This window comes from Oncorhynchus masou, chromosome 5 (assembly GCF_036934945.1).
Source record: "Oncorhynchus masou masou isolate Uvic2021 chromosome 5, UVic_Omas_1.1, whole genome shotgun sequence".
NCBI lineage: Eukaryota > Metazoa > Chordata > Actinopteri > Salmoniformes > Salmonidae > Oncorhynchus > Oncorhynchus masou.
This window is the reverse complement of record NC_088216.1, coordinates 60,777,883-61,044,424: the sequence shown is the minus strand read 5'-3', so window position 1 is coordinate 61,044,424 and position 266,542 is coordinate 60,777,883. Positions and strand designations below refer to the sequence as shown.

The 266,542-nt window shown below is 44.4% G+C and overlaps 16 protein-coding genes and 1 pseudogene across 22 annotated transcripts in view; 6 read left to right on the top strand and 11 right to left on the bottom strand.

Moving 5' to 3' along the window:
* The window catches only part of cldn19 (claudin 19), a 16,004-nt gene extending 11,212 nt beyond the window's left edge, over positions 1-4,792 (bottom strand). For both annotated transcript variants that reach the window (XM_064966348.1, XM_064966347.1), the window contains exon 1: positions 3,823-4,792. In XM_064966348.1, the coding sequence (XP_064822420.1) occupies positions 3,823-4,045 (223 nt within the window). In that variant the 5' untranslated portion in view covers positions 4,046-4,792. The remainder of the gene's footprint in view (positions 1-3,822) is intronic.
* Positions 4,793-35,179: 30,387 nt separating this feature from the next.
* p3h1 (prolyl 3-hydroxylase 1) lies at positions 35,180-43,660 on the bottom strand. The gene is made up of 15 exons (XM_064966346.1): positions 43,077-43,660; positions 40,887-41,039; positions 40,371-40,560; positions 40,143-40,274; positions 39,853-39,992; positions 39,600-39,689; positions 39,417-39,469; positions 38,750-38,871; positions 38,489-38,616; positions 38,251-38,346; positions 37,855-38,005; positions 37,588-37,705; positions 37,275-37,350; positions 37,017-37,157; positions 35,180-36,803 (listed from the first exon to the last, which is right to left on the bottom strand). Exons 1-15 carry the CDS (start codon positions 43,539-43,541, stop codon positions 35,826-35,828), a joined length of 3,033 nt encoding a protein of 1,010 aa, XP_064822418.1. The 5' UTR covers positions 43,542-43,660; the 3' UTR covers positions 35,180-35,825.
* Positions 43,661-61,205: 17,545 nt separating this feature from the next.
* On the top strand, positions 61,206-65,554 carry c5h1orf50 (chromosome 5 C1orf50 homolog). Of its 2 annotated transcripts, XM_064966345.1 has the most exons (5): positions 61,206-61,385; positions 61,970-62,085; positions 63,898-63,984; positions 64,102-64,233; positions 64,878-65,554. In XM_064966345.1, the coding sequence occupies exons 1-5, from the start codon at positions 61,337-61,339 to the stop codon at positions 65,061-65,063; spliced, it is 570 nt and encodes a 189-aa protein (XP_064822417.1). In that variant the 5' UTR covers positions 61,206-61,336; the 3' UTR covers positions 65,064-65,554. The 2 variants fall into 2 exon arrangements, with proteins under 2 accessions (XP_064822417.1, XP_064822416.1); XM_064966344.1 differs by lacking the exons at positions 61,206-61,385; positions 61,970-62,085 and adding an exon at positions 62,388-63,433.
* A 39-nt stretch (positions 65,555-65,593) lies between these two features.
* On the bottom strand, positions 65,594-69,375 carry ap5b1 (adaptor related protein complex 5 subunit beta 1). Its single transcript, XM_064966343.1, has 3 exons — positions 68,909-69,375; positions 67,930-68,733; positions 65,594-67,776 (listed from the first exon to the last, which is right to left on the bottom strand). The coding sequence occupies exons 1-3, from the start codon at positions 69,044-69,046 to the stop codon at positions 65,824-65,826; spliced, it is 2,895 nt and encodes a 964-aa protein (XP_064822415.1). The 5' UTR covers positions 69,047-69,375; the 3' UTR covers positions 65,594-65,823.
* Positions 69,376-71,321: 1,946 nt separating this feature from the next.
* necap2 (NECAP endocytosis associated 2) lies at positions 71,322-81,694 on the top strand. The gene is made up of 8 exons (XM_064966341.1): positions 71,322-71,489; positions 76,839-76,939; positions 78,702-78,806; positions 78,977-79,058; positions 79,176-79,284; positions 79,381-79,522; positions 79,637-79,721; positions 80,630-81,694. Exons 1-8 carry the CDS (start codon positions 71,389-71,391, stop codon positions 80,667-80,669), a joined length of 765 nt encoding a protein of 254 aa, XP_064822413.1. The 5' UTR covers positions 71,322-71,388; the 3' UTR covers positions 80,670-81,694.
* A 578-nt stretch (positions 81,695-82,272) lies between these two features.
* Positions 82,273-128,111, top strand: LOC135540032 (rootletin-like). 3 transcript variants are annotated; one of them, XM_064966337.1, is made up of 38 exons: positions 82,273-82,428; positions 89,096-89,222; positions 90,820-90,965; positions 92,165-92,356; positions 94,227-94,310; positions 94,435-94,535; positions 94,631-94,796; positions 94,903-95,009; positions 95,113-95,340; positions 98,020-98,110; positions 98,207-98,293; positions 98,419-98,631; positions 98,826-99,025; positions 99,223-99,405; positions 99,598-99,742; positions 99,909-100,055; positions 100,275-100,505; positions 100,695-100,888; positions 100,979-101,106; positions 102,415-102,584; positions 102,826-103,005; positions 107,325-107,459; positions 107,552-107,695; positions 107,783-108,021; positions 108,162-108,321; positions 108,510-108,677; positions 108,830-109,271; positions 109,367-109,533; positions 109,766-109,886; positions 110,074-110,237; positions 111,181-111,396; positions 111,550-111,774; positions 111,932-112,081; positions 112,308-112,508; positions 115,372-115,503; positions 124,034-124,072; positions 126,644-126,817; positions 126,905-128,111. In XM_064966337.1, the coding sequence occupies exons 3-38, from the start codon at positions 90,831-90,833 to the stop codon at positions 126,989-126,991; spliced, it is 5,946 nt and encodes a 1,981-aa protein (XP_064822409.1). In that variant the 5' UTR covers positions 82,273-82,428; positions 89,096-89,222; positions 90,820-90,830; the 3' UTR covers positions 126,992-128,111. The 3 variants fall into 3 exon arrangements, with proteins under 3 accessions (XP_064822409.1, XP_064822407.1, XP_064822408.1); XM_064966335.1 differs by lacking the exon at positions 82,273-82,428 and adding an exon at positions 88,139-88,492; XM_064966336.1 differs by lacking the exons at positions 82,273-82,428; positions 124,034-124,072 and adding an exon at positions 88,139-88,492.
* A 66-nt stretch (positions 128,112-128,177) lies between these two features.
* On the bottom strand, positions 128,178-134,465 carry mfap2 (microfibril associated protein 2). Its single transcript, XM_064966340.1, is given in 10 exon segments — positions 128,178-129,077; positions 129,200-129,273; positions 129,373-129,460; positions 129,578-129,613; positions 129,750-129,833; positions 130,030-130,050; positions 130,544-130,570; positions 130,573-130,593; positions 130,744-130,804; positions 134,345-134,465. Coding segments are annotated over 9 exon segments (486 nt in total). The 5' UTR covers positions 130,775-130,804; positions 134,345-134,465; the 3' UTR covers positions 128,178-128,973.
* Positions 134,466-135,202: 737 nt separating this feature from the next.
* LOC135540033 (succinate dehydrogenase [ubiquinone] iron-sulfur subunit, mitochondrial) lies at positions 135,203-142,360 on the bottom strand. Its single transcript, XM_064966339.1, has 8 exons — positions 142,237-142,360; positions 139,515-139,648; positions 137,322-137,407; positions 136,554-136,690; positions 136,314-136,430; positions 136,081-136,182; positions 135,819-135,941; positions 135,203-135,694 (listed from the first exon to the last, which is right to left on the bottom strand). Exons 1-8 carry the CDS (start codon positions 142,339-142,341, stop codon positions 135,614-135,616), a joined length of 885 nt encoding a protein of 294 aa, XP_064822411.1. The 5' UTR covers positions 142,342-142,360; the 3' UTR covers positions 135,203-135,613.
* Positions 142,361-165,691: 23,331 nt separating this feature from the next.
* On the top strand, positions 165,692-167,969 carry mrpl20 (mitochondrial ribosomal protein L20). The gene is made up of 4 exons (XM_064966334.1): positions 165,692-165,927; positions 166,635-166,745; positions 166,931-167,008; positions 167,439-167,969. Exons 1-4 carry the CDS (start codon positions 165,841-165,843, stop codon positions 167,610-167,612), a joined length of 450 nt encoding a protein of 149 aa, XP_064822406.1. The 5' UTR covers positions 165,692-165,840; the 3' UTR covers positions 167,613-167,969.
* A 572-nt stretch (positions 167,970-168,541) lies between these two features.
* atad3 (ATPase family AAA domain containing 3) lies at positions 168,542-181,285 on the top strand. Its single transcript, XM_064966330.1, has 16 exons — positions 168,542-168,852; positions 170,163-170,239; positions 170,357-170,458; positions 170,801-170,860; positions 170,978-171,047; positions 171,177-171,342; positions 172,060-172,129; positions 173,499-173,654; positions 174,502-174,558; positions 176,605-176,730; positions 176,823-176,947; positions 177,172-177,223; positions 177,327-177,397; positions 177,521-177,688; positions 179,810-179,918; positions 180,441-181,285. The coding sequence occupies exons 1-16, from the start codon at positions 168,663-168,665 to the stop codon at positions 180,945-180,947; spliced, it is 2,106 nt and encodes a 701-aa protein (XP_064822402.1). The 5' UTR covers positions 168,542-168,662; the 3' UTR covers positions 180,948-181,285.
* A 159-nt stretch (positions 181,286-181,444) lies between these two features.
* Positions 181,445-188,977, bottom strand: LOC135540030 (transmembrane protein 240-like). 2 transcript variants are annotated; one of them, XM_064966331.1, is made up of 4 exons: positions 188,303-188,976; positions 187,929-188,035; positions 186,201-186,409; positions 181,445-184,847 (listed from the first exon to the last, which is right to left on the bottom strand). In XM_064966331.1, exons 1-4 carry the CDS (start codon positions 188,357-188,359, stop codon positions 184,693-184,695), a joined length of 528 nt encoding a protein of 175 aa, XP_064822403.1. In that variant the 5' UTR covers positions 188,360-188,976; the 3' UTR covers positions 181,445-184,692. The 2 variants fall into 2 exon arrangements, with proteins under 2 accessions (XP_064822403.1, XP_064822404.1); XM_064966332.1 differs by lacking the exon at positions 181,445-184,847 and adding an exon at positions 185,032-185,171 and having other exon boundaries at positions 188,303-188,977.
* Positions 188,978-192,068: 3,091 nt separating this feature from the next.
* Positions 192,069-196,582, bottom strand: ssu72 (SSU72 homolog, RNA polymerase II CTD phosphatase). Its single transcript, XM_064966329.1, has 5 exons — positions 196,282-196,582; positions 195,318-195,461; positions 193,643-193,782; positions 193,327-193,445; positions 192,069-192,945 (listed from the first exon to the last, which is right to left on the bottom strand). The coding sequence occupies exons 1-5, from the start codon at positions 196,359-196,361 to the stop codon at positions 192,844-192,846; spliced, it is 585 nt and encodes a 194-aa protein (XP_064822401.1). The 5' UTR covers positions 196,362-196,582; the 3' UTR covers positions 192,069-192,843.
* Positions 196,583-196,792: 210 nt separating this feature from the next.
* Positions 196,793-199,517, bottom strand: fndc10 (fibronectin type III domain containing 10). The gene is made up of 2 exons (XM_064956112.1): positions 199,326-199,517; positions 196,793-199,074 (listed from the first exon to the last, which is right to left on the bottom strand). Exon 2 carries the CDS (start codon positions 198,892-198,894, stop codon positions 197,746-197,748), a length of 1,149 nt encoding a protein of 382 aa, XP_064812184.1. The 5' UTR covers positions 198,895-199,074; positions 199,326-199,517; the 3' UTR covers positions 196,793-197,745.
* A 1,679-nt stretch (positions 199,518-201,196) lies between these two features.
* On the top strand, positions 201,197-202,446 carry LOC135529558 (olfactory receptor class A-like protein 4). Its single transcript, XM_064958234.1, has 2 exons — positions 201,197-201,283; positions 201,421-202,446. The coding sequence occupies exons 1-2, from the start codon at positions 201,197-201,199 to the stop codon at positions 202,444-202,446; spliced, it is 1,113 nt and encodes a 370-aa protein (XP_064814306.1).
* Positions 202,447-203,178: 732 nt separating this feature from the next.
* LOC135529543 (olfactory receptor class A-like protein 4) lies at positions 203,179-204,784 on the bottom strand (annotated as a pseudogene).
* A 647-nt stretch (positions 204,785-205,431) lies between these two features.
* On the bottom strand, positions 205,432-208,625 carry LOC135540027 (cyclin-L1-like). The gene is made up of 10 exons (XM_064966328.1): positions 208,255-208,625; positions 207,972-208,046; positions 207,670-207,779; positions 207,467-207,587; positions 207,159-207,223; positions 206,932-207,031; positions 206,426-206,684; positions 206,084-206,174; positions 205,889-205,954; positions 205,432-205,799 (listed from the first exon to the last, which is right to left on the bottom strand). The coding sequence occupies exons 1-10, from the start codon at positions 208,498-208,500 to the stop codon at positions 205,637-205,639; spliced, it is 1,296 nt and encodes a 431-aa protein (XP_064822400.1). The 5' UTR covers positions 208,501-208,625; the 3' UTR covers positions 205,432-205,636.
* Positions 208,626-209,036: 411 nt separating this feature from the next.
* LOC135540026 (von Willebrand factor A domain-containing protein 1-like) lies at positions 209,037-219,164 on the bottom strand. 2 transcript variants are annotated; one of them, XM_064966327.1, is made up of 6 exons: positions 218,857-219,164; positions 215,642-216,193; positions 215,015-215,332; positions 214,555-214,830; positions 214,063-214,176; positions 209,037-212,110 (listed from the first exon to the last, which is right to left on the bottom strand). In XM_064966327.1, the coding sequence occupies exons 1-6, from the start codon at positions 218,939-218,941 to the stop codon at positions 212,106-212,108; spliced, it is 1,350 nt and encodes a 449-aa protein (XP_064822399.1). In that variant the 5' UTR covers positions 218,942-219,164; the 3' UTR covers positions 209,037-212,105. The 2 variants fall into 2 exon arrangements, with proteins under 2 accessions (XP_064822399.1, XP_064822398.1); XM_064966326.1 differs by having other exon boundaries at positions 209,037-214,176.
* Positions 219,165-266,542: the final 47,378 nt, after the last annotated feature.

Below are 266,542 nucleotides of genomic sequence, written 5' to 3'. Positions count from 1 at the left end.
TCAGACCAGAGGACATTTTTCCAAAAAGTACAATCTTTGTCTCCATGTGCAGTTGCAAACCATAGTCTGGCTTTTTAATGGCGGTTTTGGAGCAGTGGCTTCTTCCTTGCTGAGCGACCTTTCAGGTTATGTCGATATAGGACTCATTTTATTGTGGATATCGATACTTTTGTACCTGTTTCCTCCAGCACCTTCACAATGTCCTTTACTGTTGTTCTGGGATTGATTTGCACTTTTCGCACCAAAGTACGTTCATCTCTAGGAGACAGAACGCGTCTCCTTCATGAGCGGTATGACGGCTGCATGGTCCCATGCTTCTACAGATGAACGTGGTACCTTCAGGCGTTTGGAAATTGCTCCCAAGGATGAACCAGACTTGTGGAGTTCTTTTCTGAGGTCTTGGCTGATTTCTTCTGATTTTCCCATGATGTCAAGCAAAGAGGCACTGAGTTTGAAGGTAGGCCTTGAAATACATCCATAGGTACACCTCCAATTGACTCTTATTATGTCATTTAGCCTATCAAAAGCTTCTAAAGCCGTGACGGAATTTTCTGGAATTTTCCAAGCTGTTTAAAGTCAACTTAGTGTTTGTAAACTCCTGACCCACTGGAATTGTGATACAGTGAATTATAAGTGAAATAATCTGTCTGTAAACAATTGTTGGGGAAAAGACTTGTGTTGTGCACAAAGTAGATGTCCTAACCGACTTGCCAGAACTATAGTTTGTTGACAAGAAATTTGTGGAGTGATTGAAAAACAAGTTTTAATGACTCCAACCTAAGTGTATGTAAACTTCCGACTTCAACTGTATATTGTTTAATGACCCTGTTGTGTCTTGTATAGCACCAGTGCTTGTGTGGTATTGTACACTGCCTAGTGCAGTACAGAGGTTTCATTCACTGCAGAGCCCAGAGAACTGAGAGCTTCGATGGTTTGTGACCAATACCAGGCAGTATCTGCCTCTGAGACTCTGAGACAGCAACAAGTAGAAGAACTGTTCATTCAGCACCACTGTTCAGACTATAGTGAAACAAAGCAAGATAAAACCTCAAGATACCTCCGGAATTGTTCTATCTGTACAACGAGTAGTATCCTGATTTATATCCTTCTAGTGTGCAGATCTTGACATAAGTCTCTCCGAACAGTTTCTCACCGCTTCGATATGTTTACATTGTCACAGGTTTTGAAAATGAATTGCCTTTTTAAGGGCAATTAATCAGAATGTGAAAAAAGTCAATCAGTTTCCACTGCAGTGCTTTGGTACACTCCACCACTGCAACAACACAGTCTGGTGAACAATTAGTCCTCATCACATGTTCCTCATGCTGTGTATTGAAGGAGAAGGGTTCATTTAGCACAATATGAAAAGCACCTGCAGGAACTGCCTAACCCACACACACACACACACACACACACACACACACACACACACACACTCACTCACACACACACACCAGTACACATGCTTGGATGCACACTTTGCATCCAAGACCGGTACTGAGTCTGAAATACCATAACAGGAAGAGATGTTGGTAAGACCATGAGTTCACTCAACAGTGGAAAAGAGTGCGTACGTGCCAAATGGTTCAGTTCAGTGATTTAATCTCTTAGCTCGGCACAGCCAGAAGAGGACTGGCCACCCCTCATAGCCTGGTTCCTCTCTTCCCAGCACAGCCAGAAGAGGACTGGCCACCCCTCATAGCCTGGTTCCTCTCTACCCGGCACAGCCAGAAGAGGACTGGCCACCCCTCATAGCCTGGTTCCTCTCTTCCCAGCACAGCCAGAAGAGGACTGGCCACCCCTCATAGCCTGGTTCCTCTCTACCCGGCACAGCCAGAAGAGGACTGGTCCACCCTCATAGCCTGGTTCCTCTCTATAGCCTGGTTCCTCCCTCTACCTGGTTCGGGCACAGCCAGAAGAGGACTGGCCACCCCTCATAGCCTGGTTCCTCTCTACCCGGCACAGCCAGAAGAGGACTGGTCACCCCTCATAGCCTGGTTCCTCTCTACCCGGCACAGCCAGAAGAGAGGACTGGCCTGGTTCACCCGGCACAGCCAGAAGAGGACTGGCCACCCCTCATAGCCTGGTTCCTCTCTACAGCCAGAAGAGGACTGGCCACCCCTCATAGCCTGGTTCCTCTCTTCCCAGCACAGCCAGAAGAGGACTGGCCACCCCTCATAGCCTGGTTCCTCTCTAGGCACAGCCAGAAGAGGACTGGCCACCCCTCATAGCCTGGTTCCTCTCTACCCGGCACAGCCAGAAGAGGACTGGCCACCCCTCATAGCCTGGTTCCTCCTCACAGCCAGAAGAGGACTGGCCACCCCTCATAGCCTGGTTCCTCTCTAGGTTTCTTCCTAGGTTCTGGCCTTTCTAGAGAGTTTTTCCTAGCCACAGTGCTTTTACACCTGCATTGCTTGCTGTTTTGGGTTTTATGCTGGGTTTCTGTACAGCACTTTGTGACATCAGCTGATGTATGAAGGGCTTAAAAATGAATTTGATTGATTGAAATTTGATTGGTTACCTGATCTACACTCAACAACATGCCTTGCTTGACTAGACAGCAACAAGTAGCAGAAGCCATGCTGGTATTACACGGGGTAAACTTTTCAAAAGTTGGTACCAAAGTGTGTTATGCTGTTTGCTCTCACTCGCTCGTTTTCCACTCACACAAACACACACACAGGGTGTGTTCGGGCCGGACAGGAACAATGCGTGTGTGTGGGGAAGACAGAGCACATTCTGAGAATATCTCTGATGTTTGGCTCAACACTGGGCTTTTCTTCTCCAAACAACCACTATTCATCACAGGGACAATACTCTGTTTTTATTACTCCGATGAGCAAAGGAGACCAAGCTCGAGCTCACCCCTCGCAGAAAATGTTTTGATATAATGAATTGCACAGCGGCCAAATGTTAGCCTGATTTGTTGTTTTGGGGGGGTGTGGGTCACAGGGAGTAACATGCGTATCCGTGTCTCTTAATAAAACTAAAACAAAAACAGAAAACTCCAAAGGGTGTCGACCATTCTGAATTACAGACAAATTATTTGACCAAATCCTCCCCCTGTAGCTTTTCATTACCCTAATGGGGTAATCAGTGGAGAGAATAGACGGGTGAATTTATGTCATCTGCCTGCCTTTAATTATGAGTCAGTAGGTCTATGCTAAACAGATTGGAGATGCCAGGAACCTCATATTCAGGGCTAATTTATGCCTGAACCCCACATTCCTCTCTCCCTCTCTTCTCCCACTCTTTCTTTCTCTCCCTCTACCTCTTTCTCTCTTTCTCACCCCTCCCTCCCGCCCTCCCTACCTCCCTCCCTCCCTCTCCTAATTAAACATGCCAACAGCAGCACTTTTTATCTAATAGATTTATGCCTGACTTTAATGTGTTCCAGACAGTTGGATTAGTTAGATTGTTTTATGAATTGTTTATGCATTCAGTTGCTGAATCATACAAATAGGCAAATTGATAATTTGATCATGATGTTTATTCAAACACTTCCCTCTATAAATCAACCCAGTTAATTGCCCGTGTTGGGAATCGGGTAAACAGATCTGTTATGAGTGAATAAGGCATCTCATAATGACCAACTCCAGATACACAACTGTCCATAAACTGTCCATAAACAGGATCTCTCTCTCTCTCTCTATATATATATATAGAGAGAGAGAGAGAGAGAGAGAGAGAGGGAGAGGGAGAGAGAGAGAGCGGATTTGTTCAAGATGCAATGCTGGGGCAGGGAAAGAGAGAGAGAAATATAGAAAGACAGAAAATGACAGGTCACAAGTGTAGGAGTGATCGTTATGATGTCCTACTCACCGTCCAGTGACAGCATGGAGTCAAACACCTTGCACTGCACCTGTCCTGTACTCTGGGAGGCACAGCTCATCCACAGGCCCTCATAGAGCCCCACCGCCGTGATGATGGCGTCGCCCGCGTACGAAGACTGCTTCCACTGGGGCAGAGCCGTGGTGGAGATGATGCCTATCCAACCACCCAATGCCAGGAAGTAACCCAGTAACTGGAATCCTGAGTTTGCCATCCTGTCTTTATGTCTATCTGTTATCGACTGTCTCTAGCTTTGTTTTTCTCTCTTACTCTCTGGTTCCTTCTTGTTCTTTCTTTCTAAATGTATAGCTTTCTTTCCTTTTTATTTATCTGTCCTCTTTCTGTCCTCCTTTTCTTTGGCTAATATTTTGTCCTCTTCAGAACACCTGAAGCAGTCTCGCTTCCACACACAGGTAATACTGTTGGCAGAGTGAAACACAGAACTCCCCCAAACTGTTTCTCAGAGCTCCTGTTGTCTCTCAGAGCCACAGAACCAAAAGTCAAACACCCCTTTACAGACAGTCCAGATTTCAGCACTACCCCAGGCACTCGCTCAGTGGTCTCTCGTTTCTCTTTCTTCCTCTGGTCTCCTTTCTGGTCACTGTCCGCTCTCTCTGAGCATCTCCTTCTCTCTGCTCTCTCTCACACATCTGGTGTTCTCCTCTCTCTCTCTTTCGTGCTCTCTATCTCTGTCTCGCTCTCTCTCTCTCACTCTCTCTCTCTGTTTATTTCTCTTTCTCCTGTTGGAAGTGTGTATGTCCGGGTCTTGAGGTTGACCAGACTGCTCTTTCCTGGTTGTCTGGGGTGATCAGGTCGTCAGGCTCGGTCACTATGCTCACTAGGCTTCCTCAGATACGGCATGGTTTCACTCTGACTCTCTATCTCACTTTCTTTCATCAACACTCTTTCCATCTGCTCCGCACTTCGAGGGTTGAACAAGGGTTTAGAGAAAAAAAATAGAAAAAGTTTATGTACACAAAAATCCCCTAACAGGCTGGGCACAGAGGGGTCAAGAGCTGAGCTCTGATTGGCCCTTCAGTGTTCTAGGAACGCCCATTGGGAAGGGGAGAGGAGAGGGGGCAGGATGGGGATAAGGGGGGTCTAGGGAAAGCGAGCGAGCACGAGAAGAGAGAGAGAGAGAGAGAGAGAGAGAGAGCGAGAGAGAGAGATTATACTGAGTGGAGTTCAGAGGTAAAGCAAAACCACACAACACAAAACTCTCTTTCCAAGCAAGAAGACCTCCCATAGCAGTCAAACCCAAAGCATCACAACTTTTACCAATGCCTGTAGACTTTCTATGTTCTCAACTTCCATTACACAAAATCATTTATATTAAGAAAAGTCTATAATGATATATTTATTTTTACATTTTTTTACCTTTATTTAACTAGGCATGTTAGTTAAGAACAAATTCTTATTTTCAATGACGGCCTAGGAACAGTGGGTTAACTGCCTTGTTCAGGGGCAGAACGACAGATTTTTATCTTGTCAGCTCAGGGATTCAATCTTGCAACCTTTCGGTTACTAGTCCAACGCTCTAACTGCCACTCCTATGACTCGGAGCAATTGAATGTACACATTTCTGAAAGTTGTCTTTGCATTCTGTAGTGTGTTGTTTCGTCTGTTGTTAGTTGTTGTCTGGTCTACCAGATGTTAGATGTTGTCTGGTTTACCAGATATTAGATGTTGTCTGGTCTACCAGATGTTAGAAGTTGTCTGGTTTACCAGATATTAGATGTTGTCTGGTCCACCAGATATTAGATGATGTTTTGTCTGGTCTACCAGATATTAGATGTTGTCTGGTCTACCAGATGTTAGATGATGTGTTGTCTGGTCTACCAGATATTAGATGTTGTCTGGTCTACCAGATGTTAGATGTTGTCTGGTTTACCAGATATTAGTTGTTGTCTGGTCTACCAGATGTTAGATGTTGTCTAGTCTACCAGATGTTAGAAGTTGTCTGGTTTACCAGATATTAGATGTTGTCTGGTCTACCAGATGTTAGTTGTTGTCTAGTCTACCAGATGTTAGAAGTTGTCTGGTTTACCAGATATTAGATGTTGTCTGGTCTACCAGATATTAGATGATGTTTTGTCTGGTCTACCAGATATTAGATGTTGTCTGGTCTACCAGATGTTAGATGATGTGTTGTCTGGTCTACCAGATATTAGATGTTGTCTGGTCTACCAAATGTTAGATGTTGTCTGGTCTACCAGATATTAGATGTTGTCTGGTCTACCAGATGTTAGTTGTTGTCTAGTCTACCAGATGTTAGAAGTTGTCTGGTTTACCAGATATTAGATGTTGTCTGGTCCACCAGATATTAGATGATGTTTTGTCTGGTCTACCAGATATTAGATGTTGTCTGGTCTACCAGATGTTAGATGATGTGTTGTCTGGTCTACCAGATATTAGATGTTGTCTGGTCTACCAGATGTTAGATGTTGTCTGGTTTACCAGATATTAGATGTTGTCTGGTCTACCAGATATTAGTTGTTGTCTGGTCTACCAGATGTTAGATGTTGTCTAGTCTACCAGATGTTAGAAGTTGTCTGGTTTACCAGATATTAGATGTTGTCTGGTCTACCAGATGTTAGTTGTTGTCTAGTCTACCAGATGTTAGAAGTTGTCTGGTTTACCAGATATTAGATGTTGTCTGGTCTACCAGATATTAGATGATGTTTTGTCTGGTCTACCAGATATTAGATGTTGTCTGGTCTACCAGATGTTAGATGATGTGTTGTCTGGTCTACCAGATATTAGATGTTGTCTGGTCTACCAGATGTTAGATGTTGTCTGGTCTACCAGATGTTAGATGATGTGTTGTCTGGTCTACCAGATATTAGATGTTGTCTGGTCTACCAGATGTTAGATGTTGTCTGGTTTACCAGATATTAGTTGTTGTCTGGTCTACCAGATGTTAGATGTTGTCTAGTCTACCAGATGTTAGAAGTTGTCTGGTTTACCAGATATTAGATGTTGTCTGGTCTACCAGATGTTAGTTGTTGTCTAGTCTACCAGATGTTAGAAGTTGTCTGGTTTACCAGATATTAGATGTTGTCTGGTCTACCAGATATTAGATGATGTTTTGTCTGGTCTACCAGATATTAGATGTTGTCTGGTCTACCAGATGTTAGATGATGTGTTGTCTGGTCTACCAGATATTAGATGTTGTCTGGTCTACTGTTAGATGTTGTCTGGTCTACCAGATATTAGATGTTGTCTGGTCTACCAGATGTTAGTTGTTGTCTAGTCTACCAGATGTTAGAAGTTGTCTGGTTTACCAGATATTAGATGTTGTCTGGTCCACCAGATATTAGATGATGTTTTGTCTGGTCTACCAGATATTAGATGTTGTCTGGTCTACCAGATGTTAGATGATGTGTTGTCTGGTCTACCAGATATTAGATGTTGTCTGGTCTACCAGATGTTAGATGTTGTCTGGTTTACCAGATATTAGATGTTGTCTGGTCTACCAGATATTAGTTGTTGTCTGGTCTACCAGATGTTAGATGTTGTCTAGTCTACCAGATGTTAGAAGTTGTCTGGTTTACCAGATATTAGATGTTGTCTGGTCTACCAGATGTTAGTTGTTGTCTAGTCTACCAGATGTTAGAAGTTGTCTGGTTTACCAGATATTAGATGTTGTCTGGTCTACCAGATATTAGATGATGTTTTGTCTGGTCTACCAGATATTAGATGTTGTCTGGTCTACCAGATGTTAGATGATGTGTTGTCTGGTCTACCAGATATTAGATGTTGTCTGGTCTACCAGATGTTAGATGTTGTCTGGTCTACCAGATGTTAGATGATGTGTTGTCTGGTCTACCAGATATTAGATGTTGTCTGGTCTACCAGATGTTAGATGTTGTCTGGTTTACCAGATATTAGTTGTTGTCTGGTCTACCAGATGTTAGATGTTGTCTAGTCTACCAGATGTTAGAAGTTGTCTGGTTTACCAGATATTAGATGTTGTCTGGTCTACCAGATGTTAGTTGTTGTCTAGTCTACCAGATGTTAGAAGTTGTCTGGTTTACCAGATATTAGATGTTGTCTGGTCTACCAGATATTAGATGATGTTTTGTCTGGTCTACCAGATATTAGATGTTGTCTGGTCTACCAGATGTTAGATGATGTGTTGTCTGGTCTACCAGATATTAGATGTTGTCTGGTCTACCAAATGTTAGATGTTGTCTGGTCTACCAGATATTAGATGTTGTCTGGTCTACCAGATGTTAGTTGTTGTCTAGTCTACCAGATGTTAGAAGTTGTCTGGTTTACCAGATATTAGATGTTGTCTGGTCCACCAGATATTAGATGATGTTTTGTCTGGTCTACCAGATATTAGATGTTGTCTGGTCTACCAGATGTTAGATGATGTGTTGTCTGGTCTACCAGATATTAGATGTTGTCTGGTCTACCAGATGTTAGATGTTGTCTGGTTTACCAGATATTAGATGTTGTCTGGTCTACCAGATATTAGTTGTTGTCTGGTCTACCAGATGTTAGATGTTGTCTAGTCTACCAGATGTTAGAAGTTGTCTGGTTTACCAGATATTAGATGTTGTCTGGTCTACCAGATGTTAGTTGTTGTCTAGTCTACCAGATGTTAGAAGTTGTCTGGTTTACCAGATATTAGATGTTGTCTGGTCTACCAGATATTAGATGATGTTTTGTCTGGTCTACCAGATATTAGATGTTGTCTGGTCTACCAGATGTTAGATGATGTGTTGTCTGGTCTACCAGATATTAGATGTTGTCTGGTCTACCAGATGTTAGATGTTGTCTGGTCTACCAGATATTAGTTGTTGTCTGGTCTACCAGATGTTAGATGTTGTCTAGTCTACCAGATGTTAGATGTTGTCTGGTCTACCAGGTGTTAGATGTTGTCTGGTCTACCAGATGTTAGATGTTGTCTGGTCTACCAGATATTAGTTGTTGTCTGGTCTACCAGATGTTAGATGTTGTCTAGTCTACCAGATGTTAGATGTTGTCTGGTCTACCAGATGTTAGATGTTGTCTGGTCTACCAGATGTTAGATGTTGTCTAGTCTACCAGATGTTAGATGATGTCTGTGTCAAACCCTGTAAATGGTTGAACCCTGTCTGAGCATCGGCACCATAAGCTGACAAATACACATAAAAGTCAGCATTAAACCGACAAGAGTGTGAAAAGGACATGTCACACCCAGACAACCACTTTGGAAATTATGGTCTGGCCCAGAAAAGGTCTTCCCATCCCCATGGAAACCTGTACAATTGAGTCTCTGGAGTGAGAGAGGGTGGGGCAGATGGGGGGGGGGGGCAGAAGAGTGCTACAAGCATTTCGCAAACACGCAATAACATCTGCTAAATGTGTATGCAACCAATAAAATGTGACTTGATTTGTGTGGGAGAGTGGGTCTTATACTATAAGAGACTGAAACAGTAAGAGAGATTAGATAGATAGATAGATAGATAGATAGATAGATAGATAGATAGATAGATAGATAGATAGATAGATAGATAGATAGATAGATAGATAGATAGATAGATAGATAGATAGATAGATAGATAGATAGATAGATAGATAGATAGATTTAAACATGCCGGGGTCTTGACACAGGCTGGGGCCATGGGGATTGGTTGGTCTCACAGTGGGGAGGAGTTAATCACCCAGATATTCATGATCTTGATCACAAGACCAGCTGCACCCCAAACACACACTGACACTTCCCTCCTTGCTCTACTTACCCCATGTTTACGTTTGAGTTCAGTCCACTGTAGTGTGCAGCTTTGGATGGACACACCCCCTCTCCCCACTCTCTCTTTCCTTCCTTTTCCTTGGCCCCCTGATCATCCCTCTCTTCTACCTCTCCTCTCTCTCTTCTCCCTTCTTTTTTCCTGGTCATTCCTTTCTCCAGACTCATTTACCCTCTCTCATTTTCTCTCTGTCTTTCATCTCTCTTGACCCTCTACCTCTCTCCCTCTCCCCTCTCCCTTACCCTATTACCTTATGACCACATAACACAGAACCTGAACATGTGAACAAACACCTGACCTCACTGATTCAATGACACACCATGTCTATTTCATGTTGGTTCAACGTAATTTGATTGAAATGACTTGGAAACAACGTTGATTCAACCAGTGTGTGGCCAGTGGGACATGTCTTCACACTTGTCTTTTGAACCCACTTTATGAGTGATGCAGCTGTGTTGGGTACTTTGCAGGAGGCTGACTTTTTATAACCCAAAAGAAATGAGTAGTGTTTTTCTTTGAAGAACAAAAGGGGATCATTCATTTTACAATACGTTTCACTGTATTCTCGTCACCTCCTTCACCTGGGAGCCGATTTAGAATTAAGAAATGTACGCCTTTCCTACACGTGCTTTTCCTAAACACTTCTCAGTAGTTGGTATTCAGACTCATCTTGGAGGTGAGTACCGAGGTTTGTGGGTGTGGCTCCCTTGCACGCACGGAATACGTTTAATTAAACCCCAGAAAACACACCCATTGGGTTAAATTAGTTTGTTTTCTGTTCATTTATCTAAAGCGATCCTTTAAGCAATGTGTAAGCCTACCTGAATTTTAGCGGCACAAGACTTGAATGTAGACGTGGAGATTGTGTTCAGAATATGGAAAGATGGCCATGAAAACATATGCATGTTTGCCTCAGTTTCAGAACCCATGGGTAGATTTAAAAACACTTGTTTTACACATTATGTACACTAACATTATGTACACACCTTTCAAAAGTTTGGGGTCACTTAGAAATGTCCTTGTTTTTGAAAGAAAAGCACATTCTTTTTGTCCATTAAAATAACATCAAATTGATCAGAAATACAGTGTAGACATAGTAACGTTGTAAGTGACTATTGTAGCTGGAAACGGCTGATTTTTAATGGAATATTTACATAGGCGTACAGAGGCCCATTACCAGCAACCCTCACTCCTGTGTTCCAATGGCACGTTGTGTTAGCTAATCTAAGTTTATCCTTTTAAAATGCTAATTGATCATTAGAAAACCCTTTTGCAATTATGTTAGCTTAGCTGAAAACTGATGTTCTGATTAAAGAAGCAATAAAACTGGCCTTCTATCTGGAGCATCAGCATTTGTGGGTTCGATTACAGGCTCAAAATGGACAGAAACAAAGAACTTTCTTCAGAAATTCATCAGCCTGTTCTTGTTCTGAGAAATGAAGGCTATTCCATGCGAGAAATTGCCAAGAAACTGAAGATCTTGTACAACGCTGGGAACTACTCCCTTCATAGAACAGCACAAACTGGCCCTAACCAGAATATAAAGAGGAGTAGGAGGCCCCGGTGCACAACAGAGGACAAGTACATTAGTTTGAGAAACAGTTTGAGAAACAGACACATCACAAGTCTTCAACTGGCAGCTTCATTAAATAGTACCCGCAAAACACCAGTCTCAAATTCAACAGTGAAGAGGCGACTCCTGAAAGTATCTCATCCGAGTGAACGAAACAGTGCCCCCTCTGTCTCAGTATGTGTAGCCCATCTATCTGATTCTGTCTGGTCAAAAAGAGTATGACACTGTTGTCACCCGCAGCATAGAATGTAAAAGGGAAGCCAGTGAGCGTGGTCTCCATTGATTAAAAAAATATAACATAATAGCCAATCAGCATTGAGCTAAACTGAGTGAGCTCAGCTGTGAATGGTCCTGGCGAATCAAAAAAAAAGTGCCAAGGGAAGCCTGTTTGGATTTGGCTTCACACCAACCACATCACAGCAGAAGCCAAACGTCATGGACAGAAAAAAACGTTAGTGATGCATCTCATTGTGTTGTTGGCCTCCGGTGGCTAGCTCGCTAGCTAAAATCACAACTTTCATAAATTCACCATGGAAGGAGATAGGGATTTTTAACCTTTTATTTAACTAGGCAAGTCAATTAAGAACAAATTCTTATTTACAATGATGGCCTACCCCGGCAAACCTGGACAAATTTTGCACCACCCTATAGGACTCACAATTATGGCCGGTTGTAGTAATTCAGCCTGGAATTGAACCAGGGTCTGTATTGACACCTCTAGTGCTGAGATGCAGTGCCTTAGACCACTGCACCACTCAGAATCCCAAAATTTGGACTTGAGGTTTTACTGAGCTGTCCGTACTGGCCAAGGATTATAACAGCAATTCTGATCCAACCATAAATTCATACATGGTGCCCCTTGCCTGAGAGGACGGAAGTTCAACATCACAAGTCCTCAACTGGCAGCTTCATTAAATAGTACCTGCAAAACACCAGTCTCAACGTCAACAGTGAAGAGGTGACTCCAGGATGCTGGCCTTCTAGGCAGAGTTCCTCTGTCCAGTGTCTGTGTTCTTTGGCCCATCTTAATATTTTATTTTTATTGGCCAGTCTGAGATATGGCATTTTCTTTGCAACTCAGCATTCTGGAGTCGCCTCTTCATTAATTAACAAATTAATTAATTAACAAATGTATGTGGCTTATATACTGAACAAAAATATAAACGCAACATGTAAAGAGTTGGTTCCATGTTTCATGAGCTGAAATAAAATGTCTCAGACATTTTCCATGCGCACAAAATCTTATTTCTCTCACATTTTGTACACAAATTTGTTTACATCCCTGTTAGCGAGCATTTCTCCTTTGCCAAGATAATCCATCCACCTGACAGGTGTGGCATATCAACAAGCTGATTAAACAGTATGATCATTACAGAGGTGCACCTTGTGCTGGGGGACAATAAAAGGCCACTCTAAAATGTGCAGTTTTGTCACACAACACAATGCTACGGATGGCTCAAGTTATGAAGGTGCATGCAATTGGAATGCTGCCTGAAGGAATGTCCATCAGAGTTGTTGCCAGAGAATGTTATGTTAATTTCTCTACCATAAGCCGCCTCTAACGTCGCTTTAGAGAATTTGGCAGTACGTCCAACCGGCATTACAACCGCAGAGGTTTGCTGATGTCCACGTTGTGAACAGAGTGCCCCATGCTGGCGGTGGGGATATGGTATGGGCAGGCATAAGCTATGGACAACGAACACCATTGCATTTTATCTATTACAATTTGAATGCACAGAGATAACGTGACAAGATCCTGAGGCACATTGTCATGCCATTCATCCGCCTCCATCACCTCATGATTCAGCATGATAATGCACGGCCCCATGTCTCAAGGATCGGTACACAATTCCTGGAAGCTTAATATGTCCCAGTTCTTTCATAACCTGCATACTCAACAGACATGTCATCCTTTGAGCATGTTTGGGATACTCTGGATCGACATGTAAGACAGCGTGTTCCAGTTCCCGCCAATATCCAGCAACTTTGCGCAGGCATTGAAGAGGAGTGGGACAACATTCCACAGCCTGATCAACTCTTTCTGAAGGAGATATGTAGTGCTGCATGAGGCTGCACACCAGATACTGTCCGGTTTTCTGATCCATGCCCCTACCTTTAATTTAAGGTATTTTTCACCATTATTTAACCAGGTTGGCTAGTTGAGAACAAGTTCTCATTTACAACTGCGATCTGGCCAAGATAAAGCAAAGCAGTGCGACACAAACAACACCACAGAGTTACACATGGAATAAACAAACATACAGTCAATAACACAATAGAAAAAGTCTATATACAGTGTGTGCAAAGGAGGTAAGATAAGGGAGGTAAGGCAATAAGTAGGCCATAGGGTGAAGTAATTACAATTTAGCAATTAAACACTGGAGTGATAGATGTGCAGAAGATGAATGTGCAAGTAGAGATACTGGGGTGCAAAGGAGCAAAAAAATAAAATAAGAGTCTAGAAGGAGAGTTAACAGTCTAACCGGACACCTAGGTATTTGTAGTTGTCCACATATTCTAAGTCAGAACCGTCCAGAGTAGTGATGCTGGACGGGCGGGCAGGTGCGGGCAGCAATCGGTTGAAGAGCATGCATTTAGTTTTACTTGCATTTAAGAGCAGTTGGAGGCCACGGAAGGAGAGATGTATGGCATTGAAGCTCGTCTGGAGTTTTTTTTTTGTTTTTACCTTTATTTTACTAGGCAAGTCAGTTAAGAACAAATTCTTATTTTCAATGACGGCCTAGGAACAGTGGGTTAACTGCCTGTTCAGGGGCAGAACGACAGATTTTGTACCTTGTCAGCTCGGGGATTTGAACTTACAACCTTTCGGTTACTAGTCCAATGCTCTAACCACTAGGCTACAGTGTCCAAATAAGGGCCAGAAGTATACCGAATGGTGTTGTCTGCGTAGAGGTGGATCAGAGAATCAACAGCAGCAAGAACAACATAATTATTCAGAGAAAATAGTCAGCCGGAGAATTGAACCCTGTGGCACCCCCATAGAGACTGCCAGAGGTCCGGACAACAGGCCCTCCGATTTGACACACTGAACTCTGTCTGAGAAGTAGTTGGTGATCCAGGTGATGCAGTCATTTGGGAAACCAAGGCTATTGAATCTGCCGATAAGAATATGGTGATTGACAGAGTCGAAAGCGTTGGCCAGGTCGATGAATGCAGCTGCACAGTGTTGTCTCCTATCGATGGCAGTTATGATATCGTTTAGGACCTTGAGCATGGCTGAGGTGCACCTATGATCAGCTTGGAAACCAGATTTTATAGCGGAGAAGGTCCAGTGGAATTCGAAATGGTCTGTGATCTGTTTGTTAACTTGGCTTTCGAAGACATTAGAAAGGCAGGGTAGGATAGATATAGGTCTTTAGCAGTTTGGGTCTAGAGTGTCTCCCCTTTGAAGAGGGGGATGACCGCGGCAGCTTTCCAATCTTTGGGGATCTCAGACAATGCGAAAGAGAGGTTGAACAGGCTAGTAATAGGGGTTGCAACAATTTTGGCGGATAATTTTAAAAAGAGAGGGTCCAGATTGTCTATCCCGGCTGATTTTTAAAGGGTCCAGATTTTGCAGCTCTTTCAGAACATCAGCTATTTGGATTTGGGTGAAGCAGAAATGGGGGAGGCTTGGGCGAGTTGCTGTGGGGTGTGCAGGGCTGATGACCAGGGTAGGGGTAGCCAGGTGGAAAGCATGGCCAGCTGTAGAAAAATGCTTATTGAAATTCTCAATTATAGTGGATTTATCAGTGGTGACAGTGTTTCCTAGCCTCAGTGAAGTGGGCAGCTGGAAGGAGGTGCTCTTATTCTCCATAGACTTTACAGTGTCCCAGAACTTTTGGGAGTTTGTGCTACAGGATGCAAACTTCTGCTTGAAAAGCTAGCCTTTGCTTTCTGTGTATATTGGTTCCTAACTTCCCTGAAAAGTTGCATATCACGGGGGTTATTCGATGCCTTGCAGAACTCCACAGGATGTTTTTGTGCTGGTCAATGGCATGGAGGCTTGGAGTGAGCCAAGGGCTATATCTGTTCCTGGTCCTACATTTTATTTTTATTTTTTTCTCCCCAATTTCATGGTATCCAATTGTTTTTAGTAGCTACTATCTTGTCTCATCGCTACAACTCCCGTACGGGCTCGGGAGAGACGAAGGTTGAAAGTCATGCGTCCTCCAATGCACAACCCAACCAAGCCGCACTGCTTCTTAACACAGCGCGCATCCACACCAATGTGCCGGAGGAAACACCGTGCACCTGGCAACCTTGGTTAGCGCGCACGGCGCCCGGCCCGCCACACATCCCTACCGGCCAATCCCTCCCTAACCCGGACGATGCTAGGCCAATTGTGCGTCGCCCCACGGACCTCCCGGTCGCGGCCTGTTACGACAGAGCCTGGGCGTGAACCCAGAGTCTCTGACGGCACAGCTGGCACTGCAGTACAGCGCCCTTAACCACTCCACCACCCGGGGCTGGTCCTACATTGCTTGAATGGGGCATGCTTATTTAAGATGGTGAGGAAAGCACTTTTAAAGAATAACCAGGCATCCTCTACTGACGGAATGAGGTCAACATCCTTCCAGGATACCAGGATGGCCGGGGTGTTAGGCATGTCCCAGTTTAGGTCACCTATCAGCACGAGCTCTGAAGATAGATGGAGGGCAATCAATTCACATATAGTTTCTAGGGCATAGCTGGTGGCAGAAGGTGGTCTATAGCAAGCTGCAACGGTGAGAGACTTGTTTCTGGAAAGGTGGATTTTTAAAAGTAGAAGCTCAAATTGTTTGGGCACAGACCTGGATAGTAAGACAGAACTCTGCAGGCTATTTCTGCAGTAGATTGCAACTCCGCCCCCTTTGGCAGTTCCATCTTGTCGAAGAATGTTATAGTTAGGGATGGAAATTTCAGGATTTTTGGTGGCCTTCCTAAGCCAGGATTCAGACATGGCTAGGACATCCGGGTTGGCAGAGTGTGCTGAAGAAAGCATTGAATAAAACAAACTTAGGGTTACAGAAGTCAACAAATGAGAGCGCCTGGGGAATGGGAGTGGAATTCGGCACTGCAGGGCCTGGATTAACCTTTACATCATCAGAGGAACAGAGGAGGAGTAGGATAAGGGTACGGCTAAAGGCTACAAGAACTTGTCATCTAGTACATTCAGAACAGAGAGTGAAAGGAGCAGATTTCTGGGCGATGTATAGTAGATTCAACGCATAATATACAGACAGTGGATGTGGTAGGATGTGAATACAGTGGAGGTAAACGGTATCTGTGACCAACCGATGCATATCTGTATTACCAGTCATGTGAAATCCATAAATTTGGGCCTAATGAATGTATTTCAATTGATTGATTTCCTTATATGAACTGTAACTCTGTAAAATCTTTGAAATTGTTGCATGTTGCATTTATATATTTGTGCAGTATAATTAGGCAGCCCTCTCCATTATTCTTTAGGAAATTGTGCGATCTCTAAAAATATTGGGATAGCACTTTGCTCTTAAGCAAAAATATTGGGATCTTAAACTTGCAGTCTTGTTGGCTCGTTAGAGGTGGCTGTCTTACGGTCTAATTAGCCCCTACCCCCTTGACCATTTTCACTCCCTCAGCTTTGGGACACTTGTGCAAATGGCGAAGGCACGCATGAACGCGCAAATGTAGAGGCAAGGGGAAGGGGGTCATTTGGGAGTCATCCAGGCTGTTTTCCCAGGCTTCCTTCCTGCAGGTTATTCTCCTAAACAGGAAACCAGCTAATGAGACAGACAAGGTTAGAGATTTACAGCCCTATCAAATTAGCCCGTGCTATGGTTGTCAGGGTTACCGCGAGGTGTGTGTGTGTACATGTAAACCTTATTGGGGTGGGATTGCGTAACATCAGTGACCGGGCCATTCTCATTGGCTGTTGAGCTGCTTTGGTTTTGGATTAGCTGAACTCAAAGGACACACTTTTCACACCACTTCGATAAGAAGTGATTTTCATAGCAGGTTAGGAGAGCATTTTTTTGCTAACTCTAACCCAGGTAGCCTATTGGTTAGAGTGTTGGGCCAGTAACCAAAAGGTTGCTAGATCAACTCTCTGAGCTGACAAGGTAAAAATCTGTTGTTCTGCCCCTGAGCAAAGTAGTTATCTCACTGTTCCCTGGGTGCCGAAGACATGGATGTTGATTGTGGCAGCACTCCACACCTCTCTGATTCAGAGGGGCTGGGTTAAATGCGGAAGACACATTTCAGTTGAATGCATTCAGTTGTGCAACTGACTAGACATCCCCTTGTCCTAACATTAACCTCAGTGTCCTAACAAGCTATGTTAATTCTCATAACCTGCTGTGTCAGTTCTCCTAACCTGTTACGAAAAGTCACTCCGGTATCGAAGTGATGTGGAAAGAGTGTTTCCCCTGAACTCACAGTCAGAGCTCAGAGATGGTAGAAAAACAGAGGTGTCTTTACAAGTTGACTTTAAGTTTTGTTCTAGTAATTGAACCATTGCCTGTACTGATGTTGGCCCATAACTCTGAAGTTCTAGTAGGTATCAGCATTCATCCAGTTAATTAATGCTGTTTACATTTTGTTTTCTACAAGCAAGATGTAACATGTATTATTCACTTTGTGAAATTCTTATAACAAGGACAATGGCCATGTGGTCAGCTGGGAAATCTGGCCCTACTAAGGGATGAAACTTGTAGAATTTAACATTATGTTCAGAACACAGAATCTACAGTACTGCGCAGTAGAATTGAATGTATTACATCCAGAACACACAACCTACAAAGGAGGAGCAGCCATTTGAATGAACAGTTTCCTAATTGAGGCCAGTGATGAATAATGTATGATTGTGTCCCGAGGAGGACTCCTCTCCTCTGCTAGCTGAGGAGCATAAGGGTCAAGGGCAATTCCATGGTAACAGAGTGATGATAAGACTAAGATTTTTTAAACAGACATTTTTACAAAAACACATTTACTTGAAGAACATTGCAGATGCAATGTTACCAAACTTTGTCTAAGTGGCTATTACAAACTTCAGAAGCCTCTTAAAACTTCAAATTCACTACAAGTTTGAAATGTCCTGCATTGTAGGAAAGTTCTCCTGCAACAGGGTGATCAAATTAAGATCCTACATCTGTAAAGGGAAAGATCTGAGTCTCAGCGTCACTCTGTTACTGTGGAATTGCCCTCAAGTAGCTCTGAAGAGACTGTTGTTTGCTCTGTTCATTCACCAGGTCAACATTGTTTCCCTCCACTAATGTGAAGAGCAGCAACAAGAGCAGTGAGATGACACTACAGTGAAGGACTAGGGCTTAGTTTGGACCTCTCACTTAACTAATCATCAACAATGTGAGGCTTCCCAATGGGCACAGACATCAGTTCAACGTCTAGTTTTGATTTACATTTGGTTGAGTTGTCAACTAACATGAATTCAGTGTGAAATCAACAACAACATTTCACCATGTCATTGGATTTAAGTTAAAAATGTATGAAAGAAATACCAAATCCCTTTTGTTGATGAATTTTTGCACTCCAATTAGTTTTCCACATTGATTAAAGGTCATTACATAGATATTCTGAGTTGAAATGAAGTGGAAACAATGTTGATTAAACCAGTTTTTGCCCAGTGGGTTGAATGGTTTTTGGAGGTTCTGTTGTTAATTAATGGCGTGATTGTCTTGATAATGTTGTCGTTCTGCCCTGTCTGAGATGTCTGACTGGGTGCGCTTTCGGTCATAACTGTACAGTCAGTTTTCTAAACTGCTATTGCTATATGCTTGAAAGGACTATGTTATTGGAGCTTTCTGACTACAGCTGCAAATACTATGTCTACTCGAACCCACACCTTACCCTTACTCTTATTTATAATTTATTTACCCTTACTCTTACTTCTTAGAGTAATTCTCTCATCCTAATGTTCACCAAACTTTCTGTAGCTGACCTTCCATATCCCTTTACCACTGGCTAGTGGGGTGGGGGGGGGGGGGCATGTGAGTGCACTATACACCAGTGGTGGAAAAAGTACTAAATAGTCATAATTGAGTAAAAGTAAAGATACCTTAATAGAAAATGACACATGTAAAAGTGAAAGTCACTCACTAATATATTACTTGAGTAAAAGTCTAAAAGTATTTGGTTTTAAATATACTTAAGTATCGAAAGTAAATGGAAATGCTCAAATGTACTTAGGTATCTGTCACGTTCTGACCTTAGTTCTTTTGTTATGTCTTTGTTTTAGTATGGTCAGAGCGTGAGTTGGGTGGGTTGTCTATGTTAGTTTCTCTATGATTTGCTATTTCTGTGTTTGGCCTGGTGTGGTCCTCAATCAGAGGCAGCTGTCAATCGTTGTCCCTGATTGAGAACCATATTTAGGTTGCCTGTTTTCTATTGTGTTTCATGGGTGATTGTTTTCTGTTGTGTGTCTGCACCAGCCAGAACTGTTTTCGGGTGTTTCTCTTTGTTATTTTGTTATTTCCGTGTTAATTTAATAAATATGGACACAGACCACGCTGCACCTTGGTCCTCACCTTCTTCCACCGACGACGACCGTTACAGTATCAAAAGAAAAAGTATAAACCATTTCAAATTCCTTATATTAAGCAAACCACACTGAACATTTTTTTTTGACGGATAGCCAATACATACAGACATAAGTTACAAACTAAGCATTTGTGTTTAGTGAGTCCGCCAGATCAGAGATAGTAGGGATGACCAGTGATGTTCTCTTGGTGTGTGAGAATTGGACCATTTTCCTGTCAAAATGTACTTTTGTGTTTCAGGGAATATGTATGGAATAAAAAGTACATTATTTTCTTTAGGAATGTAGTGAAGTAAGAGTTCGCAAATATAGTAAAGTATAGATAAGTAGTATTTTTACTTCAGTACTTTACACCACTACTATACACAATTTGGAGGCATGGGTAAATGAGTTCCTTGCTTTATCCACCCCTCTCTTCTCCCTCTACCTTACCCCTTTACCCCTCACCATTCCCACTATAACTCACCCCTCACCTTTCTCCATCTCCCTTAACATCCGCCACTGGTGTTGAACGCTGAGCTGTAGTCAGTTGACCTGTTTAAAGGTCTTACTGCGGAGATCGTGATCACACAGTCTTCCGGAACAGCTGGTGCTCTCATGCATGTTGCAGTGTTATTTGCCTCGAAGCGAGCATAGAAGTAGTTTAGCTTGTCTGGTAGGTTTGTGTCACTGTGCTTCCCTTTGTCGTCTGTAATGGTTTGCAAGCCCTGCCACATCCGACGAGCCTCAGAGCCAGTGTAGTACGATTCAATCTTAGTCCTGTATTGATGCTTTGCCTGTTTGATGGTTCGTCGGAGGACATAGCGGGGTTTCTTATAAGCTTCCGCTCCTTGAAAGCGGCAGCTCTAGCCTTTAGCTCAGTGCGGATGTTGCCTATAATCCAAAAGTAATATAAAAATAAAAAAATCTGAGGTTTGGACGATTCACGAAATATATCTCGATTTTTCAGTTTTTACTCTAAACAAATGAAAAAAGCCCAAGACATAGTCCTTAATTTAATTTTCTTTATTAAAAAATATATATATATAAGGCCTATTGTGCAAAACAAATTAACAACAATGCTTGACAGGCTGTCATAATTTTATGCAAATCAAATAAAGAATTGTGAATGAAAAAATGTATCCCTAAGACGAATTTCCACAATAATAAAGCAAATTATAAAATTCTGTTAAACAAAATATATTCCTTTACTTTGTTCTTCACAAGTTTCTGGTGAGGAACACAAGCCTATCTACTGACTCTGGCTTGAGGCATGCCCTGTGACATGTCACAATGTTCCCACCTGTGCTAAAGACCCTATCCGAAGGAGCACTTGTAGCAGGAATGCACAAGTACTTTTTAGCAAGCTTACTCAGTCTTGGGAAGTTGGCCTCATGGAGCCTCCACCACTCAAGTGGGTCTTTGTCTGAATCTGTGTCAGGGGACATCATCAAGTAACTTGACAACTCAGTTTTGATGTTGTCCTCCTCTGACTGTGGGCCTGACAACTCTGTCTTCTTGAAGAAGCTTGAAAGTGTTTTCTTGCCCTTCTTAGACACAGGTTCGCTTTCTTCTTCTTGGCGAACAGTTGTGCCAGGGTGACGTGTGCTTTCTTCAGCTAGCAGAGACTTCAGCTCGAAAACAGCTCTTTTTTGAATGCTCTAAATCTTGTCATCTGCTATATATGTTGTCCTGAACTGGGGATCCACCAGCAAGGCCATATCAAGGAGTTCACCTGTGGCAGGATCTTTGTACATGTCGTTGAGATACTGTAGTGTGGCACTTTTGATATTCTTTGTGAGCGTGCCCTCACCTTCCTCTGGCTGCAGGAGGCTGCAGTTGAACAGGTTTAGCACAGGCTTGAGGTAGGAGACGCTAACATAGTTCTCCCCTGACAGCACGTCAGTGAATTCCTGTTGTGGGCCTATGGCTTTGTTCATTGACTCCAACACATCAAAAACCTGATAGTTGGGCACCAGGTGCCTGCTTTTCTTCTCTGAGTCCAGGACCCGGGCTATGGCATTTTCTTGTTCCAGGATTTGTTCTGTCTTGACAACTACCTGGTTGTGAACTCTGTGATGAGCTGGTGAGGGGGTAGACTGAGCTCAGCCTGTGCTACAGACAAGCTCTCCTCTTCTACCAGCTGAAGGAAAAGGTGCTGACCACCTTCTTGCACAACCCAATGGAACAGTCAACTCGGGAGTCTTTCACACCATGTGACAAGTACAGCATGCAGCTTGGCAGCTGATATTTGTGGTCAACTGTACCTAGCAGCTTTTAAAAGCCTAGCTTTTCTATTCTAAAGATTGGGACCATATCTTTCGCTATGTAATAGGTCACTGCATCCGTTATCTCCTTCCACCTCAAACTTTTCTTTTCATAAGGGTGCAGCTATGATAGTTTGTCTTTCAGCAGACGTTTTGGGAATCGGGCGACTGGAATCGGCATTGCGTAGTCTCACGCATTCCTCCCATTCCACAGCTTGTTTCAGTTGCAGGTGATGGAAGAGGTTTGTTGTGCTGCTGCTTTTCGTAGCAATCGTCTTTTGACACATTTTGCACAGGACATTCGTTTGCTGAACATCAGACCTCTTCAACACAAACCACTTCCATATTACTGAAAAAACATTGCTGCCCTTTTTGGGGATGATTTCATCCTCACGAGAGGCTGAGCTTCCTCATTTTATGTTTTGGTGGAAGTTATACCACCGCTACACTTCTCCAGCTTGGTTACAATTTGTGAAAGGCTGTCTAGGGTTGTGATTGGTGGATAACCTCTGCACGTGTTGTCACGCAATTGGGATATGATTCGACATTGGGCTGACAGAGAAGAGACAGTGAGATGCTGCATTTGTAAAACATACAACATTATAACAGAACCTCGATTCTTGCGATATAGGCATTTTCCATATTGCTCTAAAAAACTTAATATATCGCCCAGCCCTAGTCCGCCGCCTCTTGTCTTACCAGACGCCGCTGTTCTATCCTGCCGGTACAGTGTATAACCAGCCAGCTGTATGTTGATAGTGTGGTCGTTCAGCCACGACTCCATGAGGCATAAGATATTACTGTTTTGAATGTCCCATTGTTAGTTTAATCTTCCGCGTAGGTCATCTATTTTATTCTCCAAAGATTGCACCTTTGCTAGCAGAATGGAAGGAAGTGGAGGTTTATCTGGTCGCCTACGAATTCTCAGAAGGCAGCCCGCCCTCTGGCCCCTTTTTCTCTGCCTTCTCTTCACGCAAATCACAGGGATCTGGGCCTGTTCCCGTGAAAGCACTATATCATTTGCGTCGGGCTCGTCGGACTCGTTAAAGGAAAAAAAGGATTCTGCCAATCTGTGGTGAGTAATCGCAGTCCTGACGTCTAGAAGTTATTTTTAGTCATAAGAGACGATAGTGGCAACATTATGGGGGGGTTCAGTTATTAATCAACTAATAATCAACTAACAAAATTACTTGAATTCCATTTAGTTTTTTAATTTTGTGAGCTCTAGGGAGAAATCAAATCATTCATGAGAAAAATCAACTCTAGAACTATATGGGACGCTGTGCTGAAGGGAGTCGTAGTTTTCATTGAACAAATATTCAACCTAGTTCATCACGTAAACATTATTTTTAGCTATAATGACCATAATCGATTGCACATTTTTTTTTACGGCTAGGGCAGAGATGGATCAGAGAGGAAGAGGCGAAGTGAGAGGTTTCACTCTTGCCAAAAATTTGTCCAAAATAATAGCAATGCATTTCTATTGGTTTATTTTGGAAATAAACTTTTACCTGCCTTCCTGCCTTTGGGACAACAACTTCTATTGTTATGGCGGAGACATGAGCATCTCGTCATTATGTACAGATCTCTGGACAGAAACACTTTTATGCCTGCTACATTAGGTTAGATAGACACAGACCGCATAGACCGTATGAGAGAGGAATGTACACAACACAATGATGAGGGCAGAGACTTTGAAGAACTAGTAAAATTATTTTGTCAGACAGCTCTGCACTGCAGCATATTTAGGCGGGCTAACTAAATAGGATGATTAAAGACAGTACAGTACAGGGAGCACATAGATAACTGTCTGGCTGACTGCTACTACCTGAACAGAGATGAGATGATGACTTTAAGGAATTAAAAATAATAAAGTCATCAAATATAAACTAAGTAATATACACTATCTGAAATATTTTATTATTTCATATGTTTCTATTGATGTCTACCTAATGTGGGCCAGACAGAGAATGGAAAATGTGTTTTGACAATTGAATATTCACTATTCGTGGCTTTGGAATTTATTTTAAAAAGCTCTAAAATCATTAAAACATCATTATTTCATAATGCATTTAATGTTTAAAGAATAACCAAAACTGTGATTCTTTTTAAAGAATTGAACCAAAACTGAACAAACATCAAAAAGCACTAATCGCGCAGCACTGCAGGCTATGTATTGTATGTCACTGAGGTATGTAATGTAAACCAGACAAAGATATCAATTTCAAATGGTCAACAAAACTTTTAATCTTGACCTTGAGCAGAAAGGGACTAAGGTCCAGGTGGACTAATTCAATCTCAATGTCCACCAATAGTGGCATTACAGTAGAACTTGCCTTTATTGCAGGCGCAGAATGCTAAGACAAAATGCTGATGTCTGAGAGATGAAGGGTACTCTGACTGGTCCAGCAGGTCCACCCACCATGGAACAATGCTTTCAAAGGGAACGTTAGTTCTACTAACTGTAGTACTAAGGTCTGAGTCGCACCTCACTGCCTCGCTGGCTCCTTTACGTGGGAAAGAGCACAAAAATCTCTTTCCTCTCCTACCCTTTCCCTCTCGTCTTCCTCTTCCTCTCCACATCCCCATCTCCTCCTTCTCTTCCCTCTCCTACTCTTCTCATCACCATGCCTGTTTTCACCACCCCTTCCTCTCCTCCTCTTCTCTCTCTCCTCCCCATCTCCAGACCAGGGGAATTTCTCTGCTCTCTCCATCATGTGCAGGCTGAGTGTCTTAAAAGGGGATATCTGGAACCTAAAATGGTTCTTCGGCTGTCCCCTTTTAAGATAACTCTTTGAAGAAACCGTTTTGGTTCCAGGTAGAACCCATTCCACAGAGGGTTCTACAGGGAACCCAAAAGGGTTCTACTACAGGGAGTGTACACTCCATCTGTTTCCCAGTGACTCTGAGAGCCCTCGGCAGTGGGGACCTCTCAAAGGGACCTGGAGGAGAATCAAATAAAAATAAAATAAAATGTACAGGTGTAGACTAACAGTGATATGCTTAAGGGTCCTTTTCCAACAATGCAGAGTTAAAGATAAGATTTTTTTAAATACAATAAAAAATATAATTAGTGACACAAGGAATAAATACACAGTGAATAACAAACAAAAATAACATGGCTATGTACAGGTGTCACGCCCTGACCTGAGTATTCTTTGTTTTCTTTATTGTTCTGGTTTGGTCAGGGTGTGACATGGGTGATGTATGTGTTTTTGTACTGTCTAGAGGTTTTGTAGGTTTATGGGGTTGTTTATCATCTAGGTGTTTATATATGTCTATGGTTGCCTAGATTGGTTCTCAATTCGAGGCAGGTGTTTATCGTTGTCTCTGATTGGGAACCATATTTACGCAGCCATCTGCTTTGGGTATTTCGTGGGTTATTGTCTATGTTTAGTTGCCTGTGTCTGCACATTTGTAGTATAGTGTCATGTTAATTTTGTATAGTTTGTTTAGTGTCCATCTTTATTAAAAGTCATATGTATTCATATCATGCTGCGCCTTGGTCTCCTCAATACGACGAACATGACAACACGGAGTACCAGTACTGAGTTGGTGTGCAGGGTTTCAAGGTAATTGAGGTAGCTACAGTATGTACTGTACATATAGGCAAGGGTAAAGTGACTTGGCAACAGGATAGATAATAGACAGTAGCAGCAGCGTATGTGGTGCGTGTGAAAGTGTGTGAGGGGGAAGGAGAGAAGGGTCAATAGAGGAGGAGAGGAAAGGGGGGAGAATAAGAGGGGTAGAAAGAGGGTAAGAGGGGCCCTTTCATAGGGGGCTGAGGTACATTTGTTTGGGGCCGGATGGAGCCATTGTAGCCAACAGTTCATCCGAGGCCCCTGGGTCCCACACTTACCCTACTCCCCGGAAAAGCCTATTTTAGTCTGGAGGATGCCTCTTCAGACATCCCCTCTGCCCCCTTCAGCCCCTCTCTGCCCCTTCCACCACTTCTCTGCCCCCCTCCAAACCTCTCTGCCCCCTCCACCCCTTCTGCCCCTCTCCAACCCTCTCTGCCCTCCCACCTCCACTTTCTGGCCCACCTCTCTGCTCTCCTCCACCCACTCTGCCCCTCTCCAACCTGTCTCTACCACCCTTCACCTCTGGAAGCCCTCTCTCTAGTGGGTCCACCTGGCTCTGGCTCTCCGGCTGCTAAGGGAGAGCGTCAGAGAGGGGGTTAGCTAGTCCCAACATCAACACGCAGGTCTTGGTGGTATAGTGGCATGGGCCTGGGGGTGAACAGCTGAGGCTGAGAATAGGGAGATTAGGGGGGAATGTGGATGCTAATCCAGTATTATAGAGCAGCCCTCAAACTCTCCACTCAGCCAAAGACCAAAGAAAAGACAGGCATTCCTCTCTCTGCCCTCGGAGCAGAGTACACAGACTAGGGGCTACAGACACCATTCTCCAGCCATCTGGCCTTAACCAAATACTGGAAGAATACCCTCATCCTTATCCTACAGCCTACCCTTCTCTCTCATCCTCACATACCTCCTTAAACTTCACGTTTAAAGAGAGAGGAAATGAGGAGGAAAACAATATATGGAGACCAGGAAGGGGGAGATCTGTGTCGTCTGCCTTATCTCCATCCACCTAACAAAGATCCACAAATCCCTGAAAAGGGTTTTATTTGTTATGTTGGATGTAAACAGAATAACGGATGGTCACGTCCCTAGATTGATTGATTGATTGATTGATTGATTGATTGATTGTGTTGTGTGTGTGTGTGTGTGTGTGTGTGTGTGTGTGTGTGTGTGTGTGTGTGTGTGTGTGTGTGTGTGTGTGTGTGTGTGTGTGTGTGTGTGTGTGTGTGTGTGTGTGTGTGTGTACGTGACGACCCATGGCAGTCTGCATGAACTTTCTCACACTCCACACTACGTTATTCATTGCCATCCCAAATATGTGTAATGTAGCTGATGTCAGAAAGAGAGTGAATAGAGTTGCGGTTGATGGAATGAGTAGCAATTGCTTGGTAAAATGCATCTACAGCGCCTTCAGAAAATATTCATACCCCTTGACTTATTCAGAATTGTCTTGTGTTACAGCTTGAATTCAAAATGGATTAAATAATGACAATACCCCATAATGACAGTGAAAACATGTTTTTGGAAATGTTTGCACATTTATTGAAAATAAAATACAGAAATATCCCATTTGCATAAGTAGTCTTACCCCTGAGTCAGTACTATGTAGAAGCACCTTTGACAGCGATTACAGCTGTGACTCTTTCTGGGAAGTCTCTAAGAGCTTTCCACATCTGGATTGTGCAACATTTGCCCATTATTCTTGTCAAATCGGTTGTTGATCATTGCTAGACAACTATTTCCAGGTCTTGCCATAGATTTTCAAGTAGATTTAAGTCAAAATTGTAACTCGGCCACTCAGGAACATTCACTGTCTTCTTGGTAAGAAACTCCAGTGTAGATTTGTCCTTATGTTTTCGGTTATTGTCCTGCTGAAAGGTGAATTCATCTCCCAGTGTCTGGTGGAAAGCAGGCTGAACCAGGTTTTCCTCTAGGATTTTGCCTGTGCTTAGCTCCATTTGTTTCTTTTTTATCCTGAAAACTCCCCAGTCCTTGACGATTACAAGCATACCCACAACATGATGCAGCCACCACTATGCTTAAAAATATGGAGAGTGGTACTCAGTAATGTGTTGTATTGGATTTGCCGCAAACATAACACTTCGTATTCAGGACATTATTTCACACATTATTTGCAGTATTACTTTAGTGCCTTGTTGCAAACAGGATGCATATTTTGGAATATTTGTATTCTGTACAGGCTTCCTTATTTTCACTCTGTCAATTAGGTTAGTATTGTGGAGTAACTACAATGTTGTTGAGCCATCATCAGTTTTCTCCAATCACAGCCATTAAACTTATGTCAAACACAATATTGCAATATTGCCATTAAACTCATGTCAAACACAATATTGCACACAGTGAGTCCATGCAACTTATAATGTGACTTGTTAAGCAATTTGTTTCTACTGATCTTATTTAGGCTTGTCACAACAAAGGGGTTAAATACTTATTGACTCAAGATTTTCCAGCTTTTAATTTTTTATTAATTTAATTTACTAATTTAATATTTTCAAAAAACATAATTCCACTTTGACATTATTGGGTATTGAGTGTAGACCAGTGACACAAAAAGTCAAGGGGTGTGAATACTTTCTGAAGGCACTGTATGAATATTTCCAGAGTATACGTTTAGAGGCAGTAACCCTTTCTATACTTAACATGTTCTCTTCTATCCCTCACACGTTCCTCTCTCCCAACCCCCTCTCCCTCTCTCTCCTCTGCCATTTTCCTGCCATCTGTCTCTTTAGCTTTTTGACGGAGGGCCAGGCATCGTTATGCTGTTGTCATAACAACCAGTGGTGACATCTTCTGTTAAACAAAGAAGCTCCCAGAATCCCAGTTGCTCTCCAGGGGCCTGTGTATATTTTCCCCTGTTCTACACTGTTCTACACCATACCATGGGCTTGGTGATGGAGGGTGACACCAGGAAATACGAGTAGTATATCACAAAGACCTTCAAAAACTATGCAGCCCTGTTTCTCAAGTGCACTAGACACTGTCTCAGAGTACACAGAGTACCCACACAGGGAACCAATATTTTCCAAAAATTGTTTACAGACAGATTATTTCACTTATAATACACTGTATCACAATTCCAGTGGGTCAGAAGTTTACATACACTGTGCCTTCGAACAGCTTGGAAAATTCCAGAAAATGATGTCATGGCTTTAGAAGCTTCTGGTAGGCTAATTGACATAATTTGAGTCAATTGGAGGTGTACCTGTGGATGTATTTCAAGGCCTACCTTCAAACTCAGTGCCTCTTTGCTTGACATCATGGGAAAATCAAAAGAAATCAGCCAAGACCTCAGAAAAAAATGGTAGACCTCCACAAGTCTGGTTCATCCTTGGGAGCAATTTCCAAATGCTTGAAGGCACCACGTTCATCTGTACAAACAATAGTACACAAGAATAAACACCATGGGACCACGCAGCCATCATACTGCTCAGGAAGGAGACGCGTTCTGTCTCCTAGAGATGAACGTACTTTGGTGCGAAAAATGAAAATCAATCCCAGAACAACAGCAAAGGGCCTTGTGAAGATGCTGGAAGTATCTATAGCCACAGTAAAACGAGTCCTATATCGACATAACCTGAAAGGTCGCTCAGCAAAGAAGAAGACACTACTCTAACACCGCCATAAAAAAAGCCAGACTACGGTTTGCAACTGCACATGGGGATAAAGATTGTACTTTTTAGAGAAATGTCCTCTGGTCTGATGAAACAAAAATAGAACTGTTTGGCCATAATGACCATCGTTATGTTTGGAGGAAAAAGGGGAGCCTTGTAAGCCGAAGAACACCATCCCAGCCGTGAAGCACGGGGGTGGTAGCATCATGTTGTGTGGGTGCTTTGCTGCAGGAGGGACTGGTGCACTTCACAAAATAGATGGCATCATGAGGTAGGAAAATTGTGTGGCTATATTGAAGCAACATCTCAAGACATCAGTCAGGAAGTTAAAGCTTGGTCGCAAATGGGTCTTCCAAATTAACAATGACCCCAAGCATAATTTCAAAGTTGTAGCAAAATGGCTTAAGGACAACAAAGTCAAGGTATTGGAGTGGCCATCACAAAGCCCTGACCTCAATCCTATAGAAAATGTGTGGGCAGAACTGTAAAAGTTTGTGTGAGCAAGGAGGCCTACAAACCTGACTCAGTTACACCAGCTCTGTCAGAAGGGATGTGCCAAAATTCACCCAACGTATTGTGGGAAGCTTGTGGAAGGCTACCCAAAAGTTTTACCCAGTTTAAACAATTTAAAGGCAATGCTACCAAATACTAATTGAGTGTATGTAAACTTCTGACCCACTGGGAATGGGATGAAAGAAATAAAAGCTGAAATAAATAATTCCCTCTACTATTATTCTGACATTTGACATTCTTAAAATAAAGTGCTGATGCTAACTGATCTAAGACAGGGAATTTTTACTTGGATTAAATGTCAGGACTTGTGAAAAACTGAGTTCAAATGTATTTGGCTAAGGTGTATGTAAACTTCCGACTTCAACTGTATGTCCTCAACCCCTTTGAACCTCCATGGACCTCTATAAGCCAGGCCCCAACCATACCAGTGTGATCACAGCCCAAGCCCGTTATGACCCAGTTTCTCCATCCCCAGGCCCACTCCTGGACCCTTCTATCCCAGCTCCATAGAGCTGTCAGACAGCCCCAGGCAGCCAGGCCTATACCACTGGTCCCATCCCGAAGCCTGTTATGACCCAGCTCCATAGAGCTGTAAGACAGCCCCAGGCAGCCAGGCCTATACCACTGGTCCCATCCCGAAGCCCGTTATGACCCAGGTCCTCCATCCCCAGGCCCACTCCTGGACCCTTCTATCCCAGCTCCATAGAGCTGTAAGACAGCCCCAGGCCTATACCACTGGTCCCATCCCGAAGCCCGTTATGACCCAGGTCCTCCATCCCCAGGGCCACTCCTGGACCCTTCTAACCCAGCTCCATAGAGCTGTAAGATAGCCCCAGGCAGCCAGGCCTATACCACTGGTCCCATCCTGAAGCCCGTTATGACCCAGCTCCATAGAGCTGTAAGACAGCCCCAGGCAGCCAGGCCTATACCACTGGTCCCATCCCGAAGCCGGCACGGCCGTGATTCCAGTCTTAGGGGGAATAAGGAGACAGTTCATGGCAAAGCCTGAAGTCATCGAGCTGGCATCCGTCCGAATAAACAGCCAACAATAAGCTCCTCTGTCCCACTAACAGAAGGTTGGTTTTAGATATGAGACCAGGCAGCTAGGCAGCTTTAGTGATGAATTACAGCAGATCTGGACTGACCGGGATGTCCTTAACCATACTGCAACTGCTCATGTCTGAGTGTGAATAGTCCTCAAAATGCTGTCTGAAGCATAAGGGAGTGTACCTGTTCTGGATTGGGGTGGTGTGTAGAGGGGCAGTGTTCTGGATTGGGGTGGTGTGTAGAGGGGCAGTGTTCTGGATTGGGGTGGTGTATAGAGGGGCAGTGTTCTGGATAGGGGTGGTGTGTAGAGGGGCAGTGTTCTGGATTGGTGTGGTCTGTAGAAGGGCAGTGCTTCTCTCTTGGTGGACTGGTGGATATGGGCAGAAATTTGTGCCACACAGCTAGAGGAGACACAGGAAACCGCTCAGTGAAACAGAATACAGATAAAATAGAGCTCAGTACTGCACTTTAAACACTTATACCCTGGGGCAATGTAGTGACTGCAATGCTTCTTCAATACAAACCAAGAACCAGTACTAGTCCACCCAGCCACCCTTATCAACAACAGAAAGTCTTCTTTCGGTCCTCTTGTCTTCCCCAAAAGGAGGTGTCATGGGAGGCCATGTCACTCCACTTTAGCCTGCTACTTTAGCCTCCAATTTAGCCTGCTGCTTTAGCCTCCACTTTAGCCTGTTACTTTAGCCTGCTGCTTTAGCCTCCACTTTAGCCTGCTGCTTTAGACTCCACTTCAGCCTCCACCTTAGCCTCCACTTTAGTCTCCACCTTAGCCTCCACTTTAGCCTACTGCTTTAGCCTCCACTTTAGCCTGTTACTTTAGCCTCCACTTTAGCCTGCTACTTTAGACTCCACTTTAGCCTCCACTTTAGCCTACTGCTTTAGCCTCCACTTTAGCCTGTTACTTTAGCCTCCACTTTAGCCTCCACTTTAGACTCCACTTTAGCCACCACTTTAGCCTCCACTCCAGCCTACTGCTTTAGTCTCCACTTTAGCCTGTTACTTTAGCCTCCACTTTAGCCTGTTACTTTACCCTGTTACTTTAGCCTCCACTTTAGCCTCCACTTTAGTCTACTGCTTTAGCCTTCGCTTTAGCCTACTGCTATAGCCCCACTTTAGCCTTCTACTTTAGCCTTCACTTTCACCCACTGCTTTAGTCTCCACTTTAGCCTCCACTTTAGCCTTCTACTTTAGCCTTCACTTTAGCCTACTGCTTTAGCCTCCACTTTAGCCTGTTACTTTTGCCTCCACTTTAGCCTCCACTTTAGCCTTCTACTTTAGCCTTGTACTTTAGCCTCCACTTTAGCCTGTTACTTTAGCCTCCACTTTAGCCTCCACTTTAGCCTTCTACTTTAGCCTTCACTTTAGCCTACTGCTTTAGCCTCCACTTTAGCCTTCTACTTTAGCCTTCACTTTATCCTCCACTTTAGCCTACTGCTTTAGCCTCCACTTTAGCCTCCACTTTAGCCTTCTACTTTAGCCTTCACTTTGGTCTCCACTTTAGCCTACTGCTTTAGCCTCCACTTTAGCCTCCACTTTAGCCTTCTACTTTAGCCTTCACTTTAGCCTCCACTTTAGCCTCCACTTTAGCCTTCTACTTTAGTCTTCACTTTAGCCTCCACTTTAGCCTGTTACTTTAGCCTCCACTTTAGTCTCCACTTTAGCCTTCTACTTTAGCCTTCACTTTAGCCTACTGCTTTAGCCTCCACTTTAGCCTCCACTTTAGCCTTCTACTTTAGCCTTCACTTTAGCTTACTGCTTTAGCCTCCACTTTAGCATGTTACTTTAGCCTCCACTTTAGTCTCCACTTTTCACACTCACAGAGTAGGAGAGTGGGAGTTAATCTCAGCGCCTCTTCCTGCTGTGTCCAGCTCAATTTGAACACTGTTACAGTATGTCTCGGAGTTGGGTCTCGTTCTCACACACACAAAAAGTCGTAGTTAATCTCAGCACTACATCCCGCTGTTTGCGGCCCAATCCTGCCACTGCGGTCTCCATGCCCACTCTATCGCCATGGAAACCAGAAAGGGGAATTTTCTACTTTTTTGTCTTTCATATGTGGCCTTGTCCTAGAGCAACGGGAATTCACTTCACAACACACACACATCCAGATACACCACAATCCACACTCACACAAAAACACATGTAAAAGTAATGTATGCGCAACAACACAAAGTTTGATATCCACAGTTGCGGATACAGTCACACACAGATACACACACATGGAGACACTTGAGAAAGCTGGCTCCAACATCGACCTGCACTCTGCAAGATTTGTACTAATCTCAGATTTTCCTTCTATGTCTACTGTACTCTTGTTTCTCGCTTTCTCTCACACTCCTCTCTCTCTGCAGGTCTTTGGAACAATGGTCAAACCCATACACCACAAACACACAGAGAGACAAAGTGGCCTGTGTCTCTTTCTGGATCAGAACCCAGAACACAGAGAAACACAAAGAAAGCACAGAGAGAGATACAGAGACAAAGACACACACATTCAAACTCTCTCTCTCACTCTGTCACTCACTCTGTCACTCACTCTGTCACTCACTCACTCACTCACTCACTCACAGGAGGCCACCACCCAGGCAGTAGGGGAAGAGGGCCAGTTCATACCCAGCACAGCTGCTTGAAGACCTTCATTGAAGCCACCTAAATCACCCTCAACCACCCCAAGGCTTTCCTTTAGGGAGATGATGAAGATTTCAAAATAACTAGCCACAAGTCTACATGCATACACACACACACACATGCACACACACGCATACACATAGACATTAACACACACATACACATAGAAATTAACACACACATACACACACACACACTAATCTCCACATGGGCAATAGGTCTGACAAATGCCTCCTTTTCTGCGCTGCTGAATAACTGGGATGTTTGACCTGTTACAGTACATGTGTGTTCGTGAGTGCGTCCATGTGTGTGTAGATAGCTGCTCTACTCTTTGCAGGCATGACTTCATCCACATGCTAAACCCACACAGACGCTCCGGCACAGGACCCAGCATTATTACTGTTCCACCCCCAGGCTCAGGGCTGAGGAAACCATAGAAACACAATGCCCAGAATGGACAAACTCAAATCTATATGATCTTTCTAGACACAACCAATATGGCCAACAGACAAGTATGTCAACATTACTTGCTGATTGTCTTGACAAGGAACCCTGGATATGGTTGTGCTGCTGTTATGTCCACGGAACATCCATGACTGTTCTGGTATCTCCATTAATTCTATGAAGATAACCATTAATTGATCAATTTCAAACTGTTCACAACCAGTATAGCTTCCAGACTGCCAACACCATGGAAATTTGCTTTGAATTGGAATGTTCATTCTGTTCATTCTAATTCTGTAGGGAAACTCAGCAGCTCATCTCACTTCCCCAAAGACCTTATCATGACCTGATACAGCTCAAATATTTAAAACTAAGAAAGTGGTCGTAGGGTGGAGCAGCATTTTGATATAAACAGGATCCTAAGAGAGGAGATACTGTAGCTAACTAACCAGAGATCAACAACAGACATGTTGGCCAGGGGCCATCTCAATAGTCTGAACAGGCTTTCATACAACTTATGTTGGTCTCCTGGGAGTTCAAAATACCTACACAAAGCCATAACAAAATCATAGCTATGTTTTAAGGAGTTACCGGACCCTAAGGATGAAGTTAAACCCTGAGGGTCCATACATACAACATATTCAGTAGAAAGGAAAATGTGTGTTGTCTGATGTACATGAGATGGCATGGTAGTTCCTCTCTGCCACCTAGTGTTCTCTTAAGTTATTACATGAAAACGCAACACCAATGTATACTGGACAAAAATATAAACGCAACATGCAACAATTTCAAGTTCATAGAAGGAAATCAGTCAATGTAAACAAATTCATTAAGCGCTAATCTATGGATTTCACGACTGGGCAGGGGTATAGCCATGGGCACCCATTTGGGAGCAAGATCCACTCACCGGGAAGCCAGACCCAGCCAATCAGAATGAGTTTTTCGGCACAAAAGGACTTTATTACAGACAGAAGTACTCCTCCGCACCCCTCCTCAGACGATCCCGCAGGTGAAGAAGCAGGATGTGGAGTTCCTGGGCTGGCGTGGTTACACGTGGTCTGCAGTTGTGAGGCCAGTTGGATGTACTGCCAAATTCTCTAAAATTACGTTGGAGGTGGCTTATAGTAGAACAATGAACAAATAGACATTCCTTCAGTCAGCATGCCAATCGCATGCTCCCTCAAAACTGTGGCATTGTTGTGTTGTGTGACAAAACTGCACATTTTAGAGTGGCCTTTTATTTCCCCCAGCACAAGTTGCACCTGTGTAATTAATGATCATGCTGTTTCATCAGCTTCTTGATATGCCACTCCTGTTATCTTGGCAAAGTAAAAATCTCACTAACAGGGATGTAAAAAAAAATTGTGCACAAAATTTGAGCGAAATAAGCTTTTTGTGCATACGGAACATTTCTGGGATATTTTATTTCAGCTCATGAAACATGGGACCAACACTTTACATGTAGCGTTCATATTTTTGTTCAGTATGAAAACATGACTTTTTTAATGTATCCACATGAATCCAAGTTTCAGTCTTTCCTGGGGGTTTTTTATCTCTTTTTGTTGGGAGATTATATCTTTCCATTCCTGAGGCAAAGAACAGTTTATTTAAAATCAGTACAAAATAGCACAGAGAATTCCAAATCATACACAAAAGTAACACTATAAAAACAACACAGTATGTTCACATGAGTCTGGGATATGAATTTAAAGGTGGTTACTATTTAGCACTTTGTGACAAATGCATTTGTGAAATGCACTATACAAATCCAATTTGATTGGTTGATTCATTGATTTGATTGATTGGTTAGTTGATATCAGCCATCAGAGTGAGTTTGCAGTCCCTTGGTATTATGGTATGGCTTACATTACAACACCTTATCCTGGTTCATTTTTCACCGCCACTGGGCAGACAAACAACATCCAAAACAATATCCATCAACAGCTACATATCTTTATCCAGCACACCCACAGAGAAAACCTTAGCAAATATATTCAAACAGTAGAAAAATAGAGACACCACAGAGTAAGAGTCACAGGTGCTGTTGGTCTCATAGCTCAACCTTGTCTGTCTGTGTGTCCGAGGCTGATTTGGGGTCAGTTTTAGAGTCCTTGGAAACCTTTTTGACAGGGGCTTTCTCTGCATTCTTTGTAGCTGGCTTCTGCTCTTTTTTGTCTGTCGCTTTAGGTTTCATTTTGCTTGCTGCATGTTTGACGTTTGTTTTTGCTGCTGGTTTAGCCTTGGCTTTGTCCCCTGCTTTAGCCGCTGTTTTAGCCTTGGCTTTGTCCCCTGCTTTAGCCACTGGTTTAGCCTTGGCTTTGTCCCCTGCTTTAGCCGCTGGTTTAGCCTCTTTCAACATAGGTTTTTCACCCTCTTTAGCAATTTGTTTTTCTGCCCGATTCTCTGTCGGCTTCTCATCCTTTTTATCTTCTGGGTTATCAGCTGGGTTTTCAATGACTGTTTCTGCTGGTTCCTCAGGCTTCTTCTCTGCTGGTTCCTCAGGCTTCTTCTCTGCTGGTTCCTCAGGCTTCTTCTCTGCTGGTTCCACAGGCTTCTTCTCTGCTGGTTCCTCAGGCTTCTTCTCTGCTGATTCCTCAGGCTTCCTCTCTGCTGGTTCCTCAGGCTTCTTCTCTGCTGGTTCCTCAGGCTTCTTCTCTGCTGGTTCCTCAGGCTTCTTCTCTGCTGGTTCCTCAGGCTTCTTCTCTGCTGGTTCCTCAGGCTTCTTCTCTGCTGGTTCCTCAGGCTTCTTCTCTGCTGGTTCCTCAGGCTTCTTCTCTGCTGGTTCCTCAGGCTTCTTCTCTGCTGGTTCCTCAGGCTTCTTCTCTGCTGGTTCCTCAGGCTTCTTCTCTGCTGGTTTGTCATCTGGTTTGTCTTCCTGCACCTGTACTGGGGGTGCAGCTTGACCAAGAAGCACAGCCTGGTCAGGAAGTGTGAGCTGTGGCTCTGAGCTCTCTCTCTTTGTCTCTGTGAACTCTGCGTCCGTAGGAGTGGAGAACATCTTCAGCATCTCTTGAGCTTGGATCCGCTCCTGGAGACACACACACACACACACACACACACACACACACACACACACAAACAAATTAGCTAAGACTGAAGCAAGAGAAACTGATGAAATGTAGATGAATCAATAAGTGGAAAGCATTGCTCTCTCCCTCTCTCAGATTACAAAACAATATATAGCATGGTAGAAACAAAGACTATACTTAACTCCAGATGGATTGACTAATAAATATGTTACCTTCTCCTCGTGTTTGGGGTCAAGGGTGAACCACAGGGCCACAGCACACCTCTGTCCCTTAGTGACCGCTCTCACGCCGTGAGGATTCTCCTCCCCAGCCCCAAAACCAACCACACGACCACACTGAGGACGCACCTCCGCCTGGGCAACACAGGGCAGTGACATCAGTCATCATACGGTCAATTAACTTACACCTGAGAGTAAATCAACTGTTTTTACTCTGCATCCCTCAATCCTTCATCATTGATTGAAACTTACTGTGACAGTTTTGGCATCCAGTTCAGTGAAAATGAAATCTCCTCCTTCAAAGTCATCATTTAGATAGAGGATGGCGCTAAAACACAACCGGAACAAGAGAAGGGTCTTAAAGACAGTGGTGCATGATGAGACTTGCTGCTGATACCTATGTTATAAGCATATGCCGTGTGTGTGTGTGTGTGTGTGTGGGTGTGTGTGTGTGTGTGTGTGTGTGTGTGTGTGTGTGTGTGTGTGTGTGTGTGTGTGTGTGTGTGTGTGTGTGTGTGTGTGTGTGTGTGTGTGTGTGTGTGTGTGCGTGTGCGTGTGCGTGTACCTGTAGTCTCTGTGTGTGTATGCGGGTGGTTCTTTGATACACTTGTTGAGCTCAGAGACCAGAAGGCAGTTGTCTGCATGAACCGGGTGACTCAGGTCGTCACGGTCATCCTGCTTCTCTGTACAGACAGAGGAATGGAAACATATCTTACTGTATGTCTATATACTCATACAGACAGGTGGTTAATGTGGGGTTAAATGCCCCATCTTGGCTTCTATATACACAACAATACTGTCCTCTGAGGGCCATCGTAGTGGAGGTTCTCACCGTCGATGGCGGAGCGGCAGACCAGGTGGGAGTAGGAGAAGTAGAGAGGAGAGTCCAGACGGAAGTACGACTCGAGGACCCTACGTACCTTCTCACTCATGTCGAAAAACAGACGGGCACTCTTCAGGGGCACAGTTCCCTCCTGTCCAAACTGTAGAACAGGACAATATCATCAGAAATAGGTGCTTTCTTATAGACAACTCACTGGTAACTGTACATGGATGCCATGAGGCTTTAGAAAGGTTGGAGATAAAGCTGAGGCTAAGAGATGAAACTAGTTGGGTTTGGGTGAAGTTGACCATGCTGGTTTAGAGTCAGTGTTGGCAGTGCTGGGCTGGTGGTGTTTTGGTTATGGTTGGGCTATCAGGGCTTTAGTGTGTAGGGTCAGTGATGTACCTTAATAGCCTTGAGGACTGTGATTCCTTGGAAGCTCTCGCTGGGGGAGTGTGGGGAGGGAAGGCCTCGGTACCCATCACCTTTCAGCGCAGCCGCCTGACAGACAAACACACACACAGCATCAGCACACACAATGACAGAAGCATGCACACAGTTTTAACACACAGACCATCAGAAGCTCACGCTCCAACACACAATAACACACAGACAGATAGTCCTGACCCGGGCTCCCACTCACATTAGAGAGGCGGGTGAGCTCTCTGCACTCGCCCTCTGAGATAAATCCATCCAGTAGAACCCTCTGAGACCCATTCAGCTGCTTAGACGACATGGTAATCTTGATGTCATCAAACAACAGAGGACCACCTGGAAGGGAGACAGGGGGAATGAATATAGAGTGTACAGTCAGAGTGTGCTAGACAGTCCACTGACATTCCCAAACGTCATGCTGTGACACTCCAAAACACTATGGACAAAGAATGCTATCAGGAAATCTTACCTTCTCGTACGATCTTGGCAATATCAGTCGACTCCTTATTCTTCTCCTCCACCATAGTTTCAATCTCCTTCATCAGATTCCCAATCTCCTCAGTGATCCTTGCTGCAGTCTCCCTGTCTGCCCTGCAGAGAGCACCAAAGAAGAGGTTACCAGATAAATAAATATATTTATTTTTTTAACATTTAACACTAGGCAAGTCAGTTAAGAACAAATTCTTATTTTACAATGATGTCCTAACCCGGCCAAACCCGGACGATGCTGGGTCAGTTGTGCGCCGCCCTATGGGATTCCCGATCACATCCGGTTGTGATACTGCAGGGTAGCCTAGTGGTTAGAGCGTTGGACTAGTAATCAGAAGGTTGCAAGGTCAAATCCCTGAGCTGACAAGGTACAAATCTGTCGTTCTGCCCCTGAACAGGCAGTTAACCCTTCTTCTTAACTGACTTGCCTAGTTAAATAAAGATAAAAATAAATACAGCCCGGGATCAAACCAGGGTCTGTAGTGACGCCTCCAGCACTGAGATGCAGTGCCTTAGACTGCTGCGCCACTCGGGAGCCCAAACATAATGGGGAGCAGATCCTAGTCTGATATTGAGAGCATGCATGTACTAGTGGAGGCTGGTGCACAGGATAATTGTAATGACTTGAATGTGTGTGTTTCTCTTACTTCTGCTTCTCTCTCAGTTTGAGGGGCATAATGTCTGCAGGGGTCCAGGAATCCTGCAAAGGAAGGGGAAGGATGTGAGATCACACATGCTAAAACCCACCTGACAGCAGTCCCCTATCAGAGTGATGTCTTGCTGGTAGAAACAGTGAGACACAAGAGAAGATAAGAGATATGGTAACCTACTGGATCAACAAAGGTGATTCCAAACACTTCAAACGCAAAGTAAAGCAGCTCCTTCTCCAACAGGGACTGCTGAATGTGCTGTTTTACCACCTGGGAGGGAGAAGAGAGGGAGAAAAGTGGGTTTGAGACATGAGGGATAGGTAGGAAGGTGCAGGTTTTGTTTGTTTGTTTGTTTGTTTGTTTGTTTGTTTGTTTGTTTGTTTGTTTGTGTTTGTGTGTGTGTGTGTGTGTGTGTGTGTGTGTGTGTGTGTACCTGTCTAGCAGGTATGGCTGCAGCCTTGTCCTCTCCCAGCACAGCGGAGTAGTAGGCCAGGTTCTGATTCATTACCTCCTCTTCTGGGTGGAACAGCAGGTAGGTCTTAGTACACTCTATGGCCTGCTCATACTTTTCACCTGATGGGGAGGGGGGGGTTGAGAGAAAGAGAGACATCAAACAGACAGATGAGCAGACAGCCATTCAGAGGACACATTGATTTGTGAAAGCAAATCATCCTGATTCTAAAAAGGCATGTAGGTGCAGAGTGAATAGGGTCTGAGACTCACTGTTGTAGTAGGAGAACTGTAGGTAGTTGAAGTGGGAAGGGAGGAAATCCTCAAATGGCTTGTCCTTTCCTGCGGTGGAGGCTAGCTCCACAGAACAGCTCTGCTTACAGTTCAGAATCTGCATGTAGTGGTCTGACAGTGAAATGGGCAGACACAAGAGTACAAGGTTGAAGCTTTTATCCAACATGTTACCATGGGGTTCTTTTGGGATTTAGTCTGTCTTAACACCTGTCATGGACTGGAAGAGGTCAGCACTGTACTCCATGTAGTTGTATCCGTCGTAGTCGTAAGCTCCTTCGCAGAGCGCCCGGCACTCCTGATCTGCGCTGAAGTACTCTTCCACCGCTGCCTCAAAGTGGTCGATGGCCAGACCGAACGAGTCTGAGCTGTAGTACCGCTTCCCTGCAAGGAACTCTGCCTGGGAGATAGAGTAAAGAGCAAAGCAGGGAGTCAGCAGCCCAGCCACATTCTAATTCAACCCGTTGACCCTACCCAACCTGGTGCCAATAAGGTCCCTTGCCCCTGTCCCATATGCTTGGCAGTTCCAAGTAGGCAAATTGTTAAGTGGTTACAGTCTGACTATGTGCAGTTCCAAATGTTGTAAATGGTATATAGCTGGTCCATTGTTCCTGGGATAACTGATACATTGTCACCAGAATAACTGGTGCATAGTTACCGTTATAACAGGTGCATTGTCACTGGGATAATGGGTGCATTACTGGGGATTAGTGGTGTCAGTCTCACCATGTGAGGCCAGGCCTCCAGGTCTTTAAAGTCTTCCTCCTGTACTCCAGACATCATCCTGTAGTAGTCCAGGTTCTGCCTCATCTCCATGTGGTCTGGGTTGGCCAGGAAAAATGTGTTGGCCGCTGCCACAGCCTTATCCAGCTTATTGATCTACATCGGGAGAGATATTTAGTGAACAAATCATTAATACAGCATACTGTATCTGTCGAATAAACCTTATACACATTGTGACTCCAAAGGCTTCCCTAAATGCTCCACGTCTCAGAAGTATTTTACAAGACCCCCTGGAATGGTGTAAGAAATTTGTGAGCTGCAATCACCAACATGCTGTTTTCGGAAACTAGTCAATCTCCTATTTAATATAGTAAGTAGTCTTCAATCAGGGGCCATATGTCTCTTTTATAGTTGTTGGTTTAACTTAAAGGCCCAGTTCAGTCAAACAATTATAATAATTCTGGGAGTTTCCATAGAATGCCAGCAAAAAAGCCTCCATTTACATGTTGCTTATGAGTGCATTTCACACTACTTTTGGATTATAATTGTAATTTAAGGCTTGTATGAATGTCCTGCTTAACATAATGTTTGTGTCATCATCACAAATCAACTGCATTATACATAAAAACATAATCAACTTTGTCTTCAAACAGTAAAATGGCTCTTCGATTGCTTTTGCTACAGCCAATGACGTTAGCAGTCTAGCTAACAATTGCTGCGTCCAAAATAGGTAATCTTAGCGACTGCAATAATAGCAACATGTAAGCGTATAAGAACGCAAAACGTCTTTTTGTTTAGAAGTAATAATTATGTTAACGTACGCTATATTAAATGGGGGCAGATGGGATGGCAGTCTTTCTGCATCCTTGATTTGCACACACCCATACCTGACAAAGTCAGTAAGTGGTGTACAGAAACAAACTACTATAACAGCGAGACCCCACTCAGAACACTCACAGTCATAATTATTCCTTGAGAAATTGCTCTTTGCTAAGAAGCTATTTTTTTTATTTTTTACCATTTTAATGGATAACATTCACAGTAAGGTATTTAATTGTTATCCAGAAAATATTTAATATGGAGTTAAACACGACTGCATTGGAGCCAATATGTAAGCCATAAGGCCTACATATTTTTTTCCCATATCTATTGAAATTCGTGAACAGGCTATGAATATGACCTTTGACATTCAGGAACATCTTATAGGCTACATGTATTTAATTAATTTATAGGGCCAACTACTCTTATTACAACGTAATAACAATTTTATAAACAGACAACACAAATAAATATATACATGTGTCACGTTCGTCATAATGATCGGACCAAGGCGCAGCGTGGTATGCCTACATTCTTCTTTATTATAAGAACGAACAAAATAACAAAACGAACTGTGAAGCTAATATGAGTAGTGCAGACAGGCAACTAAACATAGAACAAGAACCCACAAACACAAAAGGGGAAATGGCCACCTAAATATAATCCCCAATCAGAGACAACGATTAACAGCTGCCTCTGATTGGGAACCATATCAGGCCACCATAGACATAAATATCTAGACCTACAAAACCTCTAGACATACAAAACCCCTAGACAATTCCAAAACTAGCATACCCACCCTCGTCACACCCTGACCTAACCAAAATATAAAGAAAACAGAGATATTAAAAGGTCAGCGAGTGACAACATGACTATTCTGTCAAAAGTTGAATAAATTCTTGAATGGCACAGTAGCATGCATGAGATCTACGGCGCATGTTGATGACAAGCCCCAAAATTGAGAAGAATCCAGTGTAGGACGTAAATTGTCTACACAGCTAGACTCCACCTAGAGACGTGGCACGGCCGGCTTGGCTTGGGGGGTTGGGGAAAACAGAGCACTTATAGTGAACGACTTGCTTCTTAGTGTTAGTTTAAATGAAATTGGACAAAATAAAAAGTGGCATTGCTCTTATATTGACATGCAAGTGTGGTTGATAAATGTGCATGGTAGACCACTTCAAAAAGTGCAATAAGATGACGCAGGCGAATCTTATCCACAACATTGAATAGGCTACTACTGGCTGTATTTGTTTCAAGCCTATGCAATGTCTGAACATTTATTATGCAAAAAAACTATATTGTCGACTCTTTTCACGATGAAAGATATGAACATTTATTATGCATAGGACCCATTTGATCGACAATTATTACCTTGAAGTATGCGACTTGCAGATAATTGTAAGGGGTTCTCTTCTTAAACTCGAGGTCCACATCTTCAGTGATTTTATGGATAGTTGGTGGTCCAATTTTATCACTTTCACAGGTATTTACACAATCAGCCCTTTTCATAATTTTTTGAAAAAAACCTAGATCTTCCACAGAGCCAGCGCCTGGTATTGTCACAACTATGCTGGATAAAGGCTCTCCGAAAGCGCTCTGGTTTGCACATATTATCCGGCAATGCGCCTTCACCCTGCGTATCGCAGCCTTGTTCCGAAGCGCCCGCTCCATGTTCAGGATGACCGTCATCCAGTCACCCTTGTAGTATGCTTCTACCGCTGTGTCGAACAGCAGATCATACGGCTCGAGAATAACATTACTACTGAGCTGCACATCCGAAAGGCCATAAGAGATGAGGCAAACGACTAAAATCGCTAAACCCAACCGGCACTCCATTCTGGAAAATGGGGCCTCTACGTGGGATGGTAAGCTGGAAAAGAGCACTCGTCGGTAGAGAGGGGAACTGGAAGTTTATCCGGGGCTGCAAACTTCTGTCGGGGGTGGAGTTAACGCAGAGCCGCTGAGCTGAACAGCCCAGTGTCCATTCTGCCGCAGCAGCTGCAGGGCAACATCCAGGTCCAGTAGAAAAATAATAAATTGCTCATATCCAATTGCTTAACTTCACTATTACAGTGTGATAACATCACAGAAGAAAAATAGGCACAAAGTCTCACAATAATTTTGGTGTAGGTCACGGTTTCCCAAATGGAGGCCAATTATTATATCTATTTTTTATTTAACCTTTATTTAACTAGGCAAGCCAGTTAAGAACACATTCTTATTTACATTGACGGCCCACACCGGCCAAACCTGGACGACGCTGGGCCAATTGTGCGCCGCCCTGTGGGACTCCCAATCACTGCCGTGATACACTGCCGTGATTGTGATACAGCCTGTATTTGGCCCAAAACATTTTCATTGTTGGATATACAAGACTGTAAAAACACCAGGAATTCAGCTCCAAGTGATTTTAATTTTGGAAATCTGTTCCCACACATAGTTATAATAGAGAGACATGTGATCATATACAAATGTAAGCAGGGTTTGAAATTATTATGTTTTATTCAAATATTATATCTGTTGGCTTTAAATGGCAGAATATCTAATGTCAAAATGAATATTCTGCCATGGCTGAATTCCTGTAATTCAATGCTTCCCATGTCTCCCCCTTCTGGCATTTGGGATAAAATTCATAGTGCAGTTACAAAATTCATAGTGCAGTTACAAAATTCATAGTGCAGTTACAAAATTCATATGGCAAGGTAAGCAATCCCTGATAAAATGAACAAAAAGGTAGGAAAGGGGAAGATAAAGAAGCTGAGGAATTTCTTCACCCTACTCTGCTGATGATAAGTTTTCTCTGCTCATACAAGAGTAATACAGGCCTCGTACATAGTGGTGGAAAAAGTACCCAATTGTCATACTTGAGTAAAAGTAAAAATATATATATATATATACTTGTATATACTTTAATAGAAAATGACTCAAGAAAAGGTGAAAGTTGCCTGGTAAAACACTACTTGAGTAAAAGTCTAAAAGTACTTGGTTTTAAATATACTTAAGTATCAAAAGAAAATGTAAAACATTTTTTAACTGGGCATGTCAGTTAAGAACCAATTCTAATTTTCAATGACAGCCTAGGAACAGTGGGTTAACTGCCTGTTCAGGGGCAGTACGACAGATTTGTACCTTGTCAGCTCAGGAATTTGAACTTGCAACCATCCGGGTGCTAGTCCACCGCTCTAACCACTAGGCTACCCTGCTGCCCCAAATTAAAAATATACTTAAGTATCAAAAGTAAAAGTATACATAATTTCAAAGTGCTTATATTTAGCAAACCAAATGGCACAATTGTATTTGATTTTTTTAGTACACTAATTTGGAGAGAAAAAAATATTTCAATTCTGATTTATCAGGGGCGCAGCAGCACCCTCAGCACCCCTACTCCCCACAGCTATTACTATCCGTCCCAAACCTTAAATACGTAGTATTTCAAGGCACTAGCATTTCACCTCATTCTACACGATTCTTCCGCCCCCTGGTTGAGTAAAGAGATAAATATGGTGTCTCCTATTGCCATGGATGAGGTTGTCTTAACGGATATATTTTAGAAAAGGCTGTAACGTAACAAAATGTGGAAAAAGTCAAGGCGTCTGAATACTTTCCGAATGCACTGTACGCATGTATAAGCCATATACCCACTTTTTGTCATTGGGCATTGCATATACTCACTTCTTAATCCCTATTGATGCATATCAAAGTAGTGTAGTGTCGGTATAAGACTTATCAATTCTGTAGTACAATAGAGAAATCATACACAAAGTAGCCTACACAATCGAAAAGCACATGAAATATATTGTGTTGTTATCTACCCTTACCAACTGGGGCGGCCCATCAGGAAGTCCAGGATCCAGTTGCAGAGAGAGGTGTTTAGTCCCAGGTTCCTTAGCTTATTGATGAGCTTTGAGGGCACTATGGTGTTGAATGTTGAGCTGTAGTCAGTGAATAGCATTCTCACATAGGTGTTCCTTTTGTCCAGGTGGGAAGGGCAGTGTGGAGTGCATCATCTGTGGATCTGCTGGGGTGGTATGCAAATTGGAGTGGGTCTAGGGTTTCTGGGATAATGATGTTGATGTGAGCCATTACCAGCCGTTCAAAGCACTTCATGGCTACAGACGTGACTGCTACGGGTCGATAGTCATTTAGGCAGGTTACCTTAGTGTTCTTGGGCACAGGCACTATTGTGGTCTGCTTAAAACATGTTGGTATTACAGACTTGGACAGGAAGAGGTTGAAAATGTCAGTGAAGACACTTGCCAGTTTGTCAGCTCATGCTCGTAGTACACATCCTGGTGATCCGTCTTGCCCTGCGGCCTTGTGAATGTTGACCTGTTTAACTTCTTATGGCTGGGGGGCAGTATTGAGTAGCTTGGATGAATAAGGTGCCCAGACTAAACTGCCTGCTACTCAGGCCCAGATATGCATGTTATTAGTAGATTTGGATAAAACACACTCTGAAGTTTCTAAAACTGTTTGAATTATGTCTGCTAGTATAACAGAACTCATATGGTAGGCAAAAACCTGAGACAAAATCCAACCAGGAAGTGGGAAATCTGAGGTTTGTAGGATTTCAAGTCTTTGCCTATCCAAGATACAGTGTAAATTTGGTCCGATTGCACTTCCTAAGGCTTCCACTAGATGTCAACAGTCTTTAGAACCTTGTTTCGGGCTTCTACTGTGAAGGGGAAGCGAATAAGAGTTGTTTGACAAAGGGATCTGGCAGAATGCCATGAGATAAATCACGCGCGCGGCCGTGAGAGCGAGCTGCGTTCCCTTTCATTACTAAAGACAAAGGAATTGTCCAATTGGAACATTATTGAAGATTTATGATAAAAACATTCTAAAGATTGATTCTATACATCGTTTGACATGTTTCTACAACCTGTAATAGAACTTTTTTGACTTTTTGTCTGGACCTAGTGCTCGCACCTTGTGAATTTGGATTTGTGAACTAAACACGTAAACAAAAAGGAGATATTTGGACATAAATGATGGACTTTATCGAACAAAATAAACATTTATTTTGGAACTGGGATTCCTGGGATTGCATTCCGATGAAGATCATCAAAGGTAAGTGAATATTTATAATGCTATTTCTGACTTCTGTTGACTCCACAACATGGTGGGTATCTGTATAGCTTGTTTTGAGCTTGTTTTGTTTTGTCTCTGAGCACTGTACTCAGATTATTCCATGGTGTGCTTTCGCTCTAAAGCTTTTTTGAAATCTGACACATCAGTTGCATTAAGGAGAAGTATATCTTTAATTTCATGTATAACACTTGTATTTTCATGAACATTTATGATGAGAATTTCTGTAAATTGATGTGACTCTCTGCAAAATCACCGGATGTTTTGGAAGTGAAACATTACTGAACATAACGCGCCAATGTAAACTGAGATTTTTGGATATAAATATGAACTTTATCGAACAAAACATACATGTATTGTGTAACATGAAGTCCTATGAGTGCCATCTGATGAAGATCATCAAAGGTTAGTGATTCATTTTGTCTCTATTTCTGCTTTTGGTGACTCCTCTCTTTGGCTGGAAAAATGGCTGTGTTTTTATGTGACAAGGCACTGACCTAACATATTCGCATGGTATGCTTTCGTCGTAAATCCTTTTTGAATTCGAACACTGTGGTGGGATTAACAACAGGTTTATCTTTAAAATGGTGTATAATACTTGTATGTTTGAGGAATTAAAATTCTGTTGTTTGAATTTGGCGCCCTGCACGTTCACTGGCTGTTGTCAAATCTATCCCATTAACAGGATTTCAGCTGTAAGAAGTTTTAAAGGACTTACTCACATCGACTGCGGAGAGTGTGATCACACAGTCTTCCGGGAACAGCTGGTGCTCTCATGCATGTTTCAGTGTTATTTGTCTCGAAGTGAGCATAGAAGTAGTTTAGCTCGTCTGGTAGGCTTGTGCCACTGGGCAGCTCTCAGCTGTGCTTCCCTTTGTAGTCTAATGGTTTGCAAGCTGTGCGTCAGAGCCGGTGTTGTACGATTCGATCCTGTATTGATGCTTTGCCTGTTTCATGGTTCGTTGGAGGGCATAGCGGGATTTCTTATAAGCTTCTTGGTTAGAGTCCTGCTTCTTGAAACTGGCAACTCTAGCCTTTAGCTTAGTGCGGATGTTGCCTGTAATCCATGGATTCTGGTTGAGCTACGGTCACTGTGGGGACAACGTCATCGATGCACTTATTGATGAAGCCAAGGATTGATGTGATGTACTCCTCAAAGCCATCGGAGGAATCCCGGAAGATATTCCAGTCTGTGCTAGCAAAACAGTCCTGTAGCTTAGCATCTGCTTCATCTGACCACTTTTTTATGGATCTAGTCACTGGTGCTTCCTGCTTTAATTTTTGCTTTAATCAGGAATCAGGAGGATAGAATTATAGTCAGATTTGCCAAATGGAGGGCGAGGGAGAGCTTTGTATGAGTCTCTTTTTGCCTCTGGTTGCACATTTAACATGCTAATAGCTCACAGTAGAATGACATCGGTAGAACTATTACTTCCCATTGCAAAAAACATTTCACGTTTAGCACACAAAGTAACCCGTCCAGTTCAAAGTGAATGATGGCAGGCCCGTGTGGTAAATTGCTTGTTTGTTTAAAGAACTGCTGTTGCTCTGATTGGCTATAGCACATCGGTCTGTGTAGACTCCAGTCTTGAACAAGACAGAGGTTTTTATTTGGTTTTATTTACTGCAGTGTCTATTAAATTATCCAAATGGACGGCCGCTTTCCCATTCTATAATGCTATAGAATTTTCACAAATGGCTTAGTATACGTAATTCCCTAACGTTCTAAGAATTTCTGAAAAAGTTCAATTGGCCATATCTAAGTGGTCGCTTGTCAAATCTTTTTTCTTTTTCCTAAGTGTCCTCCATTAAGGGCCCAACCATTAAGTCAAAATGTGATTGGTTGATTCCATTGTCACTCCAAAATGTTTGCCCTAATAAAGTTGAATGGCAGATGCCTTTATCTAGCTTTTGATGGTTGACTTAGTTAGATAGACCAGGAAAGATAAATCCTAATTGGAACTTTTTTTCTCTTCCATGTTAACCCATTCCTTTCCAACTAAAACTGAATAGATTAAATCGGATCATCTTGGGGGAAAAAATGTCTTTTCGGAATGTCTAAAGAATCCATATGTTGTTCTGAAATATGAACACAGATATACTGGACATTTTGAACATTATTTTGGTGGTGATTTGACAAAATGACAATCATGGTCTTGAAATGGACTTGCATTTTTCTGGTCTTGGTCTTGACTCAGTCTCAGACCCCTTGTCCGCCTCCCGGTCTCGGTCTGTGCTCGGTCTCATCCATCCCTCCGGTCTTGGTCTTGACTCAGACTCAGACCCCTTGTCCGCCTCCCGGTCTCGGTCTGTGCTCGGTCTCATCCATCCCTCCGGTCTTGGTCTTGACTCAGACTCAGACCCCTTGTCCGCCTCCCGGTCTCGGTCTGTGCTCGGTCTCACCCATCCCTCCGGTCTTGGTCTTGACTCAGACTCAGACCCCTTGTCCGCCTCCCGGTCTCGGTCTGTGCTCGGTCTCATCCATCCCTCCGGTCTTGGTCTTGACTCAGACTCAGACCCCTTGTCCGCCTCCCGGTCTCGGTCTGTGCTCGGTCTCACCCATCCCTCCGGTCTTGGTCTTGACTCAGACTCAATTTGCTCCGGTCTTGGATCGGCCTCGTTTTAGGTGGTCTCGAACACAACACTGCCTTAAACAATGTAAACTACTCTTCGGTCCTATTATTGCTCGCACCATTTTTTATTTGGTGAAAAATTGAAATACATTGTAACAGGGAATCAAAATGGCATGCCCATTCTCCATTATTCACAGTAATGACTTGTGTTCTGGAGGAAGGCCTTTTGAATCTCACCAATGGTCCAAACGTGGAATCCATACATTTGCCGATATCATGGACAGTAATGTATTGAATACATTCCAAGATCTGAAAGCCAAACACATATTACCAGGGAAATTCTTTTTTTCTATATTTACAATTTATGTCAGCTATGCTGGCCTGTTGTTTCCCTTGGGAAATCCAACTACAGAACCATCCAATGATGGGATTTATAAATAAATGATCTTGGCTCTTGGCTCTATAATATATAAACACATTTTGAAAAGCCCATTTTGAGCTAGCCATTAAGAAAATATGGTCCACAGATGTAAGTGAATCTGAATAACCCTTTAACTGCAACAGAATATGGAAAAAGATTACCTTGGTAATCCAAACCATTAACTTTTAAATGTGTTCACAGACTGTATATAAAACCCAACAATAGTTTTACAATGTAATTTGCCCCAACTCCTAGCTGTTTACTGTGTCCCCTAAATCTTTCATATGATGTAGGAGTGCCCCACAATTAAATGTATCTGGAACAGAGTTGTTGTTTTTTTATTCTAAGTGCATAAATGTAAATATTCAATGTGTTACATATTCTATGTCATGATGACCTCTCCTTGAATCTCTCAATCAATCAGAGATGATTACTGCTGGCAGACAGCACTGCCACAAAAAATGATGTTGGCTCTTAGGTGGCATACATCCCACTCTCTCCCACCAGTGGACATAGCCGCAGGAAGAAAGGGTGCTGAGGGTGCTGCAGCACCCCCTGATAATTCCAAAAATATAATAATTAAAATATATATACAGTGGGGTAAAAAAGTATTTAGTCAGCCACCAATTGTGCAACTTCTCCCACTTAAAAAGATGAGAGAGGCCTGTAATTTTCATCATCGGTACACTTTAACTATGACAGACAAAATTAGAAAAACAAATCCAGAAAATCACATTGTATGATATTTAATGAATTTATTTGCAAATTATGGTGGAAAATAAGTATTTGGTCACCTACAAACAAACAAGATTTCTGGCTCTCACAGACCTGTAACTCCTCTGTCCTCCACTTGTTACCTGTATTAATGGCACCTGTTTGAACTTGTTATCAGTATAAAAGACACCTGTCCACAACCTCAAACAGTCACACTCCAAACTCCACTATGGCCAAGACCAAAGAGCTATCAAAGGACACCAGAAGCAAAATTGTAGACCTGCACAAGGCTGGGAAGACTGAATCTGCAATAGGTAAGCAGCTTGGTTTGAAGAAATCAACTGTGGGAGCAATTATTAGGAAATGGAAGACATACAAGACCACTGATAATCTCCCTCGATCTGGGGCTCCACGCAAGATCTCACCCCGTGGGGTCAAAATGATCACAAGAACGGTGAGCAAAAATCCCAGAACCACACGGGTGGACCTAGTGAATGACCTGCAGAGAGCTGGGACCAAAGTAACAAAGCATACCATCTGTAACACACTACGCCGCCAGGGACTCAAATCCTGCAGTGCCAGACGTGTCCCCCTGCTTAAGCCAGTACATGTCCAGGCCCGTCTGAAGTTTGCTTGAGAGCATTTGGACGATCCAGAAGAAGATTGGGAGAATGTCATATGGTCAGATGAAACCAAAATATAACTTTTTGGTAAAAACTCAACTCGTCGTGTTTGGAGGACAAAGAATGCTGAGTTGCATCCAAAGAACACCATACCTACTGTGAAGCATGGGGGTGGAAACGTCATGCTTTGGGGCTGTTTTTCTGTAAAGGGACCAATACGACTGATCCGTGTAAAGGAAAGAATGAATGGGGCCATGTATCGTGAGATTTTGAGTGAAAACCTCCTTCCATCAGCAAGGGCATTGAAGATGAAACGTGGCTGGGTCTTTCAGCATGACAATGATCCCAAACACACCGCCTGGGCAACAAAGGAGTTGCTTCGTAAGAAGCATTTCAAGATCCTGGAGTGGCCTAGCCAGTCTCCAGATCTCAACCCCATAGAAAATCTTTGGAGGGAGTTGAAAGTCGGTGTGAAAACCTTGTGAAGACTTACAGAAAATGTTTGATCTCTGTCATTGCCAACAAAGGGTATATAACAAAGTATTGAGATAAACTTTTGTTATTGACCAAATGCTTATTTTCTACCGTAATTTGCAAATAAATTCATACAAAATCCTCCAATGTGATTTTCTGGATTTTTTTTCTCATTTTGTCTGTCATAGTTGAAGTGTACCTATGATGAAAATTACAGGCCTTTCTCATCTTTTTAAGTGGGAGAACATGCACAATTGCTGGCTGACTAAATACTTTTTTGCCCCACTGTATATACACAAACAGTTTTCAGTTGAAGTCGGAGGTTTACATACACCTTAGCCCCCCTGCGCCTGTCTGGACCAGGAGTTTTTTCTAGAAGTCGGAGGTGACAAGTACCAGGTGCGAACATGGTGCATCTTTCAGGGCCTGGAACGCCACCTCTGTGTCCTTCGTCCATCGCACCATCTGGGGTAGTTGTGCCTTCGTTAAGTCTGTGAGGGGAGAAGTTATTGTGGCAAAGTTAGGTACAAATCGACTATAGTAGCCTGCTAACCCCAGGAATGACTTCACCTGCTTCTTGGTTCGAGGGACCAGCCATTCCCTAAGGGCAGCGATTTTTTTTCTTGGGGCTTCACATCACCCATCCCTATCTGATAGCCCAGGTACTCCACCTCGGCGTAGCCCAGCTTGCACTTGTGGGTCAGACCTGGGTCAGACGGTCAGACCTGCATCCCTTAGCGCATCCATCACTGCCTGTAACCTACAAAGATGGGACTCCCAACTGTCACTGTGCACAATATTTTCATCCAAATAATCAGCTGTGTAAGACGCGGTCCATGAGTCGCTGAAAGGTCACCGGTGCCCCGTGGAGCCAGAAAGGAAGAACCCGGTTGCGGTATAGCCCCACCCTCGGGGTGGAAAAGTCCGTCTTCTCCCGAGAGGCTGCTGCCAACGGCACCTGCCAGTACCCCTTCGTCAGGTCCAACGTGCTGACGTATCTTGCCCTACCCAAGCGGTCGATCAGTTCGTCCACCCGGGATATGGGATAGGCGTCGAACTTAATGACCTCGTTCAGGCCCCGGAAGTCATTGCAGAAGCGGACGGTTCCGTCTGGTTTCGGACCAGCACTATAGGGCTAGACCACTCACTGTGGGATTCCTCCAGTATCCCCATCTCTAGCATTGTCGTCATTTCCCGCTGGACCGCCACCCTCTGGGCTTCTGGTATCCGGTATGACCATTTACGCACTTTTTCTCCCGGACGTGTGTGGATAGGATGTTCCACAAGATCCGTGCACCTCGACACCTCTGAGAACACGGCCGTATTCTGCTGGACCAACTCTCTGAGCTCTTGACGTTGGGTCGGGCTGAGGTCTTCCCCCATTGCAACTTCAACCGAGGGCAGGCTCTGCTGTCATCCTCTCCCTCATCTCCTCCACATGTTCTACAACACTGCGAAAGGGGGGGGGGGGGGAGTTGGCTGCTCTTCCCAGACCTCTTTGGCTAGGTCCAGCAGTCTGCGTGGCCGACGGCCATACAGGAGCTCAAAGGGGGAGAACCTAGTGGAGGCTTGGGGTACCTCGTGCACTGAGAACATCAGGTGGGGCAGCAGCTGGTCCCAGTTCCTCCCGTCTCTCTCGATGACCTTCTTCAGCATCTGCTTTAGGTTCTTATTGAAGCGTTCAACTAGTCCGTCCGTTTGTGGATGGTACACATTTGTCCTCACCTGTTTTATTCGTAATAGATTGCAGACATCTTTTGTCATACGAGACATGAATGTGGTGCCCTTGTCCGTCAGAATTTCCCGTGGAATACACATCCAGCTAAATAAATGGAAGAGCTCCCGTGCGATACCTTTTGCTGCCGCCATGCATAACGGGATTACCTTAGGATACCGGGTGGCATAATCCACGATTACCAGGATGTATTCACCAATGGACCCACCAGATCCATTGCCACCCGCTCAAATGGCACTCCTATAATGGGCAAGGGAACCAAAGGGTTTCTATAATGTACCCTCAGAGCTTTGATCTGGCACTCCGGGCAACTACAGCAGTAGTCCTCCACTGCGCTCTTGACTCTGGGCCAGTGGAACCGGTTCCCGATCCGCTCCCTGGTTTTCTCCATCCCCAGGTGTGCCCCAAGCAGGTGGGTGTGGGCAAGCTGCAACATAGTCCTAACATACTGGCTGGGTATGAGTAGCAAGTCTTTTGTCTCCCCATTGTGCTTTACTACCTGATAAAATAAATTATGTTTGATGGTGAAGTGGGGTAGCGCCACTCACTTACCCCAGGTAACAGCATGCCATCCACCACAATCACCTGGCTCCTAGCGTTCTGGAGATTGGGGTCTTCTAACTGGGCCATCCCAAACTGACCCGTGAGGATTACCGTGTCGGGAGGTCTGTCAGGGTCCTCCACCTCCATAAAAAGGGGAGCCTGAGGTCTTCCTCGCACAGTGGCTCGTTTGCCGGAGCGGGGTCGTCTCCCTCCTCCAGGTCAAACTCGGGCCCAGTGGACACCTCTCGAGGTGGGGTGTGGGTTGCACAGGCCACCATCCCTTTTCCTTTTCTTCCTAGCTCACGTGCGTACCTCCCCAGGTCCCTCCTCCACAGTGCCTGGAAGAGAGGGCAATCTCGACCGAGGAGAATGGACACGTGCAGGTTAGGAACAGCCACCACGTGCATCTGGCACTCCCCATTGGGGTGGTTATCCTCACCGGCACAGTTGGGTACCTCTTCGTGTCCACATGTACACAGGACACTCACCTACTCGTCCCTCGGTTCATCCTTCCCCTCGTGTGAGCCACTGCAGGTGGGCCAGGGTCACCATATTGCCGGAGTCGAGCAGAGCGCTGGTGTCAATGCCATTGATTCGTACAGGAACCATCGGAGGGGCTGTCTCGGTGTGCGCCCAACAGGAGGTGACAACTTACCATCCGGGGTACCCCAGAGCTGGGGGATGCGGAGGGCATGACCCCCTTCCAGCCGGGACAATTCCGTGCAAGGTGTCCCGGCTCACTGCACTCATAGCAGCGTCTCTGATATAGGGCCAGCAGCGGTCAACATAGTCAGTTTGGGTCTCCCTCCTGCTTCACGGCCTCAGCTGGCTCCGTCCGGGCCCCCTTCAGCCACTCGCCTCTCTTTTTGTTGTTCGTTCCCCTCGCCCCATCCCCTCTCTCCACCCGGGCCCCTCTCAGCAGGTCCAGGGTGTTCTGGTGAGTTTCCACAGCAGTCAGCCATTCCTCAGGGCTCTGGGGGTTCTGCATGCTCAACATCTTCTTCATCTCGTATGGCAGGGCCCGAAGGTATCGATCCAGGACGAGCTTGTCGATCATCGGGAGGGACGGTACTTCCGTCAGTAGCCAGCCCTTGGTCAGGCGCACCAGGTCGCTCATCTGAGCACGGGGGAAAAGGGTGGGGTTAATGGCCCCGTCGTGGACCAGTTGTGCACGGCATGCGAGGCTGAATCCATAACGGCTCAGGATCTCACATTTGAGTCCTTCATAATTCATGACCTGGTCAGCATTTAAGTCAAAGTAGGCCTTCTGGGACTTCCCGGAGAGGTAGGGTGCCAACAGGCTGGCCCACTTGGGCTTGGGCCATCCTTCCCTCTGAGCCGTCCTCTCGAAGGTGCACAAATACGTCTCCACGTCATCTTCCTCCCTTAGCCAGGAACTGATTCGGGTCAGACTCCTGAGCCATTCCAACCTTCAACTGGGCAATCTCTGCTACCAGTCTGGTTTTGTTGGTGCTGCTCCTCCAGTGCTTGCTCCTGGAGAGCCTGTTGCTTCTGCTGGCTGAGGATAAACTGAGCCACCAGCTCCTCCTTGGTAATGTCCGTATTCTCAACCCCATGGCACCCAAAGCTGCTGAGTTGCCAGCATTCTCCACCATATGTGGTAAACCGTGGGATGTTGGGTTGAGCGTGCAGAGATTAACACAGAGACAGGGAGGTTTTAGTCCGCAAACACAACTTTAGTAGGCCATGAAATAGACATAACAAAGAAAATCAAGTAGGTTTGGCTCGGTCATTCTTCTCAGCTTTGGTTCTGTGTCAGTCTCTCCCGGGTTCTCTCTCACTGTGTGCCACAGTGCTCCTTTTATATGGCCTCCCCGGCTGGTTGGCACTTTCCCCTAATTACCTCCACTCGGAGCTATCCGTGTCAGGGTGCCCAGCTCGTGTACTCCCAGCAGAGGGAGCCAACGTCGCATTACATACCTCCCCTCTATTACCACCCCCTGGGCTAGACCTCCTGGGATACCACAATATATATATATATAGATATATATTTGCCTAATTTTGTGAACTAGGCCTTTATTATACTAGTCTAAGTAAATTTACTTTAAACTGCTACTTAAGTAGTTTTTTGGGTGTATCTGTTCTTTACTATTTTTCTAATTTTACTCCACTACATTCCTAAAGAAAATATGTACTTTTTACTCCCATACATTTTCATTGACACCAAAAAGTACATGTTATATTTCATGCTCAAGCAGGACAGAATTATTGTCCAATTCATGCACCTATCAATATAACGCATTGTCATTCCTACTGCCTATGATCTGGCGGATTCACTAAACACAAATACTACATTTCTAAATTATTTTGGAGTGTTGGAGTGTGCCCCAGTCTGTCCGTGAAAAAATAATGAACATTGTGCCGTCTGGTTTTGCTTAATATAAGGAATTTGATGTAAAGCATTTACTTTTACTCAAGTATGGTAGTTGAATACTTTTTTGTTTTAAAAAAATGTTTGTTTTATACTTAAGTACATTTAAAACAAAATACTTTTAGACTTTTACTCAAGTAAGTATTTTACTGGGGGATTTTTACCTTTACTTGAGTCATTTTCTATTAATTTAAAAGTACAGTATACTTACTTTTACTCAAGTATAGAAATTGAGTACTTTTCACACCACTGCTCCAGTCGTTGTGTTTTTTTCCAACAGTATTAGTGAACTAGGCCTTTATTACTCCAGAAGACAGCACAGTCTGAGCGAAGAACCTTTCCTCAGAAGTTCCTTGAGTTTTCAAAAAGGCACTTGAAAGACATAAGGCTAAGTATTCTGTGGTCTGATGAGACAAAAATGGAACTCTTTGGCCTGAATGCAAAGCGCTATGTCTGGAGAAACCAGGCACAGCTCATCACCGGTCTACCACCATCCCTACCATGAAGCATGATGGTGGCATCATCATGCTATGTGGATACAGCCAAAGCAACACTGGAATGGCTTGGGAACAAGAATGTGAAAGTCCTTGAGTGGCCCAGCCAAAGTCCAGTCTTGAACCCCATTGAAAATCTGTGGAAAGATTTCACTGCCACTCCCCATCTAATTTAACAAAGCTTGAGAAAATCTGCAGGGAAGAATGGGAGAAAATCCCCAAATCAGTGCAAAGCTGATAGATATACCCAAGACGACTCATAGCTGTAATAGCTGCGGCCAAAGGTGTTTCTAAATAGTATTGACTCAGGGTGTGAAAATTAATTTGCAAACATTTCTAAAAACAAGTTTTTCACTTTATCATTATGGGTAATGTATGTATATTTTTTAATTCAGGCAGTAACACAAAATGTGGAATAAGTCAAGGGGTATGAATGTTTTCTGAAGTCACAAGAGAGGAGGTAGGCCCACCTCTTTTTGTTTCACTTTTCTTGACATAACAATTGTATTATTACAAAGTCCTGTGTGATCAATATGATAAATTCTCTGGATTTTTATATTTTTTATTTGTGTCAGTCTACAGATACATGTGGTATAAACTGTAAATTGACATGAATATTGTACCTGTAACCCTCCCTGTGAGGTTGACCATGCAGTTAGGTTGGAACAGTGAGGAGGCATTAGAAGATGTCTTTTTTTCTTGACAAAGTTGGGCTTCTTATTTGCAGGTGAATAATTAATTTAGCCGGTGACTGTACAGTCCTTTACATAAACAAACAAACAAACACGACTGTCACAAACGTCATCAGGGAAATGACCGGACCAAGTTGCAGCGCGGTGAGCGTACATTTCTCTTTATTTTAAATGTTGCCAACAAAACTAGAAACACTAAAAACGACCGTGAAGCTTACTAGGGCTACAGGCCACTAACAAAGACAACTACCCACAACTAAGGTGGAAAAACAGGCTGCCTAAGTATGATTCCCAATCGGAGACAACGACAGCTGCCTCTGATTGGGAACCACACTCGCCCAAACACACAGGAATACAAAACATAGAATGCCCACCCCACATAACACCCTGACCTAACCAAATAGAGAAATAAAACGGCTCTCTTAGGTCAGGGCGTGACAGTACCCCCCCCCGGACTCCCGGCCGCAAACTTGAACCGATAGGGGAGGGGCCGGGTGGGCATCTACTTCGGTGGCGGCTCCGGTGCGGGACGCAGACCCTGCTCCACCCCGGCCTCCCCCACTTTGGTGGCACCTCTGGTGCGGGGACCCTCGTCGCCGACCCCGGACTGGGGACCCTCACTGGAAGCTTCATGCCATCGCCGGAGGCCCCGGACTGGAGACCCTCGCCGCAGGCCCCGGACTGGGGACCGTCGCCGCAGGCCCCGGACTGGGGACCGTCGCCGCAGGCCCCGGACTGGGGACCGTCGCCGCAGGCCCCGGACTGGGGACCGTCGCCGCAGGCTCCGGACCGCAAATCAATACTGGAGGCTTCGTGACATGGATCCTCACTGCAGGCTCCGGGCCATGGATCATCACTGGAGGCTTCGTGCCATGGATCATCACTGGAGGCTTCGTGCCATGGATCATCACTGGAGGCTTCGTGCCATGGATCATCACTGGAGGCTTCGTGCCATGGATCATCACTGGAGGCTTCGTGCCATGGATCATCACTGGTGTGAGGAAACGTATAGGCAGCCTGGTGCGTGGAGCTGCTACAGGGCTTACCAGGCTGGGGAGGCATACAGGAGGCCTGTTTCTGGGAGCAGGCACAGGACTCACCAGGCTGGGGAGACATACTGGAGGCTTGCTTCTTGGAGCAGGCACCGGATACACTGGGCCGTAGAGGCGCACTGGAGGTCTTGAGCGTAGAGCCTGCACAACCCGTCCTGGCTGGATGGTTACCTTCGCCCGGCAAATGCGGGGCGCTGGCACAGGACGCACTGGGCTGTGCAGACGCACCGGAGACATAGTGCGCAGAGCCGGCGCAGGATATCCTGGGCCGAAGAGACGCACTGGAGGCCAGGCGCGCTGAGCCGGTACCATCCGTCCTGGCTGGATGCCCACTCTAGCCCATCCAATGCGGCGAGCTGGAATGTAGCGCACCAGGCTGTGAACGTGCACTGGAGACACCGTGCGCTCCACCGCATAACACGGAGCCTGACCAGTACCGCGCTCCCTACGGTAAGCACGAGGAGTTGGCTCAGGTCTCCAACCTGACTCAGCCAATCTCCTCATGCCTGCTCCGCTGTGACAACTCCTCGTATTGTTGCCGCTCTGCTTTCGCCGCCGCAATACTCTCCAGCCTTTTCCCAGTGTCCCTTGCCTTCCAAGATCTCCTCCCATGTCCATTCCTCCAGAAAATGCTGCTCCTCCCGGCCACGCCGCTTGGTCCGTTTGTGGTGGGTAGTTCTGTCACTAACGTCGTCAGGGAAATGACCGGACCAAGTTGCAGCGCGGTGAGCGTACATTTCTCTTTATTTTAAATGTTGCCAACAAAACTAGAAACACTAAAAACGACCGTGAAGCTTACTAGGGCTACAGGCCACTAACAAAGACAACTACCCACAACTAAGGTGGAAAAACAGGCTGCCTAAGTATGATTCCCAATCAGAGACAATGATAGACAGCTGCCTCTGATTGGGAACAACACTCAGCCAAACACACAGAAATACAAAACATAGAATGCCCACCCCACATCACACCCTGACCTAACCAAATAGAGAAATAAAACGGCTCTCTAAGGTCAGGGCGTGACAACGACAATTAACAAAAGTAGGCCTAATAAACTCAAATCAAAACCCAGACTCAATAATTGCCTGTTCATCTGTCTCATCTCGTCTAACAAACAAAGCAATGACAAGATTATTGTAGCAATACCCATAATGCATCACAAACCATACCAATTACCAAATTGACAATACAACCTCAATAAAGGTATGAAAAGGTATACAAACACATTGAGGTAATATATTCCACATGATAAATATCCCACATTATCACAATAAATAAATGTGATACTCAACCTGTAAATCATGTCTGGACATTTATAATTGCAAGTCCTTACAACAAGTGTTGGAGAACATAAGGTCAATCCTCAACCCCCCCAAAAAAAATATATATATTTATAATTATGTTCCGGCCAGACCATCCGCTTAAGAAAAAGTCGTCCCACAGCTGGATCTAGTTGATGATCCCTGGTGTAGGTCATCAAGGGCTTTGTGGTTGAGAGGGGACATTTGCAGTCAGCTCAATGTTGTTAACAAAGATTCTGGAGGTCGGAGTCAGTTACATATGATGTAGAGGGGCTTCCTCCTGGCTAGGAGATAGCTTAGTGGTTAAAGCATCGTAAAGGTTGGTGGATCGAATCCCTGAGCTGACAAGGTATAAAGCTGTCATTCTGCCCCTGTAAATAAGAATTTGTTCTTAACTGACTTGCCTAGTTAAATAAAATATTGTCTTTTCACAAAGCTGAAGCAACCAGAGGACCATATACAAATGTGAATGTGTATATGGCAGGCCCCTCATATAATTATGTTCCGGCTAGACCATCTGCTCAAGAAAAAGTCGTCCCACAGTTGGTTCGACAACAGCTCCCTTCTATTTTTGTGCAGTGTGACTGACCTCACCTAGACTTTTGACACTTGTTATTACCCACAACCGAAATAAATGTTGGTGTCCATGACCTGGACCCGAATCTGTCACAATACACCTATGGGTTTAAATGTGTTTAAATCATTTGGAATGTTTTGAATTTGTTGATAAGGTGACACCCATATTTTGCCATACTCGTCTGTATAGCCATATAAAACTTTTTTTGAAGGAAAAATAACAAAAACTAGCACAACCTCATCAAGAGGCTGAGAAATTAGGCCTGTCAGAATGTACCATCCCTAATATTTGACATTTCCATTGAAAAGTAGATTTCTACTCCATGTGCATTGAAACCTAGGAGAGAAGAGCATGCACTCTGCAGTGATAAACAGCAAATATTTTTTTCCTGTCTGGGAACAGTCCACGTTCCCCAAACCAGTCTCACTAATGTCAGGTCCTCATTCTGTGTTTTTATTGGTTGTTTAATTTGCAGGATTTCGGTCTCACACATTATATATTTCACTGCAATTGAATTGCATAAGATCTTTCTCCACGTTCCTTCCAAAATAGCGTATGTATGTAACAATTTTGTTACACAAGTTACACCTTCCCCTGTGTTCTAAGCCCTACAATAAAAGTCTCCTTTTCACTCAATAATGACAATAAACATCCGCCAGCATGGCAATTAATTATATCTAGCGTTTAATGTGATATTTAAATTATTGTTAATATTATAATTGTTCAACAATTATACTGAAATAACGTTTTGCAATCATTTTCAGACTGGCAACTAAATGGCCTACTATTATAGGTTGGTGGAGACGCAAGACCTTAAAACAACCCCCTGCTGGCCAGTCAAACTTTCACACAGCACAGCGGTTACAAAACCTATTACTGAGCTCCAGTTGCAACTGGTTATTTCTGAGAGCATTTTGCTATATTGTACACCAAATTAGCTACAGTAAAGAAAATGGACAGGACAGTTAGCCTCCCGAATCAACCAGACAAAACAACCACAGGTAAGACTTCCTGCTATTTAGCGTTGATAGCTGTTTTTAATTGTTCTCAATCAATGTCCTGTATAGGGTGTGAATGGAATGTTAACATAAGTATAATTTGATTCGTTGTAGTTTAGAACTCTTGTAGGCTTTTAGCTCGACTATTCGTTCTAACGTTACTCTTGCTGGTCACATTCAAAGGGAATTTTTATTTAACACTAACTTTTTTTACATTACAGTTTCACATTTTACAATAGGATATTCCACCGTCATACACCTCATTCGGTGTCAGCAATTTTGCCTACGTTTTAGCAGCTGACCTTTGCTAAACGTGAACAGAAAGTGTTTTCTTGCAGGTCAGGAAGCAAGGCACAAGTCACTCAACTCATGAGATGTGGAGCCGGTTCTGTATTATAGTCAGTCTGGCTGAGATGATTTGGGGAGGGGAGGCCAGACATTTAAGACTACAGGCCTACGTAAATGGGTGTTGCAATCAGTAAACCCATGTAGTCTAGACTAGCAGAAAGCTTCACAAAAATGTCTAGCTTTGTCACCTTTCCTCAGTTTGAGTTATGCAAGTTTCAAGTCTCCCTGTGTGTTTGCAGTGCAGTTGGTGGAGAGCAGCAGCAACCCCAATGGGCTGGAACTAGTCAGCTCCTACCAGACCAACAGGGTGGGAGACCCCATGGACCTGGTTGCTCTGGCAACACAAGTACAGAGGGTAATTAAATTAATGGCATTGCAATGATACTAATGGAATAATAAGGATGATCATAGTAAGCAGACTCATGGACAGTAGCTTGCGACGGTATTCACCCCCCTTGGCATTTTTCCTATTTTGTTGCCTTAAAATATTTTTTTTTGGGGGGGGGTTATATCATTTGATTTACACAACACGTCTACCACTTTGAAGACGCAAAATATTTTTTGTGAAACAATAAATAAGACCAACAGAACTTGAGCGTGCATACACCCCCCCCCAAAAAAAGTCAATACTTTGTAGAGACAACTTTTGCAGTATTTACAGCTGCAAGTCTCTTGGGGTATGTCTCTAAGCTTGGCACAGCTAGCCACTGGGATTTTTGCCCATTCTTCGAGGCAAAACCGCTCCAACTCCAAGTTGGATGGGTTCCACTGGTGTACAGAAATCTTTAAGTCATACCACAGATTCTCAATTGTATTGAGTTCTGGGCTTTGACTAGGCCATTCCAAAATATTTAAATGTTTCCCCTTAAACCACTCAAGTGATGCTTTAGCAGTATGCTTAGGGTCATTGTCCTGCTGGAAGGTGAACCGCCGTCCCAGTCTCAAATCTTTGGAAGACTGAAACAGGTGTTCCTCAAGAATTTCTCTGTATTTAGCACCATCCATCATTCCTTCAATTCTGACCAGTTTCCCAGTCTGTGCTGATGGAAAAACATCCCCATAGCATGATGCTGCCACCACCATGCTTCACTGTTGGTATGATCTTCTCGTGTGATGAGGTGTTGGGTTTGCGCCAGACTGAGTTTTCCTTGATGGCCAAAAAGCTCAAATGTAGTCTCATCTGACCAGAGTACCTTCTTCCATATGTTTGGGGAGTCTCCCACATGCCCTTTGGCGAACACCAAACGTTTTGCTTATTGGGCTCCATATGTTTGCTTTATTTCTTTCTTTAAGCAATGGCTTTTTTTCTGACCACTTAAGTAAAGCCCAGCTCTGTGGAGTGTACGACTTAGTGGTCCTATGGAGAGATAGTCAAATCTCTGAGGTGGAGCTTTGCAGCTCCTTCAGGGTTGTCTTTGGTCTCTTTGTTTCATCTGATTAATGCCCTCCTTGCCTGGGCTGTGAGTTTTGGTGGACGGCCCCAATCTTGGCAGGTTTGTTGTGGTGCCATGTTCTTTCCCTTTTTTAATAATGGATTTAAAGGTGCTCTGTGGTATGTTCGAAGTTTTAGATACATTTTTTTAGAACCCATCCCTGATCTGTACTTCTCCACAACTTTGTTCCTGACCTGTTTGGAGAGCTCCTTGGTCTTCGTGGTACTGCTTGCTTGGTGGTGTTGTAGGCTCTGGGGCCTTTCAGAACAGGTGTGTATGTGTATATATAGATCACTGAGATCATGTGACAGATCATATGACACTTAGATTGCACACAGGTGGACTTTATTTAACTAATTATGTGACTTCTGAAGGTAATTGGTGGCACCAGATCTTATTTAGGGGCTTCATAGCAAAGGGGGTGAATACCTATGACTTTAAAAAAAACAAGTTCATTTTTTCACATCACCAATTTGGACTATTTTGTGTGTCCATTACATGAAATCCACATAAAAATATATTTAAATTAAAGGTTGTAATGCAACAAAATAGGAAAAACGCCAAGGTGGATGAATACTTTTGCAAGGCGCTGTACAAACCCCTGGTGTTGCCAGTACCATTCCCCTGCCAACTGAGCTATTCTGAACTTTAACTTTGGTTTGACGTGGCCCCATAAAGAATGTATCATAATGATGAAGACATTCTGTTTGAGATTAACCTTGTTTGGTTCCTAGGGAGATGACTTTGTCAGAGCGAACGCCTGCAACAGACTGACAGTCATTGCTGATCAAATTAGATACCTGCAGGAACAAGCCAGAAAGGTGATGGCTTATATTTGACTTTATGTAACCAATCTATGTAATTCATATAGGGAAAGAATTAAGTAGCATTAGTGATGCCAGTTGGTTTGATCTGAATGTTTTTGTTCTCTGGTGTAGGTTTTAGAGGATGCCAAGAAGGACGCTGAGCTGCACCACGCTGCATGTAATGTAGTCAAGAAGCCAGGGAACATGTATTACCTGTACGAGCGGCCCTCCGGACAGAAATACTTCTCTATCCTCTCGCCTCAGGTAAGTACATCACACCTATGCGGCTTTCAGCAGGGCACAATACTTTGGAGCGTTCAGATATTACTCTACTCCTAAAGATCACGTCACATTTCCATCTGCAACACTTCTAAAATGTCCATCACCCAGGAAAGCCCCCAGCACATACAGCAGCTGAAAGATTGAGTAACTGTTACAGAACGTCTACCACCATGTGGTGCATAATGATATGAGTTGGGACATTTAGATGCTCAGTCTGCATGTGACCCTGAAGGGAGTTGATATTGTTCTCTTTAGCCGGTTAGAGGTGGTGCTGACTGACCACTTGGGTCTTTGTGTGCACACGCATTGGCCACAGCATGGCTGTGTAAGCACAGTAGCACACACAGAACATTTACATAGTCCCACTTTAATTTGAATATAGGAACGAAATGGCCCATTGGGTGTCTGCCAAACCCATAACCCTTTTAGCAAAAGATGGTGCTAATATTTACTCTACTGGTTACTCAATAACTGGTGTAGGTCCACTATAATTTCTACGATCTCTTCAGAAAAGCCTAGTGGAGCAAGGCTGGAAGTACTTTTTTTATGCTGACCCACCACTATACTTCATTTTGGCTTCTTTTATGAAATTGCGTAATGGCCTCTCACCCATCTCTCATTTGAAGGACTGGGGTGCCGGCTGCCCTCACAAGCCTTGTGGTGCGTTCAAGCTTCAATACGACATGTCCTGGACCCCTCTAGATGACGTGGCGAAGAAGGACGCTGAAATCGCCATCATGGACAAAATCCTGAGCCAGCAGACAGCCCTGCCTCCTTGCTTAGAGCCCAACTTTGAGAACATCTCAAAGTAGAGCTGCAACCTGGAACAGGACCATCTTAAAGGGGCCACATTGAGTGGCATTAAATGGTCTTAATGGACATACAGGGACAGATTTAATAGCTTGAGAAACATAAGCTAACTTGGGGGAGGCATGTGTATTGTAAAACACAATTCATTTAGTTCTTATTCATCTGGCACAAACCTTTAGGCAAGCTCAGTAAATCTGGTCCCATTAGGGTTTTAATGTGTCAGACAGTTGAGTATGGTTTTCAAAAGGTCTTTCAAGGAATGCATTTGATTTACTTCCTTAAATTAAAGCATATTCCTTTTCACACAATGGAAAATTCTTGTTCTGCTATATCACTCAAATGACCATCTCTAATAATAGATTTGTGTCCATGTCTTAATTCTATTTTCATGGGGGAACAGGTAACCTGTCCTGTAATTGGGAGAGAATGCATCTTCTGTTTTTGGGACCTGCAAAATGATTGTACAGCTGTAATAAAATATTTAAGTATGGAATGTTTCTGTGTTAATTAAGCATGAGGTTAACAAGCAGAAGTCAGTCACACATTGACTTTATTTACAAGTTAAATTAAAATGTTTTCAAAAATCCATGATTCAAATTATCAGTTTACTGAGTGCAGCTTCAAAACATATTGTCATAAGTAAATGTATCACGCAACATTTCAAAAGCAGAGACAAAAGGAAGCACTGAAATCAGACAAGTGTTAAAAGGGCATTATTTCATAAAAACAAGCCATCTCTTATGGAGCCCACCACTTTCAGAATCAGACATCACCATTGACTTGCTGTGTGCTGTGAATCTCTTTGGTAATGTCCTCTAGATAAGAGTTAATATAAGGCAGAAGCTTCCAGTTGTCTGTAGCAATATGAACCTGGACGGCATCCTCCTCTGTGATAACCTTCAGCAGCACGTGAGACTGGGGTGGGAGGAAGAAGAGCACTTTACACCTGCCTTTATCCAAGTCTGAGACCAGATATCTCTGAAAGTACTTCTCCACCAGCTCACCCACAGCCGAATCCTCCAACTGATCACAGAACAGGCTAGTTGCAGTGTTGGTCAAATCCCCCTCAGACTGCCCTGAGCATATTTCACCCCAGATCCCCTCAAACACCCTCTGCTTCCTTTCCCTGGCCCACCCTAGGGGTGTGAGGAGGGGCAGAAACACCTCAGGGAAGGCCACATATAGGTCTGCCAGCGGGGAGTGCCAGGAGAGGCCGTCCTCCGTGGTGAAGATGGCGCTAGCTCTCAGGGTGGTGTGGTACGGCTGCTTGGGCTTCAGCCTCAGCCTCACTGTAGGGGGCTTCCTGGTCCTGAACAGGCAAGGCACGCTGATGTCACTCACTTCCTCATAGTGGCCGTCTGTGAGATCAAAGTGCAAGCGGATGCTGAAGAGCTTGTCAAAATGGGGATCGTGAACTCCAGTGTGTGTGAGGTGGTATTGGAGGGTGATTTCAGAGGCGAAGCTGGAACTCTGGAACTGGGCTCTGTAGTCCTCTATCCCACCCTGTCCTGGGGAACTCTCAGTCTCACAGGCTGGTTCACTGTCTGGTTTATGCTCTGGTCTGCATTCATCTGGTTCATGTTTGTCCAGTTTGACCAGCCTCAGCAGCGGTCGCTCAGTCTGGTGCACGGTCAGACCACTGGTCAGTTCCTCGTTCTCGCCCATGATGGCAGACAGCGAGCGCACTTTGGCCTGCCGCCCCCTTTCTGTTCCCCTCTGTGCTAACACCCCAGCCAGCTTCTCCTGGGAAAGAGTGGTGAGGAGGGTGTAGTACAAGCGGGCGTGGTCCTGGATGTCTGTTTCACCATAATGGCAGGTGAGGTGCTGTAGGAGATCAGCCAGCGGTGTGAGAAGGGAGTCTAAGCTGGGGTGCAGGAGCAGGCGTCGACACACCCCCAGCACGCTGTTCCCCAGACGCCAGTCCCCGCTCACACACAGCGCGGATGAAGAGGAAGTGATGACGCACAGCAGAAAGTTGAGAGTGGCCCTCTGGAGGACTTCCCCTTCCTCTGCCACGCGGGCCAGGACCCTGAGGTGCCAGCGGAGGTCTTGCAAGGTGAGCTGGGACAGTGGGGCCTCTGTGATGGTTCTTTGCAGGGCTCTAAGCAGTGCCACAGCCCAGCCTGACTCCTCCAGCCGGTCCTGGGTCCGGTCAGCCAGGTTGATGAGGTGAGGGGCCAGCCGAGTGCGTCTGAGGTACAGGTCACACAGCCTCTGAGACAGGTCCTCAGAGTAGCGCTCCACGTGGCAGAAGTGAAGGAGGAAGAGGAAGGAAGCCCTGAAGAAGGTCACCACCATCTCCCTACTGGCCTGGTTCTCCACGATACGGAGAAGGGAGGTTAGGTGATCGTACAGGTAGGCCAGGCCTCTCCCCCCCTGTCCCTCCCTGTCTTCTTCTCCTTCCTCCAGGTAGACCAGAGAGAGTAGGTTCAGTCTAGCCAGCATGCTGACACTATCATTGAACACAGTGGGCACTAGGGCTGCGGCCAGCCGAGGGGTCAAGAGCACGGGCAGGCTCTCGTCGCCACTGCTGATAGGTCGGTTCTCTGGGAAGTGCAGGATGCAGTCCATGTAGAAGAGCTTCTCAGGTGTGCTCAGTAGGGGGTGTTGGGACAGGCCGACGAGACGCTTTAGAAGGAAGGCTTCATCCTCTGCGCTGAACAGGCTGTCTGTGAAAGCAGCCTTCATCAGCAGAGTGGTATGAAGAAGACACACCTGCAACAACAGAGATTAAACAATGCGGTCACAAATCTTAAGATTTTACAGCTAGGTTTGATAATGTTCTACCACAGCACAAGCATGGTTAGATCTGTGGATAATCTGCTATTTCTTCCATAACTCATCCTAGACAAGTAGACTGCTACTAACCTTGCATGTGCCCAATAGACGCAGCAACTGTGCCCTGAATATCGTTGGGGAGACTGCGGGCACCATGGCAAGCACCTCCACCAGCCGTCGCAGCAGGGCAGCCTGGGATAGGGATGTGAGCAGGTAGGACTCCTCTAAGAGGGAGGAGAGTAGCGATCTCAGCTCTTTACAGTCTAGGCCTGTCTGCAGGGAAGGAACTTTTCCCATGGTGCCCAGAGTGAGGGGCGAGAAGAGGGCCAAGTCTGAGTGTGACTCAGAGTTCAGGTGTGCGGAGTCTGCACCCTCCCCCCACACAAACCCCTCGTTGCTCCCCAGTGCAGCCTTCAGGTCTCCAGCCCCAGCCCCTTTCTGCTGGGTGAGCAGATACACAGCATTCCTCAGTGCCAGGGCATGGAGCCCCGTGTAGGCCTGGTGAAGCCTGGAGTTTTCCTGCTGCCTCAGGCTGCTCAGGAGCTCCAAGCGTTGGGATAGTAGGCCCGGGAGGCAAGCCTCTAGCTCCCTAAGGCAGTCGCAGGCTGTTGTCCTCAATGGGTGTAATGCAGCCCCAGCATGTGCGTCGTTGGTGTCCTGGGCCATCTGTAAGAGAAGGTCCAGGAAGTCTTGGGAGGCGCTGGTGTGTGAACTAACACAGCAGGAGCAGAGGAGCACGGAGGTGAGGGCCAGGAGAAGGTGGCAGCGGAGCGGGAGGGATTTTGGGGAGCACTGGGCAAACACAGACATGAGCTCAAGGGCGGTCTCCTCGCCCACAAAGACAGAGGGGCACAGCAGAGTAGGGTGCTCAAGTAGTGGGGACAACAGCAAGACCTGAGGCAGGATGAACAGAGGACATAATGCAGTTTAATGGTTTAACTTTTAAACACTTTAATAATGAAAGTGCCTTCCTCCATAGCAAATGCTCTGGAACTTTATGTGGATACATACATAGGAAGGGACTCGGGAGGCTTCAATACAATAATTGTGCCCTGAAAACGTAATGTACCTTGATGTGGTCACTGGCCCTGTCATCTCGCAGCTCGTGCAGGACCTCAGCGAGGAAGATGTCCGATGTCGTGTTGCACAAGAACTGGGACGGGCTGCGCAAGAATGCGGAGATCCTCTCGGGCCAGTTCGCTGACATGGTTGAACCGAATATAGCCTACAGGTAAAAAATGACTTACCTTTATTGCACAATGTCTCTGTTTAGTTAAGGTTGGTAGCCTACGACTAGAGGTACGAGTACAACTGTGATTACGGTCTGCGAAATCAGGCAAAGTTTTTCTCGACCTGCAAAACAATGTGTTGTGATGTCTTCAAAGCGATTGTCATCCGTATTTCACAGCATACCTTTTTATGTGCAATCACACCACACCGAAGGCTGTTATTATCACATAGCTAGCTTCTTACGTACTCATCTGCTTATGTTCACCTCACCCGCACTAACGATCATCACACTTTTAGAGATGTTTCACTTCCTTGTCTTAGTAGTCATGTGATCAGATGGCGCTAAGTGTGCTTCAAAATAAAGGTAGCCATTTGCATGGCAGCGGCCCTTGAGCGATGTAATTCGTTTTAGCATGAATATTGAGGGCTTAATTTTAAAGTTAACTGGGTGGGGATTCCTATGGGTTGTGATCGTTCCGCCAATGATAAGAGCATTTTACTGTGATACCTCAGCCACACCTGTTGAGTGTGGCTGGTGGCCCCACTGCCCTGAGAAAAGCCCTTACTACTGGAGATTAGGTTTTCGGGACTGTCATGACAGCTGTCACTCTAAGTTTGTCAGCTTGTCACATGTAACTGCGTGACTGGACCCTCCTCCTGCGTAAACTTCTGCTTTATCCAGAACTCTGAGTCATACCTTGACAGTAAGTTCCCTCTTCTTCATGGAGAACTTCTTGTGATCTGTTCTGCAGAAAAGGCCAGATGGAGTTCATGGCTTTGCAGGCCCAGAACAACCTTGCTCCTCATGTCACCATAGAGGACATGAAGCATTGCCTTACCTCACAGGTGAGAGGAGCCTTCATTGAGAGCTGAGTCTCTATAGCATTTCATAATCCCAATGTAAATTGTGTGAGTATCAGTTATCAGGTGTCGTTTATTGGAAGGTGGAGGCAGTAAGATAGCTGACTCGATGTAGAATCGTGTAGATTTTTAGCATTTCTGCCATCCAGAAAGACACCACGCGACTGGGGTCAAGAACTGTGATTTGCTTTCCTCTCTGGAGCAGGGTGCTGTTGAAAGGAGTGATAACTGGAGAGGCATTAAGTGTTGAGAAGGACCAACTGAAGTTTCCTGGTGTCTGTGACCCCCTGCCATTTGGTGCAACGCAGACCCGGTGAAGAGTGTGGTGAAACAGGTGCTGTGAAACACAGAAAACACTGTGTCTGTACTTCTGAGTTTTGATGCAGTCTTTACCAGATAAAGTAAAGTTAGGATGTGTCAATTATCCCGTGAGAGCTTTTGTTCCGAATCCATGATGGTATTTTAGGTGTCAAGCTTATGCTCATGTGGCAGCAGTGTGTAGGAGGGAGATACATAGATGTGAGAAGTGTGCAGGAGGACATGAGACAAAGGAATGTGTAGTATCGGTGGAAAAAGTTGTGTGTAAACTGTAGAGGTAACCATGGTGCTGGAGATCAGAGGTGGGTGAGATAAAGGCAGGTTGAGGTTGCCAGGACCAGAGTAGAACAGAAGGTGTCATATGCTTAGGCAGTGAAGAGAGTAGTAGAGGAAGATGGGTCCAGGGAGTGGGGTCCTAAGAGGATCCCTGTGAGTAGGCCGAGGCCAATAGAGAGTGATGGGAATAACATCTGCTTCAGTAAGGTTGTTTTTTGGCATTCATGGCCATGGTTGTCAATTGAGCTTCAGGAATGGAACGTAAATCACAGATGATAGATGTGGTGGCAAATGCAGAGAAGCACTTGGGTGTATGAGATTTTGCTGCAGAAGTTACAAGATGTTTTGAAGAAAGTGTCCTGTCCTCCCAGGCTGCTGGCCTGTAGTAGGATCAGATAGGAACAAAGTAGTGGAATAGTGGTGAGGTTAATGGGTGCAGGGTTAGTAGGTAGAGCATTTTTATTTCATACAGTGTAATGACTGCATCCTGCGGAATAGTAGGCTTATATACAGCCAATGCAGTAGGTGGCGGCATGTACCTATACCATTTGTTTGCGGACCGCCATACTACCAAAGAAGATATGCGTGTGTTTTTATATATACATGCAATGACATTTGGAATGTCTATTCTTTTGTAAGTGTAATGTTTACAGTGCATTGTTTTATTGTTTGTCTATTTCACTTGCTTTGGCAATGTAAACATGTGTTTCTCATGCCAATAAATCCCTTAAATTGAATTGAGAAGGTGACTGTAGTAGTCATCCTCTCCAAGAGAGGCGCTCTTGAGCTGTAAACGTTACAGTGCAGTGGGTTCATTTTCCCCCTATAGCAGTTAGAAGTTTGGAAGGTTTTTTACTTGCCAAAATGGCACTGGCAGACGACGGTAGTTACGAGTCAGTGATCTGTGTAAAGCCAGAGGTTCATGTGTACAAGATCCCACCCCGTGCCACTAACCGTGGATATCGGTAAGTTATTTTATGGACCCCACTTTGTTGATGAACTTTCTTCTAACTACTCGTTATTAGCAGCTAGCTTGCTAATGCGTTAGCAAATCAACATGAACAAGTGGAAACTGGATGATCCAGGAAGACAAGGTTGTTCCTAGCTAATGTTAATTTGAAAGTATTCAATTATTGAATGCATAAAATGGAGAGTAGATAAATATTGTTTCAGGGATACAGTTTTGTATTCATTTAGTTTGCTACCTATGCAGCAAGTTAGCTTTCAATATGCTGTGAGGTGGCACCTTTGTTTGGCTAGCTAACTTGCTAGCTTCTAAATAATGCTAGCCAGGTGAGTTAAGTTACCAATTAACTTTAACGAGTTAGTTAGCTATAAACCTGTAACGAGTAGTTAGACTGATATGGTTCGCTCATAGTTAACAAGTTCAAGTAGGCAAGTCTGCTTTATTTTGGAGTGTGTGCAATGCTAAATAAATCGGGACTCCCTAAAACATGCCACTTAGGTACAAGTGACTTTTCGTAACAGGTTAGGAAAGCATTTTCGCTAACCCATACCCTTAATAGAGTACCACAGTATGAGTCATAATACCCATAGCGGTCAAACAGAGAAATGGTTCCAATCGTTTTTCAACCATTAGTTTTTCGCATATGGGGATTTTAGGAACTTAAAATAAGGGCTGTGTTTTGTGTAGGCTTACCCTGGCGTGTAGTTTTGATAACTATGTAAATATCTTTAGCGTAGCACCCCTTATTATCAGCATATTCAACAGTGTTTAAGAAATATTACCTTCTGTCTTATCTTGTGATCAAGCCATCAATGTTTTGTCATTATTGGTGTTGTAGAAATGTTAGCTAACGGGTTAGCAATTTGCATGTTTGACATTTCAGTGGAAATACTGAGCAAAAAAATGACCTCTTGTATTATCAGCATACGGTCCCCAGTTATTGGCCACCTTACTATTTTGCTCAATTACAAATAAATACCCACATAATTTAGTTTAAAAAACACCATCCTCGTATCCAAAGTGTTTACTAGATATTTGACTAGTTGGCTAGCCTTCCAGTAAAAATACTTGCCTGTCAACTTTTCATTGCGTAGCCCGGTGTGCCCTCCTGTAGACTCTTAAATGGTTCTTCACCAACATCTTCAGTGTCGTAACCAAATGTCTAATTTGTTTTACAGATTAATCTTATGTTTTGAGAAGGTAGATAACAGTTTATTACTAACATGAGTGAATCATTTAGGTAAAAAGTTGGATATAAAATGGTGTGGTCTGTCGCGCAGTCACATTTTTCAATATACAGTATGTCCCACAAAATGTGTAATTTTAATTGAGTTTTCAAAAAAGTAACTTAAACTGCAACAAATTGGTGGTTAGCTAGCTAGAAGGGTGTCTTTAGTTGCAAAACATACTGGTATTTTCCAAGCCGTTTTAAATGTTGAGCTACAGGTGATGTAATCCTCCAACTGCTAGTGTGTCTGAAGTTAGGGGGCGTCCAATTTTGGGGGGAAATTAGCTAGGACAATGTGACTAAACAATATATTTGCCTGTATTTACCCCCCAAAAATAAATGATCATTAACTATGAATGCCAAATCAAGGCGAATATAATAATCTCTGGATTAACTATCCAATGTTAGCTAAATGTAGTAATTAATACATTGTTTAAATGTCTTTTGAATGGACAATTCTATGAACTGTCTTGTGCAAGTTTTAAATTGACAATACCTGTTAGCAAAGGTGTCAGGTAGAGATGACGTGTAGAAGCTTGCAGGGATTTGTAGTGTTGCATGATCTACTTTGATGTTAGTTACAAGGATGCCAACTAGTCACCTTTTGATGAAATTTGCCATTTTGAATCCAAAATAGGTGACCTACGTGATTCGTGTAAATCCGATGAGAAGTTTGGGGGGGTCTTTGGATGACTACTGGCTGTATGCGAACGAGTGATGTGCGTTTGGACCAATACTGGCTGTATCCAAGGTTCACACAACAGAATGCAGCACGAGACTGAAGAGAAGAGACAACCAATTTGATAGTTACATCATCAGTGCACGCTCTGGAAAGGAAGTTTGCCAGATATCGTTCAGGGGACGTGCTGCTGTAAGTTAACGAAGAGGTAGGTGGACAGAGGACTCGGTCTATTTTGCTAGCACAGACTGGAATGTGTTCTGGGATTCATCCAATGAAATTGACTATACCACCTCAGTCACTGACTTCATCAATAAGTGCATCGATGACTTTGTCCCCAAAGTGAACGTACGTGCATTTCCCAACCAGAAGCCATGGATTACAGGCAACATCCGCACCAAGCTAAAGGCTAGAGCTGCCGCTTTCAAGGAGCGGGACACTAATCCAGACGCTTATAAGAAATTCCGCTATGTCCTCAGACAAACAGGCAAATCGCCAATACAGGACTAAGCTTGAATCCTACTACACCGGCTCTGATGCTCATCTGATGTGGCAGGGCTTGAAAAATATTCCGGACTACAAATGGAAAGCCAGCCGCGAGCTGCCCAGTGATGCGAGCCTACAGATGGAGGTAAATGCCTTTTTATGCTTGCCTCGAGGCAAGCAACACTGAAGCATGTATGAGATCACCAGCTCTTCTGGGCGACTGTGTGATCACGGTCTCCGTAGCTGATGTGAGCCAGACCTTTAAACAGGTCAACATTCACAAAGCTGCGGGGCCAGATGTATTATTAAGATGTACTCTAAGCATGCTCGGACCAACTGGCAAGTGTCTTCACTGACATTTTCAACCTCTCCCTGACCGAGTCTAATACCTAATTCGCATACCGCCCCAACACATCCACAGATGACGCAGTCTCAATCGCACTCCACGCTGCCCTTTCCCACCTGGACAATAGGAGCACTTATGTGAGAATGCTGTTAATTGACTACAGCTCAGCGTTCAACACCATAGTGCCCACAAAGCTCATTACTAAGCTAAGGACCCAGGGACTTAACACCACCCCCTACAACTGGATCCTGGAGTTACTGACCAGCCACCCCCGGGTGGTAAAGGTAGGCAACAACACAGGAGGTCGGAGACCTGGCAGTGTGGTGCCAGGACATCTCCCTCAATGTGAGCAAGACGAAAAGGAACTGATCATGGACTATAGGAAAAGGAGGGCCGAACAGGCCCCCCATTAACATTGAAAGGGCTGAAGTGGTGCTATCATGGTCCAAACAACAAGACAGTTGTGAAGAGGACACGACAACAGCTTTTCCCCCTCAGGAGACTGAAAAGATTTGGCACTGGTCCCTAGATCCTCAAGTTATACAGCTGCACCATCGAATATCCTAACCGGTTGCGTCGCCGCCTGGTATGGCAACTGCTCGGCTTCCAACCATAAGGCACTACAGAGGGTAGTGTGTACAGCCCAGTACATCCAGTCAACCGTCATACTGTTCTCTCTGCTACCACATGGCAAGCGGTACTGGAGCGCCATGTCTAGGACCAAAAGGCTCCTTAACATCTATGGGATCAGTGTCGTCATCCCCGCGCGGGACGGTTGAGCTAACGTAGGCTAATGTGATTAGCGTGAGGTAACTCAACAAAACATCCCAGGACATAGACATATCTAAATGCTAAGGCAGAAAGTTTAACAATTTAAGCTAGCTGCATTGTTCAATTTACAGTAGCTATTACAGTGAAAGAATACAGTGCAATTGTTTGAGGAGAGTGCATAACTATGAACTTAAATGTATTTAAAAACCAATTAGGCACATTTGGGCAGTCTTGATACATTTTGAACAGATATGCAATGGTTCATTGGATCATTCTAAAACTTTGCACATAGACTGCCGCAATCTAGTGGCCTAAATGTGTATCAATGTAAATAATCCGGGTGGCCATTTGAGTATTTCAGCAGTCTTATGGATTGGGGGTAGAAGCTGTTAAGGGCTTGTAAGTATTTCACAGTGAGGTCTACACCTGTTGTATTCGGCGCATGTGACAGATAAGATTTGAAACATTTTGGGGGTTTACAGTTGGGACAATTAATGGACAGTTGGGTGAAACTCTCAACATTGAAATTAATAAAAGGTGACTGTACTCTAGAGAATATAGATCTAGCTATAATGGTATTACATATCTTACATAAGAACCAAAATTGCTTTTCAAACACTTTCCCACCTTCCTATGTAATGTTGCATGACTGTACCAACAGTAACAACCACTTACCAACCATGACTGACTGTCTGCATGTTTGAGCCTCTGTAGAATGTCCCGTGCTCCCAGCTAACACTAACATTTCTTGTCATATTATTTGAGAGCAGATTTGTTTGAGGTTCATTAAGCATGCCACTTCGATACAGCTACAACCTTTTCATATCAGTTTAGTATACTTAATGTAGCAGGTAAAGTTAATTAGGTTAAGGAGTTGCCCTATTTCCCAGGGCAAATGACCTCAAGTTCAGCCTGCTTTGTGGTTACTCCATTGGGCAGGTGATTTTAGATTTATTTTCTCCTGATAACAACCAATATACAAAGAATTCCAGAAGGTTAGTCATTTTGTCAGTTTTGGAAAAAGTACTGAATTGTCATACTTGAGTAAAAGTAAAGATGCCTTAATAGAAAATGACTCAAGTAAAAGTCACACAGTAAAATACTACTTGAGTAAAGGTCTAAAGGTATTTGGTTGTAAATATACTAAGTATCTAAAAGTACAAGTATAAATCCTTTCAATTTCCTTATGTTAAGCAAACCAGGCGGCCACATTTTAGTTTTGTTATTAATTTACGTATTGCCATGGGCATGATCCAACTCTGACATTCATTTACAAATGCAGCATGCGTTTCGTGAGTACGCCAGATCAGAGGCAGTAGGGATGACTAGGGATGTTGTCTTTGATAAGTGTGTGAATTATACAATTTCTGTCCTGCTAAGCATTCAAAATGTAATGAGTTCCTTTTGGTTGCAGGGATAATGTATGGCGTAAAATGTACATTTTTCTTTGGGAATGTAGTAAGTAAAAGTTGTCAAAAATAGTAAAGTACAGATACCCCCAAAAACTACTTAAGTAGTACTTTACACCACTGCTTTTTGGTTCCTCCCCTGTGTGTAGGTGAAAAGGGTACTTAACATTTTCATCCAAGTGATCATAATCATAGAGAAACCAAAAAAATACTCCTGACTTCACCTTCATGTCAATCCCTGCATACCATGCTCTTTAGAAAGAGCAAGCTACTGATGTTCTTTATGTAGCCGAAAGACTCCCATTCTGTTGCATGGTTTGAGATTGCAATTATTGCATTACACAGTTTGATGGGTTTTAGTAAGCCCAAAAGCTCTGTAGCAAAGCAGTCATGACATGCAGGAAGGGTGCTTCACTTTGTTTTTTCAGAGCTGCTGACTGGAAGCTGGATGAGCCAGCATGGACTGGCAGGATGAAAATTATCTCCATAGGAAAGCTTGCCTATATCAAGCTAGAGGACAAAAACTCAGGTAACAACATCTGTCAGACTATCATGGCTACATCTGTCAATACAGCTGTTGCGCTCATGTCTGTCACCTTGTCTGCTTCATATATGCATGCATACACTTGAAGTCCAAAGTTTACATACACCTTGGCCAAATACATTTAAACTCAGTTTCACAATTTGACATTTATTGCGAGTAAAAATGTGCTGTCTTAGGTCAGTTAGGATCACAACTTCATTTAAAGAATGTGAAATGTCAGAAATTGAGTAATTTATTTCAGCTTTTATTTATTTAATCACATTCCCAGTGGGTCAGAAGTTTACATACTCAATTAGTATTTGGTAGCATTGCCTTTAAATTGTTATACTTGGGGTCAAATGTTTCAGGTAGCCTTCCACAAGCTTCTCACAATAAGTTGGGTGAATTTTGGCTCATTCCTCCTGACAGAGCTGGTGTAACTTAGTCTGGTTTGTTGGCCTCCTTGCTCGCACACGCTTTTTCAGTTCTGCCCACAAATGTTCTATTGGATTGAGGTCAGGGCTTTGTGATGGCCACTCCAATACCTTGATTTTGTTATCCTTAAGCCATTTTGCCACAACTTTGAAAGTATACTGGAGTCATTGTCCATTTGGAAGACCGATTTGCGACCAAGTTTTAACTTCCTGACTGATGTTGCTTCAATATATCCACTTAAGGAAGGAAAATTATGAGCCATCTATTTTGTGAAGTGCACCAGTCCCTCCTGCAGCACAGCACCCCCACAACATAATGTTGCCACCCCCGTGCTTCACGGTTGGAATGGTGTTCTTGGGCTTGCAAGCATCCCCCTTTTTCCTCCAAACATAGCGATGGTCATTAAGGCCAAACAGTTAGATTCCTGTTTCATCTGACCAGAGGACATTTCTCCAAAAAGTACGATATTTGTCCCCATGTGCAGTTGCCAACCATAGTCTGGCTTTTTTAATGGTGGTTTTGGAGCAGTGGTTTCTTCCTTGCTGAGCGTCTAGTCACAGGTTATGTCGTTATAGGATTAATTTTACTGTGGATATAGATACTTTTGTACCTGTGAAGATGCTGGAGGAAACAAGGTCCTTTGCTGCTGTTCTGGAATTGATTTGCACTTTTCGCACCAAAGTACGTTCATCTCTAGGAGACAGAACGCGTCTCCTTCCTGAGCGGTATGACGGCTACGTGGTCCCATGGTGTTTATACTTGCGTACTATTGTTTGTACAGATGAACATGGTACCTTCAGGCATTTGGAAATTGCTCCCAAGGATGAACCAGACTTGTGGAGGTCTAAAAAAATATATAAAAAATAATCTGAGTTCTTTGCTGATTTCTTTTGGTTTTCCCATGATGTCACGCAAAGAGGCACAGAGTTTGAAGGTAGGCATTGAAATGCATCCATAGGTACACCTCCAAATGACTCATTATGTCAATTAGCATAACAGAAGCTTCTAAAGACATTACACAATTTTCTGGAATTTTCCAAGCTGTTTAAAGGCAGTCAATTTAGTGTATATAAGCTTCTGACCCACTGGAATTGTGATACAATGAAATAATCTGTCTATAAACAATTGTTAGCAAAATGACTTGTCATGCACAAAGTAGATGTCCTAACCGACTTGCCAAAACTATAGTTTGTTAACAAGAAGTTTGGAGTGGTTGAAAAACAAGTTTTAATGACTCCAACCTAAGTGTATGTAAACGTCTCACTTCAACTGTATATAGATATGTATCTCATGATTTCCAGCTTTTAGTCTAACTGGATTCTGTATTTCTTAGGAGAGTTGTTTGCCCAAGCCCCAGTGGAGCAGTATCCTGGATGTGTGGTGGAGGCAGTCACAGATTCCAGCAGATACTTTGTGGTTCGGATAGAGGACGGCAATGGTAAGATGCCATCACAATCAGAAAGACACCAGCAGAAATACGTCACCATGCAACCTGATATGCTGAAAATTTGTTTATTTTGGGCAAAAAAATCCATTGTAGTTTGAATGGTTAATTGCAATACAGTATTCTAGCTAGTACATCGGTCTTCTCATGCACTTTTTTTAAAGGACGACATGCATTTATCGGCCTGGGGTTTGCTGATCGTGGGGACTCCTTTGACTTCAATGTAGCTCTTCAAGATCACTTCAAGTGAGTCAACCTCATGTCTATCCTCTCTTTGGTTTTGGCATCAAAATCCATTTTTACATTACATTTTTACATTGGAACATTACGTACAATCTAACAAATCTGCCCCTTTTTCTACAGGTGGGTAAAACAGGAAGGTGAGCTGGCGAAAGAGGAAGCATCTCAGAGCACAGCACCCAAACTGGACCTAGGCTTTAAAGACGGACAGACTATCAAGATCAGCATTGGGGTGAGCATAAATGGTGGAATGAGGAGAAACAAAAATGGGATGAAGAAAAGGTGATACGGACATGCTAAGAAGGGATAGGGATTTTCTTTGTCTTAGAACATAAAGAAGAAGGATCCAGGTGCCAAGTCTAGGCCCATGGGCAGTGGCCTTCTCCTTCCTCCACCAATGGCTAAGGGTGCAGTCCTTGTATCCCCTCCTGGAGGCCAGAAATCACCTCCACCTACGCAGTCTAACACAGGTAACCTCATTAGGCTATAGAGCTCAATGACCCAATGTTCCATTACCACTGCTCAAGCACATGTTAACATGGATAATTCTAAATCTACTTTTGTTTTTATCCCACACCCTCCAGCCTCTCTTTTAGATTTTGGAGGCCCGGTCCCTACCGCCCTGCCCACTGCAGACCTGTGGGGAGACTTCACAGCAGCTGGTGCCAGGTCAGTCTAAGAGCTAATGGTTTAGACCAGAGATGGGCAACTTTGATGGGCGTGGAGGCCACACAAATCAGAACTCATCATGATGGGCCGCAGTTGCTCGCAATTCTGCGTAAACAAACAGCTAATTCCCTGTAATTATACACATTTTGCCATAGGGTGGTGGGAAATGTTTGCAGTTTTTAGTATTATATCTGAGTGAGACTAACAAAATCAATGGGGTTTCCCCCCGATGGTAATTCGACTATGATAACAAGTTTAGATAGCTGGCTGCAAAATTCACTTACCAATCGGACTTTGTTTTTTAGCTGACATGGGCTAATTGACTGACTCTCGTAACAAAAGAAACTGCTGATGCACAACCATATTTTGAAATCGCACTTTGTGTATTCTACTATTCTGTTACCCTTTTTGTATTTATTTAACTAGGCAAGTACGTTAAGAACAAATTCTTATTTACAAATGACAGCCTACCCTGACCTCCCCTAACCCGGATGATGCTGGGCCAATTGGGACTCCCGATCATGGCCGGTTGTAATACAGCCCGGAATCGAACCAGGGTCTACAGTTACGCCTCTAGCACTTAGATGCAGTACCTTAGACCGCTGCGTCACTCGGGAGCCATAAATTACTTGGGAGCCACTTACTGTACTATTGTGTATTCTAACTGGCAACAGTAAGTTAAGACCCCGACTGAGGAAGTTGGCAGGCCTTTTGCATGGTGTTGTGGCAAGGGAAACTGACTAGAGATCACAGGGTTACTAGCTCAAATCCCTGATGAGTTTAACTCTCTCATCCCCTTGGGTGAAGCTTTGAAACAGTTTGATGGGGGGGCCATATATCAACATTGTCATCCATTCATGTTGTTAACCTTCTCACATTCACACATCATCCTCTCCCCCTCACCACAGCTCCAGTCAAGACACTGCTAAAGGATGGGTGCAGTTTTAGCTGTGAGATGGACTACACACACAGGCTCCTAACATTCCCTGGACAGAATGATTGTGAGAAATGAAATGTGGGGAGCTCAGTCAACTGACAGGTTGCTTGGCACAAATGATGCTCTACATTACATACTCATTGTTTGCCTACACAAATGTATAGATTCAAACTATCACAAGTCAGTGATTGACCAGCACGTCCTTTTTAGATACAAAGACAATATTACTATTTTTTAGATACTTTAACTATGCAGTCAGAAGTGACCCTTCATGTTGTTGCTGATCAAGTATGTATTATTTTTCTGTCACTCTGACCACCTGAAAATTATGCATTCCATGTTAATGACACCTTCAGGTGGTCTACTCATCTCTATGTCCCTCCCTCAATTTCTCTCCATTTTACACATCTGGATGTCAACCTTTCTCCTCATAACTGTCATCTGACCCTTCACCTTACACTACTCCTCGCTACAGCCCAGTACCATCATCTCGTTGAGTCATCCAACATGATTAGGTGTAAAGTTTACTATTTGTATGCCTTATTTGTTGTTGAATAGGGTGAATGTTTTGTTTTTATGTCCAAGTATAACTTTTGTCACTCTTGAAGGACAGGTATGTCTGTCATTTCACAAGGTTGGGAGTTGTCTACTTCAATGTTGCTTTCCAACCTCTTTCAAACTTTACTCTTGGCTTAAGAGAACGTATAGTATCTGTTCATATCAGCCAGATCAAACCAATGTCTAGTTTGGAATTTGGTTAATGTGGTGGTAGGTTGGAGAAAGGGAACATTGACAATTCTTTTATTTGTTTACATAGCATATCATGTATCTTTAGCTACCTTTCCTGTTCCTTTTTGTTGAGTGGCCTTTGTCAACCCATACTTTACCCTAATAGTGCCTTTCAGCGATCGGACAGTTGGATGTTTGAGCAAATATTTGTCACAAATTAAAGCCAAAAGTGCCTTTTACGCAAATCGAAATCACCTGTATAAAATGTAAAGCAACACTTTATTGTAAATAAACCATTTGTTGTTCATTTTCTCCTTTTCTGTTTTCATTGTCAGGTTGACTTCCCACTACACAGGTAACGAAAGTGGTAAGCGTGTTTAACAGGTAGTTATTTTGACTTTAGACTAGGTCTGTCTCCTTGGTTTCGTCTCCATGACTGGTGTTTGTTTGGTGAAGTATGACTGACACAAGCCTCGCCGCAAACGTTTTGCTTCAGTGTACAAGAGAAGGAAATACGCCAGTGTATGTCATCTAACACCAGAATTCAGGATTATATTATTTTATTAAGGTGTTAAGACTGCTTGGACTGAAACTGTCACTGGTAACTGGAGAAGGTGCCTGGGTGAGTAGTGGGTATTAAAATATATATATTAGATGTACCATATTCTAAGCTTTTACTTTTAGATAAAGTGGTTAGCCTAATAATGACGGCTACATGTGGCACATACAACTGAGTACTTTTCTACAAAACATTGGGCTATCGCTCTTAATATTTGCTTGGCCCTAGAAGACATTGCTCATGATTTACTGGACTTAACAGAGACTTTCATGCTTATGGTACAGTGCCGATCTCGGGTATCAAGTCCCTCCCCGGAAAGGGTTTGGGGGAGAGCTGGAAGTAAATCGACGTCAGCAGCATATTGCTGCAAGTTGGCTGACTAGTTTAGTAAAACATTTAAAATCTGAAACGGTAGTCCAAGTATCCTGCTCTCGAATACGAATGGAGTTGACAACTATGCACTCAACCCTTATTCATTCTAGGTAAGGTAATGGCACTCGTTTGAATGGGCTGTGATTTTGGAAAGGAAGTGGTGAATGTGATTCGCAGAGTAACGGCTACTCTGTTTATTACGAGAAACGAAAGGAAATACTATTTTCACTGGATGTCCGCGTTTAATTGGGACCATCGTCCATAAATTCAGAGAAGCGTTAAGGCGGCATATGGCCTCCATGAAGACAGGCAGATGCAACCGTATCGGTGATGCGATTTTAATGCACGACATGTTTACGTACCCGTCGTGCACGCAGGATCATCACATTTGTCACTGAAATGGAGTGTTTTGGAAATCCATGTATTCTGCAACAATGTTGCCGGTTAACAAGCAATAGGCGTGTTTTGCGAATGCGATGATTGTAACATCAGTAGGCTGGCGTTACTCTGGGTGACCTAACTTCTCGCTTTGCAACATTGTTTCCAAGTTTTTTTTTAACGTTGACTGGGCGCGTCAGTGGTGGGGCATTGTTGTGGTTGGTCACGGAAGTCTGGGTTTCATCAAATCAAACGTTTATTGGTCGTGTACATAGATTTGCAGGTGCTGCGAAATGCTTGTGTTTTCTAGCTCCAACAGTGCAGTAATATCTACCAATACACACAATCCCATTAAGAAATATTAACGTCATAGTCAACATAGCTACAAGAACTAACGCAAAAATCATGCAATACACTCAGCGTGGCAATTGCACCAGCAGGCCCCAGTGACAATAACTTAAAACCAGAAGTTTACCTTGACTTGGAAGAGTTCCAGTGTTGGATGGCCATAGCCAGCTTGATAACATAGCATCCCTCTGTGACAAAACTGCATATTTTAGTGGCCTTTTATCGTCCCCAGCACAAGGTGCACCTGTTTAATGATCATGCTGTTTAATCAGCTTCTTTGTATGCCACACCCGTCAGGTGGATGGATCATCTTGACAAAATAGAAATTCTCACGAACAGGTATGTAAACAAATTTGTGCACGAAATTTGCTTATAGTGTGCATAGAAAATTTCTCCAATCTGTGACCAACACTTTACATGTTGCTTTTATATTTTTGTTCAGGGATATAATGCTGTGTATAGACAGTATATTAATATATAGGGGTGTACAGCAGTAGTTATAGGATGAGCCATCACTACAATATACATAAAGTGGGTAAAACTTTTTTAAATTGGGGTGGATCACCTTAGTATAGCGGAAAGATTGTTGCTTCCATCAGTAATTGTCTGCATCATTTCCAGTCCCCATATCTTTTTTTGGTAAATATATACGTACAAACATATGCATATGTAAACATTTATACATACATATACATACAGTGCTGAGAACAAGTAGTTGAGACACTGCCGATTTTGCAGGTTTTCCTACTTAAAAAGCATGAGGTCTTTTATCATAGGTACACTTCAACTGTGAGAGACAATCTAAAACAAAAATCCAGAAAAATCACATTCTATGATTTAAGTAATTAATTAGCATTTTATTGCATGACATAAGTATTTGATACATCAGAAAAGCAGAACTTAATATTTGGTACAGAAACCTTTGTTTGCAATTACAGAGATCATACGTTTCCTGTAGTTCTTGACCAGGTTTGCACACACTGCAGCAGGGATTTTGGCCCACTCCTCCATACAGACCTTCTCCAGATCCTTCAGGTTTCGGGGCTGTCGCTGGGCAATACGGACTTTCAGCTCCATTCAAAGATTTTCTTTTGGGTTCAGGTCTGGAGACTGGCTAGGCCACTCCAGGACCTCCTTAGTTGCCCTGGCTGTGTGTTTCGGGTCGTTGTCATGCTGGAAGACCCAGCCATGACCCATCTTCAATGTTCTTACTGAGGGAAGGAGGTTGTTGGCCAATAACTCGCGATACATGGCCCCATCCATCCTCCCTTAAATACGGTGCAGTCGTCCTGTCCCCTTTGCAGAAAAGTTCTTTGAGACTGTGGTCCCAGCTCTCTTCAGGTCATTGACCAGGTCCTGCCGTGTAGTCCTGGGCTGATCCCTCATCTTCCTCATGATCATTGATGCCCCACGAGGTGAGATCTTGCATGTAGCCCCAGACTGAGGGTGATTGACCGTCATCTTGAACTTCTTCCATTTTCTAATAATTGTGCCAACAGTTGTTGCCTTCTCACCAAGCTGCTTGCCTATTGTCCTGTGGCCCATCCCAGCCTTGTGCAGGTCTACAATTTTATCCCTGATGTCCTTACACAGCTCCCTAGTCTTGACCATTGTGGAGAGGTTGGAGTCTGTTTGATTGAGTGTGTGGACAGGTGTCTTTTATACAGGTAACGAGTTCAAACAGGTGCAGTTAATACAGCTAATGAGTTGAGAACAGGAGGGCTTCTTAAAGAAAAACTAACAGGTCTGTGAGAGCCGGAATTCTTACTGGTTGATAGGTGATCAAATACTTATGTCATGCAATAAAATGCTAATTAATTACTTAAAAATCATACAATGTGATTTTCTGGATTTTTGTTTTAGATCCCGTCTCACAGTTGAAGTGTACCTATGATAAAAATGACAGACCTCTACATGCTTTGAAAGTAGGAAAACCTGCAAAATCGGCAGTGTATCAAATACTTGTTTTCCCCACTGTATATACATACCTATATACAGTGGGGGAAAAAAGTATTTAGTCAGCCACCAATTGTGCCACCAATCCACCATCATTTGCAAATACATTCATTAAAAATCCTACAATGTGATTTTCTGGATTTTTTTTTCTTCTCATTTTGTCTGTCATAGTTGAAGTGTACCTATGATGAAAACTACAGGCCTCTCTCATCTTTTTAAGTGGGAGAACTTGCACAATTGGTGGCTGACTAAATACTTTTTTGCCCCACTGTACATACTTTTTTTTAGAATATACCTTTATTATTCCCTGCTAACCCTACTACCCTTCCCCCAATTGGAGTAAACTAATACATATCATGCACATTTTACAGACGCAATCTATTTTTACAATAGTTATTTTGTTTTTAATCCTTCCTCTATTTCTTACGTCCATCCAGTTTGATTTGTATTTGTAACTGTGCTATTTCACAACATTTCTGAACCTATATATAAAACACCATGTTAACATTATTAAAGTGACCAGTGTTGGATGACTAGCGGATACTAAGGTGCAGGGTAGTGACAGTGTCAGGGCAGGGTACTGGGCATGGGTGGTAAGTGATGACTGTTTAGCAGTCTGATGGTCTGTAAATAGAAGCTGTTTAACAGTCTCTCAGTCCCATATTTGATGCACCTGAACTGTCTCCAACTTCTAGATGGTAGTGGGGTAAACAGGCCATGGCTCGGAAGGGGTCAAGCAGAATTTCTTCAGCTTCCTGAGGTTGAAGAGGCGCTATTGCGCCTTGTTCGCCAGTGTGGCGGGACCATAAAGGGGGAAGCTTAGTCAGTTGTACAACTGAATGCCTTCAACTGAAATGTGTCTTCTGCATTTAACCCAATGTCTCGGAATCAGACAGGTGCGGGGGGCTGCCTTAATCGACATCCACGTCTTCAGCGCTAGGGGAACAGTGGGTTAACTGCCTTGCTCGGGCAGAACGACAGATTTTTACCTTGTCATCTTGGGGATTCGATTGGTTACTGGCCCAACGCTCAGTGATGTGAAAGCCAAGTACTTGAAGCTTTTGACAATACACCCTAACTGTAGCCTATAACAATGTAATATTTCCCAAAAGACTATCTTAATTTATATATTCACAATAATAATAGTTAGTATTAGTCGTTTGTAATTCTGCCTGACCACAATTTATTTATCCTTTATAGCAGAACAGCTTACATTTGTAGAATGCAAAGACTACTCTTGCTCGCTCTAGTTTAGATACCACTGTACAGTATTACATAGACATTCCAGGGGTTACAGCAGAGAGTTTGTCGATAACTGACAAATGAATGAATCCTTATAGCCTACGGGTAGCCTATACATGCTTTACCAGAGGACAGAAAACAGACCCACACCCAGATTCATTACCCAGGTTAAACCTGTTTGAGCTATAATAGGCTAGGCCTAGTTTGCTAACTTGCTTATTATTACAGTACTGGTAATTGCATGGTAATAGGATCACTTAGGGCCTGGAGTTTTTACTCTCATGATCTGACCAGGAAGAATTGTGGGGCCTTTGTTGTAGACCTTAAGATATGCTTTATGATTAACCTAAGGTTATGTTTCCAAGTTAACTTATTCACAAAGATTCAAATGCTGATCTTGCATGCTCAAAAAAGTATCTATTACCCTTGCCTCTATACAATGCAGCTCTGCCAGGACACCACAAGAGGGCCCTTAACCCATAACAAACCCTAAAAACTGAATGTTGGGCTGTAATATTTAACATTGTCCGAATATATGGTAGTTATGTGGCAGAATAAAATGTCTCAATATTATATGCACACCTTTCAAAATGACAACATGCTGAAGGTTGTGGATGTGTGGTTAAGGCTGAGCTTTGTGAATAGAGGGGTCTGTTATTGACATTCTGAGTCCCTCTCTTTTGTAGGCATGTCTGTTACCATGGTAATTCAAGCATTGAAGTGGTGTGGCAGGCACAGTGATCAAGCTGGGCCCCCAGATACTGAAAAGGGGAACACATTTGTTCTGCTTTTCCTTCCTTGTTGTTCATGTGTTGTAACATTATAAACACTGAACGACATGTAGTCACCGTCACCAAATATCCCATTTACAGAGGGGTGTAGGGATCATGGATGCCCCTTAACATGGCCGCCCTCATCATTATTTATACTGTGTAGCCTAACAACTCTTCCTTGTCTAATTCTATATGACAGAAGAAAGTACTGCATGTCACTAATAGGCCTGATGAAAGGACACACAGACTTCTTAAAGGTCAAATGCAGCTGTTTTTATCTCAATATCAAATAATTTCTGTTTAACAAGTATGTACCCTACTGTGATTGTGTCTTTTTGACCAATTTAATTTAAAATAAAAATAGCTTATTTAAAAATCCCAGTAAGGTTCTGAGGGGTATTTATGTCTGGGAATAAAGCCCTTTTGTGGGGAAAGACTAATTCTGATTGGCCCAGTGGGGAGCCAGGCCCAGCCAATCAGAATTCGTTTTTTTTTGTGAAGCTATTGTGTCTTTTTGACCATTTTAATTGGCTTCACCCCTGCACAGTCATGTGAAATCCATAGATTAGGGTCTAATGAATTTATTTCAGTTGACTGATTTCCTTATATGAATTGTAACTCAGTAAAATCTTTAATTGTTGCATTTATATTTTTGTACGGTATAGTTATTGGCAGAGAAGTCTCTTTCTTATTGATCTATTAACTAATTCACCCCCTGCTGATGTCACCAGGCAGGCCAGAACTCCATCCCACCAAAACTTCTCAAACAGCTTTTACACCAAGGGCATTATAATCAATTTCACAGTATTATTCCAACCTCATAGTTTTGAAATATATCACGTTTTTGTCTGCACTGGTCCTTGAAATACCCGTACAAAGCACATCCTGCAGGCACTGTGAAATGTGTGCGGCCTACAAATTTCCTCAACATTTTGTTGATAACCACTAACATTTGCAGCAGATTTGTTTTATCCAATAACAATTTATTTAGTTAGCCCTACACTTAACTGCAAAAAAATATCTAATTAAACTGCATGGGTGGCCAGGCAAAGAATGCAAACGGAAGCGTTCCTCGGGAGGGAGGGGGGATTTAAAGTCTGCTAATCCCCCTGTCCTCAATCTTTCGACAGTTCTGGAGAGAAGGACCGAGCAGGGCAGTCACCTGTGGGACGTGTAAGAAATCCTGAGATTACAACAAACTATCACAACGTTCTGGACTGTCTGTACAGCATACATATGCTTTTATTTTTATAGTTGCTAATGTGTCGTTAATTTAGATAAGCATTTACTCGCGTGCATCCGTTAATTGCGATCTACATCGAACGGTTAATCCTATTTGATAACGCTCCCAGCGCACGGGACTGGAGCGACAAACGTTTATTTTTCAGGCCTGAGGATATTGCTATTATTGAGATATTCCTCAATGAGCGACACAGAGAATTCCAACACGGATTCCAAATTGGAATCTGTCATACAGGTGATGTCATGGACAGTGCATGATTGCACTTTGATTTATACTTATTTTTTATGGTGAATTGGTATTCTCCTGTAAATAATTGATTTTCAGAAATATCAATATGCCACCAATATGTTATAATTATGTAGGCTAGTTGTAATTACAATAGACTTCTTCACTGGGGATGCTGATGGTTTAACACTTCGACAGAGATGCCATACATTCTGCTCTATGTTGTGTGCTGAAAATGTGTATGTGCACTCTGCAGAGTGTGAGGTCAGTGTTCTATTCTGAACACAGCTCTGTGGTAGACAGGAGTGACTGCTGAGACACCACCTGTCCTCATGGCACTGTGCACTGCAGGGCCCTGAGCTTTAGTCTGTCTCTGAGGACATGAACTCACAAGTAAGATAAGGATTGCAGAAAGGGTAATCAAATGGAAATTGGAGATTTAATTTGTCAAAAGTGTCCACATTCAACAGGATAATCAAAGTAGCCTCACACAATACTAGTAGGTGGCTGCAACAGCTGTTATCCTATCTTCAATGTACATGCTCTCTCGCTTTCTCTCCCCCTAACTCTCCTTTCTCCAATATAAATGCTTCTGTGTCTGTCTTCTACCAGAGGCTGGAGGAGAGTGTGTTGTCTGAAGAGAAGAGGCTGACAGTCCGAGGCGCCTCCCCTGAAGACCCACCTACGTGTTTACCTGCACGAGTCCGGGAGATCGTTACCAAGAACCTCAACGAGAGCCGTAAGGGGGATAGAGATAAAACTGCTGAACAGTTCATCAAATGTCTACCCTGACTATTTGCATTGACCCCCTTTTTATTTGCACCTACTCTCTTGCACCGGCTCTATGCACACTTACTGTACTCTACCCACACACTCACTGGACTCTACCCACACACTTACTGTACTCTACCCACACACTCACTGGACTCTACCCACACACTCACTGGACTTTACCCACACACTCACTGTACTCTACCCACACACTCACTGGACTCTACCCACACACTCACTGTACTCTACCCACACACTCACTGGACTCTACCCACACACTCACTGTACTCTACCCACACACTCACTGGACTCTACCCACACACTCACTGGACTCTACCCACACACTCACTGGACTCTACCCACACACTTACTGTACTCTACCCACACACTCACTGGACACTACCCACACACTTACTGTACTCTACCCACACACTCACTGGACTCTACCCACACACTTACTGTACTCTACCCACACACTCACTGGACTCTACCCACACACTTACTGTACTCTACCCACACACTCACTGTACTCTACCCACACACTCACTGGACTCTACCCACACACTTACTGTACTCTACCCACACACTCACTGGACTCTACCCACACACTTACTGTACTCTACCCACACACTCACTGGACTCTACCCACACACTTACTGTACTCTACCCACACACTCACTGGACTCTACCTCACACACACTCTACTGGACTCTACCCACACACTCACTGGACTCTACCCACACACTCACTGGACTCTACCCACACACTTACTGTACTCTACCCACACACTTACTGTACTCTACCCACACACTCACTGTACTCTACCCACACACTCACTGGACTCTACCCACACACTTACTGTACTCTACCCACACACTTACTGGACTCTACCCACACACTTACTGTACTCTACCCACACACTCACTGGACTCTACCCACACACTCACTGGACTCTACCCACACACTTACTGGACTCTACCCACACACTCACTGGACTCTACCCACACACTCACTGGACTCTACCCACACACTCACTGGACTCTACCCACACACTCACACATACTATACAGTCACAATTCAACACATACTCTGACACACACAAACCACACTCACATGTAGACACACTTTCACACTCTTCACATATGCTGCTGCTACTCTGTTTATTATCTATACTGATCGCCTAGTCACTTTACCCCTACCTACATGTACATATTACCTCCACTACTTTGTCCCCCTGCACATTGACTCGGTACCGGTGCTCCTTGTATATGGTCTCGTTATTGTTATTTTGTGTTCCTATTTCCAAAACATTTTTTTTACACATTTCTCATCATTTTTAACTCTGCATTGTTGGGAAAGGGCTCGTAAGTCAGCATTTCATGCTAAAGTCTACACTTGATGTATTCGGCGCATGTGACAAATACGATTTGAATTGAGTGTCCAATCACCTGATTATTAAAAAAAATCACAGATGTTTTCAAAGTCCTGAATATTGAATGAAGTGCTGTGCTCTTCATTAACACAAGTGGTTGTCTGCGCCTCTCTCTTTCCCCTCCCCACCCCAGCACCAGGAGCCATGTCCTCCGTGATGTCTGTCCAAGAGGAGAACCGGGTGCTGCAGGTAGAGCTGGGAAGGCTGGAGGATCTGCTGGCCCATAGCAGGGCAGACCGAGATGAGCTGGCTATCAAATACAGCGCCATCAGCGAGAGGGTAAGACACAGAGAAGAGAAGGCAGGAAAAAGAGATTGAGTGGAGAGAGGGAGAGAACAGTAAGTAAAAGATCAAATTAGATTATCCAGGAAAAGATAACAGGATTAGATGTGAAGTACAAAAGTAAATGGAGGTTGAGAGAGGGAGAATGAATGCATTTGTTGTAGTACTACACTAACCTGGTTGCTAGAGAAAAATATGTGGTGGGTTTAAATTCTTGACCCACCAATGTATTCTGAAATCTTTCCCATAGAGGACTAGTCAGAGGAGTTGCCATACACCAAACACTAAAGACAAAGTAGGCCACAGAGGGGAATTCCGTAGGGGCATTTCACAGACACATATAAGGAATACCAATGTACCCCTATCTCAATTCTCCTTTTACTATTTTCTTTGTCTGCTTGGAAGAGTTTTGTCCGTCTCCTTGGTTACGGGACTGGAATGAAGTGAAGTGGCATGTTGCTATGGCATTCGTCACCCCTGGTGATTGTAAACAGAGGCTTCAGAGGGGAGGAGAGGGGGGGATCAGGCCAGAGTGGGGGGGGGGGCTCAGTAGTATGGGGTTAGAATTTAGCCTAACTAAATGTGGTTGTACATTCAAGATTGTCAGCTCTAAAACAAACAGGAAATATCTCCTATGTTACCTTTGATCTTCAGATGTTCTTCAAATGGTGATTCAGATAACCAGCAGTTAAAATGACTCTTCTGACAAATGAAACGGATGTAAATGTAATGCTAAAATCCAACATCCAGGCTACTATAACATGAATCCACGTCAGTGCTTTATGGCTAAATTGTAGAATACAGAGAGGCTTATCTGTATAGACCCAGTTGTTGAGACCTACAGAGGTTCCTATGGAGACAGGTTTGTGTTTACTGCTTAGACTGAACTGTGGTGTTCTCCATGGAGAGGCCCTGAACATTCATTACAGTGCTGTTTACAACTCTCCTCAATCACAGAGCCCTCGGAGAAACCATTTTGGTCAGATACGGGTAGGTAGATGTAACTACCTTGCACCATGCAATAATTCTGAATTTATAACATAGAATTATGTTAAAAACATTTCAGCTTATTTTATTTATTTTCTATAGCATATCTGGCAAACCTGAAGAAAGACAGGGGTTACATATCAGTCTGAGTTCATAAGGCCGCGACTCCCCCTGTGCATCATCCCCCCCATGTGTTCTCATCCACTTAGCTAGAACAGGCTCTCCGCCTGGAGACGGGTGACGGGGAGCGGGATTCACCCGAGTCTCGCAGCCAGGCTCAGCAGAACATGGACCTGCGCCGGCGTCTGGACGAGGAACAGGCAGCCTACAAGCGTAAACTCACAGCCTACCAGGAGGGCCAGCAAAGACAGGCTCAGCTGGTGCAGAAACTGCAGGCCAAGGTATCACACTATGATGCATCTGTTTCCATTCACCTCCCATATATTTGGAGGTTAAAGGGTGTTTTACTAGTTCATTTATAGGCCCGTAATTGCCTGTCAACCCTCTCAGTTGTCAACAGAAGAACACACACATGAACATAAAGCAGGTGATGGCAGTGTTTTCTTTTCGTGGTTGTAATACGGGATGTAAGTTCATGAACCTCATACAGTGGGGCAAAAAAGTATTTAGTCAGCCACCAATTGTGCAAGTTCTCCAACTTAAAAAGATGAGAGAGGCCTGTAATTGTCATCATAGGTACACTTCAACTATGACAGACAGGATGAGAAGAAAAAAATCCAGAAAATCACATTGTAGGATTTTTTATTAATTTATTTGCAAATTATGGTGGAAAATAAGTATTTGGTCACCTACAAACAAGCAAGATTTCTGGCTCTCACAGACCTGTAACTTCTACTTTAAGAGGCTCCTCTGTCCTCCACTCATTACCTGTATTAATGGCACCTGTTTGAACTTGTTATCTGTATAAAAGACACCTGTCCACAAGCTCAAACAGTCACACTCCAAACTCCACTATGGCCAAGACCAAAGAGCTGTCAAAGGACACCAGAAACAAAATTGTAGACCTGCACCAGGCTGGGAAGACTGAATCTGCAATAGGTAAGCAGCTTGGTTTGAAGAAATCAACTGTGGGAGCAATTATTAGGAAATGGAAGACATACAAGACCACTGATAATCTCCCTTGATCTGGGGCTCCACGCAAGATCTCACCACGTGGGGTCAAAATGATCGCAAAAATCCCAGAACCACACGGGGGGACCTAGTGAATGACCTGCAGAGAGCTGGGACCAAAGTAACAAAGCCTACCATCAGTAACACTATGCGGCCAAGGACTCAAATGCTGGAGTGCCAGATGTGTCCCCCTGCTTAAGCCTGTACATGTCCAGGCCTGTCTGAACTTTGCTAGAGAGCATTTGGATGATCCAGAAGAAGATTGGGAGAATGTCATATGGTCAGATGAAACCAAAATATAACTTTTTGGTAAAAACACAACTTGTCGTGTTTGGAGGACAAAGAATGCTGAGTTGCATCCAAAGATCACCATACCTACTGTGAAGCATGGGGGTGGAAACATCATGCTTTGGGGCTGTTTTTCTGCAAAGGGACCAGGACGACTGATCCGTGTAAAGGAAAGAATGAATGGGGCCATGTATTGTGAGATTTTAAGTGAAAACCTCCTTCCATCGGCAAGGGCATTGAAGATGAAACGTGGCTGGGTCTTTCAGCATCACAATGATCCCAAACACACCGCCCGGGCAACAGAGTGGCTTCTTAAGAAGCATTCCAACATCTTTGGAGGGAGTTGAAAGTCTGTGTTGCCCAGCAACAGCCCCAAAACATCACTGCTCTAGAGGAGATCTGCATGGAGGAATGGGCCAAAATACCAGCAACAGTGTGTGAAAACCTTGTGAAGAGTTACAGAAAACGTTTGAAAACGTCATTGCCAACAAAGGGTATATAACAAAGTATTGAGATAAACTTTTGTTATTGACCAAATACTTATTTTCCACCATAATTTGCAAATTAATGAATTAAAAATCCTACAATGTGATTTTCTGGATTTCTTTTCTTCTCATAGTTGAAGTGTACATATGATGAAAATTACAGGCCTCTCTCATCTTTTTAAGTGGGAGAACTTGCACAATTGGTGCTGACTAAATACTTTTTTGCCCCACTGTAGATGTCTTCCTGTATGACATCACTGTCCTACGGACATTTGATGCTGACAAATAGGAACCTGATGCTGATTACCTAGTCTATATTAGGTCACCAGTCAGAGAGCAGATCACCTCACTGTGTCCTCCCCTCCAGGTCCTGCAGTACAAGAAGAGGTGTGGAGATCTAGAGCAGACTCTAGTGGAGAAGTCCTCGGAGCTGGAGCAGCACAGACTGAGTGTTCGTACTGCTCTACACCACTATGGAGACATTCTGAAACAACTAACCATGCCATTTAGTAACAACATTGAGTTAATCTACAATTCACATCTGATGCATAACTGTTATTCTTATTTCCCTTTAGGGTCGTTGTGATATGTCCAGCAACAGCCACCATCGAGACGAGGAGGATCCATGCGGCGACCTGGAAAATGCTCTCATCCGGTTGGAGGAGGAGCAGCAAAGGTTAATGATTGGAAACTGCCTGTGCCAATCAGCAATGAAGCTAATGACGTACAGAATTCAATGCAATTGATGCAATGCCGTGTTATGTTCCACAGGAGCAGCAGTCTGTCTGCAGTGAACGCCATGCTGAGAGAGCAGTTGGAGCAGGCAGGACTGGCCAATGAGGCACTCAGCCAGGACATACGCAGACTCACTGCTGATTGGTCCAAATCCAGGGAGGAGCTGGAGCAGAGGGAGTCTGATTGGAGGAGGGAGGAGGAAGTGTGTATTATAATTTTTGTGGATGGCTGTTTTCAATTTTCATATTAGAAGCACTTCTCTTATTTCTGTCATGTGACATTGACATTTCACAATTTCTCTCATTTAGTCTTTCCACAGTTATTTCAGCAGTGAGCACAGTCGTCTGCTATCCGTGTGGCGACAGGTGGTGGGCTTCCGTAGACAGGTCTGTGAGCTGAAGAGCGCCACAGAGAGGTCCGAACAATTAACTCGCAACACACTGCATAAATGCACTACATTATATAGTTGCATGCCTGTGTCTTTGAATTCTTTCATATTTCCCCTTTTCCCCTGCCAGGGACCTGTCAGACATGCGTAACGAGCTGGCCCGGGCCTCCCACTCTGTCCAGTCATCCTGCTCCGGCCTGTCCTCCACGCTGCGCAGCCGGGAGGGAGGGGCGGCTCTGGCCCTGGAGCGGGAAGTGGCGCTGCGGGGGCAGCTGGAGCTGCAGCTTAGAGAACGGGTGGCTGAAATGATGAGCCTGCAGACCAGGACTGACGCTGAAAGGGCTGAGCTCAACGCCAGGTCAGAGAGAGAGTACTGAACACCAGGTCAGAGAGAGAGAACTGAACGCCAGGTCAGAGAGAGAGAACTGAACGCCAGGTAGAGAGAGAACTGAACGCCAGGTCAGAGAGAGAACTGAACACCAGGTCAGAGAGAGAACTGAACGCCAGGTCAGAGAGAGAACTGAACGCCAGGTCAGAGAGAGAACTGAACACCAGGTCAGAGAGAGAGAACAACACCAGGTCAGAGAGAGAGAACTGAACACCAGGTCAGGGAGAGAGAACTGAACGCCAGGTCAGAGAGAGAGAACTGAACACCAGGTCAGAGAGAGAGAACTGAACACCAGGTCAGAGAGAGAACTGAACACCAGGTCAGAGAGAGAGAACTGAACATCAGGTCAGAGAGAGAGAACTGAACATCAGGTCAGAGAGAGAGAACTGAACACCAGGTCAGAGAGAGAACTGAACACCAGGTCAGAGAGAGAACTGAACACCAGGTCAGAGAGAGAGAACTGAACGCCAGGTCAGAGAGAGAGAACTGAACGCCAGGTCAGAGAGAGAGAACTGGTCAGACTGCCAGGTCAGAGAGAGAGAGGTCAGAGAGAGAGAACTGAACGCCAGGTCAGAGAGAGAGAACTGAACGCCAGGTCAGAGAGAGAGAACTGAACGCCAGGTCAGAGAGAGAGAACTGAACACCAGGTCAGAGAGAGAGAACTGAACACCAGGTCAGAGAGAGAGAACTGAACACCAGGTCAGGGAGAGAACTGAACACCAGGGGCCTCATTTATAAACGTTGCGTAGGCACAAAATAAGTGCTATGCCACTTTCGAAGCAAATTTTGTGATTTATAAAAACAAACTTGACCGGAGAATGTGCGGTCCTCCACGGACACATACCTACCTATGACCCATACGTACGCACATAAACTGGAGGAATTAGAAACTACGACTCTGATGGCAGAAGGATGAAACTCGAGAAAAGCTTTGAAATTGATACCATTGTGTAAAATAAATCAAAATAATACCTCTCACGTATTATATATGAAGAGTTCCCTGGTGTGCACACAAAAAACAGACAAAAACATGATTTAGGATAATAAATACAAACAGAGATATCTGTTTTTGCAAAAGAACCCCTCACATATGTTGTACAGTTTAATCGGGAATCATATTTAATTGGATCTGTAATTATTAAACAATACTTGCATGTTATGAAATGTATTCTCATGAATATTAAGGTGAACAGTTGGACAAATTACATTTAAACTGATGCTGTTTACGATGCCTCAGTTGGGCAGATACCAGTATACAGTTTCATATATTATTATCACATGTTCGTTGCGCAGAACTGTCAGTGTGGTAATGGCCTTGTCATTGTCAGTTACAATCAGGGTAATTACGCAACTGGGTGGCTTTGACAATCAAATGGTTGGATATAAAAAGGCATGCAATTACAACGCGTAATGACGCACAACGGCTGCTTTGGCACTGATGGAAGACTTAGCCGTGCCTGTCCCACTTCAACTCCTTGGCAACCTCGTTAATAGCATCGATGGTGTCTCTTTGCGTTTGCAGGACTGCATCTGTGAGGACACGGCCGCTGGTTGTGACACACAAGGTGCAGTGGAGTCGCCGGGGCTGGGCGCACTCAGCTCCTGCTCAGCTGCAGCACCACTGGCCCGGTAGAACACTCAGCTCCTGCTCAGCTGCAGCACCACTGGCCCGGTAGAACACTCAGCTCCTGCTCAGCTGCAGCACCACTGGCCCGGTAGAATACTCAGCTCCTGCTCAGCTGCAGCACCACTGGCCCGGTAGAACACTCAGCTCCTGCTCAGCTGCAGCACCACTGGCCCGGTAGAACACTCAGCTCCTGCTCAGCTGCAGCACCACTGGCCCGGTAGAACACTCAGCTCCTGCTCAGCTGCAGCACCACTGGCCCGGTAGAACACGCAGTGACTAAAAACAAAGAAAATGTCACAATTGTTTGTGTAAATACATTTTTAAACACAACTTGAATGCATTTGGTCTACTCTTTTCAAAGTAGGGAATACTAATACCTGGATCTTCTGGTGCGTCTGTCCCCCTCCACCTCTGTCACTACTCCACTCAGGAGGGATTCCCCTATAATACCGGCAAGTCGTTCGTTTCCCCCGTCCATGGCACAAACACTTTGTCTGTGTACGGCTGCGTATTTTGGCCTTTCTGATGAAAATTAATTAGGTGCGTGAAAATTAATTAGGGGCGTTTCGCTGACTATTTATAGGCAACTATAGGCGTTAAAAGGGTGGCTCACGTGCGCCCAATTTCGAGTTGATTGTGATTCATAAAAGGAAACCGGCATGGGACATGTGTGCGCACTGTGTTATCAATCAGAATATTTTTGTGCTTAAGAAATTTTTGCGTTTCGTCCGTACGCCACCTTTTGACGTGAATCCTCTGCACAGTTTTAAAAATGAGGCCCCTGGTCAGAGAGAGAACTGAACACTGCTCAGTCACTGTCTGCATCCCAAATGGCACCCTACATAGTACAATAGTTTTGAGCAGAGCCCTATGGGATTCAGACACTGTCGGTCTGTCTGTCTGTGTCTTTGTGTTTAGTAAGTGGCAGCCTGATCTGCCTGGTGGTGGTAGACAAATCAGGAGTGTAACGTGCATCGTAGAGATTCCATGGTATGCTAAGTGATCTGTGTGTTTATGGTCAGGCTGTCAGATGCAGTGCGAGAGGTGGAGAGGCTGAAGAGCCAGAGTGAGGAGAAAGACAGGGACGTGGCCTCACTGACCAAGAGACTGGAGGTGAGGGACTGGCCTGTGTGAACCCAGCAGAGATACTTCCTGTAGCCATTAGCCATCATACCCCTCCCTTCTCACTATGGTTCTATCCTCCTGCAGGAGCAGAGTGGCAACGATGAGACAGACATGCAGGTGATGAGGGCTCATACTGAAACACTACTGGACACACTGAGAGACATTGCCCAGGTACAGCCATCACACACACACACACACACACCACACCACACCACACACACCACACCACACCACACCACAAACAAACAAACAAAGGGAAGCTTTGACCAAAACCCTTTATTGAATCCTCTTCCCAGACTGTCCTATCCGATGGGGACTCGTCATCAGAAGCAGACCAGGAGAACACTGGGGCTCCTCTATTGGCTCTTCTCCATGGCTCCTCCCCTCACCGCTCCTCATCACCATGGGGATCCACCTCTCCCAGGCGTTACTCCTCGTTGGCCACCGTCCCAGAGGCCAGCCTGTCAGCTCTGCGGTCTGCTGTCAACAGCAGACATCTCCAGCTGCAGGTACCCTGTCCCTCTGCTGCAGCTGGACACATTAACACATCTACTACTATCTATATGGGTTCACTATATTTATTCTCTGGGATTGGAAATTGAGGTTGCTTTATTCCAATGTTACATTGTCTAACGTTCCTCTGTATCACTTTCAGTGTTCAGTGTCCCACTCTCTCATCTGCCTCTGTCTCTCTGGTCCACAGGAGGTCCGAGGGCGTCTCTCCTCTGCCCAGTCATCAGTACAATTGCTGCGCAGGCAGCTAGCAGAGGCGGAATCAGCCAAGCGGGAGGCGGAACAGCGCAGTCAGACCCTGCATGGAGAGAGGGATGGAGTTCAGAGAGAGAAGGACACCACACAGAGAGAGAGAGACCGTCTGAAACAAGACAGGGACACACTGGCTAGGTACAACCAGGAGGGCTGAGGCAGACTTCTAACACAACTTGGGTGATGGAAAACCCTTTAGGACCAGGAAGTGTCTGCCCTCAGTGCCCTAGTTAAAGAACACTTACTCTATGTATATTAATGGTTACATTTCAGTCGATATTTCTAATGTATCCATTGTCCTGTTGTGTTCTGTGTCTTGGTCTCTATCCTGTCAGTGAGAAGGTGGCTGTGGAGAAGGCAGCCCAGGCAGCTCTGATCAAGGCCCAGATTCTGCAGATGGACTGTGAGAAGCTGCAGCAGGCCGTGACGTCGGCCCAGAGAGAAAGGGATCACGAGAGAGAGGAGAAGGTGGACGCGCTGCAGGAGAGAGACCGGGCCAAGGCAGAGACCGACAGAGTGTGAGTGAGAATGTGTGAAAATAAAGGTGGAAGGGAGAGAGTGATGGGGGAAAAATAAGTGAATGATGAAATTATGAGAAAGGAGGAGACGAGGGAAGTAAATGATGAGAATTAGAAGGAGGATATTGCAAGTATACTGTATATAACTGTATTCCTATCCTTGTCCTCTGTCCCTGGTACCTGTCCCCACAGTCAGAAGCAGTGGGAGCAGAGTGAGAGCCGGGCGTCTGTCCAGAGAGGGGAGCTGTCTACAGTGAGAGAGAGTCACCACCAGGCAGAGGTGGAGAGGCAGCTGCTGGAAGGAGAGAAGACCCAGCTCACTGAGGCGTTGGCCCGGGTATGACACACACAGATACGGATACGGATGCCACTATAACTATCTGGCTCCTCTTGTGTTTGCTTGTCATATTTTTGGTCCCTTTAACTTCCTCTCTGTTCTATGCTGAAAGGTTACCGATCCTCTGTGTTACATATCCTTGTATGTTTTGTCCCCGGTCCCCCAGGCTGAGAGCAGTAATGCAGAGCTCTCTCTGCTGGTCAACAAGCTTCACTCTGAGGAGGCTGCCCTCCGAGACTCTCTGGCCAAGATGGGCAGCATGAATGAGGGCCTGGCCCAGGACAAGTCTGACCTCAACTCCATCATCAGCCAGGTGGGACCAACACCGTGATCAACATTTGACTGACACGTGGTGGATGTCATATAGAACTGATGCAAGAGTGACCATGTCATCAAATCAAATCAAAGCATTGCCCTTGCTAATATGTTGGGATCATGGTATGCGTATTGCCTATCAGGATTGCTTGTAGTTTTAAATGTAAGCCTTGCACACCCGTCCTGACTCTCATATGTGTCCATGTTTCTCTCTCAGCTTGAAGAGGAGAAGGCCTACCTGCAGGCCCAGAAACATGAAGCGGAGCAGGAGAAGATGACCATCAGAGATGAGCTCGTCCGATTGGAACAGGACAGGCTAGAGTTGGACTCCGCCCGCCTCGCCCTCCACCAGTCCTTGCAGGAGTCTGAGCTGAGCAGGGTGGGGATGGAGGCGGAGCTTCAGAGCCTCAGGGCCGATAGAGTGAAGCTGCAGGACAAAGTCACTCAGGTATATGATGAGTGTCCTCTCCACTCTGAATGGGAATGTGGCAAGAAAGAGCTTCTGTCACTCTGGACTAATCAGTAATTAACAGTGCATGAAAATCACTGGGTTCTGAAACCTCATTGTTCCAGTGAACCTTTGTCTGTAAATGTGTACAGTTTTACTGCATGTACCTGTGTATCTCTCTGCTGACAGCTGTGTGGCGAGGTGAGCTCTCTGGGGGCGGAATTGGGCATGGCCCGCGGTGAGGAACAGAGGCAGGGCGTGGCTCTGGAGGAAGTAGGGCGGGGCCGGGCGGAGCTGGTCAGGGAGAGGGCGGGGCTGGTGGTCCAGCTGACTGCATCGGAGAGAGAGAACGCCACACTAACAGAGGAGTTGGCCGCATTCAGGTGAGAGATGTGTGTCTGACCAACGGTGTGTGTATTTCTGTGTGTGTGTTGACAAAATGGTCCCTAATATTAGTGTCCATGCCCCTGCAGGTCAGAGCGGGAGGCCTTGGAGACCAGCCTGTTTGAGGTGCAGCAGCAGCTGGTTCAGCTAGAGTTTCGCAGAGAGCAGCTAGAAGCAGAGAACCAGAGCCTGCGGCTACTCAGGGAGACCACCACCGGTGAGAGATGGAGAGAGACAGAGAGGAGGATGAGAAATAAATGACCATGTGGAGGGAAATGAAATAAATGGGTGAGAAGAGGAGAATAGGTAGGAGAGAGAGAAAGTCTGTGAGAGTAAGAAAGGAAGAGGGGAGGATGGATATGTTGGAATGGAGGAAAATGATTAAGGAACATTGAGGGAGAGAGCCATAGATCAGGAATTAGAAACCTGTGTTTAACCCCTTACACTCGTGGAAATTGGGCTATATGGATATGGCCAAATTGAAATGGTTCTAACAGAACTATAAAAAGTATAAGCATGACCAGGGTAGCAATTGAAAGAAAAGCCTTTGGAGATTATGGGGAAAGAACACAACAGTTCACCTGACACAAGACTGAATCCAGACATTACACTGTTGATTTTATGTGCATTTTACATTTACTGGACATTTCACAGCATTTGTTAATAACGAAATCTGAAAATACATTCAGTAACATAATAGAAATATGCATTGACATTTTGGAGTAGGTGCAAAATAAGAAAAAACGCAATCCCAAAATGTTCCATTATACTGTAAATCCCAAACTGGGTCAGTTGGGCATGATTTGAAAGCTTATTCTATTGCCAACATGGCTAACTAAGTTATAAAATACAATCTTACAGTTTTAGGCTTTCAGAAGGCACTTCAGACCAACAAATTGTAATTTTGGTGCACATAGAATGGAGTCATGAGTGCTTTCAAGTGCTTGTTCTGTGGCAAATGTTCGACACAATACGACAAACAGGCTTATTCTGTTCAGGACAACCCGGGGATTAGCACATGCCATAGCGATCATAAACGTTGATACTGTAAATGACATGAGTTTTCTAATACGGAAATGTGAAGTAAACGTTTGGACTCACGGCTGTGTGGTTTGCTTGTATGACATCAAAGCGGTATTTATTATAATTCTCAACGTCTCATCTTTCAAAACACATCGACTCCTCTCGATTTACAGCATTTCCCTCGCAAATATGCAAAAGTAGCTGATTATTCGGAGGGATGGGTCTCTTCAAGTCGTGCACGGTGCTCAAGTTTATAAAGGCTGTCAGCCAAAACCATACAGCTCTGTGAAGTGGAGAACCGGGGCTCTGGTGTCATATATAGCATGTTACAATGACAAGATCTACCATTTTCAACCCATATATGAATGGGGCTGTGAGTGGAGAGGGTTACAGCCCTTATTTAAAAACTGTTGCTGCGTTTGATGGTGTATCTGTTGTATGACTGAGTCTGTATGAACACAGGTGTGAAACTGGTCATCATGTCTGATATTGTCCTGTGTAGCGGAGCTGAGGCGTGTGCGCGCGGATGGGGAGAATGTGCTGGCGCAGAGTGAGAGGGAGAGAGAAGCTTTGAGCCAGGCCCTGACTACCACCCAGCAGGAGTCCCAGCAGGCCCTCCACACCGCCATCACTGACCACCAGGAGGAGGCAGAGAGACTGACCGCTGAAAAGGTGAGGAGGGCTCAGGCTGGATTGTGTCTGTCTGTCTAGGCCTGTTTGGAGAAGTGTTTGTGCTAGCAGTAAGGGTACTATTTGGATGGTTTTACTGTAAAGAAATTTGTTCTTGCTTTTTCTTGCTTTGCCCAAGGTGTCTCACTGTAGGTCTTGATTCTACTCAGTTGTTCATGTTCTTTATTTGGGCTGGTTTAACCCATGCAATGAACATGAACAACTGAGTGTGTTTGTTCTCCAGGAGGCCCTGCGTCGCAGTTTGGAGTTTGAACAGGAGGGGGCACTGCGACAGGTCAGACAGGAAGCAGAAGAGCAGCTCCTCAGAGCCGAGAGAGACCGGGAGGACCTGAAAGATGAAGTGAGGAGTCTGCAGCATGACAGAGATCAGAGTCTGCTACAGGCAGAGACAGAGAAACAACAGGTCAGGCACATCTGAAAGTCCATACAAACACAATGCGGGCTCTATTTTCAGCTGGCGCTAAGGTCTGAGGGGCAAGTGTCATCTAAAACCTGTGCACTGGCATTTTACCGCCCTAACGCCAGGTTTGGCAATTAACCTGTCTTAAATCAGCTCGCTTGCACTGAGGTGGGAGGGATGGCAATATATATATTATATTTGAGGTGTGTCCTTAAAAACAAGCGCAGAAGTAACCATTTTATGCAGCGCTAATGGGAAGTTGTAAGACCCACAGCCTGTCCAGCCACGACGCACAGTGCCCATGGAGGAGACGTGCATTTTGTGCCAGTGAATCTTGTATTTATACGGAACAAAAATATTAATGCAACATGTAAGGTGTTGGTCCATGTTTCATGAGCTGAAATAAAAAATCCCAGAAGTGTTCCATACACACACAAAGCATATTTCTCCCAAATGTGGTGGCTAGATTTGTTTACATCCCTGTTAGTGAGCATTTCTCCTTTGCCAAGATAATCCATCCACCTTACAGCTGTGGTATATAAAGAAGTTGATTAAACAGCATGATCATTACACTGGACATACCTTGTGCTGGGAACAACAAATGGCCACTCTAAAATGTGCAGTTTTGTCACACAATGCCACAGATGTCTCAAGTTTTGAGGGAGTGTGCAATTGGCATGCTGAAGGCAGGAATGTCCACCAGAGCTGTTACCAGATAACATCATTTTTATTTTTATACCATAAGCCGCCTCCAACATCTTTTTAAAGAATTTGGCAGTGCGTCCATCCGGACCACAGACCACGTGTAACCACGCCAGCCCAGGACCTCCACATCCAGCTTCTTAACCTGTAGGATCATCTGAGACCAGCCACCTGGAAAGCTGATGAAACTGTTGGTTTGCACAATAATTTCTGCACAAACTGTCAGAAACCATCTCAAAAAGCTCATCTGCGTGCTCGTCATCCTCACCAGGGTCTTGACCCGACTGCAGTTAAGCGTTGTAACCGAGTTCAGTGGGCAAATGTTCACCTTCAATGGCCACTGGCATGCTGGGGAAGTGTGCTCTTCACAGATGAATCCCGGTTTAAACTGTACCGGGCAGATGGCAGACAGCGAGTATGGCATCGTGTGGGTGAGTTGCTGATGTCAACGTTGAGAACAGAGTGTCCCATGCTGGCGATGGAGTTATGGTATCGGCCGGCATAAGCTATGGACAACAAACACAATTGCATTTTATCGATGGAAATTTGAATGCACAGAGATACTGTGAGAAGATCCTGAGGCCCATTGTCGTGCCATTCATCCGCCGCCATCACCTCATGTTTCAGCATGATAATGCACGGCACCATGTCACAAGGATCTGTACACAATTCCTGGAAGCTGAAAATGTCCCAGTTCTTCCAGGGCCTGCATACTCACCAGACATGTCACCCATTGAGCACATTTGGGATGCTCTGGATCGACCTGTACGACAGCGTGTTCCAGTTCCCACCAATATCCAGCACCTTCGCACAGCCATTGAAGAGGGGAGGGACAACATTCCACAGGCCACAATCAACAGCCTGATCAACTGTATGCGAAGGAGAGGTGTCGCGCTGCATGGGGCAAATGGCGATCACACCAGATACTGACTGGTTTTCTGATTCACGTCCCTACCTTTTTTTAAAGGTATCTGTGACCAACCGATGCATAACGTATCTTTAAGTCGTGAAATTCATAGATTAGGGCTTAATGAATTTATTTCAATTGATTGATTGATTTCCTAATATGAACTGTAAAATCTTATAAATTGTTGCATGTTGCGTTTTCAATAGTTTTGTTCAGTGTAGAAACAAAAAAACGATTGGTTTCCATCCCGTTTAAATTGATTAAAAACTAAGCATTGCCTACCTTCCCCTTAATCAAGGCTGGTTTAGAGGCATCACATAGGTATATTGTTGTCCTAGCCATTAACCAAGTATACAAATAAATAAATTAGGTTTTAAATGGTCTACTGAAATGTTCTGAAATATTGTAGTAAAATATGCACATATTTGCAAATCCATTTTTCTGGACACTGGATTACGTGTACCCTAAATATTCTGGTTTTGTTTTGTTAAGACCCTCCAGGACAGGACTGACTCAGAGCAGATTGTGGATACATATTATTTTCTTCATATTTCTAGCTGTAAAATACTAAATCCATGTTTATAAAATGCATTTTTGGCAAATGTATTATCGAGAGATTATTTATTTTTTACAACATACCAACAATTCCCTCTGGGCAAGTCTGGAGAATATGTCTAAGTATTACCACACACAATTTGGGGAAAGCAGATGCAACTGAAGCTGAGGAAATGGAGTTGGCATGTGGGAAGAGTCTGACTTTCAGGAAATGGCAGTTAAAGGCAAGGACACTGAATTTAGACTGCCAAACACCAAACACCTTTTTAGATCCAATCACCATCCCTTTAAACTAAGTTACTCTATATATATATATATATTCCAATTTGTTACATTCTCTATGAAAAGGGCTTTTAACCATTGTGTAATTAAAAATAGTGAGTTTTGAAATTATGGATGTATGACCATTTATAAAGTGGATAGAATTCATGAAACTTTGATGGTAAGATAAATAAAAGAAAATATACCTTTTCATCAAGATTTTGATCGTTTTATGTGTTTAAATACTAATATTAGTGAGCCAAAATACCAACAAATCTTAAAATGTATAGGTATTTGCAAAAAAGTCATTTCAGCCTGTAGTTCCGGCCTTAAATCATCTATTCGTCAGAGTGTCTTGATTTGAAAATATACAGTACTGCACATCCTTAAACATACACACATATGCCTACCTGCATACTTAATTTTGCTTGTTCAAGTATCCATCCCCATCTTCAAAGAGCGCCTCTCATCCGTTTACCAAAGCAGGGAAGGGGTGATGCGTAAAGACATGTAGGCTTGTCTAAGCTCGTTGATGCCAGACATTAAGCAAACACTGAATGGTTTTTTACTGTTGTTATTTGCCTACACGTTACTGTAGCGTATGCTTTTTAATGAACTGTAGTATATCAATACACAATGGACCAGGACGAAAATAATCAGAGCCCCCAGCCTAATTGAAGTTGGGGGCAACGCAAATACCATCAGTAACCTACAGAACTTGAGACAAGCACATCCAGTATTAAACCATGGAATGTGTTGATTAAAACCTCTAAAAGTCTAAGCCGTTGGGCAATGCTAAAATATGTAATTGTTTTAAGATGGTCATACCATGGATAATTTAGCTATTTGATTTGGAATTTTAGGACCCTTTAGGTATCAACAATTATATTTAAAAAAAATAATAATTTAATAAAATATTGAATTTGGCCTTTACTACTATAGCCCATAGAAACACGTTGAATAACACATTCATAAATGTCCCAAAGAGACAGTAAAAACATCATAATGAATAAGGCTTTGACGTGTCTGTCCTGTATCTCGGAGATTTAAGAAAGCTCAGGAATATCTATATTTTCTGGGACACATATTTAACCCCTTATTGTTGTTGGACTACCTCCATACATCCATTCATTTGCATGGGCTACCTTTGTGGGGGTTGTAGAGCAAAACGGAGAACATGAGAGTCTCATTAGTTTGTATGCCAAATCGTTCTGACGCTTTCATGAGAAGACCGATTTTCGGATGGGTCTGACAAACACCGTTGTCAGACATAGGAGGATGTTGTGGATTGAGAAGTAGCCGATGCAAAAAAACAAAATCTCTAGGTTACATCTCTAGATTTTTAAAATGATGTTACTTAGATTGACACACGGCTGCATCAATCAGACTCTTAGGGATTTTAACCAGAGAATGGCCAAACCCTTATTTTATTTGACCGTTATTTAACTAGGCAAGTCAGTTAAGAACAAATTCTTATTTTCAATGATGGCCTAGGAACAGTGGGTTAACTGCCTAGTTCAGAGGCAGAATGATAGATTTTTACCTTGTCAGCTCGGGGATTAGATCTTGCAACCTTTCGGTTACTAGTCCAATGCTCTAACCACTAGTCTACCTGCTGCCAAGCCCTTCTCACACCTACAACTTGTGTATTAATCAAAACCTAGCCATTTCGAGCCACCTGCAGCTATTGCACTCTTAATTCCGTCTGTGAAAATAGCAAAAATATTTCTTACACCCCTGGACCTGTAGCACTACTGCCAGTGCTTAGATTTAACATTGCTTTACATTCGTCTGTAATGAAGTGCAGAGCAAATGTGGATAAGAGATGACTAGTCTCACGAGGTTGTGATCCATATCCCCACTTCTAGAGGCCCTTTCTATTTTCTCTCTCTCTCAGATGTTGTCCCAGAAGGAGGCAGAGAAGGCGGTGCTGTCTGAGAGAGTGTCCATCCTGCAGGCAGAGCTGGGTACTGCAACCCTGGAGCTGGACAGACTGGCCAGAGAGGCAGCACATTACAAAGAACAGGAGAGGGTAATTATAGACCGTTTAAGGACTCTGTTCCCATTCTGTACTACCGTGAACTTTTTTTAAAGACATTAAAGTTTCCCTGACTTTGTCGGCAGGCCACAGTGGGAGCTCTGACCAGTGAGTTACTGGAGCTTCGCTCTCAGCTGGAGGAGGCTGGCAGTGTTCATGAGCGGGAGCTGCACCGGTTGCAGGAGAACAGCTCTGACCTGCAGACACACACTGATGCTGCCCTCAAAGAGGTAAGAGGTGGTTAGAGTCAGGGATGGAGCCGGTGACCATTTCTGGTTCAACATTTCTTCACCACTCTCCCTAACTTCCTCTTCCAGCTGGAGGAGTGCAGAGCTTCTCTCTCAGCCAGTGAGGAGAGCCGAGACCAGGTGAGGCGGGACATGCTGGAGATGGACAGGCGCCTCAACCAAACCCGTGACACCGGGGAAGGGTACAGAAGGGATGGGGTAGAGCTACGGCGCACCCTCACTGATGTCACCAAGGAGAGAGACACTCTCAGCCTATCAAATACCCAGCTGAGGGAGACTCTGAGAAGTGCAGAGACTGAGAGAATCAGGTAGTACTTCGCTGCGTACCTCTGACCCTGATTGTCACCTTTCAAATGTTCATTTACTAGTATCACTCTCTGTTAGGTAGTAAAAAGTAAACACAGAAGGCATCAACTGTATACTAAAGGACGAAATATGTGTGTGTCAGTGTGAAGCGTCAGTGTGAGGAGAAGGAGCAGCGGCTGGCTGTTCTGGAGGAGAGCCTGTCATCTGCACAGAGAGAGGTGATGGAGCTCCGCAGCTGTCTGAGAGAGGTGGAGAGGTCACGGCTGGAGGCCCGGAGAGAGCTGCAGGAGCTACGCAGACAGGTCAGTCATACCCTCACATCTCTGAAACACTTTGTTTATTCTTTTACACTTATTGGTTTACCTTACCTGCTGTAGAGAACTCAAATTTCACCAGGGCATTGAGTTATTGCTATCCACTGGATCTTACCAGGCCTTGGCTTGGCTTAGAAATATTCTAGAAATTGTCCTCCATTTGATCACTGCATCAGGTGAAGGTACTGGATGGAGAGAAGGAACAGAAAGGGAGGGAGGTGGCTGAGTTGCAGACGCGTCTCTCCCTGGAGGAGCAGAGAGAGGAGGAGAGAGGGCGGGAGATCTTCTCTCTCAAACAGAAGCTGGCCGAGGCTGACACAGCCAGGACTTCCATCAAGAAAGAGGTGAGGAGGGAGGGAGGGGAGTGGTTGGAGTAGAGTGAGAGGTTAGATTGTATTTATGCTTGTTTAAACATAAAACTTAATCAACTGCCGTCTACACCTCTCTCTGCTGTACTTCTTTTCCCCTCCTCCTCTTCCCTCCCTCCTCCCTCCAGCTGTCCATCCTCCAGAGGCGTCTGACAGAGTCAGAGTCAGGCTGGCGGGGATGTGAGAGGGAGCTGACGGCCCAGCTTCAGGATGCCCGGGGCTGTGAGAAGAAGCTCCAGGATGAGGCCAGGAACCTGTCCCTGCGGGCCCAGACATCCCAGGACTCCCTCACTCAATCCAGCCTGCAGCTCAGCGAGGCCCAGGGCCGCCTGGCTGCCACCGAGGTAGAGCTGGCCCGGGCCGAGGCCGGACGCAGGGAGCTAGAGTTCCGCCTGGGCAGCTTGCAGTCGGCACTGACCCGTACGCTGGGTATTGGGGCAGGGGGCCGGAGAAGTGCCAGTGGGGGCAGGGGCAGGAGCCCCAGAGGGAGCCCCCCAGCAGCATCCTACAGCAGCATTACACGTCCCCGCAGCCTCTCGCCTCTACGCTGCTCACTTTCACCCCCAAAAGGTGAGGATAAAATGCTCACATATCACAGAACATGTCAGTGTGAAAGTGGGACATAAATTGTGAGGAGTTATACTGTATATAATCTTTTCTTCCAGATTTTGGAGGCTCGACCCCTGACAACACATTGGGCTGCTCAAGGCCTATCTCCCCAGAGCAGGGTGACACCCCCCTCCCCATGCCCCTGCCTGAGCTGGACCCTGAGACACTGCGCTGCGGCCTCAGAGACTTCCTCCAGGAGCTCCGAGAAGCTCAGAGAGACCGGGTACTACAGCCACACTACATGGGCAGAGCAGTACACATATTTAGATTTTATACACATTCTCCAATTCTAACAGATTGAAGTCCCTTTTCACTCTTTACTTTTAGATGAATTATCTCAACATTGTGCTGTAAACATTTCTGCAGCACTGATATGTGACTGTAGGAAATGCTAAAAGTCTGTCAGATTGTCTGAAGGCATGTTGTTGAAATGTGTTCCTGGTGTTGGTTTCCAGGATGAGGCTCGCTGCCAGTTGGGGGCGCTACAGAGAGAGTTGGAGGAGGTGACAGGGGAGAGAGACTCCGCCCAGAACCGCCTCTCTCAGCTACACAACACACTGCAGGAGTGCCAGGAGGGTGAGACACACACTCACGTTGCACGCAAACCATAAGAAGGCCAAGAGAATCATTTACACAGTGAAGTCATTGACAGACATACAAAGACCCTGGGAGAGCACACGTTAGGAACACGTTAGGAACACGTTAGCGTAAAGACCTTGTCTGTGAATGCTCCAGTGTTGTGACTGTCTGTCTTTCCGTCCAGGTAAGCGTGGTGTTGACGGGCGTCTGAGCTCCACCCAGGCCATGCTCCAGCAGCAGGAGGAGACGGCAAGGAGGGGAGAGAGGGAGAGGAGAACCCTCACTGACAGAGTCAAGGAGCTGGAGAGAGCCCTGCAGACTGCCGAGACAGAGAAAAAACACACACAGGTAGACATACACGCACACAAACACATACTTACTGTGCGATATCTTCCCTGACAAGGATTCTAGTGTCTGCTAACACACAGTGCTGACCACTGACCTGCCAACACTGCCATATGTTGACCCTGCAGGAAGCACTAGGTGGAAGCAGAAAACTGTCATAACAACAGATGCCACAGAATACTGAGTCATTAAACAAAACTCCATGTCATATTTCTGGGCAAAGCAACTGTCCATATGTCCAGTCCTCTAAGTCCAACCCTCACACCACCCTAGAAAACACTCCCCATAGCCGACAACAGAGGGAGCATGGGGAAAGTGGGAGAGAGAAAGGGACTGGCTGAGGGAGAAGGAAATAGAGAGATTGAGAGGGTTAGTGGGATAAAGTGCAATGGAAAAGACGAACCAAGGGAAAGGAGGGTAGGTGTTTATGATTATAGAGATTATAGTTAGGAGCCACAGAATCAAATAGTAGATAATTTAATAGACTGTATTTCTGGGAAAAGACTCAAATGATTTATGTTGCTGGAAAGAAAGGGGAGGAAGTTTGGGAGCAAGGGGGGGGGGGGTTCAGCATTATAGGGAGTTGAGAGAAGAAAGAAGGGATGTGGCCATCTGTGGATCAACTGTCTATCTGGCCTGGCCTCTCTGAGAGTGTGTTTGTGGAGTGTCTCTGTTTTCCCCCTGTGTCCAGTTCTATATCTCTCCACAGAGCAGCCATTCTGCTGCCAGACTGGGTCACCATGACATACTGTAACTGTATGGACTGGCTGGCTGGCTTTGACATGTGATCTTGATGTGACTGCCAGTCTGCCAGTTTCATCTCTTTTAGCTCTCTCCTTCTCTTTCAGTCACTCTCTCAATCTCTACCTCTGTCTCCCTTTCTCTCACCTCAACCTCTTCCCTCCCCTCCCCTCCCCCCCTCCCTCCCCCCCCTCCCTCCCTGTAGGACCAGTTGAGTAAGCAGCGTGCGGGCGAGGTGCGTCTGGAGGCTGAGCGGAGGCGTCTGCGGGAGGCCCTGGAGGTTGCCGAGGCCCGGGGGACCAGGGTGGAGCTGGGGAGACGCAGCCTGGAAGGGGAGCTGCAGAGACTCAAACTGAGCCTGGGGGACAGGGAGGCCGAGAACCAGGCCACCCAGGAGCGCCATGATGCACTAGTCAAACAGGTAGCACACTGAATGAAAACTCAATCAATCTACTATAGAGGAACAAGTACACCCCCATTTACGTCATGCTGAGATTTAACCAGATTTAAACGGAAACACACTAAGACACACTGACTTAAACCACTCACACACTCAGTTGTGCATCTGTCCCAGGTGGCGGAGGGGGAGAGCTGTGTGGCGTCGCTCCAGAGAGAGGTGGACAGGCTGAGCCAGGCTTTGTCTAAAGCCCAGGAGGGAGAGGTCTGTCTCAGAGAGAAGAACCAGAGCCTTTCCCAGAGCCTCCAGGAGGCCACCGTTGCCCACAGCGCCACCCAGGGGCGCCTTGTCGCACTGCAGAAGACCCTGGGGCTGGCCGAGCAGGACCGCAGGCATCTACAGGTAGGTGGAGGAGGAATCATTGATAGGACAGTGGGCTGAAATTCAAGTGTTTGTTTTTGTCAAGGTTCATCCCTGTAATTTAAATAGGATTAGAGCAAATTGTAATGAGTAGTCTAGATTGAACCCATGAAAGTGAATGTAGTGTTGCTGTTTTCAGGAGCGAGTGGATGGAGCGCGGGCGTCCCTGACGGATGGGAAGAGAGGCATGACGGCCCTCACTGAGCGCGTCCAGAGCCTACAGACTGAGCTGACTCAGAGTGACCTGAGACGAGGAGAGCTGGAGGCAGAGCTGGCTCACACACAGGAGGTGAGAGGGAGGGAGAGAAAGAACGAGAATGAAAGAGAGAGACTTTTACTCATACATAATCATTTCCTCAACACTAACCTTATACACACACACAGGAGGAGAGTGGTAAGGACATAGCGGGGGCATGTGAAGAATTTACATTAAAAAACATGTAACAAAAAAGAGCGGGAGACATAGGCCTGTATCTCATCTGAATAGCTGTTACCTCACCCTGTCTCTCCTTTAGGCCCTGCGTCAGCGGTCTGCCAGTCTGACAGAAGCCCAGCGCAGTGCCCAGTCTGCCCAGACAGAGAGGGTGTCTGCAGAGGAAAGGCTGCGCGGGCTGCAGAGGGCCGTGGCCGTGCTGGAGACAGAGAAGAAGGATGCAGAGAGACAGGCCGTCCGCCTGGAGAAGGACAAAAACGCACTGAGAAATACACTGGACAAGGTGAGACAGGAGTGAGAGAAATATGAACCACAAACAGAACATTAGGAATATCAATATCAAATCAAATTGTATTAGTCACATGCTCCAAATACAGCAGGTGTAGTAGACCTTACAGTGAAATGCTTACAAGCCCCTAAGATGAATATGATGACTGTCGAAAAAAGTTGGGAGTATTGATTTTCAATCAGTTCATTTCAGGAAGTGAATTTAAATGCAATTCATGAAAGACAAAAATCCTCTGAAAATAATGGCCGGTTTTCAATTAACTTCCTCAATTAATTGGATTAAACATGGAAATCAAATCAAATTTTATTTTTCACAAGCACCGAATACAACAGGTATGGATGAGAACAGGTAGACCTTACCGTGAAATGCTTACTTACAAGGCCGTAACAACAATGCAGTTCAAGAAATATAGTTAAGAAAATATTTACTAGATAAACTAAAGTAAAAAATACAATTTGGGCGACTGGAGTCTTTGACCATTTTTTGGGCCTTCCTCTGACACCGCCTAGTATATAGGGCCTGGATGGCAGGAGGCTTGGCCCAAGTGATGTACTGGGCTATTCACACTACTCTCTGTAACGCCTTACGGTCTGATGCCGAGCAGTTGCCATACCAGGCAGTGATGCAACCGGTCAGGATGCTGAGGGGGAAAAGGTGGTGTTGTGCCCTCTTCACGACTGTCTTGGTGTGTTTGGACCGTGATAGTTTGTTGATGATGTAGACACCAAGGAACTTTAAACTCTTGGCCCGTTCCACTACAGCCCAATTGATGTTGTTGTCCACAATCAGCTCCTTTGCCTTGCTCACATTGAGGGAGAGGTTGTTGTCCTGGCACCACACTGCCAGGTTTCTGACCTCCTCCCTATAGGCTGTTTCATCGTTGATCAACCCTACCACTGTTGTTTTGTCAGCAAACTTAGTGATGATGTTGGAGTCGTGCTTGGCCACGCAGTTGTGGGTGAACAGGGAGTACAGGAGGGGACTAAGCATGCATCCCTTAGGAGGCCCCATTGTTGAGGATCAGCGTAGCAGATGTGATTGTTCCTACCCTGACCACCATCAGGAAGTCCAGGATCCAGTTGCAGATGGAAGTGTTTAGTTCCAGAGTCCTTAGCTCAGTGATGAGCTTTGTGGGCACTATGGTGTTGAACGCTGAGCTGTAGTCAATGAACAGCATTCTCACATAGGTGTTCCTTTTGTCCAGGTGGGAAAGGGCAGTGTGGAGTGCAGTTGAGATTGCATCATCTGTGGATCTGTTTAGGCGGTAGGTGAATTGGTGTGGGTCAAGGGTTTGTTGTTTTTATTTCATTTTTTAAATGTAACCTTTAATTAACTAGGCAAGTCAGTTAAGAACAAATTCTTATTTACAATGACAGCCTAGGAACAGTGGGTTAACTACCTTGTTCAGGGGCAGAATGACAGAATTTTTACCTTGTCAGCTCGGGGATTTGATCTTTCGGTTACTGGCCCAACGCTCTAACCACTAGGCTACCTGCTGTCGTGAGCCATGACCAGCCTTTCAAAGCACTTCATGGCTACCAACTTGAGTGCTACGGGGTGGTAGTCATTTTACCTTCACTTTCTTTGGCACATGGACTATGGTGGTCTGCTTGACACGTAGGTATTACAGACTCGTGCAGGGAGAGGTTGAAAATGTCAGTGAAGACACTTGCCAGTTGGTCCGTGCATGCTCTGAGCACAGCTGGTGCTCTCATGCATGCTTCAGTGTTGCTTGCCTCGAAGCAAGCATAAAAGGAATTTAGCTCGTCTGGTAGACTCACGTCACTGGACAGCTCACTGCTGGGTTTCCCTTTGTAGTCCTTAATTCCATTGGATGAATCCTGGAACATATTCCAGTCTGTGCGAGCAAAACAGTCCTGTAGCATCCACATCATCTCACCACTTCCGTATTGAGCGAGTCACTGGTACTTCCTGCTTTAATTTTTGCTTGTAAGCAGGAATCAGGATAATATAATTATGGACAGATTTGCCAAATGGAGCGCGAGGGAGAGCTTTGTATGCGCCTCTGTGTGTGGCATAAAGCGCCGCATCTGGATGAGAATTTTCTTGTTGAGTGCGGTCCTAGTGCCAGCATCGGTTTGTGATGGTAAATATACCGCTACGAATAATATGGATGAGAACTCTCTCGGTAGTTAGTGTGGTCAACAGTTTATCATGGGGTACTCTACCTCAGGCGAGCAATACCTTGAGACTTCGTGCACCAGCTGTTATTGACAAATAGATACACACCCCCAACCCTTGTCTTACCAGACATATATATGCTCTGTCCTGCCGATGCATGGAAAACCCAGCCAGCTCTATATTATCCGTGTCGTCGTTCAGCCACGACTCGGTGAAACATAAAATATTCGTTTTTAATGTCCGGTTGCGAGGATAGTCTTGAACGTAGGTCATCCAGTTTTTTTCCAGTGATTTTACGTTGGCCAATAGGACGGATGGTAGTGGGTAAACACCCACTCGCCGACGAATTCTCACAAGGCACTACGACCTCTGCCCCCAGTATCTCCGTCTTTGTTTCATGTAAATTACATGGATTTGGGCCTGGTCTCGGGGAAGCAGTATATATTTTGCGTCGGACTGCGTCTAGTTTGAGGTGAGTAATCTCTTCTGATGTCCAGAGGCTATTTTCGTTCATAAGAGATGGTAGCAGCAACATTATGTGCAAAATAAGTTACAAACAATGCGAAAAAACTAACTAAATAGCACAGGTGGTTAGGAGCCCGTAAAACGGCAGCCATCCCCGCCGGCGCCATTGGGGATGGCTGCTGTTTTGACCCCAATATCTACTGTTGAATGATATTGAGGTGATTCTGACTATGTATGACTGTTTCTCCAGGTGGAGCGTCAGAAGCTAAAGACGGAGGAGGGCAGCATGCGTCTGTCTGCAGAGAAAGGCCGTCTGGATCGCTCCCTCACCACCGCAGAGCAGGAACTACAGGACGCACAGAGACAGATAGCACTGTTACAGGTAGGCAGGAGACACAGAGACAGATAGCACTGTTACAGGTAGGCAGGAGGCACAGAGACAGATAGCACTGTTACAGGTAGGCAGGAGACACAGAGACAGATAGCACTGTTACAGGTAGGCAGGAGGCACAGAGACAGATAGCACTGTTACAGGTAGGCAGGAGACACAGAGACAGATAGCACTGTTACAGGTAGGCAGGAGACACAGAGACAGATAGCACTGTTACAGGTAGGCAGGAGGCACAGAGACAGATAGCACTGTTACAGGTAGGCAGGAGACACAGAGACAGATAGCACTGTTACAGGTAGGCAGGAGGCACAGAGACAGATAGCACTGTTACAGGTAGGCAGGAGGCACAGAGACAGATAGCACTGTTACAGGTAGGCAGGAGACACAGAGACAGATAGCACTGTTACAGGTAGGCAGGAGACACAGAGACAGATAGCACTGTTACAGGTAGGCAGGAGGCACAGAGACAGATAGCACTGTTACAGGTAGGCAGGAGACACAGAGACAGATAGCACTGTTACAGGTAGGCAGGAGGCACAGAGACAGATAGCACTGTTACAGGTAGGCAGGAGGCACAGAGACAGATAGCACTGTTACAGGTAGGCAGGAGGCACAGAGACAGATAGCACTGTTACAGGTAGGCATGAGACACAGAGACAGATAGCACTGTTACAGGTAGGCAGGAGACACAGAGACAGATAGCACTGTTACAGGTAGGCAGGAGGCACAGAGACAGATAGCACTGCTACAGGTAGGCAGGAGGCACAGAGACAGATAGCACTGCTACAGGTAGGCAGGAGGCACAGAGACAGATAGCACTGCTACAGGTAGGCAGGAGGCACAGAGACAGATAGCACTGCTACAGGTAGGCAGGAGAAACAGAGACAGATAGCACTGTTACAGGTAGGCAGGAGAAACAGAGACAGATAGCACTGTTACAGGTAGGCAGGAGACACAGAGACAGATAGCACTGTTACAGGTAGGCAGGAGGCACAGAGACAGATAGCACTGCTACAGGTAGGCAGGAGACACAGAGACAGATAGCACTGCTACAGGTAGGCAGGAGACACAGAGACAGATAGCACTGCTACAAGTAGGCAGGAGACACAGAGACAGATAGCACTGTTACAGGTAGGCAGGAGGCACAGAGACAGATAGCACTGCTACAGGTAGGCCCGGAGGCACAGAGACAGATAGCACTGTTACAGGTAGGCAGGAGGCACAGAGACAGATAGCACTGTTACAGGTAGGCAGGAGAAACAGAGACAGATAGCACTGTTACAGGTAGGCAGGAGACACAGAGACAGATAGCACTGTTACAGGTAGGCAGGAGACACAGAGACACATGGCCATGCTACAGGTAGGTAGGAGACAAAGAGACAGATAGCACTGCTACGGGTAGGCAGGAGACACAGAGACAGATAGCACTGCTACGGGTAGGCAGGAGACACAGAGACAGATAGCACTGTTACAGGTAGGAGGCACAGAGACAGATAGCACTGCTACAGGTAGGCAGGAGACACAGAGACAGATAGCACTGCTACAGGTAGGCAGGAGACACAGAGACAATAGCACTGCTACAGGTAGGCAGGAGACACAGAGACAGATAGCACTGCTACAAGTAGGCAGGAGATACAGAGACACATGGCCATGCTACAGGTAGGAGACACAGAGACAGATAGCACTGTTACAAGTAGGCAGGAGGCACAGAGACCGAGCACTGCTACAGGTAGGCAGGAGACACAGAGACGATAGCACTGCAACAGGTAGGCAGGAGGCACAGAGACCGATAGCACTGCTACAGGTAGGCAGATAGCACTGCTACAGGTAGGCAGAAGACACAGAGACACGATAGCACTGCAACAGGTAGGCAGGAGGCACAGAGACAGATAGCACTGCTACAGGTAGGTAGGGGACACAGAGACACATGGCCATGCTACAGGTAGGCAGGAGGCACAGAGACAGATAGCACTGCTACAGGTAGGCAGGAGACACAGAGACGATAGCACTGCTACAGGTAGGCATGAGACACAGAGACGATAGCACTGCTACAGGTAGGTAGGGGACACAGAGACACATGGCCATGCTACAGGTAGGCAGGAGGCACAGAGACAGATAGCACTGCTACAGGTAGGCAGGAGACACAGAGACAGCACTGCTACAGGTAGGCAGGAGACACAGAGACAGATAGCACTGCTACAGGTAGGCAGGAGACAGATAGCACTGTTACAGGTAGGCAGGAAGCACAGAGACAGATAGCACTGCTACAGGTAGGTAGGAGATACAGAGACACATGGCCATGCTACAGGTAGGCAGGAGATACAGAGACAGATAGCACTGCTACAGGTAGGCAGGAGGCACAGAGACAGATAGCACTGCTACAGTTAGGCAGGAGGCACAGAGACAGATAGCACTGCTACAGGTAGGCAGGAGGCACAGAGACAGATAGCACTGCTACAGGTAGGCAGGAGGCACAGAGACAGATAGCACTGCTACAGGTAGGCAGGAGGCACAGAGACAGATAGCACTGCTACAGGTAGGCAGGAGGCACAGAGACAGATAGCACTGCTTCAGGTAGGCAGGAGACACATATCACTGTTACAGGTAGGCAGGAGGCACAGAGACAGATAGCACTGCTACAGGTAGGCAGGAGACACAGAGACAATAGCACTGCTACAGGTAGGCAGGAGACACAGAGACAGATAGCACTGCTACAAGTAGGCAGGAGATACAGAGACACATGGCCATGCTACAGGTAGGAGACACAGAGACAGATAGCACTGTTACAAGTAGGCAGGAGATACAGAGACACATGGCCATGCTACAGGTAGGAGACACAGAGACAGATAGCACTGCTACAGGTAGGCAGGAGGCACAGAGACAGATAGCACTGCTTCAGTTAGGCAGGAGACACATATCACTGTTACAGGTAGGCAGGAGGCACAGAGACAGATAGCACTGCTACAGGTAGGCAGGAGACACAGAGACACATGGCCATGCCTAGCACTGCTACAGGTAGGCAGGAGACACAGAGACACATGGCCATGCCTAGGAACAGTGGGTTAACTGCCAGTTCAGGGGCAGAACGACAGATTTGTACCTTGTCAGCTCAGGGATTCGAACTTGCAACCTTTCGGTTACTAGTCCAACGCTCTAACCACTAGGCTACCCTGACGCCCCAGATAGCGCTGCTACAGGTAGGCAGGAGACACATATCACTGTTACAGTTAGGCAGGAGGCACAGAGACAGATAGCACTGCTACAGGTAGGCAGGAGACACAGAGACACATGGCCATGCTACAGGTAGGTCGGAGACACAGAGACAGATAGCACTGTTACAGGTAGGCAGGAGGCACAGAGAAAGAGCACTGCTACAGGTAGGCAGGAGACACAGAGACGATAGCACTGCTACAGGTAGGTAGGAGACACAGAGGCAGATAGCACTGCTACAGGTAGGCAGGAGACACAGAGACGATAGCACTGCTACAGGTAGGCAGGAGGCACCGAGACAGAGAGCACTGCTACAGGTAGGCAGGAGACACAGAGACGATAGCACTGCTACAGGTAGGCAGGAGACACAGAGACACATGGCCATGCTACAGGTAGGTAGGAGACACAGAGACACATGGCCATGCTACAGGTAGGCAGGAGATACAGAGACAGATAGCACTGCGACAGGTAGGCAGGAGACACAGAGACGATAGCACTGCTACAGGTAGGCAGGAGACACAGAGACACATGGCCATGCTACAGGTAGGTAGGAGACACAGATACAGATAGCACTGCTACAGGTAGGCAGGAGACACAGAGACAGATAGCACTGCTACATGTAGGAGGCACAGAGACAGATAGCACTGCTACAGGTAGGCAGGAGACACAGAGACAGATAGCACTGTTACAGGTAGGCAGGAGGCACAGAGACAGATAGCACTGTTACAGGTAGGCAGGAGGCACAGAGACAGATAGCACTGTTACAGGTAGGCAGGAGAAACAGAGACAGATAGCACTGTTACAGGTAGGCAGGAGACACAGAGACACATGGCCATGCTACAGGTAGGTAGGAGACAAAGAGACAGATAGCACTGCTACGGGTAGGCAGGAGACACAGAGACAGATAGCACTGTTACAGGTAGGAGGCACAGAGACAGATAGCACTGCTACAGGTAGGCAGGAGACACAGAGACAGATAGCACTGCTACAGGTAGGCAGGAGACACAGAGACAATAGCACTGCTACAGGTAGGCAGGAGACACAGAGACAGATAGCACTGCTACAAGTAGGCAGGAGATACAGAGACACATGGCCATGCTACAGGTAGGAGACACAGAGACAGATAGCACTGTTACAAGTAGGCAGGAGGCACAGAGACAGATAGCACTGCTACAGGTAGGTAGGGGACACAGAGACACATGGCCATGCTACAGGTAGGCAGGAGGCACAGAGACAGATAGCACTGCTACAGGTAGGCAGGAGACAAAGAGACGATAGCACTGCTACAGGTAGGTAGGGGACACAGAGACACATGGCCATGCTACAGGTAGGCAGGAGGCACAGAGACAGATAGCACTGCTACAGGTAGGCAGGAGACAGATAGCACTGTGTTACAGGTAGGCAGGAAGCACAGAGACAGATAGCACTGCTACAGGTAGGCAGGAGACACAGAGACAGATAGCACTGCTACAGGTAGGCAGGAGACACAGAGACAGATAGCACTGCTACAGGTAGGCAGGAAGCACAGAGACAGATAGCACTGCTACAGGTAGGCAGGAGACACAGAGACAGATAGCACTGCTACAGGTAGGTAGGAGATACAGAGACAGATAGCACTGCTACAGGAGACACAGAGACAGATAGCACTGTTACAGGTAGGCAGGAGGCACAGAGACAGATAGCACTGCTACAGGTAGGCAGGAGGCACAGAGACAGATAGCACTGTTACAGGTAGGCAGGAGGCACAGAGACAGATAGCACTGCTACAGGTAGGCAGGAGACACACAGAGACAGAACACTGCTACAGGTAGGCAGGAGACACAGAGACACATAGCACTGCTACAGGTAGGCAGGAGACACAGATATCACTGTGTACAGGTAGGCAGGAGACACAGAGACAGATAGCACTGCTACAGGTAGCCACAGCAGGAGACACAGAGACACATGGCCATGCCTAGGAACAGTGGGTTAACACAGACCTTGTCAGCTCACAGCATGCTACAGGTAGGCTAGGAGACACAGAGACAGATAGCACTGTTACAGGTAGGCAGGAGACACAGAGACAGATAGCACTGCTACAGGTAGGCAGGAGACACATGGCCATGACACATGAGCCATGCACTGTTACAGGTAGGCAGGACACAGAGACAGAGCACTGCTACAGGTAGGCAGGAGACAGAGACAGAGACAGATAGCACTGCTACAGGTAGGCAGGAGACACAGAGACGATAGCACTGCTACAGGTAGGCAGGAGACACAGAGACACATGGCCATGCTACAGGTAGGTAGGAGACACAGAGACACATGGCCATGCTACAGGTAGGCAGGAGATACAGAGACAGATAGCACTCACTGCTACAGGTAGGCAGGAGACACAGAGACGATAGCACTGCTACAGGTAGGCAGGAGACACAGAGACACATGGCCATGCTACAGGTAGGTAGGAGACACAGATACAGATAGCACTGCTACAGGTAGGCAGGAGACACAGAGACAGATAGCACTGCTACAGGTAGGCAGGAGATACAGAGACAGATATCACTGTTACAGGTAGGCAGGAGGCACAGAGACAGATAGCACTGCTACAGGTAGGCAGGAGACACAGAGACAGATAGCACTGCTACAGGTAGGCAGGAGACACAGAGACGATAGCACTGCTACAGGTAGGCAGGAGACACAGAGACAGATAGCACTGGTACAGGTAGGCAGGAGATACAGAGAGACATAGCGCTGCTACAGGTAGACAGAGAGACATAGCGCTGCTACAGGTAGACAGAGAGACATAGCGCCAAATGACTTAAATGTAAATGTAATAGCACTGCTACGGGTCGACAGAGAGACATAGCACTGCTCCAGGTAGACAGAGAGACAGATAGCACTGCTACAGGTAGACAGAGAGACATAGCGCTGCTACAGGTAGACAGAGAGACATAGCGCTGCTACAGGTAGACAGAGAGACATAGCACTGCTACAGCTGGACAGAGAGATGCTTAGAGACATAGCACTGATACATGTAGGCAGAGAGATACAGGCATTGGAGAAACACTGAGACTCCCTAACCTACAGGAGGTGGGACAACCCCAACTGTTAAGACTTGGAATCTTTTATGTGATGACCATTGGGTCAGGCAAAGAAAGGCTAACTTTAAGATAACAGTGAGGTGACATTGACCATGTTGAGCACTACCACTGAGTGCGTTTCCTCAGCTGCTGTTGATTTCACGCTTGTCTGAAAGGTGACAGAGAAAATGTGGATTCAGTTTAGAGCTTGGTGGTATATCGTGAATACCGTTATTGATCCACATACCGGTATGGATTCTATAACAATATTTGTATACATTGCTAAATTAAATGACAAGTTGCACTACTCATAAAACATACTTGTAAACTTAGCAAAAAAAGAAACACCCTCTCACTGTCAACTGTGTTTATATTCAGCTAACGTAACATGTGTAAATATTTGTATGAACATAACAAGATTCAACAACTGAGACATAGACTGAACAGGTTCCACAGACATGTGACTAACAGAAATGGAATAATGTGTTCTTGAACAAAGGGGGGTCAAAATCAAATGTAACAGTCCGTATCTAGTGTGGCCACCAGCTGCATTACGTACTGCAGTGCATCTCCTCCTCATGGACTGCACCAGATTTGCCAATTCTCGCTGTGAGATGTTACCCTACTGTTCTACCAATGCACCTGCAAGCCCTCACCCTCCGATCCAACAGGTCCCAGACGTGCTCAATGGGATTGAGAGCCAAGCTCTTTGCTGGCCATGGCAGAACACTGACATTCCTGTCTTTGCGGTAAATCACGCACAGAACAAGCAGTATGGCTGGTGGCATTGTCATGCTGGAGGGCCATGTCAGGATGAGCCTGCAGGAAGGGTACCACATGAGGGAGGAGGATGTCTTCCCTGTAACGCACAGCGTTGAGATTGCCTGCAAAGACAACGAACTGAGTCCGATGATGCTGTGACACACCGCCCCAGACCATGACGGACCCTCCACCTCCAAATCGATCCCGCTCCAGAGTACAGGCCTCGGTGTATCGCTTGTTCCTTTGACGATAAACGTGAATCTGAACATCACCCCTGGTGAGACAAAACCGTGACTCATCAGTGAAGAGCACTTTTTGCCAGTTCTGTCTGGTCCAGTGGGTTTGTGCCCATAGACGACATTGTTGTCGGTGATGTCTGGTGAGGACCTGCCTTACAACAGGCCTACAAGACCTCAGTCCAGCTTCTCTCAGCCTTTTGCGGAAAGTCTGAGCACTGATGGAGTGATTGTGCATTCCTGGTGTAATTCAGGCAGTTGTTGTTGCCATCCTGTACCTGTCCCGCAGGTGTGATGTTCGGAGGTACCGATACTGTGCAGGTGTTGTTACACATAACCTGCCAATGCGAGGATGATCAGCTGTCCGTCCTGTCTCACTGTAGCGCTGTCTTAGGCGTCTCACAGTACGGACCTAGCAATTTATTACCCTGGCCACATCTGCAGTCCTCTTGCCTCCTTGCAGCATGCCTAAGGCACCTTCACGCAAATGAGCAGGAACCCTGGGCATCTTTCTTTTGGTGTTTTTCAGAGTCCGTAGAAATGCCTCTTTAGTGTCCTAAGTTTTCATAACTGTTACCTTAATTGCTGACCGTCTGTAAGCTGTTAGTGTCTTAACAACCGTTCCACAGGTGCATGTTCATTAATTGTTTGTGGTTCATTGAACAAGCATGGGAAACAGTGTTTAAACCCTTTACAATGAAGATCTGTGAAGTTATTTGGATTTTTACGAATTATCTTTGAAAGACAGGGTCCTGAAAAAGGGGCGTTTCTTTTTTTGCTGATTTTATTATTCAGAAACATCAAATACCTCCATACCATCACCCAGCCCTAGTTCAGTTTCAGCATTTGAGTTTGTCATTCTGCTTATTTCCCCTTTGGCAGAATTATCAAAGGAGTCAAGATTTAGTTATTCATTCAGCCTTTAGTTAATTGTGTCAGTCAGTTGGTTTTCTGTGTAGGTCAGTATCACAACAAATTCAGTTTGAGTCCAAAAAGGCCATGAACTGTATCAAGAATATGGTAATGAGATGGGAGATCATTATTTATATGACCATTTTCCCTAGTCACCCGCTAGTCACTTTCTGGGGTCAAACTCATTTGATAATGCCCAGCATTCATCAAAGTAAGGTCCAATAGACTTAACCTCTCCCCCACTTATCTTCTAGTCAAACCACAATAACAAACATCATTTACTGACGTGATTGGCTGATGTTGGAGGTGTTTATTCTTTATTTGGCTGCTTTGTGGAAGGAGGAGTTGGTGGATGTAAGAAAGAAGATCACTTTTTCTATGGTGAGTGTCCATTTCTCAAGTGATTGTTATGCAGTCAGTGCACTCCTCTTTGAGTGATCAAATCCATGCAGAACCATTTTAACACTATAAGCAGTTGATCACCATAAGCAGTTGATCACCATAACCTCTATCACTATAAGCAGTTGATCACCATAACCTCTATCACTATAAGCAGTAGATCACATAACCTCTATCACTATAAGCAGAATGTCCTGTATGAGAAGACGAGGCTAGTGTGTTCTTCTTGGTAGTTTTTACTCTGAAATTCTCAGTTCAGGTGAGGGGTTAGTCAGGCGAGACAGTGCTTTTGTTGCAGATTATTGTACATTCTTTTTCATTAGTTTAACCCTCCCACAATGCCTTTCTGTTGTTCCCTGAGACTCCCTTTAAAGGCAGCCAAATGAAACCTCATGCAGGCCTAAGTGAGTTGGGATCCGTACAAAATGGCTGTAGCCCCGGGCTCTCTGGCTCTGAATGCATCTGCTGCTAGTTAGACCCCTAATGTTGAGCAGAATTGTTTGGCTTGTTTGTTCTTGATCTGGACCCCTATGGTTTCTGTTACGGATTAAGTTAAGAAAGTTTTACGAGAACGTGCACAACTTGTTGAAAATAAATGTAGTATGAAAACGACATGATATAGCCTAGCTAGGAGGGCACTGTTGAATAGTGTTCTGCAGGTTGAATAGTGTTCTGCGGGTTGAATCGTGTTCTGCGGGTTTTCATCTCCTTTTGATTTCATTTTTAAGAGGCTACTATTCATCATACGGTGCCTTTGGAAAGTATTCAGACCCATTGACTTTTTCCACATTTTGGTACGTTACAGCCTTATTCTAAAATGGATTCAATAGTTTTTTCCCTCATCGGTTTACACACAATACCCCATAATGAAAAGCAAAAACAGGATTTGAGAAAGATTTGCTAATTTATTCCAAATAAAAAACTGATACATACATTTACATAAGTATTCAGACCCTTTACTCAGTACTTTGTTGTAGCAGCTTTTGGCAGTGATTAGAGCCTTGAGTCTTCTTGGGTATGATGCTACAAGTTTGGCACACCTTTTATTTGGGGAGTTTCTCCCATTCTTCTCTGCAGATCCTCTCAATGTATGTCAGGTTGGATGGGGAGCGTTGCTGCACAGCTATTATAGGTCTCTCCAGAGATGTTTTATCGGGTTCAAGTCCGGGCTCTGGTTGGGCCACTCAAGGACATTCAGAGACTTGTCCCAAAGCCACTCCTGTGTTGTCAGGGTCGTTGTCCTGTTAGGTGAACCTTCACCCCAGTCTTAGGTCCTGAGTGCTCTGGAGCAGGCTTTATCCGTTTATCCGTACTTTATCCGTTCATCTTTGCCTCGATCCTGACTAGTCTCCCAGTCCCTTCCGCTGAAAAACATCCCCATAGCAGGATGCTGTCACCACCATGCTTCACCGTAGGGATGGTGCCAGGTTTCCTCCAGAAGTGACGCTTGGCATTCAGGCCAAAGAGTTCCATCCTAGTTTCATCAGACCAGAGAATCTTGTTTCTCATAGTCTGAAAGTCTTCAGGTGCCTTTAGGAAACTCCCAGCAGGCTGTCATGTGCCTTTTACTGAGGAGTGGCTTCGTCTGGCCACTCTACCATAAAGGCCTGATTGGTGGACTGCTGCATAGATGGTTGTCCTTCTGGAAGGTCCTCCCATCTCCACAGAAGAACTCTAGAGCTCTGTCAGAGTGACCATCGGGTTCTTGGTCACCTCCCTGACCAAGGCCCTTCTCCCCCGATTGCTCAGTTTGGCTGGGCGGCCAGCTCTAGGAAGAGTCTTGGTGGTTCCAAACATCTTGCATTTAAGAATGATGGAGGCCACTGTGTTCTTGGGGACCTTCAATGCTGTAGACATTTTTTGGTACCCTTCCCCAGATCTGTACCTGGATGATCAATGGAAACAGGATGCACCTGAGCTCAATTTTGATTCTCATAGCAAAGGGTCTGAATACTTGTGTATTTTAGTTATTTATTTTAAAATACTTTTGCAAAAATGTCTAAAAACCTGTTCTTGCTTTGTCATTATGGGGTATTGTGTGTCGATTGCTGTGGATTTTTAAAAATCCATTTTAGAATAAGGCTGTAATGTAACAAAATGTGGAAAAGGTCGAGGGGTTTGAATACTTTCTGAAGGCACCTTATATTACTGATTAGTCCATTTTTAGATTATTTTTCAATCCTTCGTCAACAGATTAATTTATCAAGGTCATGCATGTGAACAATGAGAATAGCTTTTCCTTTCATTGTGTCAGCCAATCAAGAAGCAGATGTGACCAGTGACCACCACAGACGGGCTATTAACCATTTGTCGTCAGACCTCTCCCAGCCCCACCAGCTGTGTGTTTATGGTATCCCATGTAGTGTTGACATACCTCTTGTTAGCATCTAGAAAACGACCACCACCCTGTGTTGTTAACACTGAGACATATCTCGGCCTGGGATTTGAGTTTGTCAGTGTGACACCATGTCACTAACACTGTGACTTGGTGTTGCTGTGGCCCAGTGACTAACACACTTGTATCTGTGTATATATATTTCTCTGTGTATCCAGGCCCAGCTGGCTGAGATGGAGCAGTCCCACAATGTGAGTGAGAGCTCTGTGAGGCAGCGTGATGAGGTGATGCGTGAGGCGGAGAGGCTGAGGGTCGCCCAGAGGGAGGCAGAGAGGACCCTGGCCGCCAGGGAGAGAGCCCACCGCCACCGGGTCAAAGGGCTGGAGGAGCAGGTAGATACAGCCGTGAGGTTAAAGGGCAAGAAGACATACCCTTAATGTCTGTCCCTGACCTCGTCTGTCTGTTTGTCCGTCCCACAGGTGTCCACTCTGAAGGAGCAGCTGCAGCAGGAGATGAGGCGGAGGCAGCCATCTCTACCCACCTCCCTGATGTCTGGGGGGAACTGAGCACTGAGCAGTTCACCTGTGTCCCTCCATGGGTACTAAAGCCCACTAACAGCTCCAAGAACCAATATCTAATCATCATCTCCTATGATTTGACACAAGCCTCTCCTACTCAGGGGGAAAGTCAGCGACACCACGGGAGGAGACTGTGGATGATAGAAGTGTCATCCGGTACAACAGAGGAGGAATGAGATCCTCAGCTGCCAGTATACAGTTGGCCTTGATTCCCTCCCACGCACACCAGCAGAACAGAATACAAAGGGAGAACCGAGTCTGAGTCACTGTTTGAGCACTAGGCAACAAATTGATCGGCCATATGAAGGAACTACTGTACTGTCCATCTTGCTAGTATCTGGTTGAGATTGAACCAACTATTTTGTCTGGACCAATATACACTATTATATGTAGAGCACATGATGTGAGCACATGAGATGAAGTATTTATGTGCTGTATGTATATCAGTTTGTGATATACAAACACACAGGATCTATCATGGTCCACACACACCAAGTCGTGGAGAGGGCACGACAACACGTCTTCCCTTCAGGAGGCTGAAAAAATGTGGCTTGGGCCCTCGGATCCTCAGAAAGTTGTACAGCTGAGCCATCGAGAGCATCTTGACTGGCTGCATCACCGCTTGGTATGGACACTGCTTGGCATCTGACCGCAAGGCGCTACAGAGAGCAGTGTGGATCGCCCAATAAATCACTGGGACTGAGCTCCCTGCTATCCAGGACCTCTATACCAGGCAGTTTCAGAGGAGGGCCCCAAAACATTGTCAAACAATTCAGCCCCCAGGTCATAGACTGTTCTCTCTGCTACCGCATGCCAAACAGTACCGATGCACAAAGTCTGGAACCAACAGGACCCTGAACAGATTCTACCCCCAAGCCATAAGACTGTTAAATATTTATGTGCTGTATGTATATCAGTTTGTGAATTTAGATTGATATACTTGTAACTAACTAGGAATAGCACATATTGAGGTCCATTTATGATAACTATCAGGATGATGTTTAGGGGATGTATACACATGCATCAATCATGTTTGTAAGGGAATTGAAATGAGAGAACAGTGGTGTATCTGTAAGAAATGAATGTTGATAAAGAATCTTTGACAACACTGCTGGTTTGTTTGATCCATATAAAGCACAAACAATCCAACTCATCAGAATTAGTCACACCAAGGTAAAGTTGTAGTAAAAAACATGTATTTTTTTCTCCAGTATAGTGAAAGGGTTTTACAAAGCAGTAGTACAGTAACAATTTGTGAGCCACATTTCAAAGCACTTCTTGCCACTGATATGTGAACCTATGCACTCACTGCAAGGTCATCAGCCACTGTAGCTCTAGTCACGTTGACCATGTTACACAATAACACTCGAGAGGTCAGGGGTCAGCACCCGTCTCTTCAAGTCTGATTTTCGCTGCTTGCCACCCAGTCAGTGCCAAGGCAGTGGGATGGTTATGGATGATTGAGTTTTGCTAATGCCTCTGTTGTTGAGGTCAGTAAGCAGTAGCTGTCACTCTGGCTGTCCCCTCATTACTATGACTGCTTTTCAACACAGGTATAGTAAACAACAACAAACATCACACAATGATTTAGAATATAGGATAAAATTAGGCATAAAAAACAAGATAAAAATGTTGCTTTTTTATGTGCCTCTGATTGCTGATTTCCATTCCTTAGCACCAGTGTGGTAGTGATTTTATAGCACCAGTGACATTATACAGTCATCAATGTTCTGTTGAGTATAAAAGAATATATATTTATCCATACACACGTTCTACTGATCCCACTTCTCATTATGTATGGAATTCTGAAAGGGAGGAGAGATGAAAAGAGAAGAAACATGGGAGTTCTTTGGTACCAAAGTGGAATACAGTCAAAGATTAAACAGAAAATGGGATGGGAAGGAGGTGGGATGTGGACCCTAGAGATGTGGCAGTATTTGGGCTGGTGTTCTCTGATGTGTCCCATGTTCTCAACAGCCTCCACAGCTCTTCCCACAGCTGCTCCCCAGTGACCCACACTGGCCACTCACCGCCGCTACACCACAACGAGAGAACTGGTCACGGCACATGTCAGCTACAGAGAGAGAGAAGTGTTACAGCCTTTGTCCTTCACAGAGGTGAATACAAAACTGAACGGGTGTGTGTGTTTCTTTAGTGGGGACAGCTGGTTGTGCATTGTATACAAGAACACCTCACCTCTTAGCAGCTCTTCATGCGCACACACGGTCCTGACACACACCTCCTTGTTGACCACATACACCCTTCGCAAGCTGAGGAGAGAGGAACGGTGTTAGTGGGATGTTGAACACTTTATAATCCATGTTCAATGCTATCATGATAAGTTAAGGGTTAGGTGTGCAATATCAGACCTGTAGAAGCAGAGGCTATTCAGACACTGTTTGCATGGTTTGTGAACAGAGTAGAGTCTGGTGCAGGGGTACTGCTCCTCTCGACAATCTACACAACAGAAAACATATGAGCCATCCAACACAATCATCTACACACAGCATAATAGTCCAGGTCAGTCATCCATCAAAAACTATTCACACAGACCCTCCCTCTCTGTTTTTTTACCTAGGGGGCCAGGTTCTGTGGGCTCTGTCTCTTGCTCTGAAACAAAACAGAAACTCACATTTTAATGGAATAACCCTACTAATACGACAGAAGAACAGGACAGTGGATATAGATGTTGAACATACCAGTTGATAACAAATGTTGAATAGTAGATAATGAAAGGTGTGAGTACCAGACAGACCAGGACGTTCGGGACCAGGGAACGTTTGGGGAACCTGTGACAGAATCTGCTGCTGGACATCCGTGTCAGGATTATCTGATAGGGGGGGGGGGGGGGGGAGAGAGAGATGGTGAGCAACAAGGGAATTGCTGAATTCTCTCAAGGAAAATGGAGGTACTGAGCAGAACTTTCAGTACATCACCAAAGGGCAGAGAAGCTCTCTACATCAGTCTATCAAAACTAATGATACTACAGGAGTAGAATAGGTAACAAGATCACACAAGTATCTTACCTGGGAAATAATCATAGTCCTCTGTGAAGCAAAATGAACAAAGGTACAGTATGAGATATTCCTTTGTTACATTGATAACATATTGTGATAAATGTACAGCAGGCAGACTGACAGACAGGCCAGCAACTCTTCATGTGACAGATGAATAGCAGAGATCTTCTCAAGCACAGTGGGGATTTCACATAAAACGTTGCAAGTCTTGCAAGAATATAACATCGACCACCTGCTTTTAAAATTGGGAGGAAATGTACGGTAGATTGTCTTTGTGCATGACTTCATAATCAAGATGTTAACAAGCGCTGAGATAGTAAGTGGTCATTGAAGTATTTACAATAAACAAATTACAATACACAGGACATTCAATGTTTCCATCTACCTGGTAAAATGGTATACTCTCGGGGTGGGTAGAAAAAAGACATTGAAATAATGACCACATGTGAAGAGACACAGTACTGAGTCACGGTGTGTTTGTACACGTGGACAGACAGTGTAATAAAGACATGGATGAACTCACCCAGGAAAGGAAATGGTTCTTGGTAGAGGGGGGCTGAGCTAGCAGGAGGACTGTTGAGGCAAAGTTGCCTAAATGTTTAGACAAAGGTGCTGGACAAGTGTTTTGTTGTATAGAATGTTTATTGGGTTAGTCTACTGTTGTGTGTACATTAGAGTGTTGTGTATATTTTGCAGTGTTCAGTGCGACTGTGCTGGACTCACCTGGCATGGAGAGCAGTAGTAGGACTCTCATGATCGCTGTCTCTGTGGAGGTAGACTGACACTGAGGAGGAGAGAGAAGACTGTATACATTTTCAAAGGGTTACTGATTCCAAGTGATACAGAAACACACATCTGTTACATAGTGTTCGCTGTGTCATAGATGTATTTCTGTGTCGTTTTTCAGATTCCCAACTGTGACAGTCTTTTACCCATGGGCCTCATCACAGTCTTTTACCCATGGGCCTCATCACAGTCTTTTATCCATGGGCCTCATCACAGTCTTTTACCCATGGGCCTCATCACAGTCTTTTATCCATGGGCCTCATCACAGTCTTTTACCCATGGGCCTCATCACAGTCTTTTACCCATGGGCCTCATCACAGTCTTTTATCCATGGGCCTCATCACAGTCTTTTACCCATGGGCCTCATCACAGTCTTTTACCCATGGGCCTCATCACAGTATTTTACCCATGGGCCTCATCACAGTCTTTTACCCATGGGCCTCATCACAGTCTTTTATCCATGGGCCTCATCACAGTCTTTTATCCATGGGCCTCATCACAGTCTTTTACCCATGGGCCTCATCACAGTCTTTTATCCATGGGCCTCATCACAGTCTTTTACCCATGGGCCTCATCACAGTCTTTTACCCATGGGCCTCATCACAGTCTTTTACCCATGGGCCTCATCACAGTCTTTTACCCATGGGCCTCATCACAGTCTTTTATCCATGCCTCATCACAGTCTTTTATCCATGCCTCATCACAGTCTTTTACCCATGGGCCTCATCACAGTCTTTTATCCATGGGCCTCATCACAGTCTTTTACCCATGGGCCTCATCACAGTCTTTTATCCATGGGCCTCATCACAGTCTTTTATCCATGGGCCTCATCACAGTCTTTTACCCATGGGCCTCATCACAGTCTTTTACCCATGGGCCTCATCACAGCCTTTTATCCATGGGCCTCATCACAGTCTTTTATCCATGGGCCTCATCACAGTCTTTTATCCATGGGCCTCATCACAGTCTTTTATCCATGGGCCTCATCACAGTCTTTTACCCATGGGCCTCATCACAGTCTTTTACCCATGGGCCTCATCACAGTCTTTTATCCATGGGCCTCATCACAGTCTTTTATCCATGGGCCTCATCACAGTCTTTTATCCATGGGCCTCATCACAGTCTTTTACCCATGGGCCTCATCACAGTCTTTTATCCATGGGCCTCATCACAGTCTTTTATCCATGGGCCTCATCACAGTCTTTTATCCATGGGCCTCATCACAGTCTTTTACCCATGGGCCTCATCACAGTCTTTTACCCATGGGCCTCATCACAGTCTTTTATCCATGCCTCATCACAGTCTTTTACCCATGGGCCTCATCACAGTCTTTTACCCATGGGCCTCATCATAGTCTTTTATCCATGGGCCTCATCACAGTCTTTTATCCATGGCCCTCATCACAGTCTTTTATCCATGGGCCTCATCACAGTCTTTTATCCATGGGCCTCATCACAGTATTTTATCCATGGGCCTCATCACAGTCTTTTACCCATGGGCCTCATCACAGTCTTTTATCCATGGGCCTCATCATAGTCTTTTATCCATGGGCCTCATCACAGTCTTTTATCCATGGGCCTCATCACAGTATTTTATCCATGGGCCTCATCACAGTCTTTTATCCATGGGCCTCATCACAGTCTTTTACCCATGGGCCTCATCACAGTCTTTTATCCATGGGCCTCATCACAGTCTTTTATCCATGGGCCTCTTGTCTTTTCCCTTCCATCTCTCTCCTATCCTGCATTCTGACCTCACCTCTTCCCTCTCTCTTTTACCCTCCACTCTGCCCTCCCCTGGCCCCAAACAGTCAAGGGGAAAAAGGAAAACTTTGACAGCAAGAATGTGGCACGTCTGTCTTTCTTAACAATCCCTCTGTTTTTCTCCTTTTCTCCATTCCACTACGAAACACTCTAAAGCAGACAGACCAGGGGCTAAATTCCAGGAAAAGAACCACTGAGCCCCTCCACCCCACCCCTCCTTCACTCCCCATCTTCCATATTCCTCCCTCCACGTCTCTCATTTCCTCTATGTCGCCCTCTCTTGTCATTTCCCTGAACCCCTCCCCCTCTCTACTCCTCTCTCTCTCGCTAACAAGCAGAGAGCTGGCCAGGTTGAGTTCGTACAGTATGACCACTGTATGCCACGCCAAAAAGAGAGTGTGAGAGTGAGAGAGAGTGAGGAAGGGGGAGTTAGTGAAGAGAGAGAGAGGACTGTATTCTCAGAGGATAGCAGTACACTGCTGCAATAAGACCCCCCTCCAATGCTTATTACAGTTTTCAAGTACATGACAATGGCACAGTGAAGTTCATAAACCACTTATAAACTGCAACAACTCACATTCAGTTGGGAACAATTGGCACAGAGAACAGTCTTTCTAACTAGACTGCTTATAAGTAACTGTGCAGACCACAATATTAGGCTACTTTCCTTGTGGAATGAACAAATACTTCTCCCCTTCTGTACTGCACACAATCAGACAGTCTAGCTTGTGTGTGTTTTTTTGTGCACTGAGTGTGCTATCATGTGATCATCAGTGTGTATATGTGTGAGTATCATCACATTTAATGTTTCATACTATGAGGTCTGGCGGTAGTGTTTCAGAGTGTACATGTATGTATGAAGGTACATGTCACCAAAGTGTGTGTGTTCAGATATTCCTCTTGTGCATCACAGTGGCTATCGAAAACCATATGTTTTCACAGCACACATCTGGGAGCTATTACACCCTCCTCCTCAACCCCATTTCGCCCCCCTCCCCTCCCCAGCCCTAACTGACCCCCTCCCCCAAAGCATGGGGACTTCGCAACAATGCAAACATGAAGAGGGAGAACTCCCAATCTTCATGCCTCCTCATACGAAACACAGTGTGTTTTCAAGCACTATGTAAAAACATATATGATTTCTCTCTCCATCTCTTCCCCTGCCTCCAATCTCCTCCCCTCTTAAAACCCCCCATTAGTCCGCATTCTTTTCTCCCTTGTCCTCTCATTTTATTTATGTTGGCCAGCCCCTCTCCATTGTATTGTCATTGCCCCCAGCTATAACCCCACCCCCTGGATTGCAGATTGCCCCATTCTCCACAACAGTGTAAACAGACAACAAATAGACAACCTCATGTCAACCTATAACAATCTGAATAAATGAAAGATTTAAGTACCTGTTGAATAATTACATGAGGCCCAATCATGTCGTGAATTGTAAAGAAAAGACACAGAATCAGCTTAGTTGACAGACCACCACTGCTTGCATGATATTATTGAACTTGTAGACTTCGTATTTTATAGTTTTTTTTCTTCAGGTAGGCCTATAACTCGGTACTGATGATGGATACAAATATGTATATTTCAAATATCTGATAAGTGATCAAAAACCCACACCACCCTGACACATGGTAAAAGTTAAGAAATGTAGCCCAACTCCTTGGTCATTGATTAATGGTCAATATTCAAAGTAATCCAAATAAGCGGACATGCTTACAAATACTGCAATTATTTCATATCTAAATATATTAATTTAAACAACTTGCAGTTCTTACCTCTAATTCAATTTAGCTCTGGCGATCCGCAAGTCTAATGCGTCCCGTCTTCAGCAACTTCTGACCGAACCGCACATTGTAGCGCCCCGCCTTCAAACCCCCTCTCCCGCCTTGTGTCGGACACATCGCCGACCCCCACCAACCACAGACTGGAGACCACCGCACTGACTGCACATAAACCCCCTAGCCCTCAAGGATGGATAAATAGGGATGTTTGAAAGCAGTACACACACATAATTGATCTCAAGGCATATCATTTTTCGTGTATGATTTTGGATTGTCCACGTCATTGTTCATGATAGGGGACAGTCAATTAGCAGGGCAGTACCGTGTGACAGAACTTGAACCATTTAAAAATGGTAGATACATTCATGGTTCTATTTTATTGATTCATTTGCAATGGTGCATTAATGACATGCCCAACAATCGGCTTCGGGAGACTCGCCAAATTGCATACACTGAAGGGGCTTTTTTTGGACAGGGTCCTTATTTGTTCTCCCTTCTCACTCAACTCCAGTTAAGTATGTGAAAGACTGACACCTAGAGGATATAGATTGAAATTACGGCACTACCCACTGTAGCACACATACAGTATTTTTTATTTTTTTGTATTTAGCTGATCCTAAAAACCCATCACCATTCAAATGCTGTACAAAGAATCACGCCAATCAACACGGTGCTTCCACTGGATGTCAGAAGGTGAATTCACCAATTTGTAAGTCGCTCTGGATAAGAGCGTCTGCTAAATGACTTAAATGTAAATGTAATAAAGCCGAGGGGTGATAACTATTACTAAAGGAATAAACAGAGACATCTGGTCTGAAGCAAGCGTAATAACAAGGGAAACAACTGCAGGCATTAAAGCATTGGATTTATTACAAGCAGACTCCTGATAGATATAGGTATGACAGAAGAGCTGCAGATCATATACATATTTAATATCTGTGAATACATCACACTCTGAACTCAAACCCACCCACACACACCTACGAGACCAAACAATGGGTATATGAACTAAGGAATGCACCATTTAAGTCAGTGGGTCAAGTCTCACATACAGTATGCACCCATGCATTCTCTTACACACAAACACACGCTCTCGCGCTACAGTACACACACACCAATCCGGCGTGGACCATGCACCCATTGCCCTTGGAGTCCAGTGTCAGTCAGTAGTGCTAGAGTGTGGAGGTGTTGAACAGGTGTGTAGGCCCAGCAGAACCCACTGGTAGGGAATCTTAATTATAGTATAATTTATGGGGTGGGGGTTCAAGCAGAAGCTGATTTCTTCTCCTTGTAAGTGGCCATCATCTTCTTAATCTCTGCAATCGCCTTCCCTGGGTTAAGGCCCTGTAAGAGTAGGAGAGAGGTGATGCATTTGAGTACAATGAGGAAGAAGAAGTGTGCTCGTAAGCAGTGAGGTTTACTGTTAGCCCTTGGAAGGGAGTAGTGCTGTTTACTAGACTGAGGTTACCTTGGGGCAGGTCTTAGTGCAGTTCATGATGGTGTGACAGCGGTAGAGAGAGAAAGGATCCTGCAGTTTGGAAAGACGCTCCTCTGTGAACTCGTCTCGCGAGTCGATCATCCAACGATAGGCCTGGAGGGAGGACGGACATGTGAGCTCACAAACAGTCCAAGGTGCATACACACATTCACCCACCAGTGGTCCGTTGATCCAAATACAACAACTCTAAATAAAAAAGTTCTCAGACTAGTCTAAACTCAAATACACAGACCTGCATGAGGACAGCAGGTCCCAAGTACTTGTCTCCATTCCACCAGTAGCTGGGACAGCTGGTGCTGCAGCACGCACACAGGATACATTCATACAGCCCGTCCTGGGAGGGAGAGAATTATCAAGTCATGAGGAGGAAAGGGAGAAGAGTGCAGAATGGACACAATAGCAGCCCTAAGTTCATACGTCTAAATTATGCTCATTGCAAATTGAACAAGGGTAATTTGGGTGTACCAGTTTTTGTCTGTCCTCCACAGTCTGATGGTATTGTTCCTTTCCCTCATTTGTCTCATCTTTCTTCTTCAGGTAGGGCTCAATCGACTTGTACTGAGCATAGAAATTACTCATATCCTGCAACCAAAACAGAACCCAATCACAAAACTCATTCCAATTTCTAACATTGAAAGCCATAATGGTGGATAAAGGAATCCAGCCAGTTTGTGAAGAGCTTGTATGGAATGTCATGACACTCACAGGCACCAGGTCCTTGACCACGTACATGTGTGGCAGAGGGTAGATCTTGGTAGCCTTGCTGGTGTTGGTGTCAATCTTGTTGAGGCAGGCCAGTGTGTTGCCTCCATTGATGTTCATTGCACAGGATCCACAGATACCTGATCCATAGCAAACCCACATACACACTGTATTAGACACCTTGGACATTATATGAAGTTGTAGAAGGAACTGACACGTGTTAGGTTTCCTTGGCTAGAGCATATCCATCTGAGGATTGTCAGTCACTAGAACTAAGCTGCCCTGGTATCATCCCTGGACATCCTGTTCTTCGATAATTCCATCCTGGACACACTTTCCAACCTTAGTAGCCTTGGCGTGTGTGAGCCGTAACGGCTCATAGGAGCCTATCTCCTGTTTCTGTAGCATGAGGCAACTTGATGTACAAGTTACACACTCTGGACAGGACGGTAGTCTACCGCAGGGCCTTACCCCCAATCTATCTCCTTAATGCCGAGTGCCAAGCAGAGACGCAACGAGTCCCATTTTTAGTCTGATCACTGGGCGAGTCATACCAAACTCCCAACCTCTTCTCCAATCTTTTACCAACCTTGATGCTACCTAAATCCCCTCACGTAACAAAAATACAGTAAGTCAACCTTTAAGAACACTAATCCCAGCTCTTCTCTCACTTCCCACAGAACATTTAGTGATTCATTACTAGAATCATTCCAACAATTTTATCTATTCATCAGTGTCCCAAACTAACCCCACTTCCCTTCCCACACTGACCCTCTCTGCAGGAGCGACGGAAGGTCAAAGTGCCGTCCATCTCGTTCTTGATCTTGATGAGGGCGTCTAATACCATGGGGCCACAGCTGTGGAAAGGAGGGAAGCACAGTCAACTTATTGTTTCCTAAGACACACAGGATCTATCATGGTCCACACACAGGATTTATCATGATCTACGCAAACAGGATCTATCATGATCCACACACCCCAACAGTCGTGAAGATGGCACGACAACGCCTCTTCCAGTCAGGAGGCTGAAAAAAAAAGTGTGGCACAGGCCCTCGGATCCTCAAAGTTGTACAGCTGAGCTATTGAGAGCATCTTGACTGGCTGCACCACCGCTTGGTATGGACACTGCTTGGCATCTGCCCGCAAGGCGCTATGAATGCGGATCGCCCAGTAAATCACTGGGGCTGAGATCCCTGCCATCCAGGACCTCTATACCAGGCAGTTTCAGAGGAAGGCCCCCAAAAAATAGTCAAACAATCCAGCCCCCCAAGTCAGACTGTTCTCTCTGCTACCGCACGGCAGCAGTACCGATGCAAGTCTGGAACCAACAGGACCCTGAACAGCTTCTACCCCCCAAGCCGTAAGACTGCTAAATAACCAATAGTTACCCAGACTGACTATCTGCACTGACCCTTTTTTACTCATCCCATACACTGCGGCTATGGCGTTTTCTATCCTGTTGCCTAGTGATACGACACACACCGTACATCGACTCAGTACCCCATGTATATAGCCAAGTTATCGTTACTCATTGTATATTATTACTTTTCTATTTTCTTTCTCTCTGCATGTTGGCATGGGTCTGTAAATAAGCATTTCATTGTTAGTATCCATCAGTTTACAAAGCATGTGACAAATTAAATTAGATTTGACAGCTGTACACTGAAGAAATATGACAACAGGATTGACACATACTATACATATCCATGCTGTGAACTTGTGATAAAAATACCGTGGTGTACTGTCACGATGCCTCATTGCCAGAGGTGAGCCAATAGGGCTGAACAGATAGAGAAAGAACATAAGTAGGACTGGGAACCTGTCCAGAGTATCAGGGTTATCCTCCTTAATTCCATATGAAGGGTGCTCATGATTCGCTCTCAAACAGTGTCATCATTTGAGCTAATACTTAATGCCCTGAACACCACTGCAACATGATCTTTTGTTTCTGAGAACTGTATCGAGAGATATAGTTGGCCACATTGAGACATGTGAAGTCATTCTGTAACTCCCAAGTCGCAAACTCCTAAATGAAAGAAGATGAACATCAACAGAACATGCCAATGCCCAGGACCAGTCAAGAACAGCCAGTCTGATCTAGAGGGGTAGTCTTCCATCACCACCATATACAAGGGGAGCTCGGTACTAAAAATATATAGCACAGTAGCTAGGTTTCCATTCAATTTGCAACAGATTCTCATGCAAAAAAATTAACTGCATATTTTATCATACATGCAATTCCACACCAGAGGTGTGTCAGACTGACTTTGTTAGGGATAAAAGGCTGTGCGTGATGAAGTCATGCACATAAAATACTAAATAAAAAAAACATGTTTGCACTTAAGTTGTCATGTACCGAATAAATAAAATAGGAGTTAAATGAGTTTCCATTGTATTTTTTGCTACACCGATAGAGTTGCCAGACAAACTGTTGCGACAAACTTGACCAATCTGGTTTTCGTGCATACTCTCGAGAACAGTTTACTGATAGTTGGCACTGAACTGGTTAGGTTAAATGATGACATGGATAAGAGCAAGATCATTTTTGTTTGTTAATTGGCAGCTTAAGCACCAATCATCATGTCACTAGCATACAAATTAAGACCCACAATTTTATTGGAAAGGAGCATCAAGTTCATAACCGTGCACTTTCACCACCCAGTAGCCTAAACTGTGCAATTTCTTGGAAAAGTATGCACAAGAAATCATTTCCACCTCAATTCGTTGCATAATTAATTTCACCGACAGAAATATCCCACCATGTCGAATTAACAAATTGTCTGTCGACATTTATTAAAAATCTACCAACACTTCCTGTTTCCGTCATACATTTATACGGCTTGACTTTACTCACATAAAAACTGTAGATGGAAACGTGTTTTGTGATAACATTCAATAAATGACAAAGTCCTTGGTCCAACAACCTAATGGAAGTGTGCAGCTGATAAGGTGGGCTGTACTTACGTGTTGAGGTCAATGTCGAAGGTCTGCATGCGGGGCTTGTCCCCAACTGTATCTGGGTCCCAGCGGTACACCTGGAACTTCTTGATTCTAGGCTGTGGGGCTGTGGCCGCTGCTGTCTGGGCATACCGAACCGCCTAACAGTAAGAGAGGCGAGTGAGGAGGACTGCTTCTACCATGCGTGTCATAACAAAACACATGAATGACGACAATGTTCCTGGCATGAGGATTGTATAAACAGTGTTGAGTGAATTGTTTAACATTAGTCCATCACAGAGAGTAGGTTTATAGAAGGGATTTGAGGGAATTGGGTGAAGTTGCCCCACAGAGACAATGATCTAAGGTCAGGATATGGGGAAGGGTAAGCTGATGCTACATCAGAGGAAGCGTAATACCCGGTGGAGCAAGGTCAGACATATTTTGTGCCATTCCCATACCGTCCCCCTACAGATCACATAACTACATTACATCAAGAGTTACAGGATCATCTAACCTTACACCACTAACCCAACTCATTCCACACATAATGCATTTACTTAATTTTAAACATGTGAACAATAGCACCATCTCCAATGGACACAATATGAAGTATTGACAAGAAACAGATGAAGCAAGATCAAACAATAGAGCAAAAGTGCCTTTAAAAAGGACTAAGCAAAGTCACCCATCCTGTTAACATTACCGTGCTATTTTTGGCAGCCGTTGCTAAAACATCCACAAGTCTTTGCTTACTGTCAGCTCTGACTCTAGTTGATTAAACTCAACCATTTATGATGGAGTTGACCGGTGTGTACCGGTGACTGGTGTGGGAGGACTTGAGCTCAGACGTTTTTTTGCATCTAAAGAAATCGCCAGCAATTACACAGCTTTGCACACTTGGCATTCTCTCAACTAACTTCACCTGGAATGCTTTCCAACAGTCTTGAAGGAGTTCCCACATATGCAGAGCACTTGTTGGCTGCTTTTCCTTCACTCTGCGGTCCAACTCATCCCAAACCATCTCAATTGGGTTGAGGTCGGTGGATTGTGGAGGCCATTGTCCTGTTGAAAAACAAATGATAGTGGGACTAAACGCAAACCAGATGGGATGATGTGTCGCTGCTTCCTGGTTAAGGGTGCCACGAATTCAAAATAAATCACTGACAGTGTCACCAGCAAAGCACCCCCACACCACCGCCTCCACGCTTCACATTGGGAACCACACGTGGACATCATCCGTTCACCTTGGAACCAAAAATTTGGAATCAGACCAAAGGACAGATTTCCACTGGTCTAATGTCCATTGCTCATGTTTCTTGGCCCAAGCAAGTCTCTTCTTCTTACTGTTGTCCTTTATTAATGGTTTGTTTGCAGCAATTCAACCATGAAGCCTGATTCACGCAGTCTCCTCTGAACAGTTGATGTTGAGATGTGTCTGTTACTTGAGCTCTGTGAAGCATTTATTTGGGATGCAATTTCTGAGGCTGGTAACGCGAATGAACCTATCCTCTGCAGCATAGGTAACTTAGGGTCTTCCTTTCCTGTGGCGGTCCTCATGAGAACCAGTTTAATCATAGCGCTTGATGTTTTTGCGACTGTACTTGAAGAAACTTTAAAAGTTCTTGAAATGTTCCATATTGACTGACCTTCATGTCTTAAAGTAATGATGGAATGTTGTTTCTCTTTGCTTATTTGAGCTGTTCTTGCCATAATATGGACTTAGCCCTATTTGGTAATAGACCATTTTCTGTATACCACCCCTACCTTGTCACAATGCAACTGATTGGCTCAAACGCATTAAGGAAAGAAATTCCACAAATTTACTTTGAAGAAGGCACACCTGTTAATTGAAATGCATTCCAGGTGACTACCTCATGAAACTGGTTGAGAGAATGCCAAGAGTGTGCAAAGCTGTCATTACGGCAAAGGGTGGTTACTTTGAAGAATCTCAAATATAAAATACATTTTGATTTGTTTAACACTTTTTTGGTTACTACATGATTCCATGTGAGTTATTACAGAGTTGACGTCTTCACTATTATTCTACAATGTAGAAAATAGTAAAATAAAGAAAAACCCTGGAATGTGTAGTTGTGTCAACGTTTGACTGGTACCGTATCTATGCTGCATACCATTTTGTGCTATGATGCTGTAGGTGTGAGCAATCCTTGATTAACTAAATCTAAACTATTCGGTTTCACTAAAATATAGTTTCCAGTCAGAGGCATACTCAGCAGGAAAAACACTTACGATTCAATGTGTCCTTCGCTATCAAATAAGCGTTTAAAACACGTTATCGCGGGTCTCCCATTTTCCGGCTGTAGGAGTGGAAGATGTTGTAGTTTACTCTCGCGTGACTACGTGGTCTAAAATGGACTACAATGACAGCCCACCCACCACGGGCGTCAAATGGGAGACCGGATAAAAGCGTGTTTAAAAAGCTGATTTGATAGCGAAGGCCACATTCCACACAATCTTAAATTTTGTTCCTGGAGATACTGAATATGCCTCTGTTGACTGGAAACGTTATTCTGGTGAAACCGAATAGTTTAGATTTGGTTGATCAAGTATGTCAGGCTACGGAAGCTTCCGCAACGAGCGGTCTGTAAACAATAGTTCGTTGAGGGACGAAGCAAGCAGCTAGATAACTAGCCGACAAACGCATATCGTTTGGAAAAGGTCAACAAAGCACATTCCGTTTAGGTAATCGTTAAAATGGACACAGACGTATTTAACACAGCCTTACCACCATTCCGGCGGAAGATCGGAATGCCACGGCGCTACAGCGACCCAAGGACGAGAGACAGACGACCGACATCTTGAGCAACGTTACTCTGACCTCTCGCTGCATATGCTATACCAGAATGCACTGCGGTATTTCCTTTACGCCTCGATCACACTGGCAGTGTCATTGCATTTTGGTACACCAGAAGGCCAAATGGCGCTATTAGTGGGGAATTAGGTTGGTAAATTGACACCGAGGTAAAGACAGTTTGGACTTTCGAAGGATATTCGTTCATTCAAACCACTTGAACCACAGACTCCAAATATGTGCCACGATGTTGAAAAGTTACGCACAACATTACACAGGTCTTATTTTCACGATTTGGACAATAATTCGCTTTGCAAAGCTAATAAACGTGGAAATGTATGGCTGACGTTTTACATTCTCCCAACCAATTGTGCTATTTAGTTAGTTTTTTTGCTTTTTGTGTAACTTGTTTTTAAACATATTGTGTACATAATGTTGCTGCTACTGTCTCTTATGACCGAAACTAACTTCTGGACATCAGAGTTGCGATTACTCACCACGGACTGGAAGAAACCTTCAGCTTTAACGAGTCCGACGAGAAGGACATCCTGCTTTCACTGGTACAGGCCCATATTCACGTATTTTGCTTGACGGAAGATGCAGGAAATGGGGCCGCAGATCGGGCAGCTTTATGAGAATCTTGGATAATCTAGGATTAAGATTATCCTACCAACAGAACATCAAAAACTGTAACATCTTACGTTTCATCGAGACGTGGTTTAATGACAATATGGACGATATATAGTGAAGGGAAAAAGTATTTGATCCCCTGTTGATTTTGTATGTTTGCCCACTGACAAAGAAATTATCAGTCTATCATTTTAATGGTAGGTTTATTTGAACAGTGAGAGACAGAATAACAACAAAATAATCCAGAAAAACACATGTCAAGAATGTTATAAATTGATTTGCATTTTAAGGAGGGAAATAAGTATTTAACCCATTTAACATTTACATTTAAGTCATTTAGCAGACGCTCTTATCCAGAGCGACTTACAAATTGGTGAATTCACCTTCTGACATCCAGTGGAACAGCCACTTTACAATAGTGCATCTAAATCATTTAAGGGGGGTGAGAAGGATTACTTTATCCTATCCTAGGTATTCCTTGAAGAGGTGGGGTTTCAGGTGTCTCCGGAAGGTGGTGATTGACTCCGCTGTCCTGGCGTCGTGAGGGAGTTTGTTCCACCATTGGGGGGCCAGAGCAGCGAACAGTTTTGACTGGGCTGAGCGGGAACTGTACTTCCTCAGTGGTAGGGAGGCGAGCAGGCCAGAGGTGGATGAACGCAGTGCCCTTGTTTGGGTGTAGGGCCTGATCAGAGCCTGGAGGTACTGCGGTGCCGTTCCCCTCACAGCTCCGTAGGCAAGCACCATGGTCTTGTAGCGGATGCGAGCTTCAACTGGAAGCCAGTGGAGAGAGCGGAGGAGCGGGGTGACGTGAGAGAACTTGGGAAGGTTGAACACCAGACGGGCTGCGGCGTTCTGGATGAGTTGTAGGGGTTTAATGGCACAGGCAGGGAGCCCAGCCAACAGCGAGTTGCAGTAATCCAGACGGGAGATGACAAGTGCCTGGATTAGGACCTGCGCCGCTTCCTGTGTGAGGCAGGGTCGTACTCTGCGGATGTTGTAGAGCATGAACCTACAGGAACGGGCCACCGCCTTGATGTTAGTTGAGAACGACAGGGTGTTGTCCAGGATCACGCCAAGGTTCTTAGCGCTCTGGGAGGAGGACACAATGGAGTTGTCAACCGTGATGGCGAGATCATGGAACGGGCAGTCCTTCCCCGGGAGGAAGAGCAGCTCCGTCTTGCCGAGGTTCAGCTTGAGGTGGTGATCCGTCATCCACACTGATATGTCTGCCAGACATGCAGAGATGCGATTCGCCACCTGGTCATCAGAAGGGGGAAAGGAGAAGATTAATTGTGTGTCGTCTGCATAGCAATGATAGGAGAGACCATGTGAGGTTATGACAGAGCCAAGTGACTTGGTGTATAGCGAGAATAGGAGAGGGCCTAGAACAGAGCCCTGGGGGACCCCAGTGGTGAGAGCGCGTGGCGAGGAGACAGATTCTCGCCACGCCACCTGGTAGGAGCGACCTGTCAGGTAGGACGCAATCCAAGCGTGGGCCGCGCCGGAGATGCCCAATTCGGAGAGGGTGGAGAGGAGGATCTGATGGTTCACAGTATCGAAGGCAGCCGATAGGTCTAGAAGGATGAGAGCAGAGGAGAGAGAGTTAGCTTTAGCAGTGCGGAGCTCCTCCGTGATACAGAGAAGAGCAGTCTCAGTTGAATGACTAGTCTTGAAACCTGACTGATTTGGATAAAGAAGGTCATTCTGAGAGAGATAGCGGGAGAGCTGGCCAAGGACGGCACGTTCAAGAGTTTTGGAGAGAAAAGAAAGAAGGGATACTGGTCTGTAGTTGTTGACATCGGAGGGATCGAGTGTAGGTTTTTTCAGAAGGGGTGCAACTCTCGCTCTCTTGAAGACGGAAGGGACGTAGCCAGCGGTCAGGGATGAGTTGATGAGCTAGGTGAGGTAAGGGAGAAGGTCTCCGGAAATGGTCTGGAGAAGAGAGGAGGGGATAGGGTCAAGCGGGCAGGTTGTTGGGCGGCCGGCCGTCACAAGAAGCGAGATTTCATCTGGAGAGAGAGGGGAGAAAGAGGTCAGAGCACAGGGTAGGGCAGTGTGAGCAGAACCAGCGGTGTCGTTTGACTTAGCAAACGAGGATCGGATGTCGTCGACCTTCTTTTCAAAATGGTTGATGAAGTCATCTGCAGAGAGGGAGGAGGGGGGAGGGGGAGGCGGGATTCAGGAGGGAGGAGAAGGTGGCAAAGAGCTTCCTAGGGTTAGAGGCAGATGCTTGGAATTTAGAGTGGTAGAAAGTGGCTTTAGCAGCAGAGACAGAGGAGGAAAATGAGGAGTCCGGAAAGAAGGAGGCAGAGAGGAATGAGTCAAAGGTCAAAGGATGCAGAAAGGGAAGAGAGGAGGGTGGGGAGGTTAAAGTGATAGGATGGAAGAGGAGAGAGTAGCCCAGGACTGTGAGTGTGGGAAGAGAGAGCGAGAGGGAAAAGGATACAAGGTAGTGGTCGGAGCTTGGAGGGGAGTTGCAATGAGGTTAGTGGAAGAACAGCATCTAGTAAAGATGAGGTCGAGCGTATTGCCTGCCTTGTGAGTAGGGGGAAGGTGAGGGGGTGAGGTCAAAAGAGGAGAGGAGTGGAAAGAAGGAGGCAGAGAGGAATGAGTCAAAGGTAGACGTGGGGAGGTTAAAGTCATGCCCAGGACTGTGAGAGGTGAGCCGTCCTCAGGAAAGGAGCTTATCAAGGCATCAAGCTCATTGATGAACTCTCCGAGGGAACCTGGAGGGCGATAAATGATAAGGATGTTAAGCTTGAAAGGGCTGGTAACTGTGACAGCATGGAATTCAAAGGAGGCGATAGACAGATGGGTAAGGGGAGAAAGAGAGAATGACCACTTGGGAGAGATGAGGATCCCGGTGCCACCACCCCGCTGACCAGAAGCTCTCGGGGTGTGCGAGAACACGTGGGCGGACGAAGAGAGAGCAGTAGGAGTAGCAGTGTTATCTGTGGTGATCCATGTTTCCGTCAGTGCCAAGAAGTCGAGGGACTGGAGGGAGGCATAGGCTGAGATGAACTCTGCCTTGTTGGCCGCAGATCGGCAGTTCCAGAGGCTACCGGAGACCTGGAACTCCACGTGGGTCGTGCGCGCTGGGACCACCAGATTAGGGTGGCCGCGCCACGCGGTGTGGAGCGTTTGTATGGTCTGTGCAGAGAGGAGAGAACAGGGATAGATAGACACATAGTTGACAGGCTACAGAAGAGGCTACGCTAATGCAAAGGAGATTGGAATGACAAGTGGACTACACGTTTCGAATGTTCAGAAAGTTAAGCTTACGTAGCAAGAATCTTATTGACTAAAATTATTGAAATGATACAGTACTGCTGGAGTAGGCTAGCTGGCAGTGGCTGCGTTGTTGACTTTGTAGGCTAGCTGGCAGTGGCTGCGTTGTTGACACTACACTAATCAAGTCGTTCCGTCGAGTGTAATAGTTTCTACAGTGCTGCTATTCGGGGCTAGCTGGCTAGCTAGCAGTGTTGATTACGTTACGTTACGTTAAAAGAACGACAATAGCTGGCTAGCTAACCTAGAAAATCGCTCTAGACTACACAATTGTCTTAGATACAAAGACGGCTATGTAGCTAGCTAGCTACGATCAAACAAATCAAACCGTTGTACTGTAATGAAGTGAAATGAAAATGTGATACTACCTGTGGAGCGAAGCGGAATGTTGACCGGGTTGTTGAAGTTCTATTCGGTAGACGTTGGCTAGCTGTTGGCTAGCTAGCTAGCAGTATCTCCTACGTTAAGGACGACAAATAGCTGGCTAGCTAACCTTGGTAAATTAAGATAATCACTCTAAGTCTACACACTCTAAACTACACAATTATCTTGGATACGAAGACAGCATAGACAACTATGTAGCTAGCTAACACTACACTAATCGAGTCGTTCAGTTGAGTGTAATAGTTTCTACAGTGCTAGTAGACGGTGGACGTTAGCTAGCTGCTGGGCAGATAGCAGTGTAGACTACGTTAGGACGACGAAATACGATAATTACGCAATTATCTTTGATACAAAGACGGCTATGTAGCTAGCTAAGCAGAAATTGCTAAGATTAGACAAATCAAACCTTTGTACTATAATGAAATGTAATGAAAATGTAATGAAAAGTTATACTACCTGCGGACCGAAGTGTAGATGCGACCGCTCGCTCCAACCCGGAACCGGAAGCGAGATAGCAAGATAGCTAGCGGGATTTTCCGTGCACCGGCAGAACAGAGATGCTGCCTCTGGTAAAACGAGGGGTGGGTGTGTGTGTCTATTTGTCAATAACAGCTAGTGTGCAAAGTCTAAAATGAAAGATGTCTCTAGGTATTGCTTGCCTTTGGTAGAGTACCTTATGATAAGCTGTAGACCACACTATCTACCAAGATATCATCCCAACCAGAAGCTATGGATTACAGGCAACATCCACATCGAGCTAAAGGCTAAAGCTGTCGTTTTCAAGGAGCGTGAGACTTATCCGGGCTCATATAAGAAATCCCGCTATGCCCTCAGACAAACCATCAAACAATCAAAGTGTGAATACAGGATTGAGATTCTACATGGCTCTGACGCTATTCGGATGTGGCTGTGCTTGAAAACTATTACGGACTACAAAGAAAACCCGGACGCGAGCTGCCCAGTGACGCGAGCCTACCAGGTGAGCTAAATGCTTTTTACGCTCGCTTCAAGGCAATCAACACTTAACCATGCACGAGAGCGCCAGTTGTTCTGGATGACTGTGTGATAATGCTCTCGGTAGCCGACGTGAACAAAACCTTTAAACAGGCCAACATTCACAAAGCCGCTTGGCCGGACAGATTACCAGGACGTGTACTCAAAGCATGTGCAGACCAACTGTCAAATGTCTTCACTGACATTTTCAACCTCCTCCTGACCGAGTCTGTACTACTTACATGTTTCAAGCAGACCACCATAGTTTCTGTGCCCAAGGAAGCGAAGGTAAGCTGCCTAAATGATTTACCGCCCCGTGGCACTCACTTCGGTAGCCATGAAGTGCTTTGAAAGGCTAGTAGTGGCATCAACAGCATCCTCCAGGACATCCTAGACCCACTCCAATTTGCATACCGCCCCAACAGATCCACAGAGGACGCAATCTCAATCGCACTCCACACGGCCCTTTCTCACCTGGACAAAAGGAACACCTATGTGAGAATGCTGTTCATTGACTACAGCTCAGCGTTCAACACCATAGTTCCGACGAAGCTCATCACTAAGCTAAGGACTCTGGGACTAAACACCTCCCTCTGCAACTGGATCCTGGACTTCATGACGGGCCGCCCCCACGTGGTAAGAGTAGGCAACAACACGTCTGCCACGCTGATCCTTAAAACTGTGGCCCCTCAGGGGTGTGTAGTTAGTCCCCTCCTGTATTCCCTGTTCACCCACTACTGCATGGCCAAACACAACTCCAACACCATCATTAAGTTTGCTGACGACACAACAGTGGTAGGCCTGATCACCGACAACGATGAGACGGCCTATAGGGAGGAGGTCAGAGAACTGGCAGTGTGGTGCCAGGACAACAACCTCTCCCTCAATGTGAGCAAGACAAAGGAGCTGATCGTGGACTACAGGAACAGCCCCCCATTAACATCCATGTGGCTCTGTGGAGCTGGTCGAGAGTTTCAAGTTCCTTGTGTCCACAAATCAACAAACTATCATGGTCCAAACATACCAAGACAGTCGTGAAGAGGGCACAACAAAACCTTTTCCCCTCAGGAGACTGAAAAGATTTGGCATGGATCCCCAGATCCTAAAAGATTCTACAGCTGCACCATCGAGACCATCCTGACCGGTTGCATCGCCGCATGGTGTGGCAACTGCTCGGCATCTGCCCGTAAGGCGCTACAGAGGGTAGGGCGAACGGTTGGGTCCAGTGGTTGGCGGCGGAAACTCTGGACGAGCACCGGGCCCTTCTCACGGATCTTCCCAGCTACAGCGCTCGCCGGCCCCACACATTGTAGGTGGGGAGGTCTCCTCTACTCTCACTAGACTTGAGGCAGCGACTTAACCTATTGGCCCCGCAGTGATAGGGCATTGCATGGATCTGGCTCATGCCCTATGAAGTGGGGAGAGGTACCTCCAGCTTGTCTGGGGGAGGGAGGCCTACATCTGATGTGGGTAGTACCATCCACGCCCATTGATTTGCTGCGGAACCATAAAACGGACGGAAGAAGACTAGGTTCCTACTGGGCACGGATAACTGAATGTCAACTTGATGAAATTCAAAGGAGCGTACCCACTTGTCGCCATCGCACTCAAATCACCTGTGGGGTGACTGTGACCCCCTCATTTCAAAGTGAGGAATATCAATGAAGCACTGGTAAAAGTGGTTCCTATGGCTCTGTCCCAGAGGGCTGTCTGGGCAAGCAAATTATTGAAAGACAATGATTATTTTCTGTTGCTGTTGCTTCTTCCGTGTGTGTATCCCGTGTGTGTGTATTACTTTTCTCTCCTTCTCCCCTCCTCACAGGGGGCAATCATCATTCCACAATCAGTCACCATACAGTCATCAATCAGAAGGCACACCTCCTGTTTCCATTACCTAATCACATCCCTTTCCCTTGGTTTAAAAACACATTCAGTTGTTTCCTCTGGAGCTCGATCTCTCTGTGTTTCAATCTCTCTGTGTCTCTCTCTATCTCTCTCTCTCTCTATATCTCTCTTTGGATTGAGCGGTCTTTTGTTTTTTGCAACTACATGTCACTTTGTCCCCACCTGTGAGTATTGTTTTGGTTATGGTGTTTGACTATTTGTTTGATGGTGGGAAAAGGGGGTACCAAGCCAAGTCGCCCATGGGCATACATTACCCGTAGGAATACTTTGTATAAATACCCTAGTTAGAATTGGGCGGACCACCTGCTGTATTTTTGGTTAGTTAGTTAGTTGTATTGAAGTAGGCTAGTCTAGTTTAGGGGTGTTTTTGGATATTTGTTTCTTTCCTTGGGTCCAGCTCAGCCCCTTTTCCTACCCCCCTTTTCCGTGTGTTTACAAAATAAACCATGAGTGGTTGACGGTAATTTAGTTGTCTGTGTTTTTTTTCGTTCTCACTGTTACTTTTTCACTTATAATTTGCATGAGTTATGTTAAGGGTCTCGTTGCCATCCCCCCTAGACTGTAGAGCCAGTGGTATTCGTAACAGATGCCATCGGGCGTGACTCGAATGGATGTCAATTTGATGATATCTGACCGTAGCATGCTACCCTTAGCGGTAGCATGTCAAAGTAAGGAAATTCAATACAGCGGGACTTAATTAAGAGTCTCTTGAGGTAGCCAAATGCCTCGTCATCTAAGTAATGACGAGCATTAATTGAATGAAAGTGATTCCCAGTGTCCCTAACTTCTATCTAGCGAAACCACAGCCCAGGGAACAGGCTTGACAGAATCAGCGGGGAAAAAAGACCCTGTTGAGCTTGACTCTAGTCTGGCACTGTGAAGAGACATGAGAGGAGTAGAAGTAGTGGGAGGCCTCGGCCGCCGATGAAAAACCACTATGCTTATTGTTTTTCACTTACCTGGTGAGGCAGGGAGGTGAGCCCCAAGTGCTCGCTCCAGTTGTGACCCGCTCCAGGGACAGTGGCAGGTGGGGAGTTTGACTGGGGCGGTCCACCTGTCAAATCGTCAGAAACTTCCCGTGGAGCAGAAGGGCGAAAGCTTGCTTGATCTTGATTTTCGGTATGAATACAGACCGTGAAGCGGGGCCTCACAATCCTTCTGAGTTTTTGGCTTTTAAGCAGGGGGTGTCAAAAGTTACCACAACGATAACTGGCTTGTGGCGGCCAATCGTTCATAGGTGACGTCGCTTTTTGATCCTTCGCTGTCCCCTCTTCCTATCACTGTGAAGCAGAATGCACCAAGCGTTGGATTGTTCACCCACTAATAGGGAACGTGAGCTGGGTTTAGACCGTCGTGAGACCGGCTAGTTTTACCCTACTGATGATGTGTTGTTGCAATAGTAATTCCGCTCAGTACCAGAGGAACCGCAGGTTCAGACATTTGGTGTATTTGCTTGGCTGATGCGAAGCTACCATCTGTGGGATTATGACTGAACACCTCTAAGTCAGAATCCCCCCCTAAACATAACAATACCGTAGCGCTGCGAATCTTCGGTTGGCCCAGGATAGCCTGCCTCCTTTGGCAGTTGAGTAGAGCTGTTCGTGACAGGGTTGGGGTGCGGCCGGATGGGTTGCCGCCACTCTCCTGATGCGCACCGCATGTTTGTGGGGAACATTGTGCTAAATCACTCGTAGACGATGACCTGATTCTGGGTCAGGGTTTCGTACGTAGCTGAGCTTCTCACTCAATGCGATCTATTGAAAGTCAGCCCTCGATCCAAGCTTTTGTTGGGGAAGGAAGGCGTCTTCCTCCACCATCCTGCTCCTTTAATTACGGGTTACCAGGTGCACGGAGAAGGACCAGGGGCCAGAGGCCACGCACAGAATGTGAGGGAGCCCAGGCAGGCGAGTAGAAGGCGTAAGACATTGACACTGGGCTCTGGATAGGTATGAGGCTAGGTGGTGGTTGTCCATCTGCCTGGGCTCGTCCAGGTGCACGTGGTTCATGACAGTGGGACTATAGACATTTTAGCAATTCCAGGGAGTAAGCTAAACTCTCAGGCCAAGGAAGAGGGGTGTTGAGGGGGTAGAGAGAATAGGTGTGGAGGTCTGTAGTTCCAGGGAGTAAGCTATACACTCTCAGGCCCAGGGAGAGGGTGGGCAGGGAGTGTAGGCCTTGAGGCAATGTTCAATGTGTAGGCCCACTGAGTGTACATTCTGAACATTTAAGTCAATAGGTCTCATGACCAAGGAGCTATTGAAATTCTAAAGTTTACACAATTCATGTAAAATTGTATGAGATGAAAATGGACAAACTAAATGGTGTGCAATATACAAGAGTAGTCAGTGGACATTCTGAACCTTGTTTGAAGTCAGTAGGTCACATGACCAAGGAGCTATTGAATTTCAAACATTTAAATAAACAATTTCAAATGGAGTGAGATGTAAATCGACCAAAGAAAGTGTGTGCATTGTTTCTCTATGCCGTCGGGGTAGCTAGAACCAGTTTTGAAAGTTTTAGGAGTACTGGTTAAAGAGCTATTGAAATTTTTAAAATATGATTTGTCACTATGTTGACGGTCCCTAACTGCTGTCGGTGGCCTTAAGGAAAACTGCAGGCAAATATCCTTGGAAAATCCAACCTGAAACTGGCTTTACCTCTGTTAAATTGACCTACTGTTGGTAAGCTAGCACACACATTTCTGTCATGAATACATTTGATTTCTGCACCATTTGTATTAGTTAGTCAGTCAAACGTGTCTCTGCACAATCTCTTTGACAAATGCAGTTAAAAAATGTTAGCTGTGAATTCTCATTACCAGAGTTTTGTTAGGCTGTAATGCACTTCACTTTATTGCTGAGACAACTGTAATAGCTAGCTAGTGATATTATTGTCATACCAGTGGCTTAACTGTAAACTGTTAAAGTTTTTACAATATATGTTGCCATGCCAAGGCTAATTTTTGCTTCTTTTTTTCCCACAGACCAGCATGGTATTGGTGGGCTTTTACAGAAGGTATGTCATGTAACAGTTGGGTCTTTGTATAGCTGATGTTAAAACATAAAATACATTTGAAGAATTTTCACTCCAAAATACTATATATCCACTGGGGGGGTCTTTAACTTTCAGGATGATCTGATACATATATAGATAGATACATGTTTATACATAGGGGGAAAAACAATTGAATTTGGTTCTTTCACTGACAAGCTCTAAACTTTGCCATTATTCTTGTTTGATTATGGGAGGACTAAGCATTTAATTGGCTTTTATAAACAGCCTTAGACTGCTCTGGAGAGAATCTGTCAGGCTCAGAGGTTTGTTTGTCCATGCAGAAGATAGTAATTATTTCATGCTGTATAGTGCGTTCTGATTAAGGGCCCATTTATGTCTGTTTTAACTGTCTACATCGATGTATGTTATTGTGGGTCACTCACTATCAATACACTGTGTTGTTACCAGATTGAAAAAGACTGCTCCCTGACTTTTGAGGCCCATGCACTGGGAAAGGCTTGTGTTCAGGGACACCGTGGTAAGTAAGGCTGCATTCAACATGTGTTCCTCCTGCATTGATGATTGTCAACTGCAACACGTTTCCATTCATCAGAAGAGTTACATATTTTTGTGTCACTTTCTGCAGGGTTAGTGTTTGAGGTGCTGGCCACACGCTTCCTCCTGCATTCACATCAATGTAGTCAAGCTCAAATTTGGGGTACAGTATGGAGCTGACCCAGACTCAAAGTTGGAGAGGTAAGAGATAGCATTATCATAATCAAATGCATAACACTCTGTAATACCTCTTGTTATACACTATTAACATGTCTGTGAGACTGAAGTTTTAGATTTAATTCAAGTCACTAAAACTTAATTAATATTCCCATGGACAGTTACGAAGGCATGGTATAGAGCCCGCCAGCTTGTATTCCTAAAAGACAGAAAGACCTTATTTTCTGGTAACGCATGTGGTTAACACAGGCTTAGGAGATCTGATACGTTTTGTTCTATGTATTAATATCAGTCCGTTAACATGAACTTTATGAATTATGATGCCATTATGAAATTTGTATGATTACATAAATGCTTCAAAATGTACAAAAAAAGTGACATTGGCTGATGATGATGATGATGATTATCTCATAGATCAAAACATACAAGATCTCCTAAGCCTGTGTTAACCCCAGACCATATTTTATGCATTTACAGTTGAAGTCGGAAGTTTACACATTATACACCTTAGCCAAATACATTTAAACTCAGTTTTTCACAATTCCTGACATTTAATCCTAGCATAAATTCCCTGTCTTAGGTCAGTTAGGATCACCACTTTATTTTAAGAATGTGAAATGTCAGAATAATAGTAGAGAGAATGACTTATTTCAGCTTTTATTTCTTTCATCACATTCCCAGTGGGTCACAGGTTTACATACAGTCAATTAGCATTTGGTAGCATCGCCTTTGCATTGTTTAACTTGGGTCAAACGTTTCGGGTAGCCTTCCACAAGCTTCCCACAATAAGTTGGGTGAATTTTGGCCCATTCCTCCTGACAGAGCTGGTGGAACTGAGTCAGGTTTGTAGGCCTCCTTGCTCGCACACGCTTTTTAAGTTCTGCCCACACATTTTCTATAGGATTGAGGTCAGGGCTTTGTGATGGCCACTATAATACCTTGACTTTGTTGTCCTTAAGCCATTTTGCCACAACTTTGGAAGTATGCTTGGGGTCATTATCCATTTGAAAGACCCATTTGCGACCAAGCTTTAACTTCCTGACTGATGTCTAGAGATGTTGCTTCAATATATCCACCTAATTTTCCTCCCTCATGATGCCATCTATTTTGTGAAGTGCACCAGTCCCTCCTGCTGCAAATCACCCCCACAACATGATGCTGCCACCCCCGTGCTTCACGGTTGGGATGGTGTTCTTTGGCCTGCAAGCCTCCCCCTTTTTCCTCCAAACATAACGATGGACATTATGGCCAAACAGTCCTATTTTTGTTTCATCAGACCAGAGGACATTTCTCCCAAAAATATGATGTTTGTCCCCAATGCAGTTGCAAACCATAGTCTGTCTTTTGTTTATGGCGGGTTTGGAGTAGTGGCTTCTTCCTTGCTGAACGGCCTTTCAGGTTATGTCGATATAGGACTCGTTTTACTGTGGATATAGATACTTTTGTACCTGTTTCCTCCAGCATCTTCACATGGTCCTTTGCTGTTGTTCTGGGATTTATTTGTATTTTTCTCACCATACTTTCTCACCAAAGTACATCATCTCTAGGAGACAGAATGCGTCTCCTTCCTGAGCGGTATGACGGCTGTATGGTTCCATGGTGTTTATACTTGCGTACTATTGTTTGTACAGATGAACGTGGTACCTTCAGGCGTTTGGAAATTGCTCCCAAGGATGAACCAGACTTGTGGAGGTCTACAATATTTTTTCTGAGGTCTTGGCTTATTTCTTTTGATTTTCCCATGATGTCAAGCAAAGAGGCACTGAGTTTGAAGGTAGGACTTGAAATTCATCCACAGGTACACCTCCAATTGACTCAATGTATGTCAATTAACCTATCAAAAGCTTCTAACACCATGACATAATTTTTGAATTTTTAAAGGCTTAGTCAACTTATTGTATGTAAACTTCTGACTCACTGGAATTATGAGTGAGTGAGTTATAAGTGAAATAAATAGTCTGTGCACAATTGTTGTAAAATGACTTGTGTCATGCATAGAGTAGATGTCCTAACCGACTTGCCAAAACTATAGTTTGTTAACAAGAAATTTGTGGAGTGGTTGAAAAATGAGTTTTAATGACTCCAACCTGTATGTAAACTTCCAACTTCAACTGTATCTAAAAACCCTACCTGTATGCTTTGTCCAACGAACCATGGCGGAGTCAGTGTCTACAAAAAGACGGCATTTCTATTTCTCTCTATAGTAGTGTTGTATTAACTAAGGTTTATGTCACTGTCCTGTGTGTGTATGAACCAGTGATGATTTGCTCACCCCCGACTGACCAGGAGATGAGCCAAGACGTCCTGCCTTGCTACCTCCAAGGCTGGAGGGTAAGCTACAGTATATAGGTCTCTCTATGGGTGGGAGATGGACTTTTAAGCTTATCAATCAATGCTTAAATCCCTTGACGTATTGTTGATTCTCCACATTTTTTGTAAATAAAAATGCACTGAATTGGTTTAAAAGTGATACTAAATGTACACTGAGTGTACAAAACATTAACAACACCTTCCTAATATTGGGTTGCCTCCCCCTTTTGCCCTCAGAATAGCCTCAATCCATCACAGCATGGACTCTAAAGGTGTCGAAAGCGTTCCACACGGCCCATGTAGACTCTAATGCCTCCCACGGTTGTGTCAAGTTGGTTGGATGTCGTTTGGGTGGTGGACCATTTTTGATATACACAGAAAATTGTTGTGTTAAAAACCCAGCAGTGTTGCAGTTCTTGACACAAACCGGTACGCCTAGTACCTACTACCATACCACGGTCAAATGTTATTCAACCTGTCTCCTCCTCTTCATCTATACTGATTGAAGTGGATTTAACAAGTTACATTCATAAGGGATCATAGCTGGATTCCCTGGTCAGTCTCATGGAAAGAGCAGGTGTAAATAACGTTTTGTACACTAAGTGTACATCCTGTACCATGCACAATTTTGACAAGGTGGAAGATGCATACTGAATTTATACTGTTTTTGATACTAAGATGAACCAACGTGTTCATTGGTTTTTGCAAGAGTTGGTTGATTGGTCGGTTCATTGAATAGAACGGTTCAAGAATAGGATCGGTTCGGTTCAAGAATAGGATGCAATGTCCAATCCAAAATATAAGCTTGTTTTACTCCCTTGTTTATAAATATAATTGGGCAAATAAATTCTGTTGGTTGCATAAATAGTGATGATTACTAAATGTTATATGAACCAAATGGAAACCCCTTTTGTTAATATGTATTGACAATAATAATGGTGAGGCATGGAATAGTTAAACATGTATCTTTTGGATGTCGGGCATAGTCGTCTTTTCAACCACATTTTGCTAGGTGGGACTCCTTGCTCCAGCCAAACGCTAAGCCAAGCCAACAGTCGTTAGTTTATTCTGAAGTATGTAGCGAACATAGCGCAACAGAAGAATTACGTTTGAGTAGGCAAGATACTGTAGTTACAGTAATATCATATATTTCACAAATTGTTGTCTGTCGGTTTAAATCTATTCTTCTGTATAGACACATGCACGTACTATGCACATGATATTCCTCATGTCGTGGTGAAGGTAAGCAACAACACCTCCACCATGCTCACCCACAAAACAGGGGCCCCCATAGTGATCTGTGCTCAGCCCCCTCCTGTACTCACTTTTCACCCATGAATGAGTGGCCAAGCACGTCTCCAACTCAATCAAGTTTGCTGAGGACAACAGTGGTAGGCCTGACTTTAGAGACAGCACACCCCCGTCCACATCGAAGATGAGGCTGCAGTGGAGAGGGTCAAAATCTTCAAGTTCCTTGGCGTGGACATCACTGACAACCTGAAATGGTCTCTTCATACAGACAGCGTGGTGAGGAAGGTGCAACAGCACCTATTCAACCTCAGGAGGCTGAAGAAATTTGGCTTGTCTCCACACAAACTTCTACAGATGCACCATTGAGAGCATCCTGTCGGGCTGTATCCCCGCCTGGTAAGGCAATTACCGGGTAACTATACCTCACTGTGATTTGATTGAGACCTCTATAGTCAATGCACGGGCGTAGACCTCCATCCTTCTTCTTCATAAAAAAGAAACTCAAGGAGGCGGGTAAAATGGAGGACCACTTTTCTGACAATTTTCTTAACCAAAATGCAACACACTTTGAATGGTGGTGATCAACATCTTGATAAAGGTTATCTGCGGGAACACTCCCATTGCTACAGATAAAACGATGTTTCACCTGATGTATGAATCTGATACATCTGTTTGGCTTTTCCACTCACCACCAATATGGTGATGAGAGGAAGCCCAGTGGCCGGCAGTGGAAGAAGATGGTGCGAGATGGATTTTGGCTGATATTCTTTTAATTTTGTAATAGATTAAACATTTGAACTCAATACTGTGTTCTATTCCCAACACTTAAATATGTTATGAACAGACTGGACTAAGATCTGTAGACTTTACTATTTGACAAAGTTTTAAATATGTAGAAGGAGTGTAACGGCTTTCTTTATGTGAAGGAGAGTCGGACCAAAATGCGGCGTGGCTATTTAGATTCATGTTTAATAAAACAAGGAACACGAATCAATACAAAAACAACAAACTTAACGTGAAAACCGAAACATCCTAAACTGGTGCAAACTAACACAAGGACAAGGACAATCACCCATGACACACTCAAAGAATATGGCTACCTAAATATGGTTCCCAATCAGAGACAACGATAAACACCTGCCTCTGATTGAGAACCACTTCAGACAGCCATAGACTAAGCTAGAAAACCCCACAAAGCCACAATCCCAATACCTACGAAAAACCCCAAGACAAAACACACCACATACCAAAACCCATGTCACACCTTGGCCTGTCCAAATAAATAAAGAAAACACAAAATACTAAGACCAGGGCGTGACAAGGAGTGCAAGGGCGAAAGGAGTTATTGCACCCGCGCACTTCAAAAAGTAGTATTTCCCTAACGGAAATATGCAAATACATGCCAATAGGATCTGGCTAACTCGTGCATGGCTCTGACCACCTCCTTGCTTATTCTGCCCGCTATGAGTAATTTGGCCCCGTTGGAAAAGACAGGCTGTGGTCTATCTTGGGTTAGTTATAATAAATCTTTGACACTACCACTCTCCTAGCAGCAGGATATTATGCTGGCAGCACGATCTCGGATTTCTTTCTTCTAAACAAGAGTCCACCTGCAAAGACATGCTAATTAAACATCAGGAACATCTAAGTGTTTTGCACTCTAGTGCATTACAACTGTTTTTCACAGCACTGCTACCCCTTTTTTGGGGGGGCAGGTCTAATATATATATATATATATATATATATACAAAAATGATATGATGAAACATTGAATTTGGCCTTACTGCTATTAGCCAACAGAAACACATTGAATAACAGCTTCATACATGGATAATCAGATAGTAAAATATCTAAAGGAAGTTTGTTCTGAATTGTCTGTCCTATATCTGAGAGATATAAGATAGAAACTATATATATATACAGTACCAGTCAAACGTGTGGACACACCTACTCATTCAAGGGTTTTTCTTTTTTCTTTATTATTACTATTTTCTGCTTTGTAGGATAATAGTGAAGACATCAAAACTATGAAATAACACATGGAATAATGTAGTAACCAAAAAAGTGTTAAAAAACAAATCTAAATATCTATTTTAGATTTTAGATTCTTCAAAGTATAATAGTGACAAAATTATAAATTCTGTTTTACACATAATTTGTATAAGCCTTAAACCTGTACATTTCCACTCTTTGTTTCTCTCATGTAAGAAGAAGACAGTGTTTTTCCTCTCTTGTTTTTGAGTAACTTAGTCATCCTGTTATTTCCGTATCTTTCAATGGCACCGCTGTGTGGAGATAAGAAGAGAACAGAGGCTAGCTTGAGCAGCAGCGACAATTCTGTCAGCAGAAAGGAGTAACAAAACTGGTGTTATCACTTGTTTGTACGCAATGCTCCCACCATGATCTCACACACCTGCTAAACTGTCACATAGACAAAATAGGTTGTATTTTCCTATAAAGGCTGAGACCCAACTCTTGTTTTTTGGCCTCTTGACTGTTGCACCTGTTGTGCAATTGTTAACCAGCTCCATTTTTGCAAATCTTATAAGAAAATAAGTTGTTTTGAGGAATCTACAGTCTATCTCTTCTTTTCTGGTTAGCATTTCCATGACAATAGCCACCCTTCAGCTTGATAAAAGCTTTGCACACTCTTGGCATGTTCATAACCAGCTTCATGTGGTAGTCACCTGGAATGCATTTCAATTAACAGGTGTGCCTTATTAAAAGTTAATTTGTGGAATTGCTTTCCTTCTTAATGCGTTTGAGTCAATCAGTTGCATTGTGACAAGGTAGGGGTGGTATACAGAAGATAGCCCTATTTGGTAAAAGACCAAGTCCATATTATGGCAAGAGCAGCTCAAATAAGCAAAGAAAAATGACAGTCCATCATTACCTTAAGTCATGAAGGTCAGTCAATCTGGAAAATGTCAAGAACTTTGAAAGTTTCAAAGTGCAGTTGCAAAAACCATCAAGCGCTATGATGAAACTGGCTCTCATGAGGACCGTCACAGTAAAGGACGACCCAGAGTTACCTCTGCTGCAGAGGATAAGTTCATCAGAGTTACCAGCCCAACTAAATGCTTCACAGAGTTCAAGTATCAGACACATCTCAACATTAACTGTTCAGAGGAGACTGCGTGAATCAGGCCTTCATGGTCGAAATGCTGGAAACAAACTACTACTAAAGGACACCAATAAGAAGAAGAGACTTGGTTGGGCCAAGAAACACGAGCAATTGACATTAGACCGGTGGAAAATAATCCTTTGTTCTGATGAGTCCAAATTTGAGATATTTCGTTCCAACCGCTGTGTCTTCGTGAGAAGCAGAGTAGGTGAACGGATGATCTCCACATGTGTGGTTCCCACTGTGAAGCATTGAGTAGGAGTTGTAGAAAGGCCCATGGAGTTGGTGTAATCGTCCTTTAATCCATGGGTACTTGCTCAGCTGGGCCAGCTTCCCTGAGGAGCTAAAAGCTCTGAAAGCCGGTAGGGAAGTTGCTAAGGACAGACGTCTTCTCTCTCTTGCTCCAGAGTACGACCAAATACTCGGATTGATCAGAGTCGGAGGGAGGCTGCGCCAAGCAGAAGTCTTGGATCCCGATGCTATCCACCCAATTATCCTTGACTCCAGACACCTTCTCACCAGCCTCCTCATCTCAAGAGTTATGATGAGAGGCTTCTCCACCCATGGCCAGAGAGAGTCTATGGGAAGATGAGGTGGAGGTACAGGATACTTGGAGGACGAAGAGCCATTCGTAAGCACCAATATGACTGCATGGAATGTCAGAGATGGCGGGCCGGAGCAACTGTGCCCAAAATGGCGGATTTGCCCCCTGCTCGCTTGTGCGTTCTCAAACTCCACTTCTGGTCAACAGGAGTAGATTGCTTAGTCCCCTTTAAGATCAAGCTAGGTCGTCAAGTGGAGAAGCGCTGGGGCATTCTGTTCAAGTGTTTGACAACTAGATGTGTCCACCCGGACCCACAAGAGAGTTTGGATACTGAAACCTTCGTCATGGCCCTACGGCGGTTTATCTCCCGACGGGGGAAACCCTACGAGATTCTGGCTGATGGGCACAAACTTCAAGGCAGGAGAAGCCAGGTTGAAGGAAGCCTTCCAAGCAATGGAACCAAGCCTCCAGGATCAACTGATGGACCAACAAATTTCCTTCAAATTTAACTCTCCAGGAGCTCCTCATTTAGTAGGAACATGGGAGCGAGAGATCAAATCTCTGAAGTCGGCCTTATGAGTTGTCCTGGGGGACCAAACTGTCACTGAAACTGTCTTGCGGACCATCCTGATAGAGGTGAAAGGGATACTGAACTCCAAACCATTGGGATATCGCTCTGCAGACATCCTGTTACACCAAATATGCTCCTGATGATGCGCCGAGATGCGTCACTTCCTCAAGCCATGTATGCTGATACCAACCTCGTTGGCAGACACCGGTGGCGACACAGTCAGATCTTGGTTGACCATTTCTGGGGCCGATTTATTCGGAATTACCTACCAAGCCTACAGCACAGAGGGAAATGACGGAAAGAAATGGCCAGCCTGGACACTGGCCAAGTAGTAATGATAGTGGACCCTCAAGTGCCTCAAGCCTCCTGGCTGGTGGGCCATATCACCAAGACCATGCCTAGGACCGACGGTTGTGTTAGATCAGTGGAAATCCAGGTAAAGAACCGGACATATATCCGACCAGTTGCCCAACTAATTCCTCTCCCTGAGATGACAGAGGACTATGATCGATGAGCCTTTTGAGGAGTGTGGAATTTAACAAATTCCCGGGATGGCTGTAAGAAAGGCCCATGGAGTTGGTGGAATCATCCTTTAATTCATGGCCACTTGCTCAGCTGGGCCAGGGGCGCTTTAATTAGGTCAGGTGGAAATGTCCGACAGATCTCAACTCATTAAAAGGAGGAAAAGGCCTCCTGCGGGAACGGGGCTGGGATTAAAAATTAAAATAAATGTAATAAAAATATAGGACAAAACACACATCACGACAAAAGAGACAACAGAACACTACATGAAGAGAGACCTAAGACAACAACATAGCATGGCAGCAACACATTACAACACAGCATGGTAGCAACACAACATAGCTGCAGCACTACATGGTAGCAGCACAAATCAAATCAAATCAAATGAAATGTATTTATATAGCCCTTCGTACATCAGCTGATATCTCAAAGTGCTGTACAGAAACCCAGGCTAAAACCCCAAACAGCAAGCAATGCAGGTGTAGAAGCACGGTGGTTAGGAAAAACTCCCTAGAAAGGCCAAAACCTAGGAAGAAACCTAGAGAGGAACCAGGCTATGTGGGGTGGCCAGTCCTCTTCTGGCTGTGCCGGGTAGAGATTATAACAGAACATGGCCAAGATGTTCAAATGTTCATAAATGACCAGCATGGTCGAATAATAATAAGGCAGAACAGTTGAAACTGGAGCAGCAGCACGGCCAGGTGGACTGGGGACAGCAAGGAGTCATCATGTCAGGTAGTCCTGGGGCATGGTCCTTGGGCTCAGGTCCTCCGAGGGCCCAAAACCTGGTACAAACATTCTAGGGCACAGACAAGAGCACAAAGGGCAAGAAGGTAGAGACAGCAATACATCACTCAAAGCAGTCATAACTGTCAGTAAGTGTCCATGATTGAGTCTGTGAATGAAGAGATTGAGATAAAACAGTCCAGTTTGAGTGTTTGTTGCAGCTCGTTCCAGTCGTTAGCTGCAGTGAACTGAAAAGAGGAGCGACCCAGGGATGTGTGTGCCTTTAACAGAATGTGACTGGCAGAACGGGTGTTGTATGTGGAGGATGAGGGCTGCAGTAGATATCTTAGATAGGGGGGAGTGAGGCCTAAGAGGGTTTTATAAATAAGGATCAACCAGTGGGTTTTGAGACGGGTATACAGAGATGACCAGTTTACAGAAGAGTATAGAGTGCAGTGATGTGTCCTTTTAGGAGCGTTGGTGGCAAATCTGATGGCCGAATGGTAAAGAACATTTAGCCGCTCGAGAGCACCCTTACCTGCCGATCTATAAATTATGTCTCTGTAATCTAGCATGGGTAGGATGGTCATCGGAATCAAGGTTAGTTTAGCAGCTGGGGTGAAAGAGGAATGATTACAATAGAGGAAACCAAGTCTAGATTTAACTTTAGCCTGCAGCTTTGATATGTGCTGAAAGAAGGACAGTGTACCGTCTAGCCATACTCCCAAGTACTTGTATGAGGTGACTACCTCAAGCTCTAAACCCTCAAGAGGTAGTAATCACACCTGTGGGGAGAGGGGCATTATTCTTACCAAACCACATGACCTTTGTTTTGGAGGTGTTCAGAACGAGGTTAAGGGCAGAGAAAGCTTGTTGGACACTAAGAAAGCTTTGTTGTAAAGTGTTTAACACTAAATCCGGGGAGGGGCCAGCTGAGTATAAGACGGTATCATCTGCATATAAATGGATGAGAGAGCTTCCTACTGCCTGAGCTATGTTGCTGATGTAAATTGAGAAGAGTGTGGGGCCTAGGATCGAGCCTTGGGGTACACCATTGGTGACAGGCAGTGGCTGAGACAGCAGATGTTCTGGTTTGATACACTGCACTCTTTGAGAGAGGTAGTTAGCAAACCAGGCCAAACCAGGCCTCAGAGACACCAATACTCCTTAGACAGCTCACAATAATGGAATGGTATACCGTATCAAAAGCTTTGGCCAAATCAATAAAAATAGCAGCACAATATTGCTTAGAATCAAGGGCAATGGCGTCATCATTGAGCACCATTAAGGTTGCAGTGACACATCCATAATCTGAACGGAAAACAGATTGCATACCAGAGAGAATACTATAGACATCAAGAAAGTCAAAATCAAATCAAATGTATTTATATAGCCCTTCGTACATCAGCTGATATCTCAAAGTGCTGTACAGAAACCCAGCCTAAAACCCCAAACAGCAAGCAATGCAGGTGTAGAAGCATGGTGGTTAGGAAAAACTCCCTAGAAAGGCCAAAACCTAGGAAGAAACCTAGAGAGGAACCAGGCTATGTGGGGTGGCCAGTCCTCTTCTGGCTGTGCCGGGTAGAGATTATAACAGAACATGGCCAAGATGTTCAAATGTTCATAAATGACCAGCATGGTCGAATAATAATAAGGCAGAACAGTTGAAACTGGAGCAGCAGCACGGCCAGGTGGACTGGGGACAGCAAGGAGTCATCATGTCAGGTAGTCCTGGGGCATGGTCCTAGGGCTCAGGTCCTCCGAGAGAGAGAAAGAAAGAGAATTAGAGAGAGCATATGTGGGGTGGCCAGTCCTCTTCCGGCTGTGCCGGGTGGAGATTATAACAGAACATGGCCAAGATGTTCAAATGTTCATAAATGACCAGCATGGTCGAATAATAATAAGGTAGAACAGTTGAAACTGGAGCAGCAGCACGGCCAGGTGGACTGGGGACAGCAAGGAGTCATCAACTGACTGGCAAGAAAGCCAGTCAGTTGATTAATGACAAGTTTTTCCAACAATTGATAAACAGGGCAAAATAGAAATAGGCCTATAACAGTTAGGATCAGTTTGATCTCCCCCTTTAAATATAGGATGAACCGTGGCTACCTTCCAAGCAATGGGAACCTCCCCAGAGAGGAGAGAGGTCAGAGATAGGCTTGGCGATTATAGGGGATGCAACCTTAAAGAAGAAAGGGTCCAAACCATCTGACCCAGATGTTTTTTGGGGGTCAAGTTTAGGGAGCTCCTTTAGCACCTCAGACTCATTGACCACCTGCAGGGAGATACTTTGTAGCGGGGCAGGGGGAAAGAGGGAGGAGCATCAGGGCTAGTTGCATTAGAAGGGGTGGGAGATGAGGAAATGTTTGACGGGCAAAGAAGCATGGCTGAGTCAAATAGGAATCCTGACCTAATGAAGTGGTGATTAAATAGCTCAGCCATGTGCTTATTGTCAGTACCAACCACATCATCAACTTGGGCAGCTGTGAGGGGGAGGGTTTATTCTCCAGGTCTTTAACCGTTTCCCAGAACTTCTTGTGGTTTGACCCACAGAGAGTGAACTGCTTCTTAAAGTAACTAACGTTGGCCTTCCGGGTAGCCTGAGTGCACTTATTTCTCATTTGCCTGAACAAGAGTATGCATGTGCCGTGCCTTTCACCAAATGCAATTCTTGAAATGTAGTAACAAGATCACGGTAGAACCAGAAATGAACCTTTTTTTAATTCTCATTTTCTTTCATTCTCACTGAAAAAAATTAAATAAGGTCCAAGCGTATTTGACAGAGGGGATCAAGATGATTCTATACCAATTAAAGCGCCCCTGGCCCAGCTGAGCAAGTGGCCATGAATTAAAGGATTCCACCTACTCCATGGGCCTTTCTACAGGTGTGATGGTGTGGGAATGTTTTTCTGGTGACACTGTGAGTGATTTATTTAGAATTCAAGGCACACTTAATCAGCATGTCTAGCACAGCATTCTGCAGCAATATGCCATCCCATCTGGTTTGCGCTTAGTGGGACTATCATTTGTTTTTCAACAGGACAATGACCCAACACACCTCCAGGCTGTGTAAGTATAAAATATATTTTCATTTGTTTAACACTTTTTTGGTTACTACATGATTCCATGTGTTACTTCATAGTTTTGATGTCTTCTACAATGTAGAAAATAGTATATATATAGAAAAACCCTGGCAATGAGTAGGTGTGTCCAAACTTTTGACTGGTACTGTGTGTATATATACATATTTCAAAATGTATTTTATTACTTTTTGTATTTTGTTATTGGCATAATAAAAGTGCCAATTGATTCAAATGCAATATCTTTTGAATTAGTTATCCACACTGTAATGTTTTGAAATGCGGGATTTTATTTAGAAGGTTTCCTTTTGACCATTCCAATTTGACATTATCATTTGTGCTGCCGGCATAATCCTAGCAAGTCAAGAACACTGCAACAGGCAGCGAACACATGTGATTTCCGTGCTGCATAAGGGTCATCTAATCCATTGAAATTGACGAAGGGAAAACTACAGGGTCGCAGCAAAACCGTTACGAAAGAAAGATGGTGTTTTTGACTTTATCTAACTGGATCCGCAATCGTGGACCTGATCGATATTGGAAGGTTCAAGAAGTTCTCAGTAATGCACGGGTAAGTTAGCACTGTAGCTACGAGCTAGCCAGCCATTGACTGACAGTTAGCTAGCTATTCTATTTAATTGACATTACAGAATTTAGCTGCTTTGTATGCAACCTTTACTCACCGTAGTGACAGTTTTACACTGCAAGTGACTCATCTATTAACGTTATATAGCTAGCTAGTTATGAAGCTAGTTAAGATGGCTAGAAATTAGCATTTCAGCTAGTTTCCCAAATAGCTGTCTGGTACTCAGTTCAAGGCAAGTCTCATTCCAAAGAGAGGAGGACTGTGCCAATTTTAGGCTTGTTATAGCTAAATGTAGCTAGTCCTACTCACCTCTTGTACACTGTATCTGCATGACATGTGCAAGTGTGGTAACGTTATAGGTAGTCGTCTTATTCAGTTAGCAACCTAGCTAGGTGGTTAAGATATTTCTAAATGTTACCTGAGTAACGTTACTAGAGGTCATTTGCCAATTAACGTCAATTAAGTAAAAACCAATCTACCTTTCCATTTGGGTTAAATTAAATTCCATTTTATCCTGGGGATGAATAAAAATTGTGCAATGTTATATACATGGACTTTTCAATTCACTTCCTGTATTGTCAGAGTTAAAATGAACTTGGCCCAAAAGAACCCTCATACCCTTGTAGTGTGTCACCCTTTTTGCCCATTCGAATCATCTGTATTTCTCTTCCCCCTATCTGTGTGTCCATCAGCACTTCAGAGGTAGAAAGAACAGATGCTACAGCCTGGCAGTGAGGGCAGTACGAAGGGCCTTTGTATATGCTACTAAGGCTCGCAAAATAAAACGACGTAACATGCGTACGGTAAGAGCATGTTCAGAATTATAGCCATGTCATTGATCCATCTAATCTGATGTGCTAGCTATGCTAGACCGTAGATCTATATGTGCACCCTAACATGTCATCAAGATCTCTCCTCTCATTGTTATGATAATCAGCTACATGTAGATGACTGCTATTGTGTGATCCTAAAACATGTCTTTCATCAGTTGTGGATCTCACGCATCGCGGCAGCATCACGGGAGCACGGCATGAAGTATCCTGCCCTTATGCACAACCTGGTGAAGGTCAGTACATTAGGCCTACAGTATATGTCTTAACCTAGTTACCTACCACTCTGTTCCAGCTAGTGAGAATTCAGTACACCGCTGTATGGCATTTTTGTTCCCAAGGTCTGATTTACAATGATGCAGCGGCTGTGGTTGCCCTCCTTATAATCAGAGCACAGAAGATACTTAGAAAAGATAAACATTAGCTGGAGGGGATTCACTGAAAATGTTATGTATTAATAACAAATAGGGATGAATGGTACAAATAGAATGTTACATGATTGATTGTATGTACTTTACTGTAAACCCTCTGCACTACCCTCTTATCCCACTCCTTAAAGTTGTAACTCAAATCCTCTCATTCTTTCCTAAGATTTCCTTTTTTCCTTTTTGTTAGTTCAAGGTGTACACTTATTTACACTTTCATCCCTTTTCTCTCCCGTTACAGAGTAGTGTTGAGGTGAATCGACGTGTTCTGAGCGACCTTGCCATCACAGAACCTAAGTCATTCCTGTCTCTTGCAAAGCTGGCCAGGGCGAGGCAACAGGAGGGATTCGGTGCAGCGCTGGGCGACGGCAAAGAACCTCCTGGTGTCTTCTCACGCATTGTCACGCTACAGTGATCTAGCCACCTCCTCCATAAGCAATTGCAATGGACACCATACCACCTTTTTGCAAGTGACCCGCCCATCCAATAACCCATTTTCCTTACCTGCAATACGACCAACGCGGTTCTGCCCTGAGACCATTTAATCCCTCTTTGAATCATGGCTACTGAATGGATACAGACAGAATCCAGCTCCAAACCACACTTAATGGGATGGTATTCATAGACGGTTGAGTGGTGGTCGGGGGCCAGAGTTACAGAGAAAATACTTTACCTTCATTTGTAATGCCTTGTCTCTATGTATATATGTGTGATTGTGTTTTTGTCAATACATGTGGAAAATTATTGTCTAGTAAATAAAACATTTGATCTATTCAGTGTTCTGATATTGTTGCTAATGTTACACAAATATGACAATGAAACATTATCTACTTTCTCCTAATGAGTGGTGGTCTCAATTTAGGGTTTCCAAGACTGACTACTAAATGAGGTTATGTAAAGCACTTTACATAACTCATTTTTAAATTAGTGCTATGCAACTTTGTCCAACGTAATTGTTACGTAGAATGTTCATAATTATTCAGTAACTCAATTAATTTGTTCAAAAATTAAATTCAGGGTTTCCTTAAAATGCTACTGCATTGTATTACGTATATATCCAAACAGAATATAAAATGTTAGCTAATAAATTCCAATTAAAAACTGCTTTCTGTTGAACGAAGTCCAAACTTCGTATGATGCAACTATCAATTCATTTTGTGACATGGCTTTCCAGTGAAGTTATTCCGGTTAATTATAAGACCTTCCTGTTTTGGGCCATTGCGGCTACCATACTCTCTTATGGGTGTGACAATGTGTTTAACCTCTGCAAAGGACAACCAATGAGAGGAATATATTTTTCCTCGTAACCAATCAGCATGGTTGTCTTTCAGGGAAAATCTGTCCTCTCCTGCACTTGCGCGAAGACGGCAGCGTGACACGCGTGTGGAGGAAGTGTAGTGACTGACAGCCAAACCTGATCACCTTTACCGGCCTGGGCTGCAGTTTATTCTCCGTTTACCTAAACATGTCCTGGCTGTTCGGACTGAATAAGGGGCAGCCCGAGGCTCCCCCGGAATTCCCGGTTCCACCGCCACCCCCTCCACCAGCTGGCGGTTCCGGAGGTGGCGGAGATAAACCCAAGGACAAATGGAGCAACTTCGACCCAACCGGGCTGGAGCGAGCGGCCCAAGCGGCGAAGGAGCTCGACAAGTCTCGTAAGTGTCTTGCATGATAACTATATTATATATATTACTGTAGAGCTAGTAGCTGGCTTGAAACATTTTGTTTATATCCCCAGAAAGACCGATGCACCCGCAGCATGCTTTACAGCCTAAGCAGTGATGCTGATGCAACACGGGCCAGTGTCTGATATATATTCTCCTAGTTCCTACGGGTATCTAATCTAGTAAACTATCAAATCCTGATGACAGCTGTCAGTAGAACATAACACTGTAGTAAACGAGAATCACAGGTTTCACTGCTTGGTTTGAACGTTGTGCTGCACATTTTAATTTATGTTGGAAGTTCGTGTATTCAAGGTGAAAGGTGCAAAGGTCATTCTTTCACACCTTTTGCCAAATAGCTCTAGTCAGTATGTAGTTAATCTCTGCTCTAGTCAAACATGCAAGCATTACACTTAGAATTTCAAAGTAAACTGAACAAAAATATAAATACAACAATTAATGATTTTACTGAGTTACACTTCATAAGGAAATCAGTCAATTGAAATGAATTAGCCAATCATCTATGGATTTCACATGACTGGGCTGTGGTGCACTCATTGGTGGGCCTGGGAGGGCATTGGCCCACCCACTTGGGATCCAGGCTCACTCAAAGGGGAGCCAGGCCAAGCCAATCAGAACAAGTTTTTCCCCACAAAAGGGCTTTATTACAGACCAAAATACTCCTCAGTTTCATCAGCTGTCCGGATGGCTGGGTCTCCGACGATCCCGCAGGTGAAGAAGTCTGATGTGGAGGTCCTGGGCTGATGTGGTTACACATGGTCTGTGGTTGTGAGGCTGGTTGGATGTACTGCCAAATTCTCTTAAACAGCATTGGAGGCCGCTTCTGGTAGAGAAATGAACATAAAATTCTCTGGCAACAGCTCTGGTGGACATTTGTTCAATCATCATGCCGATTGAGACATCTGTTGCATTGTGTTCTGTGATAAAACTGCACATTTTAGAGTGGCCTTTTATTGTCCCCAGCACAATGTAATGACCATACTGTTTAATCAGCTTCTTGATAGGCCATACCTGTAAGGTGGATGGATTATCTTGGCAAAGGATAAAATGCTCACTAACAGGGATGTAAAAAAATTTGGAAAATAAACATTTTTGAGAAATAAGCGTTTTGTGCTTATGGAACATTTCTGGGGTCTTTTATTTCAACTCATGAAACATGGGACCAACACTTTACATGTTGCGTTTTATACGTTTGTTTAGTATAGTTGGAATATAGCTACCGTCATTAAATGAAACGTATATCTGGACGACTAATGTCCAATACCTTTTCTTAATTTCAGGGCATGCCAAAGAGGCCCTGGATCTGGCTCGCATGCAGGAGCAATCTGTTCAGATGGAACACCAGACCAAAATCAAGGTACAGTTGCACTAAACAAGGCACATGCAGAGTAATGTGTAGGACACCAAAAAACAGTACTATCAATCTTAAATCTGATAATGCTAATTGTTCCCTTTGTGTGTGTGATGGTGTAAGGAGTACGAGGCAGCAGTGGAGCAGCTGAAGGGGGATCAGCTGCGTATTCAAGGGGAGGAGAGGAGGAAAACTGTCGGCGAGGAGACCAAGCAGCATCAATCGGTGAGAGGAGAGCAGAGGAAGGGTTTAGTGGTACTGCAGAAGGGGTGATTGTGCAGTAGTATTCATTGTACTACATAGTATGTGGTCAATGATGGGCTAATAGTATGGATCCTCATGTATGGGTAAACTGTAGAAGGAAGCATTTTCCCTGTAGTAGTTAAAAGATCTTGAGGAGTTTGTAGAGAGTAGAATTTTCTGTAAGCTTGAAATTGTTTGCACAATTAGCTTTAATTCTGTTGAAACAGAGGCTACAATGAGGGAGTGGAACAAGTGATTACATATCTGTCCAGCAGAGGGCGCCATACATCTGTTACTATGGTTACCTTCTCTATCCCTTCACAGAGAGCACAGTTCCAAGACAGACTTGCCAGACAGAGGTATGAGGATCAACTCAAGCAACAGGTAATATCAACTGGCATTAGCTGCAATATCAATTCAGTCCTGTTTAGGATATAAAGAAGTACAGTGAAAATGCCATGTCCAACTGACTTGAGTGTGGCCTCTCCTCGGTGTCCTCAGCAAGCCCTGAATGAGGACAACCTTCGGAAACAGGAGGACTCTGTGCTTAAACAGGAAGCCATGAGGAAAGGTACTGACCCCATATAGTATTCTCACGCAGCCTCCAGGAATATGGTTCTGCTTCAATATTCACTGGTCAATATAGCCATATGGGGTCTGGCAATCACAAAATGTCCACTAATGTATCCTCTCCACGCAGCAACAATTGAGCATGAGATGCAGCTGAGGCACAAGAATGAGCTGCTACGCGTAGAAGCGGAGTCTAAAGCGCGGGCACGTGTTGAGCGGGAAAACGCAGACATCATCCGTGAGCAGATCCGCCTGAAGGCAGCAGAGCACAGACAGACTGTACTAGAGACTATACGGTGAGGCAAGGACATACTCTAGTAGAGACTATACGCTGAGACAAGGACATACTGTACTAGAGACTATACGCTGAGACAAGGACATGCTCTACTAGAGACCATGCGCTGTGACAAGGACATACTCTACTAGAGACTATACGCTGAGACAAGGACATACTGAAATAGAGACTATACGCTGAAACAAGAACATACTCTATGAAGACTATACGCTGAGACAAGGACATGCTCTACTAGAGACTATACGCTGAGGCAAGGACATGCTCTACTAGAGACTATACGCTGAGACAAGGACATGCTGTACTAGAGACCATACGCTGAGACAAGGACATGCTGTACTAGAGACTATACGCTGTGGCAAGGACATGCTGTACTAGAGACTATACGCTGAGACAAGGACATGCTCTACTAGAGACTATATGCTGAGACAAGGACATGCTGTACTAGAGACTATACGCTGAGGCAAGGACATTCTGTACTAGAGACTATACGCTGTGACAAAGACATGCTGTACTAGAGACTATACGCTGAGGCAAGGACATTCTGTACTAGAGACCATACGCTGAGGCAAGAACATACTCTATGAAGACTATAAGCTGAGGCAAAGACATGCTGTACTAGAGCCTGTATGCTGAGACACACCTTGTGTATTACACTACAGACCATAATGATAGATACTATTGGAGACCTGACTGTCTCTGTATATTTGTGTGTTTTCAGGACTGCAGGTGCTGTGTTTGGGGAAGGATTCCGGGCTTTTGTGTCGGACTGGGATAAAGTTACAGCTACGGTGAAACCTTGTTGTGGAAATTTCCTGTATTTACCAAATCATGAGAGCAAACCACACACAAGTCAGAGTTATCACAACCCTGTGAATCTCAGATCAATTCAGTGTCTATAAATGAATTCTCTGAGAGTCCTTACACATTTCAACTGAGATCCTTTATAGCAAAGACACACATAGCCAGACAGCATTGGCTATAAATTATCATTCAGCTTTGTCTCCTAAACTATGTTCTTATCTCGCTCTCAGGACCATAAATCAAAACCTATTTCAAATAAACCCCTCCTGGACAAGAGACACAGTGACTGGCACACAGACATTGTGGAGCCAAGAAATAATTGGTTTACATATGAAGACAATCTTGACCTCTCCCCTCTCTGCGGCCCAAGTAACTGAAACCTTGACAGAGAACAGATACCTGAAACCGGCCAACAGTATTATTCAAAAATAGACATTCTGATGAGAAGTAACTCACAAGCATATAATGAATATAAAACATCTTATCTATGTTACCCAACTAATTCTGATTATACCCCCACAACCTACCTTCCACTCTACATACTTGTTTATGCTCATCCTTATGCAAACTGCCAATGACTCATAAATATACTGAACAAAAATATAGATGCAACATGCAATCATTTCATAGATTTTAGTGAGTTACAGTTTATATGAGGAAATCAGTCAATTGAAATAAATGAATTAGGCCCAAATCTATGTTTTTCATATTACTGGGAATACAGATATGCATCTGTTGGTCACAAATACCCTAAAAATCATTGGGCCTCACAATGGGCCCCAGGATCTCGTCACAGTATTTTTGTGCATTCAAATTGCCAAATTGATAAAATGAAATTGTGTTTGTTGTCTGTAGCTTATAACTGCCCATACCATAACCCACCTCCACCATTTGGCACTCTGTTCACAACGTTGACATCAGTAAACCGCTCGCCCATACGATGTCAAACACGTAGTCTGCGGTGGTGAGGCCGGTTGGACGTACTATTCTCCAAAACAACTTGGCTTATGGTAGAGAAATGAACATAAAATTATCTGGCAACTGCTCTGGTGGACATTCCTGCAGTTAGCATACAAATTGCATGCTCCCTCAAAACATGAGACATCTGTAGCATTGCGTTGTGACAACTGCACATTTTAGTGGCCTTTTATGGACAAGGTGCACCTGTGTAATGATCGTGCTGTTTAATCAGCTTCTTGATATGCCACACCTGTCAGGTGAATGGATTATTTTGGCAAAGGAGAAATGCTCACCAACTAATTGTTGAGTGTATATGTTACATGTTTATATCTGATTTGAGTTGTCCTTGGAGCGTCTCTAAATGTAGTGTAATTTCCCCCCCCCCCACACCACCAGGTGGCAGGACTGACTCTGCTGGCTGTAGGTGTGTATTCTGCCCGGAACGCCACGGCTGTGGCGGGACGCTACATTGAGGCCCGACTTGGGAAGCCCTCATTGGTCAGAGAGACTTCTCGTATCACTGTTGCGGAGGCGATCAAGCACCCGATCAAGGTAGAGGCCCTGCTGTGCATTATAAAGTGCATTCGGAAAGTATTCAGACCCCCCTTTTCCACATTTTGTTAAGTTACAGCCTTATTCTAAAATTTATTTTTTTGTTAAATGTTCCCCTCATCAATCAACACACAATACCCTATAATGGCAAAGTGAAAACAGGTTTGTACATTTTTTTCTTCTTCACCTTTATGGAAATAAAAAAACATAAATATCTTATTTACGTAAGTATTCAGACCCTTTGCTATGAGACTCAAAATTGAGCTCAGGTGCATCCTGTTTCCATTGATCATCTTTGAGATGTTCCTACAACTTGGAGTCCACCTGTGGTAAATGAAATTGATTTGAGTAGCCCAGCCAGAGGCCGGGCTTGAACTTGATCGAACTGAAAATAGCTGTCCAGCAACGCTCCCTGTCTAACCTGACAGAGCTTGAGAGGATCTGCAGAGAAGAAATACAGGTGAGCCAAGCTTGTAGTGTCATACCCGAGAAGACTCGAGGCTATAATCGTGCTTCAACAAAGAACTGAGTAAATTCTTATGTAAATGTGATATTTATATATTTTATTTATAAATGTGCTAACATTTATAAAAACATGTTTTTGCTTTGTCATTATGGAGTATTGTGTGTAGATTGAGGGGGGAAAAAAACTGATTTAATCCATTTTAGAATAAGGCTGTAATGTAACAATGTTGAAAAAGTCAAGGGGTCTGAATACTATCCGAATGCACTATATGTCCTTGATCTGATGCTTGTGGTGTTTTTTTTATTGTGATTAACTTAAGTTTCCTAAACACATTTTTTTTGTACGATGAAGGTGCATCTTCTTATTTTTCCCCTCTCTTAGATGTCAAAGCGCCTGACAAGTAAACCTCAGGATGCACTGGAGGGAGTAGTGCTCAGTGTGAGTACCGACACTCGGCACACACCTGAGCACCAGAGAGACATACCTTAGAGTCTCGTATCAATATTATACCCAGCACATGTATGAAAGAAACACGACATTTTATTGGTCACATATGTGATTAGCAGATGTTAATGCAGGTGTAGTGTAATGCTTGTTCTTCTAGCTCCGACAGTAATATCTAACAAATTACACAACATATACACACATCTGAGTATGATTTTTTTATTTATTGTTTTACCTTTATTTAACTAGGCAAGTCAGTTAAGTACAAATTCTTATTTGCAATGACGGCCTAGGAATAGTGGGTTAACTGCCTTGTTCAGGGGCAGAACGACAGATTTTTTTTTTACCTTGTCAGCTCAGGGATTCAATCTAGCAACCTTTCGGTTACTGGCCCAATGCTCTAACCACTAGGCTACCAGGAATGAATTAAGACTATATACAAATTGACGACATATATCAGAGTGGAACGGAGTAAGATACAGTAGAATAGTATAGAATACAGTATATACATATGAGATGAGTAATGCCAGATATGTAAACATGATTAAAGTGACAAGTGTTCCATTCCTTAAAGTGGCCAGTGATTTCTCATCTATGCCTATAGGCAGCAGCCTCTAATGTGCTAGTGATGACTGTTTAACAGTCTGATGGCCTTGAGATACAAGATGTTTTTCAGTCTCTCGGTCCCAGCTTTGAAGCACCTGTACTGGCCACTCCTTCTGGAAGTTAGCAGGGTGAACAGGCAGTAGCTCGGGAGGTTGTTGTCCTTGATGATCTTTTTGGCCTTCCTGTGACATCGGGTGCTGTAGTTGTCTTGGAGGGCAGGTAGTTTGCCCCCGGTCATGCGTTGTGCAGACCGCACTAACCTCTGGAGAGCCTTGTGGTTGTGGGTGGAGCAGTTGCCGTACTAGGCGATGATACAGACCGACAGGATGCTTTCAATTGTGCAATTGTAAAGAATTTAGAGTTTTAGGTGACAAGCCAAATTTCTTCAGCCTCCTGAGGTTGAAGAGGCTCTGTTGCGCCTTCTTCACCTTCTTCTGTGTGGGTGGTACATTTCAGTTATTCATCATGTTGTGTACGCCAAGGAACGTAAAGCTTTCCGCCTTCTCCATTGCGGTCCCGTCACTGTGGACAGGGGCGTGCTTCCTCTGCTGTTTCCTGAAGTCCATGATCAGCTCCTTAATTTTGTGAACGTTGATTGAGAGGTCGTTTTCCAGGCACCACACTCCCAGAGCCCTCACCTCCTCTCTGTAGGCTGTCTCGTCGTCATTGGTAATCAAGCCCACTAATGTTGTGTTGTCTATAAACTTGATGATTGAGTTGGAGGCGTGCTTGGCCACGCAGTCATGGGTGAACAGGGAGTACAGAAGGGGGCTGGGCGCACACCCTTGTGGGGACCCAGTATTGAGGTTCAGCGGAGTCGAGGTGATGTTTTCTACCTTCATCACCTGGGGGGCGGCCTGTCAGGAAGTCCAGGACCCAGTTGCACAGGGCGGGATTCAGACCCAGGGCCTCGAGCTCAATGATGAGCTTGGAGGGTACTATGGTGTTGAATGCTGAGCTGTAGTCAATGAACAGCATTCTTACATAGGTATTCCTCTTGTCCAGATGGGATAGGGCAGTGTGCAGAGTGATGGCGATCGCATCGTCTGTGGATCTATTGGGGCAGTAAGCAAATTGAAGTGGGTCTAGGGTGTCAGGTAAGGTAGAGGTGATATGATCCTTGACTAGTCTCTCAAAGTACTTCATGATGACAGAGGTGAGTGCTACAGGGCGATAGTCATTTAGTTCAGTTACCTTTGCCTTCTTGGGAACAGGAACAACGGTGGCCATCTTGAAGCATGTGGGGACAGCAGATTGGGATAGGGAGAGACTGAATATGTTGGTAAACACACCATCCAGCTGGTCTATGCATGCTCTGAGGATGCGGCTGGGGACATTCATAGAGAATGCTGTGCACACGTATGTTTTTGCAGCCCTGCTTTGAGCCAAAATGTTCATCTCACTGAAATGAATTATTCCCTCTGTTCCGCACAGCCTAACCTAGAAGAACGTGTACGTGATATTGCCATAGCAACTAGGAACACGCGTCAGAACAAGGGGCTCTACAGGAACATCCTCATGTATGGCCCACCAGGTACTGGCAAGACCCTCTTCGCCAAGGTAGGTCCCGCACCGACTCATTTTGTCTATGACAAGAGGTGTTATCTTGGCATCTGTATATGTTGGTAACTATCTCTCTGTGTTCTGAGTAGAAGCTGGCAGTGCACTCTGGGATGGACTATGCCATCATGACTGGTGGAGATGTGGCGCCCATGGGCCGTGAGGGCGTCACCGCCATGCACAAAGTCTTTGACTGGGCCAACACCAGTCGCCGTGGGTATGCTACCCTCACTCGCAGTAGTATCACACTATTTATAGAACTTCATGTAAATGTAACCATGATGTAACCGTGTGAAACCATGTAACGTAAGTGTCTAGACAACTTGACATTAAATATATTTGCACTTGCATTACACAGACATTCACATTAAACAATGTACAGAGAATGATGTAAGACCAGCGCAGCTCTGCTCATGCAACCCTCTCTCTCCTCTGACACAGCCTGCTGCTGTTTGTTGATGAAGCCGATGCATTCCTTCGCAAGAGGTCTACTGTAAGTCTGTTCTCTACCTTCCTGTATTTCATAGCACAACCAAAACTCTGGTCTTGTAGAAATATTGGAAAACAGAGTTCAAGTTGTCTCTCTCTGTTTGCAGGAAAAGATCAGTGAAGAGCTCAGAGCCACTTTGAACGCATTCCTGTATCGCACTGGAGAGCAGAGCAACAAGTCAGTTCTCTACAACTACTTCTTCTATTTAGACATTTAATATCTTTGCCCAAGACCTCTGATGTACCATGTCCTTCAGATATCACAGCGCTCTAACGCCTGTTGTGTCGTCTCCCCCTCCAGGTTCATGATGGTGCTGGCCAGTAACCAGCCGGAGCAGTTTGACTGGGCCATCAACGACCGCATTGACGAGATAGTAAACTTTGCCCTGCCGGGTCCCGATGAGAGGGAGAGGCTGGTGCGTCTGTATTTTGACAGATATGTGCTGGAGCCTGCCACAGGGGGAAGACAGTGAGTCATACAGCATTACACCCACATAACATGGCAGCACAGATTTAAATAGGGCACTTTCACAAGCACTCATATACTGGGATGCATAATGCAACTGTTCTGATGTCAAGTAACTAGATACTCCCAGACACTTATGCTGTGTTTACACAGGCAGCCCAATTCTGATCTTTTGCCCAATTATTGGCCAAATCTGATTGGTCAAAATGGCACTCTTTTTAGTGGCAAAATAATTGGGCTGCCTGTGTAAATGCAGCCTTAGAGTCATCTGCATACAGTGACACACACACACACACCTACCCACGCACACATGGGGACAGGCATTAACACTGAGTGCCTGGGAGGAGGGAGGCCCCTCTCTGTCCTGTTCCATGTAAATGACCTCTGGCTGAGAGCTGTGGAGTGTCAGGAGCAGGTATTTAAGAGCAGGTGACCCAGCAGTAAGCAGGAGCCCAGCCAGCCGTAGCCATGGTGTCACTAATTAAAGTGGGTCTCTGAGGGCCTGGCGCCTGAGAGGAAGAGGGGCAGGGGGCGACCTACACATAGGGCACTGGGAACGGGACCAGGATCAACAACAACACGCTGACAACAGAGCCAGCTGGTGGAAGGAGCTGGGCCACTTAAGGAGTGTCTCTCCAGACATAGTCAGACCTCATAACATAGGCCTGTTTCCTCTGACAGACAGGATGCCATTCAGGCCTGTTTCCTCTGACAGACAGGATGCCATTCAGGCCTGTTTCCTCTGACAGACAGGATGCCATTCAGGCCTGTTTCCTCTGACAGGATGCCATTCAGGCCTGTTTCCTCTGACAGGATGCCATTCAGGCCTGTTTCCTCTGACAGACAGGATGCCATTCAGGCCTGTTTCCTCTGACAGGATGCCATTCAGACCTGTTTCCTCTGACAGATGCCATTCAGGCCTGTTTCCTCTGACAGGATGCCATGCCATTCAGGCCTGTTTCCTCTGACAGGATGCCATTCAGGACAGGATGCCATTCAGACCTGTTTCCTCTGACAGACAGGATGCCATTCAGGCCTGTTTCCTCTGACAGACAGGATGCCATTCAGACCTGTTTCCTCTGACAGACAGGATGCCATTCAGGCCTGTTTCCTCTGACAGACAGGATGCCATTCAGGCCTGTTTCCTCTGACAGACAGGATGCCATTCAGACCTGTTTCCTCTGACAGACAGGATGCCATTCAGGCCTGTTTCCTCTGACAGACAGGATGCCATTCAGGCCTGTTTCCTCTGACAGGCAGGATGCCATTCAGACCTGTTTCCTCTGACAGACAGGATGCCATTCAGACCTGTTTCCTCTGACAGACAGGATGCCATTCAGACCTGTTTCCTCTGACAGGATGCCATTCAGACCTGTTTCCTCTGACAGGGATGCCATTCAGACCTGTTTCCTCTGAGACAGGATGCCATTCAGACCTGTTTCCTCTGACAGGATGCCATTCAGACCTGTTTCCTGACAGACAGGATGCCATTCAGACCTGTTTCCTCTGATTCAGACCTGTTTCCTCTGACAGGATGCCATTCAGACCTGTTTCCTCTGACAGACAGGATGCCATTCAGGCCTGTTTCCTCTGACAGACAGGATGCCATTCAGACCTGTTTCCTCAGACAGGATGCCATTCAGACCTGTTTCCTCTGACAGGATGCCATTCAGACCTGTTTCCTCTGACAGACAGGATGCCATTCAGACCTGTTTCCTCAGACAGGATGCCATTCAGGCCTGTTTCCTCTGACAGACAGGATGCCATTCAGACCTGTTTCCTCTGACAGACAGGATGCCATTCAGACCTGTTTCCTCTGACAGACAGGATGCCATTCAGACCTGTTTCCTCTGACAGACAGGATGCCATTCAGGCCTGTTTCTCTGTGCCATTCAGGCCTGTTTCTCTGACAGGCAGGATGCCATTCAGACCTGTTTCCTCTGACAGACAGGATGCCATTCAGACCTGTTTCCTCTGACAGACAGGATGCCATTCAGACCTGTTTCCTCTGACAGACAGGATGCCATTCAGACCTGTTTCCTCTGACAGACTGGATTCCATTCAGACCTGTTTCTGTCTCTAAACCCCCTCTGTCTGCATCTTCCTCTGCCTCTGTCCCTGCAGGAGAATGAAGCTGGCTCAGTTTGACTATGGAAAGAAGTGCTCGGACATCGCTAAGCGGGCAGAGGGCATGTCAGGCAGAGAGATCTCCAAACTGGGCGTGGCCTGGCAGGTATGTGACATGCTTCCCCTGTTGTTCATACATCAATGCTTTCTGAATGGATAAAAACTGCGATGCGGTGAATTTTCCAGTTAAGCCAATTTGACATAAATGATTGGTTGGAAGGAGAGCCTGTGCACAGGCTGGAACTTGGTTAGGGATGAGAGAATCAGACAATGCTGACCCAAGGTGATTTGGTTAGCCCAGGAAGTCTAGACCCATTTATTCTCCCTCCATGGGCTTATTAATAGAAGCAGAGCTGGGAAGTGGATCACTATGTATGCCATGATCTCCACTGCTGCTGTGTCATGGTCATCTCTCCTGCTAGCCTCATTCTGTGGACAAGTGGGCCTTGTCTGTTAACTACCTTATACATTACTCAATATTCATACACTGATCTTGCAGATAGTTAATACTGTAAATGTATATTTGTAGATACATTATTATAGATTTACTGGACTGTTCGTGTAATGATAAAATCCTTGTTCAGATGACTGTAATGTAATAATCCTTGTATTCCATGTCCTCTTGCAGGCGGCAGCCTACTCCTCAGAGGACGGCGTCCTGACGGAGGCCATGATTGATGCTCGGGTGGACGAAGCCATGCGGCAACACCTCCAGAAGATGGACTGGCTGCATGGGCACACTAAGGAGGCTGGGGCCAAGAGCACAATCTCTCCCAGCGCTGGACCAGCAGACAGCAGCAAGATAGGCTTCACTCTGCCTCTAGGGGAGCCGCCACAGGCCCAGGATGTGCTCACTCCGGCTCTGGAGATGGACAACAAACCAGAGGCCCATGTCATTCAGGAGGAGCTGAAACTAGAGGTGCCAGCCCCACCTTCGTCAGACGGTGCCGACCTGCCTGTGGAGGAGGGGACTGTCCCGGCTAAGGGGGAGGGTGTCAAAGCAGAAACGGTGGTAACACCTCAGGGGGAGGTGGCAGCGGGTGTATCCCAGACTGGTGCAGCCCTAAGCAGTGAGGGTGGGACAGGGAAGGAGGGGAAGACCAAAGCTCCTCCCAAGGATGGGACTCCAGTTTAACATTAGGGGCCAAAGGAAGGACAGGGAGGACGCCTCCTGTTCCTCCTCACTGTCTGTAGTCTCGGTCTGTGTACATCTGTTTGTCTGACTGAAAGAGTTGGTGGGCAGGGGGAGGAGAGATGGAGGCACTAACATTTTACGAAGCAATCCTGTAGAAGCAGGAGAGCTGTAATATATGATTTGTGTAAAATGTAAGAAAAAAAGTGTACTTTACATCAAAACCCTATGTCTGTAATAGTATTACTGTTGATGTGCACTGTAAGAGATAATATTTAAATGACGGTGTGGATGGAGATTACTTTGTTTTTATGAATAGTAAAATAATCCAAGTTTCTTACTATGGCTGCATTTTTGTTGTGATTTCTAAAGGAATGGTTTCATAGACATTCAAAAGGCACTCGCACAGCTGAGCTATCTTTTTTTGCAAGTGCATGGTATCCGTTGAATAAGATGAGAAAAAAGAAGAAACCAGCATTCTGCTCTTGATAGTATCACTGCTCTTTAGTAAGCTTTATGTATCGGCCTCAAGGCCTTCCTCAGATCTTTTGTGAATTAGCACCCTTATGTAGACAGCTCCACCAACATCCATTCCATCGAATGGGGTTGGAGTCAAGGGAAAATAACTAAGTGTTACCAAAAAGAACAATATACATGTCATAAATATTCTAATAAAGTGTACCTAAAATTTATTAAACACGTCTGTAAAACCAAAATGAGGACATCGACCCACCCAAGCAGTTTTCATAAATCATTGGGTACAGCGCAAGAAAAACATCTTGAGTATCTGAAATGGGGGCATTCATTTATGTTCACATTTACAACATAACACACACAGGCATTTCATCATTAAGTCCTTTAGGAAATCATGTCTGGAGGGTGAAAATCCCAAAACATTATTTTTTGCTCCGAGTATTATTTATATCACCTCCCCGGTCTGATATCTTGACTGTCTCTATGCCACAAAATCTAAATGAAGAAATGTCATGTTTTTGGTCATTAAAATGTACTGCGACCGGCCAATCCCTGTCGTTTCTCCTGATTGAACATTTATGTTCACAAATTCTGTTTGAGAAAAGAGGTTTTACCTACATAACACAGCCACATAGGCAATTAATCATGTAGATGGGTGGTGGAGCACGTAATAATGTCATTTATTTGGAACTGTTTTCCTGTGTGTGGGTGGCAGAGATATTCACACTTCATATTGTTGCACTGTGTGCATGCTATGCATTTATAGCTACCATTCAGAAGAGAGCGTTAAAGTGCCTGGCTCATTTTCTTAAAGTGGCTGGCACCCAATGATTTATGAAAACTTGCTTGATGGGTCGATGTCCTCATTGTGGTTTTACAGATGTGGTTAATACGTTTTAGGTACACACTTTTAGAATGTTTATGAAATGCACATTGTTATATTTGGTAACACTTCCCTTGACTCCAACCCCATTTGATGTATGGAACGGATGAGGGTGCACATTTTTTTTTAAACTCACAAAAGCTCTGACGAAGGCCTTGAGGCCGATACGTAAAGCTTATTAAAGAGCAGTGATACTTTCAAGAGCAGTGTGCGGGTTTCTTTTTTTCTCAGGGTTTCATTGTCATTGTAAAAACGTGACCAATAAATGCTGATATCATGGTGAACTTTACCCTTCATCTTGAACCTGTGTCAGTGTTAAACCCCAATTGTCCCTTTTAATGAAACCAACATTTAATCTTTACAACACCAATGTTTGGACAGAGATGGGGAAGAGAGGCACGGGGTAAGGGAAGAGAAAGGGGGTCAAAATTGAATGAGTCTACATTCCGCTCCCTAGAGACAAATGAAGGAATTCATTCGGAATCCCAATGTGTCACAGTAATTGTGACCGAGTTCTCACACAGCATCACTCTCCAATGCCATGACAAGGGCATGTTGCACCTACTTTAGATATTAGTTAATAATTATAAAGTGGGTGGTTCGAGCCCTGAATGCTCATTGGCTGACAGCCGTAGTATATCAGACCGTATACCACAGGTATGACAAAACATGTATTTTTACTCCCCTAATTACGTTGGTAACCAGTTTATAATAGCAATAAGGTACCTCAGGGGTTTGAGGTATATGGTCAATATACCACAGCTAAGGGCTGAATCCAGGCACTCCGCATTGCGTTGTGCATATGAACAGCCCTTAGCCATGGTATATTGGCCATATACCACACCCCCCCCCCGGGCCTTATTACTTACATATACCACAGGATGTGCCTTTCTAAGCTACCATGATGGAGGCGCTCTACAACTGGCTGTTCAGTGTAAAGTGTTTTGTCAACTATATAGAGCTCCTGAGTGAAACTCTCAGTCTTGGAATTTCGTCTCCAGGTTTCCATGGTGATGACCCTTTGGACAAAATATCAAAGAAATTCTGTAACCCGTAAAACACACACACACACACACACACACACACACACACACACACACACACACACACACACACACACACACACACACACACACACACACACACACACACACACACACACACACACACACACACACCTTTACTCATGGTTCTTCAATATTAACACATTGCATATACTGTACACACCACACAGTTAGACAAGTAGGCAGCATTTCCGTCCTCTTACCCACCCCTAATTATTTATAATTCCATTCTGTCCCCTAGGCCCCCTTTTAGTACAGTTTTTACATGAAAAGTTTCTAAAATAGACACAAAGTACAATACATGACCAAAAGTATGCGGACACCTGCTTGTCGAACATCTCATTCCAAAATCATGGGTATTAATATGGAGTTGGTCCCCCTTTGCTACTATAACAGCCTCCACTCTTCTGGGAAAGCTTTCCACTAGATGTTGGAACATTAGTGCGGGACTTGCTTCCACTCAGTCACAAGAGCATTAGTGTGTTCGGGCACTGATGTTGGGCGATTAGGCCATGCTCACAGTCGGCGTTCCAATTAATCCCAAAGGTGTTCGACATTTTACAAACTGATTTGTTGGAAAGGTGGCATCTTATGATGGTGCCACGTTGAAAGTAACTGAGCTCTTCAGTAAGGCCATTCTACTGCCAATATTTGTCTATGGAGATTGTGTGTTCGATTTTATACACCTATCAGCAATGGGTGTGGCTGAAATAGACGAATCCACTAATTTGAAGTGGTGTCCACATACTTTTGCATATATAGTGTACCTCTTCCAATACACAAACCCCTGTCAAAAATAAACAACCTCGATCAAAATAAATATTCTAATTTCAAAACTGACATCTTCAGGCAAAATAAACACATTTTTCTACAAACTGACAAAACCCAAGCAAAATAATGAATACACCCTATCCCCACTTCTAGCAAAATTTACATTCTAAAACTAAATATATAATATATATAGCTATTTTGAAAAACAAACACACTCTGGAAAATTGCTTACGCCCTCCTAAATGGATTCTCATTTAACTACAATCTTTTTACATAAAATATGGAGGGTGAGGAGTGCACTGTGGGTAAAGAACATGGGGTCACTTGAGAAAGTACTCTATCCAGTGTCCATAAGAAACAGTATGGTTTGAAGGGTATATCTTGAATAGTCATTGTTTAGTTGCCCATGCGGCTGAAGTCTGGTTGGTCAGTTGACAGCAGGTCTCAGTCTGTCTCAGCCAGTCCATTGCTCTCAGAGGTGATGTGGAATGGGGTGGCCGTTGTGCCATGGCTCGCAGAGGTGGCGTGGGCTGGGGTGTCCAATGTGCAATGGCTCTCAGAGGTTACGAGGGCTGGGGTGTCCATTGTGGTACAGCTTCTGCTTAATGTGCACCATGTTCCCACTGGAGTCCTCCAGCTTCCTCAGGTGCACCCGTCTCCCCAGGTCTCTCAGGTTACAGAAGCGGGGAACCCATGACCAGGAGAACACATCTGGACACAGTAAAGGAAAGAAAGTAGGGGGCCGGGAAGACGGGACATAGACAACATTAAATGTGTGATTGAAAGATGAAGGATTTGTCCTCCATTTAATTTGTGTGCGAGTGTGCAGTTTGTGTATGTGTGTGTGGCTCATGGGTGTGGGGTATTTATATCTGAGAATGGAGGTGTGATCCAAATTGACTCATCTAATTTAAGTCTGAGGACACCATGGGCTGAGAGACAGGGAAAAAAGAGCAGGGAAACGGAGAGCAGTGAGTGGAGAGCAGAAAGGAGAGATGGAGAGAGGATGAGACATCTCCGCCATACTAATAAAGCCTGCAGACGTTTCACAGGAGAGACAGGCGATGGGGGATAATTAAATTACATGAATTTGAATTGGTGTGATGGGAGGGAGTTGGAAATCGAGAAAGACATGGAGAGAGAAATAGTGAATTTTAAGCGTGGTAGAGGGATTCAGAATCTGTACAGAGGAGAGAGAAATCCCAAGACACTGAAACAGTAGGTCTACATTGAACTCACAGTTTTAAAACTACGGACAATAAAATGAACGCTGTTTGTGTGCACATGCAAGCGTGTGCTTGTGTGCAAGAGAGGAAATATCCATTTGAAAATATATGATTTTGAATCCCTATACTGTATATGACTCATTTCTGCACCTCTTTGCCAACCACCCCCATCACTTCCTACACGACAAGCAGCTCAGGGTGTGAATTATACTAATCCCACAACTGAATATAGAAATATGAAGAGAAAAATCTACACACGGGAAAAACTGTGACTAGACTAAATGAGAAGAATGTATGATGACTATATCAGTGCCAACAGTTTCATATAGAAATCTGAGGGGTAAAAAAATCCTGCTGTCCATACCTAAGCCTGAAAACAATGCTGACCTAAAATGACATATAGAAAATCAAAAGAAAAACAGCAGCGAGCTGGGGAATACTGTGATAAAGTAGGTCGATGGCTGAGTCACACATAAATGCCATCGAACCGTAGACAGGTTTACACACTGTACTGTAGTCTCTGGAACTGAGGCTCCCACGACACTGCAGTTTTCATCAAACAAAGCTAATCCAAAGAGGTTTAAAAGTTGAGAGATCATACCTCTGCACCTTCAGACTATTATTCTCCTGTCTATTCCCTCACTCACCCAAAGAGCATCCTATTTCCCCCCCACCCCATGAAGATAAATCTGTATTCCTTAGTAACTTTCTACTGCTACTGTTTTTAAACCCAGAGCTCCTCCAGTGTTGTGTCAGTATTTTTGGACCAGCTCCCCATACAAAGTGTCTCTCTGCCTGTCAGAGCCCTCCTGTGTGGTTGTTCCTCCTGCTTACTCACCATGGTGCTGTTTGGCCCTCCAGGCCCTGAGGGCAGCGTGCAGCGCCCCGTCCAGCCACAGCAGTAACCAGCTGAGGAGGAAGCCCAGCAGCAGCCCCAGCATCAGGTCCAGCTCCTGCTTGGTCACGCTATCACTCACAAAGTAGTTCTCTGCCGAGTCTACCAGAGACTGGTCCCCATCATACGGGATCACATAGTGGACATGGTGCCTGAAGCCCAGAGGGAGGGGACACAGGGAGAGAGTAGAAAAGAGGAGACAATGGAGGGAGATGAGGAGACGGGAAGAAGAAAGGAGGGAACGCAGGACACAGTGGAGAGGGAAGGGAGGAAAAGGTGAGAGAGGAAAGCGAGAGAAGAGAGGAGGGACAGGAGGACAGAGTGGTAGAGTGGGGAGAGGAAGAAGTAGAAAAGAAAATGGAAAAAAAGTGCATTGAGGGAGACAATAACATAAGGGAGTAATTAGATCTACCATATATAGAGCATACTGTATATAGTTAGGCTGTGTGTGGTTCCATATGCTTTGCTGTAGTGCTTTGGGTGAGTGAGATGGATGGATGGGTTGGGTGGGTGTGCTGCTGTCAGCCCCATCACTGAGAGGCGAACAGCTGCAGCTGGAGGACAGCACAGGAAACACATCACTAACAGCTGGCCTCACTGCCCCATGGGAGTTGGGGTGCGGGGATGCATGTGGACCAACTCCCTCTCCTACTGGGCTGCAGGCATCACTTCCAGTAGAGAGAAACCATAGCAGCAAGAAGAGAGTGTTGAGGTGGGCAGAAAGGTCAAGGGAGAGAGGTATGTGGCAACAAAAAAGGAGGATGTGGAGTGCACAAACAAGTGGGAAAAGTGAACCTAAGGAAGCATGTGAGAGAGTGAAAGATATTGCTATCCAGAACCCTGACAACTCATTAATATCTGTGAGGTCTCAAAATGCCTCTCTCTTTTTCCTGTCTTCAGCTCTATCTCACTCAAACACATGATTAAATTCACAAAGCTTTATTGACATACTCCCTGCTGCTCTCCTACACTGTCTAATCATCTCTCTCACTCACTCACTCACTCACTCACTCACTCACTCACTCACATCCCATAGCTCATAACAGGTCTGAGTGGGAGGGAGGGGGAGGTATGGCTGCCTGCAGGAGTGAGTAATGTTGTTCACAGGAAAATCAACCCACCGACAGATACAGTTGTTTTCAGTAACATTAAAATGATTGAAGTTACATTTTTTTGTAAAGCCCCAAACAAATCGTTTTTCATTTGATTTAAACTGTCAGTGATGCCTAAGATGTGGGCCTAAGGAGTAGACTAAAAACATAACAGGTGACCTGTGTTTCAATGTGACTCTGTCACACTGTGGGAATGTTGAGCCAGAGTCATTTCCATCACGGACAGGAGCATAGTTCAACATAGGTCACAGCTGTTCCATACATCATTGATGTGCAGACTGTAATTAGATGATGAAAGTGATAGGAGCTCGACAACATGCAGAAAACACATTATCTCAGATGCTTTACATCACTAGTTCACTAGTGACCAAACCTCTGAGGTGAGTCAACAAATACAGGAGTCAACTATGTTTGTCCTATAACAAACAACATGAAATGACGATGGACCATTGCCATAAACAGTGCACTATACATCACCTGAAGTTTCAAAGCAATGGTTTACTCATGCTCTTGTTTTGCACAACTTTAAATTGCATAATTTTTTAAAAGTTGGTTTTACCTTCCACAGTTGCAATGGCAGACGCGGTCCTCCCCTCGTAAATGTGGTAAGATGTAGTTGTGAAAGCGGTCTAGTAGAGCGTTCATGTCCGTTAGACACGCTACTGCCTGAAAAGAACCATAGAAGTCAACTGGGACAAAACGAGCTACATTCCCATAACACCGTATGTTGCCAGACTTCTCAAGTTAATGACAAAAAATTCACTGACTCCAGATAAATTGTCTTCCATTGACAGTTTGTTTATAGATAATGTAGCCGCGTGTAGCTAGGCCACGTTGATGTCTAGGTTTATTGAAATATCAATTTGAAAGCTTTTAAAACGTTACATTGTTACACATAAGGGAGAGCGGGAATGTGCATAACGGCGTTCTTACCATCACAAGTGAAGCCCCCAAAATCATAAAGATCATGGTGGTTGTGGCCATTTGCATCCAAACTTCTTAACAGCAGTTTCTTTCTCTCTCACCAGAACTATCCAGTGATACCTGGTCCAAAAAACAACACTCTGTTGGAAGTGAAGGCGCTCATGGATGCAGAATCAGTGTCAAACCACCCATCCTTGCCTCGTCTGTCCAATGTTCCTTTCTCCGCGACATGAGGAGATGCGGATCAGTCTCTCTTTCGCTCCCCTTTGAAATGCACACTGTGCACTGGCGAAGATGGTTAATCGAGGTGCGTTCAATGATGAGGAGGCGTGGTGCGTTGTGAAAGCTGTAGCCTATGTCAGAAATGAGATTGTTATTAGGCAATTCCAGAGCACCGCAACACAGAAGCTGGCAGGATGAGGTCGCGATCCATGCGTTGTTGTGATGACCGCCGCCACTGCACATTGTTCCTGGTGTAGCCTAGCTTATTTACCTAGACGCATCCACTAGCATTAGGAAAGGAAGTATCGATGCATGTTTTCTTCTCGTTTCAAAACGTTTTCCGTGTTAGCTCCCTCTGGCAGTTGCTTGTTTACTGTCATGCTATCTATAAATTATTATAGTCCAACATGTGCTACTTTGGCGCAGCTGAAAGAAATAACGCTCCCTCCTTGTGCATTCCAGTATTTATTTAGCTGAGGCATTTTTTTAAAAGGCTGCGTTTTGTCTTTAGATAAATGAAGCAGTTTAGTAGCCTAGGCGCGCCTATTCATGGGTCAAGGTTTGAGCGTATGATAATGATGATGATCGCATGCTTCAACATTAATAAACAACGATTGATATAAACGGATATGTACACTTCTCTATCTCTCTCTCAATCTGTCTCTCTCTCTGACGTTGCAGTTCAAATAATGTATGCCACACCATTCTGTGGGGGCTAGGCTTCGTTTGTGACAAAATTAACTGTATTGCTTATGTCTATCAGGGAAAAGCAAGCAAGGGGAAGATGAATTAGGCTTGAGTGGATTGGGGCCATGGGAATGCCAGCTTGTTCAATAGGCCCGGCCAATTGTGATTAATAGAATGTCACAAATTTAAATTATTTTTCTTAATGTTGTCCTGACTCTTAAACCTGCAGGAAATCCAAGTGTCACAGTGTCCTTATAAGGGTGCACACATAAGCAACATGGACAGCACCTCGACCAGCGGATGTGGATTCAGCACCACGGTCGTGAACAGCACCGCAGTCAACTCCAATATGAGCCAGATTGGACCTGTGTTGTTGATGGTGTGGCTTTGTAGACAGAAGGCTTGTATAGTGACTCAAAGTTCTCTGTTCTCCCCTCGCATGTAAACACATTGGATTGGTTTCGCATGGGCTATGGGAAGTCCGAGTTTCCACCATATTTCGTATGCCAGTCACGTGAAATCTAAAATGTCACAGAATCAGGTTTATTAAATAGCCTATGATAAACAACAAGAAACCCTGGTCCTATAGTCCTATTGTAGCTCATATATGGCAAGGACAAAGTCATTTATCCATTTATGTTACTAGAGATGACAAAGGGAGGTTAAGATATGGGACTGTCACTTTAGTTTAACCCTTGCTTTGTCTCTGGGGAATTTCCTTTTAGCATTAACCATAAATCAGTGACCTTGCAGCCCTCCCATCCTTCCCTCTATCAGTATGAACAAACTGCCGCATCAATCAAATCATACTCTCTGACATTATTATGTTCCATGTGCAATTCAAGGTGAGCCAGGCTACACTGTGTCCCAGCCACTCAATTGTTTCTGTGCACTGAATATAACAATTGTATTGCTTATCATTAATCAGTGAAATTGGAGTAAGATCAGGACAGAACAAAATGTTAGTTGGGCATGCTGACAATGTCTTAGGTAAGTGATTAAATGGCCTAGTAGGGCAAAACACATTTGACATGGTGCACATAGTATCATGTTGCCATATGGACATGAGCAGATGGAAGAGGATACAATTGATTCTCACTGCATTCTTTATGAATGCTGTCATTGGGCTATAGAACCTTGACAAGGTACATTTGTTGATTAAAATCTTCCAACTGCATGCAGAGAGGCGTACGCAGAGCATGCGCTGACCAGCTGGCAAGTGTCTTCACTGACATTTTCAACCTATCCCTGACCAGGTCTGTAATACCAACTTGTTTTAAGCAGACCACCATAGTCCACATGCCCAAGAACACCAAGGTAACCTGCCTAAATGAATATCGCCCTGTAGCACTCACATCTATATATATATATATCCCATTTAGCAGACGCTTTTGTCCAAAGCGACTTACAAGTCGGCTGGGGCCACTACTTTTACATATGAGTGGCCCCAGCGGGAATCGAACCCACGACGCTTGGCGTTGCAAGCGCCATGCTCTACCGACTGAGCCACACAGGACCCAGGATCTATAGCCATGGAATGCTTTGAAAGGCTGTTCATGACTCACAACACCATCATCTCAGACAACCTGGACCCACTAGAATTTGCATACTGCCTCAAGCAACAGATCCACAGATTATGCAATCTCTATTGCACTCCACACTGCCCTCGCCCACCTGGACAAAATTAATAGCTATGTAAGAATGCTGTTCATTGACTACAGCTCAGCATTCAACACCATAATCCCCTCCAAGCTCATTACTAAGCTCAGGACCCTGGGACTAAACACCTCCCTCTGCAACTGGATCCTGGACTTCTTGACGGGGCGCCTCCCAGGCGGTGAGGGTAGGCAACAACACATCCGCCACGCTGACCATCACCACAGGGCCCCTCAGGGGTGTGTGGTTAGTCTCCTTCTGTACTCCCTGTCACCCACAAAGAGCTGGTGACACAACGGTGGTAGGACTGATCACTGATGACGATGAGGCAGTCTATAGCTAGGAGGTCAGAGACCTTGCAGTGTGGTGCCAGGACAACAACCTCTCCCTCAACGTGAGAAAGACAAAGGGCCTGTTTGTGAACTATAGGAAATGGAAAAGGGAGTACTCCCCCATCCACATCGATGGGGCTATGGTGGAGTGTGTCAAGATCGTCAGTGTCCACATCACTAACAAATTAACATGGTCCACACACCCACACAGTTGTGAAGAGGGCACGACAGTTGCATCACTGCTTGGTAAGGTAACTGCAAGGAACCCAACTGAAAGACGCTACAGAGGGTTGTGAGTACGGCGCAGTATATCACTGGGGCCGAGCTCCCTGCTATCCAAGACCTCTATACCAGGTGGTATCAGAGGAAGGCCCAAAAAATTGACAAAGACTCCAGCCACCTAAGCCATAGACTGTTCTCTCTGCTACCACACAGCAAGTGCTACCAGTGCACCAAGTCGGGAACCAAAAGGACCCTGAACAGCTTCTACCCCCAAGCCATAAGACTGCTAAATAGCTAATCAAATGGCTACCTCAACTACCTGCATTGATTTCAATTTTTATTAACTCTTGCACTGACTATGCACAACAGGGACTCTACCCACACACACATACACGACATACTCCCTTACACATAACGTCCACACATATGCATACTGACGCCTCACACACCCTCACCAATTACACTGCTGCTCCAGCTCACTTTATCTATACCATTGCCTAGAAACTTTATCCCTAACTATATGTACATAGCTACCTTAATTACCTCGTACCCCTGCACATCGACTCGGTACTGGTACTCCCTGAATAAGAGCTTCTGCTACTTGACTAAACTGAAAAAAAATGTGCAACACTAAAAAGGACAGTCAATTATTCAAATGTTTTTCTAGACATGTTTATTCATTCATTGGATTCATATGTACATACAGAAATATTCAGGCACTATGGACTGAGTCCCCAGCTTGCAAATAATTACAATGTTTTCATTCTTTTCGATTTACAAAAGAAAAATACTCCTCCCTGAAAAAGGTAGCAAATCTTGTTTTTAAATATGAATCATACATAACGTAAATTAAGAGGGCAAAATGAGAACCTTGAAGTCTCTATTTGGTTGTTCATTATATAGCCCCCTATTTAGATTAATTCCTAATTAACTACTGGTACACACTCAGATACAGTCACACACTGAAACACATTCATACCTCACCCGTCTCCACTACTACTCTCCACAATCAAGAGTAAATGTGACAAAGTATACTTAAAATAAAAAATATATTCATTCTTTAAAAGGAACTCAGATCAATGTTGCTTTGCAATCCACATCACTGTGCAACACTTGAAAAAAAAATCCTCCTTTGGAGGTAGAGGATGTTTGACAAAAGAGGCATTTCTCTTTGTGGGGAGGCAGGTCAGTGGTTTCACTATAGAATGGGGGGGGGGCAGAGCAGGAGGGATGAGCCTGTCCACTTAATAGAGAAAGCAGAAAGCAACCATCCCTTCACACTCGGCCCTGACCAACAGCAGAGATTGAGCATGGTGTAGGTCTGTGTGAAAAGTAATCAGTAAGTTCATACGGAAGTGTACATGAGTCTGTGTATAAACGTGCATGTTTGGTCAGGGGGCGTATGATATTGCAGATTTGGTAGCAGGCGCATCAGTAGAAGCATACTGTGTGGAGGAAAGGCCTGTTGCTCTTGTCCTCAAACTCTTGCAGCAGCTCGTCCATCTCATTTTCCATGTCATCGGTGTGCTGGATCTGAGACGGGGAGAAGGGACAGTCTGAACACAACACCTGCTACACTGGGCAAGGCAAATGCATCAAATACAATTTAAGTCCCAGTTTAACAGAATCACAGAGACATACCACTAACTCATGCACCATTGCTCTCTCTCAACACAATCATCCCAACACCACAAAATGCACTGTGTACCATCTTCAATTACATGTACTGTATGTCACCAACATGTATCTAGCAGAGCTCATTCAACACTGTAGAAAAAAGACCACCATGTACCCCAGGAGTACACAGTCTCTGACTCCCCATTATACCATGTTCCTATAACAAAAACTGGCATTTCCTATGACAAAGTAACTGTGTGATTGTAGCTGCGTAGGGTCAGGCAGACAGACACTCACACACTGACACAGCTCACAGATGAGGAAAGCCCCCAGTGTGGCCTCCTCGTGGTTGTCCTGGATGTCCACGTTGATGACGTGAACCGGCATGAAGGTCTCCTGCTCCCGAGAGCTCAGGTCTGAGTGGGAGAGTAGTGATATTTGATCAACATGTAGACAGAGTGGCCTAGCACTAGACTAACTTCATAGTTATACATGCTTTCATGGAAGTGTATTCAATCTGTCAGTTGCATTTCACATGCGTTAAACCCCATTTATAATAGTTCATAACTTGACATGTGAATCCCTCCACCCTTCTGGTCACCAGTCCCCTCACCCTCCAGCACTTGGTCGTAGACCCTCTCCTCACAGGTGATGACCAGGTCAAACTGGTCCTTACAGCTCTGGAAGCGCTCCGGTCGGGACTTAATCCGCTTGTTGCGGTCCAACATGTGCAGGATTCCGTTCTGCGTGTATCTGAGGTGCTGAGGGTCAAGGAACACAGCAAGACGAGAGACAACACACAAGACCTCAAACATTAAGGGATCTATGAAAATATATCAAATGTCTCAGATTGACACGCCAGTTAGACAACACCCTCTAGAGGCCAAAACTCATAAAAACACATGGTCTTTGGAAGTTGAATAACTTCAAATAACTATTGTAACTGGCATCTAATAAACTACCAGTACAGTATTCTAGATAAACTCACCTTCCTCACCTAACAATTTCACATTTGAAGAAAATATGCTGGGTTTTGGAAGAAAGAGGGAGATGAAGTCAAGAAAATATTACAGAAATTATCCCCAATCTTTGCCTGCACTGTAAGGATGGGTGTCAACTCTTGTACACTCCTAAAACAGGGACTTGGGAAGTGAAAGGAGTGTTATTAAGTTCCCACTAACAATTCATACATATCCCCTTTCTTTTTTTTTTACAAGCATGCAGATAACTCAGTTGTCCAAAAAATGTTTGGGGGTACATCTAAAACACAAGTAAGCATACCTTCTAACACAGAACTGTCTCAAATACTTCAGTCTCATGCTGAATCCCAAATGGATTGCTAGCCCCTACCCTGCTATGCACTTCAGTAGATGTGATAGGATTTTATTGGCATCTACAATATGATAATAGCTCCAATGTTGAACCTTCCTGCTTACACCTATCCACTTGATTCAGATCCCAAGTGTAGCAGTAGGAGTCCATTTAAGGTTGAACCATGTGGGCTCCAGAGTTGTCATATGAATTGATGCCTTTTCAAAGAACTTTTATTTTTCTGAAGAGTTTGGTTGAGAGCCCTGTAGTGGAAAGAGGGGGTTAAATTATTTACATGTGGAAGCATATACTAAAACAGCACAGAAGGAATGAATGTTCACATTCAACAGTAGTGCCCTTGCCAATTTACAATGCAAGATTTAAACTACACAGACTACTAGTTGGATCAAATACATAGTGCTCAACAAACCAGCATTTATGTTTTGTTTGTAGTCTACATCCTGGTCCTGAGATGGAAAGACCGAGATATATTCCCTAGATTTTCTGGTTTCTGGGCCCAGAAACAACCTACCTGGCTAGAGGATAAATGGACACTTGTTTACATGAACCTGCCAAAAGTAAAATCTTTCATGCTGCCCACTCATTAGAAAAAGCAATGTGACAGCATGTGATAAATCTCACAAAAAATGTGAGGACTAGCCTGGGTGCCAGTCTGTATGTGCCATCATGCAAACTCCCATGTCATTCACTGTCATGCCAATGTTTGACTCGACAAGTGCAGCAACGGTGTTTGCAAGAACACAAACAGATCTGGGACCAGGTTAGTGAAGGACATCCTTTACTACAAAATCACAAACTTTAACATGCACCTCCATGTTCAGTGACCCTTCATGTTTTCATTCATAGAATTTGGTATATTTCCAGTGAATATTAAGAGAATAACACTGAAGAAAGGAAACATGGAAGAGACGGGGCTGTGTTTAAGGTGTGTGTGAATGCAAGTGGGCAGGGGATACAGCTCCTTGTCCTTGCGGACCAGGTCGTTGTACATCTGTTCATAAGTCGTTTTGAAGTCATACACATTGGGCTTGTCCGGTGCTGGACCAGGTAGCTTCACATGGGACCCTGTCCCAAAAGAGCGCACGTCAAAGCCCCGTTTGCTATAGAAACGGAAAGAAATAGAGATTGAAACGGGAAAATATGGTTACTTGCAGACCAGCACATACAATACAAAAGTATACAGACCACAGCAGGGGAAATGCGTGGATGTCATCATCAATGAAGTTCTCATTACAAGAGCCATATTGCAGGAATCTTCTGTAATTACCCAATAGGCTCTCCTTACCTTTCTTTCCATAATTTTTTTTAACTCAGTGAAATGACAAATTCGTCTTAAGATGTATTATTTTAGTGTTACCCCGCCTAAAAAGTTTTTATTTTGAGGCTGTTGGGGGACAATTGCTTTATGATCCTTTCATGGAATAATACAGAACATGAAAGTAAATTCTAGGTGATGCGTGGCAGGTCTAACTATTTGTATCAATTTTTTTCTAATCATATTTTTACAATTTCAGGTAATTGACTGGTTCGTTGCCTACCTAGTTCTAACCAGTTTGTTCTAGTTACTTCCAGCTAGTGACTGACGACTATGCCGACTGAGTTAAAAATGCCCTACTTCCGGTAGTCAACACCGGCGAGGAAAAATAAATTCGCCCTTTCACCATGTGTGACACTCGTAATTAGTTGAGCTTCATAAAGACCTATACGTCTCAGTCTTGTAAAATATGGAAGTTAGCCATATTAGTGTAATAAAATGCGTCGACCCGTCGTTTGCCGCAAACAGACTGCGGTCGGCGTCGCAAGCCTGCATTGTTGTGTGGAGGGTGAGCTCTCAACCAAGTTTTTTAAAATCAGGCCGCTGAAAATCAAAAGTTGCGGCTTCGTGGCATTTCGTCGTAGTTTGTCTTCCAGTAATGTTACCTGAGGATGTTGTGCGCTTCCATGCTGCGGTTCTGGTTGCTCGAGCACACCACCGCCACGCGCAGCGGGTGGCTCGGCATTGCGAATGCTATTTTTCTGAAAGAACTAGCAATCGAATGTTAAGAAAGTACTACACACAACTAGTTTAAACGTGGTACAAATGTAGCTATCACAAAAAGACTGCAGGGAAGACCTTCGTTTTAACTAACCAACCAAATACAACAGGGTATATATAAATGAGTCAAAGCAATCGGATAACCTTCTTTCTGTGAGCCTGTTAAAATGGCGACGGGGAGTTTTATCCACAAGGTTTTACAGCTGATGTCATATGGGGGCAGGGCTTCACACCAAAGCCATTTATGGTGCATCCATGACGTCATCCAAACATAAACTTCTCCAGTCTGACCCGACCAGTCCTCAAGCCCTAATGATGCTGAAAAACAGGCTGCAACTGTGCCACATGTATCCGTTATTAATTGCACACAGTCTAGGCATAGGCATCTATATTTTATTTGTACGATGGATGGATGGACGGATAGATACAAATATTAATAATATTTTTCTGTACATGGGTACACATACACACATATTCGGTGTGTTTTATTGATTCCACGGAGCCTCCTAAAATAGAGGTTTGGTACAGTATTTGGCAGACTGCAGAGCAGACCAGCCTGTTTAAGGTCTATGACATACAGCCATCCCTACAGCCATGACAAGATATGGCAATAGGAATCATTCTTGGCTGCCTGGGGGTTAATTGTTGACATTAATTAAATGAATCAACTCTGAGGTAAAAATGAAGAAAGCACTAATTAAATTACCTACTGTGCTTGCACTTATTATTTGGCACTTAACAGAGGTAATCATAACCAATCTATAACTGGGCTCCAAAAAAATAGAGACATCTTTAGAAATACTGGTTGGCACACATTTGTTTTTCCTCTGCTCAACTGTAGACAATGTTTCACTCTTAGGTAGGCCTACCGACTACCATCTTACTATCTCTAACACAGCACACGTTGATTACTAGCAGAAAGGCTAATGAGATAAATACACATGAGAGGAAAATATGCACACACAAACAGAGATGTAATTATCTGAGCCCTATCATTTGAAAAGTATTTAATAGTATTTGAAAGTGTGGTGGTCTATTCTGAGGCTTAGTTCATCGTTTTTCCACAAGCTTGCACAGGTATGATGTATTTTAGTCGTGTGTAAGGTGCGATGCCCTGAATCTGTGTGAGATTTCTATTATGTGTGTGTGGTTGTTCAATCACAGTATGTTACATACATGTGTTTTTAGTGTATTGATTTAGATGTAAAATAAATTTGTGTGATATTGCTTAACAAGGATACAAGTGTGTGCCCGTGTGTGTGTGTGTGTGTGTGTGTGTGTGTGTGTGTGTGTGTGTGTGTGTGTGTGTGTGTGTGTGTGTGTGTGTGTGCGTGCGTGCGTGAGTGACATTAGTGGTGAGAGTGTGTGTGGTATGTGGAGTGTGAGTGCTGTGTCGTGGGGCTCATGATGTTCTCAGTGATGTATGCCACCAACAGGCAGATGATGACCAGCATCACACAGATGGCTCCTCCCACTGTTGTCATGGCGATCACAATGTCCTGCATGCCCAATGGTGAGACAGTGAACTCCAAGCAGTCTCCCAGGTCCTGTCTTTGGCCTGCTCCTCCTGAGTGGGGCGGTGGGGTCAGGGTGGAGGCCAGCGGATGTAGGCAGATGCGGTAAGGGACATTCTCATGGAGCTCAGTCAGCAGGAAGTCCCTGCAACCGGAGCCAAGATGAAGACCAGCGCACTCAAACTGGGTGTAGCTCCCATTCCACCAGCAGCTCAGCGCAAACCCACCTCTTCTGACCCGTCGTCCACTGAATACCCTCTTTGGTGGTGCAATCAAAATCCTGCTCTCTACCCCAAGCCCTGTCCTAGGGGCCCCTTTCTGTCCCTCTACACTTGTTCCTCTAGTCTCTGTCTCTTGTTTATCTAGGTCATGTCTAGCTGTGTTTCCTTTGGTTGTCCCTTGAGCCTCTCCCCTCAGACCTTCGTATGTCCACTGTAGCAGCACACTACCATTGGTCAGAACGTTGGCCACCAGGGACCCTCCTGGAGACGGAACAGTCCGGCAGTCTCCATGATGACACCTGAACCCCTGCTGTGTGTGTCGAAAACACAACCGCCCCCCGATTCCCCCCTCTGTTACCCGGTAGGCACATATTGGTGCCACTTCTCCCTCCATGGCCATGACCCACCTTGTTTCACCTTGCACATGGTCTGGCCTGCCAGATATCACGGTGGTTCCTGTATTGCCTCTGCTGGTGTTGATGGATGAAGTGCCATTCCTATAGCTGAGGTCCCCCTCCAGCTTTGGTATGCTCATAGTTTCATTCTTACTGAAATAATCAATACCGTAGTTATGGTGTTGGCCAGAGTTTGGGGAGACATCCACGTCCTTCTCGCTTCCCTCGTCTGATGAAGATGCTGACGCTGATGGTAATTGCGCATCGCGGCCGCCGCGTGTCTGGTTGGAAACTGCGATTGTTGCGCGACACAGACAGAGAAGCACTGCCGAGAAGGCGACCAGGGACAGCCGCGGTTGGCCTCTCATGTCTTCCCGTTTTACAAGTTCACTCTCACTGTATTTAGTGCAAATTGATAGTGGACTGCGCCGTTACTGTCAGCGGAGATCCGAGGCGAGAAAGAGAGGTACCGGGGCATGTGGCTTCCATAACAGTCTTACACCACCAATGCGGTGTAGCCTCTCCCCGGTGCAGAGCACGAAAACAATCTGCAACAAAAGCAGACAGTAACAATCATATACCTAGTTGGATGATTGATAGTTTACAATCCACACTATTAGAGAATGAGCCAGACTGCTATCACTTGGATACGCATGCTTGATCTGTTTATCCATACACGTAATGTTAGTTATGCACACAACTAAACCAACCAATAAATAGGTCACATCGCTTATTACAGTTGTTAATGTAACGGAAATCAATGTAAGATGCATTTTGGCTATTTGAGAAAATAACTTACATGTCTGGGTTTTCGAGAACGAGGACCGCGGCAGTTATCTTTTTAATCACATTTGGCCCAGTCTTGTCCTCCAGTCTGGCTTTCTTTGATGGTTGTTGTGAGGAAGTGTGTGTTTGTGTGTGTCTGTCAGAATGTTTGTAGCCTAGTCATCAGCAGTCAATTACATCATGAGTCATCATTTCAAATCCCCACTCCAATCTTAATTTCCCTGCCACCATTTCCGTTACTTTTTTGTGCCTTTCCATCCTTCCTTCCACCCATCCGTCCTTCCTCCCTCTCCTCTTTCCCACATTTGGTGTTAGGCTGTATGTAGTCTTCAAGGCTGATGTGTGTAGTCTTTTGTCCATGCTATCAAGGCAGTTTATTGGAAATGCATTAGAGGATATTGTCTTGTGCATCTTTATCCTGTAAAAAAATGTTCTATTTTCAGGAAAAAAATGTATTGTAGAAGACTATGAAACTTGCAGCAATTAACTCTGGTAACAGTTTTTAGCACATTAATGAGATTAGTATATGTTACTTACGCTGACATTTGAATATTGTCAGTGGTAACCCAGGGCTGTAGTTGGTTTTGATGTGATTCTATTTCCAAACCTACAGCGAACTCAAGTGGTGATAATAGGTCTATAACGTTCACAATATTCTGGCGCTAGTTAAACGGCAGACCTTGTAGAGAGCTAGGGTTCTTTAGCACACACTCAAACACTTCTGAATATTTTTTTCTGAAACATTAATTTCTGGTTAGTTGTGCAACCTCTTTATAACCTCTTTAAAATAATATAATTAGTTAGAACGATCAGATCATGGATAACCAGAGCTCGATTACAACAATCTAAATACACATTGATTGCTGTGTTGATGAGGAGCCTAATCATCATATCGGTAATACAACTCCAAGTCTAACAACACCTACTGGCAGATATAATGGTCACAAAAAGCTTCATATATATGAAGATCTTGAATTTGAGAGCATTTCATTTTAATTTCTGATCAATTCGACTCAGCAGTTCACTGACAAGGTTATTGGAGATAATTATTATATTTCCATTCCCAAAAGGAAACAATAGGCAAGCTAGTAGGGCCAAGGGAGAGGACAGGAACAGTGTGATTAATGAATAATACTGCAGCATCAGTGGATGGGATGGTTTTAATAAGACCCCTGGGAAGCCCCTGGGGTATGCTGGGTAAATTAGTCTGCTGATGCCTTTCTACATCTGAACAATGGGAGCTAACGATGAGGGGGTAGAGACACTCATGGGATGGGGCACAATGAATGGATTATAACATAACACACAAACATCTAAATATACAGGTATGGGCCAACAGATATCTGACACAATAACATACCCCTGTTAAAATAGGAAGATTTCACCATGTTTTATTTGTTTGAATTAACCATTTACAGCCTGCTGTGTAACAGGGCAAAAAATAAATACATGTCTGGACACCCACTGAAATGAGCTGACATTATTTGTATATCTTTATGGTCTCAGGTGTTAGTCAGCCTCACATTTCTTGTAGATGTGGCCTGTCTGTGGGGTATGAGTTGATAAGAGGTGTGTGTTTTTGCAGTTGGCCAATGGAGTGAAAAATCTGCATGCCTTAGCAGCAGGTAAGGACATGGTATCTAGGCGACCAATTATTGGAGTAAATTGACCCTGAGCTGGGTCAGCAACGGTATGGCTTTGTTTGTGTATGAGTGTGTGTGTCTATATAAATAGTTCACAATGAACAGGATAAAGGCAGATATACAATGGATACCCTGGTAGAGTAACAGAGTAGGGAGTGTAGCTCTCACCACTCTTGATAGTTGAAACACATCCATGCAATGAATAAGAAATAAATAGTGGCGCCATGCTGAGGACGATGCGATGTCGGAGGTCCTCACTGTAGATGCTATTCTGTTTGGGTTTCTGGTCTTCTCTGGCATCCTGGGAAACATATTGGTCATCCATGTGGTGAGAGAACTATCAAAAAAAGAAATGGAACCCTAACTGCCGATAGCCATGGAATATCAGCTTAAGAGGATGGATGTAACACAGTGTTAAGTGTAACAATTAATTATACTCTCTCTCTCTCTCTCTCTCTCTCTCAGGTGTTCCAGTCGGCCATTGAAAATTTGTCTCGTCGGCTCCCTCCCTCTGACATCATCCTGGCGAACCTGTCGCTGGCCAACCTGCTGACGTCTCTGTTCCGCACGGTACCCATCTTTGTGTCTGATCTGGGTCTGGATGTGTCACTGTCCCAGGGCTGGTGCCGCCTCTTCATGTTGCTGTGGGTGTGGTGGCGGGCCGTGGGCTGCTGGGTCACTCTGACCCTCAGTGCCTTCCACTGTGCCACCCTGAAGCGACAGCATGTGGCCATGGGCCCCCTTGCACAGGAGCATGAGAGGAGGAAGGTGTGGGTGGCTCTGGGGCTTGTCTGGGGACTCAATCTCGCCTTTTCCCTGCCAGCGCTGGTTTACACCACACATGTCCAAGGCAATGCCACGGTGGAGCTGATGGTGATCAGCTGCACCACCAGGCCCCTGCTGGGCTGTATGTGGGAATTCCCCTCAGAGGAGCAGGGCTCGGCCTTCGCCTCCACCTCCCTGGTCCTCAACGAGGTGGTTCCCCTGATGCTGATGGTGGGCACCAACCTGGCTACGCTGCACTCGCTGGCCAAACACATCCGGGCCGTCACCTCGGCAGGCGAGGCAGGGGGAGGGACGCATGGCGCGCTGGACAGACATGTGTCCAGTGAACGCAAGGCCAGTCATGTGATTATGTTGCTTGTGATGCTGTTTGTGGTGTGCTGGGTCCTGCAAGTTGCAGCGGTGACATACTATAACCATAACAGGGGGCACCATGCGGAGGAGCTGCTGACTGTGGCCCACTTCTCTGCTTCTGTGTTTGTGGGCTTCAGTCCCATGGTGGTGGCTCTGGGACATGGCAAGCTGAGGAGGAGGATCATGAGGATGATCGCTGGCTGTGCTGACAGAGTGAAATTTCAACAGGAGAAAATAATAGATGAAAGCAAAGCTCCAGACACAAGGGAGACGACTGCAAAACAAACCGTTTTCACTATTCAGAAGGAGAGAGAGGTTGTCAAATCAGAGGAGAGAGTTAAAGCAAATAAATGAATGAATTAAGGCGTCACACTGTATGGAATCATTAATTAACCAATGCTTACCTCCCCTTCAGTCTGTGTTAAAATGTCAACATGTATATAAAACCCTGTCTAAATATGTAATAACCCACCCAATAAATACCGTAGTACTTTTAAAGTATTGAAATGTTTAAGATCTTCTACATTTGGAGTATTGAAATATTGTGAAGTTTGTGAAACTCTGATGTAGAGGAACCTCAGGCCATAAACTGTCTCAGAGGCTGGGAGATGGTATTTGACTGTTTATTAAAGAGCAAACAAGTCAGAACATGTAACAACAACTATCTACAGCTAGGAGTGCCCTCTTAAGTACAGTCAATACATCAAAAATATTCTCTCACTCACAAAAAGTCAGCTTGCCAGAAATAATTTGTGTTAATGTAGTCTCACTGACAAGTACAGAGTATCACATTTTATTTAAATTAAGAAGTCAACAATCTTTACTACAAAACCCCTCCAAACAAGTGACAGTGCTCTTCCTCAGTACTGATCATTGCATCCTTAGAAATGGTCATAAAAATGAATGGGTTTGTCTCTCATAGTGGCCATATTAAAACAGCCTGCCTAAGGAAGAGGATCAAAATGGATGCCAATGGTTAGAGGAATGCTATAAACCATATAATTCTATGTTACTGTTAGGCTGAGGGCAAGTATAATATCTTTCCACTGACTTCCCCATTATGTCAGTTGCAGTGTGTGTGTCAGAGTGTGGGCTCTGTCAGTGAGTAAGAATAGACTTAATGACAGCACGCAGCCGCCGGTGACCCACTGCCAGCACGATGGGCGAAATGGCATTGAAGATGGTGTTGGCAAAGCGAGCTGTAACCAGGAGGATCTCGGCTGACAAACCTTGGTTGTAGTTAAAGTAGTTTATAGAGATGAGGCTGGTTCCCCAAGACCCATTGAAGAGCATTATGAGGGCTGGAATCACCTAGAGAAAGAGGGAGGGCAGGGAGGGGAAATACTGTGAAACTATTTACTTGTTTTCTTCTTCTCTTAGCATAAGGGTCATAAAACATACACATAAACATGCGTTTTCTGTAATAACACTGTTTATTAAAAGCGAACCTGGATCATCAATCAATCAATCAAATGTATTTATAAAGCCTTTTTTTATATCAGCAGATGTCACAGAGTGCTATACAGAAACACCTTGGTAGCCCATAAGCAATTTTTTCCCACATTCCTCATGTTACAGGTACACATTACATGTGCTGTACTTCTCCATCCTTCCATCCATAGTAAGCAGGGTACCTATAACATGGCATAATTCTGAATCCTGTCCAGCCTCTCTCACCTTGGCAGCTCGTCTCTCGGACGGTACCCTCTTCAGGGCGGGTGCGTCTGTGGTCATGTGTGTGGGGTAGCGGGTCCTGCTATGGGCATAGAGCGTGTAGAGGGAGGCCAGGTTGTTGATGGCCATCAGCATAATGGGCACTGTCTTGTGGATCACCATGGAGGTGGTGGCTTAGGCCAGGCCCGCGTAGCTGGAGGGGAAGTTCCACAAACAGCCCAGCAGGGTGTGTGTGGTGCTGTTGAACAACATCAGGTTCTGCATGGGAGGGGGAGGAGAGAGGAGATGAGAAGAGGGGAGGGGATGAGAAGATAGGAGAAAAGAGGAGAGGGGTGGGAAGTGTTGGAGGGGAGAGGACAGGAGAGGAGACAAGGCAGTGAAGCCACACCCCCATCAGGAAGCAACACCAGTCTCTGGAGGAGGACAGCTACAGAGAGAGAGCTGGGTGTCAGTTTTTGTGTGTGTCTGTGTGTGTGTGTGTACACAATAGTGTCAACCGTAACAATACTAATTCCAGTAATTATGGCACGGTATATTGTCAGCTTGCTTTCATTTCACATAGCATATCTCCAGTCACAGACCACACCACCCTCCCTTGCGCTTGCATTTTAAACTACCATTCCTCAAAGATCAGCCCAAAACCCTCTGATATCTTAAATACCAAATCCCATAATCACAAACCTTTTACTTAGAGCCCAAACCACACACAATCCCCATACCTGCCTCACCCTTGTCTCGAGCACCCACATAAAGCCATTATTCTTCAGCATCCTCTACTCCAGTGCTTGACACCTGTCCCAGACCAACACAGCTCCAGGTTAGCGATGACCAGCAGGGCGTTCCTCAGGACAGACATGAGCAGGTTGGAGAGGGCCATGTTCATCAGGTTGATGTCTGAGTTATGTACTCCACTGGGGTCTTTGAACACATTCTCCTCGATCACACCAACCACTGTGGTGTTAACCGTGATACCCAGCAGGATCAGAATAATGTAGAAGGCGGTCTGAGTGGGAGACATGGTGACACAGAGCCCTATCATCCCCACCGGCCCCTGCCCTCTCAACTCAGACATTGGAGCCTCCATCTCAGCTACTGAATTAGATTGAGTCCTGGGTAGAATACTTTGTCTCTCTGCATCCTAATCCAGGGCCCTATTTTTTTTAGATGAGTAACTTTTCGTTGAGTAACTTTCCCTAGTTACTCAACTAACCTCTGCTAGGCCAGAGATATTGTGGGGGTTTCAATCCCAGAGTTCAGCTACACGAGAGATTCATCAGTCAGCCTAATTAAAACATGCTTCCTTAGCAGCTAGGTTCATGATCATGTCTAGCTTCCCTAGAGAGGGATGTAGAGGTGTGTTTGGTTGTGGTGCTGAATGGGTGGCAGGTAGCCTAGCAGTTAGAGGGTTGCCAGTTTGAATCCCGGGTACGACAGGAAAACCTGGCAGAACGTAAAGCTAGCAACCGGAGGGTTGTTGGTATCAAAATCCTAGAAGCCATTAAGCAAGGTATTTAACCCCCCACAACAGCATCAAAACCTGTATGTATGAGTCTTTCGGAGGGTTTGGGTTAAAAGCGCAAGTCACATTTCAGTTGAACCTTGTGTGAAGTTGACCAATGAAGTGATCTAAATCACTTGATGCCATTCATAAAACAAGACAACAGATCATCTAAAAGCATTTTTATTTCAAAAATATTGTTCAGACAAAAGCTTTGGACTATGATCTTAGAGCATAGTTTCCCAAATTATAATGTTAATACAAACAATCTACAAAAGTGAAAACATTGGAAAGTCTGGCTTGTATTTGGTCCATGATGTGCTGTTCCATAGGTCATTTACGATAGCTCTTCCTTGATAACACCTATGAGAGTTATCTTCTACGTGAGTATTCATCTCTCCTTCCTCTTCCCCGCTCCCTCTCCCGTTCCCGCCGACGCTCCCGCTCTTTCTCCCTTTCTCTATCCCGGCGACTGATTTTCTGGCGGTGGGTGGGAGAGACAGAGCGCAAAGGAGAAGAGACACTGCGACTGCGTCTGAAAACAGAGAGTGAAGTTAGTCTCAGAGCTGAGACTCAATATGGAGTCCGTATGAAACAGAGTAAGGCACAGTGCTTCTTCCATACCTTCTTCTGGAAGGAGACATGGACTGAGTCTCTCTTCTCTCATCACTACGACTCACTCTTTTCTTCCTGAGAAAAAATAAGAAGAAAAGCAAAAATAGAAGAGTCTTCATTTCATGAGGGAAAGCAGCTCCATTCAATCGCACAAATATACTCAGTACAGATATCCCCATACTCCAGTAGAGAAAGAATACTTACTCGTCTCCGTTAGTGAGTTTCCGGCAGGCATTTTTTAGGGCGACTTGATTTAGGGGAGACTCCCTGTTGGTCTGTGGTACAGCAGGCGACGCTAGGACAAAGAAAGATGAGAATAAGGAACTTTGTGGGAGGAAATGGTTACAAAGTCAAAGGGTTGCTAAAGGAAATGATGAGCACATGAGACAAACAGAAGTGGAGAGGACGGTAATAATATATATTTTTTTAAAGTTGCCAGGATGCAAAAATAAGGAAATAGAAACAAAAAAGCATGATATAAAACATGAAGATATCACGTATTACACAGTGTGTTTCCTATGGGTGAGTGGTGTGCGTCTGTCTCACCTGCTTTGGAGGCAGGGGAGAAGCTGGAGGGGGCGTCCAGGGTGGGGGTGCCCACAGCCAGCAGTCCCCCTCCTGCCAGCTTGGCCTTGGCGATGCGTGCATCCAGGGCCAGGTGACACTGGTCCACTTCTTTTAACATACTGGGGAGGGAGACGTTGGGCAGTGAGTACAGCCTCAGGATCCGCCCACAGATCTCCCTCAGGTCCTCCTCAGACGCACCAAACAGCAGGAACCAGGGAGGCTGGTCCGGCAGAGGGATCTGCATGGAAGACGGGAGGAGGGTGAGGATTCAGACAGGTGGTCATGTTGCTGTTATGGACATATGGGAGCTATATAGACCAGCTAATCATGTTTGAGCATATGTCCTTAGATAAAATCTTGGTTTGTGTAGTAGGTGTGCTGATATGTGCAGGTGTATGAATGACAACCTGGGATGGTATATTACTGTAAATTACCTTATGTGTTAGCATGTTTAAAGCACATAAGTGTACACTGTAGTGTCCTACCTGAAGTGTTCTGGCTGACAGGTAGATACAGGCACAGGCCACGGTCTCAGCACTGAACCTCAGGAACACATCTGTCCTCAGACTGTCATTCATGTAGTTCCTAGAAAACAGATAGCAGCAGAGAGAGGTGGAGAGCGAGATGAAAATAGATAAATTAGAACTCTTCCTAATATGACATTTGAGATACACTGAGAAATGATTAAACAAAACATCAAGAAGATACTCACCAAGCTGTCTGTACTAGCTTGGTGTTCTTCTCACACTCCAGCACCTGGAGGTACATCACAATGATCTATGACAGAGCAGCACAAAAACTGTTAGGGACGTGTTCCCAAGACCAGATACAATGTCAATTGCCGTAGACAAGATAATTTGTTAGACATGTCATGGTAATACAAATCCAAGCCTACAGTAGCAATCACAACAAACCAGTAGAGCAAACAGGGCCTAAACCACAGTGGTTATCAATTGTCCTGTTTTAGATCAAATACCCCACTGAATGTATTGAAGGTGGTGAGGTGAGTCTGCTGCTTGCCTTGTGGGGGTGTTTGACATGCACACAGAAGCCCAGCTCCTTCAGCACTCTCCTCTCTGTCTTGATCACCTGAGCCTTGGCACTGATGTAGCTGGCATCCAAAGGCATGGGGACCTGGGTCCTGGAAGATACACATGGTTAGCGATATACAGAATACCGCAAGAGGGTTGGGAGAACTGGAAGAGGAGTTCAGAACCCCTTACCGTTTGCCTTTGCTGTGTTTGAGGTGGTAGAACACATTGAGAACATCTCGTACCCTGCGCGGTTCCTCCTCGATCTTTGAAGCCAGGTGCACACAAGCCATGGCAACCATCTGGAAAGAGGCAGGCAGGGAGGTAGATGGGTATTTTGAGAAGGGGAAAGAGGACAAATAGCATCATGAGATTAGTTTGTCACAGCAACAGTGTGAACAAATAGTAAAGGGGTGAATGTTTGAGCTAAGTCTGATAAAGGATTTTTGCAGTGGAACTGGTTGCCAAACAGAGCATGATAGGGAGGGTCCTACCTCTGCACAGTGTCTGACGAACGATTTGCAATAGTAGAACCTCTGGAAAAGGATCTGCCCCGTGGCCATGGCTACCTGGAGAGAACGTTTATCAATTAACTTGCTAACTACGATTTAAATCCATCGCATGGCCTGCCTCATTGGTAAACAACATGCGTCTTTAACTTAGCTGTTGATTCTAGACATGGTCTCGTGTTTGACCTGTACAATTAGATTTGTCTGACTTTGAATGCAAATTCTACTTAACTTCGGCACAATAGTTAGCTAGATAGCTGTTACCAACCTGCGGGAGTCTAAGCAGAATACCCGCGGCCTGTATCAACTCACAGCCCCGCATTCGCAGCTGCTCCTCGGTATCCGCGGAAAGCCCATGTTCAGCGGACGGACTCTGCTGTAGTCGCTCCAATGGCAGGAGACAGTTATCTAAAGTTAGGGTTACACCAGAGTATATCTTATCCCCTATAAGAATTCCCTCCCCGGGAATTCTCAAGTATTCTGCCGCCATCACATATTCAATAGTCGGTTGCATGACACCAGGCAAGACCGAGGCCCAGTCCAGCACGGGACTCCAGTACAGCCTCTACCGATTGGATGGGCCGTGTGTAAACCGCGCCCCTTGCTATTCTTCATACGGGTTGTGATTGGTTATTGTGGTCTTGAATTTCGTTGCGTAAACCAATAATAGCAGTATCTTTTAAACGGGTGGAAGCGGTTAATTTTTATTTCTGCAAATTCCGGTGTTTCATCGTTTTGTCAAAGTTTGCATTGTTTTGATACCATAATGTTATTTCTAAGCGTGTTGCAGTTGAAAAGGTTATTGTCTCTTGAGGGAAGAGCCTATCATTGATAAAATGGTCTCACTTGCGTAAAAAATAATTGCCGTTTAATAGGCTACATCTTAATGCAGATCAATTTATGTTGGGGCAGCAAGGCTACAGCATTTGACAATGGTGTCTAGAGATATTAATGGTCAAACTGTACCTGACAACAATCATGCAGTTGCCTGTGTGTGTGTGTTGTATTGATCTTTACACTCCAAAATACAATTACTTAAAAAAGGAGAAGCAATTTACACTCGTTTTATTACCTCATATGATATTAACATTGAGTACATAGAATACAAGGGTCGTTCCACTTGAAAAAGTACAAGAAAGTATTTCGACACCCACCATCTCAGATTGTATTTAAATCATAGAAAAAGATTAGATTAACAATCCTGCTAAATTATTTGGGTGATATCTGAGAAATTCATCGAATTGATTGCACCCAAATTGGCCATTTAAATGTATAAGATTCGTATAATATTCAATAAATATAGTACTTCAAATCCGATTTCCACCAAATATTTTACTATCAATGAAATACACATGACGAATCTCAAAAGCCACCCACGGACCCCCTATACCAAAACCACCCCAACAACGAGTATATATTATCAGTTCTCTATGTCTGAAAAGTAGTATGGAGCTGCGGCTCGGAGTATTGTTTCTTTATCCTATGTAATGCATTCTCAGTGAATTTGGTGATGTCCCCCGTTTATAGAAATCCATAATTGAAGTCGTTAGGTTTATGTGCAATTATACATCCTGATACTACCAGGTTCTGACCACTAGATGGTGCTGTTCCTGCTATTAGGTGATTTTTAAAAAATCCACTCAGTGTTGGTTTCTTAACCAGGTAAACACCAACATTTCTAGCATTTGTGACACAAATCCAACGTAAGTCAATGGTACCTATATTAGCATTTTCACACTTCATGTCCAAATCATCCTGATGTACCAAAACACGTATTGTGTAACTCAATAGCTAGGTTTCCATCCAATTGGCAACAGATTTTCATGTGAATATTCTAAAATACACATAAAGAAAATATGCACATTTTCCCACCTGTGGTGTATTTCCACCAAACTGACTTGTTTCCAAAAAACAATTAGTAGGTGATGACTTTGCACACAAAATGTAGTTTTTCACTCAAGTTTTCATATACTGAATAAACGTTTTCAATGTGTTTCCATGGCATTTTCCATCAATAGTTTTGTCAACAAAACTGTTGAGAAAAATAGCAAATGTGCCTAACTGGTCTTGGCACATGCGCTCTTTAGCCAACAACTTGCAGTGCGGGTAGGCTGTGCAGATAGTCTAGTGAGTCTACATGATGAGATTATTATGGATAAGAGACAGAATATTTTTATTTGTCAAACGGCAGTCAAGCATCGATCATCATGTCACCAGAATAAGACCTTCAATATTTATTGGAAAAGAGCATCAAAGTCATCACTGTACTGTGCACTTTCACCACCCTGTGAAGTTCATGATCATTTATTTAATTAAATTAAAATTTAAGCCTAATAAACTGCATGCTTTCCCGAGTCTTAGTGGGAAGAGTCCTAGGGCTGTTATGGTGACCATAATACCGCTTTGTTAACTGTTCAACACAGAATAGTCACATGTGCGCACTCCCTTAAATCTTTAGAGAAAATATATTTTCTATTTTATTCAATTGGTTCTTCATAATATAAAATAATGGAATGGAATTCTAAGAAAATCGTGTCTGCTAAATCAACTAGCCATATGGCATAGCCATATCAGGGCCTAACACAAGGACAACTCAAGAGTCTGCTATTCTGTTATTCTGAAATAGACTTCTTTAGACTTGTCTAAAATAAATAATGGATTTATTGTGATGGTGTAGGCTGTATTACATGGATTTATTAGACTTTTTAAAATGTAGATGTTCCAAAGGTCTGCATCAGTGGCTTGTAGGCTATGCGTGGAAGCCAGGAGATGCTCAATGTGTTTATGTTAATTAACGGTCAATTACCGCGAGACCGGCAGTTATTCGCTTGACAATCACAGCTGACAAAATGTCATGACCACCACAACCCTAGGGAGGACCACACACCATATCACTTTGTGATTCTAAGTTTTGGATATTTGTCATTTGCACCACCTTTTCTTGCACAATTAATTTTTCATACACAAAAAGATCCCACCATGTCGAAAGAATTAATGATCTGTCTGCATTTATACAATTGTAACGAAACTTCCTGTTTCCATCACAGCTGTCATGTTTGTTTTTTAAATATTTAGGACTTTACTGGCCTAGAAATTGTGGATGGAAATGTGGTTCCTGTTATTAGTTAGATGATTTGGATATGAAATGTAAAAATCCTAATATAGGTACCGTTGACTTGCATTGGATATGTGCCACAAATGCTAAAAAGAAACAGTGGCTCGGTAAACTAAACCAAAGCATCGGTTGCTGTCATACCTTGTCCATAAACTGCTTACAGGGTAAGGAAACCAATACGTCAGTTTGTAATTTGGGTGAACTATCCCTTTATTAACATTGAGGCTGCATAGAGTTGTTGGAGGTGAGATTGGCGCAGAGGACGCTGGTGGGAGGAGATATAGAAGGTAGGGCTCATTATACTGGCTGGAATGGATTGAATGAAATGGTACCAAACACATGGAAACAACCGGTTGGACTCCGTTCCATTGATGCCATCCCGGCCATTACAATGAGTCCGTCCTCCTATGGCTCCTTCCACCAGCCTTCTCTGGATTGTTGTGGGGTGTGGGGAGTCTGTGGGTGACTTTTGACAATTTCTTTGGATTCCTCATGTTTTACTCATTGTTAGAACAAAGTTTTGGATGTTAGGTAATATATTTATTAAATATTATATGAATCCTATACATTTAAATGGCCAATTTGGATGCAATCAATTAGTTTAATTTCTCAGAGATCAAATTATATTTCAACAAAATATTGTTGCTGGAATGCTTATCTAATCTGTTTTTTTACTACAGAAATTATTTCGGAACAATCTGAGATGGTTTGTGTCATGGCTTGCTGAAATGACATGGAACGACCCAGAAGATGAGATGTGAGAGGAAATGTTTTCCTGTTTTAAGATATTGCAATTTATCTACCCTCTATATGAGACCAATGCAATATATTCACACTTAGGGGTGTACTGTGCAGCAGAGAAAGAGTTGAAAAAGTTGAAAATAGGCCTGAATGTCACAGCCTGTGGTTAAAGATGTGTCCCACTAGATGGCGATCTTCACAAGCAAGTTCACAAGAGCCAGGCTGATGGGTTCATATGTGGACTGCAGCCTATTATGTGGAAGCTAAACTGAAAATTGAATATAAAACATATGTTAGAAAGCATACAAGTACATTTTGATTTTACATGTTGTAAAATGAAGTGAATATAGTTATATTTTTCATCAGAAATAGTTAAAACGCCTATGTGTAACAGCATGCCCACACTATGACCAGATGGATGACGGGAGAGAAGATACGGTTATTCAAGAAAGTTAGGAGGTTCTATGTCTTCTTTGTTCCCCTCTATCCACCCTTCTTTCTCTTCATCCTCATCCACCTATCCCCCATCAGTGGCAATCCTTCTCATTGGAGTCAGAGAAATGGAATCCATCCATTTGGATCACAACAGCTCTATGCTGAAGCTACACTTCTTTATCTTGACCCAGATGACCCAGGACCCCTCTTCCTTATGAAATTACAACATAATCCACTTACATGGCCTTCAGAAAGTATTCATACCTCTACTTATTACACATTTTGTTGTGTTACAGCTTGAATTCTAAATGGCTTAAATGCATTGTGTACATGCAATGCCCCAAAATAACAAAGTGAAAACACATTTTTAGGCATTTTCGAAAATGAAATACAAAAATATTATTTTCAAATGTTTTCATGCTTTGTCAAATTGGTTCTTAATCATTGCTAGGCAACCATTTTCAGGTCTTGCCATAGATTTTCAAATAGATTTAAGTCAACACTGTAACTCAGCCATTCACTGTCTTCTTGGTAAGCAACTCCAGTGTAGATTAGGATTTGTGTTTTAGGTTATTGTCCTGCTGAAAGGTGAATTCTTCTCACAGTGTCCAGTGGAAAGCAGACTGACAAAGGATTTTGCATGTGCTTAGCTCCATTACATTTATTTTTTATCCTGAAAAATCCCCCAGTCCTTAACGATTACAAGCATACCCATAACATGATGCAGCCACCACAATTATGCTTGAAAATATGGAGCGTGGTCGTCAGTAGTGTGTTGTATTAGATTTGCCGCAAACATAACACTTTGTCTTCAGACAAAAATGTAATTGCTTGCAGTATTACTTTAACACCTTGTTGCAAACAGGATGCATGTTTTGGAAAATGTTTTATTCTGTACAGGCTTCCTTCTTTTCACTCTGTCAATTAGGTTAGTATTGTGGAGTAACTACAATGTTGTTGAGTCATCCTCAGTTGTCTCCTCACAGTCCTTAAACTCTGTAACTGTTTTAAAGTCACCATTGGCCTAATGGTGAAATCCCTGAGCGGTTTCCTTCCTCTCAGGCAAATGGTTAGGAAGGACGCCTGTATCTTTGTAGTACTTATTGACTCAAGACATTAGAGCTTTTCATTTTAAATAAGTTGTAAAAATGTTGAAAAACATTATGTGGTATTGTATGTAGGCCAGTGACAAAAAAAATCTAAATTTAATCCATTTAATTTTGGGCTGTAACACAACAAAATGGAAAAAGTCAAGGGGTGTGAATACTGGATAATCAAGTGGTTTGAAGCAACATAGAGATGTGACTCCATTGTACCACAGCATTGATGTGGCAATAAAGCACATCAAATTTCAAACATTTCCTCCACTTTAGCTCTCTGACTGCAGGCAAATCTCATTGATAACTGCAAAATACTGCTCTATCGAAGTGAGAGAGAGGGAGAGAGAGAAAAAGGGGTTATTACTTTCCTGTTGCACAAGAGTGCAGTTAGACATATGAAGACGACTACTGCCTTAAAATTACAATAACTATAATGTGCCCATTCAATAAATCGTTCAAGTCCAATATAAGGCTGGGAGACCTGTGTGTGTGTGTGGCTGTGTGCGTAGTGTCAGACCAGTTTGTGTGTGTGTGGTGCAGCAGAGCCCCTCTCCCAGGGCTGTGCGGTAGACAGGGGACACACACACTCGGCTGCTGGGGGCCAGGTGTGTGAGCAGCGTGGACAAGGAGCCAGGGAGCAGGTATAGGGAAGAGGACGCAGGGCGGGAGGGGATCTCTGTCTCACCCATCTCCCAGCTGAGCCAGTACCCCCTCAGACCCTCTTCGTGGCCTCTCCACCGGACCTGCACCTCATCTCGCCCCACGGGGGTCAGCTGGAGGTCAGCCAGGGCAGGCAGCACTGAGATACACACAGAGATAGAGGACAAGTTAGTGTCTGCGCTTTGTTATAAAAGCCATAAATCACAGAACGAAAAAAGAGAGGGGCCAGGCCCAAAGGTAGAAGTGGGAGGGATGGACTCCTTATAAATGACTACGATAAATACACAGAGTATACAAAACCTTAAGAACACCTGCTCTTTCCATGACATAGACTGACGAGGAGAATCCACGTGAAAGCTATGATCCCTTATTGATGCCACATGTTAAATCCACTTCAATCAGTGTAGATGAAGTGGAGGAGACAGTTTAAAGAATGATTTTTAAGCCTTGAGACAACAGAAACATGGATTGTGTATGTCTGCCATTCAGAGGGTGAACAAAAACACACACATCTTACCCTCCTGAGTGCAGGCCTTGACAGACAAAGCCTTCTCTTTGCCAGTGGAGTACAGGGCGCTGATGGTGACCAGGTATTGTGTCTCTTGCTCTAGACCAGTGAGCAGAGTGGTATTCTGATGTCCATGTAGCATAACCATGTGGACCTGTCCACTGGGTAGAGCGCCATACTCTATCTGGTACCTCTGGACCTGCTCAGGCTGCAGAGGACCCCAGCTCACTCGCACCCTGTCAGGACCTGAGTCTGACACCGTGACCACTGCTGGGCTCAACACCTCTAGGGTATGTGAGAGGAGAGGACAGGGAGGAGAGGGGAGGGGGATGACAGAAAAATAAAATAGATTATTATTTTGCACAACAAGTTGTTCAATAATGTAAAAAGATTGTCTTCCAGTGTTGATTTTCTATTAGACTATTCTTATTTCCTATTTCTACCGCATCACTGAACTTCATATTCTCACCGGGCAGTGTGGTGAAGTTGGCACTGAGGGTGTTGAGGTAGTCCTGGTTGGACTTTGGGGTGAGGGAGGCAGTGTAGCTGGTGTCTGGTTGCAGACCACTCAGCTTTACCCAGCTGGCATCCCCAGGGAGGGTCCGTCTGTGGTACTGCACCCCGCTGCTGGCCCCGCCACTAGGCTGACCCTTCCCGCCACCTGGCAGCATAGAATTATAGTGGACCTCATAGAAGCCTGTGTTGGCGCTGAGGACAGGACGCCACTGCAGCACGGCACTGTGGGAGGACACCTCTACCACCCGCAGGCCCTCGGCACAGATCAGCTCTAAGAGAGAGAAAGAGGGGGGAGATATACACCTCAGGTGGGGAGTTTGCATGGACACTACAGAGGCTGCAATCTCAGGACTGTCTATAAATACTTGAGTCTAGAAACTCAGTTCTAGTCAAGTAGTATAGTCCCACCTCTGTAGTGTTAGAAGTGAAAACGGTATGTGTGCAGAATGGTTTTATTCAATGATGTGCTGTTTGAAGGGCAAATTGTTTTATTTCATATATTGTCATCTATTTTCTCTGTCTTTGTGTCCACCCTTCCTCTGTCACTACGCCCACCCTCCCTCCCCCCCGCCCCACACACCAATGATGACCTCCCTCAGGTCCTCTGTGATGATGCTGATGTCATCGATGTCCACAAAGTACAGGTGGGACTCGATGGGTGCGGACACCACCCTCCGCAGCACCTGGTAGTTCCCATGTCCTGTAGAGACAGCCAGCACGGACACACCCGCCGTTCTCAGCTCTGCCATTGGTACATCCACCACGCCCGGCTCTACCCCATCCGTTAGCCACACCAGCACCTTAGGGAGCTTTGTTTCATCCACAGCTCCAGTCCTGGCTAGCAGCCCCTGTGCCAGTATGAGGGCAGCCTCAGTGTTGGTGTCCCCCTGGAGCTGCCTGGTTCTCTGCAGTGCCCCCTGTAGGCCAGGCTGGGTGCTGTGGGCGTCCAGACCAAACTCCAGGTGTGGCTCAGTGCCCACCTGCAGCAAACCCACCCTTACCTGGCCTTGCCCAAGTGAGAAGGGGAGGAGCAGCTCAGACAGGAAGCGCAGCAGGCGAGAGAACTCATAGGATGACACACTTCCTGAAGAATCCAACAGGAGCAGGATGTCCCCTTCACAACAGTTCAGAGCTGAGTGAGAGAGAGAGAGAGAGAGAGATAGAGAGAGAGAGAGAGAGAGAGAGAGAGAGGGGGAGAGAGAGAGAGAGCGATCACACTAAAGCTATTTATCCCTGATACTGTATATCTACAGAGAGAATTGTAAGCCGCCATGTGGCTGCAAGCCCAGGAACAGATTTCACAAGGCAACAAAAAAACACTTGTTATGAAAAGCTTTTCAAAACACATTGTTTGCCAATGTTATTACCTGTCGTGGTAGTTCTTTACTTGCTAATCTTCCTATGTCCAAATCTAAATATTAGTTCTTCTTTGTGTGATCAGTCAAAATAAACTTTATTGGTTCAAGCCATTTTATTCAAACACAGACTGGGATCCAAGCCATAGAACACAGGACAACACAGGACAAGAGAGAGGAAAGGAAAGAGGGATGAAGAGACGAGTGCTAAAATATGGATAAAGGTATGGGTTTTAGAGATGACTGTCAAGGGGAGTGAGAGAAATTAAACAGATTAAAAACTGAGGATAGTTGGAAGAAAACGGACACAAACTAGAGAAAGAGAAAAAAACACACAGAGAGAGCGAGAGAAATATAAAAAGAGAGACAGAGAACATTATGTGCAGAGAATAGCCACAGTCTGGACAGACGCACTCTGATGAGCACATTATAATGGTCACTGGATCTTTATTCTCAGAAACAATTTAGCCCCAGTTGCTCTCTCAACCGTCTACATACAATAATCATTTCCAGTAAAATCTAAATAGTTTCTCCTAACACTCCAGTTTCTACACCCCAGCTTCTACTAACAAAACAAAAACACACTTGCAGTAAATTAAAATATAGTAGCTCATACATTTTCATTTGTCCTGTGTCTGACTCAGCTCTCTGCTGTGTGTTACTGGTGTGATAGAACGCCCAAGAGGCTGACTGCCAAAGCAGGTTGGCAACAGCTATACAGTATATGGTTGGTAAAACAGTAGACATACCTCTGTCAACTCAGAGACAAGGGCATGTCAGATGAAACCCATCTATTTTTCCATCAGCTGTCATGACCTGTTGTAACAGGTGTATAACCCTGCAGGAATGCAGGAGCAACCCAATGATTTTGCTGTTCTAACATGCTATTGGGGTGATGCACTGACATGCTCTGGTCTAGTAAGAACAATACAGGTATCATTCAATCACAAGCTGACGCCTGATGGAGGTACAGACGCAGACGCACAGACAAAGACATACACAGATGACTGCCATCATCCAAAGGCACATATACATATTATGCATATTGCGTCACTTCTTCCACACATTTCATTCCACTTCCTGCAGAGCCTTTGTTATTTTTATCTCCCTTTATCTCCCTTTATCTCCCTTTATCTCTCTCTCTCTCTCTCTCTCTCTCTCTTTCTCTCTCTCTCTCTCTTTCTGTGTCACCCACATAATCTTCAGCTCTCTGTTCCTTTCAGAGAGCCCTCTTGGAACAACATTCCACAATCATTCAACTTTTATAGAGCGCTAGAAAATGATGGTGGTGGTAGGGAGAGAGAGGGAGGGATGGATGAGAGGAAATGAAGGGGAACATAGATGAGGGAGAGCAGAGCAATCAGGAGAAAGGTATCAGCCAATGTCTGAAAACAACCATACAATAGTAACTAACACAGATGGAGAGGAGAGAGGAGAAGAGAGCGAGGGAGGGATGGGAATGGAGGCAGAGGCGGTATCTCCTATTAACCCCTTATAAAATAGATAGAAGCTTAGTGAAATATTGGGAGAAAAGACAGTGCGTAAGTACTGCGAGAAAAAGAGAAGGATCGTGAGAGAGAAGAGATCAAAGGGATTTGCAGCTCTCTTCCCTCGGCATTCCACAGTGAGCTGCTTGTGAGCAAGAGAGACTGCGTGTGAGGGTTGCAATAGAGAAGAAGTATGGCGTTTCCTTCAAACCCTAAGTCTCTGTTTATGTAATTAAAAAGTAGCTAAAAAACCCATTAAGCTTTGTTCCCACCTTTATGACCTGTACAAAAATGTCTCCAAAGGCTTTGCTTAATATTTTTCAAATCAACTTGAGTCATAGATCCAAATGTTTACTTTTAATTAGTTGGGGACTACCATAAGCGTGGATATATTATTACAGCTTTGTTGCTGTAATTTGGCAAACAGAATGATACCTGTTTCCAGAACAATTCTGGCCAAAGTCAGCAGGGCAAATGTTTTTCTTGAAGACAGCAATATCAATGAAAGACAGAGCTTCCATTGTCTCCCTTTCCACTGTAATGCCAAGAGCTGGAAGGCGCTCTCTCTCTCTCTCTCTCTCTCTCTCTCTCTCTCTCTCTCTCTCTCTCTCCCTCTCTCTCTCTCTCTCACTCACTCACACACACACACACACACTTTACATGAAAAATATTAACTCTGTCAATAATACAATACACTTATACCATACCCTGTAAATAAGTTACTTTTTGCGGATTTAGGCTATACCACACTAATAGGCCATGTGATCAGATAAATATTACGATGCATCCTAAGGTCATTGTTAGAAAAGTAATGATTATCTAATGATGTGACTGAGTAACCCGACTTTAATCAGCGCCAACTGCAGAATGGAACATTGTTGAGAGTCTACAGGAAATATGCAAGAGCCATCTCTCTAACCGTGACACACCTGTATAAGGTAGGCTAAACTCACCTGCGTCAGGCACAACGTTTTGTGTGTTACTTGGCCGGAGTAACACACCGAACAGCAAACAGGAAAATCCAAACCACCCCATCATAAATTGGATAAATACGTTATGATGAAATTGACCAAACAAGTGCACCCTCAACGGGATCTTCCCATGTCACTGTCCATGGCATTGTTGTCCTTCCCTTTCACATTCCCTCGAGTTTCTCATGCGCAAAGGGATCAGTCCGTTTTTAGTTGTACAGCCTAATTGTATCAAGGCTGAAAAGTCATTACGAACTACTACCCCCCCCCCCCCCTCCACACATACACACACACACACACACACAAGGGCACTCGCGTGCGCACACACGGACAGCGTAGACCGCGTTATCCACACTACCTCATTTAAAACGTATTAGAAGGCGCGACACTCCCACTACTACAGCACGAATTTACCCCCCTCTACACAAGATCAACTGATAAGGAAGTGCTCCTTCGATTTCATGTCCTCCTCGGCTCTGCTACTGTTTCACCCTCCAATATATTTTGGTCCTCTACTGCCCCTTCTCTTTCCCTTTCTCAAGTGTCCTCCCCTCAACAGTCATTAGTTTTTCGGCGTCAATTTTGTTGGACTTCGTCCCTGTTTCGGACATCATCCAGGATACTTCACATTAAATAGCACAAATGTGATTAAAACTTTACTGACTCCATTAGTAGGCTATTATGGTCGCTCAACACTCATACACTACATGACCAAAAGTATCCTCATCGAACATATCATTCCAAAATCATGGGCATTAATCTTAGGCCTCACTCCCCCCTATCTGAGATACCTAATGCAGCCCTTCACATACACACCCGTTCTGCCAGTTACATTCTGTTAAAGGTCCCCAAAGCACACACATCCCTGGGTCGCCCCTTTTTCAATTCGCTGCAGCTAGCGACTGGAACGAGCTTCAACAAACACTCAAACTGGGCCGTTTTATCTCCATGTCTTCATTCAAAGACTTAATCATGGACACTCTGACAGATATGGCAGCTTCTTGTGATGTATTGTTGTCTCTACCTTCTTGCCCTTTGTGCTGTGGTCTGTGCCCAATAATGTTTGTACCATGTGTTGTGCTATATTTATATATATATATATATATATATATATATATATATTTATTTTGAATCCCAGCCCCTGTCCCTGCAGGATGCCTTTTGCCTTCTGGTAGGCCATCATTGTAAATAAGAATTTGTTCTTAACTGACTTGCCTAGTTAAATAAAAAATAAAAATATGGAGTTGGTCCCCCCCGTCTCAGCCTCAACCTGCATTTATGAACATTTGAACATCTTGGCCATGTTCTGTTATAATCTCTACCCGGCACAGTCAGAAGAGGACTGGCCACCCCACATAGCCTGGTTCCTCTCTAGGTTTCTTCATAGGTTTTGGCCTTTCTAGGGAGTTTTTCCTAACCACCGTGCTTCTACACCTGCATTGCTTGCTGTTTGGGGTTTTAGGCTGGGTTTCTGTACAGCACTTTGAGATATCAGCTGATGTACGAAGGGCTATATAAATAAATTTGATTTGATTTGATTTAAAACAGCCTCCACTCGTCTGGGAAGGCTTTCCACTAGATGTTGGATCATTGCTGCGGGGACTTGCTTCCATTCAGTTACAAGAGCATTAGTGAGGTCGGGCGCTGATGTTGGGCGATTACGCCTGGCTCATGGTCGGTGTTTCCAATTCATCCCAAAGGTGTTCGATGGGGTTGAGGTCAGGGCTCTGTGCAGGCCAGTCAAGTTCTTCCACAGCAAACTCAACAAACCATTTCTGTATGGACCGCGCTTTGTGCAGTGGGGCATTGTCATGCTGAAGCAGGAAAGGGCCTTCACCAAACTGTTGACACAAAGTTGTAAGAACAGAATCATCTAGAATGTAATTGTATGCTGTACTGTTAAGATTTCCCTTCACTGGAACTAAGGGGCCTAGCCCAAAGCATGAAAAACAGCCCCAGACCATTATTCCCCCTCCACCAAAATGTACAGTCGTCACTATGCATTGGTGCAGGTAGTGTTCTCCTGGCATCCGCCAAACCCAGATTCGTCCATCAGACTGCCAGATGGTGAAGTGTGATTCATCACTCCAGAGTACGTGTTTCCACTGCTCCAGGGTCCAATGGTGGCGAGCTTTACGCCATTCCATGAAACCCATTTCATGAAGCTAACAGTTCTTGTGCTGACGAGGCAGTTTGGAACTCAGTAGTGAGTGTTGATCTTTATGCGCTATGCGTTTCAGCACTTGGCGGCCCCGTTCTGTGAGCTTGTGTGGCCTACCACTTCGCGGCTGAGCCATTGTTGCTACTAGATATTTCCACTTCACAATAACAGCACTTACAGTTGACCGGGGCAGCTCTAGCAGGGCAGAAATTTGACGAACTGACTGGTTGGAAAGGTGGCATCCTATGACAGTGCCACGCTGAAACTCACTGAGCTCTTCAGTAAGGCCATTCTACTGCCAATATTTGTCTATGGAGATTGCATGGCTGTGTGCTCGATTTTATACACCTGTCAGCAACGGATGTGGCTGAAATAGCAGAATCCACTAATTTGAAGGGGTCCTCACATACTTTTGTATATATAGTAATACCTGAACCCCCTTTAGTGAAAGGGTTTGTGCTCTACTCGGGGATGGGAGGAGCAGTGTTCGGGCATGTCCTGAGACAATACAGGCTAACAGGGTGGAGTGGCAGCACACTATTCATTGCAATAAACACCTAAGAGCCTTTTATTTTGATTGTTGCACTGACTCTATACACACTCACAGGACTCTACACAGTCACGCAATATTGAATTAGCATATTTTATAAACAAAACATACCTGCCCAGACCCACTAGCCTCCACCCCTATGTCCAGCGCCCTTATCACTTTCCTCCACATGGCCACAAGCTGCACGATTTTGTTTCTCTCTGTCGCCCACGCACTTTACATTTTTAGATAAAGCAGTTGACCTTTCCATTGCATGAACGACAGAGGATTGGCTCATTTTCAGTTTGGGTCTACGTTTTTTAAAGATAATTGATGAAAAGAGTTTTGTCCAACCCATCGGGTATCTCAGTGCACCCTCACATGTCATGTCTTGAATTATACAGACAGACAAAATAAAAGTACATTTACATTGCAATACCTCTGACATCCATCTCTCCAGCTCCACCCAAAACCTTTGAATTTTGTAACATTCCCAGAAGGCATATTGAGTCATTAGTAGTTTTACACTTCAGACATGACTCTGCCCCTGTGCTGTAGAACTTCTCTTCTATAATACATTCTGTACATTCATTTATACTGGATTAAGTGTACATTTTTGTTAACTGTAATCTCATTAGTGATGTTCTGACATTTCCTTATGTCTAAGAGATTGTCAGTTGGAAAGGCTCTCTGCAAGCTTTTGTATAGCTTACCTATCATATGAATATCATTTTCTTACTCGAATAGGATTCCCTCAGGATTGCTCTGGTGTCCGAAAGACTTCAAAATTAAATACATTTACATTACATTTAAGTCATTTAGCAGACGCTCTTATCCAGAGCGACTTACAAATTGGTGAATTCACCTTCTGACATCCAGTGGAACAGCCACTTTACAATAGTGCATCTAAGTCATTAAGGGGGGGGGTGAGAAGGATTACTTATCCTATCCTAGGTATTCCTTGAAGAGGTGGGGTTTCAGGTGTCTCCGGAAGGTGGTGATTGACTCCGCTGTCCTGGCGTCGTGAGGGAGTTTGTTCCACCATTGGGGGGCCAGAGCAGCGAACAGTTTTGACTGGGCTGAGCGGGAACTGTACTTCCTCAATGGTAGGGAGGCGAGCAGGCCAGAGGTGGATGAACGCAGTGCCCTTGCTTGGGTGTAGGGCCTGATCAGAGCCTGGAGGTACTGCGGTGCCGTTCCCCTCACAGCTCCGTAGGCAAGCACCATGGTCTTGTAGCGGATGCGAGCTTCAACTGGAAGCCAGTGGAGAGAGCGGAGGAGCGGGGTGACGTGAGAGAACTTGGGAAGGTTGAACACCAGACGGGCTGCGGCGTTCTGGATGAGTTGTAGGGGTTTAATGGCACAGGCAGGGAGCCCAGCCAACAGCGAGTTGCAGTAATCCAGACGGGAGATGACAAGTGCCTGGATTAGGACCTGCGCCGCTTCCTGTGTGAGGCAGGGTCGTACTCTGCGGATGTTGTAGAGCATGAACCTACAGGAACGGGCCACCGCCATGATGTTGGTTGAGAACGACAGGGTGTTGTCCAGGATCACGCCAAGGTTCTTAGCGCTCTGGGAGGAGGACACAATGGAGTTGTCAACCGTGATGGCGAGATCATGGAACGGGCAGTCCTTCCCCGGGAGGAAGAGCAGCTCCGTCTTGCCGAGGTTCAGCTTGAGGTGGTGATCCGTCATCCACACTGATATGTCTGCCAGACATGCAGAGATGCGATTCGCCACCTGGTCATCAGAAGGGGGAAAGGAGAAGATTAATTGTGTGTCGTCTGCATAGCAATGATAGGAGAGACCATGTGAGGTTATGACAGAGCCAAGTGACTTGGTGTATAGCGAGAATAGGAGAGGGCCTAGAACAGATCCCTGGGGGACACCAGTGGTGAGAGCGCGTGGCGAGGAGACAGATTCTCGCCACGCCACCTGGTAGGAGCGACCTGTCAGGTAGGACGCAATCCAAGCGTGGGCCGCGCCGGAGATGCCCAACTCGGAGAGGGTGGAGAGGAGGATCTGATGGTTCACAGTATCGAAGGCAGCCGATAGGTCTAGAAGGATGAGAGCAGAGGAGAGAGAGTTAGCTTTAGCAGTGCGGAGCGCCTCCGTGATGCAGAGAAGAGCAGTCTCAGTTGAATGACTAGTCTTGAAACCTGACTGATTTGGATCAAGAAGGTCATTCTGAGAGAGATAGAGGGAGAGCTGGCCAAGGACGGCACGTTCAAGAGTTTTGGAGAGAAAAGAAAGAAGGGATACTGGTCTGTAGTTGTTGACATCGGAGGGATCGAGTGTAGGTTTCTTCAGAAGGGGTGCAACTCTCGCTCTCTTGAAGACGGAAGGGACGTAGCCAGCGGTCAGGGATGAGTTGATGAGCGAGGTGAGGTAAGGGAGAAGGTCCCCGGAAATGGTCTGGAGGAGAGAGGAGGGGATAGGGTCGACGGGCAGGTTGTTGGGCGGCCGGCCGTCACAAGAAGCGAGATTTCATCTGGAGAGAGGGGAGAAAGAGGTCAGAGCACAGGGTAGGGCAGTGTGAGCAGAACCAGCGGTGTCGTTTGACTTAGCAAACGAGGATCGGATGTCGTCGACCTTCTTTTCAAAATGGTTGACGAAGTCATCTGCAGAGAGGGAGGAGGGGGGGGGGGGGGAGGAGGATTCAGAAGGGAGGAGAAGGTGGCAAAGAGCTTCCTAGGGTTAGAGGCAGATGCTTGGAATTTAGAGTGGTAGAAAGTGGCTTTAGCAGCAGAGACAGAGGAGGAAAATGTAGAGAGGAGGGAGTGAAAGGATGCCAGGTCCGCAGGGAGGCGGGTTTTCCTCCATTTCCGCTCGGCTGCCCGGAGCTCTGTTCTGTGAGCTCGCAATGAGTCATCGAGCCACGGAGCGGGAGGGAGGACCGAGCCGGCCTGGAGGATAGGGGACATAGAGAGTCAAAGGATGCAGAAAGGGAAGAGAGGAGGGTTGAGGAGGCAGAGTCAGGAGAAAGGTTGGAGAAGGTATGAGCAGAGGGAAGAGATGAAAGGATGGAAGAGGAAAGAGTAGCGGGGAGAGAGAGCGAAGGTTGGGACGGCGCGATACCATCCGAGTAGGGGCAGTGTGGGAAGTGTTGGATGAGAGCGAGAGGAAAAGGATACAAGGTAGTGGTCGGAGACTTGGAGGGGAGTTGCAGTGAGGTTAGTGGAAGAACAGCATCTAGTAAAGATGAGGTCGGCGTATTGCCTGCCTTGTGAGTAGGGGGGAAGGTGAGAGGGTGAGGTCAAAAGAGGAGAGGAGTGGAAAGAAGGAGGCAGAGAGGAATGAGTCAAAGGTAGACGTGGGGAGGTTAAAGTCGCCCAGGACTGTGAGAGGTGAGCCGTCCTCAGGAAAGGAGCTTATCAAGGCATCAAGCTCATTGATGAACTCTCCGAGGGAACCTGGAGGGCGATAAATGATAAGAATGTTAAGCTTGAAAGGGCTGGTAACTGTGACATACAACTTTTAAGTTGGATGTATTTGAAAATATCTACATTGGTCAACCCAAAATAGGTTTTTACAGTTTTCCACAGTTGTTTACACATGTTTTTCCCAAACTCTAAACACAAACTGCAAAACTCTAGCAAAAGCAAACACTGCATTCAAAACTGTTCTCTTTACTAAATGTTTTTTTTTCATCAAAATTACATACACGTGTCATATGAATAGATCTGTCTAACAATCAACAACACACTGATGTGCTCAACACAAAGCACTACTATGAGAAAAAAGACACAAGACATTAGGCTGCATCCTGCCTCTCATTTTGGTCTGGCCACAGCACCTCATCTACATCACAAGTGATGTTCTCCCTGGCCACAGCACCTCATCTACATCACAAGTGATGTTCTCCCTGGCCACAGCACCTCATCTACATCACAAGTGATGTTCTCCCTGGCCAACGCACCTCATCTACATCACAAGTGATGTTCTCCCTGGCCACAGCACCTCATCTACATCACAAGTGATGTTCTCCCTGGCCAACACACCTCATCTACATCACAAGTGATGTTCTCCTGGCCACAGCACCTCATCTACATCACAAGTGATGTTCTCCTGGTCACAGCACCTCATCTACATCACAAGTGATGTTCTCCTGGCCACAGCACCTCATCTACATCACAAGTGATGTTCTCCCTGGCCACAGCACCTCATCTATATCACAAGTGATGTTCTCCCTGGCCACAGCACCTCATCTATATCACAAGTGATGTTCTCCCTGGCCACAGCACCTCATCTACATCACAAGTGATGTTCTCCCTGGCCACAGCACCTCATCTATATCACAAGTGATGTTCTCCCTGGCCACAGCACCTCATCTATATCACAAGTGATGTTCTCCCTGGCCACAGCACCTCATCTACATCACAAGTTATGTTCTCCCTGGTCACAGCACCTCATCTACATCACAAGTGATGTTCTCCCTGGCCACAGCACCTCATCTACATCACAAGTTATGTTCTCCCTGGTCACAGCACCTCATCTACATCACAAGTGATGTTCTCCCTGGCCACAGCACCTCATCTACATCACAAGTTATGTTCTCCCTGGTCACAGCACCTCATCTACATCACAAGTGATGTTCTCCCTGGCCACAGCACCTCATCTACATCACATCTCTCAGTTCTGAAGAAGATCCACAAATATGATATGATTGGTTACAGTGAGTTAAAATAATCTATTTTCTTTCATTATGAAATTACATTACTGTAACATTGGCCAACTATCATTGAGTAACATAGGCCTACTGATATGCCGGACTGCAGTATACTACAGTATACATACATAAAGAGCACATTGTAGATGGTAAGTAATTTACTGGTTGTCATTTCTGAATGTACGGATGATAGATGAAACCGTGTAGCGGCTCAGGTTGGCCTGAACTCTCTGCCCAGCCTCCCTCATACTCAATCCATGGTTGGGCACACGGTCAACCAATGTGGCCCTGGTCTCATCTGAGACAACTGTCCTTCCTCGTCCTCGTCCTCCTCTTCCTCCTCTTACTTTCACTCCTTCACCTCTAGCTCTTGTTTCACCATTGACTTCCATTTTCCTCCAAAACAGGAGAGCTCATTTGTGGCCTTTTATAGAGCTAAAGCTTTGATTTCTAAGTGAACAATTCAGCAACTAGTGTTTACACCTGTGAGGAGTGGGTGTTGCCAATTGGTGTATAGAGCTTGGCATTGTGATTGGTGTTGCTTTCCAAAGGGACTAAATAGATTTTAATTTTGAATGTTGTACCTAATGTAGAGAACTGTGTGTAGTGTTTTGCAAAAAGTGTGATATAGAATTGAAAACTGAGTGTAAAGCAGGAATTGTGCTTGCAATTTTGCAGACTTGCTGTAGGGATTTAGAGTTCCAGGTTTTGGTGATTGCGTTTCAAGGTCCAATTTTAGTGTGTAAACAATTGGGAAAAACTGTAAAGCTGTCATGGAAGTATATATCTTTCCTATTACCAAGTCATTTATGTTTTTTTGCCTTCAGTTTTCCATGTGGGCCAATTTGTCGATTAATTCTTAAAAGCTATCCAAGGATTGTTCCTTAAGGTTGTGTTTCTAGGGAGGGATATTGGTTCTTGTCAAATTCATTTTTTTCCATATCGTTATAGTGTTCTTAACTATGAAGTTTTTAATGTTCTCAGCTTTATCTTTTGAAAACCACCCTCAGACTTTTTATTCTATGAGTTTAATTTGCCCTAGGCGGCTACCTTCCGCTACCCTAGTGGTTAGAGCATTGGGCCAGTTAACTGAAACGTTGCTAGATCAACTCCCTGAGCTGACAAGGTAAAAATCTGTTGTTCTGCACCTGAGCAAGGCAGTTAATCCACTGTTCCTAGGCCGTCATTGTAAGAATTTGTTCTCAACTGACTTGTCTAGTTAAATAAAGGTTACATTTAAAAAATAATATATATATAAAGTCTTATGACCGAGTATACTTTTTTAAGGAATGTCTTTGGTGGGGTAATTTGTATTACCGAAAATAAATACCAAACTTTGGCAGCCATGCCATTCTAAAGAGGATTTATGGGAAGATTCTTCCATTGAATTAGATCTGCTTTCATATGGTTGAGTAGTGGAATAAAGTTATCTTTATATATTTGTTGTCACTTATTAAGCATCCTAAGTATTTAATATTTAATATTTTTGTGGTCCACTTGAAGGATTGCTGTAAATCGTGAGTTGTTACTAAGAATTTTCATTATTGCCATTATTTATTTTTCCCCCACTTTCCCCAATTTTATAACCAGGGCTTTTTGAAAATAAGTTTAGTTTATATTCATGTTTACCAATCCTGATTATTTCTGCAAGTGGTTCAATTGCCAGTGCAAACAAGAGGGGGGAGAGGGGGAATCCTTGTTTTGTACCCTTTTCTAAAGCAATTTAATCAGATAATGTATTATTGTGTATATTTTAGTTTTAGGATCATTATACAATATCTGTATTTCATTTATAATTTTAGCTGGAAAGTGGAAAAGCTTCCAAAAGTTTGACTAGAAAAGGCCATTCAAGACAATTGAAAGCTTTTTCCGCCTCAACAACTATTATTGATAAATCTATATATGCTTTCTTGATGTATTGTATTAAACTGAAACATGTTCTTGTATTTGCTTGTAAGTGTCTATTTTTAATCAACCCTATTTGATTGATATGTATCAGGTCTGGTAAGACCTTTGACATTCTTTTGCTTATAAGTTTTGCTATTATTTATTGTCACATTTTCTTAAATTTATGGGTCTATAATCAGCAGGGAATTCTCCAAATCCACCTGGTGTTTAATATAACTGAAATAACTGTTTGATACATGGAACTAGGAAGTACTAAATTAAGTCATGTGTGTTGTATTTGTTGTAAATAGGTGGGCTACTTTGTCCCAAAATGTTGAGTAGAATTCTATGGGAAAGCCATCAATTTCTGGTGCTTTTCTCCGTGCAAATGTTTTAACATTATCTAATATTTATTTCTGGGTTATCTCTGTTTTTAATTATTATTTTTGTCTGCTGATAGTCGCTTCAGAGTTGTTGATTGTTTAAGAAGGCTCTAGGATCCGTCACACTATTGTTTCATTCAGATTTATATACATTTCCATCAAAACTTTTAAAATTGTCATTAATCAAATTGTTGTTTGTAATTACCGCTGTTGTATCTTTTACAATTATGACTGGTTTAGCATGTATTCATTCTATAAGAGCTGCAAGATATTTTGTCATGTCTTATTATGTCTGTTCCTGTCCTTTCTCTTCACTCTGTCTCTCTCTGCTGGTCTTATTAGGTTACCTTCTTTTTCTCTCCTTCTCCAGCTGTTCCTCATCTCCCCTAACTACCTCGTTCACCCTTTCCCCACCTGTTCCCTTTTTCCCTCTGATTAGGTCTCTATTTCTCTCTCTGTTCCTGCTACTTTCGGTGTCAGATTCTCGTTTGTGTTTCTCATGCCAGAAGCAAGCTATCGTCTCGTTTGCTTCCTCCTTGTCCTATCCTGTCGGAGTCTGCCTGGCAGGTGCATCCTGTACTCAGCTAACTGTCTTTCGTTTGCACTGTGTCCAGTTCATCTGATGCTACGTGTGATCAGGTACCACTATTCCTCTATGACCCGTGCCTACCCAGAGCGACCTGCAGCCTGTCGCCGCTACCCAGCTATTCTCCTCTGCTGCTAAGAAGGGGACTCTCTTGCTATTCATCAGAGGGACTTTATGTTTCATTTGTCGCCCTCTCTGCGGGTAGTCTATTTTGCCATAATCAACGTCTGAAGAGGATCTATGTCTTTCCTGTGTTCTCATTAAAGAACTGTTTTTTGTTAAACCGCTTTTGGGTCTTCAGTCAAGTGCATAACATATTTAGTAGTTTTTTTTGCCAATAAATAGTATGCTTTATTTGAGTTGAACCTATAGTTGTTGGCTCTCTTCAGCAGTAAAGGATCCTATTCCTGCTTATGTTCAGACATTTTATTTTCTTCTTTACCCTGTATTGATTTTAGACATTTTAATTTCTAAATCAGATAAAACTTTTGCAGAGTATGATTTCATTCCCCTAATGTATATTTTAAAGGCATCCCAAATGATATTGGGGGTCGGCTTTTCTTTGTCCTCTGTCTACATTTGTAATGGTAAACGTTTTTATTTTTTCATTTATGTATTTAATACAATTCTGTCGCTAAATGGATTTTCTATTGGTGCAATTAAGCATTATACCGGAGAATGATCCGATATCACTATATAATTCATTTTGAATCCAGTAAATTGTTAAGTGCATTTTTGGAAGTAAAAATGTAGTCAATTCTTGAATAGCTTTTCGTACTGTGAGAAAACAAAGGGATTTTGTAGTTGGGAATAGTAATCTCTAGGTGTCCTGTAAATTATTTGTAGAGATTTCATTTTTCAGCTTCTTTGGAGTCTCCCTAAATTTGCTTTTCTTATTACAGTTTTTGACAAATGCATACACATGATTTCTGAAACTATGACTCCTTTTCTCCAGACTCTACACACAAAACCCCAAAACACACACATAACATGCAAAACGTCACACATCTCTTGCAAAACCAAAGACTTCATTCAAAACTATTTTAACTCTTCTCAAAATTGTGTTTTTGCATCAAAGCTCTACACACAAACCATGAAATGATAAGCTCTTATACACGTCAACTACATACGGAAGTGACAAATGTAAAACACTACTATCTTGTGGCTTTTCCATGTTCAGTGGAGTTCACGGCAGATTGTCATAGCACTCACACGTACATGTGCACAAATATATTCCGTACGTATGCATATTCAGAATATATTTACACTATAAACAGAAATGCAAAAATTGATTTCTTTCTCAAAACATTATTTTCATCCAGATTTCAGGATGAACAGTAACAGACCAAACAAATACAGTAGAAGATAAACAAATAGGCTAGTTACTATAAAGAAAAAACAATGCATCCTGTCTCCTATTTGGGTCTGGCCACAGCACCCATCAACATCACAACCTATGTTCTCTCTGGCTAAACAGCGGGGGAAGTAGCGTCTGGAGTGGCGTATTCAGCCCTGGCATGTCCACTCTTCTATGTCACCACAGGCCTCCTCCATCGCCTGGAAAAGGGGTATGCGTTGGTGGGGTTGGTGATCGTATACCTTCCAACGCCACGGCAAAAATAACTATTCTATTCAAATCAAATGTATTTATATAGCCCTTCTTACATCAGCTGATATCTCAAAGTGCTGTACAGAAACCCAGCCTAAAACCCCAAACAGCAAGCAATGCAGGTGTAGAAGAACTGTGTCTAGGAAAAACTCTAGAAAGGCCAAAACCTTGGAAGAAACCTAGAGAGGAACCAGGCTATGAGGGGTGGCCAGCCCTCTTCTGGCTGTGCCGGGTGGAGATTAAAACAGAACATGGCCCAGATGTTCAAATGTTCATAAATGACCAGCATGGTCAAATAATAATAATCACAGTAGTTGTCGAGGGTGCAACAGGTCAGCACCTCAGGAGTAAATGTCAGTTGGCTTTTACTTTCTTTTTGAGAGTATCTCTACCCCTCTTACTGTCTCTAGAGAGTTGAAAACAGCAGGTCTGGGACAGGTAGCACGTCCAGTGAACAGGTCAGGGTTCCATAGCCGCAGGCAGAACAGTTGAAACTGGAGCAGCAGCACGGCCAGGTGGACTGGGAACAGCAAGGAGTCATCATGCCAGGTAGTCCTGAGGCATGGTCCTAGGGCACAGGTCCTCCGAGAGAGAGAAAGAAAGAGAAAAAGAGAGAATTAGAGAGAGCATACTTAAATTCACACAGGACACCAGATAAGACAGGAGGAATACTCCAGATATAACATACTGACCCTAGCCCCCCGACACAAAGTACTGCAGCATAAATACTGGAGGCAGAGACAGGAGGGGTCAGGAGACTGTCCCCATCCAATGATACCCCCAGACAGGGCCAAACAGGCAGGATATTGGGTTTAGAAATTGAGAATATGGTGGCAGGTTGAGCATCAAACCTTGCGGATGGTCAATAAACCAATTGCGGACCAGAGTAGCCCGGTGGAAACTTACGTTGTCCCAGATGACAACAAACCTGGACTGCTCTGGCCCTTTCCTCTGGTCATTGGGAATGAGAATTTTATGCAGGGTGTCAATGAAGGTGATAATGTGGGCAGTATTGTAAGGACCAAGAGTGGCATGATGATGAAGGACACTGTTCTAACTAATGGCTGCACACATTGTGATGTTGCCACCACGCTTTTCAGGGACATTGACAATGACGCGGTGTCCTATGAGGTTTCTTCCCCTGCATCTTGTTTTGGCTAGGTTGAAGCCGACCTCATCAACGTAGACAAAATCATGATGCTCTGCAGCAGCATCTAATTTCATAACCACCTGAAACAAATAAGACAAAACATTATTGGATGACAGTATGAATAGACATAGAGTAGTTAATATGTAGCACAATACACAGGAATACAGTTCCAATGACAGGATAGTATAGTATAGCTTACTTGTACGTATTCATAGCGCAGTTGTTACACTGTCAGAATTTCACTCAAATAGTACTCTGTGGAGCTGCTTCATATGAATCTGATGGCGTTTCAGGAGACGGCCAAGTGCGGATAAACTCACCCTATTTATGCTACTGAATGTTGTGTTGTCAGTGATGTGGTGTTGCAGTTGTCGTAAACGTATGCGGTTGTTTGACATGACCATATTCGCTATGTGTTGTTCCTGCTCTGCTGTCAACAGCCGGTTTCTTCCTCCATTAAAGGGTTATCCAGCAATTTTGCAAAAACATGATGTGAATAGGTAGGGTGCAATATTTCTTTCAGTATGAAATGAAATGTTACTGTAGTGCTGTAAGTGTTGCAGTGCTGTAAGTACAGTAGCATGGTATGGAGGGTAGGTTTACTTACCTGTTCTCATTTCGAAATGCCCAAATGACAATTGCTGCAGTGTTGCGGCTCAAGTTAGGCTGGACCCTCTGCCCAGCCCCCCTGAAACTCAAACCATGGTTGACCACACGGTCAACCAAAGTGGCCTGGATCTCATCTGCAATTGTTCTCCTTCCTCCTCTTCTTTGGCCCACTCTTCGTCCTCGTCCTGGTCGTCCTTCTCCTCCTCTAACTCTCTCCAAAATTGGCCTCCATTGTTGTCCAAACCAAGAAATCCAACCTGAAGCCTATTTATAGTGCTCAAGCTCTGATTTCTAAGTGAAGAAATTAGCTATAAGTGTTTTCACACGTGAGTCCTGGGTGAAGGTAATCGGTAAATGAGTGTGGCATTTGGAATGCCAGTGTTTTACAAATAAAACACAAGACCTGTTAGTTTTGAATGATGTGTCTAATGTAGAGAACTGTGTTTAGTGTTTTGCAAAAAGTGTGTTTTACAATTACAAACGGAGTGTAAAGCAGATAATGAGCTTGCAGATTTGCAGACTTGGTCTGAGGATTAGGTACATGAGTTTATGGTTTCACTGAGTGTACCTCAAGTACCACTTTCAGTGTGTAAGCGACTGTAAAAAAACTTTACGACGTCTGTCAATCTTATCAAATGTATGTCTTAGTTCACCTGCTAAAATAATACTTCCTGTCTGGATTTGTTCTAATATAGTTCTATCAAAAACACCAGATATGGCTCCTGGTGGGATATACAATGAAATCAATGTGTATTTTTCACCATGTAAGGTACAATTTAATATTAGAAAACAGCCTTCTTGGTCCATATGCTGGGATATAAGGGAAAATTGTTTATTCTTATTTATCAGGATGCCTCCACCTCTGCTGTTACTACAGTAGTTGGCGGTATAGGCTTCTCCAACCCAGCTGCTCTGTAAATGTTCAACTTCTTTTTTTTTTTATGTAACTCATGCAAAAAAAAACATATCTGCGGACAATCTCTTTAGGTGTTCGGGAACTATTTGCTATTTTCCCCCATCATGGAGCCCTTGGACATTTCATGTGATAAATTGGATTTTGTTGGTCTGTATTTGTATACAATCAAACTTAATCTTATCTGTTCTGTCTATCATTGAAGAACCCAATACATTTTTATAACAGACATGACATATGAGTGCGGTGGGTATTCCATAGAATGGGAAGATCCTAGTATACATACATAGTTATTGTACAAATTACATACAGTGCCTTCAGAAAGGATTCAGACCCCTTGACATATTCCATATTTTGTTACATGTTAGCAAATGTATGAAAAAAATCTATTTAAAAAATAAATACCGTATTTACATAACTATTCAGACCCTTTGCTATGAGACTCGAAATTGAGCTCAGGTGCATCCTGTTTCCATTGATAATCCTTGAGATGTTTCTAGAACTTGATTGGAGTCCACCTGTGGTAAATTCAATTGGTTAGACATGATTTGGAAAGGCACACACATGTCTATATGAGTTCCCACAGTTGACAGTGCATGTCAGAGCAAAAACCAAGCCATGAGGTCGAAAGAATTGTCCTTAGAGTTCCGAGACAGGATTGTGTCAAGACAGATCTGGGGAAGGGTACCAAAGCATTTCTGCAGCATTTAAGGTCCCCAAGAACACAGTGGCCTCCATCATTCTTAAATGGAAGAAGTTTGGCTGCACGGCCAAACTGAGCAATCGGGGGAGAAGGGCCTTGGTCAGGGAGGTGACCAAGAACTTGATAGTCAAACTCTAGAATTACTCTGTGGAGATGAGAGAAACTTCCAGAAGGACAACCATCTCTGCAACACTCAACCAATCAGGCCTTTATGGAAGAGTGGCCAGACGGAAGCCGCCCCTCAGTAAAAGGCACATGACAGCTCACTAGGAGATTTGCCAAAAGGCACCTAAAGACTCTCAGACCATGAGGAACAAGATTCTCTGGTCTGATGAAACCAAGATTGAACTCTTTGGCCTGAATGCCAAGCGTCACGTCTGGAGGAAACCTGGCACCATCCCTACCATGAAGCATGATGCTGGCAGCATCATGCTGTGGGGATGTTTTTCAGCGGTAGGGACTGGGAGACTAGTCAGGATCGAGGCAAAGGTGAACAGAGCATGATACAGAGAATTCCTTAATGAAAATCTGCTCCAAAGAGCTTAGGATCTCAGACGGGGACAAAGGTTCACCTTCCAACAGGACAACGATCCTAAGAATACAGCCAAGACAACGCAGGAGTGGCTTCGGGACAATTCTCTGACTGTCCTTGAGTGGCCCAGCCAGGGCCCGGACTTGAACCCAATTGAACAGCTCTGGAAAGACCTGAAAATAGTTGTGCAGCAACGCTCCCCATCCAACCTGACATAGCATGAGAGTATCTGCAGAGAAGAATGGGAGAAACTCCCCAAATACAGGTGTGCCGAGCTTGTAGCGTCAAACCCAAGAAGACTCGAGGCTGTAATCGCTGCCAAAGGTGCTTCAACAAAGTACTGAGTATAGGGTCTGAATACTTATGTAAATGTCATATTTCAGTTATTTATTTGCAAAAAAAATGCAAAAATGTCTAAATCTGTTCTTGCTTTGTCATTATGGGGTATAGTGTGTAGACTGATAAGGAGAAGCAACCATTTAATACATTTTAGAATAAGGGTGTAACGTAACAAAATATGAAAAAGTCAAGGGGAATAGTGAATACTTTCCGAATGCACTGTATGCTACATTTCCTCTTTAATAGTGTCTTTTCAGTGTCCATGTATCTCATTGGCATCGGCCAATTCTATTATTACTTCCTAGAGAAGAACAGTTAATTGGGGACAATAGTCTAAATTATATTGGGGGGATGGAAAGGAATATTGCCTCAATTTACGATAAGCCGGTCTTGGGCATCACTGTATGTAGCCTAGTGTGTTTATCTGTTTTTTCAGCTTCTGCCTCTCCTCAGCGCACTGGGCTCTTTTTCAACTGGAAATGTTTCCTGCATCCTGTTCAGGGCTTCATCTGCGGTGTGAAATCTAATCTCTGTGTTCCCTTTCCACAGTACTGCCGGGAATCTGAGTTTAGACTTGATTCCTTGTTCCTCCAGTACCTGTATGATCAGAATGAATTGCTGGAGTTTTTTTCCCTCAGTCTAGCAGACAGGTCCTGGACAAATCAAATGTACTGGCCATGGACATTGATCTCTGTTCCCTCCTGTGCCCTCAGAATGTTGAATTTGGTCTGATAGTTCCACAGATTAAAGATTACCATGCAAGGTTATTTAGCGTTTTTCTGCTTCTCGCCGATCCGATGGCATCGCTCCAGATCCTCTGATATCAGCTTGATCACGGAGCTGGAAAGATCCCCAATATTCTCATATTATTTAGTCTCGATCTGATTTCTGGCTGTTCCAGTTCATCTTCTAAAGTTTGCACCTTTGTTTCCAGAAGGTCCATTTTGTTGTCTTGTCTTGGTCATCCATGAGCCCACCATATATATACACATATCTGGTTTTGAGTCTTTTGGTTTCCTGTTGTGAATACTGTAACTGATCACTCACTCCCGGTTACTTGGTGACATTTTAATCTATCAATTCTAAGGCTTAATTTAAGATATATTGTCTGGTTTCTTCATACACCCATAGTATCGGTACGCACATGCGCCTCTCCAAAATATAAATCCAATGAAATTATATTTTTATTCCATAAAGATTGTAATTGTGTCAATATCAGTGGAGGCTATTTAGAGGAGGAAGGGGAGGACAATCCTACTCAGTGAATTAAAAAAATAGTAAATTGTGAAACATTAAATAAGTTATCCTTTTTAGATTAAACTTGGGGCGGCAGGTAGCCTAGTGGTTTGAGCATTGGACTAGTAACCGGAAAGTTGCAAGATTGAATCCCTGAGCTGACGAGGTAAAAATATGTTCTGTCCCTGAACAAGGCAGTTAACCCACTGTTCCTAGGCTCTCATTGAAAATAGGAATTTGTTCTTAACTGACTTGCCTAGTAAAATAATTAAACAAAAATATATATATTCACATCACCAAATAACTGACTAAAACACACTGTTTTGCAATGAAGGTCTATAGAGGCCTCAACAGCACTCCCTGGCATAGCAGCTAGTTAATTCAGCCATCTCAAACAGAGAGGAATACTATTTATGTTAGCTAGCTGGCTAAGGCTAACCAACACTGGAAATTTTCCAAGTCAAGGTTAACGTTTGGTCTTAAGAATTTATTTCCAAAGGGTTTCGCTGTGTAACTGCTAAACTGCTTGCTATTCGTACAATGAGAGCCCACTAGTGGATGTTGAGCGCGATGTATAATTGAAACGAGCTGGACTTTTGTCTGTGTCAGAGACGTGGATGTTGAACGGGATGCAAGGACGTCTCCATCAAGGAGAGCCACTGGTCAACTGAATGCAGAAGAGTAACCAGCTGGACTGATTCCATAGTAGTTAGCATTATTTTGCTAAGGCTTATATGTTGTGTTGGACTGTTGTTTCAGACATTCATTAAGATTAAACTATGCTTTTATTGTTGCAAACACAATTATTATACTAGCAGTCAGGTTAGCTAGCATACTAGCTAACAATCATAATGGGTTTGTTGTCAGCCAGATTAACATTTGAATTATTTTGAGTGTAATACTGTTGTTTGGTGACAATGGTATGAACATATATTCAGCATTATATTCATGCGAGAATTATAATATTATTATAACCCAAAATAATTGTGGAATATCATGTATATTTAGAGTAGTTGCAATGCAGTCTTGGAGTCATACTGTATTATAACTGGTTATAAAGTGGTGGAGTTTTCTTTGTAATATTTGTAACACTTGACCTCAAAATGCAATTAGCCACGCTCGTATGTTATAAAGGTATGTGGTGGTATTGTATTTGGTAGGAGTGTGTTCCACACATGTAAAGTGTTGGTCTCATGTTTCACGAGCTGAAATAAAAGATCCCTTTAATGTTCCATACGCACAAAATGCTTATTTCTCTCCAATTCTGTGCACAAATTTGTTTACATCCCAGTTAGTGAGCATTTCTCCTTTGCCAAGATAATCCATCCACCTGACAGATGTGGCATATCATTACACAGGAGCACTTTGTGCTGGGACAATAAAAGGCCACTCTAAAATATGCATTTTTGTCACACAACACAATGCCACAGAGGTCTCAAGTTTTGAGGGAGCATGTAACTGGCATGCTGACTGCAGGAATGTCCACCAGAGCTGTTGCCAGAGAATTTAATGTTAATTTCTTTACCATAAGCCGCCTCCAAAGTCGTTTTAGAGAACTTGTCAGTACGTCCAACCGGCCTCATAACCACAGACCAGATATAACAACACCAGCCCAGGAAATCTATATCCGGCTTCTTCATCTGCGGGATGGTCTGAGACGAGCCACCCGGACTGCTGATTAACTGTGGGCTTGCAGAACCAAACAATGTCTGCACAACTGTCAGAAAACCGTTCCAGGGAAGCTCATCTGCGGGCTTGTCATCCTCACCAGGGCCTTGACCTAACTGCAGTTCGGCATCTTAACAGACTTCAGTGGGGAAATGCACACCTTTGATTGCCACTGGCACACCGGGGATGTGTGCTCTTCACAGATGAATCCCGGTTTCAATTGTACTGGGCGGATGGCAAACAGTGTGTATGGCATCGCGTGGGTGAGCGGTTTGCATTTACATTTACATTTAAGTCATTTAGCAGACGCTCTTATCCAGAGCGACTTACAAATTGGTGAATTCACCTTCTGACATCCAGTGGAACAGCCACTTTACAATAGTGCATCTAAATCATTAAGGGGGAGGGGGGGGTGAGAAGGATTACTTATCCTATCCTAGGTATTCCTTGAAGAGGTGGGGTTTCAGGTGTCTCCGGAAGGTGGTGATTGACTCCGCTGTCCTGGCGTCGTGAGGGAGTTTGTTCCACCATTGGGGGCCAGAGCAGCGAACAGTTTTGACTGGGCTGAGCGGGAACTGTACTTCCTCAGTGGTAGGGAGGCGAGCAGGCCAGAGGTGGATGAACGCAGTGCCCTTGTTTGGGTGTAGGGCCTGATCAGAGCCTGGAGGTACTGCGGTGCCGTTCCCCTCACAGCTCCGTAGGCAAGCACCATGGTCTTGTAGCGGATGCGAGCTTCAACTGGAAGCCAGTGGAGAGAGCGGAGGAGCGGGGTGACGTGAGAGAACTTGGGAAGGTTGAACACCAGACGGGCTGCGGCGTTCTGGATGAGTTGTAGGGGTTTGATGGCACAGGCAGGGAGCCCAGCCAACAGCGAGTTGCAGTAATCCAGACGGGAGATGACAAGTGCCTGGATTAGGACCTGCGCCGCTTCCTGTGTGAGGCAGGGGCGTACTCTGCGGATGTTGTAGAGCATGAACCTACAGGAACGGGCCACCGCCTTAATGTTAGTTGAGAACGACAGGGTGTTGTCCAGGATCACGCCAAGGTTCTTAGCGCTCTGGGAGGAGGAAACAATGGAGTTGTCAACCGTGATGGCGAGATCATGGAACGGGCAGTCCTTCCCTGGGAGGAAGAGCAGCTCCGTCTTGCCGAGGTTCAGCTTGAGGTGGTGATCCGTCATCCACACTGATATGTCTGCCAGACATGCAGAGATGCGATTCGCCACCTGGTCATCAGAAGGGGGAAAGGAGAAGATTAATTGTGTGTCGTCAGCATAGCAATGATAGGAGAGACCATGTGAGGTTATGACAGAGCCAAGTGACTTGGTGTATAGCGAGAATAGGAGAGGGCCTAGAACAGAGCCCTGGGGGACACCAGTGGTGAGAGCGCGTGGCGAGGAGACAGATTCTCGCCACGCCACCTGGTAGGAGCGACCTGTCAGGTAGGACGCAATCCAAGCGTGGGCCGCGCCGGAGATGCCCAACTCGGAGAGGGTGGAGAGGAGGATCTGATGGTTCACAGTGTCGAAGGCAGCCGATAGGTCTAGAAGGATGAGAGCAGAGGAGAGAGTTTAGCTTTAGCAGTGCGGAGCGCCTCCGTGATACAGAGAAGAGCAGTCTCAGTTGAATGACTAGTCTTGAAACCTGACTGATTTGGATCAAGAAGGTCATTCTGAGAGAGATAGCGGGAGAGCTGGCCAAGGACGGCACGTTCAAGAGTTTTGGAGAGAAAAGAAAGAAGGGATACTGGTCTGTAGTTGTTGACATCGGAGGGATCGAGTGTAGGTTTTTTCAGAAGGGGTGCAACTCTCGCTCTCTTGAAGACGGAAGGGACGTAGCCAGCGGTCAGGGATGAGTTGATGAGCGAGGTGAGGTAAGGGAGAAGGTCTCCGGAAATGGTCTGGAGAAGAGAGGAGGGGATAGGGTCAAGCGGGCAGGTTGTTGGGCGGCCGGCCGTCACAAGAAGCGAGATTTCATCTGGAGAGAGAGGGGAGAAAGAGGTCAGAGCACAGGGTAGGGCAGTGTGAGCAGAACCAGCGGTGTCGTTTGACTTAGCAAACGAGGATCGGATGTCGTCGACCTTCTTTTCAAAATGGTTGACGAAGTCATCTGCAGAGAGGGAGGAGGGGGGGGAGGGGGAGGAGGATTCAGGAGGGAGGAGAAGGTGGCAAAGAGCTTCCTAGGGTTAGAGGCAGATGCTTGGAATTTAGAGTGGAAGAAAGTGGCTTTAGCAGCAGAGACAGAGGAGGAAAATGTAGAGAGGAGGGAGTGAAAGGATGCCAGGTCCGCAGGGAGGCGAGTTTTCCTCCATTTCCGCTCGGCTGCCCGGAGCACTGTTCTGTGAGCTCGCAGTGAGTCGTCGAGCCACGGAACGGGAGGGGAGGACCGAGCCGGCCTGGAGGATAGGGGACATAGAGAGTCAAAGGATGCAGAAAGGGATGAGAGGAGGGTTGAGGAGGCAGAATCAGGAGATAGGTTGGAGAACGTTGTGTACAAGAGTGCCCCGTGGTAGCATTGGGGTTATGGTATGGGCAGGCATAAGCTACCATCAAGGAACACAATTGCATTTTATCAATGGCAATTTGAATGCACAGAGAAACGTGATGAGAACCTGAGGCCCATTGTCGTACCATACATCCGACACCATCATCTCATCTTTCAGCATGATAATGCACGGCTTCCATGGCCTTGTCTATGGACAAGGTATGACAGCAACCAATGTTTTGGTTATGGTACATATGTCTATAAGCTCTCACAGTCTCACGTCAGAATTAGGCATTCATCCATGTTTCCCAAATGTCAAATTTTGGAGTGTTAAAGGTTAAGTTTAGGCAACCCCGAATCACTGAAGGTCTTACATGTCTTGACTCATACTGCTTTTCTATTCCTTTGCATGAGTGAGCTGGATGGATGCCACATGCCACTAACTCAAGCTGAACTGGAAGAGGTGGCTGCAGCTATGGTCTATGTTTTGTCTATGTAACAGATGTCCCGCGAAGACAAGAAGATGGGTGTTGACACCAATGTAACTTATCTGATCTTTACTCTCTCTTGCATTGTGTTTTTAAAGAAAGGAATGCCCAGCCAGCGGTCCCAGTTGATTGCTATTTCTGACGATAAACACGAAGAAGCACATTAGATTAGATGGCTGTAGATTCGTGATTTGTCTGTTACCATGGAAATAATGGTGAAGAGAGCCTAGCTGTTAATAGTGTTGGGCCAGTAATCGAAAGGTTGCATGTTCAAATCCCCAAACCAGACAGGTGCAAAACTGCTGTTCTGCCATTGAGCAAGGCAGTTAACAACTGCTTCCTGGACGCCGATGATGCCGATTAAGGAAACACCCCGTATTTTTCTGATTCAGAAGGGTTGGCTTAAAAGTCACATTTCGCTTCAATGCATTAATTTCTGCAACTGACTAGGTATCCACTTTCCCTGAGTTAGCAGGGACCTAATGTAACCATTACAATTAGAGCATGCTAGCTAACTTGCTCTTACAGCAATAACATGCAAAAGCACATAGCAGGAAGCCCCCAATATCTAACATAATGAACTCGTACACATTGTAAATACGAAAAAAGAATGCACTATTTCAGAACGTCAATATCAGACTGGGAAGAATTGATTTCGCAATCTCCCCCAAACAGCTGATGAAACTGTGGCTTTGCACAACTGAAGAATGTCTGCACAAACGGTCAGAAACCGTCTCGGAAGCTCATCTGCATGCTCGCCATCCTCACCAGGGTCTTAACCTGATTGAAGTTTGGCGTCACAATCTACTTCAGTGGGAAAATGCTCACCTTCAATGGCCACTGGCACGCTGGAGAAGTGTGCTCTTCACAGTTTAATCCTGGTTTCAACTGTACCGGGCAGATGGTAGACATCGTGTATGGTGTCGTGTCGGCGAGGCGTTTGCTGATGTCAACATTGTGAACAGAGTGCGCTATGAGAGCAGTGGGGTTATGGTATGGGCAGGCATAAACTATGGACAACAAACACAGTTGCATTTAATCAATGGAAATTTGAATACATAGAGATACTGTGACGAGATTCTGAGGCCCATTGTCATGCCATTCATCCGCCACCGTCATCTCATGTTTCAGCATGATAATGCACGGCACCATGTCGCAAGGATCTGTACACAATTCCTAAAAGCTGAAAATGTCCCAATTTTTCCATGGTCTGTATGCTCACCAGACATGCCACCCATTGAGCATGTTTGGGATGCTCTGGGTCGACGTGTACGATAGTGTGTTCCAGTTTCAGCCAATATCCAGCAATTTTGCACAGCCATTGAAGAGGAGTGGGACAACATTACACAGGCCACAATCAACAGCCTGATCAATTCTATGCGAAGGAGATGTTTTGTGCTGCATGAGGCAAATGGTGGTCACACCAGATACTGACAGGTTTTCTGATTTTTCTTAAAGGTATCTGTGACCAACAGATGGATATCTATATTCCCAGTCATGAGCAATCCATAGATTAGGACCTAATGAATTTATTTCAATTGACTGATTTTCTTATATGAACTGTAAAAAAAATGAAAATCTGAAATGTCTTGAGTCAATAAGTATTCAAGTCCTTTGTTATGGCAAGCCTAAATAAGTTCAGGAGCAAAGATTTGCTTAGTAAGTCACATGATAAGTTGAATGGACATACAATTATCTGTAAGGTCCCTCAGTAGAGCAGTGAATTTCAAACACAGATTCAACCACTACGACCAGGGAGGTTTTCTAATGCCTATTGATCGCAACAACGACAAAAAAAGAAGTAGACATTGAATAAGCCTTTGAGCATGGTGAAGTTACTCATTACACTTTGGATGGGATATCAATACTGCCAGTCACTACAAAGATACAGGCGTCCTTCCCAACTCAGTTGCCGGAGAGGAAGGACACAGAGTTTAATGGCTGTGAGGAGAAACTGAGGATAGATCAACAACATTGTAGTTACTACACAATACCAACCTAATTGACAGAGTGAAAAGAAGGAAGCCTGTACAGAATACAAATATTCCAAAACATACATCCTGTTTGCAAAAAGGCACTAAGGTGATACTGCAAAAAAATGTAGGAAAGCAATTCACTTTTTGTCCTGAATACAAAGTGTTATGTTTGGGGAAAATCCAATACAAGACATTACTAAGTACCCCTCTCCATATTTTCAAGCATAGTGGTGGCTGCATCATGTTATCAGTATGCTTGTAACCGTTAAGGACTGGGAAGTTTTTCAGGATAAAAATAATATGGAATGGAGCTAAGCACAGGCAAAATCCTAGAGGAAAACCAGGTTCAGTCTGCTTTCCACCAGACACTGGGACATGAATTCCCCTTTCAGCAGGACAGTAACCTAAAACACAATGCCAAATCTACACCGGAGTTGATTACAAAGAAGACAGGGAATGTTTCCTGTGACAGAGTTTTGACTTAAATATAATTCTGACTTAAATATACTTGAAAATCTATGGCAAGTCATGAAAATGGTGGTCTAGCAATGATCAAGAACAAATTTGACAGAGCTTGAATCATTTTTAAAAGAACAATCCAGGTGTGGAAAGCTCTTAAAGACTTTCTAATGTCAAAATAAATCTCAATTTAATACATTTTCAATTCAGGCTGTAAAATGTGGAAAAAGTCTAGGTGTGTGAATACTTTCTGAAGGCGGAAACTATTCAGACCCCTTGACTTTTTCCATATTTTGTTACGTTACAGCCATATTCTGAAATTTCCCTCATCAATCTATACACAATACCCCATAATGACAAAGCAAAAACAGGTTTTTATACATTTTTGCAAATGTATTAAAAATAAAAGAACTGAAATATTACATTTGCATAAGTATTCAGACCTTTTACTCAGTACTTTGTTGAAGCACGATTGAGGAAGCAATTACAGCCTTGAGTCTTCTTGGTTATGATGCTACAAGCTTGGCACACCTGTGTTTGGGGAGTTCAAGTACGGGCTCTGGCTTGGCCACTCAAGGACATTCAGAGACTTGTCCCGAAGCCACCCCTGTGTTGTCTTGGCTGTGTGCTTAGGGTTGTTGTCTTGTTGGAAGGTGAACCTTCACCCAAGTCTGAGGTCCTGGGTGCTCTGGAGCAGGTTTTTATCAAGGATCTCTCTGTGCTCCATTCATCTTTGCCTCGATCTTGACTAGTCTCTCTGCCACTGAAAAACATGGTGCCAGGTTTCCTCCAGACGTGACACTTGCAAAAAATTCAATCTGAGTTTCTTCAGACCAGAGATTCTTGTTTCTCATGGTCTGAGAGTCTTCAGGTGCCTTTTGTCAAACTCCAAGTGGGCTGTCATGTGCCTTTTACTGAGGAGTGGCCTCTGTCAATTCCTTCAACCTCATGGCTTGGTTTTTGCTCAGACATGCACTGTCAACTGTGGGACCTTATATAGACAGTTGTGTGCCTTTCCAAATCATGTCCAATCAATTGAATTTACGACAGTTGGACTCCAATCAAGTTGTAGAAACACCTCAAGGATGATCAATGGAAACAGAATGCACCTGAGCTCAATTTTGAGTCTCATAGCAAAGGATCTGAATACTTTTGTACATTTTTATATAAAAAAAATCTAAAACCCTGTTTTCGCTTTGTCCTTATGGGCTAATGGGTGTAGATTGATGAGGAAAAACATTAATTTGATCAATTTTAGAATAAGGCTGTAACTTGAAATGTGGAAAAAGTCAAGGGGTCTGAATACTTTCCTAATGCACAGTGCATGTGTGCGTGTGTCGTGATAAGTGTGTTGATGACCTATGCCACCCCAGGATTAAACAAGAGCATAGGGAGCTCTGCCTAGTAATACAGTACAATAGAGGTTATTAGATTTGGTGGGAGCTCACACTGTTTCACCCATCGAAGAGGCTGAGACTGTAATAACTTTCGTTGACGCGTCTGTTCTGGTAATCAGAGGCAATTTAACACAATAAAAGAGGTGGGTTAAAAGCATGACATTGTGTTTAATTTGTTTAATCTGTGCCTTGACAGTACATTTTATGACATTCCCCCCTGGGGTTTTATATAACTATATATATATATATATATATATACAGTACCAATCAAAACCTTGGACACATCTACTCATTCAAGGGTTTTTCTTTATTTTTTACTATTTTCTACATTTTAGAATAATAGTGAAGACATCAAAACTATGAAATAACACATATGGAATCATGTAGTAACCAAAAAAGTGTTAAACATATCAAAATACCACTCTAGCCTACTCCAGCAGTACTGTATCATTTCAATCATTTTAGTCTATAAGATTCTTGCTACGTAAGCTTAACTTTCTGAACATTCGAGACGTGTAGTCCACTTGTCATTCCAATCTCCTTTGCATTAGCGTAGCCTCTTCTGTACCCTGTCAACTATGTGTCTATCTATCCCTGTTCTCTCCTCTCTGCACAGACCATACAAACGCTCCACACCGCGTGGCCGCGGCCACCCTAATCTGGTGGTCCCAGCGCGCACGACCCACGTGGAGTTCCTGGTCTCCGGTAGCCTCTGGAACTGCCGATCTGCGGCCAACAAGGCAGAGTTCATCTCAGCCTATGCCTCCCTCCAGTCCCTCGACTTCCTGGCACTGACGGAAACATGGATCACCACAGATAACACTGCTACTCCTACTGCTCTCTCTTCGTCCGCCCACGTGTTCTCGCACACCCCGAGAGCTTCTGGTCAGCGGGGTGGTGGCACCGGGATCCTTCTCTCCCAAGTGGTCATTCTCTCTCTCCCTTACCCATCTATCTATCGCCTCCTTTGAATTCCATGCTGTCACAGTTACCAGCCCTTTCAAGCTTAACATCCTTATCATTTATCGCCCTCCAGGTTCCCTCGGAGAGTTCATCAATGAGCTTGATGCCTTGATAAGCTCCTTTCCTGAGGACGGCTCACCTCTCACAGTCCTGGGCGACTTTAACCTCCCCACGTGTTTCACCCTCTCACCTTCCCCCTACTCACAAGGCAGGCAATACGCTCGACCTCATCTTTACTAGATGCTGTTCTTCCACTAACCTCATTGCAACTCCCCTCCAAGTCTCCGACCACTACCTTGTATCCTTTTCCCTCTCGCTCTCATCCAACACTTCCCACACTGCCCCTACTCGGATGGTATCGCGCACCCAACCTTCGCTCTCTCTCCCCCGCTACTCTCTCCTCTTCCATCCTATCATCTCTTCCCTCTGCTCATACCTTCTCCAACCTTTCTCCTGAGTCTGCCTCCTCAACCCCTCTCTTCCCTTTCTGCATCCTTTGACTCTCTATGTCCCCTATCCTCCAGGCCGGCTCGGTCCTCCCCTCCCGCTCCGTGGCTCGATGGCTCATTGCGAGCTCACAGAACAGAGCTCCGGGCAGCCGAGCGGAAATGGAGGAAAACTCGCCTCCCTGCGGACCTGGCATCCTTTCACTCCCTCCTCTCTAATTTTCCTCCTCTGTCTCTGCTGCTAAAGCCACTTTCTACCACTCTAAATTCCAAGCATCTGCCTCTAACCCTAGGAAGCTCTTTGCCACCTTCTCCTCCCTCCTGAATCCTCCTCCCCCCCCCCCTCCTCCCTCTCTGCAGATGACTTCGTCAACCATTTTGAAAAGAAGGTCGACGACATCCGATCCTCGTTTGCTAAGTCAAACGACACCGCTGGTTCTGCTCACACTGCCCTACCCTGTGCTCTGACCTCTTTCTCCCCTCTCTCTCCAGATGAAATCTCGCTTCTTGTGACGGCCGGCCGCCCAACAACCTGCCCGCTTGACCCTATCCCCTCCTCTCTTCTCCAGACCATTTCCGGGGACCTTCTCCCTTATCTCACCTCGCTCATCAACTCATCCCTGACCGCTGGCTACGTCCCTTCCGTCTTCAAGAGAGCGAGAGTTGCACCCCTTCTGAAAAAACCTACACTCGATCCCTCCGATGTCAACAACTACAGACCAGTATCCCTTCTTTCTTTTCTCTCCAAAACTCTTGAACGTGCCGTCCTTGGCCAGCTCTCCCACTATCTCTCTCAGAATGACCTTCTTGATCCAAATCAGTCAGGTTTCAAGACTAGTCATTCAACTGAGACTGCTCTTCTCTGTATCACGGAGGCGCTCCGCACTGCTAAAGCTAACTCTTCTCCTCTGCTCTCATCCTTCTAGACCTATCGGCTGCCTTCGATACTGTGAACCATCAGATCCTCCTCTCCACCCTCTCCGAGTTGGGCATCTCCGGGCCCACGCTTGGATTGCGTCCTACCTGACAGGTCGCTCCTACCAGGTGGCGTGGCGAGAATCTGTCTCCTCGCCACGCGCTCTCATGGTGTCCCCCAGGGCTCTGTTCTAGGCCCTCTCCTATTCTCGCTATACACCAAGTCACTTGGCTCTGTCATAACCTCACATGGTCTCTCCTAATTGCTATGCAGACGACACACAATTAATCTTCTCCTTTCCCCCTTCTGTGACCAGGTGGCGAACGCATCTCTGCATGTCTGGCAGACATATCAGTGTGGATGACGGATCACCACCTCAAGCTGAACCTCGGCAAGACGGAGCTGCTCTTCCTCCCGGGGAAGGACTGCCCGTCCATGATCTCGCCATCACGGTTGACAACTCCATTGTGTCCTCCTCCCAGAGCGCTAAGAACCTTGGCGTGATCCTGGACAACACCCTGTCGTTCTCAACCAACATCATGGCGGTGGCCCGTTCCTGTAGGTTCATGCTCTACAACATCCGCAGAGTACGACCCTGCCTCACACAGGAAGCGGCGCAGGTCCTAATCCAGGCACTTGTCATCTCCCGTCTGGATTACTGCAACTCGCTGTTGGCTGGGCTCCCTGCCTGTGCCATTCAACCCCTACAACTCATCCAGAACGCCGCAGCCCGTCTGGTGTTCAACCTTCCCAAGTTCTCTCACGTCACCCCGCTCCTCCGCTCTCTCCACTGGCTTCCAGTTGAAGCACGGAGCTGTGAGGGGAACGGCACCGCAGTACCTCCAGGCTCTGATCAGGCCCTACACCCAAGCAAGGGCACTGCGTTCATCCACCTCTGGCCTGCTCGCCTCCCTACCATTGAGGAAGTACAGTTCCCGCTCAGCCCAGTCAAAACTGTTCGCTGCTCTGGCCCCCCAATGGTGGAACAAACTCCCTCACGACGCCAGGACAGCGGAGTCAATCACCACCTTCCGGAGACACCTGAAACCCCACCTCTTCAAGGAATACCTAGGATAAGATAAGTAATCCTTCTCACCACCCCCCCCCCCCCTTAATGATTTATATGCACTATTGTAAAGTGGCTGCTCCACTGGATGTCAGAAGGTGAATTCACCAATTTGTAAGTCGCTCTGGATAAGAGCGTCTGCTAAATGACTTAAATGTAAAATGTAAATGTAAAATATACGTTATATTTTACATTCGTCAAAGTAGCCACCCTTTTCCTTGATGACAGCTTTGCTTTCATAAAGGTGGTGACCCATGTGACATAAATAATTATAGTCCCATTTAAATACCTTTATAACTATGAAATGTATTCTAAAAGACCATCAGTCAGTTTCAGACCTGGTCACAGCACCATCTCTGCTGCTTCTATGGTTTTAAATTAAATTATTAATTGTATGGACAAGAAGAAACACTGTGCGGCCCTTTTTTTGACCTGTCTAAGACTTTGACACTGTGGATCACTCATTACTTATTCAGACGCTTTCTTCATTGGCCGGAACCAGCCTGAAATACCTTACTTACATAAGTATTCAGACCCTTTGCTATGATAATCGAAATTGAGCTCAGGTGCATCCTGTTTCCATTGACCGTCCTTGAAATTTTCTACAACTTGATTGGTGTCCACCTGTAGTAAATTCAATTGATTGGACATGATTTGGAAAGGCACACCCCTGTCTATATGATGTCCCCCAGTTGACAGTGCATGTCAGAGCAAATACCAAGCCATGAGGGCGAATGAATTGTCCGTAGAGCACTGAGACGGAATTGTGTCGAGGCACAGATCTGGGGAAGGGTAGCAAAAAATGTCTGCAGCAATGAAGGTCCCTAATAGCACAGTGGCCTCCATCATTCTTAAATGGAAGAAGTTTGTAACTACCAAGACTCTTCCTAGAGCTGGATGCCCAGCCAAACAAAGCAATCGGGGGAAAAGGGCCTTGGTCAGGTAGGTGACCAAGAACCCAATGGTCAATCTGAGAAATTCCCCAAATACAGGAGTGCCAAGCTTGTAGCGTCATACTAAAGAAGACTTGAGGCTGTAATCACTGCCAAAAGTGCTTCAACAAAGTACAGAGTAAAGGGTCTGAATACTTATGTAACTGTGATATTTCACTATTTTCTTTTTTTATACATGTGCAAAAATGTCTAAAAATCTGTTTTTATTTTGTCATTATGGGGTATTGTATGTAGATTGACGAGGGGAAAAAAGCAATTGAATACATTTTGGAATAAGGCTGTAATGTTAAAAAAAAAATGGAAAAATTCAAGGGGTCTGTAACGGCTTTCGTCTGGTGAAGGAGAGTCGGACCAAAATGCAGCGTGGTATTTTTGATACATGTTTAATGACGATGAAAAAACGAACAATACAAAAACAACAAACGGAACGTGAAAACCTATACAGCCTATCTGGTGACAACAAACACAGAGACAGGAACAATCACCCACGAAATACTCAAAGTTTATGGCTGCCTAAATATGGTTCCCAATCAGAGACAATGATAAACACCTGCCTCTGATTGAGAACCACTCCAGACAGCCATAGACTTTGCTAGATAACCCCACTAAGCCACACACCCGACACCCAACAAAACCCCAAGACAAAACATACCACAATAAACCCATGTCACACCCTGGCCTGACCAAATAAATGAAGACAAACACAATATAATACGACCAGGGCGTGACAGGGTCTGAATACTTTCTGAATGCACTGTATATTTATTTTTATTTTACCTTTATTTAACTTGGCAAGTCAGTTAAGAACAAATTCTTATTGTCAATGATGGTCTAGGAACAGTGAGTTAACTTACTTGTTCAGGGGCAAAACGACAGATTTCTAACTTGTCAGCTCTGGGATTTGATCTTGCAAAGGTTGCAAGTCCAACGCTCTAACCTCTAGGCTACTTGCCACCCCAAGTACCCTAGTAATCCCAGTATATGATATTGGGATTACTCCGAATATCACACATAGACATTTCCTATGGCCGGGTATGGACTCATTTAATATCCTGAGACATACGACATCCTATTTTATCTTGTCATGTTGACAAATATTGACTGTATACATCACATATCTGTGTTTTCTCAGCACATTAAAAATATTAAGTTATTTTGATTCCAGATATCCTTCTGTTGGCTGAGGTCCATATTCGGATCTTGAAATGCTTTTTGATATGTTGGAAATAAGTACGATTTCTAATGCATTTCCGAGTTTTCAGCACATGCTCAATAATTTGACAAATATGCAATCCGTATTTTTCTTACATGCACAAATCATTTTTAGATTCCCTCTGGATATCATACATGGTATGGCTGGATATTGACTCATTAGATATCCTGAGATATGTCTATGTGGACATCTTATTTCCTCTATATGATGAAAAATTCTGACAGTAGGCTGACATGTCCATATCAGGATCTAAATATGCATTTTGATATGCTAAACCAGGACAATTTCTGAACCTTATTTGAGTTGAGGACATGCTCAATAATTAGACAAATATTAAAACAATATCATTCTTTCAGACACTAGCTATAATTTTTGTATTCCCTCTGGCTAAAGGAGCAAACAAACATCAAGCTGAAAGCACTGCTCATCAATAAGCTAAGGACCCTGGGACTAAACACCTCCCTCTGCAACTGGATCCTGGACTTCCTGATGGGCCACCTCAGGTGGTAAGGGTAGGTAACAACACATCCGCCACGCTGACCATCAACACAGGGGCCCCTCAGGGGTGCGTGCTCAGTCCCTCCTGTACTCCCTGTTCACTCATGACTGTACGGCCAGACAAAACTCAAACACCATAATTAAGTTTACCGATGATACAACGTCGAGACAGCCTATAGGGAGGAGGTCAGAGACCTGGGCGTGTGGTGCCAGGACAACAACCTCTTCCTCAAGGTGATCAAGACAAAGGAGATGATTGTGGACTACAGGAAAAAGAGGACCGAGCATGCCCCCATTCTCATCGCTGCAGTGGAGCAGGTTGAGAGCTTCAAGTTCCTTGGTGTCCACATCACCAACAAACTAACATGGTCTAAGCACACCAAGACAGTCGTGAAGAGGGCAGGGCAAAACCTATTTGCCCTCAGGAGACTGAAAAGATTTGGCATGGGTCCTCAGCTCCTCAAAAGGTTTTACAGCTGCACCATTGAGAGCATGGTTGCATCACTGCCTTGTGTGGCAACTGCAAGGCACTACAAAGGGTAGTGCGTACTTCCCAGTACATCATTGGGGCCAAGCTTCCTGCCATCCAGGACCTCTATACCAGGTGGTGTCAGAGAAAGGCCCTAAAAATTGTCAAAGACTCCAGCCACCCTAGTCATAGACTGTTCTCTCTGCAACCGCACGGGAAGCGGTCCTGGAGCGCCAAGTCTAGGTTCAAGAGGCTTCTAAACAGCTTCTACCCCCAAGCCATAAGACTCCTGAACATCTAATCAAATGGCTACCCAGACTATTTGTATTGCCCCCCCCCCACGCTTTTACACTATTGCTACTCTCGGTTGTTATCATTTATGAAAGTGACTATGCATAGCTCTACCTACATGTACGCTACCGTTCAAAAGTTTGTGGTCACTTAGAAATGTCCTTGTTTTTGCGGGTACTGTTTAATGAAGCTGCCAGATGAGGACTTGTGAGGCATCTGTTTCTCAAACTAGACACTAATGTACTTGTCCTCTTGCTCAGTTGTGCACCGGGGCCTTCCACTCCTTTTTCTATTTTGGTTAGAGCCAGTTTGCGCTGTTCTGTGAAGGGAGTAGTACATAGCGTTGTATGTGATCTTCAGTTTTTTGGCAATTTTTCGCATAGAATAGCCTTAATTTCTCAGAACAAGAATAGACTGACGAGTTTCAGTGCTTCTTTAATTAGCACAACCGTTTTCAGCTGTGCTAACATAATTGCGAAATGGTTTTCTAAGGATCAATTAGCCTTTTAATATGATAAACTTTTTAGCTAACACAATGTGCCATTGGAACACAGGAGTGATGGTTGCTGATAATGGGCCTCTGTACACCTATGTAGATATTCCATTAAAACCTGTTAAGGCTATGCACAATACTGCCCCCTTTGGAGGAATTGCATGCCCATAGTAAACAGAAAGAAAATCTGTCCAAAATTGCTAATATATGCATACATTAATTATTATTGAATAGAAAACACTCTAAAGCTTCTAAAACCGTTCGAATTATGTCTGTATGTAAAGCAGAACTCACAGGGCAGCCATTCTCCCAAACTCTCTCTCTCATCAGGAAAGTTACCCCAACTTTGACGTCATCGCCCCCACCCTTCCCAACAATCTACGGATAAAATAAATAAAAAATTACCATAACGCTGTTTATATAACAGCCTCAGATATGAGGTTTACAATTGTTGTATAAGATGAATGAGTGAGTATGATACTGTTTATAAAATTGTGTAATATGATTTTGGACTGTTTAATGAAGGAAAATACAATTCCCTTTTGATTTGAACTAAATCAGAGGACCGCCCCTGAGCCCAGTGAGGGTCAGGCATCCTGGGACAGCCCTTTTTCAGCAATTCCGAATAAAACCCAACTTGGAGAAATTATCACCAGACCATGTTTTTCTCCATTAGGAGAGGATGAAGGTTGTTGACCATTGCTGAATCTTTTAACCATACCACGTGGTTAAACTCTTAGACTATCGATACCGACAGAATAAGAACAAGTCTTTGATATTAATTACTAGTCTGCAGCTAGGAATTCGGTATCATTGAACACGAAGAATGACAACTGCCGAAACATCCATTCTATAACGATACAAATGAATGTCACTCTGAACTATCCCCTCTAACCACAACCAAGAGAGAGTGGGAGAGAGACGGACAATTCTACAAAAGAACAAACTTTTCACCAGCGATCAAGATGACACACTGAGCGTAAATATTTATATTGATTGCAATTTTTCCCGAATGAGTGAGCGTTCATCTGTAAAGGGTTAGCATTTCAATTGTTATAATTATTAACTCTGTAGTGACTTCTTCGTTGACCCCCCTTTTGTCTAACAAGCCGCCATGCCTGTTTAGCCCACTAGGGCACATGCTCCTATCATTTCTTGTAACCATATTTACTGTTTGTTTATGCATTTCTGTGAATTACTTAGTTAGTAAAAAATACATGATTTAAGACAATTGATGTATGGATGACTCATAGTGAAGACTGGGTTCGTGCAGATAACCAACAATTTACGACGTTTGGAATGAGACTAACGTGAGGTAAAGTAAATAATTCATTAATCAGAAGACTATGGAACAGATATGAAAATATATGAAAGGTTATATTAGGAAATGTAAACTTTGTAATCTGAATATTTTTCCTTGGTGCCCCGACGTCCTAGTTAATTACAGTTACACGATTAATCAGTTGATCGTGTAATACTAATTACAGAGAATCTTTGATAAGATTAAAGTCTTCATCTTTGATAAGACTAAAGTCTTCAATTTAATGATAGTAAAGACACGACAGTGTGCAACTTTTATTTTCTGTTAAATAAAATAAAAAGATTGGCCTATGTTTGCATCTTTACAGAAAATATGTTGTGATTGGAGCTCAGGATTTGCTGTTGCATTTTTTAACAGAAATAATAAGCACAGAGATGTGCTTTGGAAATAGCAAGGTGGATTATGACAATGTTTGCCCTTCCGTGCCTTGTAAAGCCTGCTACTGAATATGTGCAAATGGATGCTCAGATATGCCACCATCATGTGAAGAAGTGCAATGATTTTTGGTGCCTGAACAGGTAAAATAATTTGGGCGCTGGAGTAGGATTTAGCCCATTTTAGATCAGACATGTGAGGATGAATATTACATACAGTGGGGCAAAAAAGTATTTAGTTAGCCACCCATTGTGCAAGTTCTCCCACTTAAAAAGATGAGAGAGGCCTGTAATTTTCATCATAGGTACACTTCAACTATGACAGACAAAATAAGAATAAAAATCCAGAAAATCACATTGTAGGATTTTTAATGAATTTATTTGCAAATTATGGTGGAAAATAAGTATTTGGTCAATAACAAAAGTTTATCTCAATACTTTGTTATATACCCTTTGTTGGCAGTGACAGAGGTCCAACGTTTTCTGTAAGTCTTCACAAGGTTTTCACACACTGTTCCTGGTATTTTGGCCCATTCCTCCATGCAGATCTCCTCTAGAGCAGTGATGATTTGGGGCTGTTGCTGGGCAACACAGACTTTCAACTCCCTCCACTTCTCTGTTAACCTTCAGAAATACAAGCGATCAGACACGGTCTCAGGGATGGCTAACCTTGGAGATCCCTTCGATCTCAACAGAGTTAGGTAAATCGGCCTTTAGCTATTTTGCAGCTTGCTTGTGGAATGGTCTACCGAGTTCACTGAAATTGGATGAATTGGTGCCTCTTAGACAGTTCAGACAGCTGTGCGAGGACCTTTTTAAGAAATAATGTGTTTGTTTCTTATGATTATATTCTTGATCTTATGTTACATGTTTTATTATTGTGTTTTTGTATGATCATATTTAGGTAGCCATTTTTCCCACCTGTGTTTGTGGGATATTGTTTTGTTTTTGTGCATGTGCACCACTACTTCCACGGTTCATTGTTGGTTTATTGTTTGGTTTTGAAGTTTCACCGAAATAAAGATGTGGAACTCTACATCTTTATTGGTCCGTCTCTCATAACGATCGTGACAGAATATCCCAGCAAGCAAGGACCAAGCAGCGTGTGACGGAGGTAAAGGAGTTTTGGACCTGGGAAGAAATTATGGGAGGTTGTGAGACCCTTCCTTGGAAGGAGACACCAAGGAAGGTGGAAGGACAGCGACGACGCCGGGGGACCGCGGCCACAGAAACCCCAAGATTTGGGTGCACGAGGTGTGTTCGGCGGAGCAGCGGAGAGTGGAAGAGCGTGCCATCTGTGCCAGCTCCCCGTACTCAAGAGACAGAGACCGTCAGAGAGGTGATGGAGAAGTTGAGAGAGAGAGATGAGAGAAATTTTATGTAGGTGTGTTCTGCACGGCATCCGACCTGAAAAGCCTGTCAGCAATCTGGTGAGTCCTGTGCCAGCTCTCTGCACCCTTCTTGAAGTGCGTGTCACCAGTCCGATGCCACCTGTGCCGGCACCACGCACCTGGCCCCCAGTGCGCCTCCCCAGTCCAGTACGGCCAGTGCCAGCTCCCCGCACCCACCCTGAAGTGCGTGTCACCAGTCCTGTGCCACCTGTGCCACCTCCACGCACCAGGTCTCCAGTGCTTCTCTCCAGTCCCGCACCTAGGCCGGAGCCTTCCTCTGCGTCGATGCCCAGTCCAGGCACGGTGTCCAGTCCCACTCCAAGGCCGGCGCCGATGCCCAGTTCAGGCACGGTGTCCAGTTCCGCTCCAGGGCAGGAGCCTTCCTCTGCGCCGGTGTCCAGTCCAGCTCCAAGGCCGGAGCCTACCTCTGCGCCGATGCCTAGTTCAGGCACGGTGTCCAACCCAGCTCCAGGACCTGAGCCCTCTGCGCCGATGCCTAGTTCAGACACGGTGTCCAACCCAGCTCCAGGACCTGAGCCCTCGGCGCCGGTGCCCAGTCCAGCCACGGCGCTCAGCCCGGCGCCATGGCCGTAGCCTCCCTCTGTGCCGGTGCCCAGTCCAGGCACCTAACCCAGCTCCAGGGCCAGAGCCAGGGTCTGGGGGGGGGGCTACGACCCGCACCGGAGCCGCCACCAACACTAGTCACCCCCCCCCATTTAGTTTCAGGTTTTGCGTCCGGAGTCCGCACCTTTGGGGAGGGGGGGGGTAGTAGGTCAGGGCGTGTAGAAGGGAGGGTTCTAGTTCAATATTTCTATGTTGGTGTTTTGTATGGTTCCCAATTAGAGGCAGCTGGTAATAGTTGCCTCTAATTATGGATCATATTTAGGTAGCCATTTTCCCATCTGTGTTTGTGGGATATTGTTTCGTGTTTGTGCATGTGCTGTCATCGACGTGTGTATAGGTGGCAGTGAAGTCGTGAGCAGAAGAATCAAACTTGGTATAATGGAGTAGTTTAATAACTTAAAAACACAGCTCCAAAACCATAATACAAAGCAAAGTGGATACGAGGACCCGCCACGCACCAATACAAACTACACGATCATGAACAAACAAACAATCTCTGACAAGGACATGAGGGAAAACAGAGGGTTAAATACACAACAGGATAATGAATGGGATTGGAACCAGGCGTGTAGGAAGACAAGACTAAACCAAAGGAAAATGAAAAATGGATCAATGATGGCTAGAAGACCGGTGACGTCGACCGCCGAGCACCGCCCAAACAAGGAGAGGCATCGACTTCGGCAGAAGTCGTGACATGTGCACCACTACTTTCACGTTACGTTGTTGGTTTATTGTTTTGTTTTGAAGTTTCACCGAAATAAAGATGTGGAACTCTACACACGCTGCGCCTTGGTCCGTCTCTCATAACGATCGTGACAGTAGCCAAAATAATGGCCAGGCGCAACAATTTTCTATAGGAACCTAAGGTGGGATATTAATTGCTTAATTAACTCAGAAACCATACCTATGTGGGAGCACCTGCTTAAACTATACTTTGTATCAATCATATAGTGTCATTATTTTGTCAGTTACCTGTATTTTTACTTTGCTTTATAGCTTTCTTCAGGTAATTTCTGTAAATGAGAATGTATCTTCTCAGTCCACACACGTGGGAAAATAGGGAATAAATTAAATTTAAAAAGTGTGCGTGCCTTTGTGTGCACGTGGGTGTGTTTTCTTTTTCTCAGTCCACATCTGCTGCTCATTATGGGCTTAGTGTCCATGGAGGACAGTGAAAATAACTTTCATTTAGAATGGAAATAAGGCAACGCTCTGGTCTCCTCTCACTCTGGGAGTTATACACTGGGGTATATTTCACATACCCTTTTCAGAGTACATTTATGTGTGTGTAAGTGTGCATATGTGTAAGTGCGTATGTATATGCGTGTATGCTTAAAACCCCTAAAGAAGTTTGTATGAATTCCTACAGGGGTTCAATTCTTGCTCCGAGTTCACCATGGAGTGGTACTCTTATCAGGGCAAAAGTGCAGAATTATGAAATCCAAAGCTCTAGCATTGGACTGTGTAAAAAAAAAGAAAAACTGGACTGGGTATCAGAGCAAGTCTGAAGTGGAGGGATATGTGATGTTAAATAAACATGTACAGTGGGGCAAAAAGTATTTAGTCAGCCACCAATTGTGCAAGTTCTCCCACTTAAAAAGATGAGAGAGGCCTGTAATTTTCATCATAGGTACACTTCAACTATGACAGACAAAATGAGAAAAAAAATCCAGAAAATCACATTGCAGGATTTTTTAATGGATTTATTTGCAAATTATGGTGGCTGACTAAATACTTTTTTGCCCCACTGTATTATTTATATGCTGTTTAGGTTGCCACTGGCAGATACAGCCCGGGATCTTAAGCACTTACACATTTGTAACATATTGTATAAATTGGAATTTGTAACATATCATACGAATTGCAAAACATTTATTTTCTTGCAAGACGTAACATATCATACGAAATGGATGACGTTCTACACAATTGTGCGCAATTTTCGTTGACCCGTTCTGGCTCGTGAGCACGACAATCAAAACTACTACTACTATAATGATACAATAGCTCTGGAGCAGCATGTTAACTGTCATGTTAACATGCTATCATCTTCCCAGGCTCCCTGTTGTCTTGACTGACAAGGAGATGGAGGATTATTCCTTCACAGGAGATAAATGTCACATGGGGATTTGGACCTTTGTCAAATAGTTTAGAATTACCCTTGAACAGAAATACCATAGCGAAACTGCCTGGGGGATGTCACTGACATCATTTGACACTGACTCTTTCCTATTTTCTTTTCTTGTGGAATTGTCACATCAAGTGTCATCGACCTTGATGGAGCTGTCAAGAACATTTCTGAACAAAATAGCATGCAGCCTATTACCTAATCTCTGGTTAGAGGCGATGTCTCACAGAAGAGCATTGTCTAATTGAGGGATAACAATGGAAACTTCATGCTCTCTTTCCATGCATATTCTCCATCTCTCATACTGTAGCCTATATCTGCCTGTCAGGGCCTGCAGTACCTCCCCCCTAACTAAGCACACTGATATAAGGACTTCCCTGGAGTTTGTGTCAGGGCATACAGTAAACTTGCAATGTATGTCTGTAAGAAAAGAAGACACATAGTGTATCCTTATGCAAAACAATAGGTTAACTGTCCAATAGGTAAACATGACATAACCCTATAGTATGTCATGTTGTAACTGGCTTTTTGTGTAGACATTGTTCTTTAATCAGGGTATCATAAGCACTTGCAAAAAGGAAAACAGTAATAGTGTTTGGTGCAGTTTATTGGTAAACAGCAAATCTAGCCTTACCTGCATTTCCTTTCACCACACAGCAAGAGAAAAGACATAGACAAGACCAGACAGACAAAGAGAGAGAGTAAGGCTAAGAGCTGCTGTTGTGAAAATCAAAACATTTGTCATTTCAGAGCTTTGGCATCTGTGCTCAGTTCTGAGCCGACACAGAGGGTTTTTGTATTGGGAAACCCACAGAATGGGGAAAATGAGTGAGCTCTACAAGACACAAAGCCCTCATTGACACAAACAAACCACTAATTCAACCCTATCCAACTGTCAAATGTGTGATATGCTTTAACAAGTCTGATTATTAGCCAGTTGGCATTATGGTAAACCCAATCAGAGCTCAAAATGAGGATGGCACCATGGGAACAACTGATGTTCTGGTGTCACCCAGAAAACAACAAACGTTCCCAAAACTTTAAAGAATGTTTGTTTAAGAGTCTCATTAGGTCATTATCTAACGTTTTATGCTCCAGTGACATGCAAGGACCATTTCCAAGAGACCATTCCTTTAATGTCAAACTGAACTTAACCAGAAAATGGTTGACATGTTTTCAGAATATTCAATATTAATGTTCTAGACATCTTTTATGGGAACGTTGCAAGAACATTCAAGTTTCCAGTTTTCTGATGGTTAGGAGAATATTCCATCAACGTCCCACCAAACTTACACAGAGCATGATTGCCACCTTCTCAAAATATAAGATATTAATGTTCTAGACATGTTTCATGGGAGTGTTGCAAGAAAATACCTGTGTATCAGTTGTCAGGATGGTTGTCAGGATGTCGCCTGATGGTCTCAAAGTACTTTGTTACTGCAGCCAAGCCATCAATGCTCTGATTGATGAACCACTGATTCATTCACAGCTCTTTGTTTGCTGGCTAGGGACAATCACACACAAACAATGCATTTAGCATACAGTGTTTTCAACTTACATATTTGACACACTTGATTACATTGTGCATGTATACAGTACTTTATTATTTAATATGTCCTCCCCTGGGATTAGAACTGACAACCTCTTGGTTGTAAGAATGTAAGAATGGCCATGTTCAAGAATTTTTTCAGATTACAACCTCTCACTTTCGATTCCATGGCACATGGTTTATGAACTGATACGCAAAACCACACAAGATTCAAACTTTGATTCTTACAACCAATAGAATTTTATACAGTGCATTCGGAAAGTTTTCAGACCCTTTGACTTTTTCCACATTTTGTTAAGTTACAGCCTTATTCTAAAATTGATTAAATTGTTTTTTCCCCCTCATCAGTCTACATGCAATACCCCATAATGACAAAACAAAAACGTTTTTTTAGAAATGTTTGCAAATGTATAGAAAAACAACAACTGATATATCACATTTACATACAATTTCAGACCGTTTACTCAGTACTTTATTGAAGCACCTTTGGCAGCGATTACAGCCTTTTTGGGTATGACACTATAAGATTGGCATACCTGTATTTGGGGAGTTTCTCCCATTCTCGCTTAGGGTTGTTGTCCTGTTGGAAGGTGAACCTTCGCCCCAGTCTGATGTCCTGAGTGCTGTGGAGAAGGATTGCATCAAGGATTTCTCTGTATTTTGCTCCGTTCATCTTTCCCTCGATCCCAACTAGTCTCCCAGTCCCTGCCGATGAAAAACATTCCCACATTATGATGCTGCCACCACCATGCTTCACTGTAGGGATGGTGCCAGGTTTCCTCCAGACGTGACACTTGCCATTCAGGCCAAAGCGTTCAATCTTGGTTTCATCAGACCAGACAATCTTGTTTCTTATGGTCTGAGAGTCCTTTAGGTGCCTTTTTGGAAACTCCTAGAGGGCTGTCATGTGCCTTTTACTGAGGAGTGGCTTTCGTATGGCAACTGGCCTGATTGGTGGAGTGATACAGAGATGATTGTCCTTCTGGAAGCTTCTCCCATCTCCACAGTGGATCTCTGGAGCTCTGTCAGAGTGACCATCGGGTTCTTGGTCACCTCCCTGACAAAGGCCATTCTCCCCCGTTTGCTCAGTTTGTCTGGGCGGCCAGCCCTAGGAAGAGTCTTGGTGGTTCCAAACTTCTTCCATTTAAGAATGATGGAGGCCACTGTTCTTGGGAACCTTCAGTGATGCATACATTTTTTGGTACCCTTCCCCTGATCTGTGCCTCAACACAATCCTGTCTCAGAGCTCTACGGACAATTCCTTCGACCTCATGGCTTGGTTTTTACTCTGTCATGCACTGTCAATTGTGGGACCTTATATAGACAGGTGCATTCCTTTCCAAATCATGTCCAATCAATTGAACTTACCACAGGTGGACTCCAATCAAGTTGTAGAAACATCTCAAGGATTATCAATGGAAACAGGATGCACCTGAGCTCAATTTTGTTTCTCATAAAATGGTCTGAATACTTATGTAAATAAGTTATGATTTTTATTTTTAATACATTTGCAAAAGTGTATTAATACCTCTTGGAACTCCCCATCCCGGATCCGGGATCGTGACTAAAGCCTCAGGCTCATTAGCATAACGCAACGTTAACGATTTCTGAAAATCGCAAATAAAATGAAAATAATGCGTCTGCTCTCAAGCTTAGCCTTTTCTTAACAACACTGTCATCTCAGATTTTCAAAATATGCTTTTGAACCATAGAAATTGACTAATTTGTGTAAGAGTATGCAAAGCTAGCATAGCATTTTGAGTAGCATTTAGCACGCAACATTTTCACAAAAACCAGATAACCAAATAAATAAATTCATTTACCTTTGAAGAGCTTCTGTTGTTTTCAATGAGGAGACTCTCAGTTACATACCAAATGCGCAGTTTTTCCTGAAAGCGTCTGTGTGTAGGAGAAATCGTTCCGTTTTCTACATTGCATCTGGCTACCGAAACGAACCGAAAATTCAGTCACCTACAACGTAAAACTTTTTCCGAATTAACTACATATTATCGACCGAAACATGGCAAACGTTGTTTGTAATCAATCCTCAAGGTGTTTTTTCACATATCTCTTCATTGATATATCGTTCGTGGAAGCTTGCTTTCCTCTCTGAATCGCATGGAAAAATACTGGCAGCTGACTTTTGCGCACCAATTTCGGCGCAGGACACCGGGCGGACACCTGGTAAATGTGGTCTCTTATGGTCAATCTTCCAATGATCTGCCTACAAATACGTCACAATGCTGCAGACACCTTGGGGAAACGACAGAAAGGGTTGACTCACTCCTCTTGCATTCACAGCCATATAAGGAGACAATGGAAAACAGAGCCTCAAAAATCCTGCTCATTTCCTGGATGCCGTCTCATCTTGGTTTTGCCTGAAGCTCACGTTCTAGGGCACGCACAGAAAATATCTTGGTAGTTCTGGACACGTCAGAGTGTTTTCTTTCGAAAGCTACCAATTATATGCATAGTCGAGCATCTTTTTGTGACAAAATATTGCGCTTAAAACGGGCACGTTTTTTTATCCAATAATGAAATAGCGCCCCCATAGATGTAAGAGGTTAAAACCTGTTTTTGCGTTGTCATTACGGGTTATTTTGTGTAGATTGATGACAACATTTATTTTATTTAATCCATTTTAGAACAAGGCTGTAACATAACAAAAATGTAGAAAAAGGGAGGGGTCTGAATACTTTCCGCATGCGCTGCATATGGGGAATACAACCATCCCAGCTCTGCCGATTGTGCTGCGAAGAGACAATCATTAGATCATTTGTTTTGGTTCTGTCCATATGTAGCTTGTTTTTGGTCACAGGTCCAGGAAAGGTTGAAGAAGTGTAACATTTACCTGGAGCTAACTGACTGATTTGAACAGTCATAGTCAGTCGATCAATAATATAATAATACTTTTGGCAAATATGTTTCTTTCATTTACAATCTGTAGAATAGAAATGAGAATAGAAAGGTTTAAAACATTTGTGAAACATCACAGCACAGTTGAAAAAAATATGGCAAATAGAAATCAAAAATGGATGCTGTTGGGGGAATCGATGGGAGGGGTTGAGTGTGGCTGAAGGATGGGATTAAAAACAACAAGATAATTAATGTAAAATATGCTGTGCGCGCAAAATGTATACCGGTTTGGAACTTTTGTGAAACAGCACAGTTGAAAATATATGGCAAAGTAGAAATCAAGCTGGATGGCCTTCGGAGATGGATGGGAGGGGTTGTTGGTAGCTGAAGGATTTGATTAAAAACAAACAAAAGATAAATGTTTTAAGGTGCATTGGGTCCGTGAAATTTATATAGTATCTATAAACTGCAAGTAGAAGGCTAAGTGTTGTTGTCCATTAGTTTACTCAAATTAGAAGAGTGTGTGTGTGTGTAGAGTGAGGGGAAATAATAAAGGAAAATATACTTACTGTAACGGCAGATTTCATCTTCGTCCGAAGAGGAGTAAGGATCGGACCAAGATGCGGCGTGGTAAGTGTTCATGACGATTTTAATAACAAAAGCACTGAACACTATGAAATACAAAAACAATAAACGAATACGTGAAATAACAAAACCGAAACAGTACCGTGTGGTGAAAAACACAGACATGGAAACAAACACCCACAAACCAACAGTTAAACCCAGGCTACCTAAGTATGATTCTCAATCAGAGACAACTAAAGATACCTGCCTCTGATTCAGAACCATACTAGGCCGAACACAGAAATAGAAAACATAGAAACACAAAACATAGACTGCCCACCCCAACTCACGCCCCGACCATACTAAATAAAGACAAAACAAAGGAAAATAAAGGTCAGAACATGACACTTACAGTAAAAAATGTAAATAATATAAAGAATCTGAAAACTTAACCCATTTTGATAAACAGAATTTATTTAAAAAAATATATATAAAAAATACTGATAATTTCTGAGGGGTAATGGAAATGGGTAAAATGCCCCACCATCAATAGACCCTAAAATGACTGAAAAACATCATTCAAATCAATGATGAGAGAATAGTCAGATGAACTGACAACTGAAACAGACATGGGGGTGTAGTAGAAAGAGTGCCATGCCATGAACCAAGAGGGTGTATAAATGAACATGCACAATGTGGTCATATGTGTCAAATCTGTAAGTTGAAAAAACTGTTTGTTAAAAGCACTGTGTGTCTCTAACCTTACCAACATACAAAGAGCTGTGAATGTATCAGTGGTTCACCAATCAGGGCCTTGACTGGCTCAGCAACAGTAACAAGGCGAGAATGATTCTTTGGGACCATCATGTGATATCCTGACAATGTCCTGAGACATATACAGTTGAAGTCAGAAGTTTACATACACTTAGGTTGGAGTCATTAAAACTCGTTTTTCAACCACTCCACAAAATTCTTGTAAACAAACTATAGTTTGGGCAAGTTGGTTAGGACATCTACTTTGTGCATTATAAAAGTACATTTGTACAACAAATGTTTACAGACAGATTGTTTCACTTATAATTCACTGTATCTCAATTCCTGTGGGTCAGAAGTGTACATACACTAAGTTTACTGTGCCTTTAAACAGCTTTGAAAATTACAGAAAATGATGTCATGGCTTTAGAAAATTCTGATAGGCTAATTGACATCATTTGAGTCAATTGGAGGTATACCTGTAGTTGTATTTCAAGGTCTACCATCAAACTCAGTGCCTCTTTGCTTGACATCATGGGAAAATCAAAAGAAATAAGCCAAGACCTCAGAAAACAATGTATAGATCTCCCCAAGTCTGGTTCATCCTTGAGAGCAATTTCCAAACACCTGAAGGTACCACATTCATCTGTACAAACAATAGTACGAAAGTATAAACACCATGGGACCACACAGCCGTCATACCGCTCAGGAAGGAGACGCGTTCTGTCTCCTAGAGATGTACGTACTTTGGTGCGAAAAGTGCAAATCAATCCCAGAAGAAAAGCAAAGGATCTTGTGAAGATGCTGGAGGAATCAAGCACAAAATAGTCTGTATCGACAGCAAAACGAGTCCTATATCAACACAACCTGATAAGCCGCTCAGCAAAGAAGACGCCACTGCTCCAAAACCGCTATAAAAAAGCCAGACTACAGTTTGCAACTGCACATGGGGACAAAGAATGTACTTTTTGGAGAAATGTCCTCTGGTCTTATGAAACAAAAATAGAACTGTTTGGCCATAATGAGCATTGTTATGTTTGGAGGAAAAAGGGGTACTCACCATCCCAACTGTGAAGCATGAGGGTGGCAGAATCATGTTGTGGGGTTGCTTTGCTGCAGGAGTGACTGGGGCACGTCACAAAATAGATGGCATCATGAGGTAGGAAAATTATGTGGATATATTGAAGCAACATCTCAAGACATCAGTCAGGAAGTTAAAGCTTGGTCGCAAATGGGTCTTCCAAATGGACAATGACCTCAAGCATACTTCCAAAGTTAAATGGCTTAAGGACAACAAAGTCAAGGTATTGGAGTGGTCATCACAAAGCCTTGACCTCAATCCCATAGTGTGGGATTGTGGGCAGAACTGAAAAAGTGTTGGCGAGCAAGGAGGCCTACAAACCTGACTCAGTTACACCAGCTCTGTCAGGAGGAATGGTCCAACATTCACCCAACTTATTGTGGAAAGTTTGTGGAAAGCTACCCGAAACGTTTGACCCAAGTTAAACAATGTAAATTCAATGCTACCAAATACTAATTAAGTGTATGTAAACCTCTGACCCACTGGGAATATGATGAAATAAATAAAAGCTGAAATAAATCATTCTCTACTATTATTCTGACATTTCACATTCTTAAAATTAAGTGGTTTTTCTAACTGACCTAAGACAGGGAAATTTTACTAGGATTAAATGTCAGGAATTGTGAAAAACTGAGTTTAAATGTATTTTGCTAAGGTGTATGTAAGCTTCCATTGGGAAACCTCCCTAGACTTTGAATCTGTGTTTGAAATTCACTGCTCAACTGAGGGACCTTAAAGGTTATTATTTATTTAACTGGTCAAGTCAGTTAGAACAAATTCTTATTTACAATGACGGCATACCCCGACCAAAACCGGGTTGGCGCTGGGCCAATTGTGCACGGCTCTCTGGGACTTCCAATCACAGCCAGATGTGATTCAGTCTGGAATTGAACCAGGGACTGTTTTGACTCTTCTTGCACAGAGGTGCAGTGCCTTTTACAGCTGTGCTACTCGGGAGCCTTAATAATTGTATATGTGGGTTACAGAGATGAGGTAGACATTCAACAATCATTTTAAACACTATTATTGCCTACAGAATGAGTCTATGCAACTTATCCTGTGACTTGTAAAGCAAATCTGTACTCATGTACCCCTTTAGGTTTGCCGTTATAAAGGGGTTGAATACAAATTGATTCAAGACATTTCAGCTTTTAAATTTTAATACATTTGTAGAAATGTCTAAAAACATAATTGCACTTTGACATTATGGGGTATTGTGCATAGGCCAGTGGCCTATAAAATCTCAATTTAAACTATTTTAAATTCAGGCTGTAATACAACAAAATGTTGTATGGGTCAAGAGGTGAGGGCACTGTAGGTTTTCAGAAGGTTTTTGCTAACATACATGTAGAATGTTCACCTAACTAACGGAATACTGGACACACAAACATCTGAGGAACATTACGGGTAATATTACAAAAACATTATCTTTCTCTAGTGATGTCTATTTAACAGTCTGATGGCCTTGAGATAGAAGCTGTTTTTCAGTCTCTCGGTCCCAGCTTTGATGCACCTGTACTGACCTCACCTTCTGGATGATAGCGGGGTGCACAAGCCGTGGCTTGGGTAGTTGATGTCCTTGATGATATTTTTTGCCTTTATGTGACATTGGGTGCTGTAGGTGTCCTGGAGGGCAGGAAGTGTGCCCCCCCTACCCTCCCCCCAGTGATGCGTTGGGTAGACCGCACCACCCTCTGGAGAGTCATGCAGTTGCGGGCGGCACAGTTTCTGTACCAGGTGGTGATACAGCTGACAGGGTGCTCTCAATTGTGCATCTGTAAAAGTTTGTGAGTGTCTTAGCGGCCAAGCCAAATTTCTTCAGCCTCCTGAGATTGAAGAGGTGCTGTTGCACCTTCTTCACCACACTGTCTGTGTGGATGAACCATTTCAGATTGTCAGCGACGTGTACACGAGTAACTTGAAGCTTTCCACGTTCTCCACCGCG

Bases quoted from the DNA above. Each gene is read 5' to 3' on its own strand.
- p3h1 (XM_064966346.1), bottom strand. From the start codon at position 43,541: ATGGAGTGCCGGTTGGGTTTAGCGATTTTAGTCGTTTGCCTCATCTCT. The intron at 37,706-37,854 runs GTGAGAACCTCC...CTGTCTGTACAG, and splicing joins CTGCCGCTCCGCCATCGACG to AGAAGCAGGATGACCGTGAC. The intron at 37,158-37,274 runs GTAAGTTTCAAT...TGTGTTGCCCAG, and splicing joins TGGATGCCAAAACTGTCACA to GCGGAGGTGCGTCCTCAGTG.
- c5h1orf50 (XM_064966344.1), top strand. From the start codon at position 63,239: ATGTTCTTTCCCTTTTTTAATAATGGATTTAAAGGTGCTCTGTGGTAT. The intron at 63,434-63,897 runs GTGTGTATGTGT...TTTGGTTCCTAG, and splicing joins TCTGGGGCCTTTCAGAACAG to GGAGATGACTTTGTCAGAGC. The intron at 64,234-64,877 runs GTAAGTACATCA...TCTCATTTGAAG, and splicing joins TCTCTATCCTCTCGCCTCAG to GACTGGGGTGCCGGCTGCCC.
- ap5b1 (XM_064966343.1), bottom strand. From the start codon at position 69,046: ATGTCAGCGAACTGGCCCGAGAGGATCTCCGCATTCTTGCGCAGCCCG. The intron at 68,734-68,908 runs GTACATTACGTT...ATCCTGCCTCAG, and splicing joins GGGCCAGTGACCACATCAAG to GTCTTGCTGTTGTCCCCACT. The intron at 67,777-67,929 runs GTTAGTAGCAGT...CTGTTGTTGCAG, and splicing joins GTCTATTGGGCACATGCAAG to GTGTGTCTTCTTCATACCAC.
- necap2 (XM_064966341.1), top strand. From the start codon at position 71,389: ATGGCACTGGCAGACGACGGTAGTTACGAGTCAGTGATCTGTGTAAAG. The intron at 79,285-79,380 runs GTGAGCATAAAT...TCTTTGTCTTAG, and splicing joins CTATCAAGATCAGCATTGGG to AACATAAAGAAGAAGGATCC. The intron at 79,722-80,629 runs GTCAGTCTAAGA...CCCTCACCACAG, and splicing joins TTCACAGCAGCTGGTGCCAG to CTCCAGTCAAGACACTGCTA.
- LOC135540032 (XM_064966335.1), top strand. From the start codon at position 88,439: ATGAGCGACACAGAGAATTCCAACACGGATTCCAAATTGGAATCTGTC. The intron at 94,797-94,902 runs GTGTGTATTATA...TCTCTCATTTAG, and splicing joins ATTGGAGGAGGGAGGAGGAA to TCTTTCCACAGTTATTTCAG. The intron at 112,509-115,371 runs GTGAGACAGGAG...CTGTTTCTCCAG, and splicing joins TGAGAAATACACTGGACAAG to GTGGAGCGTCAGAAGCTAAA.
- LOC135540033 (XM_064966339.1), bottom strand. From the start codon at position 142,341: ATGCAGCGAGAGGTCAGAGTAACGTTGCTCAAGATGTCGGTCGTCTGT. The intron at 139,649-142,236 runs GTAAGGCTGTGT...TCTTACTGTTAG, and splicing joins GATCTTCCGCCGGAATGGTG to GCGGTTCGGTATGCCCAGAC. The intron at 135,695-135,818 runs GTAACCTCAGTC...CTACTCTTACAG, and splicing joins GCACTAAGACCTGCCCCAAG to GGCCTTAACCCAGGGAAGGC.
- mrpl20 (XM_064966334.1), top strand. From the start codon at position 165,841: ATGGTGTTTTTGACTTTATCTAACTGGATCCGCAATCGTGGACCTGAT. The intron at 165,928-166,634 runs GTAAGTTAGCAC...TGTGTCCATCAG, and splicing joins AAGTTCTCAGTAATGCACGG to CACTTCAGAGGTAGAAAGAA. The intron at 166,746-166,930 runs GTAAGAGCATGT...GTCTTTCATCAG, and splicing joins AACGACGTAACATGCGTACG to TTGTGGATCTCACGCATCGC.
- atad3 (XM_064966330.1), top strand. From the start codon at position 168,663: ATGTCCTGGCTGTTCGGACTGAATAAGGGGCAGCCCGAGGCTCCCCCG. The intron at 170,240-170,356 runs GTACAGTTGCAC...TGATGGTGTAAG, and splicing joins AACACCAGACCAAAATCAAG to GAGTACGAGGCAGCAGTGGA. The intron at 174,559-176,604 runs GTGAGTACCGAC...TGTTCCGCACAG, and splicing joins TGGAGGGAGTAGTGCTCAGT to CCTAACCTAGAAGAACGTGT.
- LOC135540030 (XM_064966331.1), bottom strand. From the start codon at position 188,359: ATGCAAATGGCCACAACCACCATGATCTTTATGATTTTGGGGGCTTCA. The intron at 188,036-188,302 runs GTAAGAACGCCG...GGTTCTTTTCAG, and splicing joins TGGGGGCTTCACTTGTGATG to GCAGTAGCGTGTCTAACGGA. The intron at 184,848-186,200 runs GTGAGTAAGCAG...TACTGTGTCCAG, and splicing joins GAGGGCCAAACAGCACCATG to ATGTGTTCTCCTGGTCATGG.
- ssu72 (XM_064966329.1), bottom strand. From the start codon at position 196,361: ATGCCGAGCCACCCGCTGCGCGTGGCGGTGGTGTGCTCGAGCAACCAG. The intron at 193,783-195,317 runs GTATCCCCTGCC...TCAGCACCTCAG, and splicing joins GTCCGCAAGGACAAGGAGCT to ATACACGCAGAACGGAATCC. The intron at 192,946-193,326 runs GTGAGTGTCTGT...TCCCCGTCTCAG, and splicing joins TCTGTGAGCTGTGTCAGTGT to ATCCAGCACACCGATGACAT.
- fndc10 (XM_064956112.1), bottom strand. From the start codon at position 198,894: ATGAGAGGCCAACCGCGGCTGTCCCTGGTCGCCTTCTCGGCAGTGCTT.
- LOC135529558 (XM_064958234.1), top strand. From the start codon at position 201,197: ATGTCGGAGGTCCTCACTGTAGATGCTATTCTGTTTGGGTTTCTGGTC. The intron at 201,284-201,420 runs GTGAGAGAACTA...TCTCTCTCTCAG, and splicing joins ACATATTGGTCATCCATGTG to GTGTTCCAGTCGGCCATTGA.
- LOC135540027 (XM_064966328.1), bottom strand. From the start codon at position 208,500: ATGCAACCGACTATTGAATATGTGATGGCGGCAGAATACTTGAGAATT. The intron at 207,224-207,466 runs GCAAGCAGCAGA...GCTCTGTCATAG, and splicing joins ATGTCAAACACCCCCACAAG to ATCATTGTGATGTACCTCCA. The intron at 205,955-206,083 runs GTAAGTATTCTT...ATTTTTTCTCAG, and splicing joins AAACTCACTAACGGAGACGA to GAAGAAAAGAGTGAGTCGTA.
- LOC135540026 (XM_064966326.1), bottom strand. From the start codon at position 218,941: ATGATGGGGTGGTTTGGATTTTCCTGTTTGCTGTTCGGTGTGTTACTC. The intron at 215,333-215,641 runs GTGTGTGGGGCG...TCTCTCTCTTAG, and splicing joins CCTGAGGGAGGTCATCATTG to AGCTGATCTGTGCCGAGGGC. The intron at 214,177-214,554 runs GTAAGATGTGTG...TGTGTATCTCAG, and splicing joins CAAGGCCTGCACTCAGGAGG to TGCTGCCTGCCCTGGCTGAC.